Source organism: Schistocerca nitens, chromosome 8 (assembly GCF_023898315.1).
Source record: "Schistocerca nitens isolate TAMUIC-IGC-003100 chromosome 8, iqSchNite1.1, whole genome shotgun sequence".
Taxonomy (NCBI): domain Eukaryota; kingdom Metazoa; phylum Arthropoda; class Insecta; order Orthoptera; family Acrididae; genus Schistocerca; species Schistocerca nitens.
The window spans coordinates 213,283,592-213,571,949 of NC_064621.1; the positions used below are offsets into that span (position 1 = coordinate 213,283,592).

The following is a 288,358-nucleotide window of genomic DNA, read 5'->3' on the forward strand; positions in this document are numbered from 1 at the left end:
CCCTCACTGTGGTCAGTTAGCTCTCTTTTCTGAGGAGGAGGAGCTGTAGGTAGCATTTCCGCTGCACCACGAATTTTTTCGTCATTCATCCTAACAAACACACACGCACACACACACACACACACACACACACACACACACACTAAATCATTCATATTTCATTATTTTAAAAATAAAAATGTTCCAAGAAAAGTCTTCCAGTCTACAGTTTACGTAGATGCTTAAGTTGGCGGTAATGTGAGGGGGAGTGGCAGGGCAACTGATGGCAGCAGGGGGTACTAGGTCTGATTGCCCTCGGGGATTATGGCTAAGAAAGGTTGGAAACCACTGGTGTAGGGGATATTTGAGAGACCTCTGCAGCTGCTAATTCGTGAGCATAATAACTTAAATGACAGTATTTCGCATAGTTTTAATATGCGAACCAATAGGATTACAAAGTTCCGAACTATTTAGATTCTGTAGTAGTATTCTGATCATGAGCCGATAATCCACAAAAACAAGTTTCATGTTTTCTATTAAAAACTACTCCGAGAAGATAACAATATAGCACATTTGAAGCAAACCGATCAACAACTTTTCTATACCTTTAGTAACAACGATGAACAACGACTTGCCTTTACATAGTAGTATAGGTGTATAAACTACATAGATAAATATCGAAGATAGGCAATGAAATCTCGTAACTCCATTTCCTTAAATTTTGCAGTTGAAGCAAAAACGGTTTCTTAAAAAATAATATAAAGCAATACAGAAAGTTGCTAGGACTGTAACTGTATAGTAGAAGCCTAGTTATTGACAGACTAGGCAAATCCATGCAATTTCAAACCTCTCTATGATTGTGTAGTTACTGGTTACTGGAATTAAGTTTTCACAGACAGATGGAGTTACGAAGTTTTCATTTCCTACCATCGATATATATTAATAAAGTACAAAACCAACAGTGTACAACTGTAGCATCGCAGAACTGAATGAATGTTGTAATTTCATCTTCATTTAGATGTGCTCGTGAAGCACTATAGACCAACTGATGCTGTTAACTCCGCAGTAATACACAGTGATGAGCCAAGTCATAATGACCGCTGCCCACCACGGTGGAGTTGTGAGCATGGCGTGATGCAACCAGTGGTTCCTCCATATCAACCCCTCCAAGACCCAGGCGATCATCAAAGCCTGCACCACCCGCTCTTTCCGTCTCCATGATTTCTATCTCACCATTATGGCCGTCCTATCCACCTCACTCCTACCCTCAAATACCTTGGCCTCAACCTCGACCGCCACCTCACCTGGACTCTCCATCTCCTTATCATCCAAAGTAAAGCTCATAACAGACTCCGCCTTCCACCATCCTTCACACCTACAATTCCTTGATCTGCCCCATGCTTTGTAACACCAGCTTGGATTTCTGCCCCTCTCAGGTTCTATAAAGCCCTCCAAATCGTCGTACGCAATGCACTCCGCCTCGCCTTCCGTCCCCCACATGCGTTCTCTATGACCTCATCTCCTTCCCCCACCTTCTCCTTTTCCTTGAACACATCCGCACCCTATATATTTTCCACTGCCTCGATCCCCATCACCCCCTGGTGTCTCCCTTCCTCTTCACCCCCAGCCCGTTGCCGCGCCTTTACCGTTGTGTCCCACCCTCTCTCCACGCTCCTCTTCAGTGTGTCTGCACTCCCTCCTGCCTTGCCTTCCCTCTTCATCTCCCACCCCACCTGTCTCCTGCCTCTTGGTTCACCCCCTGAGGCCCCTACTCTTTTCATCCCACCCCCTCCCCTGCTACACCTTGCTCTCCCCTCCTTTTCCATCCTCTCAGGCCTCTCCCTCGGCAGGTCCATCCTGGCAGTTTTATTCTTCGTCATGTGTGCTCTGTCTCTCTAAGTGAGTTTAAAGTATTTTGTTCTGGAGTGTTTTTTTAAATATTGTGGCCGACTTTTAACCTGTGTGTGTGACTTCAGTGTCTTTTTTGTGCTATATGAATCACCAACTCAGTTTTTTCACTTTATGTCGACTTTTTTTAATTTTCCCCCCATGAACATCAGGTCAGTGTATTTTTACCTCCATTATCTCCCTTTACTGTGTTTTTATGTCGCCCATTTTTATTGCCATTTTCTTCTAGTATTCGTTGTCATGTCACTCGGCTCAAGAGCGGAGAATTGTGCCGCTGACAGCCCTCCCCTGCCCATATGGGGCAGAGAATGAAATGAAAATAAAGAAAAAAAAATGTGAGCATGTGAGGTGGTAGGGAATGTACATAAACAAAGCACAGACGATTGCAGAGTCATTCTAGCAACGATTCTGGCTGCAGCTGGAGAAATCCGCTGACTGGAACAACTGTGGCTAAAAGCAAATTGTTATTGCTTGACACCTGGGAAAGAGCATCTCCGAAATGGCGAAGCCGGTCGGTGTTCGCGCGCTGCTGTCATGAGTATGTATAGAATGTAGTTGGGACGTCTACACCCCATCACATAATGCAAAGGCCGGAGGCTTACTTGCTCTTGAGCGCAGTATAGGTGGCACCAAACACCATCATTAATTACAATTGCCATGGGCTCAGGTCTTAGGTCCTTTATTGTTCTTGATATACATTAATGACTTACCAATCCACATTGATGAAGATGCAAAGTTAGTTCTTTTTGCTGATGATACAAGTATAGTAATAACATCCAAAAACCAAGAACTAAGTGATGTAATTGTAAATGATGTTTTTCACAAAACTATTAAGTGGTTCTCAGCAAACGGACTCTCTTTGAATTTTGGTAATACACAGTATATATAGTTCCATACAGTAAACGGCACAACTCCAGTAATAAATATAGACTTTGAACAGAAGTCTGTAGCTAAGGCAGAATTTTCAAAATTTTTAGGTGTGTCCATTGATGAGAGTTTAAACTGGAAGCAACACATTGATGGTCTGCTGAAACGTCTAAGTTCAGCTACGTATGCTATTAGGGTTATTGCAAATTTTGGTGATAAAAATCTCAGTAAATTAGCTTACTATGCCTACTTTCATTCACTGCTTTCGTATGGCATCATATTCTGGGGTAATTCATCGTTGAGTAGAAAAGTATTCATTGCTCAAAAACGTGTAATCAGAATAATTGCTGGAGCCCACCCACGGTCATCCTGCAGACATCTATTTAAGGATCTAGGGATCCGCGCAGTAACCTCACAGTATATATATTCACTTATGAAATTTGTTGTTAATAATCCAACTCAGTTCAAAAGTAATAGCAGTGTGCATAGCTATAACACCAGGAGAAAGGATGATCTTCACTATGCAGGGTTAAATCTGACTTTGGCACAGAAAGGGGTAAATTATGCTGCCACAAAAGTCTTTGGTCACCTACCAAACAGCATCAAAAGCCTGACAGATAGCCAACCAACATTTAAAAATAAATTAAAAGAATTTCTAGATGACAACTCCTTCTACTCATTCGCTGAATTTTTTGATATAAATTAAGGGGAAAACAACAACAACAACTTAAACATTAGTGTCATGCAATCTTTTGTGTAATGTAATATCTTGTACAGACATCTTTTATTAACCTGACACGTTCCACATCATTACGAAGTGTCGTATTCATGATCTATGGAACAAGTATTAATCTAATCTAATCATCGGCATTGCACCATTGTTCAATGGAAATGAGTCACTTGCTCGAATTAACCACGGTTTTCCTTACACCGTGTCGATAGTCGTGCCTGGATACGCTGTCAACTATGCAAAGCTCTGCTTAAAAACTGCGTGGCGCCACAGTCAAGGCTGGCCGCAAGATGAGACGCAGGTCCGTGCGGTGACGCAGCGTGACTCACGGTGAGTTTTTGCGAACCACACAACTGAATCGTGCTGCGCACGTTAGAGCGCAGCGTGACGTGACGCAGTTCCTGCGCTCGGTGACCCTGCGGACCGCAGTCTCCTCTACGCAGTTTACTGCGAGGTTCACGGTGGTTCTGGCTGTTGATAGTTCGAAATGGAGGAAAAGCTAATTGAAGCCGTACGTGTTCGCAAAGTTCTGTATGATACAAGCCATAAAGATTACTTGAAAACGAAGCTGAAAGCAGAGAAGTGGGAGGAAGTGGCCAAGGAAACGGACATACGAAATGGTAAGTTGCATTGTAATTCTTTGTTAACATTCTACATTGACATTGTTAAAACTATGTAGCAAATTTTCGTGATGTGCTCTGTCCTGGTTAAATGTTTATAAAAAAGATGCCTAGGTTCCTTACAATACCATTCCTTACTAGCGTGTAGCCCTCCATATCTACCAGTAAAAACGGAATAGGTGGATTTAACCACGTCTTTGAGAATGACACAAAGTTCTATGAGCACTGTTTAAATTGATTTGTTGTTGAATACTCCTGATGACTAATAGGATTCCGTTTCTGCTAATGTCTGTATGCGAAAATACGGATTCTGTTAATTGCTAACAATGAAATTTGCCCACTTGTCGCTATATATATACAGTAGCCCCGGCGACAGCAAGGGCTTTTCTCACCAGCTACTCTGCCCCTTCTGACTCGCGCCATATGGTCCTGCTCGTGCCTTCTCCGGCGTGAGAACCTGTAGCCAGACAGCTAGCCAGCCACTCTTACCAAACTTCGTTAAACATCTAAAAAACAAAATTTAATAAAAATCTCTCCCACATCAGGGCTTACAACCACGTCAGTCAACAATAAAAGCTCCGGTATCCTTCAAACTACACTTGGCCACTGTTTCTATGTTTCGATACAGTGTATCGATACGTGGAACTGTTTCAGTGTTTCGGAACGGCTGTGGTTCATTGTTTCGAAACAGTGGTGTTTCATTCCGCCCCTGTCTCGGATAACCGGACCAGATTCGATCTCGAGCCAGACACAGAAACTGTATCATTGTTTCAAAATAAGGCTGTTTCAGTCCACCTGTGCTTGGAACGAACTAATTGTATCGAAACAGTGATGTTTCATTCCGCTCTGTGTCGGACGAGATTCGGGCTCGGCACAGGTACTGAAACACAACATACCACTTCGTGAAACACTTTCAAGAGTGTCGAAATCTTTTTGACAAGCAATGGCATGAAGCTTAAGATATCCGAAAATAAAGCTTCGTTTCTAGCTGACTGTCCTATTCCGAAATGGCGTGACATCTGCTTTATAAACACTAACCAAATAATAAAACAACGCATACTATTCACATTCAAAATAATAAATATGTGAAAATCATTCAGTTAAATTACACTTTTTTATAACATACGCTTCTCTGTTCATGTCCAGTAGTCATACTAAGAATCGCAAGTAAGCGTACAACATTTTGAATAAAAAAAGGCGTAGAGTGACAGTTATTAGACATATATATAAATTTGATGTAGGTATAATTGCATGCAATCTGTTTCACATATCACTGATAGTGTAATGGTGAACGGGAAGGGTTGGGAAGCATGGTGAATTTATAGTAACGGTTCGAAACACCTTGAAAGGCAAATTTTTTTTGTTATATTTTGTTATGTATTCGAATTATTTGGCATTATTTGTAAGTCTATAGTCACTGTGCCTATTATCCACAATAATTCCCTTTGTATGCACGGAAATTAGCAGGATGGGTATATTACCCATACTAACGGAATGTGGGAATCCCAGTAGCATATCCGCTGTTTCTGTAGTTTGTTCCCACCTCCAGTTCCGTACGTGGTGGTTCTTCTGTCTTCAGCTATGGCTGTCCTCAGCCAATTGAAAAGTATGAAAGTCACACGACACGAAAGCAGCGCATTTGCTGCATGAAATACGAAACTGCCAAGACGCCTAAATGATAGTTTCATACTTTCTGCGATATGATTAGCGCTCTCGCACCTCTTTTATGCTTATATAGACATACTTATACAATAGACATTCAAGATGATAAAATGTGTAGGTTTATTAAATTACAAAACACAAACTGTTTCACTGTTTCGAAACAGCATATCGAAACATTACATTGTAATGTTTTATTTGTTTCGAAACAGTTACATGTTTCAGTTTGCCCATCTCTACTTCAAACAATGGTCTCAACAAACAAAACGATAACAATCCAGATTAGGTGAACACAATTGCACTGAAATCTTAAACGACACCGCTGTTATGTTTAAAAATAATAGCAATCGGCTTCTTTGTATCTCGGATTATTCTTTATTATTGCTCAATATTGGCAAGGACATATTGGTTGGTTGGTTTTGGGGAAGGAGACCAGACAGCGTGGTCATCGGTCTCATCGGATTAGGGAAGGATGGGGAAGGAAGTCGGCCGTGCCCTTTCAGAGGAACCATCCCGGCATTTGCCTGGAGTGATTTAGGGAAATCACGGAAAACCTAAATCAGGATGGCCGGACGCGGGATTGAACCGTCGTCCTCCCGAATGCGAGTCCATAGGACATATTTAAAAACAACTGTTGACGAATGGAATCAGGTGTCTTGTAGCGTATCACTTACCAGGAAATGAAAGCAAGCCGAAAAGAAGGGATTCCATGCTATGCACAAACGCTTCTGGAAAAAAAAGACATTGTTTAGAGGTAAGAAATTTTAACTTCTATCTCAGTGTTATAATAGTTCTCTACTTTTTATAAAGGCAAGTGAGAAATATTCATTATATTTTTATCAAACTAAAAATTTTGTGGGCGCAGCATGTTTGTGGTTGCTCCAGCACTGGCACATCCACGTAGTCGGCGCATATGCTGTACAATCGTTACACTGGGGCAGTAGGTACTGTGTGTTTACGTGGCCCAATTGTAGCATGCCTAGCGATATGAAAGGCATGTCCATGGGTGAGGTTTGGAAATTGGTGGTGTTAGTGTAAGGTGGTTCAATTTGCAGGCTGTACGGGATGGATTATAATAACATTTTTCGAGTAAATGAATTAATTTTTTAAATTAATATTGATCCCAACATAAAGACATTCATCGCAATTAACATGTAGCAATGTATTGTTTCACAAAATAGAAGCATGACATAAATGTTATGAATTAATTCATGTATTTGAAACATTATGTCGTAACTGTTTGGATATTCTTAGTTTCTCAGTACTTTCCATTCGAGACACTTTCCCTTTGCCAAGGAACCATTCCTGCAGTGCTAAAGTATGTAGTGAAGTTCTGTCGAATTGTGAAAGCTTTCTGTGAACTTCGTGTTACATTTGATTGTAATCCTCCATAGTGTCGTCTCCACTTATTTCAGCTTTAGACGTAATAAAATAGTTGTGCAACACACAAGCTGCCTTCACAACACTAATAACACTGTTGTTGTTGATGTTGTTGTTGTCTTCAGTCCTGAGACTGGTTTCATGCAGCTCTCCATGCTACTCTATCCTGTGCAAGCTTCTTCATCTCCCAGTATCTACTGCAACCTACATCCTTCTGAATCTGCTTAGTGTATTCATCTCTTGGTCTCCCTCTTAGATTTTTACCCTCCACGCTGCCCTCCAGTACTAAATTGGTGATCCCTTGATGCCTCAGAACATGTCCTACCAACCGATCCCTTCTTCTAGTCAAGTTGTGCCACAAACTCCTCTTCTCCCCAATTCTATTCAATACCTCCTCATTAGTTATGTGATCTACCTATCTAATCTTCAGCATTCTTCTGTAGCACGACATTTCGAAAGCTTCTATTCTCTTCTTGTCTAAACTATTTATCGTCCATGTTTCACTTCCATACATGGCTACACTCCATACAAATACTTTCAGAAACGACTTCCTGACACTTAAATCAATACTCAATGTTAACAAATTTCTCTTCTTCAGAAACGCTTTCCTTGCCATTGCCAGTCTACATTTTATATTTTCTCTACTTCGACCATCATCAGTTATTTTGCTCCCCAAATAGCAAAACTCCTTCACTACTTTAAGTGTCTCATTTCCTAATCTAATTCCCTCAGCATCACCCGACTTAATTCGACTACATTTCATTATCCTCGTTTTGCTTTTGTTGACGTTCTCCTTTCAAGATACTGTCCATTCCGTTCAGCTGCTCTTCCAAGTCCTTTGCTGTCTCTGACAGAATTACAATGTCATCGGCGAACCTCAAAGTTCTTATTTCTTCTCCCTGGATTTTAATACCTACTCCGAAGTTTTCTTTTGTTTCTTTATTGCTTGCTCAATATTCAGATTGAATAGCATCGGGGAGAGGCTACAACCCTGTCTCACTCCCTTCCCAACCACTGCTTCCCTTTCATGTCCCTCAACTCTTATAACTTCCATCAGCTTTCTATACAAATTGTAAATAGCCTTTCGCTCCCTGTATTTTACCCCTGCCACCTTCAGAATTTGGAAGAGAGTATTCCAGTCAACATTGTCAAAAGCTTTCTCTAAGTCTACAAATGCTAAAAACGTAGGTTTGCCTTTCCTTAATCTTTCTTCTAAGATAAGTCGTAGGGTCAGTATTGCCTCACGTGTTCCAACATTTCTACGGAGTCCAAACTGATCTTCCCCGAGGTCAGCTTCTACCAGTTTTTTCTTTCGTCTGTAAAGAATTCGTGTTAGTATATTGCAGCTGTGACTTATTAAACTGATAGTTCGGTAATTTTCACATCTGTCAACATCTGCTTTCCTTGGGATTGGAATTATTATATTCTTCTTGAAGTCTGAGGGTATTTCGCCTGTCTCATACATCTTGCTCACCAGATGGTAGAATTTTGTCAGGAATGGCTCTCCCAAGGCCGTCAGTAGTTCTGATGGAATGTTGTCTATTCCTGGGGCCTTGTTTCGACTCAGGTCTTGCAGTGCTCTGTCAAACTCTTCAAGCAGTATAATATCTCCCATTTCATCTTCATGTAAATCCTCTTCCATTTCCATTATATTGTCCTTAAGTACATCGCCCTTGTATAGATCCTCTATATACTCCTTCCACCTTTCTGCTTTCCCCTCTTTGATTAGAACTGGGTTTCCATCTGAGCTCTTGATATTCATGCAAGTGGTTCTCTTTTCTCCAAAGGTCTCTTTAATTTTCCTGTAGGCAGTATCTATCTCACCCCTCGTGAGATAAGCCTCTACCTCCTTACATTTGTCCTCTAGCCATCCCTGCTTAGCCATTTTGCACTTCCTGTCGATCTTATTTTTGAGACGTTTGTATTCCTTTTTGCCTGCTTCATTTACTGCATTTTTGTATTTTCTCCTTTCATAAATTAAATTCAGTATCTCTTCTGTTACCCAAGGATTTCTACTAGCCCTCGTCTTTTTACCTGCTTGATCCTCTGCTGCCTTCACTACTTCATCCCTGAGAGCTACCCATTCTTCTTCTACTGTATTTCTATCCCCCATTCCTGTCAATCGTTCCCTAATGCTCTCCCTGAAACTCTGTACAACCTCTGGTTTAGTCAGTTTATCCAGGTCCCATCTCCTTAAATTCCCACCTTTTGGCAGGTTCTTCAGTTTTAATCTACAGTTCATAACCAATAGATTGTGGTCAGAGTCCACATCTGCCCCTAGAAATGTCTTACAGTTTAAAATCTGGCTCCTAAATCTCTGTCTTACCATTATATAATCTATCTGAAACCTTCCAGTAGCTCCAGGCCTCTTCCATGTATACAACCTTCTTTCATGAGTGTTGAACCAACTGTTAGCTGTGATTAAGTTATGCTCTGAGCAAAATTCTACCAGACGGCTTCCTCTTTCATTTCGTAGCCCCAATCCATACTCACCTACTACGTCTCCTTCTCTTCCTTTTCCTACTGTTGAATTCCAGTCACCCATGACTATTAAATTTTCGTCTCCCTTCACTACCTGAATAAATTCTTTTATCTCATCATACATTTCAACAATTTCTTCATCATCTGCAGAGCTAGTTGGCATATAAACTTGTACTACTGTAGTAGGTGTGGGCTTCATGTCTATCTTGGCCACAATAATGCGTTCACTATGCTGTTTGTAGTAGCTTACCAGTACTCCTATTTTTTTAATCATTATTAAACCTACTCCTGCATTACCCTTATTTGATTTTGTATTTATAACCCTGTATTCACCTGACCAAAAGTCTTGTTCCTCCTGCCACCGAACTTCACTAATTCCCACTATATCTAACTTTAACCTATCCATTTCCCTTTTTAAATTTTCTAACCTACCTGCCCGATTAAGGGCTCTGACATTCCACGCTCCAATCCGCAGAACGCCAGTTTTCTTTCTCCTGATAACGACGTCCTCATGAGCAGTCCACGCCCGGAGATCCGAATGGGGGACTATTTTACCTCCAGAATATTTTACCCAAGAGAACGCCATCATCATTTAACCATACAGTAAAGCATCATGCCCTCGGGAAAAATTACGGCTGTAGTTTCCCCTCGCTTTCAGCCGTTCGCAGTACCACAGCAGCAAGGCCGTTTTGGTAAATGTTACAAGGCCAGGTCAGTCAATCATCCAGACTGTTGCCCCTGCAACTACTGAAAAGGCTGCTGCCCCTCTTCAGAACCACGCATTTGTTTGGCCTCTCAACAGATACCCCTCCGTTGTGGTTGCACCTTCAGTACGGCTATCTGTATCGTTGAGGCATGCAAGCCTCCCCACCAACGGCAAGGTCCATGGTTCATAGGGGGACTGAAAACACTATGTACTTTAATTTCAAATGGTGTTCGAAAAACTCGAAAACGCGAAACAAGTATACCAAAACCGCACTCTGCCGTCTGGCGTGCTCTTGACAGTCTATAGTTGAACACTTTGTTTTCATAATGGTCAGTGACGCTTCGTTTTGGATAAGGTCGCATCAAATTCTCACATAAAGGGAATGCGTCATCGCCTACAAATACGAATGGCATTGCCTCCTGTATTGGAGGTAGTGCTGCAGGTGACGGAAGCTGTAAAGTGTGTTTCATCATTCTTTTCACCAAAACGCTTGTATTGAAAATGCTTCCATCACTGAACCTCCCTTGTGACCCAACATCAATAGTAATGAATTTATTCTCGTAGTCTACGGTAGACATTAGCACGATGGAGAAAGTGTATTTATAATTGAAATAGGGGGATGCAGTTTTACCAGGTTTTCTTATTACAACATGTTTCCCATCAATGGCGCCAATGCAGTCTGGGAATTGCCATCTTCGTTGGAAACCAGCTGCGATTGATTCCCACTGTTCTTTTGTGGGTTCTGGCATAAATATTGGTTGCATTAGTTTCCATACAGCTTGAGATACATCCGATACGATGTTAGCGACCGTTCTTTCTCCCATTCTGTAGCTGTATGCACATTCTGTAGCTGTATGCAATAGTTCTGTATCTGTTTCCTGTCGCCAAATACCTAGAACATAAAAGAAAAAAATTAAAAAGGGAGTGATAGATTTGTAGCTGTATTTGTTTTATTTTTTAATTAAAAAGTGAATAATTGACATAGCGAGATGCTCTTTTGACATCGTTGTTGCAGGTGTTGAAGCGAAAGCGTTGTGGGAGAAATTGAGACATTCGCTGAGAGATGCTCTCAGAAGACAGCAAAAATCCATGAAAAGTGGGGCACCAGCTGAATCGCTTAAAGAATGGAAATTTCAAAAGCAGATGGGATTTCTACAACCATATATGGCCAGTAAAACACGAAAAGGGAACCTAAACGAATACACTGATGATAATGAAACCACATCAAAAAATTGTGTCACTGATAGTCCAACTGATGTAGTCGACAAGGGTGAGAAATCACTCAACATGCAGCAGGTAATCAGAAGTGTTCGGGACGAACTTCAATCACGGGCACTTCCTGAAATGTCACCTCCGCCACAAGAACCGACATCTGCAAAAAAAATTAAGAAAGACACTGCTGCTGGATTACTCAAACGAAGCATTGAACAACATGAAGAACGAAGAAGATCGAGATCAGAAGAAAGAAGAAATCTGTTGGCACAAACGAGTGCTCCAAGTGATCCTCTGTACCACTTCTTCATGTCAATGTACCAGATGACCAGATGCATGCCAGTGTCATCTCAGCATGTCATCAGAAATGACATTTTCCGTGTGGTTACAGAAATGGAGGCCTCGTTGCTGAACATTCCTGTGAGAACTAAACAGTCCAACACAGTTCAACGGCCATCATATCACGAGTTGTCCCCGTACAGTAACCAATCCCCCAGACCACCCTACTCTAGTTCATCAACTCCATCCCATTCTTTACATTCCAACAGTCCATCGCTTACTACACAAGATGGTGGTGAGTTTCAAAAAGCACTTCAACTACGGCCTTAAATCGGCATGATTTGCTCACACTTATTAATAATTTCGCTGAAAACTGAATGTTAGTAAAAATTTTGCTATTTAAATTTGCTGTACAGACGGTATTTGTGTGTTATTACAGAATATTTTGGCCATTTGAATATTATTATGTTTATTCAGTAAAGAGCTTTCTATGAACGCTAAACTGTTACCCTCTGCCATTGGTGATGGCAATATTATATTGCATACAGAAGTATAGGCAACTAGCGGACCCGGCTATACTTCTGCAGTTGCTAAATACGGATGGGAAATGTGTATACATCCTACACTATCGTCAGTGGTTTCGACTGGGCGTTATGAGTCAATCAGGACAGTGCCTTTTATATCATATAAAGACCTCACATGTTCTCAAATCTATGAAAACAATTAATCCAAGGAATAGTTACTTCAGAAAGTTCGAGGAAGCGAGAAATATGCTTTTATATTTATATATTTAAAAAATTAAGCCATTGCGTTCACATAAAGACTGTAATACCCTCGGTTACTTCATTTGGATATATGGTAACCCTAGTTCCAATGCTCTGAAATTTGGACACAACGTTGCACTGGACTACGCGCGTGTAAATGTTGTGTCAAAATTTCAAAGCAATCGATCAAGAGCTTTCGGAGGTTAGTGGCTATACACAAACCAACAGAACATTTTTACATATAGAGATATATGTTAATCATAATAGCTTGCCTTAAAAACACAGCTAGTTTCTCCTTGGTTCCAATCGGCCTTGTAGCGTTGCATCCCTGTCTGTCAATTTCATTCTTGATGAGACCATGCACTTCTTGGAATTGATCACGGTTTAATCTAAAATAGTTCGTGAATTTTTCATCATCAAACTCCTTAGTTAAAGCGAATTCCCCATGACTTAGTCTTCTTTTCATGTAGGCACTTTTTTCTGCTTTTTGTTTCATCAAAGCGATGTAACACACCGATTCTGAACTTATATCTATTAACATAGCAGAAGTAGTCGCCATCTCTGCCAGAGCCAAAGTTCCTCAGCAAACTGCGATCCAACTTGCGATGATTGTCGCCGTGACTCACGCTGCCGTGAGGAATTTGGCGTGAGCCCCCCTGCGTCACCTCACGGGCCTGCGTCTCATCTTTGCAGCCCGCCTTGACAGGTCAGTGAGGCAGCGTTACACAGAGTGATTTTTTTTCCTTCGTGTGGAGCCACAGTCATATAAAACTTACGGAAAGATACGAGCGCTATTTGCATGATGTGCTTTATTACACGATCTACACTACTGGCCATTGCCGGCCGCAGTGGCCGAGCGGTTAAAGGCGCTACAGTCTGGAACTGCACGACCGCTACGGTCGCAGGTTCGAATCCTGCCTCGGGCATGGATGTGTGTAATGTCCTTAGGTTAGTTAGGTTTAAGTAGTTCTAAGTTCTAGGGGACTTATGACCACAGCAGTTGAGTCCCATAGTCCTCAGAGCCATTTGAACCATTTTTGAACTACTGGCCATTAAAATTGCTACATCACTAAGATGACGTGCTACAGATGCGAAATTTAACGGACAGGAAGAGGATGCTGTGATATGCAAATGATTAGATTTTCAGAGCATTCACACAAGGTTGGTGTCAGTGGCGACACCTACAACGTGCTGACATGAGGAAATGGTTCAAATGGCTCTGAGCACTATGGGACTCAACTGCTGAGGTCATTAGTCCCCTAGAACTTAGAACTAGTTAAACCTAACTAACCTAAGGACATCACAAACATCCATGCCCGAGGCAGGATTCGAACCTGCGACCGTAGCGGTCTTGCGGTTCCAGACTGCAGCGCCTTTAACCGCACGGCCACTTCGGCCGGTGACATGAGGAAAGTTTACAACCGATTTCCCATACACAAACAGCAATTGACCGGCGTTGCTCGGTGAAAAGTTGTTGTGATGCCTCGTGTAAGGAAGAGAAATGCGTACCATCACGTTTCCGACTTTGATAAAGGCCGGATTGTAGCCTATCGCGATTGCGGTTTATCGTATCGCGACATTGCTGCTCGCTTTGGTTGAGATCCAATGACTTTTAGCAGAATATGGAATCGGTGGGTTCAGGAGGTTAATACGGAACGCCGTGCTGGATTCCAAGGGCCTCGTATCACTAGCAGTCGAGATGACAGGCATCTTATCCGCATGGCTGTGACGGATCGTGCAGTCACGTCTCGATCCCTGAGTCAACAGACGGGGACGTTTGCATGACAACAACCATCTGCACCAACAATTCGACGACGTTTGCAGCAGCATGGACTATCAGCTCGGAGACCATGGCTGCGGTTACCCTTGACGCTGCGTCACAGACAGGACCGCTTGCGATGGTGTACTCAACGACGAACCTGGGTGCACGAATGGCAAAACGTCATTTTTTCGGATGAATCCAGGTTCTGTTTACAACATCATGATGGTCGTATCCGTGTTTGGCGACATCGCGGTGAACGCACATTGGAAGCGTGTATTCGTCATCGCCATACTGGCGTATCACCCGGCGTGGTGGTATGGGGTGCCATTGGTTACACATCTCGGTCACCTGATGTTCGCATTGACGGCATTTTGAACAGTGGACGTTGCATTTCAGATGCGTTACGACCCGTGGCTCTACCTTTCATTCGATCCCTGGAAAACCCTACATTTCAGGAGAATAATGCACGACCGCATGTTGCAGGTCCTGTACGGGCCTTTCTGGATTCAGAAAATGTTCGACTGCTACCCTGGCCAGCACATTCTCCATATCTCTCACCAATTGAAAACGTCTGGTCAATGGTGGCCGAGCAACTGGCTCGTCAGAATACTCCAGTCACTACTTTTGATGAACTGTGGTATGATGTTGAAGCTGCATGGGCAGCTGTACCTGTACACGCCATCCACGCTCTGTTTGACTCAATGCCCAGGCATATGAAGGCCGTTATTATGACCAGAAGTGGTTGTTCTGGATACTGATTTCTCAGGATCGATGCTCTCAAATTGCGTGAAAATGTAATCACATGTCAGTTCTAGTATAATATATTTGTCCAATTTATACCCGCTTATCATCTGCATTTCTTCTTGGTGTAGTAATTTTAATGGCCTGTAGTGTAGATCTCAGCGTTAAGCTATTTCCAAGTGTTACATCTGGAATAAATGAACACACTGCAAACTAGCCATACAGTAAAAATAAAAATAGCAGAAAAGTAGTGCAAAGAATAAAATTAACGTGTAGATTAAAAGATTTTTTTCTTAGTTATACATCTAAAATTCATCTGACTTCGGTTCTTTTTTCTTCCTTCTTGTTATTTCATACCTCTACACCATGTGGTCAGGGGTGGGCTGCTGGAAATGGCACAGTTCTAACTTGTGCATATATCTTCAGTTATATAAACCTGATGTTTCATAAGAAAAAGTGAGAACATTTTTGCGATGTGTTAAGTTCAAAAATGGCTCTGAGCATTATGGGACTTAACATCTGAGGTCATCAGTCCTCTAGAACTTAGAACTACTTAAACCTAACTAACCTAAGGACGTCACATGAGCCATGCCCGAGGCAGGATTCGAACCTGCGACCGTAGCGGTCACGCGGTTCCAGACTGAAGCGCCAGAACCGCACGGCCACCGCGGCCGGAGATGTGTTAAGTGGCTGGCGACTTGCGTGACTTATTAACAGGATAAGGCTGTGAAGTACAACAGATGACCAAACCACAGGTTTATACTTCGTTTCACTGTGCCTAAGGAGCTACCAACATAAACATAAGTAAAACGATCGTCAAAGACCGTCACAGAGGCATCAAAGTCTGCACCATGTAATCTACAGTATGTCAGGGAACAAGGTAGTGGAAATGTTACATTACTTTGCAATAGGTACAAGATGCCAGTGTTTACATTACATGGCATGCAGAACCAACTTTACAGTCTACAAGTGAAGATCGTGACATAGTTCAACCTCGTGAGATCATTAAATATTCGATACGTGGTCCGTTATAAAAATAAATAGTTATAAACTACATTAAGGATGACAACCACCCTAGTCACCTGCAGCACCATCTACGTCCGCTCCACTGCTCCGATCCCCTAGGACTTCATCTCCCACATTCATCGCACCTTCTCCACCTATGTGATTGTAGCCAACATCAACATCCACCGACGCTCCTCTGCCACCCTTCGGCAGTGGCATCAGTTCCTCCCCACGATCCATGGTGACCTTGTTCCTCTTCCTCAGCACACTCGTCCCGAAAGCAACAGCACCCCCAATCCTGTCATTGCATCTGTCAATCTCCTTGGGCGTATCGCCATAAACATCCTTGACCCCACAGGTAGCGACCACACCCCGTCCTTCTCACCATCAAATATCCTCACTGTCCACCCCTAGCTCCCTGCCCTGCACCCCCTCCCAAGGTAGTCCATGACTACCGTCGCACCAACTGGAGTGCCTACTGGGAATCCACCGCCACCCAGGTTGAAAGCCACCTTCTTACCTACCACTGTCCTGACATCACCCACGCCTCGTCCTTCCTTCACAAGGCCATTACTGACGCCGTGGAGCCCATGTTCCCACTAAAACCATCCAACCCCACCGTAGAATTTTAGAACATGTTTTTTGCTCGCGTATCATGTCGTTTTTGGAAACCCAGGATCTACTCTGTTGGAATCAACATGGATTCCGGAAACAGCGATCGTGTGAGACCCAACTCGCTTTATTTGTTCATGAGACCCAGAAAATACTAGATACAGGCTCCCAGATAGATGCTATTTTCCTTGACTTCCGGAAGGCGTTCGATACAGTTCCGCACTGTCGCCTGATAAACAAAGTAAGAGCCTACGGAATATCACACCATCTGTGTGACTGGATAGAAGAGTTTTTAGCAAACAGAACACAGCATGTTGTTATCAATGGAGAGACGTCTACAGACGTTAAAGTAACCTCTGGCGTGCCACAGGGGAGTGTTATGGGACCATTGCGTTTCACAATATATATAAATGACCTAGTAGATAGTGTCGGAAGTTCCATGCGGCTTTTCGCGGATGATGCTGTAGTATACAGAGAAGTTGCAGCATTAGAAAATTGTAGCGAAACGCAGGAAGATCTGCAGCGGATAGGCACTTGGTGCAGGGAGTGGCAACTGACCCTTAACATAGACAAATGTAATGTACTGCGAATACATAGAAAGAAGGATCCTTTATTGTATGATTATATGATAGCGGAACAAACATTGGTAGCAGTTACTTCTGTAAAATATTTGGGAGTATGCGTGCGGAACGATTTGAAGTGGAATGATCATATAAAATTACTTGGTGGTAAGGCGGGTACCAGGTTGAGATTCATTGGGAGAGTCCTTAGAAAATGTAGTCCATCAACAAAGGAGGTGGCTTACGAAATACTCGTTCGACCTATACTTGAGTATTGCTCATCAGTGTGGGATCCGTACCAGATCGGGTTGACGGAGGAGATAAGAAGATCCAAAGAAGAGCGGCACGTTTCGTCACAGGGTTATTTGGTAACCGTGATAGCGTTACGGAGATGTTTAGCAAACTCAAGTGGCAGACTCTGCAAGAGAGGCGCTCTGCATCGCGGTGTAGCTTGCTCGCCAGGTTTCGAGAGGGTGCGTTTCTGGATGAGGTATCGAATATATTGCTTCCCCCTACTTATACCTCCCGAGGAGATCACGAATGTAAAATTAGAGAGATTCGAGCGCGCACGGAGGCTTTCAGACAGTCGTTCTTCCCGTGAACCATACGCGACTGGAACAGAAAAGGGAGGTAATGACAGTGGCACGTAAAGTGTCCTCCGCCACACACCGTTGGGTGGCTTGCGGAGTATAAATGTAGTTGTAGATGTAGATGTCCGACTCTCCCTCCATGGGCTGTCCTCTTCCTGTGCAAATCCCACTGCCTCTATCGCTCCCTCCTACGCACTCTTGACAGGGTGGGTTGGTTGGTTTAAAAGAAGGGGGGGAGGGAGGGAGGGACCAAACTGCGAGGTCATTGGTACCTTGTTCCCGGTACAATAATTACTCAACGGAGAGAAGAAAAGAAAGAAGACGTACAGCACAGTAACAGGAGCCGACGTGAGCATCAGCTATCGAGTCATCGGTGTAAACCACCTCGTGGCCTTGGTACATGTCAAGAAGCGAGAAAAAGTGGCAGGGGTGAGCCACGTGGTTAACTGAGTCCTTACAGCCACATGAAAGGTGCAGGCGAGGCTGGGGCCTAGGTGTACACCATGGAGGTGTACGTGAATGGACCTCAAGTATAGGCGGTAAAGGCAAGGACTGCAGTTCAGAAAGTAGGGATCGGACACAAAATGCAATTGGAAGCCGTGACCTGGGCCACAGATGCGGGAGATGAACCGCCGTGGGTGGGAAAAGGAGACGGTGATTCGGATGTGCAGGGGAACTACGAATGTGTGCTACGTAACTGGCCAGCTGTTGTGCATGCCTAACCTGCAATGGAGGCATTGCAATGGAGACACTCCGGCTCCCACAAGGACGCTCGTCACTGGAGTCGTCCTAAAAGCTCCCGTCATTAGGCGAACGCCACAGTGGTGCACTGGGTCGAGTAAACGCAATGCTGAGGGCGCTGCCGAACCATAAACCAGACTCCCATAGTCAAGGCGGGATTGAACAAGGACTCTGTAGAGCTGCAGCAGCGTAGAGCGATCTGCACCCCAGTTGATGTTGCTCAGGCAGCGGAGGGAATAGAGGTGCTGCCAGCACTTCCGCTTAAGTTAACGAAGGTGAGGAAGACAAGTCAATAGGGCGTCGAAAACCAGTCCTAAGAATCGATATGTCTCCACTACAGTGAGTGGATCGTCATTAAGGTGAAGTTCTGGTTCTGGATGAAAGGTACGACGTCGACAGAAGTTCATAACACACGACTTTGCGGCCGAAAACTGGAATCCGTGGGCTAGAGCCTATGATTGCACCCTGCGGATAGCTGCCTGTAGGCGCTGCTCAGCAACACCAGTACTGGTGGAGCAGTGCGAAATGCAGAAGTCGTCTGCATACAGAGAAGGTGAGACGGACGGCCCAACAGCTGCTGCTAGACCATTAATGGCCACTAAAAATAGTGAGACGCTCAATACAAAGCCCTGTGGGACCCCATTCTACTGGATATGGGGTGAACTATGGGAGGCACCAACTTGGCCACGGAAAGTACGAAGCAACAGAAAATTCTGGATAAAAATCGGGAGTTGGCCTCAAAGACCCCACTCGTATAATGTGGCAGAGATATGATGTCGCCAGGTCGAGTCATACGCTTTTCGTAAATCAAAAAAGATGGCAACCAGGTGTTGGCGTCTGGAAATGGCTGTTTGGATGGCAGACTCTAGGGACACAAGATTATCAGTGGCAGAGCGACCCTGGTGTAAGCCGCCCTGATATGGACCCAGTAGGCCACATGACTACAGGACCCAACCCAACTGCCAACACACCATATGTTCCAGCAGCTTACAAAAAACGTTGGTCAGGCTGATGGGACGATAGCTATCCACATCAATTGGGTTTTTACCAGGTTTGAGCACCGGAATCATGGGGCTCTCCCGCCATTGCGATGGAAAGACGCCTTCACACCAGATCCATCTGAAAGTGACGAGGAGATGTCGCTTGTAGTCAGATGAGCAATGTTTAATCTTCTGACTATGGATCTGATCTGGTCCAGGAGCTGTGTTGGAGCAATGTGCAAGGGCACTGAGGAGCTCCCACTATGTAAATAGGGCGTTATAGGATTCACTGTGGTCTGTGGTAAATGAGAGGACTTTCCGTTCCAGCCGCTGTTTGAGAGTGTGAAAGGCTGGCGGGTAATTCTCCAATGCTGAGGCTCGAGAACAGTGCTCAGCAAAGTGCTTGGCAATCGTGTTTGCGTCGGTAGATAACACACCATTTATGTTAACACTGAGAACACCTGTTTGGGACTGGTACCCAAAAACACGTTTGATCTTTTCCCAGACTTGGGAAGGTGACGTATGGCACCCAATGGTCGAGACATATCTCTCCCAACACTCCTGCTACCGTCGTTTGATAAGTTGGCGAACGCGAGCAAGGAGCTGTTTGAAAGCTATGAGGTGCTCCAGGGAAGGGTGCAGCTTAAGCAACTGTAAAGCTCGCCAACGCTCCTCAATTGCTTCAATGACTTCTGGCTACCATCAAGGGACTGTCTTTCGCTGGGGGCATCCTAAAGAGCGAGGGATCGTGTTTTCTGCCACAGAAACGATTGTTGTAGTCACCTGCTCAACCATCACATCGATGTTCTCATGTGTGGTTGGGGGGTGGGAGGGGGGGGGGCGAGATTCAACGGTGACAGCAGAGGTGAAAGTTTCACAGTCCACCTTGTTTGAAGCCCATCTGGGCAGGAGTCCATGGTCTTGACGCCAGGGCAGTGACAGGAAGATGGGGAAGTGGTCACTACCACACAGGTCGTCATGTGCTCACCAGTGGATAGATGGGAGAAGTCATGGGCTGCAAATTGATAAATCAATGACTAAGTACCTACCTCGAGCCACACTGAATTGCGTGGCAGACCCAGTATTTAAGTCAGAGGTCGAACTGAGACAGTAAAGTTTCGACATTTCTGCCTCGGCCAGTAAGCACGGTGCCACCCCACAAGAGGTTATGGGCGTTAAAATCTCCCAAAATTAGGAATGGTTTAGGGAGTTGATCAATCAGTACAGTTAATATATTCATGGATACTAGACCATCTGGAAGAAGATTACATTACATTACAGGCAGTTATTTCCTGTATCATCCTTATTCTGACAGCCACAGCTTCAAGAGGGGTTTGAAGGGACACAAGTTCACTACGGACTGAGTTTAGGACTTAAACGCAAACTCCACCTGACACTCAATTACAGTCGCTATGGTTCCCCTATAGCCACTGAGGGCAGGGGTCCCCATTGCCGGAAACCAGGTTTCCTGGAAGGCAATGCAGGAAGCAGGTGTAAAGCGTAACAGTTGCCGTAGATCAGCCAGGTGGTGGAAAAAACCGCCGCAATTCCACTGGAGGATGACGTCATCATGAGACTGGGAAGGCATGGAACATTCAATGAGGCAGTTTACGCCTCAGGGTCATCTGCTGCCACCGACTTTTTGCCTGAGCAGTCTATATCCGTTTTGTCTGAGGGCCCGGCGAGATCTAGGTCCTCAGCAGACGCCAGAATCTCCACTTCAACTGCAGATGCAGAGCTTGGAGGTAGTCGTGGTGTGGGTGTCACCACAATTCTATTGGTCTTGGGGACCTTCTTTTTGAATTTCTCTCGCTGTTCGTTGGGTTTCTCTAGCCGGGAGGACTTCACTGATTCAGTCTCTGGGACTGAGGGTGAGTGTGAAGCCCTGCAACCAGCTGCTTTTGGGCTATTCAGCCACTGGTGGGTGTCATCTTTCCCACAGCAGAAACCCAGGAAGGGAGTGACCCAAGGGACCCCTCCCTGGTGAGAGCAGCCAAAGAAATTGTACGCTTTTCCGGCTTAGAAGTGGGGACAGATGTCCCCAATGGTGGGATGGGTGTTGCTCCTGACGTAACTGGTGCAGGAGCAACAGAGAGGGAAGTGTCCCCCACCATCAAGCGGGGTCTTCTGGCTCTGAGAGGTGACTGGGGTTGGCGGAGCTGATGGGGCTAGAACTGTTGTAGCAGCTGCGTAAGACGATGTCATGCGTACAGGATGTAGGCGTTCAAAGTTCCTCTTAGCCTCAGTGTAGGTCAGTCGGTCCAGGGTCTTGTACTCCATGATTTTCCTTTCTTTCTGGAGAATCCTGCAATCTGGCGAGCAAGACGAATTATGCTCTCCACAGTTGACACAGATGGGAGGCGGGGCACATGGAATATTGGGATGTGATGGGCATCCACAATCTCGACATGCGACGCTGGAAGTACAGTGGGAAAACATCTGGCTGACATTCCAACAGTTAAAGCACCACACTGGGGGAGGGATATAGGGTTTTACATCACAGCAGCAGACCATCACCTTGACCTTCTCAGGTAATGTATCACCCTTGAAGGCCAAGATGAAGGCACCAGTGGCAACCTGATTATTTGTCAGACCCCGGTGGACACGCTGAGCGAAATGTACACCTCGCTGTTGTAAATTGGCGCGCAGCTCATCGTCGGACTGCAAAAGAAGGTCGCTGTGAAATATGATACCCTGAACCATATTTAAGCTCTTATGGGGCATAATGGTTACAGAAACATCCCCCAGCTTGTAACAAGCGATTAACGCCCGTGACTGGACAGAGGATGCTGTTTTGATCAAGACTGACCCAGATCTCATTTAGGATAAGCCCTCCACCTCCCCAAACTTGTCCTCTAAATGCTCAACAAAAAACTGAGGCTTCATCGTCATGAAAGATTCCCCATCAGCTCTCGAACATACAAGGTACCTAAGTGAATAAGAGCCGCTGCCATCCTTAGCCTGATGTTTCTCCCATAGTGTGGCCAGGAAGGAGAACAATTTGGGGTCATACTTCTGTGCATCGAATTGAACCCGTGGACGCTTAGAGACTGCTGGTGTTTGACCACCAGCAAGAGATGATGTACTACGCTTTATCGTGTGTCATCCACCCTGATGCCACCCACTCCAACCAGGAGCCCTCCCCACGGGCGCCACCCAGCCGCAGCAAAGGCCACCTGGTAGGATGGCCACTGCCAGGAGTCCCGATGCCCCAGGGGGACGGGCATCTACCCCTTGGCATATATGGAGAGTTAACGGCGCAGGCATCAGCAGAGCGATCTCTGTGTGATCAGGGGGCTACAACCAACAGGGTACATGGCGGTCCCACCACAACGGACTGGCTACCGTGCTGGATATCAGGTGCAACCAAGCAAACAAGTCCATTGTCATTGTCAGCATAGAAAGCGTTACTTCACAGTTGATGGAAAAATACGCACCTAGGATGGTGACTATGCCCAACAGTTGGAGAATGAATAGAAGTGCAGATCCTTGTCGATGAAGGATGCGACAGGTCTCAGCGCATGATGGATGTCGTGCACCATATAAGGCGTCCTTACACAAATGGCTCACTCTTCTGGAAAATTTTGAAAAATGGAGGTGAAACCCTACGGGGGACCATCACAAAGGCCGAAACGTGTGAGACTCCTATTAGTCGCCTCTTAATACAGGCAGGAATACCTTGGGCCTATTCTAACCCCCAGACCTGCAGAGGGGAATGTTCATGTCTGGGGAGTTTGGTGGCCAGGGGAAGAGTTTAAAGTGAGAAGAGTGTTCCTGGAGCCACTCTGTAGTAATTCTGGGCGTGTGTGATGTCGCATTGTCGTGCTGGAATTGCCCAAGTCCGTCGGAACGCACAATGGACATGATCGCATGCAGCTGATGAGACAGGATGCTTACGTACGTGTCATATGTCACAGTCGTACCCAGATGTATCAGGGGTCCCGTATCATTCCAACTGCACACGCCCCACACCATACAGGACCTCCACCAACTTGAAGAGTCCTCTGCTGATGTGCAGGGTCCATGGATTCATGAGGTTGTCTCTATACCCATGCACGTCCATCTGCTCTATACAATTTGATACGGGATTCATCCGACCAGGCAACATGTGTCCAGTCCTCTACAGTCCAATGTCAGTGTTGAGGGGCGCAGGCGAGGCGTAAAGGTTTGTTTCATGCAGTCTTCAAGGATACACGAGTGGGCTTTCGGCTCCGAAAGCCTGTATCGATGATGTTTCGTTGAATGGTTCGCACGCTGACACTTGTTGATGGGCCAGCACTGAAATCTGCAGTAACTGCGGAAGGGTTGCACTCTGTCACGTTGAACGATTCTCTTCAGTCGCCTTTGGTCCCTTTCTTGCAGGCTCTTTTTCCGGCTGCAGCGATGCCGGAGATTTGATGTTTTACCGGTCCCCTGATGAATGGTATCGTTTGCCTCGGTTCCTGTTTTTCACTTGGTTTACTCATGTTTGAAGTTTCCGCGCTTTCCTAGTGGGCGTTGCGGAGCCTCCGGTTGTGCCCAGGGCGGAGGAGGCAGTTGAGACGAATGTTCGGCCCTGGACGCCCGTTCTGCAGCCGGACGCTCGGTTCCGCTATGCTAAGTCGGGATGGGCCCAAAAACCCGGGGCGTGAAGACACAAGAGGCCGTAAATCTGTGGACAACGTTTGCTTTCCGTTTATGGGCTGGGAAAGCTAATAAGTCCGTCTGCAGCTGCCAATAACCTCCAGAAGGTGGTATCGTCTCTGAAAGTAAGATTTTTCACCTAGTTTTGCAACGGCCGTCGTCTGGCGGGGCCAATCTCCCGGTGTTGTCGGAACTATTAATGACTGTGTGGCAACGTTTGTCTGCTTTGAGTTTGTGATCGGAAATTGCCTTGCGTGTGTGTTACTGCCCCCGTGCGTGATCGTGCATTTGATCACCATTCTGACTTACTTAAGGCGCGCAACGTAAAGAAAAAAAAAATTATTTTGGCTGTGGACCTTCTGCAAGCCGTTGTTTTCCCATGGACGGCGTAGGTCACTGTTTGGATAAGCACATTGTAAAATGTTAAATAACCATGTACTGTCTGGCGGAGAGAGAGTGAACTGTAGACTATTAATTTTATGGATGTCTGAAATGCGAGATTATGTTAATGCTCCAATATCTGCTGTGATTCAGTACGTAGGCGTATTTAACTTGAGTCGTTGTTATTGTATTTATTCTTGTGTTAAGGAGTTTAGTACCCCTCGTATTTAAGTGCTCTATTTATTTAAGGTAGTCATAGAGTTTCTATTTGGTAATCCGCCTAGCCACGACTGATGTCGGTTGCTCGGTCTGTCTGAAATGTTGGGCCTATTGGGTAGAGACCGTTGTTGACTTGCTCTCCTCAGCTCCGGAGTCCCGCATTGATACTACGGCTGTAGTTCTGCCGGTATCTCATTTGCAGAAGATATCAGTTCTTGTGAGCACAAATAGCTACCTTTGCCTCTGTAATTTTCGTCCGCTGGCCAGCAAGCTTTGGTTAATGAGTAAAAATCGCAAACTGATCTTGGTCCAACCTAGTGGCTCTTGTTAGACGAGTTCCCTTTCCAGTTCGGGTAGATGTTTTCTCCTCCTGGTGGAGCCATCCTCTTTACCGAGCCACGCTGGGGTAAGAGTTGCCCAAGCGTCTATTGCCGCTCAATGTTCCAGGAGAATGAAATAGTTGGTTAATTACCTACTACACCGTTATGCCCAAGATAGGCGAATTTGAGTAGTTCTGAATAATCTGAGTATTGTACACTATTAAGATAGTTCTAGGTTTGGCGAAACTGCTGTTTGGTAAAATTTAGCCTTCTGTGTCGGTAATCCGGCGTATTCCACGATCCAACATTGGTACAGAACTGAAAGATTTGGTTTTGATACATTTGCTGAGACGTGACTTAATTTATTTGCATTAAATTTTAATTGCTTTAAATGAATCTTCTTTAATTTGTGGTTATAATTCTTAATGAGTTATCGTCCTTAATGGTGTAACATTTAATGTACGTCTGATTGTCCCCTACGTCACCTACTGACTACATTCAGAGACTGAAAAGGTGATCCTTGCTCAAGTTCATAGAATGTATTAACCGTTGTTCTTTATCGTTTATGGTCTTAAATGTCTGTCTGTTAAAAGGGAATAATCTTAGATTCCTATTGTTTATTAAGTAATTCTTGAGTTATATAGCAAATATTACGAAAGCAAATATTCTGTCATTGTTACACTTGCTTGTTCTGTGGTTTGCACTGAAGGTTGTGACAATAAATGCAAAATCTAAAGTGAAGCGTTGGAGCGAATTAATCCTTTCCCTTATCATTACCGTTAAAGATAACTGATTGTTTGTCACTTGTTATTGAAATTGGTCGGCAGAATAGTTTATTGATTGCCCCCGTGGAAAGAGTACATCACCTGATATTCACGGTACACTAGTGAAATGGTCGTGCGGGAAAATCCCCACTTCATCGCTATCTCGGAGATGTTGCATCCCATGGCTCGTGCGTAGACTATAACACTCCTTAAATCTTGCTAACTCGCCATTGTACGAGGGCTATCCACAAAGAACATTACGTTTTGGAATTAAAAACAAATAAAGTATTGGAAATTTTTTTTATTATATACAGATGAAAGCCACACTTAAATACTACTTTTCTACGTAGTTGCCATTTAAATTAAGGCACTTATCGTAGCGATGGACGAGCTTGGAAATTCCTTCGTCGTAAAATTCGGCCGCCTGCGCCTTCAGCCACGCGGTTACCTCTTCTTGAAGCTGTGTGTCGTCATCAAAACGCTGCATAGCCAACCACTTCTTCATTGCTGGGAATAAGTGGAAGTCGTTCGGTGCCAGGTCGGGACTGTAAGGCGGATGAGGAAACAACTCCGTCTTACGAGGTGCATTCAAGTTCTAAGGCCTCCGATTTTTTTTTCTAATTAACTACTCACCCGAAATCGATGAAACTGGCGTTACTTCTCGACGTAATCACCCTGCAGACGTACACATTTTTCACAACGCTGAAACCCTGATTCCCTGGCAGCGGCGAAAGCTTCTTTAGGAGTCTGTTTTGACCACTGGAAAATCGCTGAGGCAATAGCAGCACGGCTGGTGAATGTGCGGCCACGGAGAGTGTCTTTCATTGTTGGAAAAAGCCAAAAGTCACTAGGAGCCAGGTCAGGTGAGTAGGGAGTATGAAGAATCACTTCAAAGTTGTTATCATGAAGAAACTGTTGCGTAACGTTAGCTCGATGTGCGGGTGCATTGTCTTGGTGAAACAGCACACGCGCAGCCCTTCCCGGACGTTTTTGTTGCAGTGCAGGAAGGAATTTGTTCTTCAAAACATTTTCGTAGAATGCACCTGTTACCGTAGTTCCCTTTGGAATGCAATGGGTAAGGATTACGCCCTCGCTGTCCCAGAACATGGACACCATCATTTTTTCAGCACTGGCGGTTACCCGAAATTTCTTGGTGGCGGTGAATCTGTGCGCTTCCATTGAGCTGACTGTCGCTTTGTTTCTGGATTGAAAAATGGCATCCACGTCTCATCCATTGTCACAACCGACGAAAAGAAAGTCCCATTCATGCTGTCGTTGCACGTCAACATTGCTTGGCAACATGCCACACGGGCAGCCATGTGGTTGTCCGTCAGCATTTGTGGCACCCACCTGGATGACACTTTTCGCATTTTCAGGTCGTCATGCAGGATTGTGTGCACAGAACCCACGGAAATGCCAACTCTGGAGGCGATCTGTTCAACAGACATTCGGCGATCCCCCAAAACAATTCTCTCCACTTTCTCGATCATGTCGTCAGACCGGCTTGTGCGAGCCCGAGGTTGTTTCGGTTTGTTGTCACACGATGTTCTGCCTTCATTAAACAGTCGCACCCACGAACGCACTTTCGACACATCCATAACTCCATCACCACATGTCTCCTTCAACTGTCGATGAATTTCAATTGGTTTCACACCACGCAAATTCAGAAAACGAATGATTGCACACTGTTCAAGTAAGGAAAACGTCGCCATTTTAAGTATTTAAAACAGTTCTCATTCTCGCTGCTGGCGGTAAAATTCCATCTGCCGTACGGTGCTGCCATCTCTGGGATGTATTGACAATGAACGCGGCCTCATTTTAAAACAATGCGCATGTTTCTATCTCTTTCCAGTCCAGAGAAAAAAATCGGAGGCCTTAGAACTTGAATGCACCTCATAAAAGATTCGAGAACTTCACGAGTGGCATTTGCCGTGTGGGCCCGGGCGTTGTGGTGAATCAGCAAGATCTTTGAGCCCAACCTTCCACTGCGCTTGTTTTGTATTGCTCTTCTGAGGTTGTGCAGAGTTTGGCAATACCTTTGAGAGTTTATTGTAGTGCCTCTTTCCAGGAAATCCACAAAAATCACACCTTTTCTGTCCCAAAAGACAGTCATTACGTGGTTGAAGGCGCAGGCGGCCGAATTTTACGACGAAGGAATTTCCAAGCTCGTCCATCGCTATGATAAGTGCCTTAATTTAAATGGCAACTATGTAGAAAAGTAGTATTTAAGTGTGGCTTTCATCTGTATATAATAAAAAATATTTACAATACTTTATTTATTTTTAATTCCAAAACGTAATGTACTTTGTGGGTAGCCCTTGTAGCAGCAGTAACCGATCTAACAACTACGCCATACGCTTGTCTTATACAGGCGTTGCCAACTGCAGCGGCATATTCTGCCTGTTTGGATATATCTGTATTTGAATACGCATGCCTGTATCTGTATCCAGCTAGCTTTCATAAAAAACTTCCTCTAGCTGAAAATATAATTAACTTTATTCCATCATGGATAACTGCAGGCTGTAAATGAAAACTAAGAATGGTTTCGAAATAAAAATGAAAAACTAATTTAAGAAGAGATACTTTTCAATCATCTGTAGTAAGTTTTTAAACTGTCGGTGGCTTGGTAATGAAATGTATGTCTGTCAGGGCGGGGAAGAGATGTGGCGCGGTGGCGCAGACTCATCACATCGCCAGCCACGGAATGGAATGTGTGTGGGCGGGGGAGGGGAGGACGTGGCCGGCAATATTGCAGGGAATGTGCTCCCCCACCCCGGCGCTTAAGCCGCGCGGTCCCCACAGCATTCCACGCCAGCTCGCCCCCGCCCGTGCCGATGGTGGTCACGCAGCGCACAGCTACTGTCCCGCCAGGTCACCAGGTAGGAAACTCTTGTGCCAGTCCGGTACAGCTCCGGTACAGTGTGTTAACTGTAAGACGGTTGAGTTGTGCGGGGAGAGGAGCAAGCAAGCATTGGCTGGCGAGGGGAGGGGAGAGGAGCCGTTGGGAGGGGGGGAGGCGGGGGGGGGGGGGGGGACACAAGGCACGCCTACCAGTTGCAGCCAGTTGCAGTGCTGACACTACTACAAATTGCGCGTCATGCTTACACGAAAGCAGACGAAAGGCTTGGAAGTAAAACTCGCTTTAAATGTTGTTCGTAAACAAAACTAAAATCATCAAAATATCCACGGGTGTACTGCCGGTCTACAGTGTCCAACGGGCACAATATTTCGGCGATCATACATGTCGCCATCATCAGGTGAACTGACGGACTGAGCTCCTGTGAACGTGCCGGCACGGAGATCCGTACACTATGGCTGCTCAGGTGGAACTGGGTTCGGTCGCGGCGGCGGCGGATTTAAATACCCTCCGCCCGCGGCGCGCTCACTCCGCCGTCCGCGCCCCGCGCCACGGTCGCGCGGTGGAACAGATTGCGACGGCGTCTGAGATGACGTCAGTGTGATGGCTCCGTCCGCCGTGGTCGTCACAACTATACATTTGCTCGATTTACTCTTGATTAACCCAATCGCTGGTTCCCAAGCCTTGCTAAGATTATAGCCACAGTCACGATTTATGAGGTCGTCATTCGTGCGCATTTCGATGGCCTCTCTAACAACGCTGTCCCAGTATCTCGACGTCTGTACCAGAATCCTCGTGCGTTCATACTCCATAGCGTGATTTTCCGACAAACAATGTTCAGCGACCGCCGACTTGCTCGGATACATCAGTCGAGTGTGCCTCTGGTGTTCACGGCATCGATCCTCGACGGTACGCATCGTCTGACCAATATACGACTTGCCACATTGACACGGAATCTGGTACACGCCGGCCTTCCTCAAACCGAGGTCATCTTTGGCGCTCCCCACCAGTGCACGAGTTTTATTCGGAGGACAAAACACCGTTCCGACCCGGTGTTTCTTCAAAATGCGGGCGATCTTTCCCGAGAGTGCGCCTGTATATGGGATAAACGCAGTGCCTACCTCCTCCCTCGTGATTTCATCCATATCCACAGGTTGTGCTGTAGTGGTTGGGCGGAGAGCACGTTGAATCTGCCACTCTGACTACCCATTTTTTCGAAATACAGTTCTCAGATGTTCCAATTCCTGGGGTAGACTCTCTGCGTCAGAGATAGTGCGCGCCCTATGTACTAGAGTTTTAAGTACCCCATCCTCTGTGAAGGGTGGTGGCAGCTGTCTGCGTGCAAATACAGATCAGTGTGCGTTGTCTTCCGATACACCCCATGACCTAGGGTGCCGTCAGGCCTTCTCTTGACCAAGACGTCAAGGAAAGGTAGTTTACCCTCCGTTTCAGTCTCCATAGTGAATTTGATGTTGGGGTGTATGGAGTTTAGATGTGTAAGGAAGTCAAGGAGTTTATCCATACCATGTGGCCAGATGACGAAAGTGTCGTCCACGTAACGGAAAAAGCAAGTAGGTTTCCATTCGGATGACGACAGGGCTTCCTCCTCGAAGTTCTCCATGTACAAATTCGCTACCACCGGTGAGAGTTGGCTACCCATGGCGACTCCCTCCGTCTGTTCGTAGTATTCTCCATTAAAAAGAAAATACGTGGAAGTCAAGACATGCCTAAAAAGTTCAGTGGTCTTATCGTCAAACTTCTGACTAATCAATTCTAGTGACTCTCGCAGGGGTACCCTCGTGAACAAGGAAACGACGTCAAAACTCACCATGATATCTGACTCACCCAACGTGAAGCTATCAAGGCGTTTAACAAAATCCACGGAATTACGGATGTGATGAGGGCATTTACCCACGTAAGGACTTAATATTCCCGTCAGGTATTTGGCCAACAAATATGTAGGTGCCCTGATGTTGCTGACAATGGGGCGTAATGGTACCCCCTCTTTGTGAACCTTCGGGAGTCCATACAGTCTAGGCGGTACCGGACCTTGGGGTAACAATTTCTTAGCGTCACCCTCCGGTAATTCTGCGTCCTTGAGAAGCGACCTCGTCTTGTTGTCCACCTTCTTTGTAGGGTCAACGCTGATCTTCCGGTAGGAATCGTCATTTAGCAGGCTCTGCATCTTATCAGCTCACGGTAGCTCAGCGTGTTCGGTCAGAGGGTTGCAGCCCTCTGTAATAAAAAAAACTGAGTTAACCGATCAAAGACGAACTTAAACGGATGTCTTACGACGTCCGCCCCGAGCAAATACAACGAACGAAAACGAACAAAATCAGAATTAAAAATTAGCTAAAGGCTTGTCACGCAGAGGACCCGCGTTCGATTCCCACTACTCGCAATTTTTTTTTCATTTTATTTCATTCCCCGCAATGTTAAACTATTAATTATAAAATTTAAATATACTTAAACAGGTCATATAGTATAACGTAACTGCCAATCTCTATATATAAAAATGAATGTATGTATGTCTGCCCTCTGTGCGTTCCCAAACCATTCATCCGATTGCGGTGAAATTTTGGTGATTCCTTCGAAGTGATCGCGAACAAAATATCTGAAATGGAAACTCACCTTTTCTTGCCAGGCGTTTGTGGTGATACGCCAGGATGATTCTTGGAAAACTGTTTGAATCTTCCAATGCTACGCATGCTTTGTCCTGTGTATGTAGCAGCTCTCACTGAAGATTTGTAAATGGGGTGAAGCAGTTTTTTCTGCTCCCTTTCCCTTTCGCGGCATTCAATCACACGCAATATAATTTTGCGAGCATCGCTACGTAATACTGGTTTCCTTCTAACCGTAGGCCTACCGGTAGGGGTTGTTGGCGACTCCCGAGATGGGCCAGCAACTGCCTCTTCACTCATTTTGATAATGTTTAGCACAACTGCACAATAAAAACACGCAGAACAGTACAGCGCAAAACAATAACGAAGTAGACGACAAGGCTACCTTGTACAACAGTCAGCTACGTAATGTTGGCAGTAGTCGAAACTGCGTGCCTACCGAACCCACCCGACGTTTATCGACTTCTGCCGATTCAGGACTAGGGAGAGGTCTGCCATGTAAAAGTTTACACACTGTACTTGACAAGAAAAGTAGGTTGAAGTGGCCAAGCCGAGGACAGGCGAGTTCATACAAGGATCAGTTCCGAAGTCATGCACATTGCGCATGCGCGACAGTGATCAATTTGAAATTCTCGTCACTTGTGAGCGAGACTTTAAGTGTGACGGTCGTATATACAGGGTGGTCCATTGATAGTGACCGAGCCAAATATCTCACGAAATAAGTGTCAAACGAAAAAACTACTGAGAACGAAACTTGTAACTTGAAGGGGGAAACCAGATGGCGCTATGATTGACCCGCTAGATGGCGCTGCCATAGGTCAAACGGATATCAACTGCGTTTTTTTTAATAGAAACCCCCATTTTTATTACATATTCGTGTAGTACGTAAAGAGCCGGCCGTAGTAGCCGAGCGGTTCTAGGCGCTACAGTCTGGAACCGCACGACCGCTGCGGTCGCAGGTTCGAATCCTGCCTTGGGCATGGATGTGTGAGATGTCCTTAGGTTAGTTAGGTTTAATTAGTTCTAAGTTCTAGGGCACTGATGACCTCAGAAGTTAAGTCCCATAGTACTCAGAGCCATTTGAACCAGTCCGTTAAGAAATATGAATGCTTTAGTTGGACCACTTTTTACGCTTTGTGATAGTTGGCGCTGTAATAGTCACAAACATATGGCTCACTGTTTTAACTGAACAGTTGGTAACAGGTAGGTCTTTTAAATTAAAATACAGAACATAGGTACCTTTGAACATTTTATTTCGGTTGTTCCAATGTCATACATGTACCTTTGTGAACTTATTGAAAGGGTCCTGTAGCCACCTTTCATTGCCAACACTTCCTGTCGATATATTGGTCAGTGGCAGCGCAAAGTCGTGTAAAACACGGACTCATTATACTACCAGAGTTAAACAGGTCAAAATTCTCCAGCCCTGTGCAGATGTTCGAGCACATGCTGCAGGCGAATGAACATCTTGACGATCCTTACGGACCTGCAGAAATTATTCGTATTTGCCTGGGAAAGTTTCCAATGCAGTTGCGGCACGTTATCCTTGCAGGACGATGTAAGGATGACGTAGAGGGGTTTCGCAATTTCCTTTTAGAGCTTGAGTGCGATGCGAATGGCACCACGCAGAATTACGGTCAGAGCGCCTACGAGCAGCAGCCGTAGAGGCAGGTGGCACTCCAGACGTAACGGGTCGCCTCAGAGTTACAGGGCGCACGAGCGTTGGCAGTGTCGCGACTCCTCACGGAACGCGGGCGGAACGAACGATGCCAATCGTCATCATTCGCCGAGAGTAAATCAAAGACACCCCAGGGAGTTTAGAAGATACGGTAATGAGCAGAGATATTGGAGTAATTATAGCGGACCTAGGAACGGTAGTCGTGACCGACCACAGAATAATTATCGAACAAGCAACAACAGGGGTGCTGTAAACAGTACGGGTGGTCCGCCATTGGGTGTTGAAATTCGTCCCGCAAACCCGCGGCACAATCCAACAAATGCCTCTAATCAAAGGGATCAATGACTGTTGGCTGGCTCGGTTGGCGTCAAATTTAATGAGGAGCGGTGTTATTGATGATATTGATGTTCATTTGATAAAGGAAGACGTTATTATGGAAGATTTGTTTAGGGAGGGCCACAGTATTGGTGTGCCCGCGGTAAACCCAGTCGCTTCTGTTTCGTAAAATTACAGTGCATATTTTCCAATGTTTTGATGCACTCTGGTGTGATTAAAATTAACGTGTATATTTTCTATGAATTGTAAAGGGTCCACCAATATGTGTGTAGTTATTTCTTTTTGTCAGCAGAAAGGAGTAGTGTTGTGCAGTTTCAAAACATCTGAACGTGAATGATTATGAGGCTCATATGAAGCGTTTCCTATTACAGTAAGATGGCTTTCGTTCTTTGATGACTAAAAAGGTATCGGGTGTGTTGGCGTGGCGAGTCAATGGTCGTAAGGTAATTCTTGATGATAAATTACAGTTTTAGTGTTCTTATTCCCCTTAGGTGAGCATGATTCAGTGAGATTTTTCAAATGTACTGCGATGTTAATGAAGCAACTTGGTGACTTGTAGGTGAAGGACTTGTGTATGAAGGGAGATTAATAGTGTTTGATTTTCAGAGTTGCCATCTTATAAGATATTTGGAAAGTGTAACTTGCCGTCACATACTACTAGGTACGGTTGAGGACACCAGGGTGTGAAACCCCAGAAGATGTATATGGAAACAGCTTATAAACTCAAGCAGCTTGATATTTAATAGAGAATCAATGCGACTACCTCCAAGCTAAAATAACATGACGATAGGTGAGGACCCCTGGGGACATGTGGTGAGTAAGTGTGTAATCATTATGAGTATCTTATGATAGCAGTAAGTTGGGTACTCATGGCCCTGGACAATGGATTTCTTTTGACAGTATTTTTTTATGTACTTATAGGACGAAGTGTTTATGTGTTTGCTAATAGGATAGGATGATTTTTATTTTCATTTTTATGCCCACTGACCTTTTGCATTAGTCTGATGAATAGATGTTGAAACATTTACCATTCCAGATGTGACTTGAATGAACCTTCAGTGTCTCATTAATCATAACTTTTATTGTGCAATGTCCATAGAAAAGAAGTCTCGGAAATTTTTCACAGATCAGCAAACATGTTCTGCAAACCTTGGAGGAGCAGTCAATGAACAACGATATGGGTATTGGTGTTGAAAGGAATATTTTGTTTATATGTGGGAATTGTAGTCGGGCTATATGGTGATGGTGACTAGTACGAGCTGTGTAGATTGTGTGTGAGAGCGTAGTTAGGAGCAGGTAGAGTTTTGTGTCTGTAGCTAGCAGCGGCGCCAAATCCTATCCAAATCCTGACCAAACCTTGTACAAGATCTACCCTGAATGATTGACAGCAGATGTAATACTGGAACTATATTTTATAAAAAGGATTTTTTGTTTGTTTGAATATTGGTTATTTAATTTTCTTCATTTTTTTTTATTAGTAATGTTAAGAAGGCCCTTTTTGTCAAGTTAATTTTGGGCACTATTCCATGTATTGATCAGGAGTGAGAAACTCCGAAGATTTTGTGGTAATCTGTACACATGATATTTTGTAACGATCCCTGTGAGCGCAGTTCTTAAGTGGGTGCAAGGCCGCCTAGGGAGCCTCCGCATCAGAAAGCACAGGGCTTGGTCCACCGGCAGGCGTTGCCGAACCCTGGTATCAACGGCGAAGCAGTGATGCGGCGAGCGGTCACAGCTGTTTCCCCGTCAGAGGGGAGGGGATGCTGGTCTTCCCCCAGGCGCAGGCTCACACCGGAGCCCGCAGGCGTGTCACCACGGCAGCGCCAGCTGATGGCCGGCGTTCCACCCCACGCGCTAGTCATCTGACAAGCGAAAGGGAAAGTATGACGCACACCAGGCGAGGCCGCCGATCCCTGAGCGCCGCTAGTCCAGACGGCTGCTGCGGTGAGGTAACGCCCACTGCCCGGAGTGACGCGGGTCCCACCACTGACGCATCAGCTGAGACGGTGCAAAGAGGTGATAAGCGGGTCTCAAGCCCGACACCCGCACTAGTTTACGTCGACCTCGATGCGACGCAGAAGAGCGCGTGTCTCCCCATTGACACGACAGGAGACGGGGGCGTGTGTCGGTAAAACACATTCCTCCACAACACACGGACGACGACCGCCAAGCTGCCTTCTCGATGATGAGGCAGGGCCCACAAGTGGCGATGTCCTGCAAATCTGCAACGCCGAACCATCCCACAGTATGGACGCAGAGGGTGGAAACGGGCACGAGGCAACGTCGCGGGGTGCTGTCTAGGATGAACAACCTGGGTTACAACGGACGTTACAATCAACGCCGCTGCGAACTCCCCAGTTCAGTGTTGTGGTCCCCTAGTAGCTTATCCTCCAAGTCGCCTTTAGAAGAGACGCCCACCCCAGCACCTAAAGAGAATACCCAGTGAAATAACCATGTGGCGAAACTGAAAAATGACAGCGTGTCAACGAGTTGATTTCTGGATGTGTTTTTGTACTCATGTCTTATTTTCCATAGGTGATTATTTACCAGCTGTCATACCATTGGGTTCATTAATGATTTTGTATCACTGTATTTGTTGTGAATATTGTATTTTGCACTTTCACTTGCATGTTTTTATATATGTCAGCACCAGATGATACTGCTTTGGCCCGTGATAATGATTTTGCATCATTGTATTTGTTTATATATATTATGTACCTGTTCGCCTACGTCTCTATGTTAACTTTTGATAGTTGGTTAAAGCAATTTTAAAATAATATCTCATGGTTGTGGTCGTAGTAGGTCAGATGACATGATGTTAGCGTAGTATATCACGCTTAATTTAATTTGTTCTGTTTGCTTTGCGGACCGCATGAGGTCACAATTATTGACTAAGGTCAGATAAAGCTCACTTGCATATAAGAGATTAATCAACTCCTTTGTGCTGCTGTTTACTGTTGCAATTGTTACTCGTTAGGGTATGTTTGTTTCGAAGACTGTTGGCGAATCTCCTAGCATGGCGAGAAAATTCGCGGCACAGTCTTCTCCGGGACGTTTGGGGTGATGAAAGGGTCCTGTAGCCACCTTTCATTGCCAACTCTCGTAGTGGTCAAGTCGGCAAAGAGGTTTCCGCTACTTGTGAGAAATCCACCTGCGTTAGGTTGGTGGCGGAAATGGCATCCTGGGGTTTTCCGGTCCACGCGGAGCGTGGAAGAGGCTGGAGAAGCGGGAGGCAGTCTGCCGCCGGTACGGGAAGGGTACACAGCTGTGCTCCATTCGAAGAAGGGTGAGTTGGACTGACCGCGTGGCGCGTTGTCACATAGAGAGGGGAGCTTTTAGCTTTTGGTCTCGAATTTCGTCTTATAAAGATTTATTTGCTGGGTTGCAGCAGGGAATGCAAGGCTTTTGTAGACTTTCAGTTTGATTCCCAATGCAGTCTTGACTTTGATCCGTGAGAGGAACGCAGCACAAAGGAGTTGCATATGTTGAAGTGCCCTCGGTTCAGTGTGAATGTTTATGTGCCTACAACTGTGTGTGTATGCTTCTAATCTTTTCCGGATCTTGGTAATTTTTGTGTATTTGTGAATTTTCTTTGTCTCACGTGATTAAAATTTGGCCACGGTCCATAGAAATTGTCTGCGCGGACCGAGTGGACATGCGAGTCTGTCATGAAACGTGTAATATTTCACAAGCAATTGTACATAGTTAGCATGCAATAACAGTCTATAGATGCACTACATCAATGTTTTAAGGAATAAATAATTTTGCCTTCAATCTTATCTTGTGTACCGATGTTACGTCGCCGTTACCTTCGCCATTTACCTTGTAGTTTTCCTTGTTGGCCCACCTATAGCGTTTCCATGTGCACAGGTGTAGTGATTAGTGTCCCTTTTTTTATCTGAAACAAATGCTCTGGAATAGATCGTGTTTTCACGAATCTTGCTGCAGGCTGCACTTACGCATGGTGTTCACGCCCTCTTTACTTTACTCAATATTTGATTCACGGGAAGAATGCCTGGATCATACATCCCATTCTTTATCAATGACTTTACAATGAATGTTCTTTTGTGAGTTTTTCTTATTAATAAATTAAGTAATTTTCCGACTCAGTGCTACCTCTTCTTTGTCGTGTGGCTAGAGTTGGTGGCGACCCTATCTTTTATATTGATTTCAGTGTCAAATAGCATTTTGTTATTCAAAGTGCGCGTGGCTCTTTTAGCTATCAGGATACATTCAAAGGGCGCTTCATGCTTCTTGCACATAGCGTCCTTTTATTCACGCCACTTACATTATCACTTCTGAGAATGCATGCTGTTACAGCGTGATTACCTGCAAATACCACAGTAATGCAATAAATGCTCAAAATGGTGTCCGTCAACCTCAATGCATTTGGCAATAAGTGTAACGACATTCCTCTCAACAGTGAGTAGTTCGCCTTCCGTAATGGTTCAAATGGCTCTGAGCACTATGGGACTCAACGTCTTAGGTCATAAGTCCCCTAGAACTTAGAACTACTTAAACCTAACTAACCTAAGGACATCACACACACCCATGCCCGAAGCAGGATTCGAACCTGCGACCGTAGCAGTCCCGCGGTTCCGGACTGCAGCGCCAGAACCGCTAGACCACCGCGGCCGGCTTCCGTAATGTTCGCGCATGCATTGACAATGTGCTGACGCATGTTGTCATGCGTTGTCGGTGGATCACGATAGCAAATATCCTTCAACTTTCCCCACAGAAAGAAATGCACGGACGTCAGATCCGGTGAACGTGCCGGCCATGGTATGGTGCTTCGACGACCAATCCACTTGTCTTGAAATATGCTATTCAATACCGCTTCAACCGCACGCGAGCTATGTGCCGACATCCATCATGGTGGAAGTACATCGCCATTCTGTCATGCAGTGAAACATCTTGTAGTAACATCGGTAGAACATTACGTAGGAAATCAACATACCTTGCACCATGTACATTGCTATCGATAAAATGGGGGCCAATTATCCTTCCTCCCATAATGCCGCACCACACATTAACTTGTAAAGGTCGCTGACGTTCCACTTGTCGCAGCCATCGTGGATTTTCCGTTGCCCAATAGTGCATATTATGCCGGTTTACGTTACTGCTGTTGGTGAATGACGCTTCGTCGCTAAATAGAACGCGTGCAAAAAATCTGTCATCGTCCCGTCATTTCTCTTCTGCCCAGTGACAGAACTGTACACGACGTTCAAAGTCGTCTCGATGCAATTCCTGGTGCATAGAAATATGGTACGGGTGCAATCGATGTTGATGGAGCATTCTCAACACCGACGTTTTTGAGATTCCCGATTCTCACGCAGTTTGTCTGCTACTGATGTGCGGATTAGCCGCGACAGCAGCTAAAACACCTACTTAGGCATAATTGTTTGTTGCAGGTCGTGGTTGGCGTTTCACATGTGGCTGAACACTTACTGTTTCCTTAAATAACGTAACTATCCGGCGAACGGTCCGGACACTTGGACGATGTCGTCCAGGATACCGAGCAGCATACATAGCACACGCCCGTTGGGCATTTTGATCACAATAGCCATACATCAACACGATATCGACCTATTCCGCAATTGGTAAACGGTCAATTTTAACACGGGTAATGTATCACGAAGCAAATACCGTCCGCACTGGCGAAATGTTGCGTGATACCACGTATTTATACGTTTGTGACTATTAGAGCACCATCTATCACAAAGCGAAAAAAGTGGTTCAAATAAAACATTCATATTTCTTTACGTACTACACGAATATGTAATAAAAATGGGGGTTCCTATTTAAAAAAAACGCAGTTGATATCCGTCAGTTTGACGTATAGCAGCGCCATCTAGCGGGCCAACCATAGCGCCATCTGGTTTTCCCCTTCAAGCTCGACGAGTTTCGTTCTTTGTAGTTTTTCGTTTGATGCTTATTTCGTGGGATATTTGGCCCGGTCACTGTCAGTGGACCACCCTATATATTTCGCTGCCTGTATTTTAGCCCTGTCGACATTATCAAATGCCTTCTCCAAATCTACGAATCCCATAGAAGTAGGTTTGCCTTTCCTTAACCTACCTTCTAAGATAAGTCGTATGGTCAGTAATGTCTCGCGTGTTCCTCCATTTATGCGGAATCCAAACTGATCTCCCCCGAGGTCGGTTTCTACCAGTTTTTCCATTATTCTGTAAAGAATTTGTATTAGTATTTTGCAACCATGACTTATTAAACTGTAGTTCTGTAGTTTTCACGCCTGTAAGCAGCTGCTTTCTTTGGAATTGGAATTATTACATTCTTCTTGAAGTCTGAGGATATTTCGCCTGTCTCGTACATCTTGCACACCACATGGAAGAGTTTTCCCAAGGCTGGCTCTCCAAAGGCTATCAGTAGTTCTGACGGATTATAGTCTGCTTCCGGAGCCTTGTTTCGACTTAGATCTTCCAGAACTCCGTCAAATTCTTCTTGTAGTATCATATTTCCCATCTCATCTTCATCTGTGTCCACTTCCATTTATATAACATCAACGTTTACCTAGTATAGACCCTCTTTATAATTCTTCCACCTTTCAGCGTTCGCTTCTTTGCTTAGGATTGGTTTTCCAGCTGGGCTCTTGATATTCATACAACTGATTCTCTTTTCTCCAAAGACCTTTTTAATTTTCCTGTAGGCGGTGTCTACCTTTCCCCTAGTGAGACATGCTTCTAAATCCTTGCATTTGTCCTCTAGCCAGTCCTGCTTAGCTGTTTTGCACTTCCTGTCACTCTCTCATTTTTTAAGCGTTTGTATTCTCTTTCACATGCTTCACTTGCTGCATTTTTATATTTTCTCCTTTCATCAGTTAAATTCAATATCTCTTGGGTTATCCAAGGATTTCTACTAGGTCTTGTCTTTTTGCCTATTTGATCCTCTCCTGCCTTCACTGTTTCATCTCTTAAAGCAACCCATTCATCTTTTACTACACTCCTTTCCCCTGTTCTAGTCAACCGTTGCCTAACGCTCTCACTGAAACTCCCAGCAACCTCTGGTTCTTTCAACGTATCCAGGTCTCATCTCCTTAACTTCCAACCCTTCTCCAATTTCTTCAGGTTCAATCTACAGTTCATAACCAATAAATTGAGGTCAGATACCACATCTGCCCCTGGAAATGTCTTACAATTTAAAACCTGGTTCCTAAATCTCTGTCTTACCATTATATAATCAGTCTGAAACCTTCTGGCGTCTCCATATCTCTTCCACGTATACATTCTTTTACGGTTCTTAAACCAAGCGATAGCGATGATCAAAATTATCCTCTGTGCAAAATTCTACCAGACAGCTTCCTCTTTCATTTCTTTCTCCCAGTCCATATCCACCTACAATTTTTCCTTCTTTTACTTCTCCTACCGTAAAATTCCAGTCTCCCATCGCTATTAAATTTTCGTCTCCTTTAACTATCTGATATAATTTCTTTTATCTCATCATGCATTTCTTCAGTCTCATCATCTGCGGAGCTAGCTGGCATACAAGCTTGTACTACTGTGGTGGCTGTGGGCTTCGTGTCTATCTTGGCAACAATAATGCGTTCACCATGCTGCTCATAGTAGCTTACCCTCATTCCTAGTGTCTTATTCATTATTAATCCTACTCTTACGTTACCTCTATTTGATTTTGTATTGATAACCCTGTATTCACCTGACCCAATGACCTGCTCCTCGTGCCACCGAATTCAGGAATTCCCACTGTATCTAATTTCAACCAATCCATTTCCCTCTTGTAGCCCACCTGCCCGATTAAGGGATCTAACATTTCACGCTCCGATCCGTCAAAAACCAGTTTTGTTTCTCCTGATATCCTCCTGAGCAGTCATCGCCCGGTGATCCGAACGGGGGACTATTTTCCTCCGGAATATTTTACCCAAGAGGACGCAATTATCATTTAACCAAACAGTAGGGCTGTATGCCCTCGCGAAAAATTGCGGCTGTAATTTTCCCTTGCTTTCAGCTGTTCGCAGTACGAGCACAGTAATCAATTGTTTTCCACCACAATGATATCGACATAGTGAAAATCCGTTACTTCCTCGAGTTGCTCACTCGCAGTTCTTATGTCAGACTTACCTCCATCTCGTTTCTGGCCTATAACCATGAATTTTGCCTTCTAGGTCTTCATTTTTAATTTTAGTTTTGTTATCTCTTTATTCAACAGCTTAAGCATTCAATTCAGTTCCTTTTCCTGAATATGCCGCTATGGCAATGTGATCAGCAAATCTGACGCAGTGAATATGTATACCATAGATTTTGATTCAAATCGTCTTTTCTTTCATTGTTATTACTGCCTTCTCAATGAACATCTGTATACTAACGATAAATCTGTAAAACCGGCGTATCTTCTGTCTGTCTTTGAACACGTTAATCTCCTAACCTACCAGACGAATTTTTAAGGGTTTTTTTCACGGGTAACATCAGCATACCCAGGGGTACCGTATAGGCTATATTTCATCAAAATCGTGTCATAGAAAGAAATACATTCATATACACCCTAATATAAAAATATATGGATGCATGTAATGTTCCATATCTCCTACAAAGTCACAGAACCAATTTTAACCAGTCTTGGTACACATACAACTTACTGTCTGGAAACAAACGCTGTGTCGGGGGGAGGGGGGGGGGAGGGGAGGGGACGGAGGAGAGGTGAAGAACCACCTACCTACCAAAGGTGTAAGGGCGGACAAGAAAAAGAAGTGTAGATCACGACGGGCGAATATCCAAATTTTATTCATGCATCATTTAAAAACGAGGGTAGGCCCTACCTATTGACTTGCAAATGGTTCAAATGGCTCTAAGCACTATGGGACTTAACATCTGAGGTCATAAGTCCCCTAGACTTAGAACTACTTAAACATAACTAACCTAAGGACATCACAAACCCCAGGCCCGAGGCAGGATTCGAACCTGCGACCGTAGCAGCAGCGCGGTTCCAGACTGAAGCGCCTAGAACCGCTCGGCCACAGCGGCCGGCTAGTAACTTGCGACAAACCTCACATGTAATTTCAAATCTTTACGGAACTGTTTCTGACTGATACCCCCCGCCTAGTGATAAAAGGAAAAAAATTATCGCTACATTTGTGTTGTTCATTTTCGCATCAGGCTGACGTTTTAATTTATTACTTTTTTACTACGAACTGAATTCGCAACACGTTTTTAATTTTTCAGGCAGTGTTTACATATATCAGTGAATATACCTGCAAAACTATATCACTGTATGACACATAGTTCTGGATATATAAGGTTATATATACTTAGATGCGTGAAAAACTGCCTCATCACGCATGATGTTTAAATTTATTGTTACTAACTTGCTGAACCGATAGAGATAAAATTTGGTAAGGCTATAGCTTGAACCCAGAGGAAGAACATATGCTACTTTAGAATGTGTATAGTACAATTTCGTTATTGATTTGAGGAATATTACGCGAATCAGGGGAAAATATTTCCTCTTTGACTTTTGTATTTATCATATTCGTGAAAATACTTTTCTTGGCTGATAAGTTCTATGTGATACGATCCAAAGTCATGAATACAATGCTTGTACAATCTTCAATGTGTTTAATCCGTACTTACATACCATTTGTTGCATAATATACATGTAGCATGAAACTTCCTGGCAGATTAAAACTGTGTGCCCGACCGAGACTCGAACTCGGGACCTTTGCCTTTCGCCGGCAAGTGCTCTACCATCTGAGCTACCGAAGCACGACTCACGCCCGCTACTCACAGCTTTACTTCTGCCAGTATCTCGTCTCCTACCTTCCAAACTTTACAGAAGCTCTCCTGCGAACCTTGCAGAACTAGCACTCCTGAAAGAAAGGATACATCCCCCAGGCTGTGGCTAAGTCATGTCTCCGCAGTATCCTTTCTTTCAGGAGTGCTAGTTCTGCAAGGTTCGCAGGAGAGCTTCTGTAAAGTTTGGAAGGTAGGAGATGTGTCTAGACAAGACAGCCTAGACACAATGAGAGGAAGCCGAAAGGCACGCGCTTAAACTCACGCAGGCTGGCGTGAGGTCTGAAACAGGATACGTAATGAATGCTATAAAGAAAAGTACGTAGCTTCTGGAATACTTAACTTTAATCCACATTTGTAGAACATCTCTCTTGACGGTACATGTTATAACCACAATATAAATTATCAAAGCTATGGCGCCTTGCTAGGTCGTAGCCAATGACTTAGCTGAAGGCTATGCTAACTATCGTCTCGGCAAATGAGAGCGTATTTGTCAGTGTGGCTTCGCTAGCAAAGTCTGCTGTACAACTGGTACGAGTGCTAGTACGTCTCTCTAGACCTGTCGTGTGGTGGTGCTCGGTCTGCTATCACTGACAGTGGCGACACGCGGGTCCGGCGTATACTAATGGACCGCGGCCGATTTAAAGGCTACCACCTAGCAAGTGTGGTGTCTGGCGGTGACACCACAGGAGACGAGATACTGGCAGAAGTAAAGCTGTGAGTACCGGGCGTGAGTCGTGCTTCGGTAGCTCAAATGGTAGAGCACTTGCCCGCGAAAGGCAAAGGTCCCGAGTTCGAGTCTCGGTCGGGCACACAGTTTTAATCTGCCAGGAAGTTTCATATCAGCGCACACTCCGTTGCAGAGTGAAAATCTCATTCTGGATACAGGTAGCATAATTATAGCTACTATGCGCTCTATCCGGTATTTGGGAGCATTTAGTGATTTGCTACAAGCTTTATTCACAATTTCCAGTCTTCACGAAAACTTTTCGTGCTTAGAACCCCCACAAAATAACAGGAAAAAAATTATCGCTTACTACATTTTCGCTGTTCATGCGGAAAAACTATTTCATCAAGCATGATGTTTTAATTTGTTACTTCTTTGCTACTGACTATATTCATGACACATTTCGCAGACAGACTGAACATACCTGCAAAATTATGTCACTGTACAGCACATAGAGCAGGAGATACATCATAAACACGGATGCGTCAAAAACTGCTGCCTCTTTGATGACGTTTGAATGTATTACTTCTTTGATGCTACTTCTACTCACAACACATTTAGCTCACAGTATCCACGTAAATCACTGAAGTTATATCATGGTACGCCACAGAGAAAGATGGAGAAGGCGATATACAGAGGACGGAAAGAGGAGGAGATGGGCATGGAGAGGAGATGGGCGAAAAACGGAGCAGGGGAGAGGGACAGAGAGAGGGGGATGGAGGAGACTGACTAATAGAACTGAAATAAATACACACATCAAAAAAAGTTTTGCAACACCTCGGTTCCGAGAGTTCCGGAACCTGTACAGAAAATTGGAATAGAGATCAAAATAAACTTCATTTCCGCCCTTTTTATTGCTAATGAAAACCACATACTGCATGTTGTACCACCATACGGCGACACCTTCAGAGGTGGTGGTCCAGTTTGCTGTACACACCGGTACCTCTTAATACCCGGTAGCACGTCCTCTTGCATTGATGCATGCCTGTATTCGTCGTGGCATACTAACCACAAGTTCATCGAGGCAATGTTGGTCCAGATTGTCCCACTCCTCAATGGCGATTCGGCGTAGATCCCTCAGAGTGGTTGGTGAGTCACGTCGTCCATAAACAGCCATTTTCAATCTATCCCAGGCATGTTCTATAGGGTTCATGTCTCGAGAACATGCTGGCCGCCCTAGTCGGGCGATGTTGTTATCCTGAAGGAAGTCATTCACAAGATGTGCAGGATGGGAGCGCGAATTGTCATCCATGAAGACTAATGCCACGCCAGTATGCTGCCGATAAGGTTGCACTATCGGTCGAAGGATGGCATTCACGTACCGTACAGTCGTTACGGCGCCTTGCATGACCACCAGCGGCGTACGTCGGCCCCACATAATGCCACCCCAAAACAGCAGGGAACCTGCACCTTGCTGCACTCGCTGGACAGTGTGTCTAAGGCGTTCAGCCTGACAGGGCTGCCTCCAAACACGTCTCCGACACGTCTGGATACTTCCCTTGTTCAAAAAATGTTCAAATTTGTATGAAATCTTATGAGACTTAACTGCTAAGGTCATCAGTCCCTAAGCTTACACACTACTTAACCTATATTATCATAAGGACAAACACACACACCCACGCCCGAGGGAGGACTCGAACCTCTGCCGGGACCAGCCGCACAGTCCATGGCTGCAGCGCCTTAGACCGCTCGGCTAATCCCTCGCGGCCACTTCCCTTGTTGAGAGCCCTTCCTGGCACGAAGTAAAGTAACAATGCGGACGCGATGGAACCGCGGTATTGACCGTCTAGGCACGGTTGAACTACAGACAAGACGAGCCGTGCACCTCCTTCCTGTTGGAATGACTGGAACAGATCGGCTGTTAGAACCCCTCCGTCTAATAGGCGCTGCTCATGCATGGTCGTTCACATCTTTGGGCGGGTTTAGTGACATCTCAGAACAGTCAGAGTGACTGTGTCTGTGATACACCCACAGTCAACATCCATCTTCAGAGTTCTGGGAACCGGGTTGATGCAAAACTTTTGTTGATGTGTGTACATACCTGGGCAACTACGGGTACTCGGCTAGTGTTAAATAAGTAACGTAATACTGGGCACCCCAGTCCCACTCCCCTATTGATTTTTACTTGTTCCTGGCTGCCATTAATATCCATTTCAGTACTTTAACTTCAGTATGTACTCAGAATTAACCGCCTGTCCCTCCAGTAACGTGTTACTTTGTGCAGTGCTTTAAACAGTAACCTCCAAGTGACGGACATGTTCTGGCCCTCCTTTTGGTATTCATGTGACAAAATGAAGAGCTCAGAACTGAAAACGCCAGACTCAGAAGAGAACTAGCGGTTGCAAACGCACCAGATTCCCAGGAACGCATTCAGCGCCCGGAACAAGAAATAGCGGAACTCAAATCCGAAAATCAGAGACTAAAGTCAGTAAATAAACCCCTCTCACTCTCATTTGCAGCGGTTGCGGCTGCCGGTCCGATTGCAAACCCTAAAAGCAAAGTACAGGTACGCATTCAACAAACAAAAGCTAAACAGTCCAGCACACTTTTCTTTAAATCAGAAACCAACCAAGATGCGAGAATCATTAGAAAAACCATCACTAAAACAATTAATCCGAAGCAAGACAAAAATAAAATCAATCAGGACAACAGCAAACACCGTAATAATTGAAACAGTATCACAAGTAGACAAGAAAAAGATAACAGAAAAAGCAGCACAACTTAAGGACATTAGGTGTGAAGAAGCCAAGAAGTTTAGAGCCCTGCTGGCAGTGCACCATGTCTCAACATATTTAACTGAGCAGGAATTCTTGGAAGAGCTCTACGAAATAAACCTAAGTGAACACATTACTAAAGACGAGTTCGATAATGAGGTTAAAATAAAATTTAAAACAGGACCAAAGGGCAAAAGGACAGTAAACTATATTCTAGAAGTGTGGCCAAGAGTACGATTACTGCTGCTTCAAGAAGAAAGGCTTTTTATTCAAGTTGAATCTTTATGTATCAACGACTTTGTTGCTATACAAAAATGTTTTAACTGTTGGGGCTTCGGTTACCCATCGAAGCGTTGCGACAAAGATCCAGTATGCGGGAGATGTGCAAAACCGGGACACAAAAAGTCAGAAAGCTGGCAGGAGAATACTGTAGGCTGTATACCAGGCAAACTTAGAAACAGAACATGCGATAAGGCCAGACTGTCCTACATATAAACACCTCTACGAAAAACAAATAGAGCGCGCCGAATACGATGTTCTGGTTCAAATGGTTCAAATGGCTCTAAGCACTGTGGGACTTAACATCTGAGGTCATCAGTCCCCTAGACTTAGAACTATTTAAACCTAACTAACCTAAGGACATCACACACATCCATGCCAAGGCAGGATTCGACCCTGCGACCGTAGCAGCAGCGCGGTCCCGGACTGAAGTGCCTAGAACCACAGCGGCCGGCTACGATGTTCTGGACAACGTCCATTAATAAGGAGTGCTACCATAATTGTCAGAAACCCACCCCTCTAACACATGCAGGAACAGACGCAACTAATAACACAAACAGGCAAAGGTACAAATCGTCGTCAACTAGGATGAGAGGCTGGCGGGGAGCCGTTGCCTGGCGGCAGTACATGGGGATGTTACAACCTCCAAATGCAGATTGCAATACTAATGTAATTCTTCAATGTAGGTACTTCAGCATTACCGAATATATAGACGATATGTGCATACAGAGTGCAATTGAATATGAAGTTGCCAGGCACCTGAAACATCACATGTTTGATTGGGCCATCTTCCGGGCTGGTCTCCTTCTACGAGTTGACGAAATGGAAGACGAAATATTGTGAGTTAGTACAGAGAAATAAAACGACGTCCTTGAACATCCTGAGAATGATGTCACTGAATTCACATGAAATCCAACACCACAGGCAACCACAAAGACAATTGCACACTACCCGCGCAACGAGTAGAATACACTCCTGGAAATGGAAAAAAGAACACATTGACACCGGTGTGTCAGACACACAATACTTGCTCCAGACACTGCGAGAGGGCTGTACAAGCAATGATCACACGCACGGCACAGCGGACACACCAGGAACCGCGGTGTTGGCCGTCGAATGGCGCTAGCTGCGCAGCATTTGTGCACCGCCGCCGTCAGTGTCAGCCAGTTTGCCGTGGCATACGGAGCTCCATCGCAGTCTTTAACACTGGTAGCATGCCGCGACAGCGTGGACGTGAACCGTATGTGCAGTTGACGGACTTTGAGCGAGGGCGTATAGTGGGCATGTGGGAGGCCGGGTGGACGTACCGCCGAATTGCTCAACACGTGAGGCGTGAGGTCTCCACAGTACATCGATGTTGTCGCCAGTGGTCGGCGGAAGGTGCACGTGCCCGTCGACCTGGGACCGGACCGCAGCGACGCACGGATGCACGCCAAGACCGTAGGATCCTACGCAGTGCCGTAGGGGACCGCACCGCCACTTCCCAGCAAATTAGGGACACTGTTGCTCCTGGGGTATCGGCGAGGACCATTCGCAACCGTCTCCATGAAGCTGGGCTACGGTCCCGCACACCGTTAGGCCGTCTTCCGCTCACGCCCCAACATCGTGCAGCCCGCCTCCAGTGGTGTCGCGACAGGCGTGAATGGAGGGACGAATGGAGACGTGTCGTCTTCAGCGATGAGAGTCGCTTCTGCCTTGGTGCCAATGATGGTCGTATGCGTGTTTGGCGCCATGCAGGTGAGCGCCACAATCAGGACTGCATACGACCGAGGCACACAGGGCCAACACCCGGCATCATGGTGTGGGGAGCGATCTCCTACACTGGCCGTACACCACTGGTGATCGTCGAGGGGACACTGAATAGTGCACGGTACATCCAAACCGTCATCGAACCCATCGTTCTACCATTCCTAGACCGGCAAGGGAACTTGCTGGTCCAACAGGACAATGCACGTCCGCATGTATCCCGTGCCACCCAACGTGCTCTAGAAGGTGTAAGTCAACTACCCTGGCCAGCAAGATCTCCGGATCTGTCCCCCATTGAGCATGTTTGGGACTGGATGAAGCGTCGTCTCACGCGGTCTGCACGTCCAGCACGAACGCTGGTCCAACTGAGGTGCCAGGTGGAAATGGCATGGCAAGCCGTTCCACAGGACTACATCCAGCATCTCTACGATCGTCTCCATGGGAGAATAGCAGCCTGCATTGCTGCGAAAGGTGGATATACACTGTACTAGTGCCGACATTGTGCATGCTCTGTTGCCTGTGTCTATGTGCCTGTGGTTCTGTCAGTGTGATCATGTGATGTATCTGACCCCAGGAATGTGTCAATAAAGTTTCCCCTTCCTGGGACAATGAATTCACGGTGTTCTTATTTCAATTTCCAGGAGTGTATGATACAACCAAATGTAGACCCTATATTACACCAGTTTGTTTTGTCTACGGAGGAAGCTCACACAGTCACTACGAAAAACAAAACAGTAATGTAGCTGAACAGAAAGACACATCCTGCACTGGCACAACACCAGTCACAAACACCCCAGAAACTGACAAAGAACAAACACCTTTTACGAACAAGTCCCCGGTAGAGATCAAAGACAACACGTCTCTACCAGTGGAAATGCTCAGTGAAACCACATCAAACTACACACTACCAGAAACCATAAAGCACGAAAGACGTGCTGCACTACAAAATTACTCGAAATCGGAGCAACAAACAAGCAGTCAAGAACACCAAACAGACACAATCAAGGAACCCAAGGTGAATACCGGTAATTACGTAAATTACGAAAACTTGTAAGTTAACCTACGGCTTAGCAGACTAGAAAACATGGATATATTTCAAACAGCTCTTAGCTTTGTAATACAAACTAAGCATGAAAACGGGGATAAATGGTTCAAATGGCTCTGAGCACTATGGGACTGAACATCTATCTGTGATCAACAGTCCCCTAGAACTTAGAACTACTTAAACCTAACTAACCTAAGGACATCACACACATCCATGCCCGAGACAGGATTCGAACCTGCGACCGTAGCGGTCACGCGGTTCCAGACTGAAGCGCCTAGAACCGCACGGCCACAACGGCCGGCAAAACGGGGATAAAATCGGCTTCCCAACTATAGAACAAACTGACAGGATGATCCTAAGAGTTGAAAATCTGCCAACGAACTCCAAAGAACTATGTAAGCTTTTAGGCGAGGCATGTGCGCGAAGCGGAGAGGGCCTAAACCTAAAGAAGGTATACAAGGACTTCGTGAGAGCACATGGACGTGTGTTTCTGGATTTTAAAGAAACCACACCCAAGTGTTTTTCCTTCATTAGATATCCCTTCTGAAGGTAATACAACTAAATTGCCAGGGCAGTAACGCCGACCGCGGTGGCCGAGCGGTTCTAGGCGCTTCAGTCCGGAACCGCGCGACCGCTACTGTCGCAGTTTCGAATCCTGCCTCGGGCATGGATGTGTTTGATGTCCTTAGGTTAGTTAGGTTTAAGTAGTTCTAAGTTCTAGGGGACTTATGACCTCGGATGTTAAGTCCCATAGTGCTCAGAGCCATTTGAATCATTTGAACCAGGGCAGTACCCTAGTAAACATGGAACTAGGCTCTTAGAGGAAACAAAAGCAGACATCTCTTGCGTTTAGGAACCTTTTCTGCGAGGCGGGAAGACTTCAGTGCTCCCCTCACATTAGATCACAATAGCAGGAACACCAAACGCGAAAGCCGCGATAATAGTAGTTAATAAAAACCTCATAGTAACACAGATCACCCAGTTTTGCTCTGAACACATTGACACAGCAGAAATAACGGACGGACAGGATGTATGGCTCATGTCGTCCTTTTACGCTCAGTACTCGAATGATATAGAACCTTTCTTAGACAAAATAAAAAAAACATTGCACGACACTCAGGAAGAAAAAGGCTGCTCATTCTGATATCAACACAAAATCCCCCTTGTGGAACTCAGATATAACCTACGACAGAGGGCAACTAGTGCTTGACGTGGTAAATGAATGCAACCTCTTCATACTGAATAGGAAGGATCAGCAACCTACCTACCGCGGAGACGCAGGTGGTGTAAGTAACGTAGACCTTTCTCTAGGGAACGCAAAATCTCTTCCACTAGTCAATACATGGAAGGTATTAGATAGAACCACACACAGCGACCACAACGCAATCGTCATAACTACGGACAGATATATCAATACACATAACATGGACCATGAACAGCAGCGTTTACTCACAGGAAGAGCCGACTGGCAAAAAGTTCGAGATATTGTTGAGGCGTCGTCATTACACACTGTTCAAGGCAGTATAGATTACAAAACGCATGTACTGACAGCTGTCCTGCAAAGAGCACAGGAAGCAGCTATACCACGGGCAAAACCTGGGTAGGAACAGAAGAAACCATGGTCGACAGAACTGGCAAGACTATGGAAGGATTCACGAGACAAAAGAAAGTACTACCAAGAAGCAAATACAGCTCCTGAAAGACAAATAAGACTTGATCTGTCTTGTGACGCTAAACAGAAATACCAAAAACAACTAACGACAATAATGCAAGACTACTGGACCAATTTTGTAAAAACCCAGCTACAGAACGACATCCGGGAACAATCATTCAAGACAGAAACAGAACGAGTTAAGACACCTACAGTTCTGCCAACACTAAAAGAAGCTGACGGCACAATGGCCAGAGGATGGAGAAGCACAGCAGAATATCTTCTGAACAGGCTCCTCCCAGATGACGACCCCACACAAGACGAACGACACCACGCTGACCTAAGTGAGAGCATGAGGCAGCCATACGTCAGTGACAGCGTAACCATGGCATTTGCGCAAGAAGAAATCACGACGGCAATCAGCATGCTTAAAAACCGAAAAGCACCAGGCCCAGACAAAATACTTTCAGAAACATGAAAATAAACACTAACACAAATCACTCCTTCTCTTACTAACACGTTCAACGAGACACTACTAACAGGCAGAATTCCAAACCTCTGGAAAGCTGCTAATGTAGTAATAATCAGGAAAACACAAGACAAAGAACCAACAGACCCCAAAACGTACCGACCGGTCTGTCTCTTAAACACTCTCGGCGAGGTACAGAAAAGGCTCCTGTGTGCCCGTTTACAATCGCACAGACGCCTCCTCAGCCTAACGCCCCATCAGTTCGGCTTCAGGGAAGGTAGATCAATCGAAGACGCCGTCAACCAAGCACTGACAGTTGCAAATAGCTTCGGCGACAAATACGTGGCCGCCATACTAATCGACATAGCCCGGGCTTTTGACAGCTTGTGGTGGCCATTCGTGTTCGCCAGGTTATGGGAAATGAGACTTTCCTCTACAATAGCCTCCTCGACTACTGCAGAGGCAGAGTGGCGGGGTGGAGGGCTGGTACACGGAAGGTTGTCAAGAGAATAACAAAGGGATGTCCACAGGGCTCGATCTGCGGGCCAACATTCTGGGATATCGCAATCGAGCCCTTGCTGAACACCCTGGACAGTGACGACAGTCTAAGAGGTGTGGTGGCTTTTGTAGATGACCTGCTCGTAGGGGTGTCAGCCAAGTCGAGAGCAGCACTAGAGACAAAAGGCAAGAAGCTGCTTCAGAAAATTAACAGCTGGTGCGAAGAAAATAAATTAAAAATAGCTCCCAACAAAACTGTATATTTACTGCTCAGAGGGACACTACAGAGGAATCCAATTCTAAAAGTAGACAGTACAAGCATACAGAGGAAGAAAGCCACACGTTATCTCGGACTGCATCTTGACGAAAAACAGACTTTCAAGCATCACAGAAAATTGACAATTGACAAAGCCTCCAAAATTATGCACAAACTAGCAAAATTAAACACAACTCAGTACAAATTACACTACTGGCTATTAAAATTGCTACACCAAGAAGAAATGCAGATAAACGGGTATTCATTGGACAAATGTATTATACTAGAACTGACATGTGATTACATTTTCACGCAATTTGGGTGCACAGATCCTGAGAAATCAGTACCCATAACAACAACCTCTGCCAGTAATAACGGCCTTCATACGCCTGGGCATTGAGTCAAACAGAGCTTGAATGGCGTGTACAGGTACAGCTGCCCATGCAGCTTCAACACGATACCACAGTTCATCAAGAGTAGTGACTGGCGTATTGTGACGAGCCAGTTGCTCGGCCACCATTGACCAGACGTTTTCAATTGGTGAGAGATCTGGAGAATGTGCTGGACAGGGCAGCAGTCGAACATTTTCTGTATCCAGAAAGGCCCGTACAGGACCTGCAACATGCGGTCGTGCATTATCCTGCTGAAATGTAGGGTTTCACAGGGATCGAATGAAGGCTAGAGCCACGGGTTGTAACACATCTGAAACGTAACGTCCACTGTTCAAAGTGTCGTTAATGCGAACAAGAGGCAACCGAGACGTGTAACCAATGGCACCCCATACCATCACGCCGGATGATACGCCAGTATGACGATGACGAATACACGCTTCCAATGTGCGTTCACAGCGATGTCGCCAAACATGGATTCGACCATCACGATGCTGTAAAAAGAACCGGGATTCATCCGAAAAAATGACGTTTTGCCATTCGTGCATCCAGGTTCGTCGTTGAGTACACCATCGCAGGCGCTCCTGTCTGTGATGCAACGTCAAGGGTAACCTTAGCCGTGGTCTCCGAGCTGATAGTCCATGCTGCTGCGAACTGTTCGTGCAGATGGTTGTTGTCTTGCAAACGTCCCCATCTGTTGACTAAGGGATCGAGACGTGGCTGCACGATGCATTACAGCGATGCGGATAAGATGGCTGTCATCTCGACTGCTAGTGATACGAGGCCGTTGCGACCCAGCACGGCGTTCCGTATTACCCTCCTGAACCCACCGATTCCATATTCTGCTAACAGTCATTGGATCTCGACCGACGCGAGCAGCAATGTCGCGATACGATAAACCGCAATCGCAATAGGCTACAATTCGACCTGTATCAAAGTCGGAAACGAGATGGTACGCATGTCTCCTCCTTACACGAGGCATCACAACAACGTTTCAGCAGGCAACGCCGGTCAATTGCTGTTTGTGTATGAGAAATCGGTTGGTAACTTTCCTCATGTCAGCATGTTGTAACCTTGTGCGAATGCACTGAAAAGCTAATCATTTGCATATCACAGCATCTTCTTCCTGTCGGTTAAATTCTGCGTCTGTAGCATGTCATCTTCGTGGTGTAGCAATTTTAATGGCCAGTAGTGTACCTATTAACACGGTAAGGACCCACCGCATTGCGATATTTGAATCCATTGCATGATTCGCCGCAAGTGCTTGGACTCACAGACTGTACATACACACTAACAAGACAATTGCAAGACGAGGTCAACGTAGCGTACTCCGGAGAATGAGCGGAACCTTGAACAACACGTCACTGGAGGCACTTTGCGGTGTGATGGGCACCTGCCCTATAGACATAACAATACGTTATAGAACTTTACTTTACTGGCTTAAGAGCGACAGGCTCGACGAAGTCACCGAAATTACGGGTACCAACATTATTAACGAAACACAAATGACACAATGGCGGATTCAAGCTTGGCAGAGGGTGTGGGATTCATGCGAAAAGGGTCGCCGAGTACACTTTTTCTTTCCTGATGTACGTGACAGACTACAACCGAAACATGTCACCTCAAGCCGGGGGTAGTGCATTTCCTGACAGGCCACGGGCCGTATCCGGTACATTTAAACCGTATGGGACTAACTAACGATGAAGTATGCGTATGCGGAGAAACTGGGACGCCAGAACTTGTCAAACTGCTGTGGAACTTGCTAGCACAAGTGAGACCTATACAGAACGACAATGACATCACCAGAATAATACGTAATCCCGATGACTGGAACACGATAAATCGCGTAGCCGATATTGTATCTAACACTCTGCACGAAGAATACAAGCGCCGAAACTCATATGTAAGGAGGCGTAGACAAACACAAAGAACACAACAAACACGACCACAGATTCCGAAATTGAGGAAGGAACACTAAATGAACATGACTCAGAAGGGATCAACAGGTAAGGGACCAAAACCAACAATGCATGACAATGCATGTCACAATGCAGTCACAAACAACACAACAGTCATAAAACAAACACCGTCACCACATACTAAGACTGTAGTAGTAAGATAATGTCGCTTGGGAGGAGAAGGCTCGAAGAACTTTTATTCCGAGGCTCCTCCTCCCCGATGACATCCTGCATAGTGTTTAAAGTATACTGCACACAAGTAGTAACGTAATGCTCGTATTACTGTGTGCAGACAGAGGTATATTCTCTTCTCTATTCAAAGCTACAATCAATGAATTTTACATGTCAGTAATGTATTAAGTTATGTAAGGAATAATGCGTTCAAGTTGCAATGAACTATATTCTATTTCTACTAACAAATTACAAACTTAAGTGTATTTCTCATGTAAAGGTGAAATTCATGTATTCTATGTATGAAGTGCTCAATCAGTATTTAATCTGTATTATCTGTGTAAACATACATTAGCACAAACCATTTCAGATGAGAATAGCTCGGGGTTGTACCCGAGACCTTCTCATCTGAAATAGAAATAGGCCATTATCAACCAACATGCTACTTAGATTATATTACACATCCAATTTTGCATATGACTTCCGTCTACATAATGCAACTATTTTCACCACACTTACTGTATTACATTTTCCTGTTTTATTTTTCTTTGACATTTGCATTATATAAAGTATATTCTCATCATCTAGGTAGTAACAAATTATATGGACTCATTTTAACAATTGTTTAGCACTCAATTCGCTATAACCTCAGAGAAATCTTGATATATTATGTTCTTTATATTATTTTTTTAAAAAAAGCGTTAACAACTGTATACCAATAAGATTTTAACAATGATAAGTCTTTGCTGTTAGATTCAGAGCATGGGACCCACCTTACATTTCAAGGCGGTGGGTTACTCTGTACTGCTAATGAAATAAAAAAATAAATAAAATAAATATTCATGTGATAGGGTTTGATTAAGCCCATATCTCGTACGGCGCAGCACCAAACTATAAATATTTTATTTATTTCCTTTATTGAAATTGCCTTAAATTATCTTATTATTTATGTGTACTAACATGTAACGAAAAACTGTTATGTAAATTGATGTGTAAGAACCATGAAGCGTTAACAGCAGCCGAAATCTTCATCTACCTCCACATAGCACAAGAAGTGTAAAAGTAAATACTCATTGCAAAAAAATGGTTCAAATGGCTCTGAGCACTATGCGACTTAACTTCTGAGGTCATCAGTTGACTATAACTTAAAACTAATTAAACCTAACTAACCTAAGGACATCACACACATCCATGCCCGAGGCAGGATTCGAACCTGCGACCGTAGTGGTATTTCGGTTCCGGACTGTAGCGCCTAGAACCGCTCGGCCACTCCGGGCGGCTTTTTGAGTTGTAATATTATTCGCAGTTTGTGTGTTATCCTCATCAGCCAGAACGTTAGGATCATCGACCTACTATTACACTACTGGCCATTAAAATTGCTCCACCAAGAAGAAATGCAGATGATAAACGGGTATTCATTGGACAAATATATTATACTAGAACTGACATGTGATTCCATTTTCACGCACTTTGGGTAGATAGATCCTGAGAAATCAGTACCCAGATAAACCACCTCTCGCCGTAATAACGGCCTTGATACGCCTGGGCATTGAGTCAAACAGAGCTTGGATGGCGTGTACAGGTACAGCTGCCCATGCAGCTTCAACACTACACCACAGTTCATCAAGAGTAGTGACTGGCGTATTGTGACGAGCCAATTGCTCGGCCACCATTGACCAGACGTTTTCAATTGGTGAGAGATCTGGAGAATGTGCTGGACAGGGCCGCAGTCGAATATTTTCTGTATCCAGAAAGGCCCGTGCAGGACCTGCAACATGTAGTCGTGCATTATCCTGCTGAAATGTAGGGTTTCGCAGGAATCGAATGAAGGATAGAGCCACGGGTCGTAACACATCTGAAATGTAACGTCCACTGTTCAAAGTGCCGTCAATGTGAACAAGAGGTAACCGAGACGTGTAACCAACGGCACCCCATTCCATCAAGCCGGGTGCTACGCCAGTATGGCGATGACGAATACACGCTTCCAATGAACGTTCACCGCGATGTCGCCAAACACGGATGCGCCCATCATGATGCTGGATTCATCCGAAAAAATTACGTTTTGCCATTTGTGCACCAAGTTTCGTCGTTGAGTACACCATCGCAGGCGCTCCTGTCTGTGATGCAGCGTCAAGGGTATCCGCAGCCACGGTCTCCGAGCTGATAGTCCATGCTGCTGCAAACGTCGTCGAACTGGTCGTGCAGATGGTTGTTGTCTTGCAAACGTCCCCATCTGTTGAATCAGGGATCGAGACGTGGCTGCACGATCCGTTACAGTCATGCGGATAAGACGCCTGTCATCTCGACTGCTAGTGATACGAGGTCGTTGGGATCCAGCACGGCTTTCCGTATTACCCTCCTGAACCCACCGATTCCATATTCTGCTGACAATCATTGGATCTCGACCAACGCGAGCAGCGATGTCGCGATACGATAAACCGCAATCGCAATAGGCTACAATCCGACCTTTATCAAAGTCGGAAACGTGATGGTACGCATTTCTCCTCCTTACACGAGGCATCACAACAACGTTTCACCAGGCAACGCCGGTCGACTGCTGTTTGTGTACGAGAAATCGGTTGGTAACTTTCCTCATGTCAGCACGTTGTAGGTGTCGCCACCGGCGCCAACCTTGTGTGAATGCTCTGAAAGATAATCATTTGCATATCACAGCATCTTCTCCCTGTAGGTTAAATTTCGCGTCTGTAGCACGTCATCTTCGTGGTGTAGCAAATTTAATGGCCAGTAGTGTAAAATAAACCCATCCAGGCGATAGCAGCGTCACCTGGCGAGGAATGACTGCTAATCACACGCACGGAGTCATGTACAAGGTAACAACCGTCTACTTGTGGAGCTCCCTTAGTGTTGTTTTGGTGCTGACGAGGTTCGCGGAAGCGACATTCAAAGCTGCTGTGACTTATGAAGCTGACGTCATCTTGCATTTCGTCACAATCCTCTCCAATGACCATCTTTCACAATAATTCAGCACACACTTCCGTTCGCGTTGACATAGCGGATGACTTCTTCTGTTTTCGCTGTATGCGGTATAAATCTTTGCTACTGTGCCTCTTGAAACCGCAAACACTTCGGCTCCTTTGATCACGGAAGCACCTACCATACGATCAACAACAATTTGTCCACTTTCGAATAGACTGAGCTCCGATATAGAGCACTCACAGCTACACAGAACACTGTTCTGAGCACGTCGGATACTTGTTACGTATTGAGGACTTTGCATGGGTGCCGTTGTGGTCGAATACAACAGCGCAACCTGCAGGCTTGCCTAGCATCTGCATTTTTATGTTCCAGGAAGCAATTCTCATAGTATTACCGATTTGTTTGTCCACCCCCGGTGTATAACAGCTTTTAAAAATCATGGACGTGTGGTGTGCACCAAGATTTTTATGCCTGCTAGCTAACGACGTACTGTTGAAGCTACTTGCAGAGTAATAACATGTTCGAAAGAACAGACACCACGCATTCGTATAAAGAATAATGAAGATTTGGCATCTGCGTAGTGGTTATACACAAAAACGTCTTCCGTATCGTTCGTTCCCGGGATATTCAGCGTAGGACGTGGTTACACGGTACTAGTTGCGTCGTCCTCTGGTAGGAGCGCTGCTGTAGCTTCCCTCGGTGCATCAAGAGCTTGTGGGGCGCAACGAGTGCATCACACGGGCATCTGCAGCCGCTCTGAGCAAGTCGTTCCCTCGCCAGCTGCACAATGTCGTCTCCGTGCTGTGATGTTTGCAAGGGTACGTACACATCTCTGTTCACGTAATGCTCATGCCTAAATTGCTGGCTCGTGCCTGTTTTTCTATTATCAGTTTATAAATATCGAACATTTAGCGGGACTGGCTGTATTTATCTCACCCACCGTTTACTACAAACAGATGCTACCATTTATTTTCAGCAGTAGCTGTATAATATGAATCATCCACGCCACTTACAAACCACGTTATTTCTTTCCTTTTTTTTCTGTATCTTAAGCCATCTGTAACTCTTTCACTTGCGAACCTTTGATATTACTTGAGCGCAGAACTGTTATTGTTCGAAATCTGTTTGATATTATTGATCATTTCTATGATTAATGTATTTTAATTTATATACTTTCAAATTTCTTGATTTCATTGTTGCACGTATATGATGATAATCAAACGTGAGTCAAGAAATAGCTTTTGTCCTTTATTTTCACATTTCATTGATTACCTATATTTTTGCCGTTTACTTTACCCAGTTTTTCATTGAAATCATTGTGGTGCATTGTCAGTGATAATTCACTGCAAAGCGCTGATTAGGATGTTATATAAAGATTGTTGTAACTTGAACTAAAATAACGTGGGAAGGCTGTGGCGTTAAAACCCGTAATGTTTGTCATAAGGACTAACTCGAGATATACGGTTTTAGTCTGTGTGGACAGAAAGGGAAAGTGTATATTTCTTTTCTTTCCTTAAAGGAAGGGAGAGGGTTGGTGTGACATTGATATTAAGTCAAGTAGCTTCTTCGTAATGTTATTAGCCAAATACTTACTAAAAAAAACGCTACAACAATGAGTTCGACCCCCGCATCGAAAATTTAATGAAAATTCAAAACCGTAAGTAGATGATACACGTAGGCTGTCTAACAATTCAGCAATCATACTCTAATACTGGCATCAATATTCTGACCCTCTGACGCGCTGTTTGCCCAGGACAAGAATTTCTTTTTTCCGCGAGTCATGTGCCGCCTATAGTTCCTACTTGCGATAACGTTTATTTTTCTGTATTTACAATCTAACCCACACGTTGCTATTTCTATTCTCAACTGGACTCCGAAGTAATTTAACTAGCAATAATATAAGAGGGAGCAATGCGCGGGACTCCACCTTCAAATCAACACTTACTACGATTAATAAAGACGGCAGCGACACATGGAAAACTACACATTCTGCAGGGGTTCAATATAAACCTTCGTCGTTCAGTTAATGCGTGTTTTTCCACCGCCGCCTTGTGTGCCGGCAACGCACCGGCGGAGTGTTTATTGATTTCCTCCCACGCAAAACTGACCTAGCTCACCGCTGCCACGTGTCTTGGGAGAGGATTGCATAAAATATGTATTTACTGCTGAGCAATAAACGTGGTTATACGACGCCTATCGATTTCCATCTTCCAATGCTACATGCTCCAATCGCAGCTGGTAAACCGCTTCACCGAAGCTGTTTGAATGAAACATAGAAACATTACAGTGTATACGCTAATTGATAGTGAAAACTAACGCAGGTGAAAGTATACGATAACAGCCAAATCGTTCCACTAAACGAGACACTCGCAAGATTGCTGTGAATATGTTGTGACGAACCGCTTCTGACTTCGGCATGGAATACTGGCCCAGGCAGAACAAATGTGTCTGAAATGTAAACTTTTCGATTAAGTCCACATCTTCTTTTCTTCAGTAGCGCTACAGCACTTAGTGAGCTTAGGCTTCTTCAAGAATCTTCCTCCACACTTCTCGATTATTTGCTGCTCTTTTCCACCCCCGGACTCCCATACTGGTGATATCCGTTATCACCTCGTCGATCCATCTTCTTCTAGGTCTCCCTTTTCGCCTAGCTGAATGGATCACACCTTTCATCGTTTTCTTTGGAATTCTATCCTCTGCCGTTTTCTCAAAGTGTCGTAGCCATGGTATTCGCTGTGATTTCACAAATTTTACTATGCCCTGCCTTGTATTAACTCTAGTATTCGGCACTGTAGCGTATTCTCCAGCCCTCTTCCTCCCTTATTGGCCCATAGATTTTGCGTAGTATTTTCCGCTCAGTGGTTCTTAGTGCATTTTTATAGTGTTCTGTCAACGTCCATACCTCTGACCCGTATGTGATAACTGGGCGGTCTAGGGAATTATATATTTGCAGTTTTGTTTTTCTTGCAACAAGGCTATTTTTGAAAAGTTGCATATTTGCAAAGTAAGCTCTGTTTCCTGCTTGTATTCTTTCCCTTATAGCCTTTCCAATTCTGTTGTTATTTGTTATTAGGGCTCCCAAATAGTTAAAAGAGGACACTTCTTTGAAGCATTTCCCATTGATGCTTAGGTTTTTAGGGGTTCTTCTGGCCTCAGATTGTGACATTACCATATAATTTTTTTTTTGTTTTCATTTACTATGAGGCCAATTTTTAAGGCTTCTGTTTCCATTGCCCGGTATGTTTCTAGGAGTGTATTGGTATTTCTTCCTCCTATAGCATTGTCATCAGCGTATGCACATATCTGGCTAGTTTTCGTAAATATGGTGCCTCTTTTGTTGATTTTATTTACTACACTATGCAGGGCTATATCGAATAGGACAGTAGAGAGACTATCACCTTGCTTCACACCTTTATTAAAGTCAAAGCTTTCACTTGTTCTGCTAAAGCCGACCGCGGTGGCCACGTGGTTCTAGGCGCTGCAGTCCGGAACCGCGCGACTGCTACGGTCGCAGGTTTGAATCCTGCCTCGGGCATGGATGTGTGTGATGTCCTTAGGTTAGTTAGGTTTAAGTAGTTCTAAGTTCTAGGGGACTGATGACCTCAGATGTTAAGTCCCATAGTGCTCAGAGCCATTTGAACCATTTTTTGTTCTGCTAAGGACCTTTACCTTTGCTCTTGTCTGTCATTATCATTCTGATTAGTCTTATTAGTTTAGCATATATACCAACTTCTTTCAGTATTCTGTATAGTTCTTGCCGATTTCTGCTGTCAAAGGCTTGTTTGAAGTCGCTGAATAGGAAATTCAGATCTATATCATATTCATAGAACTTTTCCATCATTTGTCTTATCACAAATATTTGATCAGTTGTTCCTCTGTCTGGTCGAAAGCCACACTGATATTCCCCTAGTATGCCTTCTCCACACTTCTGTATCCTTTCGCTTAATATACTTGTGAAGATCTTATAAGCTGTGCTTAGGAGTGTTATACCTCTATAGTTTTCACATGCTGTTCTGTCCCCTTTCTTATAGATGGGGTTTATTATTCCAATTTTCCAATTATCAGGCATAGTAAACTTTTCGATTAAGTCCACATCTAACTGGGCTCAAATTTCTACCATGGTCGCTGGCTGGGGAGTGAGGTATAAGGGGCGATTAAAAAGTTTCCGTCTTGAGGACGTCACTCCTGCGTATATGCAACGCAGGCACTAGTCCGATTCGGGTATATAAACACCGACATACAAGCGAGGGATTAGTGTGGCATTTGTGTTTCCAACATGTGTACGGAAATGACAAAATGTGCATTATGGCGGCGTTATTACCAAGTGCGTCCAAACAGGACAAAAACTGGTAGACACCCTACAGAGAATGAAAAATGTCTATGTGGTAGCATGTCTGTCGAAAAGCACCGTTGTGGAATGGTGCGCCAAGTTCTGTGCTGGGCGAGGTTCGACACAAGACGCCAGCCATCTAGAACGCCAGAGTCATCCGTTACGGACAAATGGGTGACATTGGAGCACCCACCCTTCGTCAGTGGGACGACTGCCTCAGTGTTCACGGCGAATTCGCCTGACCGGCATACTCATTCTGGATGTATGGCCTTTCAACGGTACCTTTTCGATCGCCCCTTAAACATTCATGATGGGGCACAGGTATATTCGGCTGCTGATGTAAGATGACATGTAATGCGCCACTGTGGTCCAAGATGGATGGGTTGAGAGGATTCTGTAACTTGGTCTCCAAGGTCATCTGACCTCAAACCCCCCGATTTTTCTCTCTAGGAGCATCTCAAATACGAAGTGTACAGCACTCTCCTTCATACTGTTAAGGAACTGGAGCAGTGGATTGCATAACCTTCCAAGATTCACAACATTCTAAATTCTATTAAACTAACTGGGACAATGCTTCATCCTGAAGCCAGTGGCGGTTAATAGTCAACACATTTGTAATTATCTCTAAAACGGGTCGTTTGTGGAGCCATGTTTAATGAAATGGTCTTGTTTCTAATATCGTTTATTTTCAATCGTGTCAATTTTCGCTATCAATCATAATACTTTCTTATTGCTTTACACGTGGCAAGGGCCTTATCGACCGTACGCCTGCTCTAAGAGCCTCTTCCATTTCTTTCTGTCGAGTGCACTGTTTATCCATTTGGTGATGATGTTCGTCCTAGCTGTGTCCTCCTGGATGTTATCTCGCCACACAGTTCTGGGTCTTCCTTTTCCTCTCATCCCATCTACACTCATGCTCATAAATTAAGGATAATGCTGATACATGGTGAAACAACGCTCTGGTGGGCGGTCTGCGGGTTTAAATCACCTCAGGATATGACCATGCGGTGCATTTGACCTGCGGTCAGGGTTTGCATAATAATAATAATAATAATAATAATAATAATAATACAATTGTTATAAGGTGACAGAATGTATAATACATTTTATGCAGATATATTTCATGTGATTATCTATGACATGAGGTCAGAGAGAGACAATATTTCTTTCCTCAGAGTGGCCACTTTACCCGTTTTCCGCTCATGTCGTGTTATTTAACTGGTAAGTATACAAAAAATGGCTCTGAGCACTATGGGACTTAACAGCTATGGTCATCAGTCCCCTAGAACTTAGAACTACTTAAACCTAACTAACCTAAGGACATCACACAACACCCAGCCATCACGAGGCAGAGAAAATCCCTGACCCCGCCGGGAATCGAACCCGGGAACCCGGGCGTGGGAAGCGAGAACGCTACCGCACGACCACGAGATGCGGGCAAGTATACAATAGTTCAAAACGAGTGTCAATAGCATATGAGTGAAAACGGATCCCTCAGCAATAATAAGTCGTTGACTTGCTGGTGGACGTAAGAGACGTAATTTTTACAATACTTAAAACGTTTGGTGTTTTGGTTCTCCTGCCTCGGGCATGGATGTGTGTGATGTCCTTAGGTTAGTTAGGTTTAAGTAGTTCTAAGTTCTAGGGGACTAATGACCACAGATGTTAGTCCCATAGTGCTCAGAGCCATTTGAACCATTTTTGAACATCAATCCAAGCCACCTCCACCAAACGGAACTGACAACTGCAATTGTAAGGGCGCCTTTTTGAACCATTAACATAATTACGATGAATCAAACAGTTGTTAACCCTGCAAAGAGCTCTCATTCGACCAGGCTTAGATTATATGTGATCTCTTTGAGACAGTGGTTCGATAAAGGCACTCTTAAAATAAGATTTCTCCTTTCTTTAGTCCAGGGTTCCTACAAACGCCTTGTCAAACGAAGAAATGGAAATGTCTTTGACTATCCGAAGAAGGTTTCTAGCCGAATATTCAAGAAACGAAATACGATGTGCTTGAAATACTGCAAGAATTACGTTGCTACGCTCAACTACCAGCGATAACACGTATTGAGGTCTAATACTGCCACATTTTATAATAGCTGAAGAGACTGTGAATGTACACGGACATCTGCTCCGTATATATAGCACAGCCAGTCCCTTCGAACTGCCGTAAAAAACGATTTAATACTCAGCAACAAATATACACGGTGTACCATAACTAATCTATTTCTATATTTGTTCTATTGTTAGTAAAAAGACCCTCTAAGTACTTAAAGCGGTCAACAGTCTTGAAAGTGAATCGATCTACAGCCAAAGGCACAACACTTCTGATTTTCTTACTTATGATCAGGTATTGTATTTTTCTTCATTAACACGTAATCGTGTTTTCTCAGTGATTTTGTAATAGTTTTGCATTATCCCGATTAATTCTGTTGTGGAACTACTTATTAGTGCTACATCATCTGCCTAAGCAGTCCGGAGCCGCGCGACTGCTACGGTCGCAGGTTCGAATCCTGCGTCGGGCATGGATGTGTGTGATGTCCTTAGGTTAGTTAGGTTTAAGTAGTTCTAAGTTCTAGGGGACTTATGACCTCAGCAGTTGAGTCCCATAGTGCTCAGAGCCATCTGCCTAAGCAAGTCTAGTAATCTAGAAGACTAGTAATGTTCACCTCCTCCAGTTGGATCTCTTGTGGATTGGTTTTAGTAAATTCTCTATCCATTTTCTCAAATTCTCTATCCATCTTCTCTATCCGTGTTCTATAAAATAGGTGAAATGGCGTCCCCTTGTCTCAGTCCGTGTAAACCTTAAAGTTTTCAGTTCCTCCTATCTGTCTAGTAACAGCGAATAAAATAAATTTTAGTTTCATCAAAATTCTAAAGAAAAGATAGCTTAGTACTAACATAAAAATCCGTGTATCAATAGACTATTTACCAGTAACGTTATACGGATGTGAAGTGTTAATATTTAGGAAGAAAATTAAGAAAGACTGTTAATATTCGACGGAAAAATACGAAGGAAAATTTCTGGACCTGTTTGTAATGAAAATAACAAGAAATGAACGACAAGGAAAAATGAATAATTAAGATAACTGTACAAACACCATAAGATCGTCGAAATGCTAAAGAATGTGGCCGCGCTTATGTCCGACATCAACGTGCAATAACTGTTGTGGCGTAACAAGCTAGCTACGCCACACTGAAGTAGCCGTCTTGCGTTAAGTCTGAAACAGGATACTCTATGAATGCTATAAAGAAAAGAACGGAGTTTCTCGTATACTTAACTTTTATTCACTTCTGCGGTACATCGCTCTTGATAATACAAGTGAGACTCTCTCCAGATATGGTTAATGGCGCCTTGCTAGGTCGTAGCCATGGACTTAGCTGAAGGCTATTCTAACTGTCTCTCGGCAATTGAGAGAAAGGCTTCGTACGTGTAGTCGCAAGCAATGTCGTCCGTACAACTGGGGCGAGTGCTAGTACGTCTCTCGAGACCTGCCTTGTGGTGGCGGTCGGTCTGCGATCCTGACAGTGGCGACACGCGGGTCCGACATGTACTAATGGACCGCGGCCGATTTAAGCTACCACCTAGCAAGTGTGGTGTCTGGCGGTGACACCACAATAACCATTCACAGACGACAGTTGGCAGCCCTAGCAGTGGAGGGTATATAAAGCGCATTGGGGGGGGGGGGGGGGGGGACGCGGGAAACAGTGCCTTCGTCGTAATAACGCGAAAACGGAACGATTTATCCAACTTCTAAAATGGAATGATCATTGTCTACCGGTCCAAGGGTGGAAGCATTTCCGAAATGGCTAACTTTGCAAACTGTTCGCTTTTGTGAGTGTGTGTGTGTGTGTGTGTGTGTGTGTGTGTGTGTGTGTGTGTGTGGTGCTGAAGTCTGATCAACTTCGTTGATTTTTACTTCTGTAGGGAATGGAGAGGGTAAAAATTTTCTCTGTATTTATTTATTCTTCTTTCAGCTTTAGTTTGGGCACACAGAAGGGTCCTTTAACTCGCTGCTTTTGGTGTGTGTTTGAAAACAAGTGTGTAGAAGTGCTAAAGGACCTTATGCCCTTAAATTATGGAGAATTACGTAGGGATATCATTTACGGAGGCTCAAATACTATCGCCTTCGGTACTTTATATTTGTGGTTGCGGAAGGGTTCTACCGTACCTACTGTGGTGAGTTGTGGTGTACTGTCACGTATCATGTCCAACTTCCGAAATAAGGTTCGTGCCTTCTCCTTGACCTTGTCTGAGAGGTAAGATTCGCTTAAGGCTCGATGAATATCATGATTCCGGATCTACCATTGGGCTCCAGTGATCCATCGTAGGCATCTGCTTTGTACAACCTGTAACTTCTTGTAGTTAGTGGCACACGTAGTACCCCAAGAGGTCGATCCATACAAAATAGATGGTTCGACTGTGGCGTGGTACAACTGGAGTTTCGTGCGTTGGCTGATGTACGAGCTCTTCAGAAATGGGAGGTGAGCTCCCAGCATTTTGAGGCCAGACGTCTTCTTCTCCATAATGTGATGACTATACAGCAGTTTGGCGTCCAGATGCACTCCAAAGTATTTTACAGTTGTTGCCCAGGGGAGTGGCTGGTCTGATACCCGTAGGCGTTCATTGACGATGGATCTCCGACGTGTGAAGACAATAACTTTGGTTTTCTCTGCATTTACCGTTATTTTGTTCCTGTGGGTCCAGTGGTCCACTAAATCTAGTTGGCGCTGCATCCGTGTGACGAGGTGGTCCATTCTGGTGCCTGCAGTCAGGAGCGCTGTGTCGTCGGCATAGGAACTGGCAGTAACATGTGGCACCGTCGGGAGGTCATTAATGTATAAATTAAACAGCAGTGGAGATATGACCGATCCTTGTGGAAGTCCTTCAAGGACAGGCCGTGTTGTTTAATTCTTGTCATCAATGCGAACATATAATCTGCGATCATGAAGAAAATTGTCGAGAAGTTTTAAATAGCAGTCTGGTAGGGGAGTGGTACGTCGGAGCTTGACGATAAAGTTGCGTCGCCATACTTTATCGTAAGCCTTCTCTATATCGTGAAAGACTCCAATGGTATTTTTTTTTCTTGTTGAAATTGTCTTGGATAGATTCCGTGATGCGCAGTAGTTGTAACTCAGCCGATAGCTTCGCCTGGAAGCCAAACTGCTCCGGTCGGATGATGTTGTGTGCCACAAGGATGTCCAGCATGCGTTTCAGTAGGACACGTTCCATTACCTTTCCCAGCGTCGGCAGTAAACTTATGAGTCTGTAGCTGCCAAGGTGTGAGAGATCCTTGCCCGGTTTTAGTATTGGCACTATTCTGGCAATCTTCCATGCCTCTGCGAAGTATCCAGTCCTGAGGCAGCTGTTCACTATCTGGGTGAGAAGCACAATAGGCTTTCTCGGTAGGTGTTTCAATTCCGTATTGCTGATTCTATCTGTTCCAGGTGAGGTGTGTTTGGTATACCTGATAATCCTCCGAATTTCCTCCGGCGTTGTCAGCCGGGGCATAGTGTTAGTCGGGGCGTCCCGAATAGCTTCCCATTCCGCCGCTGTGTCCTCCTCTGCACGGTGGAGTGCATTATCTCCATCCTCCGTGGGGGGCGTAGTCATCTGTTATGTACCCGCATACAGCTCCGCCTGCGCCAGTGAGTCGTACAAGAGGCTATGGGGTCATCGAATTGCCCTTTTGGGGGGCTGTTGCTGTCTGAGACTTTTAACTATTCGCCATTCATCTTTGGTGCGTAATAGAAAGTTGTCCATTCGGAGTTCCCACGTGTGTTGCTTCCAGTCCTGAACCTTCCGCCGGAATTCTCGGGTAAGTCTGTGAGTCTCCCGTCTATCATCCGGATGGCGGTAACGGACCCATCGTTTCCGAAATCGATTGCGCCTTGTCTTAAGTTCCTGCAGTGGTGGTGGAAACTCGTCATAATTGACTTCTGGTTGCAGGCGCTCCGTGAGTGCTCATTGTTTCGCACTGTTAATCTTCTTCGTGAGTACTGCGACTGCGACATCAATCGCTTCTCTGGTAGTAACAACCTGGGTTGGTCGCACATTGTTGTTGAGGTACGCTTGGAACTGCTGCCAGTCGTAAGTTCTTGTCGTCGGCAGTGGGAGCTGCAAAGTAGCCCTCTCTATGAGTCCTAACACCGGTCTGTGGTCCGACGAAAGATCATCCAGCGTCCGCAGATGGAGATTCGGATTGATGTTCTTGATTATGGCGATGTCTAGAACATCAGGGTCTTGTGTCTGGACGTAAGGTATCCTCGTCGGTTCGCGTGGTCCATGGACGGAAACATGTAAATTCTCAGCCAGTGCAAACAACATATGTCCTTTTGGGTTAGTCTTACGGGAATTCCAGGCAACATGTTTACTATTAAAATCCCCTCCAAGGAGGATCTTGTCGTAACCCTCTGTAACGGCGTAAAGATCTTCTGGGTGGAGAGGCTTCTTTGGGCTAAGGTAAGCCGCAATACAGGTAATGTTTCCGAGCGTCGTGTGGATTGTTACTGCCGTGGTCTCTAAAGTCTGGAGTTGGGGTAAACGTTCTTGGTGGTGACGAATGCATTTTTTGATCAGAACTGCAGTCCCTCCACCCCGTTGGTCCCGTCTGTCGGTCCGGTAGATGTGCATGTTCCTCAAGCGGAGGTCGGTTGACTCGCGGAGATGTGTTTTGGAGACAAATGCTATGTCTATCTTGTGGCGATGTAAGAAGTCCGTGATTCTATTTTCTTCAGTTTCAGGCCGTTGGCATTCCAAATGTAGAAGTTAAGATTCCTCGTGTGATGCCGTCTATCCAATTAGGGTGTCTGAAAAGCTGTCAGTACGCTTTCTACAAGCGAGAGGATAGACGTCAGCTTCTGCTGGAGGGCGGTGAGTAGTTGAAGAATATCTGTTAACGCTGGTGTAAAGGTGGTCGACCAGGCAGATGTCTCCGCTGGTGTTGGCGTCGGTGGATGGGCGTGTATTGCTTCGGAGTAAGAGCGCTGTTGTCTTGTCTGTCGTAGAGTCACTCTGGGTGCCGGTTGTGGTCGAGAGGCGATTGTTTCCACAGGGAGAGGTGCCGCTTGTTGTTGGGTGGCCGCCATCGCTGCCATGGCCGAGTTCTTCACAATTATAGGCCGTTGTGGGGTCGACTTCTTTGGTTGATTGGCGACTCCATAGTCTCCTGTGCACTACGACCAGATAATGGGTATACTTGGAAGGAGAGACAGCATTGGTCGTATATTTTTGTTTATTATCGCAAAATCGATTTTCGGTCACTTAGCGACCATCTTCAGTGCTGTAATATATAACTTAAATTAGTAAGCACTGGTGTCAATAAGCTTACGGCGATCACATAGCTTACGCCGTAAGCTTATTGACACCAGTGCTTACTAATTTAAGTTATATATTACAGCACTGAAGATGGTCACTAAGTGACCGAAAATCGATTTTGCGATAATAAACAAAAAAAAATATACGACCAATGCTGTCTCTCCTTCGGCTTCATTGGTGTCCTTCTAGTATATTTCCGTATGAGTTCTTGAAATTTGGGGCAGCCACGGAAGGTCGCTGGATGTTCTTGTTCACAACTGGCACACTTTGGGGGCGCCGTCCTAGGATGGGTACAATTCGATGACTTGTGGGAGCCACCGCAGTGGACGCAGTGGGCTGGCATGCTGCAGTAGTTCGCTGTATGCTCGAAACGTTGGCAATGTCGGCACTGGACTGGTCCTTCTTTACTATTATAGGTTTCTATTATCACTCGTGTGTAGAGCAGGTATTTGACATCGTATATCTTGTCACTGTCTTTTCCGGATGGGAGGGTGACTCGGTACACAGGTTGCGGTATCAGTTGTTTCGTCTTCTCGTCGCGTTCCTTAAATTGGTAGACTTGAAGCACTTTGAAGCCTTTTTCCTTGAGGGCATAGTAAAGTTATTCTTCGGTAACTTCCGCCGGAAAGCGTTTGACAACTACTTTCAGTTCCCTGTCGTCTGGTGCTTGATGCGTAAAATAGGAGAAGCTGTGGTTCGTGAAGAATTTTATTGCACGTCTTTGGTCTTCGAAGGACTCAAAGTGGTATTTGATGCGGTCCTTTTGGTATATAGCTTTAAGGTTGCCCTCTAGAAGTCCGTTGAGCGTTTCATTGAGGTGAACGTAATCCTTTGTGTAATAAATAGTGACTGGGGGCACTTTGCGAAGCACATTCTTGTCTCTGTCCACGGCTTCTGCGGCATTAGAAGTTTGTGCCTGTGGCTTGTCGGTGGGTGATGGAGGCGCAGCTTGAGGTGTCAGTGGGGCGAATCGATTCGTCGTGGGGATGGTCTCTGTTCGTCTCTTAGCCGGCTTGGCTTATGCGTTGCTTCTGCGCCGTTTGTTGTGTACGAGCGTAAAGTCCTCCTCTGCGTGTGGGGAGTCGTTGTCGTTTTCTGCTGGAAAGGCCGCTGCCATCTCCGCGTCGTCGACCGTTTGGTGGGGGTGCTGTGATTAGACATCTGAGTCCAAAGATGGAGATGCCAGACAGGTATCGTTATCCTGCTCTTGCGTTTCTCGCGAATAGCGGATAAGGCGTTGTATGTCCTTCAGCGTTTCTTTGTCCTCCTCCCGACATATATCGAGTCTTCTGGCGTAGTCCTGGCGGTCGTCTTCATTGCTGCGTCCGTCGTGATGTGACGTATGGCCGACGTCCGGATACGGTTTCGTCGTGTGGAGTGTAGTCTTCTGCGGTCGAATGGCGCCTGTCGATCGTCGTTCTATCCTGTCACGAACTGGTGCCGTAGCCTGGGTCGTCAACCTGGGATCCGTCCCGTGTGGAGCGGCCGCTGGGGCGTCCGGCGTGCCAGGCCCAACCGTCCGACCAGCAGCCGACTCCGGCGCGTCCGAGGCGGCTGCCCCGGCCGCGCGCGCATTGTCCTCGCTCGTCGGCATCGCGAACTCCACTGCCTGAAACTGTTCGCGTGTCACCGTGGTTAAAGTACACCGTGCATGGCAAAATGGCGCACGACATCAGTAATGCCATACATGAATAGGGTGAACGACGGCTGCGCAGATGTGTGTCAACTAATAGGCGTGCAACCGTTGAGCAACTGACCACCCAGTTGAACCAAGGGGCTATCCCCAATGACCGATGAGCGATCATTGTCGTGTGTGGCCTCTGCAGCAGGCGCATCGCTGGAGCGGATTAATGAAGTTTTGTGAGTGGGGGCAGTTGCCTAGAAGTGAAAGAAGACCCAAGGGGTCCTCCATTTGATACTCCAAAAACCTTCAAAAGTTTGTTTTAAGCTGTTTTGATAATTAAAAATATCAAACTGCAAAAAAGTGTTTTATTTTAGACAAAAATGTTTTAAATTTCTTGAAATGTGTAGAATTCACATTTTTTTTCTGAGTTGTTAATACACAGCAAACTGTTTGTATATGCTCCTGATTTCTGGGCAAGCAGTCTAACAACAATAGTAGCAAAGACAAGATGGGAGTAAAGCATATAGCACCCTAAGGCCGGTATTACAATATAAAATTTCTTTGTCAAATATCTTTGTCAAAGAAATTTGATGGTGTAATAGGGAACCTTGTCAAATCTAGTGTGTCGTCAAATAAATTTGATCAAATCAAGCATCTCGCTGTAGATTTGATCAATTAAGTCGCTTGTCTTCTGTTCTCTGCAATGTGACATGTTACAACGTGGAGCGCTAGCATCGCTGCAGCGTTCTGTCATCTGTAGTGTTTTTATAAACATTGCCAGTAAATACAATTGGTGTGTACTGACAACTACAAAATTAGTAGAGATGTATGAAGCTGATGAGGCGTTTTACAACGTGAGGCACCCTGAATACACAATAGATTAATAAGATTGGAGACCTAACTTAGCTCTCTCCTGTAGCAAGGAATCGGAGTATTACAGTGAGCCTGTCTTCTGCAGATATAGCAGTTCTTAAGTGAGTATTGTGCTTTTTAATATGAGGATACACTTCGCTGAGCACATACAGAAATGTATGCTCATCCATTCTTAAGTAATTGATTGACGACTTGACGTCCTCCACTATAAGCTCACGTAACAAGTTTTGTTTAATGCTTTTATCGTGTCCCCATAAAACCGACGGCTTCACCCAGGTACGTTTCCTTTTTTTCCACCGCTTCTCTTCCGCATGTGCACACAGTGCAGTTGTGGTACATGCAACTGCTGCGGTTAATACGTTGTTGTTGTCAGCCATCTTGAATTTTGACGAAAAATATGATGACAGTTAATACCCCTTTTTAGCACCACGTCAAAGATCTTTGTCAAATATATTTAACGAATATTTGATCAAATCTTTGACAAAGAAATTTGATATTGTAATACCGGCTGAAGGGAAACGCAAAGCGCGTGCTGTTGTGGGAGATCGGAAAGCCCTGCTAATATTTGGCGTCCGCGATTCGAACAAGAGGGGGAGCACAAGTACAGGTAGTACACTCTCTCGGGCACACAAAGTAAGGTGGCTTGGGGTGTACTGAACTAAATCACTAAATCCACTGTTCAAGAGTCTAAGTTCGCGTGCTCAATTTTGGCGCAGATTATAAAAATTACCATTTGATTTTAATTTAGTTTCGACTCTCGGATTGGGAGGTTGGAGGACAATGGCCTCAGAAAACGATAAAGAAATCAGATAAAGTGGAATTTGGTTTTGAAAGGCTTATGTTTCGATGTTTCTTCCTAAACTGTGTCACTCAATCCTTGCCTGCCATTTTTTACTCTTTGTTGAATGGGAAAAGTAAATTATTTCGCTCAGAAAACTGAAGTGCAAAGTGGCATCGATCACTTACGTATATGCCTTTGTTCCATGTCAAAAGTATATTTGAGGAGTTCTTCCTCTTGCGCTTGATTAAATACGCATTTGAAGTTATCCTGGATCTACTTGTCCATAGTATCACTGTTGTTTTTTAAGAACTCTTCTTTTAAGTGTGTTTCTCGAAACACTGAATAGTTTGTCTACTGTAGCAAACGGTATCTTTTCTTCTCTTGCAGCATCACGTCCCTTTTAAATAGTTTGGGAATCCTACGATTGTTGTAGAGATTTTTTTCAAATAATCTTACAGCGTCATAACGTAAACCTGTGACTAGAGAACATAGCTTTCCACCACGTTGGTAATATACTAATGCCTTAACATATTTATTTCGTGAAATACTGTCTTATTGTCAATTCCGTTGTCTTGAAATACGGTAAATATGTTACGAAATGCGTGCTCGGGCAAAGTGACGATGTCAGGCGACTGGCCACTACTCCCGACTGGATGCCATTACGTTGTCTGAACAACAAATTACACATCTAGGCAAGTCATTAATAAATACGTGGTTTCGAAGGTTAAAATATAACTTTTTACCATTGTTGTAATTGACTATGAATTTGTCACTTTTTTTATATCAGACATAGAGGAAACACGATATCTGTTGTTTCTTGACATGGTCAAGTCGGAGGTACGCAATTTGTTATTGTTTAGTTATTGGATTCACAAAAAAAGGTCCCCTAGCTCGTGGTCGTGCGGTAGCGTTCTCGCTTCCCGCGCCCGGGTTCCCGGGTTCGATTCCCGGCGGGGTCAGGGATTTTCTCTGCCTCGTGATGACTGGGTGTTGTGTGATGTCCTTAGGTTAGTTAGGTTTAAGTAGTTCTAAGTTCTAGGGGACTGATGACCATAGATGTTAAGTCCCATAGTGCTTTGAACCATTTGAACCTTTATTAGGCAAGAGCGCAACTTATTACTTTTACTGATTATTTTATTGATTACTAGTTTTAGTAGTTTGAGCTAAAGATGTTGGCCATATTCAGATCAAAACATAAAAATCTTTTTTCTTTGTACGATCACCAACCGATGGGACACATAGTCGTAAATTCTGTACAAACTACATAGCACAATCTTAGTTTACAGCTCGATGAAACATGAATGTAAAATCACCCAAGACTAAGAGAACGTTACACCCACTGCTTAATAACGTTATATCAGATAATTTCCACATGTGCAGAGTGAGATCACAATTAATACATTGCGTTACTCTAGAGACGAAGCAATAAAAAAACAATACTAATTTTCATTTAGTCATATGAAGTTGTATCGATTGTGTGTGACAGACTCGAAATGTGCAGCGTGAACATCGCAGTTTACAAAGTTACCCATGACAAGCAGTATCGGTGAACAACAAGGAAAATGCCCGTCATACTGTGATCTGAAGACTGATGGCAACGTTAGCCGAAACTAGTAAGCAATAAGAATAAATTGCGATCTTTGCTAACAGATGATTTTTTCTGAATCCAACAGTATATATATATATATATATATATATATATATATATATATATATATATATATATATATATATATATATATATAAACGAAGCCCTCGTTTTTGAGAGGATTCCTGAATTTCTCTGTCATGGACTAGAAAAGTGTAGTACAATCGGTAGGAAAGATAAGGTAACCAATAAAATGAATTACTACATAGTGAGCATTCTGCCTGAGAGATAATGGGAAATTATAAGAACTACTAAAATAAAATTGCATTATCAGGCCGGGAAGCCTCTACAATCTCGGATACCCGATCTCGATATTGAATCATGTACCATTACAACCATTACAAGAATTACGTTCTGTCACTCAGTTACCCAGTTCCCGTGCTCGGAATCGATGTCGCGAACCACCTCTGAAGTGACTATGCTGACGGATCCAGTTAGAGACATTATACATTTATTCTTCACATGTTCTTAATAAAAAGAGCACAAGATAAATAAACTGAGGAAATAAGAAATCTAAGTTCCTTGTGGTATGGCGATTGTATTATTTGGAAATTATGCACACACATTGGAACAAAACTATATCATAATATGTAATTCTTCTGTCTAACAGCTACAAGAAACATTAAAATGGAAAAATGATAATTCCGGAGACCGAAAATCTCCTCTGTAGGAATCAACATGGTTGCCGAAAACAACGATCGCTCTCTTCGTTCACGAGACCGAGAAAGCAATAGATACAGGCGCCCAGATAGATGCCGTGGTCCTTGACTTCCGGAATGCATTCGATACACTGCCTAATGAACAAAATGCGAGTGTTCGGAATTCCCGACCAAATGTGTGAGTGGACTGAACAGTTTCTAGCAGAGCACCGTACATCAATCTGAACGGAGTGAAGTCTTCAGAAATAAAAGTACCTTTAGATGTGCTCCAGCATACACCGTGATCAAAAGTATCCGAACACCTGGCTAAAAATGACTTACAAGTTCGTGGCGCCCTCCATCGGTAATGTGGTGGCCCACCTTTAACTTTGATAATGGCTTCCACTCTCGCGGGCATACGTTCAATCAGGTGCTGGAAGGTTTCTTGGGGAATGGTAACCCATTCTTCATGGAGCGCCGGCCGCGGTGGTCTCGCGGTTCTAGGTGCGCAGTCCGGAACCGTGCGACTGCTACGGTCGCAGGTTCGAATCCTGCCTCGGGCATGGATGTGTGTGATGTCCTTAGGTTAGTTAGGTTTAAGTAGTTCTAAGTTCTAGGGGACTGATAACCACAGCAGTTGAGTCCCATAGTGCTCAGAGCCATTTGAACCTTCATGGAGCGCTGCACTGAGGAGAGGTATCGATGTCGGTCGGTGAGGCCTGGCACGAAGTCGGCGTTCCAAAATATCCCAAAGGTGTTCTACAGGATTCAGGTCAGGACTCTGTGCACGACAGTCCATTACAAGGATGTTATTGTCGTGTAACCACTCCGCCAATGGCCGTGCATTATGAACAGGTGCTCGATCATGTTGAAAGATGCAACCACCATCCCCGAACTGCTCTTCAACAGTGGGTAGCAAGAAAGTGCTTAAAACATCAATGTAGACCTGTGCTGTGATAGTGACATGCAAAACAACAAGGGGTGCAAACCCCCTCCATGAAAAACACGGCCACACCATAACACCACCGCCTCCGAATTTTACTGTTGGCAGAACACACGCTGACAGATGACATTCACCGGGCATTCGCCATACCTACAGCCTGCCATCGGATCGCCACATTGTGTACTGTGATTCGTCACTCCACACAACGTTTTTCCACTGTTCAATCGTCCAATGTTTACGCTCCTTACACCAAACGAGGCGTCGTTTGGCATTTACCTGCTTGATGTGCGGCCTATGATCAGCCGCTTGACCATGAAATCCAAGTTTTCTCACCTCCTGCCTAACTGTCATGGTACTTGCAGTGAATCCTGATGCAGTTTGGAATTCCTGTGTGATAGTCTGGATAGGCGTCTGCCTATTACACATTACGACCCTCTTCAGCTGTCAGCGGTCTCTGTCAGTCAACAGACGAGGCCGGCCTGTAAGCTTTTGTTCTGTACATGTCCCTTCACGTTTCCAATTCACTGTCACATCGGAAACAGTGGACTTAAGTATGTTTAGAAGAGTGGAAATCTCGTGTACAGATGTATGACACAAGTTACACCCAATCACCTGACCTCGTTCCAAGTCCGTGAGTTCCGCGGAGCACCCCATTCTGCTCTCTCACGATGTCTAATGAGTACTGAAGACCCACCCACCGTCCCCGCTCCTAAACTCGGTAGCACACCCAACAAACAATTATTTTAGAGAATTATTGCTTATCAGCAGCGTAATCTCCATAAGAATAACACAGACCGGAAGTGAGTTCTTCTGCAACACGGGTTAAGTAAATATACTGGACGCACAACAATGGTCCAACAATGGCCCAAACGAGGACAAAAATCGTCCAACAATGACATAAGACAGCGCAAAAATCGTGCAACAATGGCGTAAGCGAGCCCAAAAATCGTACAACAATGGCGTAAGCGAGCCCAAAAATCGTACAACAATGGCGTAAGTGAGCCCAAAAATCGTACAACAATGGCGTAAGCGAGCCCAAAAATCGTACAACAATGGCGTAAGCGAGCCCAAAAATAGTACAACAATGGCGTAAGCAACACCCACCCACCACCCCCGCTCCTAAACACAATAGTCCACCCACACAATACTTGTACTATTAAAACCAATAATTTAACTCCCTATTTTAATCACCCTGACAAGGAGACCTCACTTACCGCGAGGCCATTTCATAGGATGGCCTTCGGCTGTGTGTCTGAGCAGGACTCTGAGGTTCTTATTCTATTGAGGTTATAACAACTATTTAAATAAATTGTCCTTGGCATATTTTTCTTATCTTTAAGTTTGTGGTTCATATAACATTTTTATCTATGTAGTTTTGTAGTTATTGTTGTTGTTCGTGCTATATTGCGGACGCATAGCTTAGCTCTGGGTGTCTCGCTGGGCGTTGGCTTGCTACGTTCACTTGTGTTAACGTGTCACAGCAATGCCTCGTCCGCAATATTGGTCGCGCCAGACCGCACATGATTTTTTTTTTAAATTGACTTAAAAGAGGTAAACATGTAGCTCATGTTTGGGTTAAAAGAGTATAATCTCAATAGAAAAAAACCTCAAAGTCCTTCTCAGACACACGTGCCACAGCAATGCCTAGGCGACGTGCATGGCGTCGTCGCTGGGGCGCAGCGTTCCTGTGTATCGCAGTTTGAAGGCTATTGACATTGATTTGGCTGGACAGTTTAATAAACAACAGTTAATTGGAGGTCCAAATGTGTTTCGTGGACTCCATTTGAACTTTACATGTGATGTACAAGCAGTTTTTGGAGGTAGTACATGGCTCACGCTTGCTGTTGTATGGGGGCAACCATGCAGATTATGGTGGCCTTGAAGCTTTCCCAGATGCAAATATTTTGACATGGAAGACAACAGGACTTTTGGCTAAACAGCCTTATGGTACACTTGTTCCAAGTATGCCTCGGCGACGTGCATGGCGTCATCGCTTATTATTATCTGTCATGTCACCACTGTGGTGGTTATTGGTCGCGCCATACCGCTCGTGAAATTTTTTTTTAAATTAATAAAGATTAATTTATTTAAATAGTTGTTATAACGTCAATAGAATAAGAACCTCAGAGTCCTGCTCAGACACACAGCCGAAGGCCATCCTATGAAATGGCCTCACGGTAAGTGAGGTCTCCTTGTCAGGGTGATTAAAATAGGCAGTTAAATTATTGGTTTTAATAGTACAAGTATTGTGTGGGTGGACTATTGTGTTTAGGAGCGGGGGTGGTGGGTGGGTGTTGCTTACGCCATTGTTGTACGATTTTTGGGCTCGCTTGGGTATGTCCGGATTCTTTTGATCACATAGTGTATATAAATTACCTAGTAGATAACATCGGAAGTTTCATGAAGCTTTTTGCGAAAGATGCTGTTGTGTATAGAAAAGTCGTGTTGCTAGAAAATTGTAACGAAATGCAGGAAGACATGCAGCACCGACGCTTGGCGCACGGAGTGGCAACTGACCCTCAATTTAAACAAAAGTAACGCGTCACGAATACTTAGGCAGACAGACTCCTATTGTATGATTACACAATTTCAGAAAAATCGCTAGAAGCAGTTAATTACACAAAATATCTAGGAGTATGCGCAAGGAGCGATTTGAAATGGAACGTCCACATAAAAAAAATGGTTCAAATGGCTCTGAGTACTATGAGACTCAACTTCTGAGGTCATTAGTCCCCTAGAACGCCGGCCGCTGGTGGCCGAGCGGTTCTGGCGCTACAGTCTGGAACCGCGCGACCGCAACGGTCGCAGGTTCGAATCCTGCCTCGGGCATGGATACGTGTGTTGTCCTTAGGTTAGTTAGGTTTAAGTAGTTCTAAGTTCTAGGGGACTTATGACCTCAGCAGTTGAGTCCCATAGTGCTCAGAACCATTTGAATCCCCTAGAACTTAGAACTAGTTAAACCTAACTAACCTAAGGACATCACATACATCCATGCCCGAGGCAGGATTCGAACCTGCGACCGTAGCGGTCTTGCGGTTCCAGACTGCAGCGCCTAGAACCACATAAAACTAATCACGAGTAAGGCAGATGCCAGACCGAGATTCACTGGGAGAATCCACAGGAAATGTAGTCCACCAAACAAGCAGTTAATTAGAAAATACTTGTTGGACCAATAGACGGACATTGCTCGTCAGTATGGGATCATACCACATAGGACTGATCGAGGAAATAGAGAAGATCCAAAGAAGAGCAGAGGATTTAGTTACAGGTTCATGTAGTAAGCGCGAAAGCGTCATGGAGATGCTCAGCCAATTCCATTTGCAGACGCTGCAAGAGAGGCGTTCTGCATCACAGTAAAGTTCCAGCGTACGTCCATAGAAGAGTGAACCAATGTAATTCTTCCGCCTATGCACACCTCGAGGAGAGATCATGAATGTAAAATTAAAGAGATTAGAGTTCACATAGAAGCTTACCAGCAATCGTTCTTCCCGCGAACCATAGACAAGTAGAGCAGGAAAAGGGGGAAGTGACACTGGTAAAAGAAGTACCTTTCGCCACACACCGTAAGGTAGCTTGCGGAGTTTAGATGATAGATGTGGATGTAGATGTCAATATTCCCAGAGTTTCTTTACTCTCAGCAAGCAATTCGATTTAATAGCAATATCATGAAAAACACTCCACTGAACTCATAAGTACACTATGTGATCAAAAGTACCCGGACACGCCCATAAACATACTTTTTTCATATTAGGTGCATTCTGCAGCCACCTACTGCCAGGTACTCCATATCAGCGACCTAAGTAGTCACTAGACATTGTGGAAGAGCAGAATGGGATGCTCCGCGGAACTCACGAACTTCGAACGTAGTCAGATGATTGGGTGTCACTTGCGTCATACGTCTGTACGCGAGATTTCCACACTCCTAAACATCTCTAGCTCCACTATTTCCGATGTGGTAGTGGAGTAGAAACGTGAAGACACACGTACAGCACAAAAGCGTACAGGTCGACTTCGTCTGTCGACTGACAGAGACCGCCGACAGTTTAAGAGGATCGTAATGTGTAATAGACAGACATCTATCCAAACCATCACACAGGAATTAAAAACTGCATCAGGATCCACTGCAAGTACTAGGACAGGCTGGAGGTGAGAAACCTTGGATTTCATGGTCGAGCAGCTGCTCATGAGCCACGCATCACGCTGGTAAATGAGAAATGACGCCTCGCTTGGTATAAGGATCGTAAATATTGGATCATTGAACAGTGGAAAAACGTTGTGTGGAGTGACGAATCACGGCACACGATGTGGCGATCCGATGGCAGGTTGTAAGTATGGCGAATGCCCGATGAACGTCATCTGCCAGTGTGTGTAATGCCAACAGTAAAATTCGGAGGCGGTGGTGTTATGCTGTGGCTTTTTTTCTTTTCATGGAGGGGGCTTGCACCCCTTGTTGTTTTGCGTGGCACAGGCCTAGACTGATGTTTTAAACACCTTGCTTCTCACTGTTGAAGAGCAATTTGGGGATGGCGATTGCATTTTTCAACATGTTAGAGCACCTGTTCATAACGCACGGCCTGTGCCGGAGTGGTAACACGACAATAACATCCCTGTAATGGACTGGCCTCCACAGAGTCCTGACCTGACTCCTACAGAACACCTTTGGGACGTTCTGGAACGCCGACTTCGTGCCAGGCCTCACTGACCGACATCGATACCTCTCCTCAGTGCAACACTCCGTGAAGAATGGACTGCCATTTCCCAAGAAACAGTCCAGCACCTGACAGAACGTATGCTTGCGGGAATGGAAACTGTCATCAAGGCTGAGGGTGGGCCAACACTATATTGAATTCCAGCATTAGCGATGGATGGCGCCACGAGCTAATAGTCATTTTCAGCCAGGTGTCCGGATACTTTTGATGTGTGTAGTATATCGTCGATGATGAAGAGAATTATATGTATAAATAAAGAGAATTATGTGAGTATAGAAAAAAAGAGGGAACATTACAATGGAAAATTTAGAGTAAAAGGTTCAGAACTGAAGTCTTTCCCTCTTTTCAAATAATCATTCGATTTTGGAAATAATTCTAAGATTTAAAAAAATGCATATAATTTAGTCAACTTCAGCTAGCTGCCAACGCTACGTTCAGTGATGCTCGCATGCTAAAGCAGACGTAACACATGAGGTTAAAAGGTCACATATGCGTTGTATGCAATGTCAGAATGTTTTAAATTTATTGACGTGTCCAGTGCAGATACACTTTGTACACAATACTGAAAGCTAAGGTTGATAGCCATCAGGACCTAAGTGAATATCAGTCTGAAGTCGTACGCAGCCTTTCGAGTTCTATCGGAACAGCTATTCCCATCAGCTGCTGCACTGATGGTCTTCTCAGAGTCAACGATTACTGCTTATTGTTAGATCATGGGGTACACGTCTCAGTAAGAGGTCATGCGCAAATTGCGGTCGCATATTCGAATCCTGCCTCGGGCATGGATGTGTGTGATGTCCCTAGGTTACTTAGGTTTAAGTAATTCTAACTTCTAGGGGACTGATGACCTCAGAAGTTGAGTCCCATAGTGCTCAGAGCCTATAAATTCCTTTTCACCGTGACAAAACAAATCATTTAACAATGAAGACTTTAGTTTTATGCCTATTGCACGGTATCATTCGATCGCCATAGTCGGCAGCTTGAGAAACCAACGTATTAGCGGCTAGAATTACTGCGACGTCTACCATTTCAGTACGGGGGAGGCGAGAAGCAAAGAAAATGCTGGGACTGAGAATATGGAATACAATGGCACAGAGACGTAAGCTGTTCCACCTCATTTTATTAACCGTAAGCAGAAACAATAGTAAGAAATGACATTTCCTTCCACTTGCAAGACACATGCAATTCAAAAGCAATTTAATTTCCTGAAGAAAAAAAAAAAACAGCTCATTGTTCGAAATTTATCTGTGGAAGTTATATATTACTTTTTACGCAAGGGGTCCCGAGTTGGATTCCCGGCAGGGGATGGGTGTTGTGTGTCCATCATCATCATTTTCATCATCATTAACACGTAAGTCGCCGAAGTGGCGTCAACTACAAAGACTCACAATACGGCGGCCGAATCCCGAAGGGGATATCGTGGCCAGTAAATGCCATACGATCATTTCGTTTTATTATGATAGTTCAATAGGAAACGTCTGGGTAGTTTCCAAGAATGAATTGCCTATCGAAGTCGCGGGGTCCAAACGATACACATCGAACGTGCGATCGTAAATCGATCACGTAAATCTGGTGGCGGGCGTTATGTACACGGTGTTCACTGCAGCAATAACAAAAGAAGAGCATTACAAAAATACTTCCAATTGCAAAGGAGACGACTTACCTTATTCGTCGTCGGTATTGTCGTCATGTTAAAGTCCATTACGGTGGTCTGGGTGGATAATTTGGAAGAGTCGAACAATGTGTTCTTCCTGACACTCGTTCGTTTTCCGCACTGTCCGCAATGAAATTGTAACGGTATTTCAGCATCAAAACTGTTATTACGAAATTTTACACACTTCGCACAATCACAGTCCACACAGTCCCTTCTTCCCTCGTCTGGTAGTACTCCATATTTACGACAAAAGTCAAACAATTTTCTACGCTGGATAAACATGGAATTAGATTTTTCCATGTGAGAGAATCCGCCGAAGAAGCACCAAGAACACCAGACATCTCACTCTCTAACGATACAAGTCGTCTGGGTTTCCTTAGCAACTCAAAAATAATTCGCGGAGGTATGTAATTTAGAGCAACTACGGGAACAACGGGAATAGATAAAAATGACGATCACAAATAATTGATCACAACGCCCGCCACCGAGTCGCATTATCGATTTACGATCGCATGTTCGATACGTATCGTTTGGACCCCGAGACTTCGATAGGCAATCATTCTAGGAAATTACCAACATCTGTTTCACGAGACCATGGTGACACACTCGACTTATCGTCCATTGTCTATGCAAGCGAACACACAGATTCCTTCGTACAATATATAATTTGTGGAATTCCGATTTTCTTGTAATTACAAAATTTGTAAAATTGGTGCTTCTCCAACACAAACTGCCTGAGCTAAACTTTGGTTTGCTCTGAACGTAATTGCAGTGTCAAAGCTCTACATATTAATTAAATAAACATGAGTGTGAGAATTTGTTATGCGTCCTCAGAAAGATGCAATCGATTTGACGCCTGTGTTTGAACGATGCCATGAATCGGCGGAACTCAGATGTTTACTGATGTCTTACCTTCGGACTGTTATCGTTGGTCCGTGTTCTTACTGCTCGTCACGGTTTTCTTAAGATTTTGCTGACTGGGGACTGGTACCACCATGTTGCTCGTCAGTCGCGACGTCTCAGACTGTTGCTCAGCGACGGCGTGGCCCGCTACGGGGACCACTGTATTGTTGAGAACTGCGTCACGTTGCGATATGTTTTTTAATCTAAGAGGATATGCGGAAAATAATTCCTACACAGTTAAGGAAATTATCCAGCGATTAATAGCAGGGGCTTAACTACACTTCGCAAAACAATTTAAGCGTCACGTTTTTTTAAAACCCATTCACTGTCTCCCAGTGCGATATAGAAGTTTGAAATTTTGCTCGAAGATGCTTACAACATTTCTCTGTAATGGTGAAAAACCGTGGCGCGCTGTCGCGGCACACTGGGGGTCCGCGACGTTTCGGACAGCAAGATGTCGTCACATGCGAAAATATGCCACATTTCCGAAGTTTATGTGACGTGTAAGGTGGGTTAATGATGTCAAGTTGGGCCGGCCGAAGTGGCCGTGCGGTTAAAGGCGCTGCAGCCTGGAACCGCAAGACCGCTACGGTCGCAGGTTCGAATCCTGCCTCGGGCATGGATGTTTGTGATGTCCTTAGGTTAGTTAGGTTTAACTAGTTCTAAGTTCTAGGGGACTAATGACCTCAGCAGTTGAGTCCCATAGTGCTCCGAGCCATTTGAACCATTTTTGATGTCAAGTTGTCATAAAAATTTCACCACACTTCTGCTCAATGGCACAGTGAACGGGTCACGCAATGGGAAGGTCCCCCCCCCCCCCCCCCCTTATCCACATTTCCACTTTCTTTTGACACCGCTGTGATGGAAGTGAGAACCGCAACGGCCAGCGTTGAAATGACGCTGTTTCCTTATACACTCCTGGAAATTGAAATACGAACACCGTGAATTCATTGTCCCAGGAAGGGGAAACTTTATTGACACATTCCTGGGGTCAGATACATCACATGATCACACTGACAGAACCACAGGCACATAGACACAGGCAACAGAGCATGCACAATGTCGGCACTAGTACAGTGTATATCCACCTTTCGCAGCAATGCAGGCTGCTATTCTCCCATGGAGACGATCGTAGAGATGCTGGATGTAGTCCTGTGGAACGGCTTGCCATGCCATTTCCACCTGGCGCCTCAGTTGGACCAGCGTTCGTGCTGGACGTGCAGACCGCGTGAGACGACGCTTCATCCAGTCCCAAACATGCTCAATGGGGGACAGATCCGGAGATCTTGCTGGCCAGGGTAGTTGACTTACACCTTCTAGAGCACGTTGGGTGGCACGGGATACATGCGGACGTGCATTGTCCTGTTGGAACAGCAAGTTCCCTTGCCGGTCTAGGAATGGTAGAACGATGGGTTCGATGACGGTTTGGATGTACCGTGCACTATTCAGTGTCCCCTCGACGATCACCAGTGGTGTACGGCCAGTGTAGGAGATCGCTCCCCACACCATGATGCCGGGTGTTGGCCCTGTGTGCCTCGGTCGTATGCAGTCCTGATTGTGGCGCTCACCTGCACGGCGCCAAACACGCCTACGACCATCATTGGCACCAAGGCAGAAGCGACTCTCATCGCTGAAGACGACACGTCTCCATTCGCCCCTCCATTCACGCCTGTCGCGACACCACTGGAGGCGGGCTGCACGATGTTGGGGCGTGAGCGGAAGACGGCCTAACGGTGTGCGGGACCGTAGCCCAGCTTCATGGAGACGGTTGCGAATGGTCCTCGCCGATACCCCAGGAGCAACAGTGTCCCTAATTTGCTGGGAAGTGGCGGTGCGGTCCCCTGCGGCACTGCGTAGGATCCTACGGTCTTGGCGTGCATCCGTGCGTCGCTGCGGTCCGGTCCCAGGTCGACGGGCACGTGCACCTTCCGCCGACCACTGGCGACAACATCGATGTACTGTGGAGACCTCACGCCCCACGTGTTGAGCAATTCGGCGGTACGTCCACCCGGCCTCCCGCATGCCCACTATACGCCCTCGCTCAAAGTCCGTCAACTGCACATACGGTTCACGTCCACGCTGTCGCGGCATGCTACCAGTGTTAAAGACTGCGATGGAGCTCCGTATGCCACGGCAAACTGGCTGACACTGACGGCGGCGGTGCACAAATGCTGCGCAGCTAGCGCCATTCGACGGCCAACACCGCGGGTCCTGGTGTGTCCGCTGTGCCGTGCGTGTGATCATTGCTTGTACAGCCCTCTCGCAGTGTCCGGAGCAAGTATGGTGGGTCTGACACACCGGTGTCAATGTGTTCTTTTTTCCATTTCTAGGAGTGTAGTTGACCAAGGAAAACGTTTCATAAAAACCACCACTCAGTACCGACAGGAAAAGGCGTCATGATGTGGCATAAACGGCGTCAATGAAACCTCCCTTTCCCTTGTGGCACTGATTCCCACACATTTCGCGATTGAAAATGACATCTCGTAGGGGGACTAGTAATAGCAACGTTCAACAGTCCTGACACCCACCGGGCGATTCAACCATTCTCTAGGGACATCGTGGGGTGGCTACCCCATTAAATGAGATTTTCACTTTGCAGCGGAGTGTGCGCTGATATGAAGCTTCCTGGCAGATTAAAACTGTGTGCCGGACCGAGACTCGAACTCGGGACCTCTGCCTTTCGCGGGCAAGTGCTCTACCAACTGAGCTACTCCATTAAATGTTATCAAACCGCTTTGGAAGGTAATGTGACAGGGATTTTTACTCTATTATGCAGGCTTGAAACACTAGGGATCCTTCAGAAGCATTCTAGAAAATTTAAACGTGATATCCGAAGTAACAAATGGTGCTCGTGTTCTTTCAGTCCGCCTGTGGCTTGATCACGGAGGGGTGGAGGGGGGGGGGGGCTGCGGAAGGTGCAGCTTTGACAGAGGCATGAATAAAACGGCAAAGGGCTCTCTAGGACACTCCAGTTCGGCAATACCCTCCTTGGTGCCATCCATGAACCTTTGTTGAGTTCCTCAGTCTAAATTCCCACACGATGTGGTATTGCCTCTAAGCGCGAACAGCATTGCAGAGGTTCTCCAACTGTACTGGAATTTGTATTGAATAGAGAAGCGTGCCAGGATAGCTCGTGCAGTTGTGCAAAGCCACTGTGCCAGGGTGGTGTAGTGGTTACCGCATATGGTGTCCGGACAGTTGCCACGGCGGACATTTGCCACGGTTTTACCTACTCCGAAGGGTTGGGTCCCTTGTCTTCCCCCCCCCCTCCTCCTCCTCCTCCTCCTCCTCCTCCTCCTCCTCCTCCTCCTCCTCCTCCTCACCCAGCCGGCCGCGTTGGCCGTGCGGTTCTAGGCGCTGCAGTCCGGAACCGCGGGACTGCTACGGTCGCAGGTTCGAATCCTGACTCGGGCATGGATGTGTATGATGTCCTTAGGTTAGTTAGGTTTAAGTAGTTCTAAGTTTTAGGGGACTGATGACCTAAGATGTTAAGTCCCATAGTGCTCAGAGCCATTTGAACCTCCTCACCCACCCGCCCAGTTTGCTTTCGAAGTTCCTAACGTGACCATCAGTATGGAAGTTAATACAACGAATTAATTAATACAGGCCTCCTACTCATTAGAAAGGTTACTCGTATCTTAAACAGAGGGAATCTAAATAAGGTGTTGTTACATGGATGTGCTTACCCCGAGAAGCGGATCATTGCAAGGGAAAGCTGCTTTCGAGGAACGGAGAAGTGTTGAGCGTATTAGAATATCTCTGTGGACACCCAACGACGCAGCTCTGAAAGTGAGAAAGCAAGTGGAAAGAGCGAAGAGAAGGTCTCGAGAAGAAACTACATAGTTATCGGAGATATACGCGGATGAAATGGGAAATCTACATAATAAAGTTTATGACTTTGTTACAGTGATGCCTAATTCAGAATCTATGAAGATAACCATGCGTCGTCGAAGGAGTCAAGAGCGGGGGAACCAACAAGAACCTAAGAACTCTTATGAAATTGATCTTCATGAAGATCTATTAAAAATGGAGATGGCAGTAGTTTTCTTCTGGAAGACAATAGCTTAGAGGTGAGAAAATGTAGTGGAAGCAAAGGAAAAGAAAGTTTAAAAAATGTTCCCAATTTTTTATGGATGGAACATTTAAGAGATGCAGCAAGCAGTTTGCACAGATCTGTACCATACACGTAGACTTAGGAGGCCCGATTAAAGAAACAAACATGCTTCCTACTGTATTTGCACTGCTCCCTAATAAGATGAAAGACACATACGTTCGTCTGTTTCGTCTGATAAAACAGGCAGTCTCTGAGAGGTGTCCTAAACAAGTAAAGGTGGACTTTGAGGCAGCTGCGATATCGGCCATTCGTCAAGTTTTCCCACAACTGAAATAAATGGATTCTGTTTCCATATGAAGAAGAGTTTATGGAGAAGAATTAAAGCTCTCGGTCTAACTGAGGAGTACCGCTAGAACGAGGATTTAAGACTTCACGTCAGCGTGTGTGCAGCGCTGACAGTTGTAAAACCGGAGGACGTAAGCAATGGATGGATTGAGATTCATGCAGAAGCTCCTGATAACGGAAGGTTCTCTCAATTTCTTGACTACTTTGTGGATAACTGGCTAGAGAATGAGGATATCGCAATAGAAATGTGGGACTGTTACGGAAAAAGGTACCGAACGATGAATGCTGTTGAAGGATGGCACAGCAAAATAAATAGTATTATTGGAAACCCTCACCCTAGAATCAACTATTTGGTGGAGTGCTTGAAAAAGGAAGCAGAGCTCACAAACTGCATGTACATGAAATTGGAAATAAATCTTGAAGGTAAGAAGAGGAAGAAGTACTTGGAGCTGGACGGCAGGATAGAGAGAATCGTAAAGAATTATGAAGAGACTGGCAAGCCATTGCCCATATTCAGAAACTGGACTAAAATACGTTAAAAATAATGTAATAAAAACTATGAAGACCACTGAGCCCTCGCAGATTACTGAGATAAAATTATTAAAACATTGAAGCAGCATTATCGGAGCTAATATTAAGTTGTAATTGTAAATAGAGTGTACATTAGTTCAGCGTGTTTAGGCTGATTTTACACACGCCAGAATGGTAGATGGTCATTTATCATTTTCACGATCCAAAGCCTGTGCAAAGTGTGATGCGAATCAGCCTTTAATGTAAAAATTAAAAAGTGTTTCAAGCATCACAAAAGTGAGGCCATACGTTAAGATAACTTTTTTCTACCTTCCAATATTATGGCCCTACTATTAAATAATTGTGAGTTCTAAAATAATTTTCTGAAGCTTCTGAATCGCAACTATCACCTAAAATATCATGGTTTGTTAAACTGATAGTATACACTTTTGTAAAAGAAAATGGGAACTGAACCTTTGAATTGCACCTAAAATTGACATCCCAAAACTGATCTGATCCTAAGGTTGACAATTTTGGCACCTCAAATATTTTTTATTTAAGTTTAGCTGCAAATATTTATAGTAAATGTAAATCTACTTAAGTACATTTAGATATAGTCCTTTAAAAATTAAAATTTCTTACTAAATTGTTGATTATCTTTAAACAGGTCAGTAAAAGCAAGGAGCTTATTACTGAAAATTAATTGTTACTAAAGAACATCAGAAACAAATGTATTAGACCTACTTTTCTTATACATACATTAGAGACTTTTTGAAAAGTATTTGATCATTTCCTCTGTCACTGACAGTGTAATTTCAGTTGCTTTGCAACACCAGGGATATCTACTCCTAAATTATTTTTGCAGGTGTTCTCATTTCGAATTCTGGAATATTTACTTTGTCTTCTTTGGTGAAGGAATTTCGGAAAATGCATCTACTAACTCCACTTTAGTGGCACTGTCTACAGTAACATTACCATCGATGTCGCGCAGTAAAGGTACTTACTGAGCCTTTCCGCAGGTTTACTTAACATGGAACCAGTATCTCTTTGGATTTTCCGCCACATTTCTAGAGCGAGTTTCGTTGTGGAAACTATTAAATGCATCTCGCATTGAAATCCGCACCAAATTTCGAGCCTTAGTAATGCTTCACCAATCTTGGAGATTTTGCGTTCGTCTAAATTATACGTGCCTTTTGCGGTGCTCCTGCAACAGCTTTCTTTCGTGTTTTGTGTGCCATGGGGGTCAGTTCCGTCTCGTATTAATTTATTTGGTACGAATATCTCGAGCGCTGTTGATTCTACTTCTTTGAACTTAAGCCACATATGGTCTTCATTTACATAGTATGGAAGGATTGGAGACTATCTCTTGGAAAGACGTCACCCGAATTTTTAGCTGCTTTTATAAATAGATATATTTGCGTTTAGTTTTAGTGAATTTCTTTGTTACGGAAATGAGCCTCGCTATGACTGCGTGTTCACTAATCCCTGTATCCGTCGTGATGTTCAGGATTATTTGTGGCTAAGAGGTCAAGTGTGTTTTCGTAACTATTTACAATTTGAATGGCCTCGTAAACTAATTGTTAAAAATAGTTTTAAAAAAAGCATTTAGAACAATTACGGAAGTTGTTTTCTATTTACAATAAGGTATGAAAATGTATTTTTGGCAATATGCGGAAGGTAGATAGAAGTAACTGCCAAATATTATTGTATGAGTTGGGTACCTATTTGTGACGAGACTCAAGTTTTCTTTTCTTTGAACTGTTCAGCAAGTGTTTCATCTGAGACACGAGGTCGGTAAAAGGAGCCAGTTATTAATTTATTCCGGTTGTCGAATATAACCTCTGCCCATACTAAGTCACAGGAACTATCTGCTTCAAAGTCGATTGTGAGCTTACATTATATTTCCTTAAGTTGTCCTTTTTTCTGTTGTAGTGCAGATAATTACAATTACGGCTTTTCCCTCCAGAACCTAAGATGCTTTCTCTGTGACCCTGTAAATACCAGAGCTAAACAATGTAGAACAACAACGTACGTTACAAGCGTAGCATTCTGTATTACTTAATTTCCTTATTTCTAACATTTTAAAATTTTAAGTCGACTTTAGATAACATGTCAATCATAGATGTTCTTATCTCTATTTAGTGAACGTGTTTTCAGTTATGTTTTGAACATTGTCCCGCTACACTTTATTAACTAATGTTTTTAGAGAGTAAATTAATATGGAGTATGTCGTTCTTCTTTTCAAACATTCAAAAACCCACTTATTCTTTCCCTATTGGCTTTTGGGTATGCTGTTGTAGTAATTAAGGTAGGCACAAATGCAGTGATCAAAAGAAATGATTAGCGTACATTCGCATTCTCGTTTCATCGTTCCTTTCTTGTTGCTCCCATGCCGATGGACTGTTTCTATCGCAATCAGCAAGCGTGAAAGAAAGCTACCGTACACACAGAGGAATCTATATTTATACTTGGCAGAACTAATTACATACTGACATAATCGTCGGTATTGTTTCGTTTCCCAAAAGTTATAAATATTTCGATTTCGGAAAAGAAGCTCTGTATTTGGCCAAGATGTCGAAGAAGGTCCCTTACGTACTGGTTGTATCGAGTAAGATGTGGAGACGGCGGTTTGAAAGCGGACAGAGGTAGTGCGGGGAAGGGCGTCCCTTACCTGAGGGATCGCTACTCAAGCTACCTGGCGAAGGGGCAAGTGTGGCAAATGTCCGGCGTGGCAAATGTCCGGCATTCGTAGTGGTTAGCGCATATACCTGGTGAGCAGGAGACAAAGGTTCGAATCCCGGCCTGTGTACAAATTTTCATTAGTCACTTCTTTGCATACATACGTCATAGATAACTCATCTCCATAACCAATATAAACTGGACACTTGTTGCACAGGGGCCGGCCGATGTGGCCGAGCGGTTCTAGGCGCTTCAGTCTGGAACCACGCGACCACTACGGTCGCAGGTTCGAATCCTGCCTCGGGCATGGATATGTGTGATGTTCTTAGGTTAGTTAGGTTTAAGTAGTTCTAAGTTCTAGAGGACTGATGACCTCAGATGTTAAGTCCCATAGTACTCAGAGACATTTGAATCATTTTGTTGCACCGGGTGTAACTAAATTCCGTTTACAAATCTCGAGGACTTGCGGGAACCAAGACGGTTACGTTTAGCATAGGAACTCATGTCCGGAAACATACCACTTTCCAGGTAGACGCAAATTAGCACAACACACGTTGCTCTCTGGCTCCTGTTACTCGTCGTCTGGGTTCATTCTATGTGAAGACCGCCGACGTCAGCACAGATACGCTACCTCGTTATCATATTTCGGTACACATGATCACCAATCCTTGACCCTCCAGCATCCGCTACAGCCGTAACGCGCATCAGCGTGTATTCCTTGGATGCCACAGGGATCTCGTAAATCAAGGATTTCATGTGACTCCAGAGGTAGTAGTCTAGCGAGTTCAAGTCGGGAGAACGTGCAGGCCAGGCAGTCCGGCGACCAAGACCTGTGCAATGTTGTCCTTGTCGTTGGTGCAGATGATCTCGGATCCCACATGGAAAATGAGGTGGTGTGATGGAACCACATGTTTTGACGCACATGCAGTGGCAGTGGCACATCTTCTAAGAGGCCATACAATACGCCGCCAAGAAACCGCAAGTATGTAGCACCCGAGAGGTTTAGTGGAAGAAGGTGACCCCCAATTACACTACTGGCCATTAAAGTTGCTACACCACGAAGATGACGTGCTACAGACGCGAAATTTAACCGACTGGAAGAAGATTCTGTGATATGCAAATGATTAGCTTTTCAGAGCATTCACACAAGGTTGGCGCCTACAACGCGCTGACATGAGGAAAGTTTCCAACCGATTTCTCATACACAAACAGCAGTTGACCGGCGTTGCCTGGTGAAACGTTGTTGTGATGCCTCGTGTAAGGAGGCGCAATGCGTACCATCACGTTTCCGCTTTGATAAAGGTCGGATTGTAGCCTATCGCGATTGCGGTTTATCGTATCGCGACATTGCTGCTCGCGTTGGTCGAGATCCAATGACTGTTAGCAGAATATGGAATCGGTGGGTTCGGGAGGGTAACACGGAACGCCGTGCTGGATCCCAACGGCCTCGTATCACTAGCAGTCGAGATGACAGGCATCTTATCCGCATGACTGTAACGGATCGTGCAGCCACGTCTCGATCCCTGAGTCAACAGATGGGGACGTTTGCAAGACAACAACCATTTTTTCGGATGAATCCAGGTTCTGTTTACAGCATCACGATGGTCGCATCCGTGTTTGGTGACATCGCGGTGAACGCACATTGGAAGCGTGTATTTGTCATCGCCATACTGGCATATCACCCGGCGTGATGGTATGGGGTGCCATTGGTTACACGTCTGTCACCTCTTGTTCGCATTGACGGCACTTTGAACAGTGGACGTTACATTTCAGATGTGTTACGATCCGTGGCTCTACCTTCATTCGATCCCTGCGAAACACTACATTTCAGCAGGATAATGCACGACCGCATGTTGCAGGGCCTTTTGGGATACAGAAAATGTTAGACTGCTGCCCTGGCAAGCACGTTCTCCATATCTCTCTCCAATTGAAAACGTCTGGTCAATGGTGGCCGAGCAACTGGCTCGTCGCAATACGCCAGTCACTACTCTTGATGAACTGTGGTATCGTGTTGAAGCTGCAGGGGCAGCTGTACCTGTACACGCCATCCAAGCTCTGTTTGACTCAATGCCCAGGCGTATCAAGGCCGTTAATACGGCCAGAGGTGGTTGTTCTGGGTACTGATTTCTTAGGATCTATGCACCCAAATTGCGTGAAATATATTTGTCCAATGAATTCCCGTTTATCATCTGCATTTCTTCTTGGCGTAGTAATTTTAATGGCCAGTAGTGTATGTAGCGCCCGGGAGGTTTAGTGGAAGAAGGTGACCCCCAATTACATGACCATCCACACACTCTGACCAAATGTTCATATGGTATCATTTCTGAAACCTGTGGTGGCGCACAGTATTCAGGTTTTCATCACCCGACGCACGACAATTGTGGGAATTGAGAAGACCTTCCCTGGTGAACGTGGCTTCATCCGTGAAAACTATCCGCCATAGAAAATCGAGCTCGTCCACAAAACGGTGCAAAATCATCTGCAGAAGTGGTCTGGTGACCCAGAGTCCTGTGACTGCATTGTCTGTGCCTTCTAGGGGTGGTACAGGCGTAGCTGCTGTTCGTGCAAAAAACGCGAGACATTTTGGTGATGCACATTTAGTCACCTGCTACGTTTCTGGTATCCGCTGTCGCGTCCTTAGTACAGTCTCTTCAAAGTCTAGTGTGCGGCGCCGCCGTGGAGCACCACGGTTGGCTCTACTGGTGGTGAATGTACCAGTCTCCGAGGCCTGCTGGTACACCGTGCCAAAGAGGAGGTGCGAAGGTGTCTGGTGATGTGGAAAACGTTCTGCGTACAATTGACGACCAGCCCTCCCACTGCGCCAGCTTTACGTACAATAACATCGTGTCGGCATATTCCGAAAACCTGTAGTTCCCGGTGGTCAGCAGGAAGATGCAGCTTGCATTCTGTACTGTAGTGGATGATAACTAACGTACAGTAGCACAGTATTAACGAAGACCACAAGCACAACGGTAGGTACAAATCTCTATGGGCAGATCACAAACTCAGTAGAATGACATGTAAACAAGCCTATAGTGGGCATGGAACGTCAGGTGATCGGTGCATGACATAATTATGTAATACCCTAGTCAGTCGCGAAGAAAATCCGTGAGATTTGAGGGTATATTTTGCGTTTAGAGGGAAAACGGTACGTTTTCGGACGTGAGTTCCCATGCTAAACTTGACCGTCTTGGCCCCCACTACAAGTCACAACGTCTGTAAAGGGAATTTAGTTACACCTGTATGGGATGTTTTATAAGAATTAGTCTGCAATGCCACCTCAAAAAGTATGATTTACTGTTCCTCCTGTATAAAGAGGCAAATGTGTTGCCCCGTCCCCTCTCCACACACACACACACACACACACACACACACACACACACACACACTGCTGTCATATACAGATCGTCAGCATGAGGTGTGGTAGATTCGCGTGACAACATTGGAAGGACCACAGCTTCCCATGCGATTGATGAGGCTGTCCAGCACTTCTAGTGGAAATACTTCTGCCGGCCAGACTGGCCGAGCGGTTCTAGGCGCTACAGTCTGGAACATCGAGACCGCTACGGTCGCAGGTTCGAATCCTGCCTTGGTAATGGATGTGTGTGATGTCCTTAGGTTAGTTAGGTTTAAGTAGTTCTAAGTTCTAGGGGACTGATGATCTCAGATGTCAATTCCCATAGTGCTCAGAGCCATTTGAACCATTTTGAACCAAGTAGCTATCTGGTCGCTCCATATGCGTGATGTCCTCATGTTGTACATCTCCACCTACATCCATACTCAACCAATAGCTGTAAAGTTCATGGCTGAGGGTAGTTCCCGTTGTACGACTTATTAGGGTTTCTTCGCGCTCCACTTGATTATGGAGCGCTGTGAGAATAACGCCTTACATGTCTCTGTGCGCGCTGTTAATTAATATAATATTTTTTACGGGCCCTTCAGGAGCGATACGTGGAAGGCTCTAATACATTCCTAGATCCCTCACTTGATACTGGCTCTTGGAATTTTGCATAATTGTCAGCGTCTGCTTTCAAGCTTCTGGCAGTTCATGTTTCTCAGCAGCTCGCCCATGGGTCCAGACACATGACCAGTACAAGCTTTTCGTAAGCAATATCTTCCCAGACAAGCAGCTGTTTCCTGTAAATGAATCGTAGCCTGTCATTTGTTTTCCCTACAAGTGAGCCTTGTGCATCGTTCCATGCGTATTTCTACACATTGTTACTTCCAAATACACTCCTCTGCAAAACTTAAGGACGGGATACATGAAATAACATGACATCTTGGGTTGTCGGGTGTTCTGCCGGATATCAGCGTCGTACTTGCACGATATTTCGGTCACGTGGCTCGTAACCTTAATCAGGTGCGACCTGAGACTGCTCCTCGAGTACTTGCACTTTGCACTTGCACTTGCACTTGCACTTTCCTAACGAGCGGTCCTATGCTCGTGGTCTGGCAGGGTGAGCGTTTATCGCTATTCCTGCAGAACATGTCTTGTTGAATTTAGAGAACTGACTTACTTCTGAACCGGCCTTTCGGATGCATGGCGTCCTTTGACTGTTACGAGGTTTTAGTCTCGCAACAGGTCAGGCCAACGTGTCGTCGGCCTGCGGTGGATGTTGTGGCCCAGTGCCTGTACGAGCCTGTTCTGTGACCTATTGGTCTCCTGGTAGAACTGTCTTGCCGTCTGACGAAATCTGTCCTTGAGCAGTGGGATCCCGGTCTGCTCATGTAATTGGGCTGTCGGGTAGCGCCATGGCAACCGGAGGGCGAGCCGAAGTGCCCGGTTCTGAACCCTCTGGAGCTCGGCAATGTGAGTCTCGGCTGCGTTGCCCCACACCACGGCTGCGTACTCCAGCACCGGACGGACCAGTGCTAGGTACAGGGTGATGCCGTGGCGGGGGGAAAGCGTCGAGGTCGGGTTAAGTAGAGGGTATAGGGTCCGTAGACGTCCCATAGCCCTACCCTTTATATCCTGGATGTGGGGGCGAAACGTCAGCCTCCGTTCGAGGGTAACCCCGAGGTATCGAGCTGTCTTGCACCACGGGACGGGGCCTCCCGCGATCGTGACCGGCTCAAGATCAGGTGGAAGCAGTCGTTTGGTGAACACGACTGCTTGGCTTTTTGCGGCATTGAATTTGAGTCTCCATTTTGTGGACCACCTTCCAAGCTCTTCGCAACCAAGCTGGAGTCGGCGCCTCATTTCAAGAACTTTCATGCTGCGGACGAGTAGCGCCGTATCGTCGGCATATAGCGCCAGCGACACTTGCGCCACTCGTGGAGCGTCAGCAGTGTAGAGGGAGTACAGCAGGGGTCCAAGTACGGACCCCTGTGGCACTCCAGCCCGAATTGGGCGTTGGGTGGACGCTCCCTCCTCCAAGCGCACGTGGAAAGTGCGGTTCTCCAGATACGATTTGAGTAACACCGCGTGTGGCGTCGGGACCCCGTGCACAAGAAGTTTGTACACGAGACCGTCGTGCCACACCGAGTCGAATGCCCTGGAGACGTCCAGGAACACCGCCCCTAGGTATTCCCGGGTCTCCAGGGCTCGCATGGCCTCCTCCACGAGTCGCAAGAGTTGGTGTGCGGTGGAGTGGCCTTTGCGAAAACCGAATTGCTCATCTGGAAGCAGGTGTTCGGCTTCCACGTGCCTGAGGAGCCGCTTTGCATATATGCGCTCGAAAACCTTAGACAGCGTGGGCAGAAGGCTCACGGGACGGTAGGATGCCGCTTGTCTGGGGTCTTTGTTTGCCTTGGGGATTGCTACCACTTCCGCATGCTTCCACGCGGAAGGGTAGATCCCCGTACGCAGGATCATGTTGAATATGTCGGTCACGCTCTGGTGGGCCCCTGCTGGAAGATCGCGCAAGAGGATGCCGACAATGCTGTCATCCCCTCCCGCCTTTTTGGGGCTTAGTGTCCGCAGCTGCTCGGCCACTTCTTCCACCGATATCGGTTCGATTTCGTCTCCCTCTTCCCTGGCTGCCAGGAAAGTGGGCAGTTGCGTTTGAACTAGACGGACGTGCTCCACGTCCACAACGTCTTCCATTGGGGTGAAAGACGCTGCGAAGTGGTCAGCCAGCACGTTCGCCTTTTCATCTGGGTGGCTGATAACGTCGTGTCCTACCTGGATAGGTGGGACGCGACGCCGACGTCTCAGGAACGACTTCGCGATGCGCCACGCGTTGCCGTCTGCAGGGTCTAGTGTTGCCACTAGGTCTGCCCATTCCCTGTTGCGGTTGGCCTCCACCGCTGCCTTTATCTCGCGGCGCATGTGATTTAGGCGGGCTTTGGTGCGAGGCTGTCGTGTCAGTTGCCATTCTCTAAACAGTCGGTTTTTCTCCCTAATCGTCTCCCTGATTTCTGGCGGGAGGCGATGGGAGTGTACCGGTGGACGCCGTGGGGGCGTCGGAGGAGCTGCCTCCGCGGCCCTGAGGATTTCTTGGGTGAGGTGCTGCAGCGCAGCGTCTATGCCGACTGCAGCAGGATCTGGTGCACCATCCAAGAGAGAGAGGACCTCCTCTTGGTAGCGCTCAGTGTTCATGCGCCTAAAGTTGGGGCGTCGTGGTGGAAGGGCAGCGCCAACGATGTCCACGTCGTATATCACAGGCACGTGGTCTGAAGATAGCGCGCAGCGTGTCGAGGCAGTGATGTGGTGCCCAATGCCCTTTATCAGGGCAATGTCCAGCACATCTGACATCAGACCTTGTCGAGCGGGGAATATCGTATGCTCGTATGGCCCCAGCGCTATGGCGTCGTTTCTCTGGGCAGCCCTGAGAAGGCGACGGCCACTGGCATTTGTGAGGCGGGAGTTCCATTCCGAGTGCTTCGCATTGAAGTCACCCGCAATGAAAACTCGCCCACCGGCCGCCAGCAGTGCGTCGACATCCTGGTCGGAGATGATCGCCCGTGGGCGCTTGTAGGCCGCAACGAAGGTGATCTGAGCTATGGCTGTGGATACACTGACCGCTGTAGCTTCGATGGCTACGAGGTCAGGGAGGTGGATGGAGTGGTGCTTGAGAGTGCGCCGTACGTAGACTGCCGTCCCGCCTCCGGCGGTCGGCCTGTCAGACCGGTAACAGGCGTAGTTTGCTGCCCGGACTTGGACGCCGGGCTTAAGGTGAGTTTCGCAGACTAGGCAGATGTCAATTGCCTCTTCCTGTAGGAAGTCGCGAAACTCACCTTGCTGCCTCACCAAGCCGTTTGCATTAAATCCGCAAACTGAAAGACCACGAATGTGTGGATTATCCATGGTGGTTCGGTGTTGGGACGGTACTGGCCTGAAGGGCCGCCGTGACTGCCTGGACAAGTATGGGCAGTTGATGTAACATCGAGTTTAGAGAATGCAGAAGTGCATTCAGTTGGGTCCTGTCCACTCCGGTGTTGCTGGGGTGTTCTGGGGCAGTCCTCGTGGTAGATGAAGCCGCCGGTGTAGGTGTGGCAGTTGCCACAGGTTCGCCCACTTGCGCAGCTAATTGCCTGGCTTGGGGGGGAGGGAGGGGGCGTTTAGGGCCCCTTCTGCTGCCTTGGGTGTCCGCTGGGGACGGTTGGGGGCCAGCTGTGGCAGCTGGCAGCGGTTTTACTACCGCAGGCGCTTTCGTGGGGTTGGGGGGTGGTTGCTGCTGCCGCTGGTGGGCTGAGTCTGTGCCCTTTGCAGCTGCACCGTAACTTGTCCCCTGTTGAATCGGCCGTGACGCGGCTCTCCGGCCGCGACCACGATGGTTTGTTCTCCTGAACAGGTTGCAGCCCCTGTAGCTCGCTACATGGGGTTCGCTGCAATTGCAGCACTTTGGTGGCTCTTCTTTGGGTTTCTTGCACTCTCTACTTTGATGCGATCCAGCGCATTTCACGCAGCGGGCCGGCATCGTGCAAAAGTTAGCCACGTGGTCGAGGCCCTGGCATGAAAAGCACTGGGCCCTCCTTCCTTTTGCTCTGAGCGGCTCTACCTCGACGTTCACCGTCGCTACCGTCTTCAGTTGGAAGATTTTGCGTGCCTCAACGCTATCGACCAGCACGACCAGGAACAGAGGCATGTCCCTCCGCGTCCTGGGCGATTTCATGAGGCCCGCAGAGCGTACCCCGTATCCCAAGGAGGTAAGTTCCTCCTTGAGGTGCGATGGTTCCATACTCATGGGGAGGTGTCTGAAGACTACCTTTAGGAGAGGAAGTCGCTCTGCGTCGTGTGTGTAACAGAACAGGCCCTCGTCCCTGATCTTTTTCATGGTAGCTCGGTAGTCTTCCATGTTGGCTAGCGTGATTCGCAATAGCTCACGCCCGGCTGTCTTAACCTTGGGAGGTGCGGACACACCTTCGAGTGGACCTGGTCCAGTATTTATGCCTATGGCCTTCCCCCTCCACCAACGGCTGCAGGCGCTTCCTCTGTGGTCCGCGCCCATTCCCTGCGACCTGCTGGAGCGTTGCTGCTCCGTTTTCCGTCCGCTGCGGTTCTAGGTGTTCCCTCTGCGGTCCGCGCCCACCAACCCAGTGGACGAAAAACGGAGCGACAACGCTCCAACAGGTCGTGGTGAGCGGGCGCGGACCGCAGGGGGAACGCTTGGTACCCCAGACCGTAGATGAAACCCCCAGGAGCGGGGTTGGTGGGCGCGGACCGCAGAGGGAACACCTAGAACCGCAGCGGACGGAAAACGGAGCAGCAACGCTCCAGCAGGTCGCAGGGAATGGGCGCGGACCACAGAGGAAGCGCCTGCAGCCGTTGGTGGAGGGGGAAGGCCATAGGCATAAATACTGGACCAGGTCCACTCGAGGAGCAGTCTCAGGTCGCACCTGATGAAGGTTACGAGCCACGTGACCGAAATATCGTGCAAGTACGACGCTGATATCCGGCAGAACACCCGACAACCCAAGATGTCATTAGATCGCCGGGAAAGCCTGAAGAGTTACATGAAATAACATATTGACTACTCGGTGAAAATGCCAGAGGTCTCCCAGCCGTGCACATAAAGTTGTGTGCCACATGGCGGGAAGTCTGCTTGATTGTAGTGTCAATGGGGCTGCCCTGCAACGCGGGAAGGTTAAGGGAATGGGAAAATATGTACAGTGTTTGTCACACAGCAAGCAGTTACGGAGCACTGAAGTGGCTTTCTTCACTACAACGTGGTCTGGACGCAACATCTGGATATCACAGGGGGAAGACTCGTCAGGAAACTGGAAGAACGACGAAGTGTGATGAGTGTAACCCTGAAATTTGCTATTGTGCATAGCATTGTTTCTCGTGCATCATCGGGGGTTCCGAACCACAGGCTCTGCCGACTGAAGGAGAGGACTTGGTCGATAGCGGTAAACTACAGCCGCGGGTAACTGCTACATAGTGTAACAGGCAAGAAAGGACAGACGTCAAACAGCGGGTGCAACCACATTTAACAAGACTACAAGGCAAGCAACTCACGCTCCACAGTAGACTGGTGACTCCATGCGGGTGATCTCTATGCCAACGACCGGTCTTCTGTGGCCGCACATCGGCGGCATCGCTTGCGTCGGTGCCAAGAGCTTAGGGACTGGGCCACCGAGCAGTGCGATCGCATTCTCTTCTCGAGGAGTGCGATCGTATTCTCTTCTCGAGGAGTGCAAGTTCAGTATTATTAGTGATTGAGACATACCCTCACATGCCGAGAGGTGAGAAAACGTAATGCACCCTGGAACATTGGTGACTGTGAACGTTTTTGTGGCTAAGGTGTAATGGTATAGGAAGGCTTAATACTGCCTGGGTGTGCTGGGTTGGGTTGGGTTGATTTGGGGAGGAGACCAAACTGCGAGGTCATCGGTCTTATCGGATTAGGGACGTCCACGACTCCTCACAGAACGTGGATTTCGAGGGTTTGTCTGTAAAGTAAGATGGATGGTGATGTGTGGCATCTCTGCCGAAAGAGCACAACGCTGGTTCACGCACAAGTGTTCTGGAGCACACCGTTCATCGTACGAGGTGCATTCAAGTTCTAAGGCCTCTGATTTTTTTTTCTCCGGACTGGAAAGAGATAGAAACATGCGCATTGTTTTAAAATGAGGCCGCGTTCATTGTCAATACGTCCCAGAGATGGCAGCACCGTCCGGCAGATGGAATTTTACCGCCAGCGGCGAGAATGAGAACTGTTTTAAATACTTAAAATGGCGACATTTTCCTTACTTGAACAGCGTGCAATCATTCGTTTTCTGAATTTGCGTGGTGTGAAACCAATTGAAATTCATCGACAGTTAAAGGAGACATGTGGTGATGGAGTTACGGATGTGTCGAAAGTGCGTTCGTGGGTGCAACAGTTTAATGAAGGCAGAACATCGTGTGACAACAAACCGAAACAACCTCGGGCTCGCACAAGCCGGTCTGACGACACGGTCGAGAAAGTGGAGAGAACTGTGTTGGGGGATCGCCGAATGGCTGTTGAACAGATCGCCTCCAGAGTTGGCATTTCTGTGGGTTCTGTGCACACAATCCTGCATGACGACCTGAAAATGCGAAAAGTGTCATCCAGGTGGGTGCCACGAATGCTGACGGACGACCACACGGCTGTCCGTGTGGTACGTTGCCAAGCAATGTTGATGCGCAACGACAGCACGAATGGGACTTTCTTTTCGTCGGTTGTGACAATGGATGAGACGTGGATACTATTTTTCAATCCAGAAACAAAGCGCCAGTCAGCTCAATGGAAGCACACAGATTCACCGCCACCAAAAAAATTTCGGGTAACCGCCAGTGCTGAAAAAATGATGGTGTCCATGTTCTGGGACAGGGAGGGCGTAATCCTTACCCATTGCGTTCCAAAGGGCACTATAGTAACAGGTGCATCCTACGAAAATGTTTTGAAGAACAAATTCCTTCCTGCACTGCAACAAAAACGTCCGGGAAGGGCTGCGCGTGTGCTGTTTCACCGAGACAACGCACCCGCACATCGAGCTAACGTTACGCAACAGTTTCTTCGTGATAACAACTTTGAAGTGAGTCCTCATGCTCCCTACTCACCTGACCTGGCTCCTAGTGACTTTTGGCTTTTTCCAACAATGAAAGACACTCTCCGTGGCCGCACATTCACCAGCCGTGCTGCTATTGCCTCAGCGATTTTCCAGTGGTCAAAACAGACTCCTAAAGAAGCCTTCGCCGCTGCCATGGAATCATGGCGTCAGCGTTGTGAAAAATGTGCACGTCTGCAGGGCGATTACGTCGAGAAGTAACGCCAGTTTCATCGATTTCGGGTCAGTAGTTAATTAGAAAAAAAAAATCGGAGGCCTTAGAACTTGAATGCACCTCGTACATCGTTGAACATGGAGCTCCGCAGCAGACCACCCTTACGTGTTCACATGCTGACTCAACGACCTCGTCGATTACTAATGCAGTGGGCGCGGGCCCATCGGGATTCGACCGTCGATCAATGGAAACGTGTCCGCTCTTTGGGTGAATCACGTTTTTGCTACACTAGGTCGATGGTAGTCTCCACAAACGCCGTCATCGAGGTTAACGGCGGCTCTAAACGCGCCACGGACGCAGGCTGTTGGGAGCAATGTTATGCTACGGGAGACATTTTCCTGTGCTTGCTTGGGACCTGTGATAGTAATAGAAGAAACGCTGACAGCTGCGAACCATCTGCATCCCTTCCTGCGTGTTGTCTTCCCAGACGGTGGTGTCATCTTTCAGCAGTATAACTGTCCGTGTCTCGGAGTCAGAACCGTGCTATAGTGGTTTGAGGAGCGTCATAGGGAGCTCACGTTGATGTATCGGCGATCAAATTCGCCTGATTTAAATGCTGTGGGACCCATCCCGGTTCGCTATCGGGCGTCATCACCGCTACGCAAATCAGCAACCCGTTATTTGCGCGAATTACGTGATCCGTGCGTACACATCTAATACTAACACACCTGCACAAACCTACCAAAAAACTGTCGGATCCCTGATATGCAGAATCAGTAATGTATTTTGTTCCGAAGATGGACAAACTAGCTATTAAGCAGATGGTCATAATGTTTTGGCTCATCAGTGTGGATAATTTAGTTCCTGTGGCATGATACGTCTCTAAAATGACCAACTCTTTTATGTCCAAGATAGCAGTTTTAGTCTTGTCCTCCCGCTGCGTAAATTTCCGCAGACATCTATGCACATATAACATACAACTTACGCAGATAAACAGTTGAACAAGCCAATATAAAACTGCATGATTTTTTTATTTTATTTCTGTGCCATTTTTCCCGATGGAAAGTGAAATAATTTGTAAATTACAGAATTAAAAAGTTCCATTATTAAACTAAAAAATTAAAAAAACTTTTATTTTCATTCAGTTCACCCATTTTCAAGACAGCACACTTTGATTGAAGCTGGAACTATAAAATAAGTATAGTTCTAGCATTAAAAGATTTTTTAAAGATCTCAGGAATTACCGTAAATGAAAATGGATTGTTTCTTCTTTTAATATTTAGCGCTAGAACAAGGTTCAGGAATTTATTTCTGTTACAGAGATGTGTCTATGTAATGCTTAGTTTAAAGAAAAAAAACAATCCATTTCTTCAATCATTTAAATTTATTTTAACACTTTGACTGTCAGTCCCGTCAATTGATGGGACGTGATTGTTTCGGTACACTGTTGATGGCATCAGTTGACGGGATACGATTTCTGTCGATCTAAAATCGAAATCACTTACACTGACGGGATCGATCGCTCTTCATTGTATTGCGAGGAGCATATAGTTTCTAAAACAGACATAAAATGATAGGCATTCTAAGAAACGGCAAGGTTTACATGACCGACTATTAACGGTCTTGCCAAGAGCCATCGGAAAGGTAACGAATGTCTAAGGCTAGCAGGGGCAAGGGGGTGGGGGTAAATCATACGTCGCTTGTGTGGAAAAATGTCCTGCCGACTCTGACGATGCTCGCGCGTTAATTAAACAAGTCGATGAGGAATGACGCAGAATATCTTTGAACTCCCCTCTCCAATCTCTCTCTCTCTCTCTTTTCTTTCGGTCTATCTCTTGTTAGTCAAACTTTAATACTGTCACGAGACGAACCCGTATACGTTGTAGTTCGTTATGTTCTCTAGTCCATGGGAGTCTAGTTTACTCGTGTTATCTACAGATAATACGCCCAAACTGGTACAGTTTACTTTAGAGTAGATAACAAATCACTCGCGGCGTGTGGTTCATGAGTCTACTTAGTAGCATTTGAAACAGTCTACGTACAGAATGTTCCAAATGTGTACGTCACGCAAAGGTTCACTCGTCTCTGAAATTAATTCCGTGATCAATGCTTCCTTTTAGAGGTGCTTTAGCTTTCGAGATAGTAAAACGTGACAATTGGCATCAAAACCTTTTGCTTGATTGTCGAACGTTTGTATGTAGAGCTCCTAGTCTCGATGGAGTTCATAGACGTACGTCACACACGCGTTTAGACCTGTCTGTTTCCCCTTACAGATCATACTTAATATCTGAATCGTCCAGAAAGATAACTCACGTCCAAGAAAGCAAAATTTTAAGGAACTACTAAAAACTGTCATTTAAAATGAAAAGATATATAGAGGTCACTTCTTTTAGAAGATGTAAAGGCACAAAATTTCGAAGTATATTATTTATGAATTTCGAGTTATTAACAAAGGACTTTTGGACACAATAAACACTGACACAATCGAAGGTAAATAACGGAATTTGCAAAGGTATTTGTTAAGTTAGAATCACTGGTTAATAATATGTAATATCTATAAATAAAAAATGTACATCATATGTCCAATATTTACATATGATATACATTTTTTCTGATATATGAAAGTACATGCTTAGAAACAAGTTATTAAGTCATCAGACAGGCAAAAAAAATTTTATCTTATATGCTTTCTTTTCTTATCACCTCAGCATTTACTGAAACAGAATTTTCGGTGATGGGTGCAAACCAGCAAGAAGAGAGGGACAAAGCTTCAATAAATTAAAATAAAAAAGTAATTGTTCATTTATTTAAACATAAATTTGCAATGCAGCGCCAGTTATTAATCTTTTAAAACCAACCAAAAACTCATATTTAATGCCAGAAGTACAAAAAATCGTATTTAAGTGCGTAGATAATACATTTTTAGAAATATACTATTTATTCTCCTTTCCTTGAAATAAGATACACTATTTGTCTCTAAAAATTGTTAATGCTAATCGTGGTTCAATTATAACTGAAAAGGCTGAAGATGTATGTAAATGAAATCATTCAAATCTGAAGACTGAGAGTAAACATTTATATACCTGCAGTAACTGCTAGAGACTTGTCAGTCAGTTTTCTCACATTAAGTGAAACTATTGGAATCTGGTGACAGTGAAAAACATTCATATATTGACTTGGCCACGGAGACTAATTTCATTCAGTTGTTTCATTCTACTAAAAAAAACCGACTGAACGAAAAATTACCGACTGAGCAGTCGGTTGCCCCGTCACTTCGTTCTGCGCGTTGACCAGTAGACGCTTGTAAGCTTCCTTGTGGCTTGCCATTCCGTTTACATTTGGGCAAATTCAATGTGTGATACACTTCATAGCACACATGCCGAGGCGGCCGTGATACAAGCACACGAGGGAGTGGCTTCACTTACTCTTTTTTATCGTTGCAGGAACCAGAGCGGTGTAATTGCAAATCGACAGCATCTTTTTGTTTATACAGGATTGTCTTTTGTCTTCCTTCTCAGAAAGCCGTTGGTTGAGTGCATCCAAACTCTGTTGAAAGTCCGGAGTTGTTCAGAGACCATCAAATGATGGTCTCATTTGAAGGCAGAAGCTGCCACCACGACAACGTCATCTTGGGATGATGTCACTGTACATACTGTCATTTTTCGTGCTGAAGCATGCAGTGCATATTGTGTGCAGTTTCTAGCACTGAATTAACGTCATTTTTGCCTTTGTTATAGATGATGCTTTGACAGGTAGCGGCAGCTGGTTGAGCCTCATACGCTGAAGCGCCAGACAAACTGGTATAGGCATGGGTATTCAAATACAGAGATATGTAAACAGGCAGAATACGGCGCTGCGGTCGGCGACACCTATATAAGACAACATGTGTCTGGCGCATTTGGTAGATCGTTTACTGCTACTACAATGGCAGATTATCAACATTTAAGTGATTTTGGACGTGGTGTTACCGTCGGCGCACGAGAGATGGAACACAGCATCTCCGACGTAGCGATCAAGCGGGGATTTTCTCGTACGACCGTTTCACGAGTGTACCGAGATCCTGTAAAACATCAAATCTCCGACATCGCTGCGACCAGAAGATCCTGCAAGAACGGGGCCAACGACAACTGAAGAGATTCGTTCAACGTGACAGAAGTGCAACCTTTCCACAAATTGGTTGGGCTATCAGCAAATGTCAGCGTGTGAACCATTCAACGAAACATTATCGATATGGGCTTTTGGATCGGGAGGCGAACTCATGTACCCTTGATGACTGCACGACACAAAGCTTTACACCTCACGTGGGCCCGTCAACAGCAACATTTGACTGTTGATGACTGGAAAAATGTTGTTTAGTCAGACAAGTCTCATTTCAAATTGTATAAAGCGGATGGACGTGTACGGATATGGAGAGATCCTCATGAATGCATGGATCCTGCATGTCAGCAGAGGTCTGTTCAAGATGGTGGACGCTCTGTAATGGTGTGGGGCGTGTGCAGTTGGAGTGATATGGGACCCCTGATATGTCTAGATACGACTCTGACAGATGACACGTATGTAAGCATCCAGTCTGATCACCAGCATTCATTCATGTCCGTTGTGCATTCCGACGGACTTGGCAAATTCCAGCAGGACAGTGCGACACCCCACACGTCCAGAACTGCTACAGAGTGGTTCCAGGAACACTCTTCTGAGTTTAAACACTTCAGCTGACCAACAAACTCCCCAGACGTGAACACTATTGGGAATATCTGGGATGCTTTGCAACGTGCTGTTCATTCTCTTACGGATTTATGGACAGCCCTTCGCGATTAATGGTGGCAATTTCCTCTAGCACTGCTACAGAGATTAAGTCGAGTCCATGTCATGTTGCGGCACTTGTGCGTGCTCGCGGAGCTCTGCACGATGTTAGGCAGGTGTTCCAGTTTCTTTGGCTCTTCAGTGTATGATGTAATGTTGCGTCTATCATTTCAGACTTGTCAACAATAACGCATATCTGGCACAATCAATTGGATAGTACTTTATCACCCATTTGTCATTGTTTATCACTTTCTGAATGTATTATTCATATGATCTGCAGACACTTTTAATAAAGTGGTTTCGAGATTCTGCTACTTGCCTTACACTGGCGGGTTCTTAAAAAAAACACCTAACACTAAAACCAATCTACAAGAGTCTAAGGCACTAATTGTCAATATAAAATAATTTCATCACTTGAAACACCATATGCAGCGAAAGAAAGTTACAGCACAGGAAATCATAGTTCTAGTTGCTATGGGGAATACGACAAGGTTTCCACATTATTTCGTGGCATAGTTAGGACACTGCACGGGACTGGCTGATTGTTTGTCACTGGTAAGGAAAATCCCGATCTTTGCAGAAATATTTGTTCTTCAACATTTAAAGTCAATATTTTGACTCTGCTTAGCCTTATAATGAGGTATCTTAAGCGGAAACACCTCCTCAACGTCAACCAGTATGGATTTCGAAAACATCGATCTTGTGAAACCCAACTCGCACTTTTCTCACATGACATACTGAAAACTTTGGATCTAGGCAAACAGATAGTTGCTGTATTTCTTGATTTCGAAAAAGCATTTGACTCAGTACCACACCTATGCTTACTGTAAAAAAAAACTACGATCATATAGCGTATCAACTGAAATTTGTGACTGGATTGAGGACTTTTTCGTAGTGTGGACGCACCATGTTATCTTGTATGGAGAGTCATCGTCAGATGTAGAAGTAACTTCAGGTGTGCCCCAGGGAAGGGTGTTGGGACTCCTGCTGCTCATACTGTGTATTAGTGACCTTTCAGAAAATATTAATAGAAAAATCAGGCTCTTTACAGGTAATACAGTTATCTGTAATGAAGTACTATCTGAAAGAAGCGGCATAAATATTCAGTTAGATATTGGTAAGATTTAAAAGTGGTGCAGAGATTGGCAACTTGCTCTAAATGTTCAGAAGTGTAAAATTTTGCACTTCACAAAACGAAGAAACGTAGTATCCTGTGACTATAATATCAAAGAGGCACTGTTGGTATTGGTCAACTCATACAAATAACTGGGTGTAACAGTTTTTAGGAATATGAAACGGAATGATCACCTAGGTTCAGTCATGGATAAAGCAGATAGTAGGCTTTGTACTTCCCCAGTATTCTACCAATAAACCAATCAGTCGACAAAGGAGATTGCTTACAAATCTTTTGTCCAACCAGTTCTAGAATATTGCTCAAGTGTGGGGGACCCATACCAGTTACAACTAACAGGGGATATTGAATGCATACAGAGGAGGACAGCATGAATGGTCACAGGTTTGTTTAATCCATGGGAGAGTCACAGATATACTGAAGCAGCTGAACTGGAAGACCCTTGAAGACAGACGTAAATTATCCTGAGAAAGTCTCTTAACCAGCATTAAATGAAGACTCTAGGAATTTACTACAATCCCCTACTATTGCTCACATAGGGATCGTGAGGATGAAATTAGGATAATTACTGCACACACAGAGGCACAATCATTCTTACAGCGCTCCGTACATGAATGGAACAGGAAGAAACCCTAATAACGGGTACAATGGGACATACTCTCTGCCATGCACCTCTCAGTGGTTCGCATAGTATAGATATGGACGTAGCTGGTGCTGTCTGAACATTTTTTTTTATGTAACGTTGTCTGTTGTTGTAGGCGTTCTTGGCTCAATTTGAATTTCTTGCTTTTTAGAGTCCATGTTTCTTCTTGGAGTCACAATTCGTCATTACATCAAGCACAATCAATAACATGCACTCATAATTGCTGAATGAGAGCAAAATTTATTTTATAGCTTGCAGACATTTATACTGCAATAATTCAAGCACAAAATACGAGTTTATTTTAGACATACCAGAGACTAACTGAATTGCACCACTTAGCATGAACAGCAATCCACTGTGTCAGCCAAAGAACACACACTACACTCGAACCACTTGTCATACTTCTACTCACACATTTACAAAGTGCAAATGCATGCCAATCTAATATACACTATGTGATCAAAAGTATCCAGACACCCCCAAAAGCAACCGTTTATCGTATTAGGTGCCGTGTGCTGCCACCTACTGCCAGGTACTCCGTATCAGCGACCTCAGTACTCAGTAGTCATTAGACATCGTGAGAGAGCAAAATGGGGTGCTCCGCGGAACTCACGGACTTGGAACTAGGTCAGGTGATTGGGTGTCACTTGTTTCGTACGTCTGTACACGAGATTTCCACACTCCTAAACGTCCCTAAGTCCACTGTTTCCAAGGTGATAGTGAAGTGGAAACGTGAATGGATACGTACAGCACAAAAGCGTACAAGCCGGCCCTGGCTGATGACTGACAGAAACTGCCGACAGTTGAAGGCAGAAATATATCCAGACCATCACACAGGAATTCCAAACTGCAACAGGAGCCACTGCAAGTGCTATGACAGTTAGGTGAGAGGTGAGAAAACTTGTATTTCATGTTCAAGCGGCTGCTCATAGGCCGGACATCAAGCTGGTAAATGGCAAACGACGTCTCGCTTGGTGTAAGTAGCGGAAACATTGGATGATTGACAGTGGAAAAAGGTTGCGTGGAGTGACGAATCACGGTACACAATGTGATTATCCATTGATAGGTTGTGAGTATGGCGAATTCCCAGTGAACATCATCTGCCTACGTGTGTAGTGTCAACAGTAAAATTCGGAGGCGGTGGTGTTATGGTGTGGTCGTGTTTTTCATGGAGAGGACTTGAACCCCCTTGTTTTTTGCGTGGCACTATCACAGCACAGACCTATATTGATGTTTTAAGCACCTTCTTGTTTCCCACTGTTGAAGAGCAATTCAGGGATGGCAATTGCATCTTTCAACGTGATCGAGCACCTGTTTATAATTTACGGCCTGTGGCAGAGTGGTTACACGACAATAACGTCCCTGTAATGGATGGCCTGCACAGAGCCCTGACCTGAATCCTATAGAACACCTTCGTGCCAAGTCTCACCGACCAACATCGATATCTCTCCTCAGTGCAGCACTCCATGAAGAATGGGCTGCCATTCCCCAAGAAACCTTCCATCACCCGATTGAACGTATGCCTGCGAGAGTGGAAGCTGTCATCAAGGCTAAGGGCGCCCACACCATATTGAATTCAAGCATTACCGATGGAGGCCGCCACAAACTTGTAAGTCATTTCCAGCCAGGTGTCCAGATACTTTTGATCACATAGTGTACATCACCTGGCAAGAAACTGAAGCATCCAGTAGGGGAGGAGGAAACTAAATGGAACTTCATGGTTTGAGACATTGTGTGGTGTTATTTTAGTGATTACAAAATCGAGAGAAATTTATTAAGAATTTGCAAATATGTGGCCTCTTCTCTGTATGGCGTTGCAACCTGTTCAGCCTGGCTGAATGCACTTATTCAGTTTGAAAGGGTGTGATAAAGCCGTTATATCCTCTCCTCGGGCAAGTTGGCCCATAACTGTTGTAACAGATCCTTGATATCCTGAATAGTGGCACTGGGATGGAATTGATGCCTGACTTGCTCACACACAAACTCTATGGAGAACAGATATGGAGATCTTTGCTGGCCACAGGAGTATCTCATCATCATTTAGACAGTTCTTAAGAACACGTGCCTTATCTGGACAGGCATTGTCCTGTAGAAAAATGGCACCAAAATAGTGTCGCATGAGAGGTAAACCGTAAGGGCATGGGATGTCCGTGAAATAACACTGGGCTATCAGAGCACCCTCAGTGAATTACATCTGTGGCCTGAAGTCATATCTGATGGCTCCCACAACATGATGCCAGGAACATCATTCCTGTGTCTCTTCAAAATATTGTAATTATGGGAGCTCTTCTCAGGTCACCGTCATACTCACTGACGATGGTCATGCACGATAGAAAACAATCACGATTTACTGTCGAACACAAAGTGACGCCATTCCACACTTCCTGGTCACAGCATCTTTCTAAATGCAGAAGTGACGCCATTTCACGCTTCCTGGTCACGGCATCTTTCTAAATGCAGCCATTGTGTTTTGCTGTTAGTAGCCGCCTAAGCTTGGGACAGTAATTCCCTAATCCGGCTTCCCAAAATCTCTGATAATTTGTGTGAGATGACACAGAATATAGCAGGGAGCCCATTATCTGTTCTCAGATGGCACATGCAGATATGATGGGGTTATGATTGTGTTTTGTGCACAATACAGTGATGCTCCTTTTTACTGGTAGGATGTGGTCAACTGGAATCCTGAGAACGAGTATGCCGCCCCACATTCCTGTGCAGTCTAACATCAGGCCACTGTCATACATTAATGTCCCACAAATCTCGCTTCCCGCGCCCGGGTTCCCGGGTTCGATTCCCGGCGGGGTCAGGGATTTTCTCTGCCTCGTGATGACTGGGTGTTGTGTGCTGTCCTTAGGTTAGGTAGGTTTACGTAGTTCTAAGTTCTAGGGGACTGATGACCATAGATGTTAAGTCCCATAGTGCTCAGAGCCATTTGTCCCACAAATCTGTACATTGTATGATTTAACAAGCCAGCCAAACGGTGACCCACAATGCAGCTCCTTTCACATTTCACCAAGTGCTAATAATGCTGTCTCACGTGAATATGCCGCATCTCCGCGTCCTTCAGTAAACACTGAACATATGTTCACACCCCTTACGTACCCTGCAAGATCTGGAAACAACACTAAACCAGAACAACACTAATATACTCTTGTGGCCATTCGACCTGCACAGAGAATTGCAATCCTAATTATTTACATACCTGCTGATGATGTGTACATACATGAAACATTGACATCTGGCCATTTCTTCTGGGTGCTTTCTTTTCTCAGGCTATGTAACTTGTGGCTTCTGCATGAAAGAAAATGATCATAATACTGCAGCTGAGAAATGAGTGGGTAATCTTAACCTCGATTCACACTGGACGCCAACAGACTAAAATGGAACATCGGTGTCAGGTGCAAGAGTGTTGACTTCACTTAGCCCAGCACTGAATGGTGCAAGTACAATTATGAAATGTCATATGTGACACAGAAAGTTGGAATATAGTATCAGAATAAGGAGCTAGTGATGATAGGAGATTATCTCTATGAAAGAGATGGTTTAGAAAACTGACAAAAAATACATAGGAATAGTACTCAAAAGATAGATTTGGGTTTAATGGCTGTCTCTGAACAATACACCATGGCAAAATATAAAAGTTGGACCACTTTGTGTCTAAAGGTAGAGATGTGTACTGTTTTACAAAGATGAGGCTGAATAGTTTCTTCCCAAAGTAGCATTCACTAATTCTGAAAATGATTCCTTTGTCTGCAAAGCTAAAGCTGTTCTCTCACACTGAAAATCCTCTGCAGTGACAGTCTTTCAAATAGTGTGTCAACTGTGACATTTACTTTTATTAACCACATGGACACATTCAACAGAGTGGTAGGAAAGTGCATAGAGAGAGTTACCCTGTCTCCCTAGAGAAACATGATCTGTACAAACCAAACTCTCATCCCACACCAGCACATACAGCCATATCAATTAAGTATCAATTTGAAGAAAGGTGGATCATGTAGTGGACACTGACTCCCTAGAAATGTATCCAGAACTGTTTGTCACGAAATTTCAAGACTATTTCACTATTCACCACAAAACTAATATGTGTTCCCACTCCCTTCACCTCAGACCCTGGTATGATTTTAACTGCCAATGAATCCAGGTCCTTCTCTGCTACTTTTTATGATTAGGTTTCATATGTCCTCTTTGGAGAAATATCAACCTAGAATTTATCACAGACAAAATGTTACAAATGGTGAATGGTACTTGAAACAAATATCCGCTGAACTCGGCATCCTCTATACTGTTTAGTGAAAACTAAATTGCTCCATCAGTTAAAGGCAGTAGAGAATGTTGGCAACGGAATCTGCAGTTAGTGTGATACATAGAGCATCACTCACTACCTTGTGAGACTTTGCTCAGTGAAATGCTCTCAAAGTAGCTAGCATTGTATTTTTCCAGCTGAGCCATTGTGTTGGCTCAACATAATTTTGGATGCCACTATGCTCGTTTCTGTGACACCTTTTACACCAGATAAGGCCTGAATATGCTCAGAGTGCAAACTTTGTCTAAATGAGTATTCTGCAGTAGTGCAAGCTTTCAAAATATAATTGAAACTGGTGGATGCTAATTATTTACATATTTTTTGAACAGTAAAATGCTTCAATAAGTTTTTATCTTTATTTTTTAAATACCTCTTTTGTGTACATATTCTTAGTGGAAATTTGTTGAATGTTATGTTTACTTAAATGTTTTGATCTGAAATTACACAGTACTCAAATATTTTCTCTTGAATTAATTTTCTCTTGAAATAACCTATTCATTATACAAGCTTCTGAATCAAACAAGTAAGGGTAAATTTAACACATGGCTCAGTGTATGGACAGGAGAGTATGAGAGATCAGTGAAAGAGCTGGAATATCTATTCCTAAACAACATCACAGTATGACTTTGTGAAGGAAGGAAGACTGGAAGGTCAGGGTTTAATGTAAACAGCACAGATAGAACAAGGATAAGAAGGAATTCATGGTGTTATTTTCAAAGGAACCGCCTCATGAATTTTGCATCAGGTTCTTTTCTAAAACTCTAATCTGAATAGCCAGATACATATTTGAACATGCTCCTTCTGAAAAAAACATTCAGTGCAACTGCTGTGTCAAGTTGGTTGGTATACCTCCTTGAGTTTAAAAATAACAACATACCTAAAACAATTATCTAACCACCTTAGCCACTGACAGTGAACATTAAATGACCAAACACAGGAGCAGAATGGTTTAGTCCTTCTGAACACATGGAAATGAATACTATAAAATCTTAGAATTTTTGTCTATAGAATTCTATATATGTACTACTTCCATTATGGCTACTCTATCACTTGACACAAGACAAAAAAATGTAACCAAAACACAATGTGCATATTTTTATTCCATATTTTATATTTATATTAGTTGCTACACCTCAAACTTACCTTGGTTTGTCCTTTACATTGTATTTTTGTACAATAATTAATAAATAAATAATTCAGACTGCTGTTTTCTGTCAGGACTGCAAAGATAATATTAAATTTCCAGCAGAGCTGCTATAACAACAGCATTCTGAAAGTTTTCTCCAACTTAATGGATCATATTTCATGACAGTCTGTAGCAGGATGTACATGTATGTTGAGATGTGGAGATAAACATGAAGGAACCACTTACTGGAAATGTTTGCAGTCTGGAAAAGTGCGCTCATATTCAAGTCATTTCCATGTACAGGTGTTTATGAAAATAAAATGTCTGTCTGTTGCAGATACCTGCAAGGAGGAAGAAAAATGTGGAAAGCAGTGCAAGTGTCCTGAGAGCTGTAAATGTTGCCAGTCAGGAAAGGATGATACAAGTAAATATTTTGTCAGCCTGGGTTTATTAATAGCTGCAAGTTTACACTGAACTTCTTTATATGTGACACATGTTTAATCATGTCCAAGATAGTCAAGTTTAATTGCATTTTAAGTGATAAAAACATACTGATGATCATCTTTTCCAGAGTTTATTTACCTGCAATCATCCACGTAATTACAAATGTGTGGCTCTACTCAGTTACAGCACTATCACACTTTTTAACATTGATTGGAGCCATTAGTTGACAGAAATCATAACTTTCTGTTGATTTAAATCATAATTATTTACAGACAAAAACTGTTTTTAGTACCAGTACTGTTCTGTAGCCATGTTAATTACCAAGTCAAAGATCTATTACTAATGTTGTTACAATCTTCCTCTTTCCTTACAACAGTCCAAACATTACCTGAGAAAATTACAGACAGTACAAAAGATAGAACTTCCATGAGTGAGTTTGAGAATTGCTTTGATATCATCAGAACATTTCTGTAAGTAAGAATATTACAGCAGATAAGAATCCAACTACATGAGCTGTTTTACACTGTACCTTACAGAAGCTGTTATTTTCTTGTGAGTTAGAAGAAACTGGCATGATGGTGCAGCTCATGAAGAAAGTGGACTTTAATAGATGATAACAACATCCACAGATCTTGGTAGCACCTGCATGAACCTAATTTAAGATCCCTGTTTTTCAAAATAACTTCAGTTCCCTAGTAATGTATGACCTTCTGCCTCCAATTTTTAAGGGATATTGAATTAAGGCAGCACCCTGTTCTTAATAGGATAACAAATACTGAGACACAGATAAAAATTCATTGTAAGAGAGAAAGGCTTTTTATTGTGTCACGATTCTAGGATCTTGTGCATAAAATAAATTGAAAACAGTATCACAATTAAGAAAAAAATAGATTTAAATGTATTTGCAATATTACTCTGTACTTGATATTTTCTGAATTTTTTTTCCATGTGGGAGATAACAATACAAGAAAAAGGGGGAGACAGTGATTCATCATTACTTAGTGTAAAGACAATCTATGACAGAAGAGTACAGGGTGCAATCATTAATGAGAGCTTTGTTTGATTGCACACAATGGATGTTGTGCATGTAGTATGATCACAAATGTACAAAGTTATGATTGAACTATGCGAGAAATTCTAGTAGGAGGCAAAACTAGCATTTGGTGTGGATGAAACTAACACTATGGAACAACCTTTGTGAAAACATACAATTCTGTATTGTTGTTAGACTGGAAACAACTTAGGTGATATAGGAACTCCAAAGGGCAGACTCAAAAACTGACACTGTAGAATGACACTCCAGAATGATTTTTCTCATTAAGTTGTACATTATGTCTGTGACTGAATTTTTGGTTAATAATTTTTGAACAGGTCATCCTACACTGCATTATTAATTGAAGACTGTTTCAAAAGATATCTGCGATTTTGTTAATGTTGTCACTTATCGTTAAATATTTTGACAGCTATCCTAGCTGTTACTTTGAGATGAGTCATGTCCAGAATTCAATTGCTCAGTATAACTGAAGAGGGCAGCTATGGAAACTGGCTAACTATTTCATGAAAGATGACCAGTTAATTAAGATGAAACATGAAAATCAGTTGTTTCCCAATAAACTTTAAGAAAGTTCTTATTTAGTGATCTGCTAAATTCTACCTTATAAAACAGTTTATTACAGTTCCATACTTTAAGTAACCAATTTGTTGTTCTATTTACTGTTTCTTTTATTAGAGTAGCCCAGTTAAGCAAATATTCCACAATATCTCTTCAGTATAATTTGAAAACTCTGTGCTAATCACAAGATTTGACTTTTAAAGAAACAGCTCATGAGGATGTTGAGTTATAACCATGTGTCCCAGTCAGATCTACAGTTTCATATTAGCTTTGAAGTGAATAATACATGTCAAGAATTTTCGCGACTGTATAGCTGACCTGCAGAAATTACTCCCTTCATAGGCCATAGTTCATTCTTGTGCACTGTACCCAGTTAACTACCACAAACATTAAAAAGACTTAAGAATTATAACAACTTGTTTTTAAAAAACTTACAGGTAGTACAGCACGCTTACATTTCACATGTACTCTTTGGATTGACATCAGAATTCATTGCTACTAACAGAATAATCACAAGCCTGAAATGCTTCCATTTTTCATGCTATTTGAGGTTCATGACACAATCATATAAGGGCATACCCTTCCCATTCAAGCAACTCTGATAAACCCTCTAGACAATCCTAAACAGGCCTCGGAAGCCTCAACAATACTGACCAATCACCATGTCATCCTCAGTCAATAGACATCACTGCATGTGGATTCGGGGGGGGGGGGGGGCATGTGGTCAGCACACCACTCATCTGACCATTGTCAGCTTTCGTGGCTGCCTCTTGAAAGTACCATCTTTGAATCCCCAAGTCAGAAAACCTTTTTGTAATTTTTTGATGTACAAGCAGTGTCACATATTGTATTCACTCCCCCTTTACTGATCTCCTTTCACCCTCACACTAATAGTTATAATCTATCTTTTCCATAATATTTTAGTTATCCATTTTAGGTTACGAGGTAATTGTTGCTACTCTTTAAATAATAATAATTATAATAATGTTGCAACATTCAACCACACTATAAATATACTTAATCTTACACAACAAAATGTTAAGAGTCAAACTTTGATCATCAGGTACCCAGCACTTAGATTACATTCAGCACTTAGATTACATTTTTAGTTTTATATGTAAATGTCTGAAAACTGAAACTGAGATGTTTGACACTTGAAGTACATTCCTTTGTAAGATGAAGGCTAATAAGTTTGAATGCCACAGCATTATTACTGATTTTCTCCTCAACAGACTGTTTGTACCATCACCATACCCTCTGATGTTTTCATATTTTCAGTTTTATCCATTATCTGTCTTCACAAAGTTAGATTCCTAGAATCTACATTTCTAATTCACACCTTTGCAGTTAGTCCTTCCATTCACATTACATCTACTGTCAACTGATATTCATGGATATTTATCAATAACGCATGTAGTATTTGTGTGGTGACCCATAAAACAAAACTGTGAAGAGTTTAATTACACAACTATTCCTATCATATACATTTAATGCATTTACCTCAGCCTGCCTTATTAGTGTTCTTCATTTTCTTATATCAACTCAGTCTAACTGATGATATGCTTACTCCAGAATACTGCTCTCTCCTGTCCAGTTAGTGGCTGCTATTACCTGTTCATTTTTCTTTTCACTAATCTCATCTTTCCATTGTTAATGTTATCTTCCCATCTTATGTGAGGCTTCCCCGATGACCAGGCAATTTCCATTGATCCACTACTTACCTCTATTTATCAAATGAGAAAATTTTGCATTCTGCGGTCTTCATTACATGTCCTACACAACCATTTCTTGTTTGTTTCATATTATAATACCATCACAAAGTTGCGAATGCCAGTCCATCATTCTTCAGCTTTTAATATTCTTCAATCTTAAGTATCAAGGCATCTTGATACTCCATCATATTATCCATTCCATCCCTTGTGCTGTGTTATGGACCCTTGCTAACAGGAGTACCAGTCATGATTCCAACAAAAATATAAAGTCTCATTTTAATGTTCTCCTCCTAAATACCAGATAAATAAAAAGGGAGTGGTAGAAGCAGTTCAATAGAATAACTTGCTTTGAATTTAATGTAAGCAGACAATCCCAGTTTGTTCCTTCCACATCCCTTATCCTCAATATCTGCCTAAAACAGTATTGTTTCCTTGGATGTCCATTCCTCTTCTACCAAGATGCAATTTGATTGTGTATTTTTCCATCTAGTGGCATTTTATTTCTTTTGTTGACAAATATACTTGTCTTCAACAGACTAGCATTTTACTGATCATTTTATACTTATGATGAATATATATGTTCAACCACTTATGACCACTAGAAACTGATCCTGAAAGCTTTTACAATGGCTACTTCTTTCATAACTTCTTAGTTATTAAAATTTTCATCCCAAAATAATTATTTTTGTTACAGAAGAGTGGCATTTAGCTAAAAATATTTTCATATGAAAATGGGAAGGCATAATCCCCCTTTTTGGGAAAAAAGTGTGAATTTCTTAAAAATATGGTATCAATGATGGAAAATGTTAATTATTAAGTCTCTTCATTGTGGGCAGATCATTTTATTTAGATTTTATTGGGGATTGTTAACATGATTGTATACAAAACTATCATAAATGTAAGCCATTTTCCTTCTACAGTAAATCTGAAAAACTTCAGATTGTTAATATAACCGGAATTATTTGTTTTGTACAATGCATTCAGTAGTTTGTCTTCCTCACAGTGCTTTGGTGCAGCAATAGACAATTCTATTTCCTAGCTGGCAGTAGTGATTTTTCACTGAAGTCATGAGATAACCATGACACCAAGTCACATCACAGAACAAACAGAAGTGTTGCATGACAACATATACAGAGCTTTTACACTCCTATGCGAATAGACTTTGGTAGAGAGTGGCAGCTGTTCATCAGATGTAGGCCTAACTATTCCACACAGTGAAGTCAGTCATCAATTTCACTGTCCAACAATGAATTTTCACATACTTTGTCACTGTCTGGTCTGCTGAATTCATTATCAAGCTCTTCATCACAATTCACTTTCAAAATACACTTTGCAGTCATAGTAATCAATTGAGAATAGACATTTTATTGTTGACTATACTGAAGGTGCACATGGTAAAAGTGATGTCTTGTGGCAATAAATATAACCAGAACATAACTGGCGAGCTAAGAATGCAAAATGGAACAGGATTTCTTGGCTGAGCACACAACTTTTTTCACAAAAATATGTGCAAAGTAATGTTTTTTAACTCTTTTTACTAAATTATCCAGTTATACATTCCTGGAAATGGAAAAAAGAACACATTGACACCGGTGTGTCAGACCCACCATACTTGCTCCGGACACTGCGAGAGGGCTGTACAAGCAATGATCACACGCACGGCACAGCGGACACACCAGGAACGGCGGTGTTGGACGTCGAATGGCGCTAGCTGCGCAGCATTTGTGCACCGCCGCCGTCAGTGTCAGCCAGTTTGCCGTGGCATACAGAGCTCCATCGCAGTCTTTAACGCTGGTAGCATGCCGCGACAGCATGGACATGAACCGTATGTGCAGTTGACAGACTTTGAGCGAGGGCGTATAGTGGGCATGCGGGAGGCCGGGTGGACGTACCGCCGAATTGCTCAACACGTGGGGCGTGAGGTCTCCACAGTACATCGATGTTGTCGCCAGTGGTCGGCGGAAGGTGCACGTGCCCGTCGACCTGGGACCAGACCGCAGCGACGCACGGATGCACGCCAAGACCATAGGATCCTACGCAGTGCCGTACGGGACCGCACCGCCACTTCCCAGCAAATTAGGGACACTGTTGCTCCTGGGGTATCGGCGAGGACCATTCGCAACCGTCTCCATGAAGCTGGGCTACGGTCCCGCACACCGTTAGGCCGTCTTCCGCTCACGCCCCAACATCGTGCAGCCCGCCTCCAGTGGTGTCGCGACAGGCGTGAATGGAGGGACGAATGGAGACGTGTCGTCTTCAGCGATGAGAGTCGCTTCTGCCTTGGTGCCAATGATGGTCGTATGCGGGTTTGGCGCCGTGCAGGTGAGCGCCACAATCAGGACTGCATACGACCGAGGCACACAGGGCCAACACCCGGCATCATGGTGTGGGGAGCAATCTCCTACACTGGCCATACACCACTGGTGATCGTCGAGGGGACACTGAATAGTGCACGGTACATCCAAACCGTCATCGAACCCATCGTTCTACCATTCCTAGACCGGCAAGGGAACTTGCTGTTCCAACAGGACAATAAACGTCCGCATGTATCCCGTGCCACCCAACGTGCTCTAGAAGGTGTAAGTCAACTACCCTGGCCAGCAAGATCTCTGGATCTGTCCCCCATTGAGCATGTTTGGGACTGGATGAAGCGTCGTCTCACGCGGTCTGCACGTCCAGCACGAACGCTGGTCCAACGGAGGCGCCAGGTGGAAATGGCATGGCAAGCCGTTCCACAGGACTACATCCAGCATCTCTACGATCGTCTCCATGGGAGAATAGCAGCCTGCATTGCTGCGAAAGGTGGATGTACACTGTACTAGTGCCGACATTGTGCATGCTCTGTTGCCTGTGTCTATGTGCCTGTGGTTCTGTCAGTGTGATCATGTGATGTATCTGACCCCAGGAATGTGTCAATAAAGTTTCCCCTTCCTGGGACAATGAATTCACGGTGTTCTTATTTCAATTTCCAGGAGTGTATTTGGAATTTCAAGTCTTCTTATTAAATTATCCAGTTGTATTTGGAATTTCAAGTCTTGGTTACAGTTAACGAAATAAAGATGTAACATTAGTACTTCAGATAAAACCTGCTTCAATATTTCAAAATACTCATTTTTGGACTCCTTTTTATGCATTTTTTTTCATATTTAGACATACACTGTCTATGGATTAATAACAAGAAAACTCATAAATACTTTGTTTGTTTTGCAGAGGGCAGCCAGTGTGAGTGCAAACAGGGTGAAAATGCTCCATGTGTGTGTCCTGAGAACAGCTGCAAATGTGAATGAATAACCTTAATCATCAGCCAGTGTTTCACCTACAGTATCACTCTGTAAAACTTGCCTGTGTTATAAATTATTTTAATTATGTCCCTGAAGAACAATAAAACATATGTACAGTAAAATATACTGTAATTCTGTTTCATTTGCTGAAGGATGCTTGTAATAGAATCATGCCATTCATCAAAATGAGAAACAGCTATGAAACTATATGATAATTGATTAGATAATAACACAGTGGCCTTTGCTTAGGATGATATTTTTATTTTCAACATCATCTAAACAGTTACAGCAATTAATAAGAACTAAAAAGGAGGAAGTACGGTATTTCGATATTCCAGTTCACGAGTTTGACATCTGTTATAGATGAAAGGATTTCCAACATTTATTATTTTACAAGTTGATTTGCAACAGTATGGTCAAACAGATCATCCTGTACATTTGATAAAATCATTAACCATGTCCTCGATTCAGTTGTTGGCTTGAACACCACTGTATTTTACTATGCATGGTCCTATTGGAAATGGTATGACATCACTTTCATCAGACCTGAAAACTAACTCATCACCCAAGCAGTTACAAGGGGACCAGTAGTCTGGCATAGACTCCGAACCCAAATGCAACTTACTTTGTTTCTCTAAGTTAATTTACAAGTCGAGTTACATGACATTTAAGTTGTAACATACCTTCTGGGATGCCCTGTAGTTGTAGTTTTGCTTCTACAGGAACTTAAAATTTTTCAGAATGCTGTCTGATTAATTTAGGCATCAAGCTGCACTTTTTATAATGGGACAAAGTCCTTATCCCCTTCTGTTGTTTTCACAAACCATTGTGAGAAAAATGTTGATGGATATTTGAACTACACTGCTGAAACAAGAACCTAGTACACCTGGAAAAATGACATTGTTTTTGACCCAGTAACAGCATATGCCAACAGGGAGATAGTAGATGAACCGAAACAGTTTCAACATTGTCCACCAATGGATGGCATAGTGGCATAGCTAAAGAGCATCACCTATGTCTACTATTTAATAGGGAATGCTCACAGTCAGAAGCCTCAATGTGATACAAATATGAGATGCAAGCAGGCAGCCATGTGACGGAGATGCACTCATGCTTCCTACAGTCAACTGAGCAAGTTTGATAGGGGTCAAATTGTGGCCTTCTGAGTGGCAGGATGGTCCTTTTGGAGAACTGTCACACAAATTGGATGTGCTGCTTTATTGCACAACAATGCTGATAAGTGTCACATGAACATTCTCGCACTTGTAGGTGAGGTTCTGGGCATCTATGCAACACAGACACCTGCAGTGGCAGACCGTACAGCTACCACAGCAAAGATAAGAGAGCTTGTGAGCCCACATGTGTTGACACAAACTGTTGCAAATCGATAAAATCATTTCATGTAATCCATATACACTATTGCAACAATAAATCTTGAGCGAACCGAAAATCTTGTGAAAGTGATTATTAATTTTTGTGACATTAGGACTTAATCATTAGTCCAGAAAATTAATAAGGAAATGAACATGAAAATATGACTCATAAATATGGAAATTGCATAATGCTAATGATGATGATGGTCAAGTATGTGTGAGAAGTGCACTTATTTATCCATATATCCACCATAGACAGATCAGTTTGCTTGTGGACAAGTGTAATATGGCATGTATTACACGGTTGAGATTTTCCTGGGTGAGAGCCTATTCTCAATGGAAAGGTGCAAATCATGGCTGTAATCAACATATGACTTTTACACCTGGCTCTACATCCATACACTGTAAACCACTATGAAGTGCATGGTATGTCCTAGTGTCACACATACTGGTTTTAATTTCCATTCTATTTGTGCTTGGAAGGGGGAAGAATGGCTGCTTAAATCTCTCTGTGTGTGCTGTAATTAATTGTTATCATCTTTGCAGGCCCAGAAACAGTTGTATGTAGGGGGCTATAGTATATTCATAATTCCTCTCTCAATAGGCTTTTGTGGTGTAGTTGGTCCCTATCTTCAGGTGTTTGCCAGTTCAATTTTTTCAGCATTTATGTAATACACTCCAGTAATTAAACAAACCTATGACAATTTGTGTTGTCCTCCTTCACATATGTTCAATATCCTCCGTTAATCCTATTTGGTTTGGATTGCACACAACTGAGCAACATTCTAATGTAGGATGAACAAATGACTTGCAAGCAATGTCATTTGTATGCTATCAATGAACTGAAGTTTGCTTCCTCTCTTACTCATGACTGAACCTATGTATTCATTTCGTTTAGTATGCCCAGAAGTTATTACACTCACGTATTTGAATGAGTTAGCTGTAGTCATAGGATATATAGACTCCATGATGAGTCGCACAGGTGTTTTGAAAGCAATCACTTTTGTAAATTATTTTTCTAATACAAAGAAGGCATTTAAAATGTCATCTTTGCTATTGTCATCATGAGTGGACAAAAAGTACACTACTGGCCATTAAAATTGCTACACCAAGAAGAAATGCAAATGATAAACGGGTATTCATTGGACAAATATATTATACTAGAATTGACATGTGATTATATTTTCACGCAATTTGGGTGCATAGATCCTGAGAAATCAGTACCACGAACAACCACCTCTGGCCATACTAATGGCCTTGATACGCCTGGGCATTGAGTAAAACAGAGCTTGGATGGCGTGTACAGGTACAGCTGCCCATGCAGCTTCAACACGATACCACAGTTCATCAAGAGTAGTGACTGGCGTATTGTGACGAGTGAGTTGCTCGGCCACCATTGACCAGACATTTTCAATTGGTGAGAGATCTGGAGAATGTGCTGGCCAGGGCAGTAGTCGAACATTTTCTGTATCCAGAAAGGCCCGTACAGGACCTGCAACATGCAATCATGCATTATCCTGCCAAAACGTAGGTTTTCGCAGGGATAGAATGAAGGGTAGAGCCACGGGTCATAACACATCTGAAATGAAACGTCCACTGTTCAAAGTGGCATCAATGCGAACACGAGGTGACTGAGATGTGTAACCAATGGCACCCCATACCATCACGCCGGGTGATATGCCAGTATGGCGATGACGAATACACGCTTCCAATGTGCTTTCACCGCGATGTCGCCAAACACGGATGAGACCATCATGATGCTGTAAACAGAACCTGGATTCATCCGAAAAAATGCTGTTTTGCCATTCGTGCACCCAGGTTCGTCGTTGAGTACACCATCACAGGCGCTCCTGTCTGTGATGCAGGATCAAGGGTAACCGCAGCCATGGTCTACGAGCTGATAGTCCATGCTACTGCAAACGCCATCGAACTGTTCGTGCAGATGGTTGTTGTCTTACTAACGTCCCCATCTGTTGACTATCCGTTACAGCCATGCAGATAAGATGCCTGTCATCTTGACTGCTAGTGATACGAGGCCGTTGGGATCCAGCACGGCATTCCTTATCATCCACCTGAACCCACCGATTCGATATTCTGCTAACAGTCATTGGACCTCAACCAACGCGAGCAGCAATGTCGCGATACAATAAACCGCAATCACGATAGGCTACAATCCGACCTTTATCAAAGTTGGAAACGTGATGGTACACATTTCTCCTCCTTACACGAGGCATCACAACAACGTTTCACCATGCAACACTGGTAAACTGCTGTTTGTGTATGAGAAATTGGTTGGAAACTTTCCTCATGTCAGCACGTTGTAGGTGTCGCCACCAGCACCATCCTTGTGTGAGTGCTCTGAAAAGCTAACCATTTGCATATCACAGCATCTTATTCCCGTCAGATGCTGAAGCAGAAATAACAAGTATAGAACAAAAACAGAATGTGGAATCAAATTTGACACAGTTTTTTTCTGGCAGACAAGGTCGCCATCAATTGTGTGTTGTGCCCTCACTTTTTAATATATTGTGAGAAGTTTGAGGGCAAGCAATACATTTCTTAGTTAAGCAATTAAATACATTTTTTAGGTGAAAATGGCCACATATTTTTGTATTTTTTCTGTTCCAAACTAACGAAAGAAAAAAAAAGAGAAAGACATATGGGTCACCAACACTACAGCTTCCTGGAATATCAAGCAGATTACTCCCTTATGTGTTAATACATGGCCTTGCATCCTGTTCTTTCTTGTAGTCAGTGTTGTCGCACATTCTGCCTGTAACAGCCTAAGCCACAGCCATGACAGTGCCGTATCTGGAGTGCCAGCAGTTGCAGTCTATGTTGTGCAGACAGCACACCTTGCTGTGTGGCAGCTTCTGTACCACTGCTCCCACACATCAGTGTCCTAGGATACCGGGAAGCTCCTGACAACAGAACCACGCCAGTACTTATCCTATTCCGGACCTTTCTACAATGACCGCAAAAGTCAAACTTTTGCAAAGTAAGTGTCGAGTAGCTGCATTTAAACATGCCCACAGCATGCCTGTGCTGTAAGACCAGATGGGCCATATACGAGGGAAAATCAAAAAGTCTTTGCCCGTATTTTTTTAGCCAAATTACAGATTAATATGCAAAGTCAAGATATTCATACCCAGTGTTGGACCTTTCTTGGTTCGTGCCAGCCATATCCGCCAGTAGCTCCACCGCACGACACTGCTGTCAGTTGTTAAAGATGGTAGTTGTGCTTCTCACATACACAGCATTAGAGCAACAAAGTGCGATTCGTTTTCTATGGAGCAAGGGATGAACAACCATTGAGACCTACAGGGAAATGCAGCCCGCATATGGGGAAAACTGCCTCACTTTGAGAATTGTGAGGTGGTGGTTTTTATGAGTTCGACAAAGGCCATGAAGTCTTGTATGACAATGAGCGGTTGGGGACACTGTGTTCGTTGCTGACTGGCGACATCATTTCCCAAGTGGGTCCCATGGTGAAAGCAGATCGGTATGTGCACATCACAGCCATTTCCCGGGAGCTTGGCATATGGGTATGGTAGTGCTTACTACATAATTTACAGGTCCTTAGGTTACCAGAAGGTTTCACGTCAGTGGGTGTCTTAAGCAGTTGGATGACACAATGAAAGGCAAGAAAATGATGTCTTCACTGAATCATCTGGAATGGTACTCCAATGAGGGTGAAGGTTTCCTAGACCAAATTGTTACAGACGATGAAATATGGATACTGCATTTCACGCTGGAATCCAAGCAGCAGAGCAGGCCGTGGGAACATCCAGGTTCATCTGTTAATGGCCTTCTCGGATAGCTGTGGGCTGCTCCTGCTGGATTTCGTGCCACAATGTGCAACCATCAATGCTGACTGTTACAGTGTGGACAGTGTGATTCTGTTCCATGACAACGCAAGACCAGATGTGGCAATCAGAACTGCTGCATTTCACTGGGAGCTTCTGGAACACCCAACATACAGTAAAGGACCTTGTCCCTAGTGATTTCCATGTTTTTGGACTGCTGGAGAAGTTCCTTGCACGACAGCAATTCACAAGTAACGATGAAGCTCTAAGACAGCAATCCGACTGTTGTTCCGTAGTCAGTCTGATGATTTATATCACAGGGGCTTCTCAAATTTAATTCTGAGATGGGACGAAAGTGGAAACTGGTGTGGGGAATACGTGGGAAAATAGTGTAAAGTACGCAGAATAGGATGTATATTTGTCATTACCTGTATGTACCTTACATTCACTAGTAAAAAATTGGGGCAAAGACTTTCTGATTTGCTCTCATATTTGCACCCAGACTGTGTCAGCTACAGCCATACCTACATTGTCTTTGCCATATCTATATTGCCATCGCCTCTTCCACCTCCGGACCACGATCCGAGGACTGCTGCCTGACTGCTCCTGCCCTCGCAGCCAGCACTCTGCTGCCACCTCTACGAGACCACCAGTCATCGCCAGAGTCTGCCAGTCGCCCACACCACTTTCCGACCAACAATTCAGATATACACTCTGGGCTGCATTGCCACCACCGCAATGGCAAAAGACATAGCTGGATGCCCTGTGCATTGCAGCAACAGAGCCACGCGCAGTGCTATGGATGCCTCCGGTGACTCAGCCCTGGCATGTCTGCGATGACAGGTCAGCATATCACTGCCCGAGCAGTGCATATTGTCCGCATGCCCTGTCTTCCTTGCCTGCAGTTACGACACTGGAAAATTATGAGATAATGCTGGACCACAGTGGAGAAGAAGGTACACTCAGAAGACTGCCTTAGCTGAATAATTTAATAAAGAAGTGTTTTGTATTTACTGCTGGATTGTCTGCAGCTTCCCAAAACGTCACACTTATCTCCCAAACCATCTACGAAACCAACAATGCCCCAGGAAGACTAGCACATCCTGACGAGCAAGAACCATTTTAGTTTTCGCTCGTTTCTCTACAGCTAACGTAGACATCTTGCCTCTGTCTGTTTCACGTCATTCACCAAGTCTGTAAAGAACCTCTTAATTTCTTTTCTTATAAATCCACAGTTTTCTAGAAGCATGGTAACATTGAGGTATTGCCATAGAAATGCAAACATCATTATATGATTCATCATGGCATACATGCCATGCCAAACCCACTATAACTGTCACAGATCTTCTCTAGTTGCATGCACTATAGTATCATATTTGTGCAAATGTAATGAGCACTTTTTTTTTCCCGTATATGATATGCAAAACTGGAACGTGCATAAGATTCGATAATGTCATTTATTGGAACATCATTGAAATTTAGGCATTCTTACTCATGTTACAGTGCATTGTTGTAATTCTCAACTTCATTACATTGTTGTTGACCTATTACCCTGTAGTGTGTTTGCATTAGGCAGTTATGAAATGGAAGGCAAGCAGAGAAGTTCTCAGCAACTGATGGCACTTTCAAGCGTAAAGTAATTCTTTTTTATTCTTGGAGGAATGACATTTGTGTTAAGCTCATGGGCATTAGTATAAATAAACCTTTCAAAGGTTATGGTCAGGAACAGCACGAAAAATGATTTTGCCAACCAAACTGTGAACTGACTCAGACAGGAAAAATTAAGCATGCTGAACCCCACATAACTGCACAGTGGGTTTTGGCTGCCTGGAAAAGCACTGAAGCACCAATGATCATAAAATCATCCAAGAAATGCTGTATTTCAATTATTCTAGACAGAAGTGAAGACATTTGTGTTAAGTTGGTGTTCTGGAACAACACTGAGGACGATGGAGGAAGAGGAAATGAATCCGTTTCTGATGTAGATTCCTCCAAAGATACCAGCAATGATGATATTAGTGAATAATGTTGAGTAATGGCTGTAATTTATGGAATGTTAGCTTGCATGTCATATAGATAATCAAGTTAGGCATTCTTTTTTTTAATAACTACTGTTGTTTCGACAGTTCAATAAATTTAGCCTACCAGAGATGCGCCAATAAACTTTTTTTTTATGATGTTGATGTTTAAACTAGGGGTGATCATTATGTTCAGCGGCACATTGTATTTGCATAAATACGGTGGTCTTTTATGCTGAGAAATGCTCTCTTTGTCTGTGCTAGATTTCTCCTTACGTTCTCCTTGCGTCACCTGCCATGCACTTATTTTATTTCCATGGTAGCAGAATTCCTTCATTTATGTTAAGTTATTAGTTATTAACCTCATTCCTGCTGCTCATCAATAATTTCATCTTTCTTTGGATCACCTTCAATCTTTATTATACACTAAGTAGACTGTTCACTCTATTAAACAGTTCCAAGTCTTCACTTTCACAGGTGATAAAAGGCTATCATCAAACTTTACCAATAATATATTAGGTCTACAACTTTGCTTCTGCAGTTTTGCAATAGACAGCAGTAACGGCCAGTGTGGTTCAGGTGGTTGGTGACAGGTGTAATACAATAAGCTTAGGCACCTGAAAACATAATGCTATAAAAATATTAGTTGATTTGTGATTGCATCATAAGGTTATTCTTGATTAAGTACGTCAACTTGCATACCCATTTCTCGCCATTTGCGGGAAGCTTTAATTTTCTGCTGTAACATGAAGAAATCTGAGGCTGTGTGGCTCCTAAAATGCTGGGTAAGACCAATGGTGAGGGAACTATTAATGGAAGGACGTGCAGAGAATGTTTTCAATGCCTTAAGGACAGTGATTTTGATGCCGAAGGCTGGCATGGCGGTTGATGACAGAACATTTTCATACCTAGTGAAACAGACAAAGACAGTCACAGGACATCATTATCAAAAGCAATTGATGCATTGAAGCCCAGCATTGAAACACAAATGGCCACAATACAGAGATAGACACGTAAAGGTAATTTTGCAGCAGATCAGTGCTCGACCCCATGTTGCAAAACCCATCAAAATATACATGGGAATTTTGAAATGAGAAATCCTATCCCTCCTGCCATATTCTCCATGCGTTGCTCTCTATGACTGCCATCTTTTTCATCCAGTGGCATACAGTCTGGCTGACCAGCACTTCCGATCATTTGAACAAGTGCAAAGTTGAATCGACTCATGGATCCCCACAAAAGACACCCAGTTCTTCCGCCATGGGATTCATATGCTATCCAAAAGATGGGAGAATGTAGTGGCCAGCGATGGGCAATACTATGAATCATAATTTTTTTTAAAGTTTTCACAATAAAGCCCCAAACTTCAAGAAAAAATGGCAGAGGCAAAGTTGTACACCTAGTACTTTTACTCTGAATTTTAATCCCACTCTTGAACCTTTCTTTGATTTCCTACATTCTTCTTCAATCTACAGGTTGAACAGTAGTGGTGAAAGACTGCATTTGTGTCTTATGCCATTTTTAAGCCAATCAGTTCCCTCTTGGACTTCCATTCTTATTGTTCCATATTGGTTCCTGTACACAGTGTATATTACTCATCTTTCCCTACAGTGTATACCTATTTTTCAGAGAACTTCAAACATCTTGTAACACTTAACATTATCAAATGTTTTTCTAAGTGTGTAAGTCCTATGAAAGCATCTTCATTCTCATTCTTTCATATGTTTTTGTGATCAGCAACTTCGGTGCATGAGCTGTCAATGTGATTGTAAAACAGATCCACATTTATCTGCCTTTGCTGTGTTCAGGATTGTGTGGACAATATTCTTATAAAAATTTGACAGCTCCAGTCTCAGATTCTTCACAGCAACATGAATATTCACCATTTGAGCCCTTCAATAAATATTATGGGTTTTGCCTCATCTGCAGATAAAAAATTTAATGTACAAATTTGATTCTTTACAAATGCTCTAAATATTAATTCTGGTGAATGTTTAACAAATTAGAACTTAACATACACAAATCCTTACATAAAATGTTACCTAATCTTTCTCCTGATATGTTTATGTTGTCAGTTGGTATGTGCACTTTTAACTGGCAATCACTCAGTATCAAATTGTCCACAGTCTTGATGTTTCTGTATGTGTTTCGAATGTCCTAATGTTCTTCAGCTTCAAAAGAAGTACAACTTTTTAATTCAGCCAGCCATTTCTCAACTGTTGAAAATGAAAGAGCAGATCCCTACGGAAATTTACCAACTGTGGATAAAATTACTTAGTTCTTACATTTTGTGAAATAATGTATCAAAACCAAAATGTCATTAATATTAATTGCCAGACCAAAAACTTTTCCTTGCCCTCATAGAACTGGACAGTGTCATTTGCACAGACAGTTAATCAGCACCTCCAAGATGTAACTATTCACTTCCACAATGGCCAAATTCTACTGATGGACATTCCTCCCATAACTAGATTTGAACCAAGCATCTTCACTATTAAACGCAGAGACAAAATCCACTATACATATCACAATATATTTTCTCTCGATTCTCCATCCTGAGACTTACTATCTGTTAAGTTTGTTATGATACATTTACTTACCAATTGTTTCTAGTTATCTGAAAATTCAGTTTTCACAGAGAGCTCTGAAACAGTCACTATCTGCACTTTTTTAATATTCTTTGTCAGCTCATTTCAGAAGTGCCATAAGCCATTAGAGAAAAACACTGTGTGATGAATTTTAGCTGAGGGGATTTTGGTAAAATAATTATTTTGAAGGGTTTAGAAATAATCCAAGTATGTTTAAACAGCTTCATCTTCATTCTCTCTTAAGCTCTACAACACAATGCAACCTTGCTAGACATTAGTTGTGTATGCTTAAAGAATACAATAGCAAAAGTTTTGTTCTTTATATAAGAAACTAAAACCATATCTCTTTAATCAGTGATATAATTCACACATGTAAAAGCATTGGTTACAAAATGGTTTTTGAACAATTTTAAATCCTTGACACAACACTCCACAGACAAAGACCTCAAAAAGGAAATCAAAATACCAGGAAATGTCATGCATACTGAGCATCAGGCAATGAGCGCAATTCTCACATTCAGAAATCGAAAATGAAATAACAGAATAGTTATTTTATGTGGATGGAGACACACAACATAAGCTGCCATATTATCAGAAATATTTATGTAAAACGGTCATTGACAAAAAAAAAATCAAAAACAACCTACATTCTTGCTTGGAATCACAGTACACAAAACAATAACACGGCAGCATATACCCACAGTTAAGGTTATGCAACCACATAAATTTGTTTAATCATACTATTCGCGAAATAAATGGCATCTATTCCATATACATATAATGCTATCATGCCAATTCTTGAACAGCTCATAAATTTTCTAACTGGAAGCTTCAACACTGATGATTAAAGACACTCTTACATTATTTCCTATTCATGTTCAACACTCATTTAAATTGCTTAACAGTTCATGCTGTTGAACATAAAACTACAAATTTAACACTTAAAAAAAATAGACAATCTGTCACCAATACTGGCATAATCAGCACACAGGATGAAAAAGCCAGTGATTGATAATATTCATTAATTTATTTCAGACTGACTGACAACAAGAGCTAAAACCGCCTTTCTTCAGTCGCCTGAGATGTACAGGTACACATTTTGTCTTAGGTTTACCAATAATGCACACCACATTAAATATCAGTGCTAAAAGTGTTAGCATTAACAGCTATAACAAATTACATTACAATGTAAACCAAACACTGTATTTTTCAAGACAATACTTTGCACTATGTCATCATCTGATGTAATATGGTTTAGAAACCCAAGTGCATAACACCCGTAAAATTCTAAATTGTTGCTTTGTTTGTACGTAATAATATAAAAACTCAAATACAATGACCTGTTTAGCAAAAAACTGCAATTTTTATTTTCACTAGTTGCCTAGATATGCATCACCACTACTGTAGCATCATCAAAGTGTTTTCTTGTTAAATCTTAAGACATTTATTCATTCTCAGATCTATTAGATTATCTCTTCTTACATTTGCATTTTACAATACAGCCATATATATATATTCTATTGCGTACTATCTCCAAAGAAATACACTTTCTATGAAATGTGTCCAAACATTTCCTGTTAAAGGTGTTCTTGCCGTTATCATTTAGAACTGTTACACTATTTTAGGACAGTATTACTTTCAATAAAACTACAGAAAGAATAGAATGCTAGTCAACACACAGAGGAGGTGCTAAGTCCCAGACTGGTACAAAGAGAAAGAAAACTGAAAATAAATTTGTTTTTGGAGGGGTCTGTCTTGAGTAAAACACAATTTTGTCTTTTCTTTTATTTTCCATATGTTTTGCTGCAGTTTTAGCATGATCAGTGGGCTTTTATTTTCTTAATTGTTACCACATTCCATAATTTTCCTGGGTTTTTATGTTTTTTATAGTGCTTTTCTTCCACAGTCTGTCATGTTTTCTGGTTTCTCCATTTCCTTCACTGTGAAGACATGCACTACTGAACTTTTGTTATCACTGTTTACAAACTGCACTATTGAACTTTCACTGTCACTGTTTACAAACTGAAGTTTGTAATCAGTGATAGTGCAAGTTCAGTAGTGCAGATATTCACAGTGAAGAAAATGGAGAAACCAGAAAACATGACAGACTGTAACAGAAAAACACTACAAAAAAAACATAAAAATCCTGAAAACCACAGCATGTAGTAACAAGTAAGAGAATAAAATCTCACTGCTGATGCTGTAACTTTAGCGAACCATGCACTGGAAATAAAAGAAAAGACAAAATGGTGTTTTGTTCAAGGTAGACCCCCTTCAAAAGCAAATCTACTGATAAAGCACCTAGCCACTGTCTCCAGGCTCTAAGGCTAGATTGTGTCTTAGCACCCAGAGACAGTAGCAATGTGCGTGTGTAATGTTGTTGTTGTATGAATGTGTGAGTTCCACTTCTGAGGAAGGACTCTGTCTAAAGGCGTAAATATTTTTGTATTCTTTCTCTTTGTGTCTTTCTGTAACTCAACACTTCCTCTGTGTGATATTAACAATATATCCAATTCATACTGTTGTTATTCCATCCTGGGCTTTTCATAGTACAGTACTACTATTATTCACTTTTAGGAATCTCAAAATGATGGGGCAACACTTCCCGTGTCACATGTTGGAACACATTTCATTATGAAGCTTCAAGCTTCCAAATGGTGTGGTGCAGATGGAACTGTTTAAGTATAAAATCTGGAAAACATTTGGACTACCATATAACACAACAAAAGGCAGAGAAATGGAACAAATGCAAATTCTACAGCAGAAAATGCTATAAAATTGAAAATCATAATTATTTACAAGACAGATAAAGAAACATGCAGATGAAGCCACAGGACCTGAGAAACATGTCCAAACAACCACAAAAAAGAGAAAGATGACTGCATTTGGATAAGATGATCCATAATGTTCAACATAAAACTCTTAATGTACCAAGCACTCAAATAATTTGCAATAAAATCAGTATATGTGATGTGATTCATTATCCAGGAACTATCGTAAATTGTAGTCTTCTCTCCTGTCTTCATTCTTGCATACAATTATGCATATAAATGACACTTTTCTTATCTGCATCTGGTTCGCAGCATGTTGTTTCCTGCACACTCAAACATTAAATTACCCTCCAAGTGAAACTGTGGAGCTTTAAGCAAGTAAAAATAATTTGGGTAACAGAAATGCAGGTAATGGCAGAAATCAATTTGACTCTGTTGGAAGGGATGGAGAAAGTGGGAGGGGGGGGAGACAGGACAGTAGTAATACATCAAACTGCGAAACATAATAAAATATAGCCAGTTTCACTAATATTTTTAAACAAATAAATCAAGTTCACACATTTTTGTCACAATATATTTTGTATAGAGCTTAAACATTTGAATGAATGTAAAGTAGTTTTGTCAGCAAAGAAAGGCAAATACACAACAATAAACAGCTTAGCCCAAGTTGCTGCACATTATAAACTTACTGAGTGTAGTTCTTTCACCAAACAATAATTACACCTGATTATATGTTTAAGTAAAAATTTTGTTGGGATGTTGGAAGACCTATTACATTCAAATAAAATGCACAGCTCTACCAAACTGTAACTCTGCAGATATAACTGAAGAAATATTAACTTTCTCATTTAGCAATGAGATAAAAGAGACCTCACAGAAGGTGACGTGGTACATCTTCCTTATCAATCAGCCAAGCAATTAAAATTGTGCTTTGAACCTCTAACTTGCTGAGGATTGTGCAGGACTGACAATATAAATATGATGTGAGACAGGGCCCAGAATCAATAATCTACTTGGGGAATGTAGACTTTTAACATTTATGGAACACTGTGGTAGAGGTTTCCAGCTGGAAGTTTTTAGTCCCATCTATATGGATAACAATAGTTTGGTTACCTATGCCTCAGACACACATTGTGTAAATATGATGAAATGCAGTTACACACTTATAAACTTTTCAGGCAAATTCAGCGTACTCTCATACCATTAGGGATAGATTAGGATGTTAATTAGGCCTAGAAAGCTTATCAAGGATCAGGAGACATAAAAAGGCTGCATGGAGGAGTGAAACCTTTGATCTACAGGCACAGATGCTGGATGGATTTTCTCAAAGACAAAAATATAGACACTTGCACATAGTTTTCTTTGAACATAATCATTTCAGTTACAGATAAGGAGTGGACAGATGACTTTTATATTCAACTACCTTAGATCTGGCTTGTATTTACTATATACTTTCTGGTCCCCTATTCCACCAGAATATTTAAGGATTCTGCACAATTAACATGTGATGACACACATTTTGAGCAAATTTTAAAAACTGTTTCCATTTTCCTCTATCCTTTCTGCAGAAAAAACAATACAATCCCATATGTTCCAACCACATTCAGTTATGCACAGAGGTTAAATGACAGAAGAATAGCTTAACACAAATGGAAATGACATTGGGAGTATCTTCAGTATTTTACTTCTAAGCAATGTAAGTTCAGCACATTTTGGAACACTGTTAATGGAAGGAACATGATTAGCAGTTCAGTCACATGATAAAACAAGAAAAGGACAAATTAAGTATGGAATGTTGTTGAAAACATGTATTTCATAATTCTACATGTATGTGGATCGATTAAATATATTTGTTTTTTGCCATAATTTGTTAAAACAGCAAAACTTTCATTGGAGTACTGTATAAATATATACACAGTACATATCTGGTTTCCACTACAACACAGAAATCACCAAGGTCTTTATTTGTTTCATTAAAAGATTCAGGTACCAAACAGTGAATTTGATGTCATATCAAGCTGAAATAATCAAATACTAACCAGTAATACATCCGTAACCCTATATCAACAGTCATTCAAATACATCACAGACGCATGGTGGATATAATTCAGAATTTGAGGTAGTAGAAAGTGTTACACTCTCTTCCTTACGATCTGCAAACAGCAGTTAAAAATTCACAATAATTAGTTCATTTTGTACTAAATTAACTATCAAATACTGTGATCATTGCAGATTTTTCTTCTTCATTAGTACAACCTGAATTCCCAACTAATAAGTATATGAGCATTTAAGAAGTGGGAATGTTACTGTGTACACTGGAATGAACTATTCCATAAATCTGCAAATGGATGAAAAAAGTCAGTTTTTGCTGGTTTTCTCTGGCAATTTCAAATATCAATAAGTGTCTTGTAAAAGTATCTTCTATTGTTCTTTTTGCAAGGAGATGTTTTGTCATTTCTATTGGCCTTTCTCAAACACGTTTTTTTTAACATCTTACATTAAATTCGTAGATGTACCACCATTTAATCAAAAAATAAACGTGACCAGTGACTCTGTACTGTAATAGAAACTTGGATGACTTTTAAGGTGGTTTGCGGTTCAAACACACTGGGTAAATGCTTGCATTTGTTACTGTATCACAGTGAAAATACTTAGAATGGCTTGTCAGTGTTAACTGCAATACTTGAAACTATCAAATACTTGAAACTATAGCATTCAGTAGCCCCACCATCTGTGCACTGATTAGGGGAAAAAAGCATGGGGACACTTGTCAGCCTGAAACTTTCCAGAAGTTATCAGGTATACAATATTTTAAAGCAAATTTTCGTACAAGCACAATTATTTCACAAATTAACATGACACACCTCTTGGAGAACTGCTTCACTTATCACAGCATTCAATGACACACACAATACACAATTGACAAATCAGACAAGTCAGCAGTCTACAACACTTACACACTCATCTCACAGAGATGAAATGAAAATATAAATAAAATATGTACTGTTTATGCAGCTGTCAGCACAATCCATAACAGGCAGCTGAATAAACAGGATAAAAAGAGAGAATGTTTATATTTCTCCCTCCTCAGTACAAATATCTCTTAAACTGCTGTCATCAGTTGCAGTCATATAGAATCTCTGTCAATTCCACAGTCTGTAGACATCTCAACATGCTGAATTAACAATTTCATGGAACAGCTTCCTCTTCACTTTCTGACGAATCTTGCGCTCGTTCCATCATATTGGAGCTATGTTTACGATGTCGAGCATAAGCTTTACTTTCTTCTCCCGTTTGTCGAAAGCTGATGAGTGGATGCAGTGCAGAACGTAAGCTCCAGAATAGCTTTGGAAACAGTATTTCTTGTTGGGCTAACAACTGCTTGCTGCGGTGCCGTTCCTGTTGTAACAGAAATTTGCATCAGACTGACTATGTTCTAAAACTGTATTTCAACATGGTCTGCTCTCAAGTACTAGAGCCTTCTGTTAAGAGAAATTTGTACCAAGTTCTGATTCCCTTAAAAAAGTATTAATTGAACACACAATACAAAAACATCATATGCACATGGGAGAACAGCTAAAATTAAAACTGCAATCAAATAAAGATATAAGAAATGTTTTCTTGTGAACAGCCGCAGATCAACATGCACACACAATAGGTTAAGAGGTTAAGGACTCTTCCAGAATCTCAAAATTCAACATAAAAAAATCAAGTATAATAGAAGTATAGAGGCAATATTATGAAAAGTATAGATTACTTCTCACCATGTAGTGGTGATGCTGAGTCGCAGATAGAAATAATAAAAGGACTGTCAAACAAGCAAGCTTTCAGACAAAAAGACCTTCATTGGAATTAGACAAAAAAAAAACACACACACACATCTTTGGCTGCTGAGGCCGAGGAAGACACATGCAGTCACGGGTCGGGCTTTAATTCCGGAGTCGGTGGTCGTGTGTGTGTTGGTGTGTTGGTGTGTGTGTGTGTGTGTGTGTGTGTGTGTGTGTGTGAGTTGTTATTGTGTGAATGCGAGTTTTCTACTTATAAAGAAGGACTTTGTCTGAAAGCTGAAATATTTCTAGTATTCTTTCTCACTGTGCCTGTCTGCAACTCACTGCCTCCTCCATGTGGCAGTAGCAATCTATCATTTCCATATTTTTGTTATAGTGGATATGTAAGTTTTAAAAGAGTCTACACAACAACAAATTAGGGGTACACAGGAAGACAATGTCAAATACGGTGAAAATTAAGAATGGTGTGTTGGATCTGACACAAATAACGCCACTCCAAAATATCAGATGACAATATTTCTTCAAAACTGTCTATGCTATGAAGTGCGTAGTGGGTAATTTGCTGTCAGTGGAAACACGTGTACACAATACCACACTTTCTTCGCACTGAACTTTTGCACTATACACTTATCTTGAAACCATAGGTACTTGATACCACAAATGAAAATTCCAACTGCAATAACATATGAAACGGGTAGTAGTAAAGACAACAGGGATGGGAGACAATAATAATAATAATAATAATAAGTGATGTTATTAGCAAGAATTTATCACATATTTTGTCTGTTGCATATCAACATCACTCAATTTCATTAATAATGCAAGGAGTAAAGGTGGGGCAGTCCACCAAATAGTTGAGCCACTGAGTCCCCAATAGACACATAAACAAATCTGAGAATATTGCTAGTTTTCACACAAAGCTTTCTTCAGAGTTACAGTATACACACAGCGGTACACATGTACAGCTACAATGTCCTGAATGACTACAACGTGCTGGCACTGTCCAGTTGAGCTGCTGAGCTGGCACAGTGTAGTCTCCAGGGACGAAGTGGCCACACAGCTGCATGTGCGTGTATGCATGGTCTATATCTCTGAAGAAACATTCATCCAAAAGCTAGAAACATTCTCAGCCTATCGACAACTCAGCACCTCAACTATTAATGAGCAAGGTGACATAATGGTTAGCATACTGGACTCGCATTCGGGAGGATGGTGGTTGAAACCGCATCTGGCCATCCTGATTTAGGTTTCCCATGATTTCCCTAAATTGCTTCAGGCAAATGATGGGACGGTTCCTTTGAAAGGACATGGCCAATTTCCTTTCCCGTTCTACCCAAATCCGAGCTTGTGCTCTGTCTCTAATGACCTCGTTGTCAACGGGATGTTAAACACAAATCTCCTCCTCCTCCACCTCAACTATTCATTGAGCTGTCACTTTACTCTACATCTACATCTACATCTACATGATTACTCTGCAATTCACATTTAAGTGCTTGGCAGAGGGTTCATCAAACCACAATCATACTATCTCTCTACCATTCCACTCCCGAACAGCGCGCCGGAAAAACGAACACCTAAACCTTTCTGTTCGAGATCCGATTTCTCTTATTTTATTTTGATGATCATTCCTACCTATGTAGGTTGGGCTCAACAAAATATTTTCGCATTCGGAAGAGGAAGTTGGTGACTGAAATTTCGTAAATAGATCTCGCCGCGACGAAAAACGTCTTTGCTTTAATGACTTCCATCCCAACTCGCGTATCATATCTGCCACACTCTCTCCCCTATTACGTGATAATACAAAACGAGCTGCCCTTTTTTGCACCCTTTCGATGTCCTCCGTCAATCCCACCTGCTAAGGATCCCACAGCGCGCAGCAATATTCTAACAGAGGACGAACGAGTGTAGTGTAAGCTGTCTCATTAGTGGACTTGTCGCACCTTCTAAGTGTCCTGCCAATAAAACGCAACCTTTGGATCGCCTTCCCCACAATATTATCTATGTGGTCCTTCCAACTGAAGTTGCTCGTAATTGTAACACCCAGGTACTTAGTTGAATTGACAGCCTTGAAAATTGTACTATTTATCGAGTAATCGAATTCCAACGGATTTCTTTTGGAACTCATGTGGATCATCTCACACTTTTCGTTATTTAGTGTCAACTGCCACCTGCCACACCATACAGCAATCTTTTCTAAATCGCTTTGCAACTGATATTGGTCTTCGGATGACCTTACTAGATGGTAAATTACAGCATCATCTGCGAACGACCTAAGAGAACTGCTCAGATTGTCACCCAGGTCATTTATATAGATCAGGAACAGCAGAGGTCCCAGGATGCTTCCCTGGGGAACACCTGATATCACTTCAGTTTTACTCGATGATTTGCCGTCCATTACTACGTACTGCGACCTTCCTGACAGGAAATCACGAATCCAGTCGCACAACTGAGACGATACACCATAGGCCCGCAGCTTGATTAGAAGTCACTTGTGAGGAATGGTGTCAAAAGCTTTCCAGAAATCTAGATATACGGAATCAACTTGAGATCCCCTGTCAATAGCAGCCATTACTTCATGAGAATAAAGAGCTAGCTGTACGTTGCACAAGAATGATGTTTTCTGAAACCATGCTGATTACGTATCAATACATCATTCCCTTCGAGGTGATTCATAATGTTTGAATACAGTATATGCTCCAAAACCCTACTGCAAACCGACGTCAACTATATAGGTCTTGCCTCTGCAACAGTGTTCGGCCCTGTTTTGTGTACCATGGGGGATCAGTTCCATCTCTTACCAATTTATGAGGTATGAATCTCTCAATTGCTGTTGCTATTATATCTTTGAATTTGAGTCACATCTCGTCTACATTTGCATAGTCAGTTCAGAAGGAATGGAGATTGTCTCTTAGGAAGGCTTCTAGTGACACTTTATCCGCTTTTTTAAATAAAATCATTTTGCTTTTGTTTCTGGTGTATTTGGAAGAAACGGTATTGAGCCTAGCTAGAACAACCTTGTGATCACTAATCACTGTATTAGTCATGATGCTCTCTATTAGCTCTGGACTGTTTATGGCTAAGAGGTCAAGTGTGTTTTCGCAACCATTTACAATTCACATGGGTTCGTGGATAAACTGCTCGAAATAATTTTCGGAGAAAGCATTTAGGACAATCTGGAAGATGTTTTATGCCTGCCACCGGTTTTGAACAAGTATTTTTGCCAACATATCGAGGGAAGGTTGAAGTCCCCACCAACTATAACTGTATGAATGGGGTATTTATTTGTTACGAGACTCAAATTTTCTCTGAACTGTTCAGCAATTATATCATCGGAGTCTGGGGGTCGGTAGAAGGAGCCAATTATTAACTCAGTTCGGCTGTTATGTATAACCTCCACCCATACCAATTCGCACGGAGTATCTACTTCGACTTCACTACAAGATAAACCACTACTGACAGACACGAACACTCCACCACCAATTCTGCCTAATCTATCTTTCCTGAACACCGTCTGAGACTTCATAAAGATTTCTGCAGAACTTATTTCAGGCTTTAGCCAGCTTTCTGTACCTATAACGATTTCAGCTTCTGTGCTTTCTATTAGTGCATGAAGCTCAGGGACTTTCCCAGCACAACTACAACAATTTACTACTACAATTCCGACTGTTCCTTGATCCAAGCACGTCCTGTATTTGCCATGCACCCTTTGAGATTGCAGCCCACCCCGTACTTTCCCGAGGCCTTCTAACCTAAAAAAACTGCCCAGTCCATGCCACACAGCCTCCACTACCTGTGTAGCCGCCAGCTGAGTGTAGTGAACTCCTGACCTATTCAGCGGAACCCGAAACCCCACCACCCTATGGTGCAAGTCAAGGAATCTGCAGCCAACACAGTTGCAAAACCGTCTGAGCCTCTGATTCAGACCCTCCACCCGGCTCTGCACCAAAGGTCCGCAGTCGGTTCTGTCAATGATGCTGCAGATGGTGAGCTCTGCCTTCATCTCGTAAGCAAGACCGGCAGCCTTCACCAAATCAGATAGCCGCTGGAATCGAGAGAGAATTTCCTCAGATCCAAAGCGACACACGTCATTAGTGCTGACATGTGCCACCACCTGCAGCTGGCTGTACCCTGTGCTCTTCCTGGCATCCGGAAGGACCCTTGCCACATCAGGAATGACTCCACCCGGAATGCACACGGAGTGCACACTGGATTTCTTCCCCTCCTTAGCCGCCATATCCCTAAGGGGCCCCATTACGCGCCTAACATTGGAGCTCCCAACTACCAATAAGCCTACCCTCTGCGATTGCCCGGACCTTGAAGGCTGAGAATCATCCTCTGAAACAGGACAGGCAGCTGCATCTGGCTCAGCCAGAGACAGCACCTGAAACCTGTCTGTCAGACGTACCGGGGAGGCTTTCTGATCAGCCTCCGGGGATGTCTTTCGCTGCCTGTCACGCCTTGGAATGACCTCCCAATCAACCACAGGCAAGGGCTCAGCCCCACTGTGGGCAGCAACTGGGGCAACCACAGCGGCAGACCGATCTGGGGACAGACGGGACGAGGTTGACGTCCCCGTGATACCCGAGTCCAGCTCCCCACAGTGGTGCCCGTTGGCAACAGCCTCGAGCTGCGCGACCGAAGTCAGCGCCGCCTGCAGCTGTGAGCAAAGGGATGCCAACTCAGCCCTCATCCGAACACAGCAATCACAGTCCCTGTCCATTCTAATCGATGTTGAACAACAGTTACTGAAACACGAGTCCGTGCCTAGATAATGCAAGGGAAACACGCAAAGAATGTATGAACTAACCTGTACAAATGCCTAACGACTGTGCTACAATCTGCTTGAATTTACAATTACAGTAACTAAAACTCGAAATTGCACCTCCTATATGAAACTCGCATGCAATTTAAGTAAGAATCTACGAAGTAAACAGAAAAGAAGCTATATACGTATCTTTCTGCACTGTCGATGTGCACCAACTGGGAGTTCAGGCCACACTGGTCTCTGAGAGCCTACTAGACAGACAAGTTTCACTGACGTACCAAAACAAAACAAATGCCTAATGATTGCGCTACAACCTGCCTGAATTTACGATTACAGTAACTAAAACTCGAAATTGCACCTACTATATGAAACTCACACACAATTTAAGTAACTAACACTTTCCAATAACATACTGTTGAAATTCAGTCAGTTATAGCCCTATTCGTAAGAATTTTCAATGGTTTCTCATAATTTTTAATTCTGATGTTTTAGGAAAAAATGATATTCTGTCCACAAAAGGTGACTGATTTTTGTGCTTATTGTCCAATTCTTTTTACTTCTTTCAGACACAGTCACAGTTAACACATTTTCAATCATGATTAGTTTCACCCACTCACACTCTCCAAAAACGGTAAGCCTCAAAGCTTGAAGCTTATGATTTCTGAAGACGGCCAAAGTTCAGCCAAAGCCAGTCTCAATTAAAATTTTGTTAGTGTTACTATGATAATATCCAAAGGAAATATTGTGAAGACAGGAAAAAACAAATATAAAGGACATAAAAATACGAAACTTTTCAGAGTCGGTGACTCCTTCTGGCGGAAGGATTGAGAAGAGAAAGGAAGAAGGATGAAGCAAAAGACTGCCGATGTTTAGGAAATGCAGAGAGTTAATAGAGAAGTCACACAGAATCCTGGGTCAGGGGAGGCTTGCTGGACAGGATAAGAAAGAAATATGGATTGATCAAAAAACATCATGCAGGGGAGGTCAACAGGGGCAGAAACTAAGTGTATTACATATGGTAATGAAGGGGGGGTGGGGGGGGGGTGACAGACAGGTTGAAAAATAAAATAAAAAGAAAGTAAAGAAAAGGAATAGTCACTGAAAGGAAATGTTGAGACCATAGAAATTAACATAAATGTAAGCCAGGTGGGTGATACACTTCTGGAGGTGGTGTTTCCATACCTGGAAGGCATCCTGGAATGCCTTTTCCAGAATATCCTTTAGAGCTGATGTAACATGCACCCAGATGCTTTAAATCCTTTCCCAATGTTTTCTTTTCATGACTCCTTTTAACCGAGGAAACAAAAAAAAGTCAGCAGGAGCCAGGTCAGGACTGTAGGGAGGTTGGGGAACCAATGGGGTCTTGGCCACGGCCAGGAAGTCGTCGACAATGAAGGCGCTGTGACTCGGCGTGTTGTCGGGGTGAACTTTCCACGTGTCCTTGATGTCACTTCCAAGTAGAAAGCTGAGTTCACTGTAGTCCTAGTAGGTACGAATTCATGGTGGACAATGCTACGAATTCATGGTGGACAATGCCTCTGACATCAAAGAAGACAATGAGCATGGTTTTGATCCTGGACTTGCTCATGCGTGCCTTCTTGGGACAGGGCGACGATGGGGTGTGCCACTCTGAACTCTGCCTTTTTGTCTCAGGATCGTACTCAAAAATCCACAACTCATCACCAGTGATAATTGAGTTTAAAAAATGAGGATCATTTTCACACATTTCTAACATTTCTCAGCACCGAAGCACACACATGTGCTTGTGTTCGTTGGTCAACACTTTTGGAACGAGTTTGGCACACACCTTTCTCATGTTCAAATCTTCAGTCACAATGCGGAAAACGGTCATTTTTGACATGTTTAGAGTTTGTGCTATCAACTGAAGGCTCAGCTGTCTGTCAAGAGTTCAAACAATCGTGCACACGCGTCACATTTTCGTCAACTCGTGCGGTTGATGGCTGTCCACTGCGAGGTTCGTCGGTGATCTCCTCTTGGCCCCCCATGAACACCTTGTGCCATCGGAAAACTTGTGATTTGGACAAGCAATCAGTCCCAAAGGAATGCTGAAGCAATGGAAATGTTTCTGTGGCGGACTTCCCAAGTTTAACGCAAAATTTGATAGCGTACCATTGCTCTACAGAATGATTCACTGTGCTGTGTTACATAAACTCAAAATGGGGTTGACAGAAATGCATGGCCTGACTCTCCGGCAGCTCGCAGCCAAATGAGACAAAGAGTGTTTTGAAGCTAATAGCCCCCTCCACTTAGCCCGCTGGTTACAACACACTGTGGTGTACCGTTGGGTCAGAAAAAAATTGGTTGCATTATTTATGGAACACACTCTGTATTTCAAGTAGTATGGTAATATATGCCCAGCTTTGATGCAAATATTTGAATGTTCACATTATTGATGCTGAAGAGTGTAAGAGGAAAAAGTCTCCCTAACAAATGTTGATTTTATATCCATGTTGTTTAGCTTCAAATAAATGAACAAGCACGAGTTGGGTTTCTTGTTAATGAGATAACTATCTCTATTTTGTTTTTAGAATTGTTTCATTTTCATAGTCTGCAGTTGTTGTGTTCTTTTCTGAGATATTCCTTACGAGATACGTGCAGTGCCAAGAGCAGTCAGGCTGCCCGTGATATCATTGCCAATAGCAGCAAAGAGACCTCTGGCCACGTACAGCTCCAAAGGAATACTGAAGACTGGAATACAGAGCTGACAAGAATGTCAATGAAAAATTCATTTGTTTCTGGTGTGAGAATAAGGTCAGTCAGACCTGCTTGTATGCATTTGTCTATGTTTACAAAGAAATCATAAATTGTTATTCTGTATTTGAGGAATGGTGCTGCTCCTTTAGTAGAGTAGTGTGATATAAAATAAAAAAGGATTCTGTCAAGAGTTAGTAGACAATCACTCCACTGAAGATAGAAGATAGTCGAATGCCCTTTCACATGCTAACCCCTTAGTGAAGAATACTGGCACAAGGAATGAAGTCCATGCCACAAAAACTGTCAAAAAATAGATGGTATCGGAATTATGGTCATTTTAAAAGTGCAAGTACGACACAGCCAGAAAAGTCAATCATAAGTTTGAAGTTCTTCAACCATTGCTAATATGACAACAGACAATATCAAGAACAAATATGAATTATAACAAGAAAAAAAATCACACCTTATAATTATGAGTAGTGCAGTGGAACTATACTACACAAGGGTGCACAACTTTAAAATGCAAATTTGTTGCACTGTGATTCAAACATCACAAAAGTGGTACTACCATCGTTAAAAAGTATGCTGACCAGTTTTAAAACTGTAAGAAGGCTTATCAAGAGAATAATGAAGAAATAGAGCTTAACTACATGTTAAATAATGAGATGCTAAGCAAATGACAATCAAACATTCATACAAATGAAATGAGAATTATATAGCTGGTTCACAATCAACTGTGTTCGGATATAAATATTTCCACACTACCTAATATTCTGGATGTTACAAAAGCAATTTATTGTCCTAAACTAATGAGTTTAGCAGCCAATGACCACATCCATACTACGCAACGACAGCAGCAGCCGATGACCACATCGACACTACGCGACTGTAGCAGCAGCTGACAACATCCCCACTATGTGATGGCAGCAGCAGCAGCTAACAAAATCAACTAGATACAAATTCATCTGACATGGCTTATACTCAGTGGGTGAATTTTTATTTATACTGCAAAGTGCAGTGATTTTATTGCAGTAATTTTTGTTGTTGCCCGGAAAGGCATTTGTGTAAAATATGATATAGAAATTTCAAAACGGGAACGTAATAACTACAATTCAACCACAATTTTTGTCTCAACAGTAGGCGAGGTGTAGACACAACCGATAAACAATTCACTTCTGGATTCTAGACATATAAATATGCAATCGGTACTAGAGCAGTTTACTTTAATGAATATCAGATTTATGGAAACAGACAATAATTTTAAGAAAATCAAGAACAGAGTAGATAACATGGATAAGGAACTAAATGACTTCACTTCTCAATTTAATGGCAGAATGGACAGGTTGAAAAAATGATTAGATTTAGGATTCAGTCACATTGCTAACAAGAGATGTTGTCGACCTGGTAACGACGAGTAAGAAGGTGGGACAAGAATTAACAAGAGAGGACGTAGACCTGGTAACAACAGGTAAGAAGGTAAGTAATGGTTGTGATTTTGATACATTATTATATAAAGGAGTAAATCACAAGTTTCTGAAATTTACACCATCAGTTTTATTTTTATTTTTCCAATTTAAGATATGTTACCAGAAACAAGGATAGATTACAAGCAAATAAAATTTGTCATAAGCCACATGTGGGGTGATGCTGTACAATCGGGAATGCCACAATTGGAAAACTTTAGAACTTGCCATGATTTTGAAATTACTTTCAAATCAAAATGCTGGAGCAAGGGGGCACAAAAAAAGTTATGCCTTGAACTGTTATGTTCGTAACTATACAATAATAACTCTTGGAAAGGATACAGGAATTTCGTTGAGTAACGTATTATTAAGGCTAAGTACTTAGATGACCCCATAAGAGAGGAACATTTGTTAGAAGTAGTTATCAGTTGCCTCCCTCAGAGAGTAAGGGACAAACCTTTGGGCAAATATTTGAACCATGTTTATTAGAATATTTACAATAGATAGACACCATTGAGAGACTATTGGAGAGAAGGCAATCAAATAATAACAGCAACAATAGTCATCAATGCAACATGATGAATCGGCATTACAACAGAGAACAATGGGGAACAAGAGAAAATAATGTGAGTATCGTGTACAGAGGATACAGTGGTCAAGATGATAACAGAGCAGGAAAAAGGTACAGAAATAGTAACAATGTTACAGAACACCAAGGTACAATAATTAGCAACAATATTGCTAGTTCAGTAAGCTATGACAATGGAAACACATTAACAAACAATCTCTTAGAAGAAAGAATACAACCCGTTAACATTTAGGAGCCGATAACCGTAAAAATACGGGGACACCTGACCAGCCCGAAAATCTGACGCCCGTAATTTTACAGGTGCATGTGCTCGATCTTCCCCTTCCTTCCTTTAAGTGATCGTAGAGCTCCCAATGGTCTGAGAGGCACGGCAGAGGCTATAGTTGAAGTATTTGATGCCAGATGGTGTGGGCATGCTGGTCAAGGGAGAACCACTCCTTTTTTTTGTGAGGCTTTGTGAGCAGGAATATTCTGCTATGTGCGTGCTCAGCTGTGTCGTCATGGGGAAGCGTGGTTTGACGAATGATGAAATCGCTTGTGAGTTACAGCACGAGTTTGAAGAAAGTGATGATTTTTCAGAGGATGATGATTTGCTTGATTCTGATCATGACATAGACTATATTCAAGAAGAAGATTCTGAGTGTTCAGGTAATGATTGCAGATAAAAAAATACGCAATATTTTTATTCAGATTTCAATTGAAAGAGCTTTCAATATGTAACTACTGTAGTAAGTGATTTTATTAGCAAATACTACTTTTATGGTAGATTCAGATGAGGAGAGCGAGAGTCCAAGTTCTTCAGAAGTGTGTATTGCCTTTGTTCTTGCTGATACCACACCTGAAGGGCGTGGGCAACCACGGGTGAGTGCAAGACCGAGAATTTCGCACCGTACCAATTCTGAGGAAGGCTGGACGACTACTGACCTTGTGCCAAATATCTATCCATTCTCAGGACACTCTGGAAAGTGCAACATTATCAGTTTAGACCAGAACAGCACACCTCTAGACTTCTTTTTGTTTTTACTTACAGACAGTATGGTGAATCATATAATGCAGCAAACTAATCTGTATGTACAACAAAGCATAAGGAAATTATGAAGCCAGATTCCCTTTTCCCTACCTGCTCGCTATCAAAGTGGAAAGGAGTTACTCTCAAAGAAATGAGAAAGTTTCTGCCAATTGTAGTCCGTATGTGTGTAAGTGAGAGATCCCATATATGAGAGCACTGGTCCAAGAATCCAGTTGTGTCATGTAATTTCTGTCCAAACATCCTGAGCCATGACAGGTTTCTTTCTATTTTGAAAAACTTTCACATAAGTGACAATACAGTTGCTGAGAAAAAAGTAGAAGCTGGCTATGACCCACTGCACAAGGTGAGACCCCTCCTGGATATGGTGTCTGCTAATTTCCAGCAAACATATACACCCTCTCAGAACATGACAATTGATGAAGGCATGTGCAAATTTAGTGGCCATGTGTATTTCAAGCAGTACATGCCACAGAAGCCAAATAAATATGGTATAAAACTGTACATGTTGTCAGTGTCAGAGACGGGTTATGTGTGGAATTTTTCTGTTTATGCAAGTGAGAGGTCTGACACAGTGACACTCGTAAAGACATTGCTTGGGGGTTACACTTTGTTTACAGACAGATTCTACACCAGTCCAGTCCTTGCTTCAGAACTGGAAGCTGCAAAAACTGCTCTTATGGGAACTACAAGAAGATCTAGACAGAGATTACCTTCTGCTATAAAAGATCTGAAACTTCAGTGATGTGAACTAATTTTTAGGAATAAAAGAAATATCTTGGCATTTTGTTGGAAGGACAAAAGAAATGTGCCCATGGTAAGTACAAGGCACACTGCTGAGATTGTGACGCATATTGTAAGAGAGCCAGAGAGAAGTCAAACCCAGCCTGTGTGGTGGACTATAATAAAAACAAGTTGGGTGTTGACTTATCAGACCAACGACTATCATACGGGGCTTTTGAGCATCGAACTGTGAAGTGGTGGAGAAAATTGTCATTCCACATAATACTGATGGTGATAATAAATTCAAGAGGACTGTACAACAAGGTAACTGGAAAATGCCTCACATCACAGTTTATGACAACTATCTGTGTAAGACTTGCAGACAGCAGAGATCTTGAACCACAACCTGGTACATCACGACTCTCCAGACTATCAACTTGAAACCATTTTCTGGAAAAAATTGAGACACAAATAGGCAAGAAACAGAAGCAAAAACAATGTGTAGTGTGTTCTCTGAGAGGCAAAAAGCTTACTGGCAAAATGTGGCGCAAAGACACAAGCTACCTGTGTAGTGAATGCAAAGTGGCATTGTGCAAACTACCGTGTTCCAAAATTTATCATACAAAGACCAAAATTGCATCTTAAAATAAAGCCAAAGGAGGTTACTGTATATAAAACAAGTGGTATAAATAAGTATTAAAATTATTGTTTAAAGTAATGTAATTTTTCTTCTGAGCAATAAGTGCATATATCCTTGACCAATTTTTCTTCTTTTACCACATGGAATGAACACTTGCAAATGCTAAATCAATTTTTCAGTAGACTAAGATCAGAAAGAATTACAAATAAACTATCAAAATTACAATTTTTTAGGAATACATGAAATTCTTGGGACACATGGTGAGTACAACAGGAATCAAACCAGACTCACAAATGCTACACGCTATTAAACTTTGTCCAGGACCTTCAAACAGAAAACAACTAAAGTCATATTTAACAGTGCTGAGTGCACCATACTTATGGAAATTAATGAAAGCAAACATATCTTGGAGCTGTGATGAACATTGTACTGAAGAGTTTAACAATATAAAGCTTAGAAATTTCACGTAACTATTTCACCCAGACATTAACATTCCACCTATCAGCAGATGCATCTGACTATGGTCTGCGATGCTGCATATTTCAGGAACATGTTGTGCGACAGACAGTAGAGCATAGGCCAATAGCTTTCACAAGTAGAATGCTCATGAACCATGAAAGGAATTATACTATCACAGAAAAAGAGGTAGTATCTGTAGTGTAGGCTTTCAGAAATTTAAATACTTATTGGCAGACAATGAAACTATAATACATAGTGACCATAATGCAACAATCTTTCTACCAGAAAGCATACTTTTACACAGTAGACTCACTAGATGGGCTCTCTTTTCGCAGGAATTTAAGTTTTCTATTAGGCATGTAAAAGGAAAAGAAGTACCAGACGCCTTATCAAGATTACCTGTTGGCTTACAATCAAGCCAGGATGTAAACGGTGGAGGAACATTTGCTAAATATTTCTTGAAAATTAATAAGTACAAAAAGATATTCAAATGCTTAGCTGTATGTTAACAACTTTACAGCAGCAAGATAGTAGTTTAATAGATACACTCAAAGTATGCAGAAAAGCAGCTCAGACCAAGATGAAAATTGGAAGACACACACAGGAATTTGTTTCAGAAAAACAACAAAATGGGTAAATGGTTACTATGCATCCCTGGAGACATCATAGAATTACTTACTTGGTATGTAGACTTAGGTTATGCACACTTTGGACCAAAGAAATGTATCATGCATATGCTTTAAAAACATGAATGACAGATAAAGAAAATATTGCACTCCTGTGAAATATGCCAAAAGGTAAAAATAAATACTTCAGAAGTACACACATTAGAGTATCCCATTATTCCAGGAGAAATTTGGGAGTTAGTGGTATCAGATTTCTTTGCACAGTGCCTAAAATCCAGGGAGGAATAGGATACATCTCGGTCATTTTAGAATGTTGGTCAGAGTTGCTGAAGTTGTACCCTCTAAGAAATGCTACAACCAATAGCATAGTAAATAAATTATAAGATCACTATTTTAAACAAGTCAATAAACCTAAGAACCTGTTAATGGACTGTACAAACCAGTTTACATCCAAGAACTTCCAAAAGCTTTTAGCATGGGAGAATGTAAACCATACTTTGATTTTGCACTACCATTGCAAAGTAATCAGCCAAAAAAGGTCATGTGTGAACTGGGATGTTTGTTATGAACTTACTGTGCGATTAAACACTCAAAAGTGGACAGAACTAGTAAGTGAAATGGAATTAGTTTTGAATGAATGGCCACACTCAGTCACTAAGGTGTCACCAGTAGAAGTAATAGGGCAACAAGTAGAAGGGAAACCCTTCTTGAAGTGGGTTAAGTGGCCAGAAGAAAAGTCTGCCCCCTCCCCCAGTCAATTTCAACAAAATATATTAAAGAAGAGATGCCTAGGGAAGATGAAAAACAGAAAAAAGAGATGGGAAAAAGGCACCCCTATATTGTAGAGAGTGGGAGATGTAGTCTTGGTTAAAAGTCACAAGAGAAGTGACAAGTGTGGAAAGACAATGAGCAAGTTTTACCCACTGTATAAGGGGCCATTCATAATAACTATGATACCACACGCAACTGCAGTAAATTTAACTGACTTGACAACTGGCAAATAAAAGGGCCTGTATAATACCCTGGATTTATGACCATTCATGTGAAATTAAAAGGCAATTAAATATTAGTCCTTTTTTTTCAAAATTGTAAGGTGTAACAAGCTTATTAGGCAGTTTCTGATAAATTAAGTAATTCAGAAATAGCATGTAGTTAGTGCTCAACAGAGATGATATAATAATGGTAACCAATTGCTAATAACAGTGGGGTAGAGATAAGGCTAATGTATGCTAGCACTGTTATGGTATTAATAAAATGATGTTGTTGTTCTATATACCCTCACTCAGGGATGGTGAGAGGAAGGTGACTATGTTATGAGCAGTGATGTTGAGGATGTCAAGACTGAACTTGACACAAGGTATTAAGTTGGGCAGTAAACCCTTCAAGAAAAACAAAACCAATTTTTTAAGGGTTTCCACACCGATAAAGGTATTTGATATCACAGCATGTATAGGGTGAGTTAAGTAGCAGCACAAGATGAGGAGTTTGTTCTGGATTATGAAGTTGTTGTGCATGCTTTAATTATGTCAAGGGTGTACATTATAATGAAAGAGATGTAGAATGTCAACACCAGTATTAATACTAATAGCATTATGATTGAGCAGAAATTAAACCTTCCCTCATTTCCTTCACTTATAACCATGTTACAAGTCACTAAATATTATTTCTGACTCAGAGGAGTTCTATCAGGAATGGATTATGGGAAATTACATTCACATGACATAAATTGTTTATAACATGTTATTGCCTTTTGCATAAGACATTTTATTTGGTTTTGCATATGATTGTAGTAGATTTTATAATGAAAACTAAGCCTTATAATGACACTCCAAAAAGCATTATATGAGTCTTTGCATGCAAATACAAACTGAGATCCTTGGGTTCTAATATTTGTTTAATGGGTTTACTAATGATAATTGTCATGACTGGTGTACTATGCAACTGAAGTATTTTAAATGATGCATCGACTATCACCTTAGATTGTAAAGGTACAAATGTTTCAGACCACAACTACAGCAGTTTGTTACTCCTGTAATGCATAAAAAAGTAAAATAAATAAATAAAATATTGACTTATCATCTTTGAAAACAAATTTAAAACAGTTAAAAGAGGAGTCCAACATGTTCATAACTTGGTTTATTGTTTTACAATATTGTAAAAGTATTTCTCTTTTATGTATGTTTGTCTGGTTTTCTTTCTTTACTTCCTTTCATGCTTCTTCATTTTCATTTACAAGTGGTGGCATATGTAAGTGTATAATATCTCCCTTACATATGTTGATTTTTTATCAATGTTGTGTAGCTTCAAATAAATGAACAAGCTGAGAATTAGAGTGTTTCTTGTTACGGAGATAATTAACTTTATTTCATTTTTAGAACTGTTTCATTTTCGTAGTCTGTGGTGGTTGTATTCTTTTGTGAGGTACTCCTTTTGAGACACATGTAGCACTAAGAGCAGTCAGGCTGCCCGTGATGTCATCGCAAATAGCAACAAAGAGATCTGCAGCTGTGTGCAACCCCCAAGGAATACCGAAAATTGGAATCTAGAACTGACAAGAATGTCAATGAAAAATTCAATTGTTTCTGGAGTGGGAATGAGAGTCCTCAGTCCTGCTTGTCTCTATTCGTCTATGTTTATGAAGAAATAATAAATTGTTATTCTGTATTTGAGGAATGGTGCTACTCATTTAGTAAAGTAGTGTGATACAAAACAAAAAAAGATTTTGTTGAGAGTCAGTTGATGTTTGCTCCACTGAAGATGCAAAATAGTCTAAGATCCTCAGAAGGACGGCCAATCACTATTAATACTGTGAATATTTGCAGTCATTCTTCTTTAGTTGCTACTTCAGTTATGTTTATCTTGATTAGAAACAAAATTTGCAACTGCATAAACGAAATTTTTCTTATCTACAATGACAAACACAATCACTGAATTATTGCTGAGCAGAATAATTAATTTTGTATACAGGATGTTTACATGGTGGTGGAACAAACATTCAGAGATGATGTAGAAATATGAAACTAGCAAAAGAAGATAGTAAGTCAATTTTCAGAAATATCTCTCTTAAGAGAAATAAGTTAAATATAGCTGCCCGTGTGTGGTAACAAGAATAACAGTTAATAAATTCACATATACCAATAACTAGGTGAAAACATATTTCGATATATACATGTGATGTAAGAGAGTGTCTTGTTTTCTCACCAAATGGCTATGTCTTTTCACTATGGCTCTTACTGAAATTTGGATTATTCCTCATATTAAGAATATGGAAAGCCTGGATATGCTGCACAGTAGTTGACTGGAAAGGGTTCGAGTGCCACATGCATCTATGATAAGAGTTATTACTTGTAGTGCACAAAGAAGTTGTTTTCTTCCCCACTGTTTTCAGAACATCTAAAAGTGGTTGTCGCTTGGATATCACATTGCCTTTAAATGGATGCTCCTTGGGTATTTGCATTTGACAGTAGTTTCCATAATATTTCTGTGCCCTTATCCTGATGTTCCCTTCGGTGCATGGCAACAGATCTGGAACATTAAATTAGTGTAGGAAGTGTTCTCACCCACTTTGTATCCTTTATGTCAGTGTCTTTTTCATCAGTGGTGCAGTTATGTAACTTATTCTTAAGAGGATTGAAAATGTGTATGCTGTGGAAAATAGGCTGCTTTTAATCAGCTGACACAGGTACAAAAAGCGACTGGCTGCAGTTTTGACTCAAGTCAAACACTATGGTATAACAGTCACTACGTCCATGTCCTGTTGCCACCATTACATTTTTTACTTATGAAGTGACCTGGTAGGCAACAATCCCATAAACATCCTTTCCAAATGCTGGAATGTCACATAAACACTTTCACTTTTATTGAAACTGGCATAATATTCATCTTAACATCAGGAAAGCAGATGCTTCTTTCAGTTACTTGCTTTGTCTTCAGAAGATGGTTTCACCCTTTCCCTATCAATACATATTCGTTTCCCAGTCTTAATATTAGTTTGGCCATTGTCTTGTGCTCATGACTATTCTTAACTGCTTATGCTGGATGTTCATGAGATTTTAGTACCGAACAAGTACACCAACTGGTATCATCAGGGCAGGAACTCATAAGCCAATATGGTCTTCTCTTGACTGAAGTAACCAGTTTTGTAGTCAGAAGCAGATGGCATTTGAACTTTATGAGCTGCCTCAGTTGCAATATCTTCAGTGTGAACTTAACAGAGTGCTGAGAATGGAATAGTCATGGTGCTAAGTTTGTATGTACGACAGCAACTTTTTGTCATGGTCTGAGAGCAGTTCCACAAATTTGATTAAGCATATAATGTGCTTTCACAGGTGTTAATGTCTGCATTTGTTGCATGTGGTGAACAAATCTCAAGTATAGTAATTCTTCTTGTGCAGTTGATGTTTAAATTGGCTTATCTTACATCCTGAGCAAATTTTGGTTTGTTTCCCAGAGTACTTTGTATTTGCAACCCTGGAAAACTGCATTTATAGTGAAGTTTTGTATTTACCTGGGTTAATTCCCGTAGTCATCCATTTCAAGATATTTTAAACATAGCAAAAGTGACTTTGCCACCGTCTTGAGTGTTGATGAGGAGGACTACGTAATCTGCAAACACATACTCTTCTGATTCTTACTTCATTGATGGCTGAAGACTGAAGCTGTTAGTATGCTGAGCAACAGTAACTTATGGGAAGTTTTGAACATTTGATTGTGTTCTAAATTGAACTGACAGTATGTTGAGGGACCTCTTCTATTGGATTGTAATTTGATCCTCAAATGTGAGATTTGTGCTCTGAGAGTGTCAGAGTTTCTTTTTTGTATTATTTTGATACATTTATGTTTCCCTGTCATCGCTGAAAACTTGTACCATCAGGACTGAAACATGCAGTATTCACGAGTCTCACATTAGCATTATTGTCTCAGGTAAGAGTAGTTCTCACATCGTAGTACAGATATACTGTAAATACAACTATTACAAATATCAAATAAGGTGTACACAAAAGAATGCAACAATTATACCCTCTGCAACTTGCCCCTTACTGATAATGACTACAATAAACAAAGTTTTTACTCACTTTTGGTGCTTCAAAACAAGCTGGGCAATTTTCAGGTATTATGGGTAGGTTTCTGGATTCAGCAAACTGTCTCAAGGATTTCTCTCGCACATAAATGAATGGTCTGATAACTCTGAGATCACGTTCTCTGTAAATTATTGGAAACAACTAAATTAATGTTAAATGTGAGTAATGCACATATCAATAACTCTCAACAAATTTAATCCTAAAGAATAAAAACAGATTAGGACTGCAGAAATCCTGTTGTATTTTAAATATGTGCTACTGTAGATGTAGATGTAAAACCCACTCTGAAAATGAGAACTAAACACATGATCTCACTTGATATGTCAAGTAATACCAGCTATTAATTCATAACAATAAGGGAAATTCTTGGCTGGAAAAATATTTACAATAAGGGGAAGGCAATCACTCATCTATAGTGGATCAATGCATGGATCACTGTAACACATAACAGGAAACAGCATTCACACTAGCTTTGAAGCACTAGCTCTTTTTCCAGCAATAGTACACACACCCAACCAAACAGACTTTCCATGGCCACAGGAGTGTCCATTTGGTTGTGTGTGTGAATGTGTGCACTATTGATGGAAAAGAGCTAGTGTTCAAAAGCTAGCGTGATTGCCGTTTACTGTTATGTGTCACTCTGGTCCACACATCGATCTGCTATAGGTGACGATTGCCTTTGACTTATTTTACATACATTTTTAATTATCCATATAACATATATCAGCACCCTTAGTTTGCATACAGCTGTTGATTTAAGTATCCATATCACATATGATACATCAAAAATGTTCAAAAGTTGCACCAGAGCCAAAGAAATATGAAAGCTTTGTGCCGTGCAGCACAGAAATTGTAAAGAAAGCTTATCACAATTGAAGTTTTACAAAAAAGCTTATCTTTCTGCGGTTGTATGATGACTCACTTTGAAATGTTTAGTTCAGTCAGAATATTTATTTAGCTTGTCCCATATCCTTAAATATGTATACATTCATTCATCTGAAGATAGATGTAAACTGTTCTGAGAAAGCTTTCTTACAAAGTTTCAAGTACAGCCTTTAAATGATGACTAAAATATACTATCATGACAAAAAATAGCAGCACCTAAGCCGTCCTTATGATTTTATTTTATTTTGTCGCTACCAGTTTCAACACTTAATTGCATCATCTTCAGGCTGTTTTGAGGCGGTACAGGTTGATATGATCCCCATGCATAACGCATCAGTTGCCAGCATTACTGGATACACAGATAATGTGTCAGCACTCCAACCATCAATGATGGCACACCAATTAAAAGCTAATTTTGACAAGCCAAGATTACAGGACCAAATTTGCCAAATTCGTGTGAGTGCGGGCATGCGAATGTTTGTTTTGTTGTATTTTGTTTCGTATAGTGCCTTGTCAGTAGTCATAAGCAGTGCACAGAAGTCAGTCAACCTGAATAGCGTGCTGCACTTCCCGTTATTTTGTGGTTGTGCAGGAAGTTTCGTGTTCGCATTGTTGCATTACACAGTTCTATGAATTTTGTTATAATGGAAATGAATGACGCAAATGGAAGAAAGTGTTACAGTACTTTATCAGATTATCAAAAACAAGAATGTGAGACTGAAAAAGGCATTGATGGAAAACAGAGACAGACATTATCAACCTTTGTGCCACTCCTAAACTAACGGTGTTGGCGATTCAAAAGGATGCGGAGATGATGTTGAGGTTTCCTTAATTAATAGTTAACAGGATCAGGATTCTCAAAACTGAAATTTGTGTATTGCATTATTGGCCGGTAGACCCCACCTGGGATGTTCAGCCAACTGGTGCAAATTTTCATCTGATATCCCTTTGGCAACTTACACACTGATGATAATGAAGTGATGATGAGGACAGTACACAAATCCAGTTCCAAGCAGAGAAAACTCCAGCTGACTGGGAACTGAATGCAGGGCCCTGTAATTGAGAGTCAATAACAAGCAACACTAACCACTAAACCATGAACAGCTGACAGGATTCTCGGAGAGAAGGTATGTTGTTAGTTAGACAGTCCCGCTTATAACTGATTCAGGTTATTGTGATTTAGGTAATTAAGAATGACCCTCTCATGCAAAAGTCACTGCCATTTTTCAAAAGTATGCAGGTGTTGATAGGCAAGAAAAATACTGTTTAGAAGCATATGTAGCATCAGTGTTGCAGAAATGTCAATTAAGAGACAGGTGACAGTTAGTGTGGCGTTTGTACCGAGAAGGAATACACACAAAAGTGAAAATTATAGTATTAGAGCAAATGACAAGTGACTGTGATGAAGTCGTTCTGGAAGCTGCACATTTTTTTACAGCTAGATCAACAAGAAATGAGAAGCTTTTAGATTTTTATATTGATTTGTGGAGTGAAGAAAAGCACTTCAGCAGATTAGAGGCAAAAGAATCTGTCAATCGAGGACCTGAGCAAACACCGAAAAGGCTATTGTGGGACTGAAAATGTAATCAACCAATCCCTTCAAATATATTTGAGTGCATCTTAAATTATGGAGAAATTTCAAAAAGAGACTGGCTTGTTTGAGGCACTTTGTTTTCTGATTGTTTTTGTGACACACAGGTATCTCTTAAACCTGATTTGTACCAGGCTAAGGCTAGGGGGTTATCAAGAGATTGTAAAAAAGCTAACACAAAAAGTGAGTGAACATGAAAGCAAATGAGCACCACAAAACAGTGTACTTTGAATAGCACAAATTAGAAAAAGTGCTAAATAGTTGTTCAGCCATAGAAAATCTTTTAGACCGAAACTTTGTAAGAGAAGAGCAGTACTGGACCAAAGCGCTGCATTGTGTAATCAAAGTGACTCTTTTTCTTGTAGAAAGACACTTTGAGAGGTGACAGTGACTTAGTCATGGCAATTTTTGGGGTGTCTTAAGAGTTTTTGTCAAAGTTTGATGCACTTATGAAAGAGCATTTAAGAAAAAATTGTAATACTCCTTTTTTTTCACAGTAATAACTGCATCAGATAATTCACTGTGGGTAGGCACCAAAGATGTTACACCTAGCATACGAAAAGTGAACACTATCATTGCATTATCTCTGATTTTTATTGTCTTTGTTGTTGAATGTAATGTTAATGACTGATTTTGTTCTTACTCTGACAAGACAGAGGGCACTCATAATTGTGAATATTACATATTACAACTCAATAGTAAGAGTAAAAGTTGTATTCAAGGAAGAAATAAATTATGCTCATCTCTGATACATAATTATATAGACTTGAATGTAAATATTACTCTTTCTAGTCAGTCTAATTACTATAGAAAGTTTCAGCTACACTACGTCGACATACAGTTGGAGAGGCACTGAGGATATTGGTGAACAAACCTGCAAATAAACTTTTGATGGATTCAAGAGCACACAACAAGAAATCTGCCATAGTTCATTACCAACATATTACTACATGACAATACATGCACAAGGCAAGTTTTGTTTCAATGGATATTTCAATACACCATTTTAAAACAAAAACAAACAATGCTAATTGTGGTGTCACCGCCAGACACCACACTTGCTAGGTGGTAGCTTTAAATCGGCCGCGGTCCATTAGTATACGTCGGACCCGCGTGTCGCCACTGTCAGTAATTGCAGACCGAGCGCCGCCACACGGCAGGTCTATAGAGAGACGGACTAGCACTCGCCCCAGTTGTACGGACGACGTAGCTAGCGATGCACACTGTCGAAGCCTCGCTCATTTGCAGAGCAGATAGTTAGAATAGCCTTCAGCTAAGTCCATGGCTACGACCTAGCAAGGCGCAATTAGCATGTATCTACAGAGTCTCACTTGTATTGTCAAGAGTGATGTACAACAAGAATGGATTAAAGTTAAGTATTCCAGAAGCTACATACTTTTCTTTATAGCATTCATTACGTATCCTGTTTCAGACCTCTCTAGCCTGCGTGAGTTTAAGCGCGTGCCTTTCGGTTACCCGTCACTGTGGACTGGCTGTCTTGTCAGTTCACAACACTAATCTTGTCTATAAACCCACAAAATACAATAAGAATAACAATATAAGTTGAAGTGTAATACTGCATCATCCCTTTATGGACTATAGGAAACAAGATGGTATGTACAAATACATGTCATTCATTAATTTGTTAATTATTTACCAGAATTAAAAAGTGAGGTTGTAACTTTGACTGTGGAGGCACACACTCAACTAAAGGGCTTTCAGATGTATTTGAAATCATTTCAATGTGCCTTAATGTCCTCAATCTGGTACAAAGTAGGAAGCCGCAATAGATGTAGAAAACTGTCAGTATTAAGAGTTTAGTGGAAGAATTAAATAAACTGAGAAATCATTGGCATAGTATTTATTCAAACTTGCAATACCAGAAAATATTGAAATACTTTCCAAGTTGAATGTAATGGTTTGTGAGAGAGATAAATGTAAAGGCACAGAAAATGCTTTGTAAATGAAATACCAGAAGAAGATTTCAACCTGAGTCCAGAGGACAGTTTTAAACTAATGTTTTCAATGTTATTCCAGATAAAGTTGTAGAAAACTTAATTATGAGGTATGTTGCCATAGACAACATGATGGAAGCATTTGGTTTCTTGCAGACTACACAAGCCTAGGTGATTCTACACTATCAAAGCACATAGAAAACATGGCATCTTTGTACAGTGTATATGTTAATAAGCATGATGTGAAAGAAGATATTTTGTAGTTAAAGAAAAAAGACTCATGTAGCTAATTTCGGGTCTGAGCCAGTTCTGACTCTGTACTTCCTCAATGTTTGTCATAAGTGCAAATGTATTTCCATATGTACTAGCATTACAGATTTTCTGCACTTTGCCTGTTACTGTTGCCTAAGCAGTGTCATCATCCAGTGTTCTTGCAAGAGTTAAGAATTGTTTGAGAATCACATTGGGGCAATAGCAGTTTGTTGGATCAGTTATGATTGCAATAGAGTCATAGCTACCACACTCATTTCATTGTACTGGGATTACAAAAGTGTTCACATTTAAATAAGCTAGAAAGGAAGTATAATTTTGAAAAGTATCAAATTTATGTAAACTTTGAGCACTACAAAGTTTCTTAAAAATAGGTGTTCTTTGCTTTGTTTGCATTAAAGTTTTCTGACTTTACCTGAATACTCAAAGTTTAAAATAAAAAATTATTGGGTGGGCCTAAGAACACTTATCTGGGGTTCAAAATAATCCTAGCATCAGTCCTGGATGACATTGCAACTACCCTTCCATTCTCCTATATCGATATTAGAAATACATAACTTTTATTTTCAAGAATCACTATAATTTGATGAAAGAAGCTAAATGAGTTTTCTCTCAAGTACACTTATTCTTCCAAGCTACAATAGTTCACTTTGTTTATACTTGCTGTGACTTTGTTTATTCCCTACCTGTGTCCTACAGAAAAATTTACCCTAAAACATATTGAAAATACTGAAAATCTCCCAGATAGGACTGGTACTGCTATGGTCTTATTGGGTTTTGATTGATTGATTTCTTTATTAATCCATGTAACAATTTACATTGTGTGGATTTCGTCAGCAAAATCATATACAATACAATATACCTACAATTATACACATAAAATTTGTATTTACACACATTTTTGAGGTATCTTAAATTAGTTTTATATCCTTGTGTAATTTGTAATTTTCTTATAGTACTGTACAATTTTTGATTTCATATTATAATTATTTCCTCATGTATTACAATGCAGGCTATTTTAATTACACTACATGTTTTAATTCAGATAGTCCATTACTGCGTAATAACTTTTATTTAATAAAAAAAATTTTAGTTTTGTTTTGAACTGTCCGATTGTGTCAATATCTTTTATTTTTTGGGGTAATTTATTATATAATTTAACAGCATTGTACAACAAGCTCTGCTGAGTTTTAACTTTATTTTTCCTCTCTAGATGCAGATTGTATTGGTTTCTAGTTTCATAGCTGTGTACTAAAGAATTTTTCATATAGCAGTCAATATTTTTTTTTTTACATACATAACACTTTGAAAAATGTATTCACAGGGGACAGTTAGGATGTCCAGCTTTTGGAAATGTTCAAGGCAGTGAGCCCTACTGCCACTCTTGGTTATTATACGAATTGCTCTTTTCTGTAATTTGAAAAATATTTGAATATTTTTACTGTTGACTTCCCAAAATATTATTCCGTAGGTAATAACAGAGTGGATATAAGAAAAATATACAGATCTGACACATATAGTATCACAAACTGGAGTCAGAATTCTCAGAGCATAGCAATTGGCTGTTCAAGCAGCCTCTTATCAGAAACATTAAGATGTGTATCATACAATGTATGACAACTGATTAAAGCATGATACACTGCCCTTTATGTGAGAGATGTGCGCGCGCGCACACACACACACACACACACACACACACACACACACACACACACACACAATGGGATGTTTACCTTATCCAGTAATGTGCCTTCATAGTACGCAGCCTCCCATTGTGAAACACAGACATGAGAAAACTCTCTGTAATGTCATCTAGATGCTGCCCAAGAGCAAGAACATTGTACCCATTCATACGAGCAGCAGCATACAGTCGACCACGTTTCATTCTGCTGCAAAAGCTGCACACTGATGTACATTTATCCAGCATGGCTGCCTGATCTAGTATTTCTGAAACAGCAAGAGAACCATGTAGCTGTGCTTGATATAATAAAACTGTGTACTTCTAAGCAAGAAAGGCAAATTATAAAAGTTGTCACAATAAGTAGGACTAACAGCTTATATGTCTAAGTAGTATATAATGGAAAATAGAGAACTATACAATACTTAAACTACAATGGTCTTATGTTCTTACAAGTTCAATGGGCCAAGAACTGATATATCATTTATTTCATCACAAAGAAACTGAACACATTACAGCAAAATTAAACATACCATTCAAACAATGGCTGCTACAAACCTACCACATCCCATACTGCTTGATTGGTGATTTTAGCAAAGACAGAATACAAAACATAGCAGCTCAAAGTCTTCTGACTTCTACTGATTCAGAGTTAGGGAAATGAGATACCAAGGAGAAATGCATGAACTGTATGAGAACAGATAATTCACGTAATTTGTATGAATCTGATGATTCTGTGTCAGTCACAGTAAGCATGATTCTGTTAACACTTTTGCTGAAATCTTCAACAGAAGTGGCATTTAGTCACTTTTTAGCATTCCTCAGACGTGTTCAATATAACATATAGTGTAGAAGATAAATAAACCAAAGTTACGTGCAGTTATTAGACATTTCCATTTAAAGCTCTGAGCAAATGCATAGTTAAAAATGGATCTAGATGAAGTTCAAGCAGATTAGGCCAGCACTTAAGAGTATTTATTTCTGGATTACTAAGTTTAAACATGGTTACAGTAGATTCTACTCTGAAACAAGTGATCAGCCAATTAGATAAGGTCAACACACAAAAACCCTTAAAATGTTTATAATTAACTACGGGATGATTACAAAAGCACATGTGGTAACTTATAATAACTGAACTTAAAAAAATGCAGTAGTTCTGCCCTAAACTAGGTATATATTCAAATTATGTTGTTTGGTAGGTACGACATTTGCTGACTTTTGACCATAATTTGACACATAAGAACATTTCAGTGAATGATCTGATTATGTTAAGCAAAAACCACAGGACATCTGCACAGCTTTTTGACCATAGATGTAATTTAAATACATCAAAATTCTTAACATTCTTTGCAACAATCAAAACATTTTAGTAATACTAATGACAGTGCACATAAGAATGTGAAGATTATTTTGTTGGCTGGACTTAAGATAGCCACTGGATTTTGTTACTTCCCTGATATAATCCTGATAAATTACTTGGGCAGAGACAGAAACATAATTGGCCCTCATTATCCTCAATCACTCTTATCACTTGAAAGAAGAGTTGGTTGACAGTTGGTTGACAGTGAACAAGACAAGCACATAAGCAAGTGCTTTTTCACCAAACCAACAGTCACCTCACTCTCCACTCCACCCCACCCTCACACACACATCCATGCATGCACACACGCATGCATGCGCGCGCGCGCCCACACACACACACAAAACACACACACATACACACACACACACACACACACACACACACACACCGCATTTGTTGCCTCACTTCAAAATTTGGCTTGCTGATTGCTGAGCCCTCATTTCCAACTAAGTGAATAGAACACAAGCAAATGAGCATCTACAGGACAATTCACTAGTATTCACCACCATTCACTTGTATCCTTGCATAAGCATTTACAATGGAGGGAACACAACAGAAGATGAAAGAACAAGGACTGAAGTAAGCAAACACTACAGACAATGCATTATGATAGTCAGACAGAATTATTTTGAAGAAAGTAAAGTTGTGTAAGAAAAGAAAACTGTGGGTTTCCGAAATTACACAATCATGACACACAGGGTGGTAGTGCACTTGTCACTGAATTTAAGCTCCTGCATTCCTGTAGCTTTCTTTTAAAACTTTACTGATATTTTGGTAGAATATTTTCATTAACTATTCACTGCAACAGAGGGGATAATTTCAAAGCAGCAATAGTTATCAACAAGCAATATCTCCTGAAGAAAGGTTAGAATTTATGATCTGATTCTTAGAAACTGGAGACAACTGGACTACACCAAGTAGTTGTTTTGCATATCACTCACTTCTGAGCTTGTGCCCTTTTTATTCTGTTCTCATTAGGAAATGAATTTATCTTCTTTGTTACGTAACAGCTGTAATGATGAGTGCTTTGGAAACTTCCTTCCAAACATTAGCTTCCCTCTAACCCCCATCCCCCCAACCACTGCTCCCCTGCCTTTTGTAGGATGTATCTCTTGTATTCCACGAACAACTGTGGCATCTACCTTTCCCTATTAACAACAGTGCATTCTCTTTGGATACTACATCACTGACACAAGTCACAAAAGCCGTTTGTGGATGAGAAATAACAAGACTGAGAATGTGAATGCTCTCTGTGATATTCACACTGAGGCAAGTAACAAACTGGAGCTTCCTTTGATAATTCACTGAAAGATTACCAGGCAGCAAAAACCCAAGAAAATAGTGAATGAGTAGCAAACATGACTGAACACTATTCACCCATGCTTGTGTACCATTTATACCTGTGGGAATGTTCTGTTTGCTGATGCCTCCTCACACATGTGGATTCTCTTCCATAACAGAATATTTTACAGTGTTCGATAAAATACTCTGTTCCAGTGGAATGAAAAAGGATGAAATGCATAGGTACCAAACGAGGCAATGTTGAGAGATAAAGTCAGTTAATTTTTAAAATTATATGATCATTTTTCACCAGACTTATCTATCCATTGCCACATTGCTAGGAAATAATATAATTATATAGCAACTAATCTTTTTATGTGGCTTTAAGAATCAGAAAGGTCTTGCTGTTAACTGACAGGATGAAAACAGAAATTACAGAAATTACTAGACGAAAATCAAACATCTCTGCCAATCTTTTTACTGATATTGTCTTACTTTCTAACATAGCTACCAGGTAAACCACAATGCAGCAAGTAGAAGGAATATATACATAATGTTTAATATTAAAGACAGGTATGCACATTCGGAATACTTACTTTGCTCTTCGTAAAGATAATGTACTCCTAAGGCCTCCAGGTAAGGTATGAGAGGCCTTGGATCATAAGCAGGGCTACCTGGATCAACAGTTGCAGCACCAAGTGTAAAATTCACACCCTTTGCCTTTGCATAGAACTGATACTGGTGGAGTGTGTGTAAGAGGCTGAGAGAATCCTTGCCACCAGAGAGGCACACCATCACACGGTCTCCATCACGTACCATGTCAAACTCCTGCAGAGCCTGCACATGAAACATTTCTATTTCAGGATAATTCAAGGAAATATAACAACCCAACAAGAAAGTACAGGAGAAAGAGCCCAATTTATACAAAAGATAAATCATAAGAAGAATAAGGGACAATCTCTGCTGCAACATTAAAGAGAGCAATAAACATCAAGATTTCATAAAAGTTTCTACTCATGCATACAAGGAGAAAGTAACCTAACTGCGAAATATCTCTCTCTTTCAGTGAAAGTGGCAATCAAACATTCCACATAAAATTTCAAAATTGTTCCAGAAATTCAGATCTACGTGGAAGTGTAATTTCAATGTACAGTAATTTTATGCAACCTGTCTGAACAATTATGGAGTTCATTTTTGGCAAAGCAGTACATTTACTGCCTGCACATAATTATTTGGGAGGTGCATCTATAAATCACCATGCTGATTTACTTGATAATTACAAATGGTTCTCTACAGACTGTTACTGGCCTCGGATAAAACACAATACATGCAAACCTGTACTGTACATGGTTGAACTACAATATTCGAAATAATGCATGAGGAAAAATCAATTAATGAAACACAAATTCTTACTTCCTTGGTATTTACACAGATCATAGCAGACTTTGGATACGAAAATGCCAAAAAGTTGACTTATTTTTGTTATTATCACTCTCTAATGTCTTGTAGCATTATGTTCTGGGATACTTTTCAATAGAACAGCAAGTGTTGATTGTGCAGAGTGTATAATAAAGATAACATGAGATATCCACACCAGAACCTCTTATAAAAATTTCTTTAAACCTTAAACATAATTACAATAGCCCCATAATACATTCACACAATTATGAGATTTGCTGTTAACAATCAGTGCCAACATCAAACAAATATTAATATTCATGAATATATTGTTAACCAAAGCTAAGCTTTGGTATTTGTATATTTAGAGAGAATTTTGGACAATCTTGACTGGAATATGCTCTTTGAAATTCTGTGGACAGTAGGCGACACAGATTGAGGTGGTTTGCAAACCCCCTCAGTCTGTGTCGGCTGGCCACCAAGAGCTGTTGCAGGACGATTTGATTCACGGATCCAGTTATATGGCTCCTTCCGTGTACAGCGATTTTACAACTATGACGAGTGGGGCCTGAAGATGGCATCAATGTAACGCCGAAACTGGTAGCACATAAAATTTCATAAAATAAAATAAATTTCTACAATACATATGGTTGTCGGTAAATTATCGCATCAAGAAGTTCATGCCAGCCGTCGTCCCACGATCCATAATGGATCGATGAAGATGTGCTAAGAAGTTCTTTCAGCTTGTCATCATTGTTGAAGTTTTGACCACCAAGGACAGATTTTAGGTGTAAGAAGAGATGAAAGTCACTAGGAACGAGGTCTGGGTTGTACGGAGGATGATCAAACACGTCCCAGTGAAATTCCTGTAAGAGTTGTTTGGTCACATTCGCCATGTGAGGTTAGGAATTATTGTGGAAGAAAAAATAAAACAACACCATTTGACAGTAATCCTCAGGGCTTGTTCTGTATTGCGCAGCAAAATTTCTTAATGGTGTCGCAGTAACCACATGCATTGATTGTTTGGGCTCGTGGTAAGAAATCAAGCAGCAAAATGCCTTTTCTGTCCCAAAAAACAGTGCACATGACTTTTCAAGGTGTCAACATTTGCTTAGGCTTAACCTTCGTTGGGAATGAAGTGTCTCTCCATTCCACTGACTGCCGTTTTGTTTCAGGGGTGTTGTACGGTACCCAACTTTCATCCCCCGTGACTATCCGAGAAAGAAAACCATTGCCTTCTTCACTGTAGCATGACAAAAACTTGAGTGCACTGCCCATCCGTTGTTTTTTGTGTTGTTCAGTAAGAATTTTGGTTACCCAACATGAGCAAAGTTTTCAAAATTTCAGTTTTTCCGTAACAATTTCACGAATAAGTGATCTTGAGATTTGCATTACTTCCATATCAAGGGCACTAAGTGTAAACTTATGGTTGTGCTTAATCTTCTCCTCAATTGTGTGAACCAATTCATCAATAACCACAGACGGGCATCCACTTCATTCTTCATCGTGCACTTGATCACATCCTTCATTGAACAGTCTGACCCATCTTCTAACCACTGAATCACTCATAGCATTTTGTCCGTAAACCTCACAGATTTGCCGATAAATTTCCTTTGGTTTAACTTTCTTTGCATTTAGAACACGAATCACAGATCTGATTTCACACACGGCAGCATTTTCATGGCTGACATTATAAAGAAGCACCACAAAGCACACATTGGCAGCAACGATCTGAAAATGGCGTACATGTCTTCTCCTTGAGTCAGAGTAACTGCCGCACATGCTCGGAACTGCGATCGTAGAGCTGTTGCGGATAGAAATAGAAATGAAACTTACTTTGCGGACGACCCTCGTATATCCCCCTGGCCTCAAACTTCATAATCCCTGTCCCTCACCAACCTATCCCTTTCTCTGTTTGCACTCCACCAACATACACAGCTATCTATTCCAGCAATGTGGCCACAAGTCCTTTTCCCCTCCTCTCTTTTTCTCCTTTTTCACTCCTCTCCTAACCAACCGTTTGGCTTAAAACAGCTGACTGCACCTAGCTGGCCTAACCTGTCCCCACAACATCCCTGCACACTCCCACAAGTAGCACTTTACCTTCCCCCCCCCCCCCCCCCCCCCCCCCCGCTTCCCCCATCCCTACCCTGCTATCCCACACCCTCCTTGCCCCAGTCTCCTCATCACCCCCAACACTCAGACTGCTTCTCCCACAAGGCACAGTTGCTTGCAGCCCAGTCTTGGTAGCCAGAGACAGCAGTCGTGTGTGTAATTTGTGCTTGCATGAATGTGTGTGTGCTGTCTACAGCCCTACCCTGTCCCCACCTCATCCCTGCATGCTCCCACACACTGCACTTTACCTTCCCCCCTCCCCCACTCCTAACAGCTATCCCTCACCCTCCCCGTCCCAGTGTCCTCTTCATCCCCACTGCCCAGATTGCTTCTTCCATCAGGTGCAGTTGCTCGTAATCCGGCATCAGTGGCCAAATACAGTGGTAATGTGTGTACGCGACTTGTGCTTCGTGATATGTGTTTGTTGTCTCTTTAGAAAAAAGGTGTATTGACCAAAAGTTCAGCATGTATGGCAGTCTTTTTGTTGTGTCTATGTGCAACTCAACATGTGCTATATGTGACGAGAACCAATCTTTCCTTTTCATAACATTGTCGTTGCCTTGGAACACAGGTTTATGAAACCTGGACCATTTGTAGAAAGATCTACTACAATATAGTATAGAATATAACTGAAAGAGATACACAATTAGACAAACAGAAATGTCAATTTTATTCCAAGACAACAACTGCATTGAGGTCACTGTGATTTATGATAGTTCCCTGGACATTACAAAAGATGAGACATAGTTCTTAATATGGTGTGCAATCAACACAGGCAGCAATGCACTCCGTCTTCAGGCCACAAGTGGCCCATCAGGACCATCCAACCGCCGTGTCATCCTCAGTTGAGGATGCGGATAGGAGGGCCGGGTGGTTCGCACACCGCTCTCTCGGTCGTCATGATGGTTTTCTTTGACCGGAGCCACTACTATTTGGTCGAGTAGCTCCTCAATTGGCATCATGAGGCTGAGTGCACCCCGAAAAATGGCAACAGAGCATGGCAGCTGGGTGGTCACCCATCCAAGTGCCGACCAAGCCCGACAGCACTTAACTTCGTTGATCTCACGGGAACCGGTGTATCCACTGCGGCAAGGCTGTTGGCACAGGCAGCAATGGATGCTGTGCAATGTGTTCCATGCTGGCCACACGGTTGGTAATGCTGTCTTATGGCAGAGTGTTCCATTCCACCACAAGCATGGTTGATAATTGCTGGATAGTTGTTCCATGTGGATGTGCTCCAATATGTCTCCCTTACACATCCCACACATGCTTCATGGGATTTAAGACATGTGAATGGGCAGGCCAGTCAATTCTCCAAATATCCTGTAGTTCCAACAGCTCCTCCATCTGCACCATTTAGTGTGGTTGTAAATTGTCATCCATGAAACTGAAGTCAGGGCTGAATATACCCCTGAAGAAACAAGGGGAAGAGGTACCGTGGTACAGTAACATTGACCAGTGAATGTACTGTGTTCAAAGAGCTGCAGTGTGCCAAGAGCATAGGGACTGGACCAATGAAGAGTGGGTCATGTGCTCTTCTCAGATGAGAGCACATTCAGTCTGTGAAGTGATTCTGTACATACCCTCATATGGTGAGAGGCAGGAAAATGTAATGCACATTAGTAAACTTGAAGGTTCTGGTGGTGCAAGTGTTATTGTGTGGTGAGGCATAATGTTGCATGGACATACTGACCTCCAAATCTTCAAAAATGAGGAGTTCACAGGTCAGTGTTTTGTGACACTGTACTTCTTCCTCAAGTGCATCTTTTAAGGGCTGCATTTGGCTTTGACTTCATTTTTATGGATGACATTGTGTGCCACATCAAACAATGCAGGTGGAGAAGTTCTTGGAGCAAGTGGAATTCAGTGAATGGACTGCCCTTTCCATTCCCCCGACTAAAATCCCATTGAATACATGTGGGACATGGTGGAGAGACATATGGCAGCATGTCCACATGTGCCAATAAGCATGCAGCAGTTGTCAACTGCACTGGTGGTGAAACAGAACACCCTACAACGAGGACTCCTTACCAACATTGTGGCTAGGATGGGAGCACTGCATTGCTGCCTATGGCTACCACACACCCTGTTAAGGACCACATCCCATCCTTCGTAACATCCACGGGATCAACATGAATCACAATGACTTCATGTAATTACTGTCTTTGAATAAAAGTGTCATTTTTGCTAATCTCATTATGCATTTCTTTCATTTATTTTCTGTATTATACTGCAGCAGTTCTTTCTATGTATGGTCCAAGTTTCATCAAGCTATGTTACCTGGCAGCGACACATGATATGAACGTCACTTTCATCCTTAAGTTTTCAACAACCGTGTATTATGAGGGAGATCTTCAATGTTTTTTGTCTCACAATAGTAATTGAATATTTGACGGTTTGGTCTACATGATTTTGGAAGATAACTTCCCCTGATAACAATCCATCCAGTTCATCAGTAGGGCTCACAATTTCAGAGCCAGAGGTGCAAACCTCCATTGCACAATGCATAATTATAAAATTTATTGCCCATGGAGGCGCACAAGAAATTTTTTGGAGACAGACTGCGCAGTTCAGGGTCAAAATACTGTCAAGGATTCATGTGTTTGCCTGGCGTAAATAGTTCAGGGATGGACAAGAAAAGTGGAAAACAAGGAACATTAATGCTGTTGCCAGATGAGCATTCTGAATGAAAAAAGTTCAAGACATTCTTGAGGAAGATCGACTGGTGAGTGTATCCAAAATTGCCGAACAGATCGAAAACAAGTTATGGTAGGTGTCAGCAATCATAAATGATCTAAAGTTCCATAAAGAGTATGCCTGATAGGTCCCTTGCCTTCTGATTCCAGATCAAAGTTGAGGCATTTGGGAGGTCTGTCAGGCTTAAGCAAGATTTTTGAAAGAAGGTGGGTCCACCACTAAACTCCCAAATCAAAACAAGCCAGTAGGGAGTGGTGGAGGCAAAGTGAGGCAGCCCCAGTGAAAGCCAAGATTCGACTGTCAGCTGGCAAGGTTTTTTCAACTGTTTTCTTCGACAGGAAAGGCATTTTGCTCATTGATTTTTTGCACGGGCAACACAAAATCAATGCTGCTTACTAGTGCAAACTGCTGAACCAGGTGAGGGGTACATATTGCTGCAAAAGATGAGACCAACCAATTTGAGAGCACATCCTCCTCCATAACAATGCCAGGACCCATAATGCAGCTCTAATTTTCTCAAGTGCACTGAACTCAACATGATCATCCTCCCTATAGCCATATGTTTGGATTGCTTATAAAATCTCTAGAAGGCAACGATTTGAAGATGGTAAGGGCACACAGGTATTCATGCACAATTGGCTCCTGATGCAACCAGATTCAGTCCTATGATGATAAGATAACAAAACCTTCTTTCTCACTGGAAAATTGTGTTTATAAAGGAGGAAACTATGTAGAAAAATAAATGATATTAGCCTTTTATTTTTCAATGAATTTTCTTTAAAACAAAATTCCATTTGTATTTGATTTAACCACACAAGCTTGGAATGATCCTTCAAGACATTTTGACCAACTAAACAGTTTGCAAAGCCAAACTGTTCCATTCATGAGGAGAGACACAGCACACACTACTCAAGTGCACTGGAACACAAGTTTACTTTTACCACCACTCCACGGATTATTGTATCTAGTGCTCTCCTGTGATTGAAAGAATATTAAGAACGAGATGTCTGATGAAAATAAGCAAATTATGCAAGACACAAGGGTGATATACAACAGTTTGAACAGTTAGTTGAGTGCAAGTCGGATGTACTGTAATAACAATTAGACTTTACTACCACCTGTTGCTTCTGTATTACACACTTGGCCACACTGACAAGCAGCCAAGAAAATGATAAAATCCCTGCTGCAGCAACAGACACACACTCACCTCCACAGCAGGCTTCCAGATGGACTTTGGAGGACAGTGCCAGCGAGCGACTGGTGGTCCTCCTAGGATCCCTGAGGCAGCTTCTACAGCTTCACGCTGTCTCTCAGCAGCTGCAGCTCGGCATGCTTCCGCTACCATGCCACCAGAGAAAGACCCAGTACTTGGCACTGGGGAACCTGAGTCAGACTCGTGTGATGTAAGATTGATGCCAGAATCTTGTGACTGGGTTTCACCTCGGAGTACATGTATGACCGTTTCGTCACTCGAACATTCACTTGACTGGGGAGCAGTCCCAGATGATTCCGCTGTGACACCTGCCGATTCGTGTAATTCAAGTTTTTGGTCAGTTGCCACCTTCTGGAAAGAGAGCAATACGTTAAAGAATGAATATTTTCATGATTACAGTATTTTACAACAGTACTTACTTTATAGAACTGAAGCTTGGTTGTTGGGGACCAGTAGCTGAGCAGTACCTTTAACATTACATACGAGCTGTTTATAATATCTGGGACAGCGCAATCTTCAAATTTGCTATGAGGGTCGATCCGAAAGTGATGACTCCTATTGTTTTGTAGTGACTGGATGTCTGTGCTAGATGTCATTGGTGCAGTGCTAATGCTTGAACCTTCCTCTTTCATTTGCAGGTGGTTCTGTCATTCTGCAGTAGTTAGTGACAGCAGAGGAGTGCTCCAAAATGGAGTCCGATACGGACACGTGTAGAAAACAGTGATGTGTACTGAATTCCTCACTGCTGAAGAAATTGCACCAACTGAAATCCATTGACACTTGCTAAAGATGTATGGAGATGATAAAGTAAATGCGAGCAATGTGAGGCGATGGGTACAGCATTTTCAAGGTGGTGAAAAGGGTGTGCCTGACAAGCCGTAGCCTGGTCGATCCTGCACAGCTGGTCACCCCTTGCAATGAAGAGCATCAGGATCGACTCATCTGTGCTGATCGGTGGATAACAACTATAGAATTAAGTGAAAAGCCGAATGTCAGCTGTAACGACTTGGAAACAATGTTGGCATGTATTTATTATCGCAAAGTCTGTGTGAGACTGGTCCTGCAGATGCTTACAGAAGAACAAAAAACTCATCAAATGGAAGTTTGTCAGAATCTGCTGGACCAATATGAAGCTGAAGGTGACAATTTTCTGAATATCATCATCACCGGAGATGAGACGTGGTGTCACCGCTGCAAGCCGGAAACCAACAGACAGTCCAAGGAATGGCGATATCTGAATTCTCCGTCAAAGAAGAAATTCAAGACACAGCCATCTGCAGGCAAGGTGATATGCACAGTCTTCTGGGATAGCCAGGGTGTGGTTCTTTTGGATATCCCGGAGCCTGGAGAAACTGTCAATTCAGCACACTACAAGACGACAATGACTAAGCTGAAAGGCCAAATTTCCAATGTAAAACCAGAGAAGATCAACTTTCACCTGCAACACGAAAACACAAGTCCCCAACACCAGTTTTGTGATCATGCAATTCATGGCAAAATTCAGCTGGACTGTTTTACCACATCCACCGCACAGTCCCAATTTAGCACCTTCAGACTTCCATCTCTTTGGGCCTAAGAAAGATGGACTATGTGGTGAATATTTTCAAGACATGGACGCTGTTGTCAAAGCTGTAAGGAATGGGTAGCCTCAACTGGCTCTGATTTTTACAAGCATGGCATGCAGGCTCTGGTTCATCGTAGACAAAAGTTCGTAATGAATGATGATGACTATATGGAAAAATGACAATCTTTAGCTGAAATATTGCTCTATTTAGCTGTGCTGTTGTGAGTTGGGTGTCTCCTGTCATTTCCATGAATAAAAATACAAGGCATTACTTTCGGAATGACCCTCGTACATTTACAATGACCCAAGTACATTATATTTTTGTGGAATTCCTTTTTACCTCATCACTTAATGATTCCTATATTGATTTTGTCTGAATATGTGAGTGTAGGTTTTTACAGTCGATGTCACATTCTGTGAATTCTTCTGGCCCTGTAACAATTTTAAGATGTAAAGTGTTTCCCTTACTGTTACAGGTGGCCTTCATGGAATGACTGATAAAGTATGCCTGCAAAATTGATTGATTCATTGATTTTACATCTTGATTTGAACACACACCTAGAAGAAGATTTCTGAATCACACATATGGATTTCAAATCGCTGTTGTTCCAAAATATTTTTTCTGTCAATTGATGTGATTTTCCTCTCTGGTAAAGCCTTTTTCATGTGAAAGTTAAAAACATTCACCATGGATTAGGTAGCATACTATACTGTAGCTTTTATCCCACCCTCTAACCCATGACTGGCTGACTTAGATCATTCACAGATAACAGGGAATCAATGCTTTATTGTCTGCAGTAAGAGCACACCCAGAAACAGCCATGATGTTCCAAGAAACCCACAAATTGAAAACAGCCCTCATCCTTTTATTCTTAATTCAATTTTTTTTAATCAACTAATTTCCTGTGGTTCATTTATTTTCAGTGATGCCAATACAGATAACACAATGATACTTACTCTCTCTCATTTGACGGAACTTTTGAAGTTAAGGAAATGAGAACATTTTACGAGATACTCTAGTTTATGCTTGGTCATTGGACAATATCAATATATGCATCTCTTTAGAGCCTATGAGTAAATTGTTATACTTTGTGGTTCATCTAATCTGATTGTGAATCAATGCATGCTAGTGATGTTACCTCCATGAGAATCTTGATGGTATAAAAACAATTTACAAGTTTTGCAAAGTTTTGAGAGGTGCTACCACACAGAGTACAGATTAGCATTGTAGTAAAAAACACCACTGAATATTGATGGAGAAGGACAAGGCTCTCAAGCAGATATTTTTAAGCTGTAAAACAGGTTTAATCATTTAATTTAAGAAACTAATAATATAAGAATGTTCTCTGGTTGTTAAAGAAGCCATTCACAAGGCAGTTTTAGTGAAATACTTAAACTGGTGCAAAGGATCAGAAACATTTCTGTCCACGCTGCCCATGCAGAACAATAACAAATGTATACAAAAATCATGCATAAAGTGCACCAGGTTGCTATTATGGATACTAAATTCCTTGTGGACTTAATGGATGAAAATTATGATATAGTGGCCTATTTCAATATAGAGTGCACACATAAAGAAGGAAATGACCAACATTTCCAAGATCTGACAGTCCATCAGAAGCCTCCAATGCATAATTGTATTTTTTAACTATCATGGTATATTTTGTTGTTAACACTTTCAAGAAGGACTGCCATATATTGAATAATACAATGAGATAGTCTCTATTGATGCAAAAAACAATATGAATGGCTCCAGTATGAAGGGATTATGCATTGCATTTGGTCAAAAGTTTTCTAAGAACATTCACCTCATCTGTCACACTTCTCATCTTTTTAAAATGGCTGCTTCAGATCTGTGATTACCAAAAATAATAGTTACTCTGAAAGCAAGAAAAATAATGATTATTGCAATTTAAAGTTGTAAGCTTTCCAGAAGCAAGTTTCCATATACAGAGTTACAAACAGAAGAAGAAAGGCAAGTGTAAATTTGGAAATTCACAAAGCATCTACTCTGACTTATGATTAAGGAAGGTAAGAAGTTATTAATGCTTAACAAGAGTGACAAAAATATTAGGTACTACCTAACCAGCCAACAACAAACACTTGGCGCTGAGGGGAGAATGTGAATTACTTACAGCAGAAATTCAGAAAAATGTATATCACATGCAAGATCAGTGTGTATATTGGAGAATAGTGGTAAGAACAACTCATTATGAATCAGTAACAACATTAGAAAATTTCTATGAAATCAGATAGAGCTGAATAGCAGATAGATATGAAACTGGGTCCTTATTAAGAACAAAAGCTTAACAAACTCAAAACAAGCATGTGGGCAGCTATGCAAGAAGTGTTCAATGAATTTGAAAGCAAGATCTTACCTGCCAAGTTTTCAAAAAGCCTTACAAAGACTTGGTCCAGTTCAAATACCAGTCAGTCAGTCAAAGTTGTCAGAACAGATGTTGGTTGACACGATGACATCAAAACAGAAGGTAATAAAATCAAAGCTGAAACACTAAATTAAGTCTTCCAAATTTATTTCAACAAAGAAGGTCACAACATAGTTCCAACTTCTGATCATCTTATGAACATGAAACATGTGGTGTAGAAATAGATAATCATAAAATTAAAAGACAGCTGAAGATCATCAACAGGATATAGACTGCTGAATCCAACAGCACTGAATCAAATGTGTGGAACAAGTGGCTCCTCATCTAGCAACAGTTTATCATGGATTGTTAGAATAACGATGGTCCCACACGATAGAAAACAGCTGTAGGTAATTTCAGTCTTTGACACAAGCTGCAAGGCCGTTATGTAGAAGTACAAACTTATCTCACTGATGTCAGTTGACTGTAGAAATGTGAAACATAGTTTGTGTTTCAAATATTAGGACACTTTTGGAGATCAAAAACTTCTCTGTAGAAATCAGGTCAGACTCTGTGAGACTAATCAAGTGAATTGAGGTTTTGTCTGTTCATTCATGATAACCATGAAACTGTAGACAGCAGAGGTGATTTTCTTCATTCTGGAAAGCCTTAAGTACAGTTAGGTATCATCAGTTACTGTAAACTGAGGAGAATCTGAGCAGGTAGTGTGAATTCAACCATTTACCTATTTTTCAATATTTTGGATATCTGAGCATGCCATCTTAACAAGAACACTGCAGCTGACAATTGTCGTGAATTCTTGACTGACTTGTCTATAACAATGGTAAGTTGGAGTACACAGTATCAACAAATAACATTGATAGTAGGTGTGTAATATGTATCTGCACTCATAATGTAAATACATTGGTACAAAACCATTGGTATTTCCAGTGTGTAGTTGGTAAGATGTAATATTTTTACTTGCATGTAAGCATCTCTAGTGCTACTGTTTCATTATTTGTTCACTGTCAATACCTTTTAGACATTACGATGCCTAATTACAAAACTGCATTTTTGTAGGGTGAATCCAATCATGTGAGTGGACAAGAATTTTCTAGAACCAACTCAGAAATCCAACTACAATCCAGAATTTCTTCTAAATGCTGTGAAGGTTGTCAAATCAGGCAGTCAAACTTCAGAACAACACACAGTCCCTTATACAACATTAAATGACAAACTCAAGAACAGATACAAATATAAAATAGGTGGCCAACCAGTTTTAACCAATAGTAAGGAAAAAATCTAGTTGATAGAATATTTTGTTTTGCTAAAGAGGGGTTTCCTTTGAGGAATAATGGTGCTACAAACATCATACAAGCATTCTTAACTGATCAGGGTGGACTGAAAAAAGATTTCATGACAATTGACCTAGCTGAAAGAGGGTAAAATGTTTTCTGGAAAGAAATCAGGAACTAACAGTTACAGTAAGTGAAAACACAAACAGAACAAGAGCAGCAGTTACTCAAGAAACTGTGCAAGATTATTTTAAGAAACCTGAAGTGTCCTAGGATGGTGTTCCTCCCTCCAACATTATAAATTATGATGAGACTAACTATTGTTTTGATCATGGACAAGTGATAGTAATAGTGAAACAAGGTACAAAAGACACCTTGAAAGGATTGTGGATAGTCCTAAGTCAAGTATCAGTATAATGGTAGCAGTGGCTGCGGACAATCCAGTCCTTGCACAATGCAGTTTATAGAGTAAAACATCTCTACGATATTTTGACTGAAGGAGGTTAAGTGGTACAGGTTATAATAGGAATCAAAGTTGATGGTTTGACTTAACAATGTTTGTATCACAGTTTACACAAATTGCCTCGCCTTACAATTAGCATTTAGAGGACCAAAAGCAATTATAGATGGCAATCTCTCAAGTCATCTGTCACTTAATGTGATTAAACTGTGGCACAAACATGACATTCAGTTTGTGCTTCTACCATCTAACTCTACTCATTTGTATCACTTTGTGGACTTTTTGAGCCCTCTAAAACTTGCCTGATGTAATGTGCTACATAACTTGAAAAAGAAGAACAGAGAGGTGGTTGCAAAATCCGAATTTTCAGGTTGTTTGAAGGAGCCTTTGACAATATAGCTATCACTTCTAAATCTAAAGTTGTATCTGGGTTCAGAAAAGCAGGAATTTTTCCTTTCTCTCTGATAAAGCCTTTTCATAGCCTCTAGAAAAACAGATGACACTGACTCACCAGAGGTTTCCTGGACAATAGAATTAGAGATTGAACTCCAATGAAACAAATAGAATGTCATACCAAGCAAAGTGCTTAACATCAACTCCAGGAAAAGGTATTGCTGTCACGGACTTAAATGAAAGTGATAATGACAGTGCTGAAAGCAGGGAGTCCCTGTCTTGTGATTCTGATTCTATCTCCAGAACATCTAACAGTGATGAAGAACAGTACAGGTCAAATGAAAATGAAGCAATGGACAAAAAAAGGATAAGATGGCCAAGAATTCAATGAAAATGACTTTGCTGTAGTGAGGTTTCCTACAAAAACAAGGTACACATTTTTTATTGATAAAATTAATAACTTCTCTAATGACACTTACGGAAACACATTCCTGAGGAAGAAAGTTCTTGATGGTGATATGTACTTCATCTTTCCAGAAACTTAAAATGCAACTTTGGTAGAAGGAGCAGAAATTAATAAAAAAAGTTGAGCCAGAACATACAAAACAAAGTAAATATGTATTTGATGGGATATATGACATGATAGTGAGCCATACAGTTATAGAAATTGAAATTTGTTTGTCAGCTTTCCTGAACGCAAGTGATTTACAGCAATAATGTTGGATTTAATGTACCTATGGAAAATTGTTTAGGCTATTTTTTAAAATTCAAAACAGTGGTCAGATACCCTATACTGGAAGTCTGCTTCCATTTTTACATACAAAATAAATTAGAGATTGGATTCACCCCACCAATAATTAAGTTAAAATCATAAGTGCAAGAATGAATTAAAGATAAATTAATACCTGAATATACTATCATCAAGATTGTATAGTAAACACTTAAAATTTGTACTGTCATATCACTACAGTAAATGGACAATATTTTAAAAAGAACTGTTGTTTTTTATTTGATTCACCCCAGATTACATTACTAAACAGAATAAATGCTTATGGAATGATTCCATTGGTGAAGACTTCCAACCAAATGGAACCCAGTATGTTACTACTAACAGGGAGCTATTGTCAGAAGCAAAAGTCTGCCTGGTATCCCTCAAGATAGTGGAATACAACATTCACTTTTCGTACAGTAGTATATGTTAAAATGGTTCAGCAAATAATATTTTTAGATCCACAGGTTCTTCATATGATAGAATTGTATGCAGGAAAGTAACATTGTTGGAAAACTGTTACAATTAGCAATTGTCTTTATAATAATTCAAAATGATCAAGCATTTAGGAGTATCTCTCTGAGATAATATAAGTTGGAATGGACACATAAGTCTAACCATAGGGAAGACAGGTACCAGTCTTAGTTTTTTCTGAAGAACATTAAGGACATGTAATTTTCCCACAAAAGGTGTTGCTTATTTGTTTTAAACATTCTTTGTTATTGTTAACTGTTTTAAGACCCTCATCCAACCGAGCGACGTGGCGCAGTGGTTAGACACTGGACTCGCATTCGGGAGGACGACGGTTCAATTCCGCGTCCGGCCATCCTGATTTAGGTTTTCTGTGATTTCCCTAAATCACTCCAGGCAAATGCCAGGATGTTTCCTTTCAAAGGGCACAGCCAACTTCCTTCCCCCTCCTTCCCTAATCTGATAAGACCGATGACCTCAATGTCTGGTCTCCTTCCCCAAAACAACCAACCAACCAACCAATCCTCATCCAGTCTGAGTATAGGAGAAGACACAGGAGATTCAAAGAACAGATTTTCACTCTGTTTAAGGTTTGTTTATCACAGAAATCCTCAACAAATTTCAGTGAGTGATGCTGCATGAAATACTTTATGCATCTCACAGAGCTGTAGTCTCAAAACTGCAAGAGCATGTACTTCAAAAAGTCAGAAAGCACTTAAAGAAATTTTTGTAGCCAAGATCATATTCAAACCTATATTTTACTGACTGGTTTCAACAGGTATGATTCTCATCTTCAGATCTCTAACATAATGCATTTACAAATTATTATTTCTGTTAGACATTATAAAAGAGGAAATAGCAATTATACATTCACATACACTTAAAAAAATTTTAGTTGTATGTTATACCGTGCAGTTGTTAATCACGCCATGTTAACATTTTAGTGGAGAGTAAAATGGACATTCCACACAAGTTCGTCAAAAATAAATTTACAAACATGTTTGTCACAAGTAAAAATATACACCACTAAAATGTACCTTGTGGAACTTGGCATGTCTACATATGAAGCACTCCTCTGATGCATGTCAGATGTTAAATTCCACAATATATAGTGCAAGTGCAAATTTATGCCAATGTGGATTTTAACAACTGACAAGCATCAGAGTTGTGCTATATATAATATTCTAAATTCCACAAGGTGCACCTTAATGGTGTATATTTTTAGTTGTAAAAAACCTGTCTGTAACTATTTTTGATAAACCTGTATGTAATATGCAACACACTCTGAACTAAAATGTTAATATACACTCCTGGAAATGGAAAAAAGAACACATTGACACCGGTGTGTCAGACCCACCATACTTGCTCCGGACACTGCGAGAGGGCTGTACAAGCAATGATCACACGCACGGCACAGCGGACACACCAGGACCCGCGGTGTTGGCCGTCGAATGGCGCTAGCTGCGCAGCATTTGTGCACCGCCGCCGTCAGTGTCAGCCAGTTTGCCATGGCATATGGAGCTCCGTCGCAGTCTTTAAAACTGGTAGCATGCCGCGACAGCGTGGACGTGAACCGTATGTGCAGTTGACGGACTTTGAGCGAGGGCGTATAGTGGGCATGCGGGAGGCCGGGTGGACGTACCGCCAAATTGCTCAACACGTGGGGCGTGAGGTCTCCACAGTACATCGATGTTGTCGCCAGTGGTCGGCGGAAAGTGCACGTGCCCGTCGACCTGGGACCGGACCGCAGCGACGCACGGATGCACGCCAAGACTGTAGGATCCTACGCAGTGCCGTAGGGGACCGCACCGCCACTTCCCAGCAAATTAGGGACACTGTTGCTCCTGGGGTATAGGCGAGGACCATTCACAACCATCTCCATGAAGCTGGGCTACGGTCCCGCACACCGTTAGGCCGTCTTCCGCTCACGCCCCAACATCGTGCAGCCCGCCTCCAGTGGTGTCGCGACAGGCGTGAATGGAGGGACGAATGGAGACGTGTCGTCTTCAGCGATGAGAGTCGCTTCTGCCTTGGTGCCAATGATGGTCGTATGCGTGTTTGGTGCCGTGCAGGTGAGCGCCACAATCAGGACTGCATACGACCGAGGCACACAGGGCCAACACCCGGCATCATGGTGTGGGGAGCGATCTCCTACACTGGCCGTACACCACTGGTGATCGTCGAGGGGACACTGAATAGTGCACAGTACATCCAAACCGTCATCGAACCCATCGTTCTACTATTCCTAGACCGGCAAGGGAACTTGCTGTTCCAACAGGACAATGCACGTCCGCATGTATCCCGTGCCACCCAACGTGCTCTAGAAGGTGTAAGTCAACTACCCTGGCCAGCAAGATCTCTGGATCTGTCCCCCATTGAGCATGTTTGGGACTGGATGAAGCGTCGTCTCACGCGGTCTGCACGTCCAGCACGAACGCTGGTCCAACTGAGGCGCCAGGTGGAAATGGCATGGCAAGCCGTTCCACAGGACTACATCCAGCATCTCTACGATCGTCTCCATGGGAGAATAGCAGCCTGCATTGCTGCGAAAGGTGGATATACACTGTACTAGTGCCGACATTGTGCATGCTCTGTTGCCTGTGTCTATGTGCCTGTGGTTCTGTCAGTGTGATCATGTGATGTATCTGACCCCAGGAATGTGTCAATAAAGTTTCCCCTTCCTGGGACAATGAATTCACGGTGTTCTTATTTCAATTTCCAGGAGTGTAGTAAGAGTAATGAACAGACAATGGAACATGACATACAACCAAAAAAGATTTTAAAGGTATGTAAATGTATAATTGCCATTTCCTCATTTGTAATGCCTAACAAAAATAATTATGGTAGATGAAGTACACATAAATGCATAATGTCACAGATCTGAAGTACACACAGATCACTCCTTCTCAATTCTCATTGTAATAAACGTCTTCACATAATAATTGCAAGGATAAAATTATACAGTATTTGGCATTCCAGTACACAGAAGGCACCAACAATCTTCCTTCTTGTGCATAATCTGAAAATGGAACAAAAATAAGAGGGCAGAGTGTGGGGTAGGGGGGGGGGGGAGGGGTTGTAGGGGGGCAGATAGGTTTCTGGTATATCAGACTCCTTTCAAAATGTTCTCTTTGGTGGCATGTGGAATACAGACAGATGTAGATGTCTAAGATGACTAAATTAGTCTGTTAGCAGCATAAGGTACTTTTTCCCTGTTCAAAACATGAATGTTTTCTAGGATTTACAATCAACTAACAGAAAAGATTACCCTTTCAGGTCTGACAAAATTTTCTGATATAGTGGACTTACCCAGACTATTGCAACAAAATTCATACTACTATTATACACCTTTTTCATTCTGACTATACAGTAACCACCTGTGAAGAAGACTGAAGTAATAACAGTGCCATAATGTGAAAAATAAATTCAACATTGCAAGTGATCTTTTTGATTCAAGTGATTTGCTTTGTAGCTGAGATGCCCATTGTCAACAGTTTCATCCATTGCCAAAAAATTCACACAATTGGTATCTCTGATACTCACTCCATTCTTCTACATCTACAAATTTTACACTCTGTAAGAAACTGTAAGCAGCATTGTGGAATCTGTGAGTGGTTGGGACTAATCTGTAGCAACATTAGCAACTTTCTGTCCTATTTAATACTTATTCTATAAGGAGTAAATGAACAATGACACTCTACACATCTCAGAGAGCATCGTAATCTCTCTTATCTTTGTATTTTGGCTAGAGAAGAGGTTATTGAGAATAACTGCTAAAATAAGGAAATGCACTCCAATAGGGCTACATCATAGAGTACGATTTATTTAGTGTGTGATACTTGTATGGAATGACAAGACACATGCAAAGTGTGGTAAGGTGTATCATATTTTCACATACAAGTTAATGTAGCACATAAGCAGTATTTGGAACTTTAAAACAATCTACAATAGTATCACACACTTCATGGTACCTGAAAGAAATGTAAGATAGGTACAAACATGGTGTCCTGAGCTCACAAACAATCAAGGATAATATCATCAGTGGCAACTCTCTGTCTCCATAACCTCTTTAAAGTCAATAAGGTAATCATATAACAGGTGTTGTCATACATGTATTAACTAAAAAATTGGAGTACAGCTTTATATTTACACGCTACAGTATAAATAATGAAATGAGAAGTAAAAAATTTGTTATAAATCATTTACTATTAATTTGTTTTATTCAATAATTGAGTCCTGTTCCTGACTTGAATACAGAATGACTATTTGGTTTCAACTACAGATGATTGCCCAATAACCCCACAAATTCTCCAAAAGATAATATATCTTAAGATGGTTGTTTGACAAGTGCTGCCAAATATACATTATGGATGAAAAGTGAAATATCATCCACCAACCAGACATGTACATTCAATGTTAGTTATTGTGAAACAGCTCAAGCAGCCACAAGGAAAATGGCTTTAGGCTGATGTATTATTTTATTAGCTAACTGAGGCATTCACAAGAAATGCTCCTAATACATTATTAGCTGTGGTGTAAGTTGGGCAGCACAGAAACCTTTCTACCAAGGAGTGCACTGAACTAGATTATTTCCGTTTCAGGACAGGTGTGATGAATGTAATAAAACTTTGGTGAATTTCACTTCCGCTTGTCATTGTTATTTGGATAAAAATGTACTGTTCTACACAGTTGCAATATACTTAACACATATGGAGAAACATAAAGAATAAGATGAACTGAAAGAAGAGAATAAATTGAACAATTGGAAGATGGAAAGAATAAAAAATTCATTCAGTATGAAAACATATTTTAAAGAACATTTACACAGCATAAAAATTAAGAGAAAAACAAGGGAGTGCTTTAACTTAACATTTACAATAAAAAAATGTGCTGTTTCTTACTGTACTGGATGAAGGGACTTGCGTTCTGACCTCCTAAGTATTCTTGACTTATTTTCTAAGTTTTAATTGCTCCCTAATCCTCTCTATCTATACTACATACACCCCTACTGTTGTTCTTCACTGTAAGAAACTTCCGTAATCAAATGAGACCTCCATGTTTTTGAATTGTTAATATGTCATTTCAGTGTGTGCAAACACTGCAATAGGAATCCTTCCACTGGTCCTCTAATTTGTTGACTACATGCTCAAGATGGCAATATAGTTTCACAGAATCAAATTTAGGGCACATCAAGACAAACAATGGTACTAAAAAGAAGAAAAAGAAAAGACCATACACTAGCTACAATCTCTGAATTGATTATCTACTCATGAATAATAATAAAAGTCATAAGAATCATAATTTAGTTAGCAAAATTTTCTGTTGCTCAAACCAATCATAAACAACTGTCAGCTATTTCTTTAACGTCAGCTATTTCTTTAATGTCAGCTATTTCTTTAAAACCTTTTGCTTCCTGTAAATAAAGACTTAGAGGAACACCAAACAAAAAATGAGGTGAAAGATGATATCATTTAATAGGCCCTGTTGTACATAGTGAGACAATGATCGCCACCAATGTACAGTAACATCTGAACAACAAGACCTTACAGAAATAAAAAAAACTGGAAAATAAGTGAGAAACAATATGTCTCTGTAATTTAGCAAAAACATACATCAAATAATAGACAAGAGCACAGTTATGCAGAGACTACATTATTTCACCACAGCAAAACTGAAAACCAAAATTCTCAAATATTTTAACAAATGGCAGAAAGCTATAAAAACAAACATTAACATATGCACTACCTAGCACATAGAATCATTCACAACGAGCTTTTTGCCCTTCATAATACAAGCAGTAGCTATCACACTCTTCTTGCACAAGCCCACAATATTTGCACATATGTTACGAGCTATCCAGACTTGTTCCATGAACAAGGTGCTGCAACTACAATGGAGGACTACTCAGTATCCAGTATAGTGTTTCCAATGTTACACTCATCACACACAACAGTAACTGGAGCTTCAGTGAAGTTCTTGTTCAAGTAATGTTAGCAGCCTAGTCCAGTGAAAGGTTGTATTATAAGTATAGATCCTCTCTATCAGTCTCACATGTCTCTTATGTAATATTTTTTCAGATTTGCAAGAATGATGCTGTTCACATGTCTAACAGAAAGTTATTCACATTTTGAACACAGTAACTTTCTTAAACTGTTGCCAATTTATGCGTGGATTGAAGTCTTTACGCTGACATTACAGTGCTGAAAGACAGGACAGATAAGATCACAGAGAACTTTTTTCTCTATTGGTGTTTTCAAGAAAATACGCAATCCTACCTGGGAAATACTTTCGGGGTTACAGGTAGAGTCCTGCTCACTTATCGACTCTGACATTGGCTCGCTGATCGTTTGGATGCTGCTGGATGGCGGCTCATCAGGAGATGTTGAAGTATCACTCTGCGATGAAAAATTTAAAATTATTTTATCTCCAGTTTTGACAATCTTGTTATTCAAGACAACAATGAACCTTTTTTATAAAAAAAGGGAAATAAAATATAAATAACTTTTAGAAGAAAAACCATTACTACATATTAAGACCTTTTATTGCCTTACCTATAAAACAGACAGTGAGAGAGATGTAGTAAATATGAATGTGATGGGTGGATGTGACAAAATATTCAAGAAACTTTTTGTAAAAGTTATTTCACAGATTCAGATATTAATGCACAATACCACAAAGTATATACACTACGATAAAATGATAGAGCTGAAAGTGCAAATTGAGACTAAAAAATGAAAGGGCCAGTTAAATATCCACAGAAAAGAGAATACTATAGAAGTGGAAGTGATATTCCTTTATACATCATCTATCAATAAATAACAATTTGTGAATTAAATAAACACTAGATACTACATTCAAATTAATATACAACAAACTACTTTCATATTAATCAAAAAACTTCAAATATTGATGTTTTAGACTGAAATATAATCTTAAGGGCAACCAAAGTATTGACACAGTTTTTGGAGAAAAAACTCCGTTTTCATGCATTAACAGATTATATAGCCAAGCATTTGTGTTATCACAACTCAACCAACAAATTAAACAGTTAGTGACCAAATAGTGCCAGAATACATTACAATACTAAGCATTCACAGTCACAGTATGAATCATTCACTGGATATATTTCATAGCTGTGAAAGAATATTGTTTCCAGCTCACATGTTTTTACCAGCAGGTGACAAATTTGTGAGTGGCAGAAAGAAACAGAAAAAGAAGTAACAGTTCTTCTTAGTACAAGTTGCAGGAAAGCAAATAAAAGTATTTCAAGAGGCACTGAATTTGCGTAAACATGCTATTAATAAACAACAACAAGAAAATCACAAACAGTGTTTCAAACACAACATCACATTTACGAGTACATTGCAAGCACTTGTACCTCCGATACAGGGGCCAGGGGCCCAGTGATATTTTTCTGTTCAGTCTGCTGAGGAGATAACAGTGAGCCATTGGCTGAGGAGGGTGATGCTGAAGAGTCAGAGATTCTTCCCTCAGTATTGTCTGCTAACAACTCGTCCACCTGCGACACCATATCTCTGATTTCAGATTTGACCTCACTAGTCATTTCAGCAGTCATTTCCTTTATGTAGTCAGCCACATCGGCAGTTGTTAAGAAAGCGACATTGTCTGCAGGTACACCTTGTGATTGTATTAGAGTAGTTTTTAGGGTTTCTCCAGGCACCTGGGGTGATGTTATCTGCTGTGGAGACTGTTGGACTAGTATTTGCTGTGGTGGCGAGTGTTGCAGTAACAGCTGCTGCGGAGATGTCTGCTGCAGTAAAGGCTGCTGTACATGGGACTGCTGAAGTAGTAACTGGTGTGGAGGTGACTGCTGAAGTAATAGCTGCTGGGGAGGTGACTGCTGAAGTAACAGCTGCTGGGGAGCTGACTGCTGAAGTAATAGCTGCTGGGGAGGTGACTGCTGAAGTAATAGTTGATGTGGTGGTGATGACTCAAGTGATTGTTGCTGCTGTGCCGGTGGTGGCTGCTGAGGGAATACTTGTTGTGGTGGTGATTGCTGAAGTAATAATTGCTGTGGTGGTGATATCTGAAGTGGCTGCTGTTGTGTTGGTGGCAGCTGGAGTGGAGGCTGCTGGAACTGTTCCTCCTGAGACAGAGGCTGTTGGAATTCTGCCCCCTGCAGCATTGGCTGTTGTATTTGTGCCTCCTGAGGTTGTGGTATTTGGATTTTTGCCCCCTGAGGCAGTGGCTGTTGGATTTGCACCTCTTGTGGCAATTGCTGTTGGAATTGTGCCACCTCAGATGTTGACTTCTGGAGTGGTACCTCCTGGGACTGTGGCTGTTTTACAGGCAATTGCTGAACTGGTGTCTGTTGTTGTGGAGGAGGTGTTTGTGGTGTTGGTGATGCAGGAGCCTTTCGAGGCGTCTGCTGTGACTGCTTCAAGGATGAAGACCTTGTCGGTGGTGGAGTGTCACAAGAAGAACTGTAGCCATTTCCCTCACTGTCTGACAGTAATACGTCCACTTTCGAGATCACTTCCCGAATCTCCGACTTTATTTCGGTGGCGAGAGACTGCAAAAGGAAAGAAATTTATTGATATGTAATTGAGTTACTATCTATTAACCTGAAATCAGAGAGTGTCAGAACATTTTAAAAATAATCATTTTTGTATTATCAGCAGGCATGTACCCATACTCTAACAGTGTTGTTGCTTGCAGTTACATAAGATTCAGTGAAAGAAGCCACTATCCCACATGAGGCTACTGTTCAATTGAAATATATACTTATTAATTTCATTTGCAATCTTGCCCCTCTTGGGACATAAAATTTATATTATACATTTGCAGCACATTATATTCTACATAGCAAGATGGAAAGAAAAGTTATGGTTTCCCCAATAAGAATGCTACATCACCATAGTACATATGGGCATGACAGAAACAGACATTAGATCCTACATGTTTAACTAAAAAAGTACAAACCACATCAGCACATACAATACTCCCAATACAATAAGTGAATTGTAAATTCCTACAAAATATGACACACTTTTTGGGTGTCATCATCTGATAATGTCCAATGCACAAAATTAACTCATCAAATATAAAAAGAAATAAAATGTTTACTCCAAATAAAATAACGACCTCATGTGAGAATATGACTTCTTTCAGCAAGTCCAATGCAGCTTTTGGCCCAAGAATAAAAACAATAAATGATTCAAAGATCTGATGAATTTATGGTTAATTTTTTTCCATTTTATCCTGACAGAACAAACTACTTCATTATAACACATTGAGAAGTTTCTCTAGTGGCTGTTTGGAAACAAATTTTAAGCTCTGTAACACTCAAACATATCAAAATTGTTATTAAAAGTTCCCTAATAAATTGAAATGTAAGTTAATATCCAACATAGACTCCTCAAGTCTCTACCTTCTCTCTCCTCCACCCACTTGTACTAGAAATTGGAAATTATGAAGCAGGAAAATCATACTTAATGAAATGTTTGTAAGGTTCTGTACCATGCACAAAATACAAAGTTATATTCAGAAGGAAATGTCTACAAACCACACCTAGCCAGCATTTCTATATGGCGGCTATAAATACGCAGTAATAAGCAAATGATGACTATGCACCATACTAGACACTAAGCTACTTCAGTAAAGAGAACCAAATAAATTATTCTGGTGACATAGCAGTAAACATCAATTAGTGAACATGATGTGACACTGTTCCAGTTCAGTAGCCAACCTCATATAATGATGGCATAGATCACACATTCCTTGTGGTTTGTCTGGTTTGAAGTGTAATGTAACATTCTGAAGCACATTTTTTGGTTTGTGTTTAAGATGCATGTCATAAGTGTAGTCTTTTTTCACTTCCCCTCCAGAGAACTGTATCTTGCATTGCAGAGCGTAACTAATAGAAGATGAATTTCTGGCTATCCTGGTGTGTTTACTACTTTATTTTTATGCATTTTATTTTGACAGTTGACAATATCTTCTGGCTGACTGCTGTGAGTGATTGTCTTAGACCTCATTGAAGTCCATACGGTAAGAATATCAAAGGCCATCACTCACAGTACCTTAGGAAAAAGACTGGACCACATTGCTTCAATATTGTATCAAAATTTTGCACTCAAGGTGCATAATCAGAAATATATCTTCTAAAATGCTGAAAATGGCACAGACTCATTGTGTGAAGTGTATCAAAACAGTTAAAATAGTTATGTGCACAATTATGTATCATTATGCAACACAGAGACGTATTTTTATATGATAAGCATAGAAAACTTGCTGACATTTGTTCAGAACGCATCAACACCTCCTATTCACAATGGTGAAAGTTTTAACACTGAATACATAATTTCACACTTAAGCTATGTAAGAAAAGAAGCATATACACTGAAAAGTAATGCCTCCACATTATTTTATTCTGTTATCGATATTGATTGATGATTACACGTAATGCATATTACCCAGTCAACTTTCCTGCTTCACTGACACATGTTCTGACCCTCTGCCGCTAGAGGGCTCGAAATTGTAGTGTGAAACTCTATGTTGTTGCATGAAAAAATGTGTGCTGTAATCACGTTTTTGACAGCACAAATTCAAAGAGTTCATCCACACATGGAGCACGATCTCCTTCAGCACGACAATTCCAGACCACCCAAGTGCTGTGAGATCTGCAACTATCAAGTATCTGGGGTTCACTGTCATCAAACACCATCCATGCAGTCCCAACTTGGCCCCATCTGATTTTTATATGTTACCAAAACTTAAAGAACACCTTCAAGGCTATCACTTTGACAGTGAAGAAGTGGTGCAGGCAAAAGTGAGATTGTGCATCAGTCAACAAAGTCAAATATTCTACAGTGATGGTGTCAACAAACTGTCCCTTGTTGGACAAAATGTATTCATCACCACAGTGACTATGTTGAGAAGTAAATATGTAGACATGAAGAATAATGATGGAATGTTAATAATGTTTGTTTTATTGTAAAAGCTTTAAGAGTTTTCACGTAAAAAATTTGGAGGCACGACTTTTCAGCACACCCTCATACACCAGAAAGTAACAGCCTGGGACAATTTTGCCTATGCACAAATCGGAAATATAAAAGAAAAAGTTCAGAGTAATTTTAAATACATACAGTGCTACGCCTAGAGTTGTTCAACTGACAAAACAATTTAGGCTGCCTGAAACTTGAGAAGAGCAACATGGTGATTCTATGTCTGTTTTGTATTTAGCAAAAGAAAATCATTATAACACCTTTAAGAAACTAAAGGTGAAAATCATATAAGTCATTCCACTCAGGCTATTTCTGGTTAAATTATAACATCGAGCAGTTATTGTCTGATACTGAATGCAGCAAATTAACATATAAACTTACGATCAGTGAAACACACACACACACACACACACACACACACACACACCTTCAGAATTATGAGCATTGAGTAATTCTGTAGCACTGGTGACTCAATGAAAGGACTGATAAATCTGAAGACCACAAGGCAGCAACCCTTTTCAGTTACACAGTGTTTTAATATCTAGTGAAGAGCCATATGTAGTCAACAGAACTTCAATGTCAAATATGTCTCCAGTTTAATAATAGTATTAAGAGCCTTCTATCCACACTAGTCAAAGTTTGGCACAAACCTGTGTTACTTCCTGCACATATGCACGAATGTCCTCAGGACTGTGAGGGGAGCCTAGAGCACCAACCATGTCTGGTGTAGAAGTGACAACATGCAGCGGGCTGCCCACATACGGTGGCCTGTCGGTGAGGTCAGTCTGACTGCCACAGGAGCGCTGGCCTACCATGCAGCCCAGAACCGCTGCAGTCTCGGGGCTAAGTGGTGGAGGTATTGAACCAGAGCCTAAACTGTAGCACCTGGCTCGCCCATGTTCACCCCTGTGTATGTGGTAACAGAAGAACATTCCACACAATAAATATAAATTCTAAAAAAAATTATCCTCAACTTGGAAAATACAGGGTCTCCCAAAATAATGTAAGCACTTTTTGAAACTGAGCCTATCTTTAATTAAAGCAGATAGAAATAATTTTTTTGTGAATAATAATTATAAGTCAGTGTAAAACTTTGTAATGCTTCCATTTGTTGCAGGATTGGAAATAAAGATGGAGTTATCATTTGATGAAAGGATGCGGGTGCTAAAGGGTTATTGGAAAACAGAAAATGTGAATGAGGCTCCACGACTTTCCCGAGTTGAATTTTGAATACTTCTATCCTCACATTTAATAACTACATGAATCCAAGACAAGTTTGAAGTTGATGGAATGGTGTATGACGCGAAGAGGGAATGTACCAGAACGAGGAGATGATAAACAGACAATGAAGGAGTGCTTGCAGTGATTAAGCAGTGATAAAGACGTACATACCATTCACCAAAAAGTGTGTGAAGCAATGCTCTCATGAGACAGGAATCATTAAAACCAGTGTTTACAGAATTTTGTGGGTTCAGACACTTGTCCATACTCCAAAAGAGGATGATTCTGATGGATGAACTGAATTTTGTGAGTGTTTCATCAACATGTGCAAAGAAGATGAATATTTCCAAGACATAACTCTTTGCTCAAATAAAGTGACATTTAAACTTAATGAAACAATGAACTGCTATATTTGTGTGTACTGGGCAAACAAAAATTCAAACATAATTGAAGAAAAGCATGTTGATCTACCGGGAATATCAGTCTGGTGTTGTCTGTTATCTGGAGGGTTAATCTGGCTGTACTTCTTTGAAAAAATGCACAGGTGACTATTATGTAGAAATATTGCACTTGATGACTCCAGATCTAATGACAGTTTTGAAAATGAAGATTATTACTTTCAGCAGGAAGGGGCAGCACTTCACTTTCAACTTCATGTGAGAAAATTTCCCAATCGCACATTCCCTTTAATATAACTAGGATGAAGTGGAAGTGCTGTGGAATGTCAAGCTCATTCACCAGATTTTAACCCCCTTCACTTGTATATTTGGGGTACAAAGCATACACACAGTGTATGCCACAAAATACAAACACTGGATGATCTAAGAGATGAAACTGAGCAAGCCTGCAATATTGTACCATTCCAAACAACAAAATTAGTATATTTCTCTGTTCTAAGTCATTGTTGATGATGCGGAAGGCGGTCCTTTTAAGCATATACTACCTTAATGTACACAACACCAGAAATGTTTCATTTCCATCTGCTTTAATTAAAGGTATATTCAGTTTCAAAAAGTGTATGCATTTTTTGGGCTACCTGTATATCCCTCACAATACACTCAAAAAATCGCTCAGAAAGCTGTAACTGAGATTACAGTAAATATAGTTAAAAAGAAAGGGATACAAATAGTAAACTGTATTTTTTTGTAAATATGTAAAAACCACATGGTGTGCATCTAGAGAAGCTTCACCAATGATGTGTTCAAATTCCATCTATAAGCTATAGTTATCCGATATAGGTATCTACCTGAAATTCTGTGTGTGTGTGTGTGTGGTTTTTTTTTTTTTATTGTGTCTATCTACCAGCGCTTTCCCGTTTGGTAAGTCATGGAATCTTTGTTTTTAATATACATCATCCTCATTTAGATTTTCTAAGTTTGTCCATTGCAAATCCTGGACAATTACATTTTACTAATGCAACAAAACAAGCAGTTGAACTTTTCACATAAACTCAATCCATTGATACACTACCGTACAACAATCAAAATAGGTCTTGATAAACATTCTGCAAATACACAATTGCTTGTTTACTAAAAGTCAAGAGACTTCAGTCCTGTATGGCTGTTTCAGAGGTGTATTTTCCTCCCCACTTTGAATATTCTGAAGTTCTAGAAGTAATGATTACAGATAAACAATATGTCACATGTCACTCAGCACTCATTTCACTTTCATTAGCTGAAGACCTCCATGAAAAATGATGTGACAATTTTTCTATCTTTGTGGAAAATTGTTCATCAGGTAAGTGTCAAACAGCAATCCATCATTTTTTTTTTACTATTTTACATCACCTCTCATTATATCATGTGCTTCATCAGGGTGAAACCTACTGAATCTATTGAGTACAACTTTCTCACATTCTGTCAGAAAATTTATCACAGAATGAGCAAATTCCTTAAAGAGACCTAAGTAATTACATACATAGGCATGTGTTGGAATCAACATTGTATTTACACTATTCATCTCTATAAATGTTTTATACTGTATTTCTGACCTTCCTTTTCTTGTTTGCTGCCTCATTGTTTTTAGACTATTGTTGTTGCAGATTGCAAATCATACTCGAGAAACAGCCAGTCTGTTTTAAACAGATTTAGATTTTTTGAAGTTGTGCATTATAAATCCTGGATAGTAATATTTTACATGAGCAATAAAACATGCAGTTGAATTTTGCACATAAACTCTATCCACTGATACAATACCATACAACAATCAAATCAGGTCTTGATAAACATTCTGCAAATACACAGTTGCTTGTTTGCTAAAATTTAAGACATTTCAGTGCTGTATTACTGTTACAGTGGTGTATTTTCTGCCCAACTTTGAATATTCTGAAGTTTTAGAGATACTGATTACAGATAAACAGTATGTCACAAGTCACTCAGCACTCATTTCACTTTCATTAGCTGAAGACCTCCATGATAAATGATGTGCCAATTTTTCAATCTCTGTGGGCAATTCTTCACCAGGTAAGCATAAAACAGCAATCCATCATTTTGTTTGACTATTTTACATCACCTATCATTATATCATATGTTTGAGAATGACTTTCTCATGCTCTGTCAGAAAATTTATCACAGAATGGGCAGATTCCTTAAAGAGACCTACATAATTACATAAATACATGTGTGTTACAGTCAGTCTTGTATTTACACTATTCATCTCTATAAATGTTTTATACTGTACTTCAGCATCATCCTTTTCTCATTTGCTGCCTCATTGTTTTTGGATTACTGTTGTTGCAGAGAAAAAAATCATACTTGAGAAACAGCTTTGCTGTTTTAAACTTAAGAAACTTATTTCCAATTGACATGATGGAACTTTAAATTCTATAACATTAAGTGTTTCAAACAGTGGCACTCTTTTACAGTAAACTATTAATCAAATCATATGAACCCCTGCCACAAAAATTATGTTACAAGTGGTCCGCAGAATGTGCCCTTTTGCCAGACTGTCACTTTTTTCACCTTTTGTGTGAATGAGTATTGTTTCAATATTACAGAGAAATTACAACAAAAATTCTCCGAAATATATGTGTACCTCCTATCAAAAAATGTGAACAGTCATGATATTACTTCACCACACAAGACACATTAGGAAACCAGAACAAAAATCCACAAAATTAAATGTCAGCAGGATTAACAGCCACTTAATGAACTGGAACAATGAATGGAAGATTCATTAACAGACAGAATAAATGAGTCTTTCAGCTCAGGTAGCTTCCCAGAGTATCTGAAACAGGCAAAAGTTTTACCTTAATTAAAGAAAGGCAATGGGCAAGGTATAAAAAATTACAGACCTGTCTCTCTGCTGTCATCTAAAAGAATAGCAGAATAACTTACAAAAAATATAAAAATGAATTATCTGAATAAATACAATCTCCTCAGTGGAGCACAATTTTTCCGAAGTGCAGAAAGGATTGTAGTTGAGTTTAAAAATTGTTGCTTTACGCACCAGCCGAGGTTGACTATGTCCCAGGTATATCTTTAGATTTTTCCAAGACCTTTGACACAGTTAATCATACAATTCTACAATAGCAGCTAGAATCATTAGGAATAACTAATAACCAATGGCTGGTGTTAATGATATGGAGAAAATAGGTGCTTAGAGTGGAGAGAACGCAGGCCTCAAATAAGGTGAAGCTTCTGATGGTTCATTTATCAGATCCAAAATACAGTAATATGGTGTAGCAATTTCGCAGAGAATGTAAAACATGAGGAAACATATTCTTCGATGATGACACCACCACTGTAATCAGAGATAAAAATGTCAAGATTCCTTATGGAAGTAGTAAATGAAACCCACAAGCAGGTTTACAGTTGATCAGTATGCATTATGCTAATATTAGAAATAAAGAAAACAAACAGCACAAATTTCAGCTTAAAGCGAGAAAATAATATGTCAAATTGAAGTACGTAATAATTTATTAGATTGTATAATTTCCACAAAATTTTAAGGACGAGTATTGAATGTCTGTTTAAGTGAAATTAGCACATAAAGATCCCAGTTTTAACAGTATGTTATTCCGTTAGAGTACTGTCCTCAGTGTATGGTAGTAAGTGCCCTGTAGTTTCGTAACACTTCTCAGTTCACTCAATCTTTAGCTTTAGTTGGGCTTCCAACAAACTTGTTCTGTACTGCACATACACCAATCCATTGCGTACATTATGAAAAAACATTGGCAATTATTATACAAACAGCTCTACCTATTCAAACAGCCTACCCAATTGCCTTTGAAATGAAGCATAATACCAGTATTTTCTACTAGGGACTAAACTGCACAACAAATTGTGCTAGTAGATTAAAGAAATAGCTAACACCAAAATATTTAAAGACAGATTGAAAACAAATATATATCATAAATTAATAACAAAACACCTATGTGATCCTACAATAGGCATATACTACATTCGTGTAGAAAGAAAATTTTAAATCCTTGATATGAGATATGGAGGAATGCTGACTCAGTTTCAAACACAGAGAAGAATGAAAGATGAAATATAAAGACAGAAATATTGTCACAGTTCTGATGTTAGCCAAATGGGTATTGTTTGAAGTGTGTAGCACATCTAACGTGTGCAACAACTAGTGCTGAGGTGCGAATGAATAGTGTAATAGCAGTTTTGGCAGCTGATTTATTTGCAAGTACATACACAAACAATATCATTGTTCACAACATGTAAAGCCTTGTGAGACAAGATTTTTTTTTTCATGTATGTATGAATTAGCTGCCTTTTTATTATGTTTTCTCTTTGTATTAAGCTGACAAACTTAGTATCATCAGAAAAAAAGCTATCTATCATCAGAAAAAAAAGTTATCTACATGCTGGTTCATCCAAAATATGAGATAGTGTGAGATTACAACATAAATGGTTTGCTGTTAGTGGCAGGCCTATACAGCTATCATCTGCTGGGCTATGTCTGTATGGTTCAGTTTGGGCACTGGATTGCTGCACTTGTATCATCAATAAACATTTAAGTTCTAAAGTCATTTAAAGCCATTGGAGATGATTAACCTAAGTTATTACCAGGTAGCAGTCCAGTATCAAACATTGTGGGATTTCACGACATAGCATTAATTCCCTTCCATTTGCCGTAGAAAAAAAGTGATAGTGTCACTGAGTGGGAGCATAGGCATGGATGTTTTTCATTGAAAATGTAATTATAATTATCAAAATGTTCAAGTGTACTTGGCAATAAATTCCGTGTACCTATCCAATGTATCTATATGCACAGAGGTATAAATATACTGTTTTCTTCCAAATAACAGTATAAAAAACTTTTAGTTACCATTTGGCAACAGGCTGACACACAAATGACAAAGAATTTACTGGATCAGTTCTGACTGAAATGTTTATTATTTTATAGTAGTGCAACATTTTATCCACCAGATATCATTCTACAATTATAAAGGATTTGTCAGCTTAACACAGGGAAAATGTGTAACTCTATACGCACACATATAAATACATATAGATGTGATAATGTGGATATGAAAGATGGTCGCCTGTGGCCTTGTTGAAGGAATCGACCTGATATTTGCAAGAAATGATTCAGGAAAAAAAAAAAAAAAAAAAAAAAAAAAAAAAAAAAAAAAAAAAAAAAACCTAAATCATTAATTTCCTATGTACTCAAGTGGCATTAAGCAAAGTCAGTATAATGTTGGAAGTGCACTTTTAGAGGACAAGTAATTTCCGTAGTTTGGCAGAGACTGGAGTACAGCAAAGAGCAATAGAAAGGCTGATAAAAGTAAGAGACCAAGGCATCAATGAAATGGGAATGAAAAAGAGAAATACCACGTGATAACACAAAATAAATATTAATCTGTATTTCTCCCTTATTTTAATGAGTGAAATTATTTTAGATTATTTAATTTCTCGATTTAGTACCAATGACTTACTTGTATATAAATTACATCTACCTTAATATTTGGGTGAATTAATATTTCGAATGCATAGGGAAACCATATTCCACATTTTTCACCTTGTAAACAAAAAGTGCAATCACTTCTGATAATAACATCAGAATTATTTAGTACTTGAAAATAATACTTAAGATCTTCAATGCTTAGGCAGCAAAAATTTCAAAGTAAGCCTACATAAAATCAACTCTGAAATTTAGCAACTCTTGTTACTAAAAAATATAGCATAGCAATTTCTCTGCTACTAAGTTGTTATTAAGTTCACAAGATCAGGATCAACATATGAGTGAGTCTACATACAAAGTTTGATTAAGAAATATTAAATTATTTCTAACATTCAAAAATAGCCATTACGTAAGAGATGTCACACCTGTGAGATGGCACTGCCGGAGAGATTGGGCGGCCACCCGACAGCCTCGGAGCTATGCACGGAAGGCTCCCGTGACGAGGAAGTGCTTCAGGGGAAGGAGGGAGGGATGATTCTTCAGCAACTGGGGGAGGCACTGGTGACCCCCGGGAACCTCCATATATGGCCGGTTCAAATGGAACGTGGTGCTTAACCCGACGTGAGTGTCCCAGTAGCAAATCCTGTGCTTCACTCGGTAGCATAAACCACCGCAACTTTTCTGTGTGTTCATCAAACATCACACACTGATCAGCAAGTGGGTACCTCTGAGCCATCTGAGAAAAAGTGAAAAAAATGAAAATTGTATTTAGTGTCTCTAGTTTTAAAAATATATACTGAATGTAACCCCTTGAAATTCAGATACTATGCAAAAGTGACAGACACTAGACAACAACCTAGGGTAGGTCTCACCTTTCTAGCCTTGTTGAATATATTGCGAGCTGTATGGAGGCAGTCAGCATAGTCCTGAGGGAACGTACCGAGGCAGGAGATACGTCTTTCACTTACAGTCATTTTGCCATCAGTGTATCTTATATGGCCAAGCCATTTTCTCTCGCGAAACACCTGTAATGTTTGATTATGCTATACAAGTCAGGCAACTAGAAAAATAAAGTTGTTTCAAAATTTCTACATTTACCAGTTTTTATTACTTATTGTGAATGGAAACAAAATTTAATTTAATTGCAAAGTTAACTTATAGAATAATTTGATCTTATCAGAACTTGTACAAAAGCTGACAAATTATTTCAATCAAAGATAGCATCCAAAACTGTTTTCTTGTATTCTCAAATACTTAATTGCCAATAAAAAACTTGGTTCTAATAACAACTAAAAATTGTTCAAATTTACTCATAAAATAATGGAGTAAAAGAACAAGGTTCAAAAATTACTTCCATGAAACCATAACAGGAATAGAAAGCAGATATGTTATACGAACTGAATTGAAATAAGTGTTTGAGCTTAACTACATAATATTTTAATTACACCTGAAACACATGATATTTTTTCTACTGTACTTTACAGAATACTGTGTAAAGTAACAAAAATTACCGTATTCGTATGATGTCTCCATTCTCCCGTCTCAGGGTTAAGTATGTATTGAGGCAGAAGCTTCCATCCTTCTGTAGCAACCATTTTTATAGCCTCCAAAACAAAAGCCACCTCTTGATCGGCCATAAAAAATGGCAATGATATACGAGCAAAACCAGGACGCAACATTTCAAAGCTTGAGTGCTCTTCATGGCGGCGTAAATGAGTGCGGTCAAGTCGCCTGTATGAGAAGTTATATTAAGCAGATGTCATTTTGGGTTAAGACTGGAATAAAGTTACTACAAAGCTGAATTTGCTTTAGCAGGAAGTTAACAAGAATTATTAACACACAAGAACGTAATTACCTAGCACTTTCAGGTAACTGAACTTAACAGTGTGTCAATAGCTCTTTACTGGACAAACCCAATGTGCTATTTGACAAAAAATGCACACTAATCATTAGAGACAGTGGCATATACAGCATATAACAAAAGGCTGAGGAACATTAGCTGGGTCAGCATTAGCCATGTACAATGGTAACATCCGTACGGATCATAGCAAAGGTAAGAAGCATGTAGATCCCAACTACCAAAAGTATCATCTAAAATTTATACACCAGCATAGAAGAGTTAAGGACACCGATTGAGCACAATTGTTTCAAAGTATTTTTGTAGCTACAAACACAATACTTTGTTACCACAATGCATACTGAATTTAAACTGCTAGCTCTGACATGTGGAAAACTAATTTTGATTAAGATTTCTCCAGGAACTTGAGCCAACATAACATAGATGACTGAAGAGAAAAATAATGGACTCTACTACTAACAGGAGACATTTAAAGAATAAAAAAATCACAAATGAGGTGAACATTCATACATATCAGCTGAATGAGAACAGAAGCAGAATGATACTTGCAGGCAAACTGAAACAGGAAAAATGCCAGAAGTTGTTTAAGTTCAATAACGTAATCTATTCACATCCACGTAGCACACATTTCAAAGAAAATTTATAAAGAGAGGGAAATATGAATGCCAGACTAAGGTAAGCCACTGTTCACACACAGAATAATACTCAAGAGTTTGGTAGCTATACCATGTTGGGTTAACAGGGTACATGTAGTGTACACAAAGGAGGGCAATATAAAGAGTTACATGCTGGTTTATCTGGGGAGTGGGTATAAAATGATGAAAAGTCCTAACTGGGAAACACTTGAAGAATGATGGTGCCTTATATCCAATGAACCAGGTTTGAAATTTCTGTGCAGAAAGTAAGACATTTCTTTATTCACATTGGTCCTGGGATCAAGAAGATAAAAATTAGTCTAATAACAGCCTGCACATAGATGTAAAAGCAATAATCCTTCACACATTCCATCTCCTGAGTATATCTGGTACAATCCTTAATATTTCAGAAATAAAATTTTAACTGATGTGTGACACATCCATAACAAAATTTATCATTTGCAAACTGTAGTAAGTAATATAGAGGACAACTGAATTCAGTGAATATTAAATACAAAATGATTATCGTGGGAAAATCACAGAAATCTGCCCAAACTAAAGTAATTACAAATGATGTATGCTCCATCACTCGCATATATTGATTTTATAATGTGCTGTTATGATACGAAAGTGAAGAGCAGAATCTTGTTTTTAGTGAGGCACATGGGAGAATTCCGCAGCTTGTGGTCTTGCAGTAGCGTTCACACTTCCCGCGCACGGGGTCCCGAGTTCGATTCCCAGTGGGGTCAGGGATTTTCCCTGCCTCGAGATGACTGAGTGTTGTTGTATTATCTTCATCATCATCATTCATCCCCATTATGGTTGGAGGAAGGCAATGGCAAAACACCTCTGCTAGGACCTTGCCTAGTCAGTGGTGTGGGTCTCTCGCATAGTCCCCTACACTCCTCGGAGTATGGGACCTCGTCATCAGCATCACATGGGAGAAGAAGCTGCTCATGGGTTATAAAATGACCTGGCAACTACCTGATAATGAATGGAATCAAAACTGTGCTTACATCTATATTTTTCATCTTCCTTTCTGAGGAAAAGTGAGAGACAAAAAAGCTAGAGCATTACTACACATCACCTGCCAATCTGCTACAAAGCACTCCAGTTAGTAGGCAAATGATGAACCACCTCGCCAAACAATATTTATATTACAAATAACCGACATATTTGTTTATTTAATAGCTGGGCTAAATCACTCACATCTTAATGATCACATATTACATTTTTAGTAAACGATAAGTGCAAATAAAGTTGGACTGCTTATTCTACGGGCAGCATGGATGCAATTATGAGCATTCAATACAGAATGTTAATGTTCATGTAATTATTCCACACTCACCGATCTTCAAGCAGTACCTCTTCATACTCCTGAGCTAATTCTTCAGGAATTCCTAGCAGATCCTGAGCATATGGACCAGCACATGCACATCCACCTCTTGCCTGGATACCGAAGACATCATTCAAAACTGTACATACAAAGTTGTGATGGAGGAACACACCTCTTGGGTGTCTCACCATAAATGAAAATATTGGCAGCCTTTTTGAAGACTGGCAGCGAGGACCAAGAAGAATGAGTTCTGGAATTGTTCGCATGTGGGCCAGCACCATCCTGTAAGAACATTACAAAAATAAGAACCAGTAACACCAAAGCATTTTATATATGCCAGAAGTTGGAATTATAACTAAACACATTAACATCTTTCTGCATTTGTCAGGTTATTTTTTTCTTAAATCATTGATTACAATTACACACATCAAAAAAAGTTTTCCATCACCGTGGTTCCCAAAACTCCTGAAGATAGATGTTGACTGGGGATATTGTATCACAGATACAGTCCTTTTGACTGTTCACAGATGTCACTAAACCTGCCCACAGATGAAAACAACCACTCATGAACAGCGCCTATTAGACGGAGGGGGTCCGATAGCCGATCAGTTTCAGTCATTCCACCAGGAAGAGGTACATGGCTCGTGTTGTCTGTAGTTCAACCATGCCTAGACAGTCAATAACACGGTTCGATTGTGTCCGCATTGTTACTTTGTACCAGGAAGGGCTCTCAACAAGGGAAGTATCCAGGCATCTCGAACTGAACTAAAGTGATGTTGTTCAGACATGGAGGAGATACAGAGAGACAGGAATTTTCGATGACATGCCTCGCTCAGGCTGCCCAAGGGCTACTACTGCAGTGGATGAGCACTACCTATGGATTACGGCTCAGAGGAACCCTGACACCAATGCCACTATGTTGAATAATGCTTTTCGTGCAGCCGTAGGACGTCGTGTTATGACTCAAACTGTGCGCAATAGGTTGCATGGTGCACAACTTCACTCCCAACGTCCATGGCGAGGTCCATCTTTGCAACCACGACACCATGCAGTGTGGTACAGATGGGCCCAGCAACATGCCGAATGGACTGCTCAGGATTGGCATCACATTCTCTTCACCGACGATTGTCGCATATGCCTTCACCCAGACAATCGTCAGAGATGTGTTTGGAGGCAACCCAGTCAGTCTAAATGCCTTAGACACATTGCCCAGTGAGTGCAGCAAGGTGGATGTTCCCTGCTGTTTTGGGGTGGCATTATGTGGGGCCGACATACGCCGTTGGTGGTCATGGAAGTGCCATAATGGCTGTACAATACATGAATACTGTCCTCTGACCAATAGTGTAACCATATCGGCAGCATACTGGCGAGGCATTCGTGTTCATGGGCGACAATTCGTGCCCCATTGTGCACATCTTGTGAATGACTTCCTTCAGGATAACAACATCGCTCGACTAGAGTGGCCAGCATGTTCTCCAAACATGAACACTATCGAACACGCCTGGGACAGATTGAATAGTGCTGTTTATGGATGACGTGACCCACCAACCACTCTGAAGGATCTATGCTCAATCGCCGTTGAGGAGTGGGACAATCTGGACCAACAGTGCCTTGACGAACTTGTGGATAGTATGCCGTAATGAAGGACGGACACACACACACACACACACACACACACACACACACACACACACACACACACACACACAGGGTGTTCCAAAGCTTTTGCATAAAAAATGTGGAACAACTTTTGTTAGAGAGAAAATATGGCTGATGCTTCTTGGTGATACGTATCGCTAGCAAATACTGAACCTCAGACGACATAATGTATGGTGCTGCTGATTGATACATATAAAAGTAAACTATTTTCTAGCTTTTGAACAACTAGTTTCTTCTTTGGGAAGAAGAGAGGGATAAGTTAAGAAGGAAGAACAGATCACTGATCGACTTCAGAATCAGACGGACTCATCTGTTGTGAGATGGGGGGAGATAAAGATGAAGGGAGAGGTGTAAGAGAGAGAGAGAGAGAGAGAGAGAGTAGGAGGGCAAAGATAGTATACTACCAAGCACTGTGCCAGCTTCGGTCCAGATATGATCAGGGCAGAGTGAGAATTAATGATGGATTAGGCATTAAAGAAGAGAAATGAATAGTGCGACTGAAAAATCTGTGAAAAAATAATAGTATGAAAGAGAGCAGGGAGGGAAGTGAAATTAAAAAGTAAAAGCAATAAATAAAATAATGACACATACACCTAACTCAAAAGGATGACAATGAAGGGGAAAAAAAACAAAAAGAGAAGGGGGAATGTTCTAGAGAGCATGTTCAGCAGTTGGGTACTTCATGTTCCAAACAGATAATTTTTCTTTGCCCCCTCGTGTGTTCTGACACTAGTGGCGGTCATACCTATATAGAACAATGCACAGTGGACACAAATTAGTTGATAAACAATAGATGTGGTTTTGCAAGTTTCTCTGTCTTTTATATTGTAAGATTTACCTGTGTTAGGGCTGGAGTATGAGTGGTGAGTAGGCACAACATGGGGCAGGTTTTACAGCAGGAAAGATTGCAACAGTAGGGATCTTGTGGGTAATAGTTTGGGAATGTTATATATCATGTGATGTTCCTAAGAGTCTTCAGGCACATTTCTTCAATGTTTTCACAATTATTTGAAATTTTGTTTTTGCAATGAAGAATAACCAGTACTCCAGGAGCGGCTGAGCAGCACTGCTGCATGGTGGCAGTAGTCAGTGTAGACCAGGATGATGCTGTCGCACCTGGAGTGCTGGTTATTCTTAGTTTTTTAATTTCCCTGTTAACACATATCAATAACACAAATTTCACTCTAGGATAATTTGGGACCACTCTATTAAACGAGCCTGTAAAATTCTGCCTTAAAAATCATTTTGTTTGTAAAGGAAAACAAACCAATATATACATATTTGATTTTTCTGATGGTCTATTTCATGGAGAATACCTGGTAATTTTGTGCTCCCTTGCCATTATAGCTTGTGGCCCAACTGCTTCCTTCAGCTGCATGGAAAGTCCTGCTCGAACTGATTCTACAACAGCAGCTGTGCCACCTTCTTCTCTGAGCTCTGTGTCCTGCACAGTCAACAGACTGATATTAGAAAACTAAAATCACACACTATACAACAAGCACAGAATTTTCATCTTGCCTTAATGGTAATTTAGAAGACATTTCAGTACATCAAACTTGAAAAGTGACATTATTTGCTGAGAGCTCCCCTCTTGGGTTGTTCTGTCATCTGGTGCAGTCTTTCTAGTTGATGCCACTTAGGTGAATTGCACAATTTCTGATGAAGAAGAGATGTAATCAGTAGGACAACACAAACATCCAGTTTCTGAGTGAAAAAAAAAATTGACCTGGCCAGGAATTGAACCTAAGACCTCACAAATTAGGAGTAGCAACGCTAACCACTTGACCATGGGCTGTAGACTATTGATGTTATGAAAGATAATCAGGAAAATAACAGAAATACAAGAAGTCAAAAGATGAAATATACATTTTGGCGTACACCCATATCCCATATTATATTCACATACAAGGTAAATTCCTTTACATGAGTTCTAAATTGTAATTTCGAAATACTTCATATTCTTTACTTCAGTCCTTTTCCATTAACAGCATGTGGAATACATCTCTAAATGAATAAATTTCCTAACAGAAATTTCTTACAATCTCTTTATGCATTCACAGCATATCTCCGGCTTTCCAACATATAAAAATATTTCTTTCTCTTCATCTCTGCCACAAGTAACATTATTAATTTAACTGTATTTTGAAGATGCTTAGATTTCTCCAAATAAGTGTAGCTTCAAATGCTAATAGCTAACTCTCAGTGTCATTTTTGTTCACTAATAGCTATTAGAAGCAGTATTTTCTTTATACATGAATAAACATTCATGGAGTCAGCAAACAAGCTATTATCTAAAGTAACACTAACTACAAGGAAATCACACCTGTAAGTAACGATGGCCATCTCTAGTTACGAAGAAAACTGTACCACCTCCACAGCCATTAGGTACAGGATTGTTGAAAAGAACTTTCTTAGCCACCAGTACACCTGCAAAATTACATTGATGATAAAGAGTTTTGAGTGAAATATCAGTTTTGTTTAAATAGCATCTTACAGCAAAATTGTTCTATAAAAACAACCTTTTTTGGTGATGTTACAGTTTAATGTGAATACAATTATCAAAGATCCATCCCACTCTATGCACAACACAAAAATTACATCACATTGCACTGCATACATCAATCAATATTTATAATTTTTTTTTGTGCCTATATATGAACTTCAACATATAACTTTAGTAATATGGTGCTGCATCAATTACACACATTTTTTTCTGTTTTGCTTCAGGAAAAAGGAGTTTCGTCAATATCAAGCAATTGTAACTACATGTAGTTCTGTGGTTTTTGTATTACATATTTGCAAGAAACCCATTCTCTACATAAACCTCCATTTGTTGTCTCATTTTTCAAATATTATTAGTATCTGATAGGCAAAAGAAACTGAAAAAAGGAGGTTTGCCACTATCCTTAAACTCAATTGTTCTTTTCTTTTACTAACCACAGGGTATGGGAAAAGCAGGATAAATGCTAACACTTATATGCCTAAAGATTTATTCATTCATTCACACATTATGTTCTCTCAATCCCATCTTGAAAAGAACCTTCAGGGATGTGAAACGAGTCGAGTTTACATTAACAGGCAGAAGCAGCCACTGCTGGCTGTTTTGTGGATTATACAAGTGAAAAAAAAGTATGACTAGCACAATCTTTTACTCACAGGAAACAAGTTTTAGTAGTTTAGTAAAGTGTAGTAAAGTCATACACTTATACTCTTGAAAACTTGTAATTAAACTATTTAGTAATAAAAATGATAAAATATTCATGAAAATATCCAAGTACAAAATATTTGATCACTGTCCGAACATAATTAAATTGCATAATGTTGTTTTCAAGGTCTTTCTATGTAGGAAGCTACAGCTACTAAATAATACCTCAAACAAATCATTTTAGTTTTACACAGATCAGTATTAACTCTCTTTATGTTGGTAAAAGCAGGATATATCTGATACAGAAGTTAGAATTAAGCAGATTTCACTTTCCTGAGTCCAAGTACTCACATCTATTGTAGGTGTGGATGATAATATATTATTCTATTTTGTGTTTAAATACTTGGGGAGTTTCAATTTCCTGACAAATATGCACTGGCAACCTGTTACAGACTCTGTCCCCAGAATACGAAACTCCATTCTGAACCCTTGAGAGGGATGCATAGCCCACAGGCAAATTATTTCTATTTTTAGTATTATGGTTGAAAACTACTGAGTTCATCCTAAGTTCACTCTTGTTATTAACCATAAATTCATTTCAGGCACAGATTTAGAAAGCATTGCTCGTGCGAATCTCAGCTTTCTCTATTCTTGTGTGACATCCTTAGAACTATGGAAGAGGGCCAATAGGCATATTCCATATTCCTAGGTTTCCAGAAAGCATTTGATGTAGTGCCCCACTGCATACTGTTAATGAAGGTATGAGCATATGGAATAGGTTGCCACATGTGTGAGTGGCTCAAAGACTTCTTAAGAAATTGAACTTAGATGTCGTTTCCGATGGTGAGTGTTCACAAGGGCATTATCAGGAGCACCCATGGAAGCGTGACAGGACTTCTCTTACATAAATGATCTGGAGGAGAATGTGAGCAGCAGTTTGGTGATGACACTATGGTGTATGGGAATGTGTCATCATTGAGTGATTGTAGTACATGGACTTAGACAAAATTTATAGTTGGTGTGATGAACAGCAGCTTCCTCTAAATATAGAAAAATATAAGTTAAGGCAGATGAGTAGGATAAACAATCCTGTAATTTTTTAATACAGAATTAGTAATGTGCTACTTGGTGCAATGGCATCAATGAAATATCTGGGCAAAACATTGCAGACCCTTGAAATGGAACAAGCATATACAGAAGATAGTAGCAAAGGTTAATGGCAGACTTTGTTATACTGGGAGAATTTCAGGAAAGTGTAATCATCTATAAAGGAGACAGTGTATAAAACACTTGTGTAGCTTGTTCTTAAGTACTGCTTGAATGTTTGGGATCCCAACCGCATCAGATTACAAGAAAACATTGAAGCAGTTCAAGGGTGTGCTGCTTGATTTGTTACCCATAGGTTTGATCAGCACATATGTACTACGGAGATGCTTCACGAATTCCAGTGGGAATCCCTGGAGGGTAGACAATGTTCTTTTCGCAAGGCACTAATGAGAAAATTTAGAGAATTGGCATTTGAGGCTGACTGCAGAACAGTTCTATTATTAGCTACTTAAATTTCACAAAAGGATGACAAAAATAAGATAAGAGAAATTAGGACTCGTACAGAGTCATAGTTGTATTAGAACTGAGTTCATGAAGTCCTCAGTATAGAATCCTTTATGGAAGCTAAATTGAGCTCCTGTTAAAATGTTATTCTCAAAAGTATGGTTCAGTGTTCTCTTATAAGCTACTCGCTCAAATAATTTTGAGAACATGGGAAGAAATAAGATCCATCTGTAATTAGTGGTCAGTTGCTTATCTCTAATTTTGTATATTGGTGTTACTAATGCATGCATACTTCAGTCTTTCAGGAAATACTCTTGATTAAAAAGGTAACTCAAGGATGGTGTTACCAAGTCAGCACAAGATTCTCGTACTTTAGCTGAGATAGCACCACATTCAGAAGAGTTGCTACTTTTTAGTGACGTAATGATGTAATGATTATTGTGACCCTAACAGATGATTTGGCAAAACTGATGTCTGGTAGCAGAGTATGCATTAACTGTCTAAATAAGTTTATTTGATCTACTTTTGATGGAAGATTTTTTTGTACCTGTGTTTTCAGCTACTGTTATTTAATTTAGTACATAATATTTTAATTTCATATCATCTGTCTTGCTGCTACACTGCTTGGGAGTTGAATATCATTGGTCTTGCCCAGTTAATTTTTTTATGCCCAATAATGCTCTAAATTGTCCTTGCCTTTTTCTATGAATTTCAGATTTTTTGTGCATTATATAAGGTTTCTGCCTTTCTGATGGTTAAGTCATGATTAATGCTAGTTCCTTGCATTAAATAAAGCACTCTCTTCCTAGTGCAAGATATTTTGATCCCAGATGTTAACCACCATTTTTCTTTTCTTGTGCTGTAAATGTCCCTGGCCTGCTGTAAAGGAAAACTGGATTCATAATGTCGTAAGAATATTTTTAGGAAAGAATTAAGTTCAAATGGTTCAAATGGCTCTGAGCACTATGGGACTCAACTGCTGAGGTCATTAGTCCCCTAGAACTTAGAACTAGTTAAACCTAACTAACCTAAGGACATCACAAACATCCATGCCCGAGGCAGGATTCGAACCTGCGACCGTAGCGGTCTTGCGGTTCCAGACTGCAGCGCCTTTAACCGCACGGCCACTTCGGCCGGCAAGAATTAAGTGCATATGGTAAATTTTTCCCCATTTTTTTATCCTATAAAGTCTCAGTGCAACTGAGTCAGTATTTATAATTCTGTACAATTTCATTTTTCTTTTCTTAGATAAACCTCTCTGATGGGGATGTGCAGTTGCTATAGTCATCATCAGATAAACCACTTATTATGGAGCTGACATCTATTTCATTACAAACAGATGGGCTTAGAAATAAATTATCAATTCCTGATGCACTATATCCTTCTACTCTTGTTGGGAATGTTACTGTGAAGCTCAAGCCAAAGCTGGGCATCATTAATTCTGATTGCCCTAAATCAGAAGTGTCAGAGATGAAATCTATATTTAAAGCTCCACAGACAGTACTTCCCAGTTATTTCTGCTAAGTCTTATTAGTACCTCCTCTAACTGATAATGAAGCTTAAACCATTTCCTACTGGAGGACTATAGGCTGTCATAACTGCTGTATTGTACATTTCCAAGACTGTTACTGAAGTAAAGCAGTCAAATAGCTGTTCAATGTAGTGGCTTATATATTCACATAGTATTTGAATATACTGTAATATAAGATTTATTTGTTCAGAGTCTCTTTAGGTCTTACGTTATGCTTGTGTTTTGTACCGATATAGTCATACAATATCACATAACTTGGTTCAGCTATGAATTCTCGCTGGAGTTGTGTGGACTATCTGTTTAGTATTTAATTATATGACAATGGCCTGAGAAGCCAAAAGCCAGTTTATAACAAAGTATAAATAAATATTATTGTTGAACATTAATACTTTGTATTCGAGTTATTAGCATGTCTATGTTCCTCCAAGAACCAACAGAATATTCCAAAAATATTGATATTGCATATACACTCTTTACACATACATTATAACTATGTTCTTGGGAACTAATGGATTATTTCAGAAGGCTAAAATATTAGATACCGAGTGTTTTTCACACAAACATGCACAAGTGACACACATTTTGTACATTTCAACCATCTGTTCAATATTTTCCAGATAAATGTTACCTGATGAATTGCTCAGAATGGACATACCTGGTGACTGAACACCTCCAACAAATTTGTGGACAGAAAAGAACATAGCATCTTTGTGGACGGCAGTCTCATCGACACCAGGCAAAATGGGGTTCATGTCAAGTTTAACATAAGGAGCTGCAAGGAAACACACACATAAATTTTGAGTTAGTTGCAAATAAATATAAATTTTTGGTGTGAATAAAATAATTAACAAATAGTATAGTTGGTTAGAACTATTGTGAATTATCAACAATAGTGTCTGAATTAAAAGGTGTGACAGAATATTATGATACACTGGATATAACTAACCTGCAGAAGCATAATCCCAAAATGCAAGAGCACCATACTGATGTAATAGAAGAGTTGTGGCGATATCATCAGCAAGGACACCTGTAACATTGGATGCTGCAGAAAAGCATCCAATGAGCTTTGGCCCAAGACCATGGTGTGCTTGCAACTGCTGTTCTAGATCTACAAGGTCAAGGTGGCCTTCTTTAGTTTCTCTGATTCGAACGATCTGCAGCAGAAAATATGTCCCACATATCACAATAATTCTGTAAAGCAGTTACACACATACACTTAGCAGCTTCTTAAAAATAAATACTGCTGATAACTGCAATTAAGACATAAATACAGCACTGTTCAGTCTTAAATTTCTGAAATGTTAAACTACATAATACATTTAGCACACATACATCATAATGATTTGAGATTTGATGCCGCTTCATTGACCAAGAGAAATTTCTGATCAATGGATAGTTCCAGAAACATCCAGTCAACATTTTGCAACTGCCATTTAATATTTATTCGTTCTTTAATCTTGTAAGACAATGAACGGAAGGTTAAACAGTTGTTCATCCCTAATCATTCAATCTTTCAGGTGATTAACACCCAGCCTCCTCTCCCCCTCCTCCTCTACCATGTCATGTACTGATGTTTTTTTCGTGCAAATGAAACTGACTACTGAAATGTCAATAACAGAGCAACAGTACACAATTAAACAAACATCAGTTTCACTCATAACATTTTAATGCGCAATATGAACCACAGGTTGTTTCTGGCAAATCTCCACATCACTGAGAGGTGAATGCTAGTTTAAAGCACAGACTGAAAAATCTGTGGTCTGACTACAATTTGATCCTGTGACCTTCCAGTTTCCAGGTACGTACTTGACCATCAAACTAGATTTGCCAACTCTCCCGTATTATACAGCAACTTCCATATTCTTCTGAATTTTTAAGCCTACTCCCATCTCCCATGTTTATTTTATATGTTGCGATTATCTTGTTTCTTTGTCGTTCCGCCTAATTCGAGTTACGCGAAATGGAAGAATCCAAAATTCCACATAAAAAGAGAGTACCTTTACTTCTTTACGCATCAGAAGAAATGAGAAGAAACTTATCTATGTGTTAATCCTGTAAAAGGAAACAATTCTTAAGTGTATTACACCCTTTCCAAGCTTGAATTCAGCATAGCACATGGTGGTAATACAGACGGTCAGCAGCACGCCAACACCGAAGGACACAAAAGCAGAGTTAGGAGAAGTAATACATCTAAGATATCCAGCTATTTTCAGTGCCTAAGTGATAGTTCCACTGGTGGTGAAACCAACAAAGTTGTAGTGGGTGAGTTATTGTTTGTGTATCATACAGTGAAACACAACCTAATTTACGTTAGCATGGACTGTGCAAATACACTTGTGAAGGATATTTATGGATTCGGATGTGACAAAAAAAAAAAATGTTGTGGTAGGATGAAAGCACAGTCTATTGCAAAAAAACGTATCAGTGCCTAGAAGTGTAAGTGATTTCCTAGATGTGCTTAATGATCCAGAGAAGTGTAGCATCTTTTTTTCTGTGACTTCAGATGTATCAATTTTCAATAATAGGGAAATGTTTCCTGTAGTAATCAGGTACGTTGAACCTTGTCTTGGCACCAGAAATAAACTATTAGATTTTGCAGAACAAGCAGACGAGAGTGTTAGTGGTATTCATGCTTTGATAGAAAACAGTCTTGAATCTCATTCATTAAATGTAAATAACATTTAGTCTACAGTGCCGATAATGCTAGTGTCAATTATGGCAAAAATAAATCTGTGATGAAATTGTTGAGTGAGAAAAATAACAAAATATTTAAAGCAAACCGCACAAATCACATAATCCATAATGCCACTAAATATGCTTCTGATGTCTTAAATGTAGACATAGAAATGATGGTTGTTAAGATTTATGGACACTTTTCAGTGTGAGCAAAATGCAGAGAAGAATTAAGATCTTTTTTTAAAATTTTGTTGGTACTGAGTGGTGTGAAATTTTAAGGCATGGGCCTACTAGGTGGCTGTCCCTTGATAGGCTAGTAAAGATCTGGGGGCCAATAATAAATTACACTCCTGGAAATGGAAAAAAGAACACATTGACACCGGTGTGTCAGACCCACCACACTTGCTCCGGACACTGCGAGAGGGCTGCACAAGCAATGATCACACGCACGGCACAGCGGACACACCAGGAACCGCGGTGTTGGCCGTCGAATGGCGCTAGCTGCGCAGCATTTGTGCACCGCCGCCGTCAGTGTCAGCCAGTTTGCCGTGGCATACGGAGCTCCATCGCAGTCTTTAACACTGGTAGCATGCCGCGACAGCGTGGACGTGAACCGTATGTGCAGTTGACGGACTTTGAGCGAGGGCGTATAGTGGGCATGCGGGAGGCCGGGTGGACGTACCGCCGAATTGCTCAACACGTGGGGCGTGAGGTCTCCACAGTACATCGATGTTGTCGCCAGTGGTCGGCGGAAGGTGCACGTGCCCGTCGACCTGGGACCGGACCGCAGCGACGCACGGATGCACGCCAAGACCGTAGGATCCTACGCAGTGCCGTAGGGGACCGCACCGCCACTTCCCAGCAAATTAGGGACACTGTTGCTCCTGGGGTATCGGCGAGGACCATTCGCAACCGTCTCCATGAAGCTGGGCTACGGTCCCGCACACCGTTAGGCCGTCTTCCGCTCACGCCCCAACATCGTGCAGCCCGCCTCCAGTGGTATCGTGACAGGCGTGAATGGAGGGACGAATGGAGACGTGTCGTCTTCAGCGATGAGAGTCGCTTCTGCCTTGGTGCCAATGATGGTCGTATGCGTGTTTGGCGCCGTGCAGGTGAGCGCCACAATCAGGACTGCATACGACCGAGGCACACAGGGCCAACACCCGGCATCATGGTGTGGGGAGCGATCTCCTACACTGGCCGTACACCACTGGTGATCGTCGAGGGGACACTGAATAGTGCACGGTACATCCAAACCGTCATCGAACCCATCGTTCTACCATTCCTAGACCGGCAAGGGAACTTGCTGTTCCAACAGGACAATGCAAGTCCGCATGTATCCCGTGCCACCCAACGTGCTCTAGAAGGTGTAAGTCAACTACCCTGGCCAGCAAGATCTCCGGATCTGTCCCCCATTGAGCATGTTTGAGACTGGATGAAGCGTCGTCTCACGCGGTCTGCACGTCCAGCACGAACGCTGGTCCAACTGAGGCGCCAGGTGGAAATGGCATGGCAAGCCGTTCCACAGGACTACATCCAGCATCTCTACGATCGTCTCCATGGGAGAATAGCAGCCTGCATTGCTGCGAAAGGTGGATATACACTGTACTAGTGCCGACATTGTGCATGCTCTGTTGCCTGTGTCTATGTGCCTGTGGTTCTGTTAGTGTGATCATGTGATGTATCTGACCCCAGGAATGTGTCAATAAAGTTTCCCCTTCCTAGGACAATGAATTCACGGTGTTCTTATTTCAATTTCCAGGAGTGTATTTTCAAAGCACAAATGAAACATCTAAAGCTTTAAAATTGTATTTTAGTGATGAGGACCCAAGTAAATTGTTAATTCTTGAAGCATATCTTCAATTTTTTTCTTATATTGGAAATATTATTTTGGAAACCTCAAAATATCTAGAGATTTCAGATTTAAGTATATGGAGTCCTGTAGTGCCATTGAAGCTTTGTCAAAGAAAATTTTGCAAAGAAAAGATGACTTGTTTTTTGGAAGCAATAGACACAAGATTTTAAATAGTTTAGATCCTATCAATCAGAAAAGAATTCAAAATAATCTTGTTGAATTTTATGATACTTTCCATACTTACATTGTAAAAAAATGTAAACACTTCTGACAATCCTACAATTCAGTCCTTGCTCCCACTGTCCCTAAAGAATTCAGTTAATTTTAATGATTTTCAGGACCTGCTTACTCATATTCAGCTAGACATACATGAGGATAACCTGTACAATGAATTATGTTCTTTGAAAATTATAACAAATACAAAAACTGCCACTGATGATAGCACAGTTTAAAAGTGGGTATCCGTTATGACTGAGACAAAGGAATTAAATCCAAGGAGATAAATATGATTCTTGGCTTTGTTCTCAGTATACTGGCATCTAATGCTCACACTGAAAGAATTTTTTCTTCGATGGTCTGATGATAGGAACCATTGCAATCTAGATTTAATGAATGCCGAACTACAAATAAATTTTAATTTTTGTTACACATGTGATCTATTTGTCCAGTTTGTAAAAAATGATCACAAACTTCAGACTGCTGCCAAAAGTGTAAACAAATATAGTGTAAGTAAAAAATTCTATAATTTTGTCGGGTCAAAGTCTCCCATATTTTGACAAAAAAAAGTTGACAACCCTACACCGAACGTGTCTATTGAAGAGTTAAAATCATAATCATTTATTGTTTTACTGTAATATCTATTGAGTAGTAAATTGTAATTGCATTTACATTAAAATATATGTAATCATAATAAAGATACATTAAACATTCAGGGCAAACTTATCATTGTAAGGATCCATGGGACACACAAAAATGAATAAGTAAAAAAACTAAAGAAGTGATAGCCAGGTAGGAATACTGCTGTAATTATGCAAGATAACTTTGGAAGAATATATGTGGTTTCTAGTAGTCCAACATAATTACATCTTGCGTGCAAACATGCAAAAAAATGTAGAATTTAGTAGCCGGTTGTAAGTAACTTGATTATTACTGATGCTGCCTGTCTTATTTCTTATTTATCGCATAAATACATAACTAGAAAAAGTGATGTGTGTCTGTCTCTGTGTATGTGCGGTTGGATATGGGTGTGTGTGCGAGTGTATACCTGTCCTTTTTTCCCCCTAAGGTAAGTCTTTCCGCTCCCAGGATTGGAATGACTCCTTACCCTCTCCCTTAAAACCCACATCCTTTCGTCTTTCCCTCTCCTTCCCTCTTTCCTGATGAAGCAACCGTTGGTTGCGAAAGCTTGAATTTTGTGTGTATGTTTGTGTTTGTTTGTGTGTCTATCGACCTGCCAGCGCTTTTGTTTGGCAAGTCACATCATCTTTGTTTTCAGATATAACTAGAAAAAGTGGTATTTTAAATTTAATAATGTGATAGAAAGCTTAAAGAGCCAGATCACTATAGTATTTTGTATTGTAAAGTCCACAGCCAACAGAAACAATGTGTTTTGTTCCACCAATCTATCTGTGTCTGTTAATACACTACACAAACCTACATGACACATATGAAGTGTCTTTCAGACTGATTAAAAATACTAATCAAAATTAATTAATCTCACAGCATACACAATGCCAATATTTGTGAAGCAAAAAACACTACTTTATGATCTTGGAAGAGTCTTAGCAGTTTCACTGCCTGTTTAAAAACCATACAGTAATCATGAGCAAAGAATATCAATAACATTTGTCTTTCTTTATTTTGAAAGAAAACTGAAAAAGACAGAGATCTAAGTATACAGAAAATTGGGGCTACAAATATGACTGCCCAATGTTTTCTTCTTCTTCTCTTATTCTAATGCCACTGCAAAACAGAAGTTTAAAAGTACCTTTGAGCCAATCTCCCTCCAAGGCAACAAGTTGGAGTGGTGCTCACATGGCCCTACAAATACAACTGGAGGCTCAGGCAAGTTGAGTGCATGGATTAATTTGTGTACTGCCCCAGTGCAACCTGAACCTGCAAATATGACTGCATCATGTTCAGAAGCATGCACAGCATTCCGGAAAATGTCTCTCGCTTCATGCCTGCAACAAAAAGGACAAGATGAAAAATAGCAACTAAATTAAAGAAAAATAAGGATGCACAAAGGTAGTCCACACAGATGAAATTACTTTACTTCAACGATATGCAACAGCAACACAGTACAGGACCATATATTGCAATTTACACTCTTTGTCCAGAAAAAAGTGTAGAAACCATGGCAAAAAATTATAGTGCTTTGCAGAGTATGGGGTGTGTTGATTGAATTTTACAAGTTAAAATGGTGTATCAGACTAGGACAATGATGCGGTTATTTGCCAATTGTGCAACCGCAGCACATCTGACTGTCGAACTGCAAGCTTCAACTTATCCATAATCTAGAATGAAATTCTCCCTATAGTGGAGTGTGAGCTGATTCCAAACTTCCTCACAAATTAAAACTGTGACCTGCACTGGAACTCAAAACCTGTGACCTTTACCATTCACAGGCAGATGTTCTACTGACTGAGCTATCCAAGCACTACTCATAACCTGCCCTCGCAACTCTATGTCCAACAGCACCTCTTCTCCTGCCTACAAAACTTCCAGCACTCCTGGGAGAAAGTTTGCACAGTTCAGTCAGCAGAGCATTTGCCCACAAATGGCAGAGCTCCCTGCTTTAAGACCCAGTTTTGTGCACCATTCTAATCATACAGTAAGTTTCATGTCCGTGTTCTTCTTCCTATCTCTTTCAAAGTTGAATATTATTGCTACCATATGATTTATTCACTAAACAACATTTGATCAGATTGTTTTACACAGTAGACATACACAAGATACTACAGTAGTCCTAAGCAGAATGCAAACCTCAGAACTTCTAATGAGGTATTTAGTAGTTATGAGATTTTTGTCAGATTAGGATCAATATGTAGTTCTATATCAAGAATCACTACTGAAAAATAACAATGACTGTGCCTCAGGACAGTTAACTGCTACTGTTCACAGTATAAGTAGATAACTTAGTAATGTCAGTACCACTAGCAGATAGTTTCCATTTTATGCCCTTGTTGGCAGAAAGAAGGGTCTAAGCAGAACAATTGTGAAATTGGGAATAATTTACAGCAAATTAAATTTTAGTAGAGTAACTGGCAGATGACTTTAAAAGTAAGAAAATGCAAATTGCTGTGCATAAGCAGCTGGTAACTGTGTGGAATTGTTACACCAACAGCAGTGTATGTTCAAAAATTTTCTTGCTCTTCCCAGCATTTTCTGAAAGGAATAAAATTGCCAGATATTCAGTGCTCCATCAACCAACTACAAATGTGTATTACATTCTTGTAAATAAAGATTCAACACATCATGAAGTCTAGAGCTAGTATTGCTGCCTGATACATTTCAGTAACTCATTTAATCATAGTCACGACATAAGAGAGTCACTGATGCCGTACAAAATCTGCTCTTGTCACTAAACAAAACACTAAGATGGACATCCCTTTGAAGGTGTCTTGTGTAATGCAACACATCGCTTTGGTGAAGTGATGTGCAGTACAAGCATCTTTCGAACTGATGAATGTTGATCACTAGCATAAAAATTTTATTTTTGTAATTATTTAGTATAGTCTGCTGTTTAGATGTATGCTATATTTATGCACATACATTATGAAATGGATGTATGCCACATATGTGCACGCCAGGATAATGACAGACATTGTACCATGTTTTCAGTATCTTCTGGTTGGGCATTTTATTCTGTGTCATCAGGTGCAGTTTTGGCATGGTATGAGCCATGGAGGAATAACAGCCATGACAAAGCTTATGAATCATGTGAACAAAAGAAAACTGGTTATATATTCACTAAAATTGAATCTCTTAAATAAGGCAGACCATTTTTGGAATGAGTCCTTATGAATGTAATTGTGATGTTGCGAATAATGAAGCAACTTTGTACTGCTTGGTTACTGTAAACAAGAATACAGTATAAGATATATTGTTTATGAGAAGCGCCACATTTATTTCAAGAATTGGATGCTGTATTTGTACTCTTAACTTAAAGCAGTAACTGAAGCTCTTCGAGAAACGAAGTTCAATCAGAAGACAGGAGCAACTGTGTGGAAATAATATGATTAGCAAGAATGAATACAGGAACTCTTATTTCCCAATCAGACTTTGCTTCACCACCTGATATCAAGGTAAAGAAACCAGCAGAACATTGCATGTGGTGACCTTGACAGGACCCAGAACAAATATGACTGAGAAAATAAAATTGACAAAGAACAAGAACAGCAATCAGAAATTTGAAATTTTGAAGAGAATTGGTGATTTTTGAGTATGAAGATTTGCTTGAGTTGATATCTGTTGCTGTAACAACAAAGGTCAACAGCCAAGATTATGAAATGGTGCCAAATCAATTGATAGCACTGCAAATCAAGAATTCTGAAGAAGCTTGAGTACTTAATAAACAATTATTAAATTCTTCAGCTACAATTACGACCCAGAAGAAACTAATGAGTCAGAGGATCTTTGACTATGGAAGACTTCAACTGTATTAATCCCATGACACATGTACAACACTGGTCACAGATTGCAGATATGGCTTGTCAACCTGCAGCAGTGGTAAGAGTCTGGTGAGCTGTATAAAACCCTAGACGATTAGTTTCAAAAAGTTTTTTTGTGTTATGGGGTGAACCAGAGTTCATGAGTATACTTAAACAATGTGGTTAGCCTTGCTACAAAATTAAGCTGAGCTTAATTAAACGTATGTTACTGTGGACATCATATGCCTGTGGAAGAATCATATGCCTGTAGAAGAATGGATGCAGATGTGCCAGAATAGCTCAGAATATTTTGTGTGCAATTGAGCAATGATTTAAAGAAGTTAACTGCCACTATAGAGATTGCTAAATTGGAATTAAAGAATTAAATAAATAAAAAAAACAAATACAGCACTCAAACAAACAAACATGGCATTTGAGCAAACAAAATCAGAATTAATAAATGAAATAACAAAGATCACACTCCAGCAAACACACTCAAGAGTCTATGAGTTATGTAAGGGAAAATAAGAAATTCAGAGTAACATATTGCAGTTACAGGAGACTATCCACACCAAAACAGGAGCTAAACTACGAAATACTGAAACATATATCTAAAAACAAAGATGATGTGACTTACCAAATGAAAGTGCTGGCAGGTCGACAGACACACAAACAAACACAAACATACACACAAAATTCAAGCTTTCGCAACAAACTGTTGCCTCATCAGGAAAGAGGGAAGGAGAGGGAAAGACGAAAGGATGTGGGTTTTAAAGGAGAGGGTAAGGAGTCATTCCAATCCCGGGAGCGGGAAGACTTACCTTAGGGGGAACAGTGTGATTTAGTTTCACATGATCAGAATGAGCAATTTAGACAAGGAGTTGAAAAGAATTAATGGAACAGGAATTTAATAGAATACATGTTCAAATCTCTGGTGTTCAAGTAATGCTAAAAGTGTTGGAACAAAGCAAAAATTCAGATGTAGCTGCTATTTCAGACTCTACACATGCTAGTTTGGAGGAGTGTGTAGTGGACATAGTCAATGATAAAGCGTGAGAAAGGGTTGAATCATCTGTAGGTACACCTCATTCTAATGCAGAAACAGGTAGGATGGAGAGTGACCTACAGAAAATTTGGGACGAATTGACTAAGACTGAGGAGGAATTAAATAAAAGAAAGCTTAGTGGAAATAAGGGATGTCAACTGAGCTAATAGAGGAGGAAATAAGGGATGTCAACTGAGCTAATAGAGGAACTGCAGCTGGAAAATGGAACTAATCTACCCAAACAATTCCCTAAATTCAAGCTGGATGAAGAGGTTCACCGCATGTATTTTTTAAGAATGTTTAGTAAATCTTTACCCAAATGATTGGATGACTCAAAGAGAATTTATTTTGTATTAAGTTACTTAGAGGGTGATCTGGTGGAGTGTGAAACTGCTCATGCTGAAGAATTTATATCCTGGACTGATTTTAAGTAGAAGCTTAAAAAGAAGTATTGGTCTCCTAGTACTCAAGAAAATTTGACACTTGAGCTTCTTGACCCATAGTCTAACAACTGGGGTTTAGATTTAAGAGTAAATGACATTCCTAACCCTGGAGAAGGGTATAGTACTTGGTCTAGAGGCATCCTGGAGCAGGGCATTTGTTGAAATGTATCATGGGAGGGAATTTGTTGAAACATATAATAGGAGAGCATTCAGAATTCTGTATGGAGGAATAAAATAAATGCAGTACACAAGACACGTTAAAAACCAGGTATGAATATGTATGTAAGATTGTGTGTGTGTGTGTGTGTGTGTGTGTGTGTGTGTGTGTTTGAGAGAGAGAGAGAGAGAGAGAGAGAGAAACATACATAAATAGGGACATTATCACTGTAAAAAAGTAAAGGAGAGAAGTGTATCTTGATGGTTACTATATAAACTGATACCATCAGTTTTGCAGTTTCTCCAAACTACCAAAGTAGAAGTAGTAGAAGAATTTACTGATACAAAATTGTTAAGGCTTTCGTGGCCACTTGTTGACAAACTGCCTATTGGCTTCTGTCTCGGGTTCTTTGGCCGACATTCATCTAATGATTTTTCTGACGTTTCGCCAGCACGAGTGGCTGGCATTGTCAAAGCTTCACCCTCCATTGCCGGTGGTGAACTGGAGGCGAGCTCGCGGCCGCAGACTATATGTACCTGGCACGCCAACGTCCGAGGGCTTCTCCGCGGTCATTTCCGGTGCGGTTCTCCTCTTGCTACCTGCGACGGTCATTCGCTGCAGTACGGGCAGCCAGGATCCGTTTACCTTAAGGCTTTCCTCTTTCTTGTTGAAACTGTTCGCTTGTTTTTGTATTTCTACAGCTTCTCTGAACAAGCGCGTGTGATAGTGCTTCTCTACAGCTAGAACTTCCGTGTCGGTGAATTTTATTACGTGGTCGGTCCCATTCAGTGCGTGCTCTGCCACGGCCGATTTCTCCACCTGCCCCAACCTGCAATGTCGCTTGTGCTCTTTGATCCTAGTGTTAATTGATCGTCCAGTCATTCCGACATAAACTTTTCCGCATGTGCATGGTATACGGTATATTCCCGACCTTGCAAGTGGGTCTCTTTTCTCCTTCGCCGATCTAAGACACTCTTTGATCTTCCTTGTCGGTTTGAAAATCGTCTTTACGCCATGTTTGCGCAATGTGCAGCCGATTCTGTCCGTCACTCTGGGAATGTATGGCAGACAGAGTGACGGACAGAATCGGCCGTACATTGCGCAAACATGGCGTAAAGACGATTTTCAAACCGACAAGGAAGATCAAAGAGTGTCTTAGATCGGCGAAGGAGAAAAGAGACCCACTTGCAAGGTCGGGAATATACCGTATACCATGCACATGCAGGAAAGTTTATGTCGGAATGACTGGACGATCAATTAACACCAGGATCAAAGAGCACAAGCGACATTACAGGTTGGGGCAGGTGGAGAAATCGGCCGTGGCAGAGCACGCACTGAATGGGACCGACCACGTAATAAAATTCGCCGACACGGAAGTTCTAGCTGTAGAGAAGCACTATCACACGCGCTTGTTCAGAGAGGCTGTAGAAATACAAAAACACACGATCAGTTTCAACAAGAAAGAGGAAAGCCTTAAGGTAAACGGATCCTGGCTGCCCGTACTGCAGCGAACGACCATCGCAGGTAGCAAGAGGAGAACCGCACCGGAAATGACCGCGGAGAAGCCCTCGGACGTTGGCGCGCCAGGTACATATAGTCTGCGGCCGCGAGCTCGCCTCCAGTTCACCACTGGCAATGGAGGGTGAAGCTTTGACAATGCCAGCCACTCGTGCTGGCAAAATGTCAGAAAAATCATTAGATGAACGTCGGCCGAAGAACCCGAGACAGAAGCCAATAGGCAGTTTGTCAGAATTTACTGAGTTTATTATTCTGTTCCATACACTAATTTACAGATGACCTAATAAAGAGGCAAGTATCTAAGTTTTATATGCTAGTCTTCAGGTTTGGAAAGATATGTAACTGACTATAGAATGTCCAACAATAAATGCTTGTTAATAGTTCAAATCAAGTAACCCTTCTGGTTCTTTATGAATGTTGAAAGTGTGTAATGAGGAAACTGGCCTCATAACTGTAAATTGTGTTCTCTGTAACAACTACATAGGGCAATATCACAGTATAGATCTGTAAATTTTGTAGAGTCTCATATACTCTTCCTAGAGGAACACTTTTTTATTGAGGATGATAAATAATTCAAACAGGTTTATATGAATTTTCTATGGGGGGTTTTGAGTTATTTATTCCATCCAAATTGTTTAATTTGAATGTGGAGTTTATAAAGGCAAAGGCAATTACTGAGTCTGTAGCTACCTTCTTCACTTAGCATCATTAGCAAGGTGTTAGAACGACTTTCTGGGGCCTGTATGGGTGAAACTGGGGACCAATTAATGATGATTACCACTATAAGAAGTTTATTTTCTTAATGAATTAGAAAACATGATGCTTGGATGTACATTTCATTTATGTGCATGTATTATGAAATGGATGGACACAGCATATCTGCAAGCTGGGACAACGATGAGCATTTTATCACATTTGCGGGACCTGTCGCCTGGGCAGTTTATTCTGTATAGTCAAGAGATATGGTGTGAGCCATTGAGGAAGAGCAGCTCTGACAATGTCTATGACATCACAGGGACAAGAAAAAACTTGTTAATACTTATTCCACTGGAATCTGTTAAAATCGGCAGACTATTTTTGGATTGAGTGCTTATAGTGTAAGTGTGATGTTCTACATCTACATGGATAGTATGCAAATCACATTTAAGCGCCAGGCAGAGGGTTCATGGAACCACCCTCACAATTCTCTATTATTCCAATCTCGTACAGCATGCGGAAAGAATGAACACCTATATCTTTCCATAGGAGCTCTGATTTCCCTTATTTTATCATGGTGATCGCTTCTCCCTATGTAGGTCGGTGTCAACAAAATATTTTCGCATCCACAGGAGAAAGTTGGTGATTGGAATTTTGTAAGAAGATTCCATCGCAACGAAAAACGCCTTTCTTTTAATGATGTTCAGCCCAAATCCTGTATCATTTCTGTGACACTCTCTCCCATATTCTAAAAGAGGATGGACAAGTGTAGTGTAGGCAATCTCCTTAATAGACCTGTTACATTTTCTAAGTGTCCTGCCAATAAAACTGAGTCTTTGGTTAGCTCTCCCCACAACATTTTCTATGTGTTCCTTCCAATTTAAGTTGTTCGTAATTGTAGTGCCTAGGTACTTTAGTTGAATTTACGGCTTTTAGATTAGACTGATTTATCGTGTAGCCGAAGTTTAATGGATTTTCCTTTTAGCACTCATGTCAATGACCAAACACTTTTTGTTATTTAGGGTCAACTGCCAATTTTTGCAGCATTCAGACATCTTTTCTAAATCATTTTGCAATTTGTTTTGATCTTCTGATGACTTTATTAGTCGATAAATGACAGCGTCATCTGGAAACAACCTGAGACAGCTGTTCAGATTGTATCCAAAATCGTTTATATAGATAAGGAAAAGCAATCGGCCTATAACACTACCTTGGGGAACACTACAAATTACTTCAGTTTTACTCGATCGTTTATATAGATAAGGAAAAGCAATCGGCCTATAACACTACCTTGGGGAACACTACAAATTACTTCAGTTTTACTCGATGACTTTCCGTCAATTACTACAAACTGTGACCTCTCTGACAGGAGATCACAAATCCAGTCACATAACAGATGATATTCCATAAGCACGCAATTTCACTACAAGCCACTTGAGTGGTACAGTGTCAAAAGCCTTCCAGAAATCCAGAAATATGGAATCAATCTGAAATCCCTTATCAATAGCACTCAACACTTCATGTGAATAAAGAGCTAGTTGTGTTTCACAAGAACGATATTTTCTATACCCATGTTGACTGCGTGTCAATAGATAGTTTTCTTTGAGGTAATTTATAATGTTTTGCATAAGGAAGCAACTTTGTAATGTATAGTCATTGTAAACAAGAGTACTATATACTATATGTTGATTATGAGAAGCGTCATACTTATTTCAAGAATTGGATGTTGGATTTGTACTCTTAACTTCCAGCAGTAACTGTGGCACTTTGGAAAACAAATTTCCGGCAGAAGATATGAGCAATTGTGCAGAAATAATAAGGTGAATAAGAGTGAATGATAGGAAGTCTTAGCTCCCAATCAGATTTCAATTTTCCATCTGATATCACAGCAAACAACCAGCAGAACATTGCAAAAAGAAGGCAGCAATGTAGTGCATGGTGAGAGGAAGCCTGGTGAGCTCTGCACTGGCCCACGGCCAATTTATATGAAAAAGACCCTATCCGATTCTCTGGGTGCAACATTTAACAAAATTTATGCTGTACTGACTGTACAGTTAGCAATGTTTGCTCATCTGGTGAGGCTCTCTAGGTGTAAACCTTGATCTCTTGAAAGACATTGTTTTCTTGCATAAAGCCAGTTTGAAATAAACATTTTATTTTACTTCACTGATGATCAGTTAATTTTCTCCATTTGGATGTAAAAAAAAATGCAAAAATTACTTTAGATACTTAACAGTATGTCTTTGACAATACTGTTCTGTTCCTTAGGCCACGCACATTGATCCTATTCTATTTTAATATGCTGATAAAAGCATGAGAGTTTTTATTTCAAGACATATGCTGCCCTCTTTTAATGTGTTGCATATGCTGGTACAGGTATTTCACAATATCTCAGCATCAGCTAACTTTCCCTGCATTTCTCAGAATGAATGCACTAGATCATGACTTAACACTTTGGATACCGAAAGTTCTGTGCTCATTTGGATACAAAATTCCCCTCTGAAAACACAAAGTTCCATGGATGACTGCTTCTCTGGTCTCATTTTATACAGGATGGATCATAACTAACAGTGATAACTGACATGGGTAGAAATATATGACAACAGAAGCAATAACATTCCAGTGAACATGGATCCACAGACAAGTTGCTTGTCATGTCTGTGTGATGCTATGGGCTGCCATGTACTTCAGTATGAAGTACTGTCTTAGTTAGCACACAAGTATTTTAAAGAATGTCCCTACATAATGCACTTGAATGTAAATGCTCTATGTGCTGAATTTTCAAACAAAAGTCATAAAGTGAATGAATTACAAATTTAACACTGGCTTACATCTGACAAAATTCTTAATGAAATTGAAAATTTTGAATTTGCCAACAGCTTTTTAGATGAGAGAAATGGCATGGAGGCTCCTGCATACTTACTCATTCTGGCATAAAATATGAAATAAGAAATGATTTTAATCATTTGAATGAAGAGTGTATATTTGAAAGTTGTTGTATTGAGTTGAAGGACCTCAGTGCCATAGTAGTTTCTATTGATATAGTGCCTAGAAAGCTACAATTGAAGCTTTTCTGGTGATATCATGCCCAGTTGAAAAATTCAGTAAAGAAAAAAGGAAAAAGATAGTAACAGCTGCCAACTTCAATATTAATATCATAGTTGAAAGCAATGGTGTGTCCAAATTCACTGACTTAATAAAAAAAACTTTGGCTTCAAAATAAACTTCATGCAACCCAATAGAGTAAATGCACAGTCAGCTATATGTATTGATAATATTCTAACAAATTAATCTCTGACCACCCTGCTTTATTCTTTGAACTACCAAAAATTAAGAAAGAAATTTCTTGTAACAAAAGCCACATGAAAAAGAAATTCAATGAAAAAAAACTCAGTTACATTTAGAAATAAGTTAAGAGAGGTTGAATGGCTTTCAACAGCTGTATTTCGAGTAATAGTAACTTAAACAATTTTGTAAGTAGCTTCCTTGAAATATTTAATGGAATTATTCCACTTATAAACACGTGCAACAAAAGGACTAATAAACTTAAATGGTAAACCCAGGGTATAAAAATTTCTAGTGCCAGCGAGAGGAACATCACAATTAACTGTAATATTATTAAAAAAAGACAGTTTACTAATTATGTTCGTCACTGTAAAGCTATATTTTAAAAAGTTGTGAAGGCAGCCAAACAAATGGCAAAGAAGAAGTTCATTGTACAACATAAAAGTAAAACAAAAGCAGTGTGGTCTGTTGTCAAATCAGAGTTATGTGTTAGAGTTAGCAGTAATGAAATATTTAGGATTAAAGTAGAAGGTAGCTTTATTGTAAACATGGGTCAAATATCAGAGTGTTTAAATGAATTCTTCATAAATGTGGCAAAGTCAGATGTTGATGTAGCAGAGTATCAGAGTAAAGTAAATCCCTTTGGAATCCACCAAGAATCAGAGTTTCTTAGGGATTTTTAAAAAAGTAATAGTAAAGGATGTGGAAAATGTTATTGTATCATTAAAAAATAAAAACTCTGCTGTGTGGGATGGGATATCCACTAAAGTGATTAAAACAGTGTGTAACATAATAGTACCTAAACTAAACAAAATATTCAACCAGTCTTTTGAAAAGGGATGTTTCCCCAATGTTTTGAAGTACGCCAAAGCCAGATCTCTGTTCAAGAAATAATCGAGTGAAGACATGGGAAACTATCGGCCTATTTCTATTCCTCCAGTCCTGTCAAAAGTGTTAGAGAAAGTATCTGCAAACCAGATAAAAAATTTTATTGTAAAAAATGATATTATTATATGCAACCACTTTGGATTTCAATCAGGAAAAAACACTCTGTACGCAGTGAATAACTTTATTGAAAAGAGACAAATCATTGAATAAGAGGAGTAAAGTTGCAGGTATTTTCTGTGATCTCACAAAAGCATTTGACTCCATGAAAATGACTTGCTTATCAACAAATTAGACAAATATGGGGTAATTTCCTGGGGAAGTTCATGTAGTGTATCAGCACTAACAGTGAAAATGTAGTAAGTGATAAACTTTTTCCTTTCATCATTTTGTGGTGACTGTCAGGGAAATAAGTTTTGTAAAGGTTTGAAATTATTTGTACAGTTTGTTGCAAGTCATTCTATGTGCTGTCATTCTCAAATACTGGATGATTAGTGTATGGATATTCACGTGTCATGGACTACACTGCTTTTTCACCCCCACCTGCCACCCCTGTGATAGGTAAGTGGTTCTTCTTCAACAGCAATTCTTTCCTAACAGTACGTGATATGTGTGCCAGGTTTGGATTAAATCGGTCCCGTGGTGAAGATGTGGAACATACATACAAATATATACCCATCCATTTTTATAATATGTATTGATATGTATTACTTCTTAACTAGAAATTTAAATTCTATGTTTTGAATCAAAGTAATTTTTCAGAATGAAAGTTATCAAAGGGTCCATTAGCCAGCAGCATCAAAAGTAAACTACAGTACCAATAGTAGCTCTTCATGCTATATCAATAAAAGGTTTTATAACTTTCTTAGGTAGCCTTCAATTCAAATATTAGCAAATCTGTCAAGTGGGGAAAGGGGGGGGGGGGAGAGGAATGTGAAAGCTGGGAACAATTAGTTAATATCTTTGACTCATTGCTACAGATTTTTAGTCACTGGGCAGATGTCTGCCATTCACTTCAAATGTATGCAATATTGTTTCCTGCTCTCACTGAACACTGTCATTAGCTGATCACTAAAGCCTTCTGTTGACATTTTGTCTAATGTACACAGCAGTCTAATCATTAGAAAATCTAGTTATCAACATCACAGAAATTCACCTCATCTTTAACTCTGCCATGCCACAGACATGTATCAGAACAAAAGTGTTTCAGCTACAACATATTATGCAAAGTACAGAATAAACCCTGCTCAGCAGAAACAGTTCTCAGAGTAATGTTCATATTTTATTTCAATGATACTTGTTCATTTTTTTCACTCCAATGAATACAAAATCACAGTAGCTTGTTACCTTCTTACACCAGAACTTTCTCAAATTGCTGAGCAAGCTATATCATCAAAAGGTGCCAAGTAAATACTTACTCACCACTGTTAAGTCCAACAAAATATACAATTTCAGGATCTAAGGTAAAAATAATATGCACCATCATCTCAACAATCTGATTTCTAATCTTATTTCTTTCAGATCATTTCACAGTTAAAATAAAATCCTATGATTTCTATTACATGTGAACAACTTTTAAAATATATACTGCTAGTTTACCTGTAAAGTGTGGTCTGAAGAGAGGTTATACTTGTAGTTGTATGTGTGTTTCCGTAGCAGGGGAGGACTTCTCGCATGATGTAGTCCTCAATGAACTGCAAAGATCTGCCTGATGCTGCATAATCACAGTAGACAACTGCAACAAAAAAGATCAATAGTGACATATGAAAATCAGTTTCAGAAGGACACTATATACTTGCATCCTTATCACAAAAATCATTAATTTTTTCTATGTTGACATCTTACAATTAGACTGTATTACATAACTAGCTGATATCAATATGGGACATAATCATTCAGATCCACTGTTTGGGCGCATAAACTGGGGCAGGGAGAAGTTCTCTATCATGGCTAATAAATGAATAGAATCTTATGAATATACCCCATATACCTGAATATATGAAGACTTCAAGAGAAGATACAGAGAAAGTGCAGGCAATAACAGGAGAGCTACTGAGTAATGGAATGTATTAGCAGAGATATGTGTGCACATGGAATGACAATTAATGAGGGAAAATACATATACTGAGCATATGGTGCATCCTTTTCTGGTGAACCTCACACCACGCCCCTGAAGGGGAGCTGTAGAAGCTAGTTTCCACAGAAACTGGCATAAACTTTCAGGTAGCCCACCATTTGAATTGACACAACAACAGCAGAAACATCCCCATGTTCAGCCTATTTTCATTCTGTAATTTCATGTCAGACCTATACAGCATGTCCCAGGAGGAATGGTTAATATTCAGGTATACGACAGGGAAGATCATTTGAAGCAAAAAAGTCTACTAAACATGGGCTCCAAAATGCATACCTCAAGAACAATTAACAATTTTCATCCTCAATAGTTTGAGAAAAATCTCTTCTACATCAATCTCTTTCCTTTTCATATTTTGAGAGGTGATAGTATGAAACGAAACAAGAAACAAAGTCCAGGAAACATAGGTTCTAAAGCAAGTACCTTGAAAAGTTATTAGCATTTATTTATCTTTGCTATTGTGAAACAGATCTCTTCTACTGAATAAATGCTCATAGCTCTTTAGGTATGCATTTTAGAACTTATGTTTACTAGACCTTTTTATCATATCGATAAAGATTGCCCATTTCTCCTGGGACATCTTGTGTCCGCAGCTCGTGGTCGTGCGGTAGCATTCTCACTTCCCACGCCCGGGTTCGATTCCCGGCAGGGTCAGGGATTTTCTCTGCCTCGTGATGACTGGGTGTTGTGTGCTGTCCTTAGGTTAGTTAGGTTTAAGTAGTTTTAAGTTCTAGGGGACTGATGACCATAGATGTTAAGTCCCATAGTGCTCAGAGCCATTTGAACCATTTTTGACATCTTGTGTATCACTGAGTTTGTACCAAACAAATTCGCTATTCTGGCACAATAATAACGCAATACCATGAAAAAGAACTTAATTCCAGGACCTCAGTGATTAATGAAGATGCAAAAATACTTTGGCCTTGTCTCGTTAGGCTCTGGTCAACCTATTTGATTAGGTTAAAAGAAACTGCAAATATCTTTAACGTGATCCGGCATAAAGTCAGAATCTCTGTGAAGCTGTTCACGGATTACTGCATTCCACATACGAAAGTCGCAGAGAGAGAAAAGCCTCATAATATATGACAAATTTCTGGAAACTCTAACAAACGTAATATTTGCAACGACATATAGCAGGAATTAGTGGTAGGAAAAGCAAAGTCTAAATACAGATTCATTGCAAGAATCGTTCGGAAATCTAACTCACGATAGAGGTAGCTTACAAACACCTCGTTGGACCGTATCTTCATCACTGCTCGTGGGTCTGGGAGCCCTGCCAGATAGGAATCATAGAGAAGACAGAGAAAATTCAAAGAAGAGCGGCGTGTTTCGTTATAGATTCATGTAGCACAACAGAATCACGGAGACCTCATCAAACTCCACTGGCAAACATAACGACGCTTTGTGCGTCACGGAGGGTTGAGTGTGTACGATCCTACAAAAGTCAATCAGTATATTGCTTCCTCCTATCTCACGACAAGACCATGAAGGTAAAATAAGATGGATTCGAGCTCACACGGAGGAATGCCAAAAATAGTTCTTCCGGCGGATTATTCGCGACTGGAATGGGAAAAGGCGGAAGCGACAGTCGTACTCAACGCACCCTCCGTCACACACCGAAAGATGGCTTGTGGACATGGGCGTCTGCCGAAATTTTACCGGATACTTTTAAATAGTCATAGTTTATATAAATGAGTTGGCCAGTTTCGAGGAGTGTTGTGTCACAACAACTAAATTTTATAAATAACAAAAATACTTACTACACTCTGTCGAGAATTGACGCTATCCCCACCCCCTTCGCTCCTTTCGTATGGTCTCCCTTGCTGCAGTGAGCAAAGTATAACTGATGTAGATGTATTGCGCCTTACGGCAGGCGCATACGTACAGCTTCAAGTGTACCAGCTGTGAAAATCTGGTTTAGAATAACAAAGTGATTGGCAGCTAGCTATTTGTTTACGGTGTGTTAACTTCAAGACGGCTGATTTCAGCGTAGGTAGCGCAAGAAGCTAGCCCGGTCCCCACATTAGCGGACGCGTGTTGAGGAGCTGTGCCATGTAAAACAAGGCACGCTTACCCACTGCAGTGCTGGCACCATAAACTGCGCGTGATGCTCCCGTGAAAGCATAAATCAGGCATGAAATTAAAAATTCGCTTTATAATGTTGTTTGTAAACGAAACTGAAATCGTCTTATACATTAACAAGGTTTATAGTAACAAAAATCCTTTTTGCAGCTATGAAGTGCACTTATTGCAAGCGAAGGAAAGAGTATGAGATTAAATAAAATTACGATATAATGAATGGCAAGTTGTCTTCGGCATTTATTGCAGCTGTCATACTTTTGTAAAAATATTGCAAACCACGTGGTCATTAGCTTTCACTTCTGTTTACGTGTCTGATTCTTTCTCACTTACATCTGATGTGACCGTACCAACGATAATTTCAACGACAGCGGGACTGTACCGTCATATGAAAGGGTTTGGAAGTAATACATTAACCAGCGGCATTTCCATACAAAGCAATATAGCAGTAACGAAAGGTACAATATAAAGTAATTCGGACGAAAGAAAGGGTACAGTCAAAGCGATCTCTAACTACAGATCTTTACTTCCCAAGCAAATTCAGTGATGCGCAAGGTAGATGCTTTGAAACCATTTGAACATACCAGTGCTACGCATGCTTTGTCCTGTGTACGTAGTAGCTCTCACGGAAGCTTTGTGGAGTAATTCTTTCCGCTCCCTTTCCAATTTGTAAAGTTCAGTCGTACGCAATATAATTTTGCTATGTAGCATTAGTTTTTTAATAAAGTAGGCCTACCGGTAGGCGTTGTAGGAGATTCAGGAGACGGCTTAGAAACTGCTTCATCACTCCTTTCGATAATGTACTGACCAATAAAAGAAACTCAGAACACTGAAGTGCAAAACAATAACAAAGTACAGGACAATGAATACCTCACACAATACAGACAGCTATCTAATGTTGGCAGGGAAAAAAAAAACCGCCGAAGGCTTCCGACGTCTACCGACTTCAACCGATTCAGGACTAGGAAGCGGTCTGCAAATAGATGTTAACGCACTATACAGGGCATCTACCACTGCAACAACCAATCACAGAATGGACTTCGTCACCGCCTTCTGGTCTATTCAGAGTTGCCATACCGCTCTGGTCCCTTTAGCACCAGTTTGGGCACGGCCAATGACGTACAGCTTTGATGGTTTTCGTTGTTTGTTTTGTTTCTTTGTGCGGAGAGTTTCTTTAAAACAGCAAAATGTCTGATGCGGGCAATCAAAACCGCTTTTTAGCTGTGTCACTGTACTCCATTCTTCTCGCTAAGAAACTAACGTGGGGTAGGTCTGCCGATGGTGCAGTCTTTAAAAATGGAGTATCAACTTGGATTATCAACTTGGATTAAACGTCCTGCCGATGATGCAGTCATTAAAAATGGAGTATCAACTTGGATTAAACGTCCTGCCGATGATGCAGTCATTAAAAATAGAGTATCAACTTGGATAGGGGAAAGGTGAATAACGAAATCGGCCGCGTCCCATTTAAAGAAATCATGCTAGTTCTCGCGTCTTGCTCACACAATTTTGAACCTCGATTTCCTGGAAATGACTGAGATGCGATGCTAATAAAAGTGATCATGGACGGATAGTTTCAGTGTGATGACTACTGTTTAATACGTGCGACAGATAATGGTTCATATATCAAAGTTCATGCTACTATGTGTGCTTAAATCAGCGAAATCTATTTTATTTCACACCGTCTTCGCATATTATATGAAAGTAAAAGCCAGCCGCTGTGGTCGAGCGGTTTTAGGCGCTTCAGTCCGGAACCGCGCGACTGCTACGGACACAGGTTCGAATCCTGCCTCGGGCATGGATGTGTGTGATGTCATTAGGTTAGTTAGGTTTAAGTAGTTCTCAGTTCTAGGGACTGATGACCTCATATGTTAAGTCCCATAGTGCTCAGAGCCATATGAACCATTTTTGAAAGTAAAACAACACTTTTAAAAATATGAGTACACGTTTCAGAAAAAGATCTCGAGATACAGTGTGTCCCAGGAGTATTCGATAATATTCAGGGTTATGTCGCGGACGATCATTCGAAGCACAACAGTCTTAAACGTAGATTCTAAAATGCTATGAGCACTTGTTTAGTAAAAGCGTGTGTCACTGTACCGAAGATGAAGAAGTGCTCATAGATCTTAAGATATGCATTTTAGAGCCCATGTTTACTAGACTTTTTTTTTGTTTTTTGAACATAGTACCTCCTCGCAAAATATGGAAAGCGAAGAGCTTGCTTTAGAAGATATTTGTTTCACAATATCGAAGATGAAGAACTGCTCATAGATCGTAAGGTATACACATTTTATAGCCCATATTTACTCGACCTTTTGGCTTCAAAGGACCGTTTCTGTCATATGCCTCAATATTAAACCCTTTCTCTTGAGACACCCCCTCCTAAGAGTCGCCAGTTAAATATTCTCTGCTGTTTCGGCAGATACATGCAATTTCGGTTTTGCAATGTGTAGCTACAGTCAGCGCAAAAAAATACTGTTCATCACGTCTCTCATTCGACGCCGAACGTCATCGGAAAGCGTCCCCGTTACAAACAAAATTAATTTTAAAGCTGTGCCCATTCGATAGAGCGTTCCCAAATTAGTCTAGTGCTATATTCGTTTTATCGATGTGCATTAACAGGGACAATAAAATACGAAGAATAGCCAGTATTCCAGGTAGGAGTCAGCGCAGGCCAGGGCGGAAATGCTGTTGTTGTTGCTGCAGTGCTGGTAATTCTTCGATTTTTATTGTCCCTGTTAATACATATCGATAAAATGAATATCGCACTAGACTATCTGGGAACGATCTATCCAATGGGCACGTAATATATGGCTTTTAAAAATCGTTTAGTTTGATACGGGAAACAAACCGGCGCTTTCCGTTCACACTGGACGTCGCATTAAGGATGTGATGATCAGTTTTTGTTGGGGCTGACTCCAGCTAGGCATTGCAAAAACGAATTTGTAAATATGTGCCGAAACACCAGAGAAAGTGGGCCTGACGATTCGTAGGAGGGACAGCCTGTATATACAGACAATAAGGTATTCCGCGTTTGTGTGTGATTTGTAATTAAAATTAAAAAGAACCTTCCTGGCAGATTAAAACTGTGTGCCGGACCGAGACTCGAACTCGGGACCTTTGCCTTTCGCGGGCAAGTGCTCTACCAACTGAGCTACCCAAGCACAACTCACGCCCCGTCTAAAATTAAAAAGAATTACTTTTATTTCAAAATAATGATTGAATATTTGTTAATTAAAATTTCTATACGGCAACAAGTATAAAATTCAAATAAAAGTTGCTTCCTGCAAGATTCGAGCCAGCAACCTCGCGATTACACGACAATAACTCAATGCACACACTTAGTTTTTTAAGTGAAAATCTTTTACTGTGTTGAAATACAATGAATTATAACTTTGTACAAACGTTGATTGAAAGCTAGACTGCTAGCAACACAAATTAATTTTTTAAAAAATCAAATAAACAAAGGGTGGGTTTGTCAAAATATTCGAAAGTATTTATTGTTAACAACGACTAAAAAATCTCAGAGTTGATTTTTTTTATAAGTGTGTCGTATTGTATTAAGAAATTTACTAGTAAACCCCAACTCTTTAAAGAATCAAACTCTCATGTACAAAAAACTTCAAACGTCTAATTACTTCAAAAATGAGTCAATGTGTAACATACACCGAATAGCCAAAGAAACTGGTACACCTGCCTAATATCGTGTAGGGCAGAAGTGACGCAATACGACGTGGCATGGACCAATGTCTGAAGTTGTGCTGGAGGGAATTGACGCCATGAATCCTCCACGGCTGTCCATAGAACCGTAAGAGTACGAGGGGTTGGAGATCTCTTCTGAACAACACGTTGCAAGGCATCCCAGATATGCTCAATAATGTCCATGTCTGGGGAGTTTGGTGGCCAGCGGAAGTGTTTACTCAGAAGGGTGTTCCTGGAGCCACTCTACTGCAATTGTGAACGTGTGGGATGTCGCATTGTCCTGCTGGAATTGCCCTAGTCAGTCGAAACGCACAATGGATATGAATGGATGCAGGCGATCAGACAGGATGCTTCCGTACGTGTCACCTGTTAGAGATGTATCTAGACGTGTCAGGAGTCCCATATCACTCCATCTGCACGCGCCCCACACCATTTAGATCCTCCACCAGCTTGAACATTCCCCTGCTGACAAGCGGGGCCATGGATTCATGAGGTTGTCTCCATACCGGTACACGTCCATCCGCTCGATACAATTTGAAATTAAACTTGTTCACGGGCCCAGGCGAGGCGTAAAGCTTTGTATCGTGCAGTCAGCAAGGGTACACGAGTGGGCCTTCGGCTCCGAAAGCCCATATCGATGATCTTTCGTTGAATAGGTCGCACGCTGACATTTGTTGATGGATCAGAATTAAAATCTCATGCAATTTGCGAAAGAATTGCACTTTAGTCACGTTGAACGATTGTCTTCAGTCGTCGTTGGTCCCGTTCTTGCAAGATCTTTTTCCGGCTGCAGCAAAGTCGATTTGATATTTTACCGTCTTCCTCATGTTTACGGTACACTCATGAAATGGTCGTACGGGAAATCCCCACTTCATCGCTACCTCGGAGATGCTTTGTCCCGTCGCTCGTGCGCCGACTATGACACGACGTTCAAAGTCACTCAAGTCTTGATAACTTGACACTGTAACAGCAGTAACCAATCTAACAACTGCGCCAGACACTTGTTGCCGACCGCAGCGCCGTATTCTGCCTGTTTACATGTCTTTGTATTTGAATACGCTTGCCTAAACCAGTTTCTTTGGCGCTTCAGTGTATTTGATGTTATGAGTGTAAGCGAGAAAAAATTAGAAAAGGTTTTAAATTATTCTTAAAGTCTGATGGAAGTCGCTAAGTCCTCTCCTTTCGAAACACTGGATGAATAGTGTCTCGGTATCCCCACTCCATTCCAAGCAAGAGCAACGTTTTCACCCGCCTCGGACGTTTATGTCGTCATATGTCCTGAACTGTGAGTCGCACAATGATATAATTTTGCAGGTACATTCAGTGATGTATGTGCATTCTGTTTGCAAACTTAGTTGCAAATAGAGTCGGTAGTAAAAAAGTAATAAATTAATACTTCGTGCCTAATGCTGAAGTCTTACTGTATGAACAGTGAAAATGTAGTAAGCGATGAACATTTTTCCATTCATACTTTCTTTTGGGAGGGTGGGAGGGGGGAGGGGTTGATTGAATTAAGAAAAGTTTCTAAAAAGATTGAAAAATATATATAAAATATAAAATTGGTTGGAAATCCCTAAGGGCTCTCATTTGCACATCCTGGATGAAGAAAGTCCGGGTATGTGCCCGCCGTAAGTAACGCTGAACGTTCCCTCAAGACAAACACAGTTTCTAACTTTGATACTCGTATTATTGGGTTAAGCCTTTAAAATGGTTCAAATGGCTCTGAGCACTATGGGACGCCGGCCGGTGTGGCCGTGCGGTCTAGGCGGTTCAGTCTGAAACCGCGTGACCGCTCCGGTCGCAGGTTTGAATCCTGCCTCGAGCATGGATGTGTATGATGTCCTTAGGTTAGTTAGGTTTAAGTAGTTCTAAGTTCTAGGGGGCTAATGACCACAGATGTTAAGTCCCATAGTGCTCAGAGCCATTTGAACCATTTGAGGTACTATGGGACTTAACTTCTGAGGTCGTTAGTCCCCTAGAACTTCGAACGACTTAAATCTAACTAACCTACGGACATGCCCGAGGCAGGATTCGTACCTTCGGCCGTAGCGATCGCGCGGTTCCAGGCTGTAGCGCCTAGAACCGCTCGGCCACTAGGGCCGGCGTTAAACCTTTAACATAAGAGTATACCTCTCACTGAGTAGATTATGACAGCGTTTTAAGCTTTTAAATTTGACCAATATCTACACGAAATATGAAAACAGAGATTTTGTTGCCCCTGGAAGCCGTCAGATAGGCAACCTGTAACGGGTATAGGGATTCGGGATACTCGCTTACTAAAATAGGTATCCGCGCACCGCGCACTGACGTTCTGCTAGAACGAGGAAAATCGAAGGGGGCCAGTCCGCGAGGTCCCCTTTTCCATCCGTCAACGGTGTGTGAATTACTTCTAGAGACGCTGAGATATCCGAACTCTTTTAGAATGCTCAGAGTTTTCCTGTAAATTCGGTTTCCCTGAGTATTCCATATTTTCCAGGTAATCCCCACTCTAAGACAAAAAAAATACAATAATATAAAAAAATAAAATACAATAAAATAATTAAAAAAAGACACTCCACGAAGAAGTTGCGCAAAATGGTCACAAACTGATATTTGTTTAGATATCGACGGAAACTGCAAAATTTTAAACTTTGGCACTCGAGCCGGCCGCTGTGGCAAAGTTCTAGGCGATTCCGCCCGGAATCGCGCTGCTGCTACGGCCGCAGGTTCGAATCCTGCCTCGGGCGTGGATGAGTGATGTCCTTAGGTTAGTTAGGTTTAAGTAGTTCTAAGTTCTAGGCGACTGATGACCACAGCAGTTAAGTCCCATAGTGCTCAGAGCCATTTGAACCGTTTTTACTCAACGACGAACCTGGCTGCACGAATGGCAAAACGTCATTTTTTCGGATGAATCCAGGTTCTGTTTACAGCATCGTGATGGTTGCATCCGTGTTTGGCGACATCGCGGTGAACGCACATTGTAACCGTGTATTCGTCATCGCCATACTGGCGTATCACCCGGCGTGATGGTATGGGGTGCCATTGGTTACACGTCTCGGTCACCTCTTGTTCGCATTGACGGCACTTTGAACAGTGGACGTTACGTTTCAGATGTGTTACGACCCGTGACTCTATCCTTCATTCGATCCGTGGCGAAACCCTACATTTCAGCAGGATAATGCACGACAGCATGTTGCAGGTCCTGTACGGGCCTTTCTGGATACAAAAATGTTCGACTGCTGCCCTGGCCAGCATATTCTCCAGATCTCTCACGAACTGAAAACGTCTGTCAATGGTGGCCGAGCAACTGGCTCGTCACAATACGCCAGTCACTACTCTTAACGAACTGTGGTATCGTGTTGAAGATGCATGGGCAGCTGTACCTGTACACGCCACCCGAGCTCTGTTTGACTCAATGCCCAGGAGTATCAAGGCCGTTATTACGGCCAGAGGTGGTTGTTCTGGTTAGTGATTTCTCAGGATCTATACAGCCAAATTGCGTGAAAATGTAATCACATGTCAGTTCTAGTATAATATTTTTGTCCAATGAATACCCGTTTATCATCTGAATTTCTTCTTGGTGTAGCAATTTTAATGGCCAGTAGTGTATTTCTAGGGGACTGATGATCTCAGATGTCAAGCCCCATAGTGCTCCGAGCCATTTGAACCATTTTTTGGCAGTCGACGGATGAATTTGTGACGCTTCAGCACAATTTCACCGCACAGCTGGCAAGGATAGTAAATAGGGGACATGTGGACACCATGGCATAAAGTCCTTGCGAGTTTCAATCCCTGTACTCAGTTGGACAATAACTAAGCCTCGCAGACAGGCGCGTGAACAATTTACGCAGATCTAGGAGAGTACGCGTAGTTGAGCTCAAAGACCGCGGTTGGAGAAATCAGCGAATCGTTCGACAACTGAATAGGAGCGATGCCACAATTCGACGATGTTGGCAGAAATGGGTGAAGCATGGTCGAACACAGCGTCAAGAAGGTAGCGGTCGACCTAGAGATACGGTAGAATGTGAGGACCTAACAATCGTCAGAGAAGCACTCAGAGCCCTGGATTCATCATTATCATCGATCCGACGTGTAACTGGTACTTCTTGACCACAATGAACATAAACAGGTGACTCATCGAAAGAGGGCTGAGCACATATCCGAAATAACAGATACCATTTATGACCACGCAGCGCTCTATAGCGAAATTATAATTAAATGAAGACCCTTCGCTGCCGGCAGGTGTTGATGTCCGAAAGAACAGATACCATCTCCATATGGTTAAGGCTAACCGGCCATTGACCTCCTTCTTCTGTGCGGATGCAAACGTATTGCTGCAGCACACAGCCAACCAGAGCTCGTAATTTGGTTTTCGTCTACATATGGGATGCTTGCAAACGTCGTATTCCACAAATTCAGACGGTGAGCCAGCCATAAGCAAGATGTTATACGGAATTATCTGTTTTCCTACGTTTTCTTTACGTGCGACACAATTACAGAAAATCTAGTGCCAGGAGAGTAATCTCAGATTGACTACGTGACTCGGGAATGCTGATAAAAAATGAACGGAGTGTATGGAATATAATTAGGATGCAAGAGAAAATCAAAACAGAAAGATTTTCTGGCATTTGCAGAGTATATTGCCATATTGCCGGAATCATGAGGAGTCGACTAATTAGTCAAGCTCCAGAAGCAAGTGGCTAACGTAGTTTATAGATCTCTATCGAGATACCACGATATACGACGAACATCAAGACAGCTCCCACATGGATGTCCTTAGAATGAGGGGAAACTCAGAAAGTGGAGAGATTTAAGTATCTAGATTAGATATAAAATGCTCTGATGGAAAAACAGCTATGGAAATTGTCTGCTGTGAGTAATAAGTGTAATGGGCAGGGGCACTACGAATGTACTGTGTGGACATTAAGTAGGGAATGTGGGTCCCACGGGGAGCGTGCAAGGGATAAATCCCTGCAGTCGCACTATCCTCTGTGCCCTCGGTGGCTCAGATGAATAGAGCGTCTGCCATGTAAGCCATGTTTTCTCTCACCTTATTGTCCACTTCCTGCACCAAACTTTCATTAACGACCGAAGGACGCCCACTCCGTTGTTCATTATGCACATTTGTGCGGCCATCTTTAAATGCTCTCACTTACTTTCTTACCATTCCATCACTCATAATGTTTTCTCCGTAAACTGCACAGATCTCACGATAAATATCGATCGCTTTTAGGCCTTTAGCAGTAAGAAATCTTATGACAGCCCGTATTTCAGAGTCGGCGGGACTCACGATTATCGGAGGCATCTTAAGCACTCAGTACACAACGTAAACAAGGAAGAATCAGACTTTAATGGCATCAGTGAGTAGATTAAGGTACAGACTTTGATGTAAAAATAAAATTATTGAGATATCTTAGCACGTCTTTTTTTAATTTCAAAACGGTGCTTACTTAAAAAAACACGCCTCGTACATTTCATAGCAAGACCCCTTTGGTTGTCATTTGCGGCACCCTTACAGCACAGCGATACGTCGACGATATTCCCAGCACCACTTTGTTGCCATTCATGGTAAGCCATCCTGGGCTTACAGTTCAGCAAGATAACGGCCGCCCGCACACGGCGAGAGTTTCTACTGCTTGTCTTCGTGCTTGCCAAACCCTGCCTTGGTCGCCGGCTCTCTCCCGATTGGGAACGTTTGGAAGATTATGTGCCGGGCCTTCCAACCAGCTCGGGATTTTGACGAGCCAACGCATCAGTTGGACACAATTTGGCACGATATCCAACAGAAGGACATCCAACAACTCTTATCAATCAATGCCAAACTGAACGACTGCTTGCATAAGAGCCAAAGGCGGACTAACGCGTTAACGACAACCTCAATTTACGAAGATCTTTCTTTTGAATAAAAAATGGTTTAAATGGCTCTGAGCACTATGGGACTTAACATCTGAGGTCATCAGTCCCCTAGACTTCTTGTTGCTGTGGTCTTCAGTCCAGAGACTGGTTTGATGCAGCTCTCCATGCTACTCTATCCTGTGCAAGCTTCTTCATCTCCCACTACCTACTGCAACCTACATCCCTCTCAATCTGCTTAGTGTATTCATCTCTTGGTCTCCCTCTACGATTTTCAACCTCCACACTGCCCTCCAATACTAAATTGGTGATCCCTTGATGCCTCAGAACATGTCCTACCAACCGATCCCTTCTTCTAGTCAAGTTGTGCCACAAATCTCTCTTCTCGCCAATTCTGTTCAGTACCTCCTCATTAGTTACGTGACCTACCCATCTATTCTTCAGCATTCTTCTGTAGCACCACATTTCGAAAGCTTCTATTCTCTTCTTGTCTAAGCTATTTATCGTCCACGTTTCACTTCCATAAATGGCTACACTCCATACAAATACTTTCAGAAACTACTTCCTGACACTTAAATCTATACTCGATGTTAACAAATTTTTCTTCTTCAGAAACGCTTTCCTTGCCATTGCCAGTCTACATTTTATATCCTCTCTACTTCGACCATCATCAGTTATTTTGCTCCTCAGATAACAAAACTCCTTTACTACTTTAAGTGTCTTATCTAATCCCTAAGCATCGCCCGACTTAATTCGACTACATTTCATTATCCTCGTTTTGCTTTTGTTAATGTTCATCTTATATCCTCCTTTCAAGACACTGTCCATTCCGTTCAGCTGCTCTTCCAAGTACTTTGCCGTCTCTGACAGAATTACAATGTCATCGGCGAACCTCAAAAGTTTTTATTTCTTCTCCATGGATTTTAATACCTACTCCGAATTTTTCTTTTGTTTCCTTTGCTGCTTGCTCAATATACAGATTAAATAACATCACGGAGAGGCTACCACCCTGTCTCACTCCCTTCCAAACCACTGCTTCCCTTTCATGCCCCTCGACTCTTATAACTGCCATCTGGTTTCTGTACAAATTGTAAATAGCCTTTCGCTCCCTGTATTTTACCCCTGCCACCTTCAGAATTTGAAAGAGTTTTCCAGTCAACATTGTCAAAAGCTTTCTCTAAGTCTACGAATGCTAGAAACGTAGGTTTGCCTTTCCTTAATCTATCTACTAAGATAAGTCGTAGGGTCAGTATTGCCTCACGTGTTCCAACATTTCTACGGAATCCAAACTGATCATACCCGAAGTTGGCTTCTACCAGTTTTTCCATAACCTAGTCTTAGAACTACTTAAACATAACTTACCTAAGGACATCACACACATCCATGCCCGAGGCAGGATTCGAACCTGCAACCGTAGGAACAGCGCGGTTCCGGACTAAAGCGCCTAGAACCGCTCAGTCACAAGGGCCGGCCTGTCTTCTGAATAAATCATCCAATTTTTCTGATTAAGTTGCTTGTCTGGACATGTACATTACATCCACCGATTTCCGAAATATTTGAATAATTCCTTTGTGGTGCATCTTTGTTTTTTGTCTTAGATTGTACTTCTGAATGGGGATTCCACAGTCCACGAGTGCTACGGGCACTGCGAGACCTCAAACCAGCTTCGTTATGGAGGGTACTGTCAAGAAGCTGTCCGAAGGAGCAGGAGAGGTGAACAAGCACAACGCACGCACCTCGTGAGGGCGACCAGGTCGACCGTGGCGGGGCGCTGAGCGATTACTTCCTCATTACCGCCCCACCCGTCCAATCTCCCAGGGCCAACTGTCGCAGTCGCAGAAGCGGCCGTCTATGTTGCATGGTGCCGGCAGCAGTCGAATACACGAAAGCCACGCTCGCGATCTTCGATTTATCCCAGTGCTGCTGAATTTTGACACAGTTTATTAACTTATATAGCTTCTATAAAAATACACTACTGGCCATTAAAATTGCTACACCAAGAAGAAATTCAGATGATAAACGGGTATTCATTGGACAAATATATTATACTAGAACTGACATGCGATTACATTTTCACGCAATTTCGGTGCATAGATCCTGAGAAATCAGTACCCAGAACAACCACCTCTGGCCATAATAACGGCCTTGATACTCCTGGGCATTGAGTCAAACGGAGCTTGGATGGCGTGTACACGTACAGCTGCCTATGCAGCTTCAACATGATACCACAGGTCATCAAGAGTAGTGACTGGTGTATTGTGACGAGCCAGATGCTCGGCCAACATTGACCAGATGTTTTCAAATGGTGAGAGATGTGGAGAATGGGCTGCCAGGGCAGCAGTCGAACATTTTCTGTATCCAGAAAGGCCCGTACAGGACCTGCAACATGCGGCCGTGCATTATCCTGCTGAAATGTAGGGTTTCGCAGGGATCGAATGAAGGGTAGAGCCGCGGGTCGTAATACATCTGAAATGTAACGTCCACTGTTCAAAGTGCCGTCAATGCGAACAAGAGGTGACCGAGACGTGTAACCAATGGCACCCCATACCATCACGCCGGGTGATACGCCAGTATGGCGATGACGAATACACGCTTCCAATGTGCGTCAAGGGTAACCGCAGCCGTGGTCTCCGAACTGATAGTCCATGCTGCTGCAAACGTCGTCGAACTGTTCGTGCAGATGGTTGTTGCCTTGCAGACGTCCCCATCTGTTGACTCAGCGATCGAGACGTGGCTGCACGATCCGTTACAGCCATGCGGATAAGATTCCTGTCATCTCGACTGCTAGTGATACGAGGCCGTTGGGATCCAGCACGGCGTTCCATATTACCCTCCTGAACCCACCGATTCCATATTCTGCTAACAGTCATTGGATCTCGACCAACGCGAGCAGCAATGTCGCGATACGATAAACCGCAATCGCGATAGCCTACAATCCGACCTTTATCAAAGTCGGAAACGTGATGGTACGCATTTCTCCTCCTTACACGAGGCATCACAACAACGTTTCATCAGGCAACGCCGGTCAACCGCTGTTTGTGTATGAGAAATCGGTTGGAAACTTTCCTCATGTCAGCACCGGCGTCAACTTTGTGTGAATGCTCTGAAAAGCTAATCATTTGTGTATCACAGCATCTTCTTCATGTCGGTTAAATTTCGCGTCTGTAGCACGTCATCTAAGTGGTGTAGGAATTTTAATGGCCAGTAGTGTATTATCTCATGCAGACTAGCGCGAAGAGCTGAAGCAATGCAGTTTTCGGACTGATGATTACAATGAAACAGTAACAAGAGAATTCATTCTCAACAATAAAAATACTTGGAGTGAACAAACTACACCACAGCCGCACAACATTTTCTCGTTAAATTCGGTCCACATATACCACAAATATGCTTCAAATTGCAAGGTAACGGGGCATAATATGGCCATTTAGCAGTTTTGCTTGCAATGGAAATATCAGCAAAGGAAAAAATGGATGGGATGTGAAAAGCACAAAGACAAGTCAATATATTTATAGACTGATCTTTCCCTGATAAAGAGAAGGCAGCATTCAGCAGTTTCTGATGGTTTAAATTACTTGGATACATAATTGCATATAATTACTGTACATGACTTTGCACGTAGGGTGTGCTTGTAATGAGTCCTTGGATCATTGAAATAAAAGTCACGTGCAAAACGAGCTCTTCCAAGTAGTTCGTAATTTAAATTTAAAGCACAGCAGCAGAAATATGTTGGGCTGGTGTACTTCAATCAAAACGTTTCATAGTAGAAAAATTTTCAAATGTGTGTGAAATCTTATGGGACTTAACTTCTAAGGTCATCAGTCCATAAGCTCACACACTACTTAACCTAAATTATCCTATGGACAAACATACACACTCATGCCCGAGGAAGGACTCGAACCCCCGCCGGGAACAGCCGCACAGTCCATGGCTGCGGCGCCTTTGACAGCTCGGCTAATCCCGCGCGGCTTCATAGTAGAATTAAGTTATAAAGATGTTTACAACAACTGCAAAGTAAGTCATTATTTTATTATGAGGACACCATTTAGTTTAGATCTTTGTAGTGCCAAAACATGGAGTTATTACTAATTATGTAAATCTGATAGCATGTCATAAATTAGTTCTGATTTTAATTTTCTGTGCTTAAGTATAAAATTATTTATTAAATGCAGAGTGAAAATAGTGCAATGCAAAATGGACATGAAAATACTTATTTTGTGTTTTGATGAGCGTTCGTAGTTCTGTTGCATAGTGTTTTATTTTTGTTTTTAATTGCAACTAATTATAAAATTATGTGGTGATAAATGTGTGTAATATTATATAATGTATTTAGGTTTAAGTATTTAAATCTTATAATAGTTGTAAACGAATAGTGGCCATGTTTAGGAATTATTTTGATTAAAATAGTGTCACGTGACCCGACTCAGAACTGGGAATATGAGCAGCAAAATGGGGTCTTTGTCCGTTGTCCATTGTGGTGGAAAGTTCGTGGCGGCAAAGTGCCGCGAGTGTAAGCATGGACGCCAGTGTATGCGAATAAACTGTGAAGGAACATCGTGAAAGTGCGTAGGTGCGAGACAATAAACCCATTATTATTTATCTAGATCGGATTTATGGGTGAATTTAAAAATGCATGGCCACAAAGTTAGAAGTGTTTCTTTTTTAAATAAATAAGTTTCAATCTGACCTTATATAATGTAACTCATTCTCGCAAGGTTATGGTATAGACAACTGTGTATTCAATTCACTGCGTTCAAAGGTTAGTCAATATATGACTCAGTATTAGGGGCGCAAATGCGACCGTTTACTACCAACTCCCTCTGTAGATGAGCCACGTGTAAAATAGGAAGTGAATTAGCCCGAGTACAGCTGCAAAATGTACAATTCTTTTAACACTAAAAACAGTTTTACAGACTGTTTTTAAGTTTGGTGACATTTTCAGTTGCAACGTCCAATTTGAACGGCAACTATAAGCGACCGAGAAGCAAAGCGATTTTCTCGCTAACTCAACTTAAAGGAGACTAAGCTACTGCGTGCGTGACCGTAGCAACTACGAGTATTACGTTTGCCACACGACTTCAAAATGAAGCACACTACGAATACTGTCGAAATTTAATAAGGGACTAAGTACCTGCATTTGGATCAAAACATTTCTTATGGTTGCTCTGTTTAAACTTTCAAAGTCCTGAGACTACCTGGATATCTGTTCACACGACACGCACTGCAGTATTGTTGGCTGCCTAACTCCCAGGAAACCACCTACTAGCTCTCAGCCTGAAACTGTAATACGAGAGCAATTCGGAATGTAAGGCTCGATAGGTCGCGAAATGGAAACCACAGACAGTGAAAATCAAACCTGTTTTGTTTGCAACGGTTAGCTACACCTTCCAGCAACTTCTCTACACAGTCGCCGCTCAGACTTAGACATCTGTCGTAGCGTTGTACCAACTTTTAAATTTCCTAGTTATATAAGACAGCCGCCAGCGCTTTTCGATAATTTTCTACTCTGGACTGGAGCTCGTTGTCTGTGTCAAAATATTGTCTTCATAACTAGCGATTCATTTGATCAGGGATGAACCTCAGGGTAGCCAATTACGGGCTGTATTGTGGGTGATCAAACACTTCCCATCGAAAACGCTGCAGGAACATCTTCATTGCCCCTGCAGTGTGCTGCCGAGAATTGTCGTGTAGAACGAACCGCATGACAGTTATGTTATGTGGATTGCATAGCTTCAGGCGAAATCTTTCGCCAAGCCCTCATATTTGGCAGGAGACGCTAATTTATAGCCATATTTACGTTCTCACTGTGAGCTCAGAACTGAAAAGAGCGACATGATGCGATCGACAGGAGTACTACACACATAGCCCAACGCATCTGTGCAAAGTTTCATCAGATTTTCACTGTATTTTCCATTTCGCGAGCGATCATTCCTTACTTTCCGAATAACCCTCGTACTTGCCAGAATGAGATTTTCACCCTGCAGCGGAGTGTGCACTGATATGAAAGTTCCTGGTAGATTAGAATGTGTGCCGGACCGAGACTCGAACTCGGGAACTTTGCCTTTCGCGGGCAAGTGCTCTACCATCTGAGCTATCCAAGCACGACACGCCCCATCCTCACAGCTTTACTTCCGCCAGTACCTCGTCTCCTACTTTCCAAACTTTACAGAAGCTCTCCTGCGAACGTTGCAGAACTAGCACTCCTGGAAGAAAGGATATTGCAGAGACATGGCTTAGCCACAGCCTGGGGGATGTTTCCAGAATGAGATTTTCACTCTCCAGCGGAGTGTGCGCTGATATGAAACTTCCTGGCAGATTAAAACTGTGTGCCGGACCGAGACTCGTACTCGGGACCTTTGCCATTCGCAGGCAAGTGCTCCACCATCTAAGCTACCCAATCACGACTCACGCGCCGTGCTCACAGCTTCAATTCTGCCAGTACATCGCCTCCTAACTTCCAAACTTCACAGAAGCTCTCCTGCGAACTGGAAACATCCCCCAGGCTGTGGCTAAGTCATTTCTCCGCAATATCCTTTCTTCCAGGAATGCTAGTTCCGCAAGGTTCGCAGGAGAGCTTCTGTGAAGTCTGGAAGGTTGGAGACGAGGTACTGGCAGAATTGAAGCTGTGACGACGGGGCGTGGTTCGTGCTTGGATAGCTCAGATGATAGAGCACTTGCCCGCGAATGGCAAAGCTCCCGAGCTCGAGTGTCGGTCCGACACACAGTTTTAATCTGCCAGGAAGTTGCAATGCTTGCATTAAAAGTGAGGATCCTCGGTTATTATGAACGTGACCTTTTTAGTGCTTCTTCCATTCTGCTTGCTGGCACGTCGTGCAATTCCAGAGTTAAAAAATTCTAAGTAATTTCAGGCCGTGAACTCGTCGTTAATGGATGACTTGGTGTAGTTTCCGAAACGACTGTTACACCGTTTCTGTGGCAACGTATGTGTTTAACTTCTGCCTATTTATTAATTTTTGTTGCCTTGTCGCAAGCACTATATCGTAGCGTAACACATTTCATACCAGCGCCCTTAACATCGTCTCTGACAAATAATCATTTTAAGGCCAGGTTCTCATTGAAAATGGCCGAAAATTCGCTCTTCTCTTACTGCAATTTTTTAAAGGTAGTTGTGTCTAGACTGCTGTAATCAAACAGTTTTTTTAATCCGCGCGTTAGAAAAGTTTCTACAGCTCATTGCTCAAAGCATCATCACGGCCGCCGAGAGACTCTCTCAGCCGGAGACGCACGACTCAGATAGAAAACTTGTTGTGACGCACGTTCACAAAACGATTTATATTGCAGTATGCATGCAAACATATTCGCCGAAAAATCTGACGAAAGACGCGTGCACGCTGCCGAATGCAGCATGTCCAGCTCAGCCAGGTCGGCTTTTCTCGCAAATAAGAACAGGGGAATTGCTCTCCAGCAACAATGCAAGTTAGAGGAAGGGTTGATATACTGTCCTGGAACTGAAGACTAAAAGTAAGTAACGAAAACATTTTCTTTGGTCAAAATTGGTCAAAACATAATTTTTGGTCCGCCATAGTGGATTAGCCATTTTGAAAATCTAACTTCATATAGCGACATCAAAAATATAGAAAATATGTAGTTTTTATGCAAATTGAACTAATAATACACTCCTGGAAATTGAAATAAGAACACCGTGAATTCATTGTCCCAGGAAGGGGAAACGTTATTGACACATTCCTGGGGTCAGATACATCACATGATCACACTGACAGAACCACAGGCACATAGACACAGGCAACAGAGCATGCACAATGTCGGCACTAGTACAGTGTATATCCACCTTTCGCAGCAATGCAGGCTGCTATTCTCCCATGGAGACGATCGTAGAGATGCTGGATGTAGTCCTGTGGAACGGCTTGCCATGCCATTTCCACCTGGCGCCTCAGTTGGACCAGCGTTCGTGCTGGACGTGCAGACCGCGTGAGACGACGCTTCATCCAGTCCCAAACATGCTCAATGGGGGACAGATCCGGAGATCTTGCTGGCCAGGGTAGTTGACTTACACCTTCTAGAGCACGTTGGGTGGCACGGGATACATGCGGACGTGCATTGTCCTGTTGGAACAGCAAGTTCCCTTGCCGGTCTAGGAATGGTAGAACGATGGGTTCGATGACGGTTTGGATGTACCGTGCACTATTCAGTGTCCCCTCGACGATCACCAGTGGTGAACGGCCAGTGTAGGAGATCGCTCCCCACACCATGATGCCGGGTGTTGGCCCTGTGTGCCTCGGTCGTATGCAGTCCTGATTGTGGGGCTCACCTGCACGGCGCCAAACACGCATACGACCATCATTGGCACCAAGGCAGAAGCGACTCTCATCCTTGAAGACGACACGTCTCCATTCGTCACTCCATTCACGCCTGTCGCGACACCACTGGAGGCGGGCTGCACGATGTTGGGGCGTGAGCGGAAGACGGCCTAACGGTGTGCGGGACCGTAGCCCAGCTTCATGGAGACGGTTGCGAATGGTCCTCGCCGATACCCCAGGAGCAACAGTGTCCCTAATTTGCTGGGAAGTGGCGGTGCGGTCCCCTACGGCACTGCGTAGGATCCTACGGTCTTGGCGTGCATCCGTGCGTCGCTGCGGTCCGGTCCCAGGTCGACGGGCACGTGCACCTTCCGCCGACCACTGGCGACAACATCGATGTACTGTGGAGACCTCACGCCCCACGTGTTGAGCAATTCGGCGGTACGTCCACCCGGCCTCCCGCATGCCCACTATACGCCCTCGCTCAAAGTCCGTCAACTGCACATACGGTTCACGTCCACGCTGTCGCGGCATGCTACCAGTGTTAAAGACTGCGATGGAGCCCCGTATGCCACGGCAAACTGGCTGACACTGACGGCGGCGGTGCACAAATGCTGCGCAGCTAGCGCCATTCGACGGCCAACACCGCGGTTCCTGGTGTGTCCGCTGTGCCGTGCGTGTGATCATTGCTTGTACAGCCCTCTCGCAGTGTCCGGAGCAAGTATGGTGGGTCTGACACACCGGTGTCAATGTGTTCTTTTCTCCATTTCCAGGAGTGTACGTACAAAGGTTCTCCCTAAACTTTAAATATGTTTTTCTCGAGAAACGATTTGCCAAAACTGCGTGCAGCATAAAATAAAAACGTTTCAACCTATTAACTTCTATCTCTGACCCCTGAAAAGTAAACACTTTTCTTGGGAGCTTATACCTATAATATACGAAATTTGTTAATATTAACTATTTTTTGTAAAGCTACAAAATGTGAAACAAAGCCCCAAAAATCGAACTCAGAGTTCGCAATATTAATTAAATTTAAGCTTATTTCATTGCGGTTAGGTATAAGCTCCCATAAATTTAACATCGTATCGACTGATGTGATCCATTTTTGATGTATGGTAACTCTTGGCGGGCTACATTGTACGCAGTCTGTGTAGTTCAAAATCGTAGGACCTTGATCAAATCATAATTATGCGCGCCTTTTTTTGTACTGAAAATCTAAAATAAAGTTCAGAGTATGATCAAGCATAATCCCCAAACACATCCTTTGTATGTCTTTCCATTGACTCAAAAAAGATTTCCAAACTTTGCCTATTTTTTCTTTATTTGAATGAGAACTTGGCTTTAAATGCCATGTATACTGCCGAGCCAAAAAATTACGACCACTGCACACAACAAACATGCGTGTCACCTGCTGATACTTCGAGACCGTGATGCAGAGACGAATGAGAAATCATTCTAGCGACAATACGTTCTGCAAATGAAGAAATGCATAGGCATAAGCGACTCTGAAAAAGGGCAGATTGTTATGGTCCGGTGCGCAGGAAGGAGCACCTGGGAAACGACGAAGCTGATCCGCTGCTGCGTACTGCTGTCGTGAGCACCCGTGGATAGTACGAGGTGCATTCAAGTTCTAAGGCCTCCGATTTTTTTTTCTAATTAACTACTCACCCGAAATCGATGAAACTGGCGTTACTTCACGACGTAATCGCCCTGCAGACGTACACATTTTTCACAACGCTGACGCCATGATTCCATGGCAGCGGCGAAGGCTTCTTTAGGAATCTGTTTTGACCACTGGAAAATCGCTGAGGCAATAGCAGCACAGCTAGTGAATGTGCGGCCACGGGGAGTGTCTTTCATTGTTGGAAAAAGCCAAAATCCACTAGGAGCCAGGTCAGGTGAGTAGGGACCATGAGGAATCACTTCAAAGTTGTTATCACGACGAAACTCTTGCGTAATGTTAGCTCGATGTGCGGGTGCGTTGTCTTGGTGAAACAGCACACGCGCAGCCCTTCCCGGATGTTTTTGTTGCAGTGCAGGAAGGAACTTGTTCTTCAAAACATTTTCGTAGGATGCACCTGTTACCGTAGTGCCCTTTGGAACGCAATGGGTAAGGATTACGCCCTCGCTGTCCCAGAACATGGACACCATCATTTTTTCAGCACTGGCGGTTACCCGAAATTTTTTGGTGGCGGTGAATCTGTGTGCTTCCATTGAGCTGACTGGCGCTTTGTTTCTGGATTGAAAAATAGCATCCACGTCTCATCCATTGTCACAACCGACGATAAGAAAGTCCCGTTCATGCTATCGTTGCGCGTCAACATTGCTTGGCAACATGCCACACGGGCAGCCGTGTGGTCGTCCGTCAGCATTCGTGGCACCCACCTGGATGACACTTTTCGCATTTTCAGGTCGTCATGCAGGATTGTGTGCACAGAACCCACAGAAATGCCAACTCTGGAGGCGATCTGTTCAACAGTCATTCGGCGATCTCCCAAAACAATTCTCTCCACTTTCTCGATCATGTCGTCAGACACGCTTGTGCGAGCCCGAGGTTGTTTCGGTTTGTTGTCACACGATGTTCTGCCTTCATTAAACTGTCGCACCCACGAACGCACTTTCGACACATCCATAACTCCATCACTACATGTCTCCTTCAACTGTCGATGAGTTTCAATTGGTTTCACACCACGCAAATTCAGAAAACGAATGATTGCACGCTGTTCAAGTAAGGAAAACGTCGCCATATTAAGTATTTAAAACAGTTCTCATTTTCGCCGCTGGCGGTAAAATTCCATCTGCCATACGGTGCTGCCATCTCTGGGACGTATTGACAGTGAACGCGGCCTCATTTTAAAACAATGCGCATGTTTCTATCTCTTTCCAGTCCGGAGAAAAAAACATCGGAGGCCTTAGAACTTGAATGCACCTCGTAGTTCAAGAACGGCGAAAGAACGAGTAGGCTATCTGAAGCATACGATGTATCTGACGACAAGTTACAGTGCTAGTACCGCAAAGCGCGTACATTTCGACAGATTTTCAGATTCAAACGTTATTATCTTGAGTGTTTTTTAACTTGTGAGATATGTATATTAGTGAACATAGGCGCTGGTATGAAAGAATTGCCGGCCCTGGTGGCCGAGCGGTTCTAGGTGCTAGAGTCTGGAACCGCGCGACCGCTACGGCCGCAGGTTCGAATCCTGCCTCGGGCATGGATATTTGTTATGTCATTAGGTTAGTTAGGTTTAAGTAGTTCTAAGTTCTAGGGGACTGATGACCACAGCAGTTAAGTCCCATAGTGCTTACAGCCATTTGAACCATTTGTAATTCTGAGGCAACAATGACAAGAGGTCAAAGTAACCCTAAAACAGAGAACTCATGTACATGATGTCAGAAATCGTAATATAATGGCAGATATATACATGTGAACAAAAAAGTAATCAGTGGTCTGTTTCGAGAATTAATCGAGTAGATATATGATAGAGTTTAAAATGCCGACGGCTTTGCAGTTAAATGATATCGGCGGATTCTGCACAACCAGATTTTGACACACTTTTTCGTACACAATTATAAGTCGCTACAGGTTCGCCAACTGATGCACGAATAAACTGGCACTACACGGCGCCATCTACCGTATATTGGTAGAGGTTTATCACCAAACAGTATGTATAAACACCCAACTTAGAGCCAACAGAGTTGCAAAACTTTTGGTGTCTATGTGGTCAAAGTAACCGCGGTAGTCAAACTATACCCGGTTTACGGTACTCGTATTTATGGGACTAACTGCTAATAAATTCTAATGTATTATCATCATCATCGATGTTCAAATGGCACATAAGAATTCACACACTTCTTGCCAAAACTCGTTTCTCTCTCGTTGTATAAAATAAGTTGCAGTGCTATAATTCACAAAATCCCATGTATTTATCGTTTCTGTATGCATTTAATGCCCTAGATTTTCAATCTATCATAACAGTAATTTACGTTTCCTCCCCCCCCCCCCCCCACCGCCCATCCCCAAATAAACCATAACCATATCTTTGTACCATTGCAGTGTAGCATTTTTGACATTCATGTACGTTGCAAAATGTGTATTTGTTTTCGTATGCTGTAAATCAAAACCTCTGGTGCAAACTGAAAATTCGTTATGTGACCGAACAAAAGTGGTTTACAATGCAGTGCAACGTTTGCGACTGTGAAAATACAAACATCCCTGAGAATGTATTTCATTGCAAGAAAACTGCAAATACAAATGCGCCAGATCGACATCTCACGTAAGTTGCATTCCAACACAAATATGCAAAGCAACAACTTTGGTAACAAGTTTGAAATTTGTAATTATTGTTTATCGTAGGGCAGCTCACAGGAAACCAATGTATAATCTGTATTGATGAAAGCATGGGATTACCAGAATTAGATCGTGGATCAGCAGCAACATGTCACCTGGTCGGATGAATCGAGTGTCGTGTATGGATACGCCGTCATCCAAGTGAACGGATGCTCGAAATCTGCACAACGCCACGGACGCAGGTCGGTGGGGACTAAATTAAGCTATGCAGGACGTTCCCCTTAGCTTACACGGGATCTGTGCTAGTAATAGGAGGCACCATTACAGCTGAGGTCTAAGTTAACATTATTGGGGGCCACCTGAAACTTTTCATGTTTCATGTCTAGACTGACGGCTGTGGCAGCTTCAAGGACGATAATTGTCCATTTCACGTGGAATCGTGCTACACTGGTTCGAGTAGCATGATGATGAACTTACGTTGACATCTCCGCCGCCAAAACCGCCTTATCTGAAATCGATGGAATACGGCTGGGATGTCATACGGCGCTAGCGCCGCGGCAACAGATTACTGACCCGTAATTTACGGGAATTGCGTTATGCGAGGCATCTAGGACGACACATCTCCATAAATTTACTAAGGGCTTGTCGAATCCATGCAACGCAGGAAACGTTGGTATACTGCGTTCCAAAGATGAACCCACACGCTATTAAGTAGGTAGTCATAATGTTTCGTCTCGGTCGTGTATGTTTCCCTGCTCACTTTGCGCCGAAACTGTCTCTGAGTTTCACTGTCACTGAAGCAAGCTGCAAATTGATATTCACCTACCTCAGATCGGCATCTGCTCAGTGTCCCTTCACTCTGCAACGTAGACACTTACAAGGTGATGAAAAAGCAGCGTTGATGAAAACAGCACCTAATATCTACAATTACTGAGGCCGCGTAAATCTCGTTATGATTGTTCCTGTAAATATTCATAATAAATTTTCGGGTGGATAACGGAAACCTGATCTTCACTGAAAGTTCGGAAATCTGGTAAAAGTAGGCTTTATTTTCTTTGGTTAAACATGTGTCATCAGCCCACATTTAGTATGCAATACTGCTATTATAAGTTCCCAGTTTATGTCACACGTAAAGCGGCCAGAATTCTCCTAAGTCCATACCGAGAATAATCACGCGAATATATAGTCACTTTCTACACATAACGTCGATTTCTTACATAAGTCATTCAGTGGATTTCTTTCACAAAGATTGCTCGCCAAATATATTCTGTAGTAGAACAGAGAACATCGCCACGCGGAATTTTTCTAAGTCCAACAAGCCACACGCGTATATTTCCCGAACAAAATATCCCACGACTCTCAAAATTTACAAAATGTTCGTAGCAACAAAATCTACCACTACAAATCCATCTGAACGCGAAGGACCGAACATTTCTTCGTCTTACACATTTTACGGAAGGGCACATTCAACATGACCTTCGCGTCTCAGAAGCTAGTCCACGACTCTCTCAATGCCGTTGCTCACAGCGCATATACTACTTGACAGAGCGGGGGAAAGACTTCACTCTGATTGGTTGATCAAATGAACAGCCAATCAGATCAATCTTTCAAGATCATTTTCGCGCCTAAACTGTTCTGGGCCAATCACATCGTCACTTCGACAAGCAAATTTTTACTATAATGTTTATTAATTGAAACTAAACGAAAATTAATCTTGAGGTAACTTTAAGAAAACATTACTGTACAAATAACTATTCTGGTTGCCGTCTTACAAAAACAAGTACGCTTGGACATACGTCATCAGCAATGTGGGTAAAAACAGCTTTCCCACACTATGATTGCGTAATGCATTACATAAAATGAATCTCTCACTCACTCTCATGTACTCCCACAACGACATAAGACACAAATAATAATTTTGTCTGAATTTTATAATACGAAAATGAAAATGAAAGTTTTAATATGAAAATCTCAATTAATTCTTCACACTGAGAGTTCTGTTTATGTTTTCAAATAATACCACAAGATAAACTATTATAGTTCATAACTCAATTTGATTCCCTAAGTATTTCAGGTAATTTTCTCTAATTTTGAAAATACCCCAGCCAGAAAGCTGAGATTTTGGAACCAGCTTCTTTTTAATAAAAAAAGACTACATATTAAGTTTTATCAAAATTGAATAACATTTAGTATCGTTTATTTAGATTCTTAGGGGCTTGAATATTCTGTCGCTGTAACTGACACAAGTAGCACTTCCCACGGCCGTGCTAGCGACAGGTGCGAGTGAATCATGCCGAGATACAAGCGGCTGTCACCGCCACCGGCTCCAAAGCTACGAGCCCGTACTGCATTAAAACACTATTGCGGATTGACTCGCGACGTTACAATTAGTCCTAAAAAATTTATCACTGTGATTAAGCATATAAGAATGAAATACCACTCAGGTTAAGATAATTAAGGCAACACATGCACAAATCTGCAAGCAGAGGCATTACGTACCGTGTGCAACGTATACGATCGTTGTGATTATTTTAAAATATCGCACCCTGCGCAGACTTCTCGATTACATATGTAGTTCACCTTTCTTTATTTTCTTGGTTAGTTCTGTGTTAGTGTCTGCTGCTCTAGTGGCAGGAATGTGCCGCAGCACCCGACAGCTTTACGTAAGCACGAGAGTTTCATTACTACTACGTGCTGTCGCTAGCACCATAAACCTTACAAGGAGACCTTACGGTCTCGGAAATTCAGTTCGAGATGAGAATTCGCAGGCTAGTAGGATACCTCAAGGGTGTCTACTCATAAAAGTTGCGGAGCGCCATAGCCAGAAGATTCCGAGAAAAAGGGCTATAAAGTTTTACGCGCAGTTCATATATCGATCGATTTATATGCCTTGGCAGCAGAGCGGAATAGCCGCGCCTGCATCGGACTCAGACATAGCCGTTCACGCGCCAGAGACGGATGACCTCAAATCCAGCGTCTCCTCTGATCTCAGCGTGAGCCTCAAAGTATGTTGTAACCCCCTGCCGGGTTACGACAACCACTTCGATCAGTGAACAACATGAAGTGAATGCTGATTCTGTGAACTTAACCATCTTCACCGACGAGTTCTATCTTCACCTCGATGGCTTCGTTAATAGGCAAAATTGCCGCATTTGTCGCTCAGAAAACCCAAGGACGGTGAATAACAAACTAATGCGTCCCCAACGTGTCATTTTTTCGTGTGAATTGCAGTCTTTAGAAATCAATGGACCATTTCTCTCTTAAAAAAGAGGCAGGTTATGCATTAACCGTAAATGGAGAAGATAATCGTAGCATGATAATCCAAGTTCTTTGTGCCTCTATTGGAAGACATTGCTCCTGAAGACACGTGGTTTCATCAGGACTCCGCTGCTTACGGTACCGCCCGTGAAACAACGACGGCCTTCCACAACTGTTTTTCTGGTCGCGTCATCTCCTGTTTTGGTGGCTAGATTTGGTCACCACGATCTTGCGATTTAACACATTCCGACTTTTTTTTCTGTAGGGTATTCTGAAGTGTTAGATTCACACCAATAAGCCTACGGCCACCCGAGCGTTCAACGTAATGCTATGACAATAATGCAAATTGTTACTGAAAATTTCGCCAGAAGAATACGCGTATGCCACCGGTTCTGTGGCGGTCGTTTGCTGGTTGTGTTGTTCCATATGTACTGAAGAGCCAAAGAACCCACACCATAAGGCCTTGAGTTAGCGCTGTATATCTTGTGCGAATGCAGTCACTGCGATACCGCTTCCCCTGTCTGTGACGAACCAAAATGCGGCCATCACTCTCAAACAAACAGAACCAGGATTCGTCCGAATACACTATCTGATGCCGTTCCTATCACAGTAACATCGGTCCATACAACATTGCCGTCCGGCATGTTTCTGCACATTCGTCAAAGGTAGGCCGAGGAGTGTACGACGCACACGTAACCAATGCCATAATAAACGGCGACGTCTGATACTGTTCCTGTCTTGCAATGCCATTCCGATGAGATGTCGATCTTCTCGGGGCTGGTCTGGGTGGTGCGACCTGGCCCATCTCGTCGTGTTCTACGGTCTTCTGTGAACCATTCTCCTACCACCCGTTGCGCTGCCGAAACACTTCGTCCTACACGAGCAGCAACTTCCCAGATGGACGGATCACATTCTCTGATGCCAATAATGCGCCCTCTTTCAAACTCACAGATCTGACGGTACGGTTCGATCATAGCTTGCATGTTCGCTCAAGTCACAATGATCCATTACTTCGGTTTATAGCGACAACGAGAGCCGCAGCCGGCCGCTGTGGCCGAACGCTTCTACGCGCTTCAGTCCGGAACCGCGCTGCTGCTACGGTCGCAGGTTCGAATCCCACCTCGGACATGGTTGTGTGTGATGTCCTTAGGTTAGTTAGGTTTAAGTAGTTCTAAGTCAAGGGGACTGATGACCTCAGAATTCCTGTAGTGCTTAGAGCCATTTGAACCATTTGAACGATTTGAGAGCCGCAGGCATATTTTATCGGTAGGTAGTGTAGCGCCGCGATATTGATGTTGACCTTGAACCCGCGGACCGACAGGTTAAAATTCTAACCATTTCTGCAGAAAAAAACTACTGGTCATTAAAATTGCTACACCACGAAGATGACGTGCTACAGACGCGAAATTTAAGCGACAGGAAGAAGAGCTGTGATATACAAATGATTAGCTTTTCAGAGCATTCACACAAGGTTGGCGCCGGTGGCGACACCTACAACGTGCAGACGTGAGGAAAGTTTCCAGCCGATTTCTCATACACAAACAGCAGTTGACCGGCGTTGCCTGGTGAAACGTTGTTGTGATGCCTCGTGTAAGCAGGAGAAATGCTACCATCAAGTTTCCGACTTTGATAAAGGTCGGATTGTAGCCTATCGCGATTGCGGTTTATCGTATGGCGACATTGCTGCTCGCGTTAGTCGAGATCCAATGACTGCTAGCAGAATATGGAATCGGTGTGTTCAGGAGGGTAAAAAGGAACGCCGTGCTGGATCCCAACGGCCTCGTATCACTAGCAGTCGAGATGACAGGCATCTTATGCGCATGGCTGTAATGGATGGTGCAGCCACATCTAGATCCCAGAGTCAACAGATGGGGACGGTTGCAAGACAACAACCATCTGCACGAACAGTTCGACGACGTTTGCAGCAGCATGGACAATCAGCTCGGTGGCCTTGGCTGCGGTTACCCTTGACGCTGCATCACAGACAGGAGCGCCGGCCGAAGTGGCCGTGCGGTTCTAGGCGCTGCAGTCTGGAACCGCGAGACCGCTGCGGTCGCAGGTTCGAATCCTGCCTCGGGCATGGATGTGTGTGCTGTCCTTAGGTTAGTTAGGATTCAGTAGTTCTAAGTTCTAGGGGACTAATGACCTGAGACGTTGAGTCCCATAGTGCTCAGAGCCATTTGAACCATTTGAACAGACAGGAGCGCCTGCGATGGTGTACTCAACGACGAACCTGGTTGCACGAATGGCAAAACGTCATTTTTTCGGATGAATCCAGGTTCTGTTTACATGATCGTGATGGTCGCATCCGTGTTTGGCGACATCGCGGTGAACTCACATTGGAAGCGTGTATTCGTCATCGCCATACTGGCGTATCACCCGGCGTGATGGTATGGGGTGCCATCGGTTACACGTCTCGGTTACCTCTTGTTCACATTGACGGCACTTTGAACAGTGGACGTTACGTTTCATTTCAGATGTGGCTCTACCCTTCATTCGATCTCTTGCGAAACCCTACATTTCAGCAGGATAATGCACGACAGCATGTTGCAGGTGTTCGACTGCTGCCCTGGCCAGCACATTCTCCAGATCTGTCACCAACTGAAAACGTCTGGTCAATGGTGGCCGAGCAACTGGCTCGTCACAATACGCCAGCCACTACTCTTGATGAACTGTGGTATCGTGTTGAAGCTGCACGGGCAACTGTACCTGTACACGCCATCCATGCTCTGTTTGAGTCAATGCCTAGGCGTATCAAATCGTTATTACGGCCAGAGGTGGCTGTTCTGGGTACTGATTTCTCAGGATCTATGCTCCCAAATTGCGTGAAAATATTATCACGTGTCAGTTCTAGTATAATATATTTGTCCAATGAATACCCGTTTATCATGTGCATTTCTTCTTGGTGTAGCAATTTTAATGGCCAGTAGTGTAGTTTGAAGATGTTATGACAGTGACAACGGAGCGTTCTTTCGAAAGCGTGCCCGCCACAGGTAAAGCGTCACGTAATTTGTGGAAGGTCCGCGCGCCGTAGTCCTGCGCCACGACGGGATCAGTTCCCCGTGGCCAGCGGGCGGCTCGCTTCCGCCCAAACTGGGTCAGCGGGTATCCGGTGGCTCTGCGCGCTGCCGCCACACACCAGACCCCAGCCAGCGCTCCCAAACACGACACGCGCTCTCTCCCCTGGCGACCTAGTACACACAGTGCCAAAGACAACAAGCCGATCAAGGCACGCTTCTGATATGTTTGTCTTCGTGGTGTTCCTTTGCTCTTCGTGATTTCACTCGCGCATTTATAGGCTTACTAGCTAATTACCGATTCATCCCATCTCACATGCGATAGGAAAAGAAATTAAATACACACTCTAAGATACAGAAAGCGGCGCACCACGAGTGAATTATACGAATGGGAGAGAAATCGATAGATGTGACGTCCCTTTAGAGACAAACAAACGCTTACAACTTCAGAAAAAAATGGATGATTTATTCCAGAAAAAGAGCTTCACAAATTGACCAAATCGATAACGTGTTGGTCCACTTTATCCCTTTTGCAAGCAGTTATTCGCCTCGGCAATGCCTGACAGAGTTGTTGGATGTACTCCTGTGGGGTATCGTCCCAAATTTTGCCCAATTGGTGCGATAGATGGAAAAAAATACCGAGCTGGTTGGAGGGCCTGCACATAATCCTCCAAATGTTCCCGGTCGGGGAGGGATCCGGCGACCTTGCTGGCCAAGGTAACGTTTGGCATGGAACGTCCGAGCCACAATGCAGTATCGCGTCAGGGGGAAACTGATGTGAATGCATAACAATAGTCCGAGAGGCACGGCATCCGCAGTCTGCCTTTGTCTCTGAAGAAACACAAAAATTTTGAGACTGTATAAGTCAGTCGCTACATTGTATTCATTCTGGACTGACCGAATTACATTAGCTTCAGGCCTGTTGCAGTTATTATTAATATTGATGTAAAGACTGTTCGGAAGCAGCGTCCGTAATTTATTAGGAGAACATAATGGTTTTGTTCATTCAGTGAAGAATGTCTTATTTTACTTAGTGCACTGATATCAAAGTACTCCCAATAATTCTGCGCCACGTGCAGTTAAGAAAAAATCGCTGCCTGAATGCGAGAAACCTTTATCTTTGATTTAACACTTTGTATTATTTGGTTTTGTTTGCGGCGAATGGCGCGGTGGAACATTTTAATGCAATCGGATGCCAGGGTCCTCATTATTTTTATACTGGTAATTTAAATTTTCCAAAAGGATTTTATTTAAGCTCCTTATTGCGGTGTTTCACCAGAGACAAACCATAATAATAATAATAATTGTTATTATTATTATTACTGAACATTAGCGCTGAGCATCTTAGGTATTTCTGAAGATATGTTTAAATAAATTGTATCCTCATTTTAAAGAAAGGGAGCAGTAGAAAGGCCGGCCGAAGTGGCCGCGCGGTTCTGGCGCTGCAGTCTGGAACCGCGAGACCGCTACGGTCGCAGGTTCGAATCCTGCCTCGGGCATGGATGTGTGTGATGTCCTTAGGTTAGTTAGGTTTAACTAGTTCTAAGTTCTAGGGGACTAATGACCTCAGCAGTTGAGTCCCATAGTGCTCAGAGCCATTTGAACCATTTGAGCCAGCCAGCAGTAGAAAGCATGCACACGCCTGTTAGGAGATCTGATGCACACTCTTCTGATTAAACTGTTTAGCCGAGCTGAAATCGCGATGCTCATCCATTTCGAATACAACATATAAGCGGGAGTCCAATAAAATATAAAACATCGAAGCTCTTCGGTTCTTCCACAGACGATATGTGTGTTCCCATGTTGTGGTAACTGATAGAAGAAGTCCATGTAGAAGAGAATAAATTTTTGCATACTTACTTCCTCTTATTGAATGTCAGGGCTAATAACTTAGTTATCAAAAGTTTGACTAACCATTCAGAGAGATTTGATGTAATCATCAGGTTCTGCGTGTAACATTTTCTTTGGCATATTTCATGGATATATTTGTTGCTCAGTTTTAACCATTCCCTGGGACCAGCGTCTTATTTGCTTTTTCTTCTTTATATACGAGGGCTATTCCGAAAGTAAGGTCCGATAGGTCGCGAAATGGAAACCACGGTAAAAATCAAAAATGTTTTATTTGCAACAGTTAGATACACCTTGCAGCTACTTATCTCCATAGTCGCCGACCCGACTTAGACGTGTACCAACTTTCCCATACCCTCGCTATAGAAGGCAGCCGCCAGTGCTCTCCGCCAATTCTCTACGCTGGCCTACGGCTCGTTGTCTTGTGCCGAAATGTTGTCTTCATAACCAGCGGTTCATGTGACCAGAGCTGAAACTCAGAGGGAGACAATTACGGGCTGTATTGTGGGTACTCTCACATTTCCATTTGAAAACGATGCAGGAGCATCTTCATTGCCCCTGCAGAATGCGGCTGAGAATTGTCTTGAAGACGAAACAGCACGACAGTTATGTAATGTTAGCTGCATAGCTTCAGGGGAAATTTCTCACCAGGCCCCCGTACTTGGCGGCAGACACTATTTTCTAGACATCTTTACGCACTCACTGCGAGCTCAGAAATGAGAAGAGCGACGTGATGCTAACTGGGGTTATACTAAAGACACTACCCAACACATCTGTGCAAAGCTTTATCGGATTTTCATAGTCGTTTCCATTTCGTGACCGATCGGACCTTACTTTCGGAATAGCCCTCGTACATTGCTAAATTCAATGCAAGGAATGCTTTACCTGCATTTGTAACCATTCCCACTACTGTCGAAATACTTCATTTCAAGAATTGCGTCTGCTTCAAAAGTGAGGTTAAATTGACAAAATTTGTCGGTACGTTTACGGACTTGTTTGACACAGCCGTTGAAAGGAAAGAGCGAATTTGACAAACAATCGCACACAGAGTGAACGTTGCTTTTCGCCGTCGGATTACTCTCACCGCAACTCATGTAGCACAGACGCTGCACAGGATGCCGCAGTGCCAGGGGCTCACTTAGACCTGACCACAGAAGCACAACTCTCATCCAGACAGACACGCCCGCGGACTGCCACACGACGTATAACATGAAGAAATTAATTTCAGTAATGTTTGAAATTTTTCAGTTCCTCTTATTTGAACTATAATAGGTATTGAGTGCAGAATCTAAGTACAAATTCTTCACGAATTACAGTATTTATACCAGCTTTTAATTTACCTTATCTACTCATCGACACTGAACACTTGATACACTGGTGCCGAAACATTATGGCCAGCTGCCTAACAGGGCGTTGCGTTGTAACGCAAAACTGCTGCGAGTCTGCATGGGTTTGACAAGTCTTTGGTAGGTTTTCGGACGTATGTCATACCAGATGCCTGTGCTTAGGTTATGCGATTCCCGTGAATTAGGGGCTACAATCATTTCATCTCGAAAATTTTGACTCGTTAAGAGGAGTATAACTGGCCATTTCGCTGAAAAATTTTAATTCTTTTTATGCAGAAACATTACTTGGAATTTGCTGATTAATTTGGTGTAGGATGTATTAAATTTCGTTGACTGAAAGTATATCAGAAACCACTGGCTAGTTAAAAATTATCACCTCAAGAACCAAAAGATCTAGAAGGCTGTGGTATGATTTAAATTTTAGTGCTACATAAGTTGGTAGGGCTGTAATAACAGTTCTGAATCTTGTTTGCGTTGTGCACGCGATATTCTTGGTATAACGTAGGAAGCAGAAATTGCTGAAGACAGTGCTGTTTAATGGAAAGACTATTAGGAGTCTTCTACTTGACAATAGTATCAAACTACTAACAGGAGACTATATTAAAGCCATAAGAAGCAACAAAAATAACACAGATGCTATGAAAAAGGCTGTGTGGGCAACCTTTTTCTACAGAAAATCAGCAGATGACAAGACGATCCACAACCTTGATTCATGTGAGTGGTGTGCATTCAAAACAACTGAATCAGCTGGTAGATAGGTTTATCCACAATAACTCTTTACCTGAGTGTGTTATGTTGGCTATAATGCCAGTTTAAAGACATCTGGCAAATACAGATCTACTGAACAAATGCCTGACAGGGTAAACATAAAATGTGAATGAGTCATTCAACAATGTAGTGTGGATGATGGTGTTATCTGTATGATGGTGTTATCACATGTAATGACGGTAAAACTGGTAGACTCAAAGTCTTGGAGGAGCTGGAAGTGAATACTGCTTGGAGGTGGATGAGGAACGAGTCGACAAGGCTGAGCTACAAGCCCAAAAGTTTGTTCAAGGAGGCAAGATTGTCTGAAGTGGGAAGAGAATGCATTCGGACAATATAGATGACGATGAAGACTGCAGGGCTGCCGCGTTGTAGCTGTTGTTTCTATTAAAATGTGAATTTTAATATAAATTACTTTGTAATTGCAGTTTTTGAAAAATGAGAAATGCCGAGTTTTCTGAGTAACTCTAGAAGATGATGTTTTCAAGGCTGATTTATAATATCAGCATGAAACTACACCACTAGAATGGTAGAGAAAGGTTTATTTCCGATAAAAAGCACGAGAATTTAACGGAAAATGTAATTAAAAATTCAAAACAAAAAAATGCTATCCTAACTCCTGGAATGTATACTTCAACCATACTACAGGAGTAAGTGCGGTGAGCATGTTAAGTAACCTGCAGAAGTTTCGTTACGTAGTTCTTGAGAAAATGGCTCATGGAATAGGCCATTCATACTCCCCTTAACGACATTTGTAATTTCTTTTCACGTACACGAAGAATGACACGTGGCTCAGGAAACAAAGACCAGCGCATTTTCGCAACTTCATTAATCTCCGAGATAGTGGCGTCTACTTTGTTTCTGAAGTGTAACTACAGACTACATCTGCAACTACCTCTAGATGGTTACTCTAATATTCACACTTAAGTGCCTGGCAGAGGGTTCATCGAACCATTTTCATATTTCTTCTCTACCATTCCAGTCTCGAATGGCGCGTGGGAAAAAGGAACACATAAATCTTTCTGTTAGAGCTCTGATTTCCCTTATTTTATTATGATGATCATTGCTCCCTACGTAGGAGGACGTCAACAAAATATTTTCGCATTCGGAAGAGAAAGTTGGTGATTGAAATTTCATAAATAGATCACACCGTAAAGAAAACCGCCTTTGTTTCAGTGACTGCCACGCCAACTCGCGTATCATATCAGTGACACTCTCACCCCCCATTGCGCGATAACACGAAACGAGCTGCCCTTCTTTGCACTTTTTAGATGTCCTCCGTGAATACTACCTGGTAAGGATCCCACACCGCGCGGCAGTATTCCAGCAGAGGACGGACAAGTGTAATGTAGGCTGTCTCTTTAGTGGGTTTGTCGCATCTTCTAAGTGTTCTGCCAACAAAGCGCAGTCTTTGTTTAGCCTTCCCCACAATATTATCTATGTGGTCTTTCCAATTTAAGTTGCTGTTAAGTGTAATTCCTAGGTATTTAGTCGAATTGACAGCCGTTAGATTTGTGCCATTTATTGTATACCCAAAATTTATCGGAGTTCTTATAGTACCCATGTGGATGACCTCGCACTTTTCTTTGTTTAGTGCCCATTGCCACTTTTCGCACCATACGGAAATTTTCTCTAGATCATTTTGTAGTTGGAATTGGTCGTCACATGATTTTACTAGACGGTTAATTACAGCGTCATCTGCAAACAATCTAAGAGGGCTGCTCAGATTATCACCTAGATCATTTATGTAAATCAGGAACAGCAGAGGTCCTATGACACTACCTTGCGAAACGCCAGATATCACTTCTGTTCTACTCGACGATTTACCGTCTATCACTACGAACTGTGACCTCTCTGAGATGAAATCACGAATCCAGTCACACAACTGAGACGATACTCCATATGCACGCAATTTGATTAATAGTCGCTTGTGAGGAACGGTATCAAAAGCCTTCTGGGAATCTAGGAATATGGAATCGATCTGAGATCCCTTACTGCAGCACTCATTACTTCATGGGAATATAGAGCTAGCTGTGTTGCACAAGGACGATATTTTCTGAACCCGTGTTTGTTGTGTATCAATAAGTCATTTTCTTCAGGGTGATTCATGATGTTCGAATACAGTATTTGTTCCAAACTCCTACTGCAAATTGAGGTCAGTGATATGGGTCTGTAATTCAATGGGTTACTCCTATTTTATTTGTTGAATACTGGTGTGACCTGTGCTACTTTCCAGTCTTAAGGAACAGACCTTTCGTAAAGCGAGCGATTGTATATGATTGCTAAGAAAGGCGCTATTGTGTCTGCATACTCTGAATGGAACCTGATTGGTATACCATATGGATCGGAAGACTTGCCTTTCTTAAGTGATTTGAGTTGTTTTGCAACACCTAAGATATCTACTTTTATGTCATTCATACCAGTATAGCAGATCTGTAAGGCACAAATTCAGCATCACGGCTATCATGCAGGTATGACAAAAATTAAGGAGAAAAAATACATTGAATATGAGCATATCTGAGTTGTAATTTCTCTCACGGTATATGAAAGGATTGTTTCTCTGAAACTGTCTCATGCAGCTCTGCCAATCGGCTGCAAAATAACCATAGAACCCCTTCTTTTTAAAAAACAAAAAAAAAAGACTCTCAGTGCGAAAACACGCCATCTTATTTTGCAAGAGCTTTTGATCTAGGTGAAAACAGATTACAAATATAATGAAAGGGCGAACTTGCGAAAACACGTCGGCGTTTGTTGCAAGAGCCCCTGATCTACGTGAAAACAGATTAAAAATATTTTCTAAGAGTCAAACGTTATACGAGGTGTGGCTAGAAAAAAACCGGACTAGTACTGGTGAAACAATAAAACGAATGCAATACGGCTGAAAGTCGCGTGGCCTGTCACGTGACTCTCGCTCCGCCTACTGCTCGAGTTTCATCTGCCTCCTGCACTCAGTCTGCCCGTGGCGTCTGTTTTAAGTAGTTGACGTTTTGTCTGTGCGTCGGAAAATGTTGAGTGTACAGAAAGAACAGCGTGTTAACATCAAATTTTGTTTCAAACTAGGAAAATCTGCAAGTGAAACGTTTGTAATGTTACAACAAGTGTACGGCGATGATTGTTTATCGCGAACACAAGTGTTTGAGTGGTTTAAACGATTTAAAGATGGCCGCGAAGACACCAGTGATGACACTCGCACTGGCAGACCATTGTCAGCAAAAACTGATGCAAACATTGAAAAAATCGGTAAACTTGTTCGACACTTTCCTTGTCAACTCCTGTTAACTCAGACACTGCTCTGATTGTTAAACGGCGATCTTGTCGAACAAGTTTACCGATTTTTTCAATGTTTGCATCAGTTTTTGCTGACAATGGTCTGCCAGTGCGAGTGTCATCACTGGTGTCTTCGCGGCCATCTTTAAATCGTTTAAACCACTCAAACACTTGTGTTCGCGATAAACAATCATCGCCGTACACTTGTTGTAACATTACAAACGTTTCACTTGCAGATTTTCCTAGTTTGAAACAAAATTTGATGTTAACACGCTGTTCTTTCTGTACACTCAACATTTTCCGACGCACAGACAAAACGTCAGCTACTTAAAACAGACGCCACGGGCAGACTGAGTGCAGGAGGCAGATGAAACTCGAGCAGTAGGCGGAGCGAGAGTCACGTGACAGGCCACGCGACTTTCAGCCTTATTGCATTCGTTTTATTGTTTCACCAGTACTAGTCCGGTTTTTTTTCTAGCCACACCTCGTATGATGTGGAAACATTAAGCACCTCACGTTATGTAGATTGATACGTCAGATCTATAGCTATTCGTTGGCTTCCGCTTGCAGCAAACAGCTCGAGGAAGACACAAACAGCGTGAACTTTCAAGAACATACAGCTCAACTTGAATACGCTCTCTCTCATTAGGAAATACTCGTCTTTTCTTTTAGTTTGAATCAGAAAGGCAGAAGACCGAACATGTTCGAGCTGCGGGAGAATTCTTCCCGCCTGTTATACGATCCAGCAGAGGGTGTTAGGAGGCGCGGAAAATACTATGGGGCCTTCTACAGCCAGATGGGGTGCCCAGCGCGAGTTTGCGGCCGATGTCATTTGCCGTGGCGTCGCTGGCGGTGTATTCCGGACGCCTGCACTAATTGGAGCGTTAATTGCTGCCGCTAATGGACTCGACACGCTGCCGCGGTGTGAAATGGTTTTTGGGGGGTTCCGCAATATTAACACACCTCCCACCTTCCGCCCTGCCAAAATTCAAATCTTTCCATCGATCTCTTGCGTTGCCGAACGCCGCGGGCATCATATTAGCAACATAATTTTAAATATCGACATCTACATGACTACTCTGCAATTCGTATTTAAGTTTTTGGTAGATGCTTCATAGAACCACCTTCTGATTATTTCTCAACCGCTCCACACTTCAGTAGCATGTGGCAAAAATCAGTATCTAAATCTTTCAGTGCGAACTCTGATTTCTCCTGTTTCATTACGATGGTAATTTCTCCTTGTATAGGTATGAATCATCAAAATATTTTCGCATTCGGGGGAGAAAGTTGGTGATTGAAATGTCGTGAAAATATTTCGCCGCAGCGAAACGCGGCTTTGTTTAATGACTGCCACACCAACTAGCTTGTCACACCCGTCATACTCTCTCCGGTATTTCGTGATAAATCAAAATTAGCTAGCCTTCTTTGAAATTTTTCGATATCCTCTGTCATTCGTATGTGGGAAGTATCCCATCAGCTATACTACAGAAGAGACGGACCAGTGTAGAGTAGACAGTTTCTTTAGTAGCTTCAGTGAATCTTCTAAGTGTTCTGCCAATAAGACTCAGCCTTTGGCACGCCTTCTCACAACATTTTCTATAAGATCGTCCCAATTTAAGTTGTTCGTAATCGTAATGTGTTTAACTGAATCGACAGCCTCTAAGCTTGTGGACTTATTGTGAAACATAAATTTAATGGAATTTTGTTTAGTGTTCATATCGTGGATCTTACTTTTTAGAGTTCCGTGCCTCAACCTGTAAATACGGAACCTCGTATAGGATCATTTTGTCGTGTGTCTGTCTGCCACGCTGTTGAAAACTCTTTTAGTCACGAAGACTATCAAGTTGAAATTTGTCACATATTCTACATCTACATTTATACTCCGCAAGCCACCCAATTTGGAAATTTGTGGTAAGGTCTTATGGGACCAAACTGCTGAGGCCATCGGTCCCTAAGCTTACACACTACTTGATCTAACTTGAACTAACCTATGCTAAGAACAACACACACACGCATGCCCGAGGGAGGACTCGAACCTCCGACGGGAGGAGCCGCGCGGACCCTGACAAGGTGCCTAAGACCATGCGGCTACCCCGCGCTGCCTATTAAGGTCTACAGTCGTTTGGTCGCGTAAAAAAGTTAAGCTTTTAAGTCAATGCAATCAGAACATAGGGTCATGTACGTCACATATTTTCATACTCGCAAGTTCACTCATCAAAACTCACAAAGTTCTCTTTGGTCTAGAATCATGAAATTTGGCAAGAAAAATGTTCCCACAGTACACGTAAAGATGAACTCTGAAATTGTTAATTTGCAATTGTATCACATGGAAATGAGTCTTGTTGTCACTTTTTATACGATTGTCTGTCTGCCTGTCCCTCTGTCTATTAAGTCCCCTTTTCCTCGACAACGGTTAGACGTATCAAGTTGAAATTTATGACATACACTAAGGTCTATAGTCGTTTGGTGGCGTAAAATGTTATGCTTCTAAGTCAATGCAATCAAAAGATAGGGTCATGTACGTCACATATTTGGTTCTCGCAAACTCATTCATTAACACTTCGGAGACCATGCCTGGTGGAATATTGGGCCCAGCAAACCGGCATTTTCTGCCGTTACTTAAGACGTTGCTGGCATGCATGTAATTGATGGATCTTAAAGAGTAATACATACAAAAAAGAGCAAAGCTTCAAGATTTACTTTTCATATTTACTTTAGTTCTTCGATAGATCAAAATGACAGAAGGTATACATATTTTCCCAAGACGAAAATGCGAGGCGAGTTACTGAGCAAATTTCTTCCTCTTAAGATTCCGAAATTACTTGCTCACTCAACAAACGTGACGTATTTGTAGCAGAATTACAGAGAGCTGCGGAACCTATCGAGTACACGTAAAAAATTACGTCAGCTATCATACTGGCTTAGACATTAACGACAGTACCTATTACGTTCAATGTTTCTTTGGAAGTAATTCTAGAAATGGACAAAACAAGGCGGCACCAGTCAAGAGTCGGATTGCGAGACTTCCGTACATTGTTGTTACATGAAATGAGTCTAGTGTTAAAGCGACAGGTCGCTCGCGCGTCAATAAAATCGCAGCCCGACCTCTACTCGGGCGCCGTCTTTGTAACAAAGTCGTGGCCCGAGCTGTGTTCGGGCTTCGTCTCCACAGTGTTAAAAACCTGTTATCAAATTATATCACACGGAAAATATATTTCTTTTGTCATTTGTTATCCGATTTCAGACTTGAAATTAAAACATTCTCGCAAGTCTTGGCATCGCTGGGGCCGATATCTTGCCAGTATCCGCGTGGATAACAGTCAAAAATCGTCGTGCTCCTCGACTCGCAGAATGGATGAACTGTCTATACACATAATTACGTTTGTATGGAACCTCACTACGGAGTCCTACTCGCACCTGGTCAGTTTTTATTGTTCTGGCTCATTGCCACTTTTCACACCATGCTGATACTTGTCTAAATAATTTTGAAATTCGTTTCGATCCTCCGGTGATTTTACTAGATAGTAAACGACAGCGTCATATGAAACAATCTAAGACGGCTGCTCAGATGGTCTCGTATATGGTTTACATAGATTAAGAATAGGATAGGACCTGTAACACTTCCTTGGGAATCGCAGACGTTACTTCTGTTTCACTTGAGGACTTCCATCAACCGCTATGAACTGTGATCTTTCTGACGGGAAATCACGAATTTAGTTGCACCTGAGTCCATACTTTATACGCACAAAATTTGATACGAAGCCGCTTTACTCTCGGTAGCGCTTTTATTTCGTACGAATAAGGGCCTTTTGTGTTCCACGAAAACGGTATTTTCTGAATCCGTGCTGATGTTCCAACACGTCGTTTTCTTCGATGGATTTCATAATGTTCGAACACAACATATGTCTTAAAAGCGCAGCACTATCAGTTCCCTCGCTTCCTTTTCCAGTCGCGAATGGCGTGCTGGGGAAATGATTCTTGGTAAACGTCCGCGTGACCTCGAATCAGTCTGTTTTTGCCTTATTGGTCTCTTCGCGTGGTTTATTCACGAATACGACATTGTAGTACCTGTGTTATTCTGATTACGATGCGAAGTTCCTTTGCACATGCGTGAATGTCCCAAGGAACCGCGCGACCGCTACGGTCGTAGGTTCGAATCCTGCCTCGGGCATGGCTGTGTGTGATGTCCTTAGGTTAGTTAGGTTTAAGTAGTTCTAAGTTCTAGGGGACTGATGACCACAGCAGTTAAGTCCCATAGTGCTCAGAGCCATTTGAACAGGCCGTGAGTCATGCACGGATAGCCAAATGGTAAGGCGAGGGCCAGCAATAAGTGGGAAACCCAGGTTCGAGTTCCGGTCCGCCACGAATTTTCATTGTCGCCATTCAATTCTACAGCTGATGGTTGTCCCTATTCGCAATTACGAATTCATGTAATGTAATCATCCATGAAGGTGTGAAACAGATGTAACTTTTTTTGTAGTCAGAATAGCTCCCAAAAAATAATTTTAAGGATCACGCAAATAAAAAGTAAACATATAAATAACGTGACCGTACCATAAAAAAAGAGAATCGACGTTTACGCTACGTGGTGCCATAAGGACCACGTCAGACGAGCTAAAACGTATGTATACTTGATATGATAATTGTTTGCTTTGTTTAATGATGAACTTCAGTTTATTTCGACGTAATTTTATTGTAGGAAAAACAATGAGCAAGTAGTTGCTATCATTTTTAGTTTCAGCACGTTTAAGGTTGAAGTCCAGCAAAAAACGGACGGTAATTGATTATTGATAACCGATTGAAAATACTCAGCTGACTGTACTTCGATTAATTTAAAATTTGCAGTCGGGCTTTTAGGGTAAAATGTGTGGCTAAATATAGCGGCGAGTCCGGCTCGCCTATTTCCGGACCTGGCAAGTCTAGGTGCGGCTGCAGCGTGCGGCGGTAGTCCGTGGCGAAGTTAGCCGCCCTCGCTGCTCCGTGCTGCGCGCCGCCCACGCCGGCCGTGAATAATGTACCGCTGCTGCTGCCGCCGGGCGCTCCGCTAGCACACTCCCGGGCACGGGCCGAGCACCCACTGCCGCCGCCCTGCACCCCGAGGTTCACGGCCAATCTCCCCTTTTCTGTAAAACCTCTCTCACACATACGACACAACTGTCCAAGTAGGGGAGGGTGTTGTACCTAGCAACACGTGATGTTTTTCCATTGGTGCTTCCGTCTAGTGAATGATTTTAGAATCACATGAAGGGCTGCACGCTAGGGACCCCCATAAGCAGTTTCCGCCATTTTCTGCAGTTATTGTTATTGCTAGACATGAGGTTGCGTTTGTAAATATTTCCCCTTCTACATATTTAACACACTGGTGTCGGACCAGAATTACCCAAGATTATGTACCAGACCGAGGCCTTTTGCACGTGTGTGTAATTGTTAGACACATGGCCAGTGAAGTTAATTTCTTCATTATCACTCCTGCTAGGCCAAGTGTATTGGAATTACACTGATCAGCCAGAACATTATGACCACCGAACCGCTTCCGATATAAACCTGTCCAGGGGATACCACCGTCATCATCACGCGAGACATGACTGCTAGTTAGACAGAAGTATGGTCCTCGTAGTATCAGTCAACGTGCTTTCCGTGTACAGAATGGGGAAGGCGCCCTATCTATCTCGGAAATTGCACGAGTTATCGACTCTTTGGGAAGTGCTGTGGTGAGTGTCTTCAACACCTGACGAAACGAAGGTCAAACCAAGTACAGACATCGTGGGGTTGGGTGGCCAGCCATTATTTTTAAAAAAAGTTCAAATGACTCTGAGCACCATGGGACTTAACATCGGAGATCATCAGTCCCCTAGACTCAGAACTACTTAAGGGGGGGTAGGACGTCAAACGGGCCGACTTGGAGCAGGAGAGGCATCTCAGGACATTTTAATTTCCAGTGTCTACAAAAATGGCTCTGAGCACTATGGGACTTAACTTCCGAGGTCATCAGTCCCCTAGAACTTAGAACTTCTGAAACCTAACCAATCTAAGGACATCACACACAGCCATGCCCGAGGCAGGATTCAAACCTGCGACCGTAGCGGTCGCGCAGTTCCACACTATAGCGCCTAGAACCGCTCGGCCACACCGGTCGGCTCCAGTGTCTAAACTTTTACAAATAAATTCGTAAAACTTTGTCAGCATCACCAGGAAGGATTCAGGATTCACACTCATTGCAGTGGAAGTTCGAAAACATAGCAAATTAAAATTTTTTTACGTGCGAAATTTCATCATTTTTCACTTACTAATGGCTTCATTTGTTGCTATAGGTACACTTTTCTTCATAAGTTAGAGAGAGTCTTCGATGAATTTTGCACAGCATACATACCATACTCACTGGTGTATGAAACTCTAGAATTTATTTAATTTATGAAAAAACAAATGAACTGTTATATTTTAAACTTCATGTTTAGAAAAAACACAAATTTTATAGTTAACTACCTCAATTTTTACCACAGTTTTTAATAGATTTGGAAAATTCTAGACTTTTATACACCTTTATGTATGGTTTGTATGCTGTGCAAAATTCATCTAAGAATCTCTCTTACGTATGAAGAAATGTGTACCTATAGCGACAAATGCTGCCATTAGTAAGTGAAAAAAATGATGAAATTTCACACGTAAAAAAATTACTTCGTTATGTTTTAGAACTTCCACTGCTATGAGTGTAAATTCTGAATCCTTCCTGACAAAGTTTTATGAATTTATTTGTAAAAGTATAGACAGTGGAAATTGAAATGTCCTGTGGTGCCTCTCCTGCTCCAAGAGGGCCCGTTTGACGTCCTACCCCCCTTAAACCAAGCTAACCTAAGGACATCACACACATCCATGCCCGAGGCAGGATTCCAACCTGCAACCGTAGCAGCAGCGCGGTTCCGGACTGAAGCGCCTAGAACCGCTCGGCTACAGCGGCCGGCTCATTATTACAGATGTCGGCCGTCGTAGGTTGGGCAGACTGGCAAAACAGGACAGACGGCGAACATTAACTCTGGGTAGAGTGGAAGTGAGTCTGAATACCCAGTGCACCGGACATTCCTAACGATGCGCCTCCGCAGCCGACGACTCACGCATGTTCCAATGTTAACACCACGACATTTGGCAACTACGATTGAAATGGGCACGTGACCATCGGAACTGGACGTTGGTGCAATGGCAGAGCGTTGCATGGTCTGATGAATCACGATACCAATGCGAGGGCGCGCATCCGTCGTCTTCCAGGGGAAGAGCAGCTTGACAGCTGTACTGCGGGACGGAAACGAGATCGCAGCGGCACCATTATGCACCGGGTAACATTCACGTGGACACCCATGCGTCCAGTGGAGCTCGTGCAAGGCACGATGAGAGCGAAAGAGTACCGTATACTGGTTGCAGACCACGTACACCTTTTCATAACGATCATCTTTCCCGACAGGACTGGCAATTTTCATCAAGATAATGTGTCATGTCTCAAGACCAGGAGTGTTATGGAGTGGTTCGAAGTTCCAATTGATGTGCTAGCCCGCCAACTAGCCAAATCTGGAACACACCTGGAGTGTGATTGAACGTGACGTCGGAGTTCACCGCTGTGCCAACCCCCCCCCCCCCTCTCTCCCCCTCCTCGGAGATCTGGCCCGCCAAGTCGCCATATCTGAACGCTATAGAACACATCTGCGATGTGATTGAAAGTGGCGGCAGAGCTCACCGTCGCCGTCCCCCCCCCCCCCCCCCCACCCTTTCGGAATTAACGAGAATCAGGTGACGTGTGTGTGTAGACGTGGTGCCATCTCCCTCCAGCGACCACCAAGGCTTCACTCCTTTCATGCCACGATGCATCGCCGCTGTTATTCTTGCCAGAGGCGGCTATTACTTACCCGATCATAATGATCTGGCTGATCAGTGTATGCATAACCTGTAATAACAAAGCAAGACTGCTTTCAGCATTTCAGATGAATGACACTTATTTTTTGTAAGAACGGAGGAAAAGTAACACAAACGCTGAATCTGTAAAATTTCAACAGGTTTCTTTACAGATTCACAGCAGATGTAACACAATATCTGAGTTAATTAATAGGTTATATGCTTTACGTTGCAAGTGTGAACAATAAAAAGCCAAGTGCAAGCACACGAACTTTTCATTCGGACAACTCCTACATACAGCTGACAGCCTTGAGAAGAGTGTCTGTATTCACATGGCTAACATGGAGGGCGTCCGTCAACGAATTTCGGAACCAGAAATTCATTGCCCCTCCAGGCGCCCTCGGCAACTACACTAAAGCTTAAGGATAACTGCAGAATGTGGTGCCACACAACGTGGAACTACACAAAACTGGCGCTAATAGCTTAGGCACATAGGGAACACACACAACACAGATCTGTAAGTCGACGGTACTGGTGGTAAGTTGAGAAAACCGCCCCGAACTACATGTGCTACAAAACGTCACTATTTCCTGCGCATGTACCCCGACATCAATATGGGATATGATCACCATGCACACGAGGCTATCCCATTCTTCCACCAGTCCCTGTCGGAGCTCCTGAAGTGTCGTAGGGGTTTGAAGACGTGCAGCGATACGTCGCCCGAGAGCAGCCCAGACGTGCTCTATGGGGTTTAGGTCTGGAGAACAGGCAGGCCACTCCATTCGCCTGATAACTTCTGTTTCAAGGTACTCCTCTATGATGGCAGCTCGGTGGGGCCGTGCGTTATCATGCATCACTACGAAAGTGGGACCCACTGCACCCCTGAAAAGGCGGACATACTGGTGCAAAATGACGTCCCGATACACCTGACCTGTTACATTTCCTTTGTCAAAGACATGCAGTGGTGCACGTGCACCAATCATAATTCCACACCACACCATCAAACCACGACCACCATACAGGTCCCTTTCAAGGACATTAAGGGGTTGGTATCTGGTTCCTGGTTCACGCCAGATGAAAACCCGGCGAGAATCACCGTTCAGTCTATGCCTGGACCCATCCTTGAACATCCTTGACTATAGCTGGACTCGTCCGTGAACATAACCTGGGACCACTGTTTCAATGACCATGTACTGCGTTCTTGACACCAGGCTTTACGGGCTCTCCTGTGACCGGGGGTCAGTGGAATGCACCTTGCAGGTCTCCGAGCGAATAAACCATGTCTGTTCAATGGTATGTAGATTGTGTGTCTGGAGACAACTGTTGCAGTGGCTGCGGTGAGGTCCCGAGCAAGGCTACCTGCAGTACTCCGTGGCCGTCTGCGGGCACTGATGGCGAGATATCGATCTTCTTGCGGTGTTGTACACTGTGGACGTCCCGTACTGTAGCGCCTGGACACGTTTCCTGTCTGCTGGAATCGTTGCCATAATCTTGAGATCACACTTTGTGGCACACGGAGGGCCCGTCCTTCGACCTGCTGTGTTTGACCAGCCTCCAGTCGCCCTAGTATTCTACCCCTCATGACGTCATTATATGTGTTCTTTGAGCCATTTTCAACACACAGTCACCATTAGCACGTCTGAAAACGTCTGCACACTTGCTCGCTGCACCGTACTCTGACATGCATCAACACACCTCTGCGTATGTGGACTGCTGCTAGCGCCACCGTGTGACGACCGCAGGTCAAATGAACCGCAAGGTCATACCCCGAGGTGATTTAAACCCGCAAACCGTCCACCAGAGCGTTGTTTCACCATGTATCAGCGTTATCCTTAATTTATGAGCATGAGTGTATATATCAATCGAAATTCAATGTAGCTGTATACATACGAATTATACACATGGCCTGCCAGGGAAGTCATCTTGTGTATCAAGTTGATACACATGACAGCCAATGTGTTAAGTGCCGTATAATGTACAGGGTGTTTCAGAACAGCGATTACAAATACACACAGACACACATAAATGCATGGTCGGAAACGCTTTCCTGGTCCGGTAGTGACGACGCAAAACACAAAAAAGGAAGAGCATGAGCACGGTGAGAAAACATGTCTACTTCGGTTAGTACAGCATAAAGCGAGAGAAAAAGAACAGAAACAGATAATGATCGTCACCAAAGAAGGCTTTCGAAATTACGAACGCTGTCGGCTCTTGCAGCGTGTCACACTGGAGTTGGCTAATCAATATCCGTGACACTTTCACGCTTACTACATGAACCTGTAACGAAATGCACTGCTTTCTTTGGACCTTCTCTGTTTCCTCTACCTGTCCTGTCTGGTACGGAACCCAAACTGATGAGCAATATTCAAGTTCTGGTCGAACGAAGGCTTTATAACCCACATCCTTCGTGGGTAAACACGGTCGGAATGTTCTATCAATTGTCCAGTTCTTCGACGAAAGAATTCTGCTCCTCGGTGACGTAGACATGTGAACATCCTCAATGTCGGAAAATTGTAATTTCTGTTAATCACTTCCTCGATTGCATGGAAAATGTCGTCTGTAATTGATGTCGATAGCTTTGCTCCCCTTGTATCATCACCCATGTCTGTGTGCCCTTCGTCATATTGTTGGCAACATTACACTACTGCTGAACGCGACATTGCCTTTGGTCAACATACTGCCACAATTTTGCTGTGAATCTGTATGCAATTTAGATGTTTTGCCCCTCTACTTCAGCTATGGGGAACGTTTTCAGTTGTCGCGACATTTCACTCACATGCTGTTATGCAATTTTGATCTGTATCGCAGCACAACTATGTCTGCAGGAAACTTGGAACAGGTTCTCTCTTCTAACAAAGAGCTACTCTTGTTGCGCAGTGGCACGTGTAACTTAATTTCGAAAGTCCCTAGACACGAGGGTCGTCTGATAAGTCTGGTCCGAAAAGAAGAAAAGTATTTGTTTAGTAAACAACTCTCTTTACTACTCGACATAGTCTCCTGTGAGGGATATACAGTTGGCCCAGCGACCCTCCAGCTTTTTGATCCCATCGGAAAAATAGATTCTGCTAAATACTCGTTGACTGCAACTATCTCCGCCTCATTTGATGAAAATTTCTTCCAAGCAAACCAAAGTTTCAAGTTAGGGAACAGGAAGAAGTCACTTGGGGCTATGTCTCGTGAAAAAGTGGATGAAGAACCAATTCAAAGCCCAATTCATGCACTTTCGCCATTGTTATTGCTTACATGTGGGATGGTGCATCATCCAGGTGAAATAGCACTTTTGTGTGTGCCAACCTAGGTATTTTTCAGCTAAAGCAAGTTCCAAACGTCCCAAACATGAAGCATAATAGACTCTAGTTATGGTTCTGCCTTTTTCCTAGGAACCTATTCCTTGAGAATGTGAAAAACAGCGGCCATCACCTTGCCAGCTGAGACAATGGTCTTTGCCTTCTTCGGTGAACTTCCACCAGCCTTTGTCCATTGTTTTGACAGTAATGTGTAATGATGGCGTAGGTTTCATCAACAGTCACAAAGCGGGGCAAAAAGTCTTGCGGAGTGCGATTATACGTAGCCAGACATGCTGCTGAAACTCAGTTTTCTCCATTTTCAATCGCACTGACCAATTCAGACAGCTGTCAACAACGAACTGTATGCTTTACGTTGCTGAAATTGTTTACACCATCCCGGGAATAATCAAGCTTACCAACCGTGAAGGCGCAACAAAAATGTTCCATTTTTTCATGGAAACTTAACAGACTTATCAAATCACCTTTGTATAATGTATTTCTGCTGACCCTCTTAAAAACTCCCGTCTGCCCCGTGTAAGCTCTTCGCAATCATGGTAGTCGAAGCCACTTACTGCATATAACAGATTGTTTCGTTTCAGTTTCGCGGCCAAAAAAGGAACGCCGATTTCGAACTTTCATCTTCGTGACTGGTCTCAGTTTGCTTCTTGCATCTCTCTCATTATTTGCGAACTTGCCACACTTAACGGTCAGCGCTGCCTGCAGATCGATATCTCGTACCATCTGTATCGCTATTCGCCGAGAGCATTCATCATTGGTCGTCCGTGATATTCTGCTATGAATTGGAGCTAACGACTTTGCAGTAAATAAGCCACCGAAGCGAGCACCGTAACGTTGAAGATGGACTGCTGTGCACCGGGTAACTGTGGAAGTTATTTTAATCGAGGAATTCTCCACAAATGTGCAGCTTGCAGTACTCCGGTGTGTAGTTACGATACATACACGACGGGTTGCTGACATAATTATACAGATCTGAAGATAATTCAAGGAGATCGAAACTAGCCATGCTGTAAAACTACGGTAAAATAAAAGACACTTAAAAAAGTTTCACTATCAATACAGCTGCTAAATTCTCTCGTGATGATTATGTCGGCTATGGTGTTATACAGTGTGTTTCAAAACTCGACGGCAGAACTTCAGGAAGAATTCCGCACGTAACAAGAAGAAAAAAAAGTACAGTAAACATGGGCTCTATAACGCATATCTTAAGAGCTATAAGCACGTCTTCATCTTGGATACTGTGAAACAAATTTCTTTTACTGCAGTCTCTTTGCTTTCTACATTTTGGAATGCGGCAGTATGGACCAAAACAAGAAAAAATAGAGAGAAAAAATAGGCTCCAAAGCTATGACAACTTGTTGGTCTTCGCTATTGTGAAATACACCTCTTCTACTCAACAAGCGATCATACTTCTTAGAGTATGCATTTTAGAGCATATGTTTACTGGAAATTTTTTCTCGTATTTGTCAAAACTATCTACTCCCAAAATATGGTAAGCAAAGGACTTGCAGTAGAAGAGATATGTTTTACAGTATAGAAGATGAACAAGTGCTCATATCTCTTAAGATATGCATCTTAGGACCCATGTTTAGTGGACATTTTTTTCTTATGTTTATATGAGGAATCCATTCCTGACGTTTTGTGGGGGAGTTTTGAAATATCATGTGTACGTTATACTGACGGATTTTGAAAGCGTTACACTATAAAGCACAAGTCCAACATTTATTATACTTTGTCGAGATATTCATCACATAATAGGTATTAAATGATTAAACATTAATTAAATTCTAAGCTGACGACCATCATCATCATTATTATGGGTTGAGGCCCCCACGAGCATGAATGTACTCACGCAACCCTTGTGGCATGTAAGCAAACAGAACCGCCGGCCGGGGTGGCCGAGCGGTTCTAGGCGCTTCAGTCTGGAACCGCGCAGGTTCGAATCCTACCTCGGGCATTAAAAAAATATGCGTCTTGTCATCGCACAGTGTACTCTAGGGGACTAATGATATCAGATGTTAAGTCCCATAGTGCTCAGAACAATTTGAACCAAACAGCACCTGATCGTCATGTTCAGGAATTTCTTGCTATGTGTCAAACATATACACTGCCAATTCATGAAGGTTGCAGGCTTGAGGCTGGTATTAAAAAAATATGCGTCTTGTCATCGCACAGTGTACTCTAGAAAATACGGAACTCAGTCATACATAGAAAAGCGGCGAGTTGCCTAGAACTCCTGTGCGATTGAATTAACGCTAGCATCCAACAGGGGGGCTCATAAGGCAAGACGTATTTTTTGCTTCCACCTTGCGTCACACAGATAGTTCCCAAGTAGACATCCATCCGCCAAACGCGGATATACGCTGATAAGCCAAAACATTGTGACCACTGTCGGCTGGTGGTGTTGGGGGCACTTGACGCGGTAAAAAAATGGCTTTGAGCACTATGGGACTTAACTTCTGAGGTCATCAGTCCCCTAGAACTTAGAACTACACTCCTGGAAATTGAAATAAGAACACCGTGAATTCATTGTCCCAGGAAGGGGAAACTTTATTGACACATTCCTGGGGTCAGATACATCACATGATCACACTGACAGAACCACAGGCACATAGACACAGGCAACAGAGCATGCACAATGTCGGCACTAGTACAGTGTATATCCACCTTTCGCAGCAATGCAGGCTGCTATTCTCCCATGGAGACGATCGTACAGATGCTGGATGTAGTCCTGTGGAACGGCTTGCCATGCCATTTCCACCTGGCGCCTCAGTTGGACCAGCGTTCGTGCTGGACGTGCAGACCGCGTGAGACGACGCTTCATCCAGTCCCAAACATGCTCAATGGGGGACAGATCCGGAGATCTTGCTGGCCAGGGTAGTTGACTTACACCTTCTAGAGCACGTTGGGTGGCACGGGATACATGCGGACGTGCATTGTCCTGTTGGAACAGCAAGTTCCCTCGCCGGTCTAGGAATGGTAGAACGATGGGTTCGATGACGGTTTGGATGTACCGTGCACTATTCAGTGTCCCCTCGACGATCACCAGTGGTGTACGGCCAGTGTAGGAGATCGCTCCCCACACCATGATGCCGGGTGTTGGCCCTGTGTGCCTCGGTCGTATGCAGTCCTGATTGTGGCGCTCACCTGCACGGCGCCAAACACGCATACGACCATCATTGGCACCAAGGCAGAAGCGACTCTCATCGCTGAAGACGACACGTCTCCATTCGTCCCTCCATTCACGCCTGTCGCGACACCACTGGAGGCGGGCTGCACGATGTTGGCGCGTGAGCGGAAGACGGCCTAACGGTGTGCGGGACCGTAGCCCAGCTTCATGGAGACGGTTGCGAATGGTCCTCGCCGATACCCCAGGAGCAACAGTGTCCCTAATTTGCTGGGAAGTGGCGGTGCGGTCCCCTACGGCACTGCGTAGGATCCTACGGTCTTGGCGTGCATCCGTGCGTCGCTGCGGTCCGGTCCCAGGTCGACGGGCACGTGCACCTTCCGCCGACCACTGGCGACAACATCGATGTACTGTGGAGACCTCACGCCCCACGTGTTGAGCAATTCGGCGGTACGTCCACCCGGCCTCCCGCATGCCCACTATACGCCCTCGCTCAAAGTCCGTCAACTGCACATACGGTTCACGTCCACGCTGTCGCGGCATGCTACCAGTGTTAAAGACTGCGATGGAGCTCCGTATGCCACGGCAAACTGGCTGACACTGACGGCGGCGGTGCACAAATGCTGCGCAGCTAGCGCCATTCGACGGCCAACACCGCGGGTCCTGGTGTGTCCGCTGTGCCGTGCGTGTGATCATTGCTTGTACAGCCCTCTCGCAGTGTCCGGAGCAAGTATGGTGGGTCTGACACACCGGTGTCAATGTGTTCTTTTTTCCATTTCCAGGAGTGTACTCAAACCTAACTATCCTAGGGACATCACATACATCCATGCCCGAGGCAGGATTCGAACCTGCGACCGTAGCAGTCGCGCAGTTCCAGACTGTAGCGCCTAGAACCGCTCGGCCACCCCGTGACGCGGTAACAAAAGTATGTAAGCGAAGCTGAGACGGAAGGGGGATCATCCTAGCCAAGATATGGGCTGCAAATGGAGAAATCCATTGAGACAAGCCACTTTGGCAAAGGGCAGATTATTAATACGGAGAGCCTATGAACGAGTATCTCGGCGAATCTGGTCGAATGTTCTCGTGCTACTACGGAAAGAGGTAGAAGGGCTGTGAAACTACCACTAGGTGCTAAATGGTTGGACGTCCAAGACTCTTCACAGAACGTGGGATTCGGAGGCTTGTCTGTTCTGTAAAGTAGGATAGGTGGTGATCTGTGGCATCTCTGCCGAAAGAGCACAATGTTGGTGCACGCAAAGTGATTCTGAACATACCGCTCATCGTAGATTGTTAACATGGAGCTCCGCAGCAGACCAGCCCTGCGCGTTCACATGTTGACCCATCGGCATTGTCAGTTACGATTGCAGTGGACACGGGACCATCGGGATTCGACCGTCACTCAATGGAAACATGTTGGCTCTTCGGGTGAATTACATTTTTGCTACACTAGGTCGAGGGTCGTCTCCACGAAAGTCGTCATCGAAGTGAAATGCGGCTCGAAACGTACAGTGCGTCACGGACGCAGGCTGGTGGGAGCAGTGTTATGCTATGGGAGACATTCTCCTGCGTTTGCATGGGATCTGTGGCACTAATCGAGGACACACTGACAAGTGCGAACCATCTGCATCTCTTCATGCTTGATGTCTTCTCGACGGCGGCGTCATCTTTCAGGAGTATAATTTTCCGAAATGATAATTAAATCAAGACCCTAAGCTGTCGACAGGCGTTGATATACATCAAAGGGGACAGTTGAAAATGTGTGCCCCGACCGGGACTCGAACCCGGGATCTCCTGCTTACATCGCAGACATTTTCGTAGTGTCCCTGCCTATTACACTAATTACTCGCGGCAGACAATCTGACCGAGTCCCGTAAGAGTTCGGGCAATGCGTGTGCATCCGCACAGAAGAAGAAGATCAATGGCCGGATAGCCATAATGTCCGAAAGAACAATTACCATCTCCATATATAGTTAAGGTTAACCGGCCATTGACCTTCTTCTTCTGTGCGGAGGCACACGCATTGCCCGAACTCTTACGGGACTCGGTCAGATTGTCTGCCGCGAGTAATGAGTGTAGTGGGCAGGGGCACTACGAATGTACTGTGTGGACGTGGGAATGTGGGTCACACGGGGTGCGTGCAAGGGATAGTTGCACTATCCTCTGTGCCCTCGGCGGCTCAGATGGATGGAGCGTCTGCCATGTAAGCAGGAGATCCCTGGTTCGAGTCCCGGTCGGGGCACACATTTTCAACTGTCCCCGTTGATGTATATCAAAGTCTGTCGGCAGGTTAGGGTCTTGATTTAATTATCGTTTCATTCTAGAGAGCTGCATGGTCACCGATGGTACCTGTTCTTTCGGACATGTCCGAAACAACAGATACCATCTCCATATACATGTAACTGTCCGTGTCTCGGAGCCAGAACCGTGCTACAGTGATTTAGGAGAATTATAGTGAACACACGTTGATGACTCGACGACCAAATTCACCGGACGTAAATCCTACGGGGCCCATCTGCGTCACTATCTGGTGCCATCACCGCGTACGCAAATTAGCAGCCCGTTTTTTACGCAAACTACATAACCTGAGCGTAGACATTTAATGCCACATATCTCCAAAAACCTACCAACAAACTTTAGGATCCTTGATATGCAGAATCAGTGACGTATTTCGTTCCAAAGACGGACAAACAATCTATTAAGCAGGTGGCCATAATGTTTTGGCTCATCCGTGTATACTGATGCACAGCTCCACTCAGCAGTATTTGGAAAGTATCATCACTCAGCGTCAATAGTATCAACCTAACCTCAGGACCGTGTTTACAGCCGCCGCCAAGAAGAGCCAAAGCGAAAATTGTACAAGTAATCGTGGATCTCGTTCACTGGATTCAGAACTAGAACAGACTTGAAGACAGTGTAAGTGAACAATGAACAATCGCCACGCACCATCTTCACACTATAGCTAAGCATTACACAGTTTCTACTAAAAAATTACTGTAAATTATTGATCTGTGTCGCCATCACTTTGTCATAGATGTTGCCTAATCTAATTTGGCCCGGTGACAAGACCATATACGAGAGTTGTCCAGAAAGTAAGTTCCGATCGGTTGCTAAATGGAAACCACAGTAAAAATCAGAAACATTTGCAAGAGTTAGCTACACTTTCCAGATACTTCTCTACATAGTCGCCGCTCCGACTTATACATTCGCCGGAGCGTTATACCAAATTTCCAACACCATCGTCATAGAAGGCAGCCGCCTGCGCTTTCCAATAATACTCTACGCTGGTCTTTGGCGCGTAGCCTGGGCTCAAGTGTTGTCTTCGTATCCAGCGTTTCGTGTGAACAGAGAGTATACTCAGGACGTGTCAATTAGGGCTGTGTTGTGGGTGATCGAACACTTCACATCAAAAAGGCTGCAGGTGCGTCTTCACTGCCCCTGCAGAGTGCGGCTGAGAATTGCCACGAAGAAGTAGGTGCGTGACAGTTGTGTTAGGTGGGCTGCATTCATTAAGGCGAAGCCTCTCAGTGGACCCCCCTACTTGGCGGGAGACATCGTCGTTCCAGGCACCTTTACTCACTCACAGTGCACTCACAACTGAAAAGAACGTCTTGATGCGATCGACAGTCATACTAGAGACACTACCCAACACATCTGTGCAAAGCTTCATCGGGTTTTCACAGTGGTGTCCATTTCGCGACCGATCGGAATTTACTTTCTGGACAACCCTCGTAGCTGCTGCAGAACCTTAAAACAGCAACTACTTTATTTGGCTCTAAGTGCAGATATGCTCCATGGGTGAGAAATCAGGAGACCTGGCATGCCTCTCAAGGGACCGAACACTCCTCAAGGGGTATGTTGTGTGAGCTACAGCGTGGTACTGGAATACGCAAATTGGTACCCTGGTCATGAAGGACATGGCAACAGAGTTTATCGTTCTTGCCCTATGCTGGCAAGAAGTCAGCCTCCCTTCAACAATGTCCAAATCAGTCGGTTGACACACCCAACGTCTCCCCACACCATAATTCCAGGAGACGGAGACGTCTGGGTCTCGAAAGTCGCTACTTCCTACAATCTTTCGCCAAATCGTCTACGGACATTATGGCATCGATATGACCGCCACAAACAGAAGCGAGACTCATCACTAAGCGTCACAGAATGCCACTCACTGTCTCGACACCATGCAAGCCTATAGCCTTTGGTACCCTGTCAGCTGTAAAAGACGCATGGCACTTCGAAATCTCAACCTAGTTCCCAATAATGTTACTGATGGTTCACGGAGGCACTCTGCCTACAACGTTTACCCAGATCTATACGTCAGAGCCATGTTCATAGCACGTGCACTTCCAGCTTATCGCTTTCATTGGAACTTTTAGGAAGGCCGAATCATTGGGATGTGGGACGGGGGCCATCATATCATCAGACTACAAAAATACACTCCTGGAAATGGAAAAAAGAACACATTGACACCGGTGTGTCAGACCCACCATACTTGCTCCGGACACTGCGAGAGGGCTGTACAAGCAATGATCACACGCACGGCACAGCGGACACACCAGGACCCGCGGTGTTGGCCGTCGAATGGCGCTAGCTGCGCAGCATTTGTGCACCGCCGCCGTCAGTGTCAGCCAGTTTGCCGTGGCATACGGAGCTCCATCGCAGTCTTTAACACTGGTAGCATGCCGCGACAGCGTGGACGTGAACCGTATGTGCAGTTGACGGACTTTGAGCGAGGGCGTATAGTGGGCATGCGGGAGGCCGGGTGGACGTACCGCCGAATTGCTCAACACGTGGGGCGTGAGGTCTCCACAGTACATCGATGTTGCCGCCAGTGGTCGGCGGAAGGTGCACGTGCCCGTCGACCTGGGATCGGACCGCAGCGACGCACGGATGCACGCCAAGACCGTAGGATCCTACGCAGTGCCGTAGGGGACCGCACCGCCACTTCCCAGCAAATTAGGGACACTGTTGCTCCTGGGGTATCGGCGAGGACCATTCGCAACCGTCTCCATGAAGCTGGGCTACGGTCCTGCACACCGTTAGGCCGTCTTCCGCTCACGCGCCAACATCGTGCAGCCCGCCTCCAGTGGTGTCGCGACAGGCGTGAATGGAGGGACGAATGGAGACGTGTCGTCTTCAGCGATGAGAGTCGCTTCTGCCTTGGTGCCAATGATGGTCGTATGCGTGTTTGGTGCCGTGCAGGTGAGCGCCACAATCAGGACTGCATACGACCGAGGCACACAGGGCCAACACCCGGCATCATGGTGTGGGGAGCGATCTCCTACACTGGCCGTACACCACTGGTGATCGTCGAGGGGACACTGAATAGTGCACGGTACATCCAAACCGTCATCGAACCCATCGTTCTACCATTCCTAGACCGCCAAGGGCACTTGCTGTTCCAACAGGACAATGCACGTCCGCATGTATCCCGTGCCACCCAACGTGCTCTAGAAGGTGTTAAGTCAACTACCCTGGCCAGCAAGATCTCCGGATCTGTCCCCCATTGAGCATGTTTGGGACTGGATGAAGCGTCGTCTCACGCGGTCTGCACGTCCAGCACGAACGCTGGTCCAACTGAGGCGCCAGGTGGAAATGGCATGGCAAGCCGTTCCACAGGACTACATCCAGCATCTCTACGATCGTCTCCATGGGAGAATAGCAGCCCGCATTGCTGCGAAAGGTGGATATACACTGTACTAGTGCCGACATTGTGCGTGCTCTGTTGCCTGTGTCTATGTGCCTGTGGTTCTGTCAGTGTGATCATGTGATGTATCTGACCCCAGGAATGTGTCAATAAAGTTTCCCCTTCCTGGGACAATGAATTCACGGTGTTCTTATTTCAATTTCCAGGAGTGTAGTTGTCATCAGTATCACAATAAGAGCATAAGAGCATGTATGCGTCCCTCCAGGAGTGCTGCACCCACAGGACATCGTAGGGCTTTTCGAATGGCTATTGCGGCCATTACAAGGACCATAAGCACGGACGGAGCGCCGGCCGCTGTGGCCGAGCTGTTCTAAGCGCTTCAGTCCGGAACCGCGCTGCTATTACGGTCGCAGATTCCACTCCTGCCTCGAGCATGGATGTGTGTGATGTCCTTAGGTGCGTTAGGTTTCAGTAGTTCTAAGTCTAGGGGACTGATGACCTCAGATGTTAAGTCCCATAGTGCTTAGAGCGATTTGAACAATTTGAACGGACGGGGCAATGACAGATACAGGAATCGGCCAGTCCTCTCCAAAGGAACCATATCGGCATTCGCCAATTTGGGAAACCACGGCAAACTTAAATCTAGTTGGCCTGATCGTGAGGTCAATTGCCGTTCTCCCGAATACGAGTCTAGTCTCTACCACTGTGCACACCTCACTCGGGCTCCAGCGAGCGATAAGAGAAGGAAAGGAACTGAGGCGAGTGCACGTCGCAGTATGCGCGGCGGCTGCAGCGGTGGCGTGCCTGCAAGCGCCTTTGTGCATGCAGGCGGCGGGCGTCTGTCGAGTGCTGCGCCTGTCCGCGCACCGCCTGCGGAATGCCGCACCCGCTGCAGTGCAGGGATGACGTGCGAGTCACGGCTGGCGCCACACTGAGGCCAGGCTACTAGGCTACTCATATACAGCGTTACAGTTATTCAACTACGCTACTGGCCATTAAAATTGCTACACCACAAAGATGACGTGCTACAGACGCGACATTTAACCGACAGGAAGAAGATGCTGTGATATGCAAATGATTAGCTTCTCAGAGCATTCACACAGGGTTGGCGCCGGTGACGACACCTACAACGTGCTGACATGAGGAAAGTTTCCAACCTATTTCTCATACGCAAACAGCAGTTGACCGGCGTTGCCTGGTGAAACGTTGTTCTGATGCCTCGTGTAAGGAGGAGAAATGCGTACCATCACGTTTCCGACTTTCATAAAGGTCAGATTTTAGCCTATCGCGATTGCGGTTTATCGTATCGCGACATTGCTGCTCGCGTTGGTCGAGATCCAATGACTGTTAGCAGAATATGGAATCGGTGGGTTCAGGAGGGTAATACGGAACGCCGTGCTGGATCCCAACGGCCTCGTATCACTAGCAGTCGAGATGACAGGCATCTTATCCGCACGGCTGTAACGGATCGTGCAGCCACGTCTCGATCCCTGAGTCAACAGATGGGGACGTTTGCAAGACAACAACCATCTGTACGAGCAGTTCGACGACGTTTGCAGCAGCATGGACTATCAGCTCGGAGACCACGGCTGCGGTTACCCTCGACGCTGCATCACAGACAGGAGCGCCTGCGATAGTGTACTCAACGACGAACCTGGGTGCACGAATGGCAAAACGTCATTTTTTCGGATGAATCCAGGTTCTGTTTACAGCATAGTGATGGTCGCATCCGTGTTTGGCGACATCGCGGTGAACGCACATTGGAAGCCTGTATTCTCCGTCGCCATACTGGCGTATCACCCAGCGTGATGGTATGGGGTGCCATTGGTTCCACGTCTCGGTCACCTCTTGTTCGCATTGACGGCGCTCTGAACAGTGGACGTTGCATTTAAGATGTGTTACGACCCGTGGCTCTACCCTTCACTCCATCCCTGCGAAACCCTCCATTTCAGCGGGATAATGCACGACCGCATGTTGCAGGTCCTGTACGGGCCTTTCTGGATACAGAAAATGTTCGACTGCTGCCCTGGCCAGCACATTCTTCAGATCTCTCACCAATTGAAAACGTCTGGTCAATGGAGTCCGAGCAACTGGCTCTTGACGAACTGTGGTATCGTGTTGAAGCTGCATGGGCAGCTGTACCTGTACACGCCATCCAAGCTCTGTTTGACTCAATGCCCAGGCGTATGAAGGCCGTTATTACGGCCAGAGGTGGTTGTTCTGGGTACTGATTTCTCAGGATCTGTG

The 288,358-nt window shown here is 42.4% G+C and overlaps 2 protein-coding genes across 5 annotated transcripts; one reads left to right on the forward strand and one right to left on the reverse strand.

Moving 5' to 3' along the window:
* Positions 1 to 3,861: 3,861 nt before the first annotated feature.
* LOC126198702 (transcription factor Adf-1-like) lies at positions 3,862 to 121,296 on the forward strand. Of its 2 annotated transcripts, XM_049935202.1 has the most exons (4): positions 3,862 to 4,104; positions 11,346 to 12,116; positions 114,461 to 114,547; positions 121,102 to 121,296. In XM_049935202.1, exons 1-4 carry the CDS (start codon positions 3,972 to 3,974, stop codon positions 121,176 to 121,178), a joined length of 1,068 nt encoding a protein of 355 aa, XP_049791159.1. In that variant the 5' UTR covers positions 3,862 to 3,971; the 3' UTR covers positions 121,179 to 121,296. The 2 variants fall into 2 exon arrangements, 1 of the variants encoding a protein (XP_049791159.1); XR_007540094.1 differs by lacking the exons at positions 3,862 to 4,104; positions 11,346 to 12,116 and adding an exon at positions 58,685 to 58,791.
* A 9,877-nt stretch (positions 121,297 to 131,173) lies between these two features.
* LOC126199316 (uncharacterized) lies at positions 131,174 to 228,073 on the reverse strand. Of its 3 annotated transcripts, none has more exons than XM_049936157.1 (19): positions 227,942 to 228,073; positions 215,649 to 215,844; positions 210,077 to 210,284; positions 209,786 to 209,902; positions 205,227 to 205,330; positions 204,220 to 204,347; positions 201,257 to 201,526; positions 198,927 to 199,146; positions 198,288 to 198,440; positions 197,841 to 198,151; positions 190,986 to 191,241; positions 187,283 to 187,901; positions 186,747 to 187,222; positions 185,644 to 185,763; positions 172,045 to 172,401; positions 165,224 to 165,464; positions 162,039 to 162,252; positions 155,599 to 155,725; positions 131,174 to 137,127 (listed from the first exon to the last, which is right to left on the reverse strand). In XM_049936157.1, exons 1-19 carry the CDS (start codon positions 228,016 to 228,018, stop codon positions 136,918 to 136,920), a joined length of 4,404 nt encoding a protein of 1,467 aa, XP_049792114.1. In that variant the 5' UTR covers positions 228,019 to 228,073; the 3' UTR covers positions 131,174 to 136,917. The 3 variants fall into 3 exon arrangements, with proteins under 3 accessions (XP_049792114.1, XP_049792113.1, XP_049792112.1); XM_049936156.1 differs by having other exon boundaries at positions 186,747 to 187,192; positions 187,223 to 187,901; XM_049936155.1 differs by having other exon boundaries at positions 186,747 to 187,901.
* Between the last annotated feature and the right edge of the window lie 60,285 nt (positions 228,074 to 288,358).

Excerpts from the sequence above, each read along its gene's own strand:
- LOC126198702 (XM_049935202.1), top strand. The coding sequence starts at position 3,972 with ATGGAGGAAAAGCTAATTGAAGCCGTACGTGTTCGCAAAGTTCTGTAT. Across the intron at positions 4,105-11,345 it reads GGAAACGGACATACGAAATG|GTGTTGAAGCGAAAGCGTTG; the intron begins GTAAGTTGCATT and ends TCGTTGTTGCAG. Across the intron at positions 114,548-121,101 it reads GTCAGGAAAGGATGATACAA|AGGGCAGCCAGTGTGAGTGC; the intron begins GTAAATATTTTG and ends TTTGTTTTGCAG.
- LOC126199316 (XM_049936155.1), bottom strand. The coding sequence starts at position 228,018 with ATGCGAGAAGTCCTCCCCTGCTACGGAAACACACATACAACTACAAGT. Across the intron at positions 209,903-210,076 it reads TTGGGATTATGCTTCTGCAG|CTCCTTATGTTAAACTTGAC; the intron begins GTTAGTTATATC and ends GTTTCCTTGCAG. Across the intron at positions 137,128-155,598 it reads CTTGTTTTGAAGCACCAAAA|GAACGGCACCGCAGCAAGCA; the intron begins GTGAGTAAAAAC and ends CTGTTACAACAG.